Raw genomic sequence first — 239,099 nt, forward strand, 5'->3', positions numbered from 1 at the left:
ATTGAGAAGCAGCTGAGCTTGCGCAGTGCCCTCCCCACTCACTACTAATGGAGTTCCGGAAATAGGCAAGCACGCTCGCTCAGCTCTTTTCTGAACTTCCATAGAAGTAAATGGAGAGCACACCTCACATAAGCGGTGAGCTTTCCTTCACTTTTGGAAGCCCATTTTAGAGATAGGTTTGGGTCGGTGGCATAACGATAGTGATATTCCACCAAAGTGCAAGATGGGCCAACCCCTCTAACTTCAGACTGATTATCGAGATTTAGAGTGAGCACTCACATCCCAATGAATGTGGTTAAAATTTCTGTAGCTCTGTATATCAATGTCTTTGAGGTTCTAGATCAAGGATTCTGCAACTATAGACTTGACCACTGTCAATGTTAATTTCTGACAAGGGCATGATAAGTTAATATGCAAAAAACATTATTTTTTAAAATTGAAACAGAGGTTTTAATTAAATGTTTTAGTGAGTAAGGCTTATTCAGATGGTTGTGATATGACCATATTTTATAATACAGGGTGGGCCATTTATATGGATACACCTTAATAAAATGGGAATGGTTGGTGATATTAACTTCCTGTTTGTGGCACATTAGTATATGTGAGGGGGGAAACTTTTCAAGATGGGTGGTGACCATGGTGGCCATTTTGAAGTCGGCCATTTTGAATCCAACTTTTGTTTTTTCAATAGGAAGAGGGTCATGTGACACATCAAACTTATTGGGAATTTCACAAGAAAAACAATGGTGTATTTGGTTTTAACGTAACTTTATTCTTTCATGAGTTATTTACAAGTTTCTCTTTGTTTACAGCTATTGACAAGTTAATATCACCAACCATTCCCATTTTATTAAGGTGTATCCATATAAATGGCCCACCCTGTATATGTACTGTAGACCCTAAATACACCAGGACTTTGGTAATATTGTAGCAAAAGGTAACGAACATACCTCAGTCCCTGGTGCTGGGTACACCAGGGTAAAAGGTACATGGTAGGTGGACGCCTTTGTTAAAGATTTTGAATTCGCGACCCAGAGCTTTAAATTACATCTTTGGTTCTGCCAGAACATTGCCCTGAAGATGTATGCATCAACTTTGTTTCTGATTTGGTCAAAGTTTAATATCTTACACTATAAGAGAGTTGCACAGGAGTGACAGAATAAATCTGAGCAATGAATCTCATTTTTATGGTTGCGTGAATTAAACGTCTACTTTGAAACCCTAACCTTGAATCCTTACAGGATGCAAGTTGTTCACCATTTCTTATATAATCTCCAGACTATTTGTCTTCAGAATCTGGTCAAAAGTCAATATTTATTTGAGCTTGCTGGGTCTTAAAATAAAGAAAATAAACAGCAAAGCTTTCTTTGCGCTTTAGACAAAATATGCCTGACCAACTATCGATATCAGGGGATCTGTAGAGTTCTTTTTGCACTTTCTGGTCAAATCGCATCAGCATGGTCCTTGTTTTTTACTGAACTTGACCCATAGTGTACATTTCCTGGCACAGACAAATTAGATTGTGAGCCATACTGGGCGCACAAACTAACACAAAGGGTTGCAGTCTGTGATATTGTATTTCTTTATCTATAAACATCTTGAAATGTATGTAGTCCTTAAACATGTTAAACATTTACAGCAAAGAAGACTACCTGTTCATTTCTATGCTCATACTTGTGGTGAGCTCCACAGCCTTGCAGCAAATGGCTCGTAGCTTTGAATCAGACCAAACAACAATTAGCATGGGATTTGGGTGCTCTTCCCATGTTTGCTGAGTACCTATAAATGTTCTAATGTATCTATGGACACTATAAATACTGTACATGTCATGCATCACATCTTAGTCCCTATATGAGCTATAACACTGTGTATACGTTTTGCCTCAATGGTTCCTTTAAATGGCCTCTGTCAGCAGATTTGTACCTATGAAACTGGCAGACCTGTTGCATGTGCACTTGGCAGCTGAACACATCTGTGTTGGTCCCATGTTCATGTGTGCCTAAGAAAAATGATGTTCTAATCTATGGAAATGAGCCCTAAGGAGCAAGGTAGGCGTTACCCTTGCACCTAGTCCCTTCGTTTTCTCTGCAACTGCAGCGCCCGCTCTACTTTGATTGACAGGCCCTGGCATTATGACAATTTTACTGCCTGGTCCTGTCAATCAAAGTGCAGAGGTTGCAGTATTTGCGGAGAGAGCAGAGCCTTTCGGAGTAATGGTAACATTCCCGTTGATGTGGACACAAATGGAACCAACACAGATGCCTTCAGCTGCCAAGTGCACATGCAACAGGTCAACAGGTACCAATCTGCTGATAAAATTTTCTTTAAAAAAGAGTAATGAGTGAATATATGCATTGTATAGAATTTGTAAATTGTCGTAGCATTCATTACGTTTCTGTTAAAGGTGTATAATCGTACTCTGTTTAGGGTTCCCCACTGGGTTTACTGTAGTATGCATAGTATAAGGGAATAAGCCTCCTAGCACATTGTTATCCACTATATGTGCTGCCACATGGTGCCTCTGTAGTGGTAGACAACCTCTATAATACAGCATGCAGTGGAAAATGTCATGTCTGTGTGAATCTGAACGTGTCTTAATGGTGTGTATTATGTCCATAGAAATTATGGATAATAAGAACTTGATTACAAGATAATATAATCCTCTATGTAACTTTTAAATACATAAAGGGAATCAACAAGGTAAAAGAGGAAAGAATATTTAAAAGAAGAAAAACTGCTACAAGAGGACATAGTTTTAACTTAGAGGGGCAAAGGTTTAAAAGTAATATCAGGAAGTATTACTTTACTGAGAGAGTAGTGGATGCGTGGAATAGCCTTCCTGCAGAAGTGGCAGCTGAAAATACAGTGGAGGAGTTTAAGCATGCATGGGATAGGCATAAGGCCATCCTTCATATAAGATAGGGCCAGGGGCTATCCATAGTATTTAGTATATTGGGCAGACTAGATGGGCCAAATGGTTCTTATCTGCCGACACATTCTATGTTTCTATGTTTCTATGTATAAGGTTCACTACACTAGGAAGATCACTTGTGAACAGACATCTGTATCAGTGTCAGCATCCTCACGTCTACCATCCCACACCTGGTTGTCTGTTTTCATAAGTTAGATAGAGGTAATGCGGGTAAATTGTTAAGAAAAATGTAAAGCGTTTAACTTCCCCTTTAATTAGAGATGATGGCATATTTTACCGTATCCTTAGCTTCCTACATAAGGCTACAATATGCTTCTTCCTCAATTTCCAGAGATAGAAAACTGCAGGTCTATCTATTTGCCTCATGTGAGCAGATTTATTGACTTGTTTGAACTAATATTTGTGTAACCTGTGGGAGACCTTGGTGCCGGAGGATATTTTAGATGTGGACTACAAGTCTATTAATTCTAAACATGAGGGAAACATAGGTCTCTAGCCAAAGGCTGTTAACTACTTGACTGCTGGTGCAATGTGATGTAAGACTTCCTGGATGTGAAAAAATTCCTAGGGTAGTAAACCAGATCTCATACACTCTTAGGACTAATCTGACTCTGAAGAGTAACTGAGAGGAGATGAGGATCAAATTAGATTATCTGCATGCGTCAGATTTCTTGTATGTAAAAACTCATATTGGGTGACATAAACATTTGACATAAATAATTTCAAAATTCCTCAGTCAACAAAAATGATCAAACCAAATTGTAGACGCCATGAATGAAGTAAAACCACCTGTGTGTATGAGCCTCACGGCTCATTCACATCTATGTGGTTTCCAGGCCATTCCTATTCATAAACATGAGAAGCTAGCTAAGAACTATGAAATCCAATAGTCATGCAGCAAGTCATCAGAAATCCCCAAAGTTCAGTAGCTCAACTGTAACACACATACATGGTTTCTATCTATCTATCTATCTATCTAAAAAACATTAAGAGTTCACTCTGATTTTTTCTTAAATCAGCATCTTCACATGTATAGCAGCTATTTCATTCCAGTGTTTTTTTGAATTCCATCACAGGCACACTTCATTCTACTTAATGAGGTGCTGATTAGGTGATCACCTAAACCAAATCTTATTTAACGAGCAATAGTAAAAAAAAAAAAAAAAAAAAAAACACTCCTGTGGTCATCACTATTTTCTTGTTATAAAACCAGCTGTATGGCAAAAGCAGTGCTAGTAGTATCCAAAAAGTAAAGTGTAATCAAAAATAACTACAGACCATGTCAATAGAGTTGAAAAGTGAGAAATAAGAAGTTCTAGCTTTACTGGCAGAGGTATACAGTGAGCGTCAGGTTGCTTCCATTCTTAAAATGGAAGCAGTTCATTAAAACCAGGTCAAACTGCAAACATTGGGGACAACATAGCTACAGACTAGCACAGGGCAAAAACGACTCTCTTCTGACCGTAATAACCACTACCTTTTTCAAATCTCATTTAACAACCGTAGGATGACATCAAGTGACCTACAAAAAGAATGGCAAGCAGGAGCTGGGGTGAAATGCACATCAAGAACGGTTTTAAACAGGCTTCTAGAGGTTGGGCTGAAGTTGTGGAAAGCTATAGAAAAAGCCCTTCATCAATAAGAAAGAAAGAATAGCCAGGCTGAAGTTTTCAAAAGACCATAAGGATTGGACTGTAGAGGACTGGTGTAAGGTCATCTTCTCTGATGAATCCAATTTTCAGCTTTGTCCAACACCGGGTTGCATGATGGTTAGACACAAACCTGCAGAGGCCCTACAAGTCACAGTGTCTTGCACCCACTATACAATTTGGTGCAGGATCAGTGATGATGTGGGGGTGTTTCAGTGAGGCTGGAATTGGGCAGATTTGTTTTTGTGAAGGACACATGAATTAATCAAGAGGGACCACCAGATCAAGATCTCCAGACCTGAACCCAACTGAATGTGATCAAGAGGAAGATGGATGGTCACAAGCCATCAAACAAATCTGAGATGGTCAAATTTCTGTGCCACGAGTGGCATAAAGATATCTAATAGCAATGTGATAGATGGGTGGAGAACATGCCAAGACATGTGAAAGCTGTGCTTACAAATCAGGGTAATCCCACGAAATATTGATTTCTGGACTCTACCTAAGCTAAAATATTAGCACTGTGTTGTTTAAAAATGAATATGAACTTGTCTTCTAAGCATAATTTAAAGTCTGATATGACTGTAACAATTTTGTCCAGTATTTTGACCTGTTGTCATTGAAAGAAAAAACATTTTTAAAACTAGAGAAACTACTAGTTTTAAGTTAGTCTCTTTATTTAGGATTTGAGGTATCTTCTCAGTGCTAGTCTGACTTGAACTTTGAACTGTTCCAAGATTGGATGCTAAGGACCTTATTTCTTAATCCCATACAAAGGGTTATAGTGATCAACCAGCGTATATGTACTTCAAATAGCCCAACTGTTCAGAGTAATATCCGTGCCTCATTCAAAATATACTGTGCCATATAACAGGACTGCAGTTATTTTCCTGTTGCCTCTTCTTGCTCCTCCTGTGTCTGTCAATCAAATAATGTCACTTCCTGTCTCAGTGACTATAAAGGTTTCTGCTAACAGAGCTAAGTATTGTGGTCACAGACAATCATTCAAATAGGGGCAGGCTTACTTACATGGCTGTGGGATGAAATGCGTGGAGCTAGGGTTTTTTCCCAGAGAACTAAGCTCTTCTGACACGTCTGCTTTAGTATATATTTTTTCCCCCAACAAATACTAATCTTTGTAGCACCTTTCACCATGTTATAACCCTGCATTGTGCTTTCCCTCTGTTATTCATACCAGAGATGTATGAATGACTTGACAACTGGGTGTTACCACTCAGTGCTGACAGTGTCAGACTGTGTAGAAATACACATTTGACAAGGGGAATGATATAATCCAGTTGTCATTTTCCAGTCATAAATATTTAGGTGGAATAACAGAGGAACATCATAATGTATCATTATTTCATGGAAAATGTAAGTATTTTCTAAAAGGGACTTGTCATGAGATGGGCTCAGCATGCATGTGGAACCTGCATTCCCTGAATTTAATGGAGGCCATTGTGGCACCAAAAGAGGTATAATAAAATGTGGCCTCAGCATGCATGTGGAAACTGCATTCCCTTAATGTAATGGAGGTAGTATTTAGTGTAGGTTCCTGTCCTAGAGACCGCCTTGTCGTTTGCGGACAGGCAAAATAATTTTGTAATTTTGCACAAATTGTATTTGCCCAGAATTTCACATTTCTAACATAGCATTAGAAAATTTTTAACATTGTTTTTGCTTTTATCGTGAGATGTGAGAGGTCCACTTTGAAGCTTGGCTGGCACTTTGCTGAGAGCAGAAATGAGAAAAAACAGTGTTATAACTATGAAGTCATTTGTACAGAGATCGCTTTAAAAAGCATATAATATGAAAGACATGGGGACAAAAACCACAAGTCCCTATACTATACAAAGGGTCTATAACTCATTTGTAACATTAGATGAGTAGCATAAAGACGCAAACAACTCCATGATGCGTACTTAACAAGTTCATGGCTACACAAGGGGCCACTGAAGACTATGGAACCCAATTTTTCAGCATTGTACAGGGTGGGCCATTTATATGGATACACCTTAATAAAATGGGAATGGTTTGTGATATTAACTTCCTGTTTGTGGCACATTAGTATATGTGAGGGGGGAAACTTTTCAAGATGGGTGGTGACCATGGCGGCCATTTTGAAGTCGGCCATTTTGAATCAAACTTTTGTTTTTTCAATAGGAAGAGGGTCATGTGACACATCAAACTTATTGGGAATTTCACAAGAAAAACAATGGTGTGCTTGGTTTTAACATATTCTTTCATGAGTTTTTTACAAGTTTCTGACCACTTATAAAATGTGTTCAATGTGCTGCCCATTGTGTTGGATTGTCAATGCAACCCTCTTCTCCCACTCTTCACACACTGATAGCAACACCGCAGGAGAAATGCTAGCACAGGCTTCCAGTATCCGTAGTTTCAGGTGCTGCACATCTCGTATCTTCACAGCATAGACAATTGCCTTCAGATGACCCCAAAGATAAAAGTCTAAGAATGCTCGGACCTGACACCCATAATGTGGTGGTGCACCATCTTGCTGGAAAAACTAAGGGAACGTGCCAGCTTCAGTGCATAAAGAGGGAAACACATCATCATGTAGCAATTTTGCATATCCAGTGGCCTTGAGGTTTCCATTGATGAAGAATGGCCCCACTATCTTTGTACCCCATATACCACACCATACCATCAATTTTTCTGTTCCAACAGTCTTGGAGGGATCTATCCAATGTGGGTTAGTGTCAGACCAATAGCGGTGGTTTTGTTTGTTAACTTCACCATTCACATAAAAGTTTGCCTCATTACTGAACAAAATCTTCTGCGTAAACTGAGGGTCCTGTTCCAATTTTTGTTTTGCCCATTCTGCAAATTCAGTGCGCCGATCTGGGTCATCCTCGTTGAGATGCTGCAGTAGCTGGAGTTTGTAAGGGTGCCATTTGTGAGTAGCTAATATCCGCCGAAGGGATGTTCGACTAATGCCACTCTCCAGTGACATGCAGCGAGTGCTACGCTGTGGGCTCTTGCTGAATGAAGCAAGGACAGCCACTGATGTTTCTTCATTAGAGACAGATTTCATGCGTCCACATTTTGGCAAATCCAACACTGAACCAGTTTTAGGAAACTTAGCAAGCAGTTTGCTAACTGTAGCATGGGAGATGGGTGGTCTCGTAGGGTGTCTTGCATTGAAATCTGCTGCAATGACCCGGTTACTGCGTTCACCAGACATCAACACAATTTCTATCCGCTCCTCACGTGTTAACCTCGGCGACATGTCAATGGCTGTAAACAAAGAGAAACTTGTAAATAACTCATGAAAGAATAAAGTTACGTTAAAACCAAGCACACCATTGTTTTTCGTGTGAAATTCCCAATAAGTTTGATGTGTCACATGACCCTCTTTCTATTGAAAAAACAAAAGTTGGATTCAAAAATGGCCAACTTCAAAATGGCCGCCATGGTCACCACCCATCTTGAAAAGTTTCCCCCCTCACATATACTAACGTGCCACAAACAGGAAGTTAATATCACCAACCATTCCCATTTTATTAAGGTGTATCCATATAAATGGCCCACCCTGTATATATGTTCACCAGATTTTGGTGGGTTTTGTATAGGTATAGGTATGTCCAGGAATCAGTGACAAAGCTGAAGCTGCGCCGGGGCTGGATCTTTCAACAAGACAACGACCCTAAACACTGCTCAAAATCCACTAAGGCATTTATGCAGAGGAACAAGTACAACGTTCTAGAATGGCCATCTCAGTCCCCAGACCTGAATATAATTGAAAATCTGTGGTGTGACTTAAAGAGAGCTGTCCATGCTCGGAAGCCATCAAACCTGAATGAACTAAAGATGTTTTATAAAGAGGAATGGTCCAAAATACCTTCAACCAGAATCCAGACTCTCATTGGAACCTACAGGAAGCTTTTAGAGGCTGTAATTTCTGCAAAAGGAGGATCAACTAAATATTGATTTAATTTCTTTTTGTGGTGCCCAAATTTATGCACCTGCCTAATTTTGTTTAAACAATTATAGCACACTTTCTGTAAATCCAATAAACTTCATTTCACTTCTCAAATATCACTGTGTGTGTCTCCTATATGATATATTTAACTGACATTTTTTATCGTAACAACCAACGATTTATACAGGAAAATCATGACGATTAACAAGGTTGCCCAAACTTTCGCATCCCACTGTAAATGAACTTTGCACGATATTCTAATTTATCGAGTTTCACCTGTATAAACTGCATCCATCAGTCTTAACAAATCAATGACTTAGAAGTGAAATCATTGTCTACCAACATACAACCTGGACTAACTGTCCTACCTGATGGGACTGTCTCAGAAAGACATCCGCCTAGTCCAAAAGCTTACTCAGTACCCCTGTTTGAGCCTGAACGGAAAGCTGTTATATAGGTGTGGTTTCTGTGATAGCGACCCAACTCATCCACTACTATTCGCCATACACTCTTCATTACTTGTAAAAATTATTGCATGATCTTGCCGCAAATAACTCAGCAATACGTGAAAATAAAGGTAAACCAACCCAAAAAACCTGCATGTTTTTTCCATAGAACACTTCTCAGACTGGGCTCACATCACATTTTTTCCCTACATCTAACGTATACAAATGACATGTACATTAAACGGATGCCTCAGACAGATGTCATAAAGTAGCTTTTCCGTCACCATAGGATTATATGGTAAAAAAAATGATCTGTTAAAGGGCATCTGTCAGCAGATTTGTACCTGTGAAACTGGCTGACCTGTTGCATGTGCACTTGGCAGGTGAAGGCATCTGTGTTGGTCCCATTGCTGAGAAAAATGATGTTTTAATATATGCAAATGAGCCTCTAGGAGCAACGAGGGCGTTGCTATTGCACCCAGAAGCTCTGCTCTCTCTGCAACCGCTGCGCCCTCTGCACTTTGACAGGGCCAGGCAGTGAAAACGTCATCACACCCGGCCCTGTCAAAGTGGAGAGGGGATGGCAGTTGTAGAGAGAGCAGAGCCTCTAGGTGTAACGGCAAACATGGGACAAAAACGTGATGTGAACTGTCCCTTAGTGTTTATGGAGGAGCTGCAGCACCTTATCTCTCTATACCTTGATTTGCATTGGTCTGTCCAGGTAGATCCCAGCTGCTGTACCCACATTATGTCAAAGGGGCTTCTTACATGTTTTTGGTGAAATATCCATATGTAAATTGGTATTACGAAAACAGAAAGATTTCATAACAGGTCGACTTAAAGGAGTTGTCCGGGTTCACCCAGGCAGGCCCTCTGATATGAGCATCGGAGCGTTTCTTGCTTTACAGGGGATGGGGGGGGGGCGCTCCGTACAGTATTAGAATGTATTGGTTCTGATGAGCCGAAGTTATTACTTTGCGAAGTCTAGCGAGACTTTGTGTAAAAACTTTTAAATTAATTTCTACTTTAAAAAACCTTTGTATCGAACTCGGGTTCAGTTCCGCCTAGCTTTATCCATGGAGAGCCCAGTACATCACCGGATCTCAAAAAAACAACAACTTTTCACTGCGTGATTCAGCGCAAGGCAAAGGAAAGCATCGGAGCATGAAATGTCAGTGGAGCTGCCTGGGTGAAGAAGGGGTTATGTCCGGGTTCAGCTCTGAACCCGGACAACACCTTTAAGTCTTGAAATCAATGGGGGTTCAAACTCCCCGACATAATCTATCTTTCATGAAATGTTTGATCAACATAAAGGTCTGTTGTTAGGACACCGCATAAACGGTTTTTAACTTTCTTTTAATTAATATTTCACATTTGTGTGTATTATAAACATATATAATTTAATTTATAATACTCCAACAATTACGTAGCATGATTTTTTTAAGATACTGCATATAAAAGGACATGAAATGGTCATTGTTACATGACTGTTTAGCCACTAGTTTATTTTAGATTTAAAAAAAAAATTAAAAATTAAAAAAAATTCACTCTCCTTTCCCATCACAAAAAAATTCACTGTATGTTTCCAGCAGTATTTGTATTCATGGTTTAGTAGACAACTCTTCATCATTAGCCATACAGAAGGAATCAGTATACGGGGTTTTAGTTGACCTCCCCTATAGAGAACATTCATTATAGTCCAGGAATTTGATATTTGGAAGCCTCTGTTAATCCTTGTTGCTTTGAGGTATTAAAGTGACCTCCAGGGTGTTAGTTTTGAAATTTACCACTATTTAGAGCTTTTGTCATTTTCTATCTTGGAGTGAACACAAAAACAGCAATATTCCTATATGGGAGCATTTGTTCAGTGGGAAGCTAAGATTTTACATCATGTTGTGACACAAGGATCAGTATAACAATGGTTCTCCTAATCCTTCTATCCTGAAACCCTCCTCAAATCAACATCTCAGCGGGAATTCCAACTCCATGCTTAGATCTGAGGTATTACGAACTAAGCACTAGGATACCAGAAATCTAAGAAATGTACTAGTTATGTCTGTAGTTATACACTGACCACAACTTTTTACAGGGATATTGATTGACTGTGAACCTGGAGTCATAGTTTATAGATATAGCTAAGGCAAGCTGAAAAATATGATCATCCAAGGCTATCATGACCATTTATCCATTCTAGGATTCAACATATCTGTGGAGATTTATCAAAACTGGTAGCAACCAATCAGATTGATTCTTTCATTTTCCACAGGAGCTCTGAAACATGAGAGGTGGAATCTGGTTCCTATGGCCAGTTTTCCTTTATACCAGTTTTAATAAATCTCCCCTATTATGTTTCAGATGACTAATATGACCACATTTTATCATGCCAAACCCTGACCTTAATCAGTTTTACTGAACCGAACTTGGTCAAAGGTCTATACTGTTTGTTCCTTAGAACGTGAGGTCCAGTCATAAAATGGATACTGTAACATGGGATGCTAAAATGCAGCCACATTACAGCCATCCGAAACAGGCCTAAGGATGGTCATACACCTAGGAGAGCAGTTGGACAAACAGTTAGGCCTCTTTCACACGGGCGAGTTTGCGTGAATATCGCAGCAAGCTCTATATTGTGCCTTTTTCACGCAACGCAGGCCCCATAGAAGTGAATGGAGCTGCGGATGCGGTGCGATTTTCACGCACGGTTGCTAGGAGACGATCATTATTATTTTCCCTTATAACATGGCTATAAGGGGAAATAATAGCATTCTTAATACAGAATGCTTAGTAAAATAGGGATGGAGGGGTTAAAAAAATAAAATAAATGTAACTCACCTCATCCACTTGTTCGCGCTGCCCGGCTCGTCTTCTGTCTATTTCTTTGATGACCTGGGAGGAAAAGGACCTTTGGTGACGTCACTGCGCTCATCATATGGTCCATGGTGATGGATCATGTGATGGACCATGTAATGAGTGCAGTGACGTCACCAAAGGTCCTTTTCCTCCCAGGTCATCAAAGAAGACAGAAGACGAGCCGGGCAGCGCGAACAAGTGGATGAGGTGAGTTAAATTTTATTATAATTTTTTAACCCCTCCATCCCTATTTTACTAAGCATTCTGTATTAAGAATGCTATTATTTTCCCTTATAACCATGTTATAAGGGAAAATAATAAAATCTACACAACACCTAACCCAAACCCAAACCCAAACTTCTGTGAAGAAGTCCGGGTTCGGGTCTGGGTACCAAACATGCCGATTTTTCTCACGCGCGTGCAAAATGCATTTAAACGCTTTGCACTCGCGTGGAAAAATCACGCATTTTCCCGTGACGCACCCGCATCCTATACGCCCGTGTGAAAGAGGCCTTATTCAGCCACCAGCTATCACACCCGATCCCTTCTTAGGCTACTTTCACACTGGCATTTTGGCTTTACATTTGTGAGATCCGTTCAGGGCTCTAACAAGTGGTCCAAAACGGATCAGTTTGGCACTAATGCTGGAAAAGGATCCGCTCAGAATGCATCAGTTTGCCTCCGTTCCGTCTCCATTCCGCTTTGGAGGCGGACACCAAAACTGCTTGCAGCGTTTTGGTGTCCGTCTCACGAAACTGAGCAAAACGGATCCGTTCTGACACACAATGACACACAATGTAATGACACAATAGAAAACGTTTTCGTCCTCCATTGACTTTCAATGGTGTTCAAGACGGATTGGTTTTGGCTATGTTAAAGATAATACAAACGGATCCGTTCTGAACGTGAGTGTGAAAGTAACCTTAAAGGGATTCTGTCACCAAGTTTTGGGCTATAGAGCTGTGGACATGCACGGCTAGATCGCCGCTAGCATGTCCGCAATATACCGGTCCTATAGGGCTGTGTGCTTTTATTTTGTTTAAAAAATTATTTTAGAGATATGTAAATGAGTCTTTTTAGATGCCCAAGGGGCTGTACGAACCTTCCTGGTGCCCAGCCACACCCCCCTGTGAAGGAGCCCAGCACCGCCTATGTCCTCCGAATCTCCTCCTTTCCACACAGTTAGATTGCCGTAATCTCGCGATGCGCGAGCTCGCGCATGCGCAGTTCCTTCCCTGAGGCTGATGCCAGCGCAGGGAAGGAACACTATACCGGCACTGCGCATGCACGAGCTCGCGCATCGCGAGATTACGGCAATCTAACTGTGTCGAAAGGAGCGTGTGGCTCGGCACCAGGAAGGTTAATACAGCCCCTTGGGCACCTTACAAGACTCATTTACATATCTCTAAAATAATTTTTTAAACAAAATAAAAGCACACAGCCCTATAGAACGGGTATATTGCGGACATGCTAGCGGCGATCTAGCCGTGCATGTGCGCATCTCTATAACCTAAAACGAGGTGACAGAATCCCTTTAAACATGCCTACTTGGTTCAGGCATGGGGAGGAAACCACTGTCAGATTTGTTGATTTGTTGAAGTTGAAATCCAAATTGCTCTGGCGTTTTCCGATGAGAAAAGGTTTGGAGGCCCGCTACATATTAGATGATCAGCCAGTCCCACCAAAATCAGCATCTAATGTGTAGCAGCATCTTAAGTCTGTAATCCATTTTATAAACTGTAATGTTGCGTTCCTTCTCACACATCACTAACCCTCTGACCCCAGCACAGATTTTAAACTAGAGGAAAAAATAAACCTGGGCAATAAAGAGCATAATAAGACCCATACACCGTTAACAATAATGGTTAGGATTTGTTCATTTCCAATAGTTGTCTAGTCTAAATGCACAAAAAGATCAACAATATGTAATTTGCCAGCAGTATCAGTGGTGTGAAACATAAAATACATTTACTGTATGACAGAGCCGTGACTGCAATTCCTGATTAGTTTTTTAACAGATAATGATGAAGCCTGACAGACCCCACTCATGAAACATGGCCATACACCTTCAATAGCCACTTTCAGCGGACAGTTATTTCTTCTGCCCTCCTCCCATGATTGTGCATGTGTTCGAAATAGGAATAGTAGGGTACTGTAAGTTGCTGCCAGTGGCCTCTGGCAACGGTGGATAGGAGTGTGGTGGTTTTTAACCACTGGAGGGCACCTGCCCTCTATGTAGGCCCCTGGAAGCTATTGTTTGCTTACTTACTTGGTATACTTACGCATCTATGTCCATGGAAGATCAAAGACAGCCAATTATTCTATAACTTATTCTGCTGCCTGGGACAATTTTTTGACATTGAGTCCTCAATGATTACCTCGGTAATTCATGATTGTCCTTTTATAACCTCTGCACAAATGTATCATGCTTCTCTCTCCTCATTCTAGGGACAGGTGGGGGTCTCCGCATTCTAATTCTTTGAAATGTCACTATGACATATCAAAGGTTTTGTGAAATCTCAGGGACCCTTTAAAAAATAATCCATTTTTTGAATCAGGTTCATTCTATCATGAATTTGTAATGATGATGAGTCTTTAGCACAAAGGTGCGCTGCACATCGAAGCCGGTATCAGTTATTTTATACTACAGGACTATTTTGTTTGTCAAAATTTGTCTCCCTTAATAGTCACAATCATATACAAAAATGTAAGTAACATAAACAAAGAGCCAAATGATGTTTTCAAGCTAGGTTCTGATTTGTAGTTCTCAAGACCTACACCACAGAATCTGACACCAGTGGAGTGTTGGGAAGTTTCTGAACAAGGTATGGTCCCAGAGATGTGCTGGTTTATGTCCCGCAGGCCAAGTTTTACATATAGAGAACATTAACGGGAACTGTTTAGATTCTCAAATTTCGGACTGCCATGAATAGCGGTGATTGATCTCAATAACGATCCCTCAGTTGTTCATACAGAACTACTGCTGTGGGAAGCAAGACTCCTAATGTTTCTTAAAAAAAAAGGACAGTGATGAGTAAAAAGTTCAGACCATTGCCTGTCTTTCTTCAGATAGTAGAATTTACATTGTCAGTCACACACAATAAGGGCGTCATTTATTAAGACCGATGTTTTATATCACTATAAAGATCTCTGTGCTGTCTATTCAGATATTTGTTTATTGCAATAAGATCTCCCCTAAGCCTTTCAAACTAAATAACCCCAAGTTTGATAACTAGGGATGAGTGAACCCGTGGAAGTTCGGGTTTGCCAGGTTCGGCCGAACTTCAAGTCAAAGTTCGGGTTCAGGACCCGAACTTGACCCTGAACCCAGACCCCATTAAAGTCAATGGGGACCCGAACTGTACTTTATTATTTTCCGTTATAACATGGTTATAACGAAAAATAATAGCATTCTTATGACAGAATGCTAAATAAAATGGCCATTGAGGGGTTAAAAATAATTTAAAAAAACGGTATCAGTATCCTCTTCTTTCTTCAGGACTTGCGATGACATCACCGCGCTCACCATGTGGTGAGCGCGGTGACATCACTGCAGGTCCTTCTATCTTCATTCAGCAGGACCTGCGGAAAGAAGAAAGAAGAGGATACCAGCTGTGCGATCAAGTGGATGATGTTTTTTTAATTATTTTTAACCCCTCAATGGCCATTATATTTAGCATTCTGTCTTAATAACCATGTTATAATGGAAAATAATAAAATCACCCGAACACCGAACTTCAGTAAAAAAAAGTCTCGGTTTGGGTCCGGGTACCCGAACTCTCAAAGTTCGGTACGAACCCGAACTTTGCAGTTCGGGTTCGCTCAACCCTATTGATAACCTGTACTATATGGACAAACGTATTGGGACACATCTCTTAATCATTGAATTCATGTGTTTCATTCAGTCCCATGCCACAGATGTATAAAATCCAGCCCCTAGCTATGCAGTCTGCTTTTACATACATTTCAAAAAGAATTCCAGCTCACTGAATTCCACCATGGTACTGTCATAGGATGCCACCATTGCAACAAGTCAGTTCATGAAATTTCTTCCCTCCTAGATATTCCACGATCAACTGTGAGTGGTATTATTACAAATTGGAAGCAGGCTCGTCTCATTTACCACTTTCTACGCCTGTTTCAGGCATAAAAAAGGTCTAAATGTAAGACAGCTGCCCTGGATCCACCACCAGCTTAGGGGTTTATTAAGAGTGCAGTCTAAAACGCCAGTCTTAATAAATGTGCCCATAGTGCGTAAAACTCACCAATGCTCTGGTGACACAATAACTGCAGAGTTCCAAAACCTCTACTGTAGTGATGGTAGATTCAGATTCGTCCTGTTTTAGACGAATCCGAATCTTTTTTGTGTTTACTTTAAATATGAGTTTGGATATAAGGTATTTCCCCAGCTGTGGGCCAATAAACAAGGCCGCTAGTAACGTGAGATTATGGAAGTCTCGCACATGCACAGTTACTGTAAGTAGCGGCTCATGCCAAACTGTATTAAAGAACAATTCTGAACCCAGATTCATTATGGATTGCATCGCAATCAATGAATCTGGGGGGCATTTGCACTATTAGTTAACCCCTTTAATACATGCTAGAATATAAGAATTTTCATAATTACATTTGCAATATTATACCATTATAAAGGGTCTTTCACAAATAGCTTTTGGCTGACGTTTTTCTGCACTTTTGCATTTTTAGCAGTGTCTCTGTGTCACCTATATTTTTGGGTGTTTTTTTGTGGTAAAAACCGCAAATATGAAATTCAAGACACACAAGTATTTTTTTGCTACTGGTGTTTTTTTGTTAACAAGGTGTTTTTTGTCTTCTTTTCAAAACCACAGCGTACGGTTTCTTTTTGCTTTTTATATCACTTTCACTATAAGAAAAAGCAGCTTACACAGCCATTTAGAAAAAAACAGCACTAAAAAGCCAGAAAAACCACAGCAAAAACACACGTGCCCCAAAACAAAGCATGAGTGTATTTCACTGTTTTTTGAGGAGTAAAAAAGAGAATAGTGCTAAATTTGTGTGTAAGGACCCTAACTTAACATTTTTCCCCTAAATTCAAATTGTCTACAACATATAGTAAGTGCATGATTTTTAGCCCTATCATGGCTCCTCCAAATGTGCTGTTCTAGGATAAACATTTGCATACATTTCGATGCAAAATGTCTTAGTCAATGAAGGACAACATAAACAGAAAAGCCACAACTTGTCACTTGCATTGTGCACATGAAATATGTGTGGTCTTTTACTGTGACCTCACATAACATTACCAGAGGAAATTCACTGAAGAAATATGGGATGTACACATTTTATGATTGGTCAGCTGATCTTAAAATTCTATACAGTAGGGCAGATTTACTAATGGTGTTGCACTTTACACTTAATCTAAGGGTACTTTCACACTAGAGTTATTATTTTCCGGCATTGAATTCGGTCCTAGGGGATCAATACCGGAATAGAACTGATCAGTTTTACCCTAATGCATTCTGAATGGAGAGTAATCCGTTTAGGATGCATTAGGATGTCTTCAGTTCAGTCTTTTTGACTTTTCAGGACGGAGTTTTATCTCTGTCAAAATTCTGGAACACTTGCCGGAATGCCGTATCCGGCATTTTTTCCCATTGACATGCATTAATGCTGGATCCGGCCCCGAGTGTTCTGGCAAAATGGATCCGGCATTGCGGTCTGTGCATTGAGAAAAAATAAATGCCGGATCAGTTTTTCCTGATGACACCAGAGAGAAGGATACGGCATTTCAATGCATTTGTCATACGGATCAGGATCCTGATCCGTCTGACAAATGCCATCAGTTTGCATGCATTTTGACGGATCCGGCAGGCAGTTCCGTCTCCGGAATCCTCTGCCGCAAGTGTGAAAGTACCCTTAGGCAAATTTACTGTTCTGGAACCTAGACCTTTATAAATTTGTAGTATCGTACCTTCTGCTCCAGATTTACGCTACAATTTGCCCTTTTGTCAAAAATTCTGTCTGTGCTCAAAAGTTGGCGTTGTTCCACTCTAAAAATGTGCCAAAACTTTGGTGCATTTGATGTGAAGCCACACCCCTCCCGAAAAGCCACACCTCTTGACAGACAAGACATAAAAAGCTTATAAAAGTGTATAAACAGTTGGTAAGTGTGAGGCAAAGCATACACCCCGTTTTTTTGGTGCAAAATGTAACACAAACTGGAGGATTTTCAAAAGGGAATCTCCCCCAAAATGTTCACTTTTATTGTTATGTTCTGAAAATTGGGACAATATCAAGCTAAAGCTCCACAGTTTTAAGGCCAGGGTGGTTTTGGGGGTTAAAGTTCTCTAATATGCTAGTTTAATGTACCCCTTTTTCATATCAGCACTTTCCTTCCCCTGTTATCAGCCTCACTGCATCCTGGCAGGATGTTTACATGCAGAACTTCCTGTTTTCATCAACTTCCTGTTGAGTTTTCTAACAAAACCCAGCATGTTTTACTCTGTGATGTTTCACATGGTTTGCTCTGCTTAGCTAACATGGAGAGGGGAGGTGTAGGGCTTGGTTGTGATTACTGCAGAGAGAACAGTGTGGTAGGCGAAGCAAGCCCTGTGAAACATTACAGAGCATGCTGGGTCATAACATCCTGCCAGGATTTAACTAATGCTGAGAAAAGAAGAAAATTGCTTAGATGAAAAACTGGCTATACAGTATATAGAGTGTTCGGAGTACTCTGGTAGAATCTCATTATGAAATGGGACAGCCCCTTACAGTATTGGGTTGTTCGGTGGTTGCTTACTCTCTTATAAGCTTACGGTTAGTAAAGGGGTTGTCTGAGATAATTTAAAAGCTTGAAGAAGCCCTCCAATAGCCTAAAATAACAAATGATGTTACATTCATTCATTTGATTGACTGAATCACGCACATAACAAGACATGCATATTAAAATGTATAACACTGTATAATTATTACATTTAAAATGCATCGTAAAGTTTCACACTACCGGCATAGTTCTGACAGGCTGTTCCGGCAATGAGCAAAAGTCTACACACCCCTGTTAAAATGTCAGTTTCTGTGATTTAAAAAAATGAGACAGATAAATAATTTTAGAACTTTTACCGCCTTTAATGTGACCCATAAACTGTACAACTCAATTAAAAAACAAACTGAAATCTTTTGATTTTATTACAGCACTCAGTCTTTTTGGGTATGAGTCTATCAGCATGGCACATTTTGACTTGGCAAGATTTGTCCACTTTTCTTTGCAAAAATACTCCAAATCTGTCAGATTGCGAGGGCATCTCCTGTGCACAGCCCTCTTCAGATTCCCCCACAGATTTTCAATCAGATTCAGGTCTGGGCTCTGGCTGGGCCATTCCAAAACTTTAATCTTCTTCTGGTGAAGCCATTCCTTTGTTGATTTGGATGTTGCTGTAGGCCTCTTGGTAGCCTCCCAGACCAGTTTTCTTATCGTCTTTTCATCAATTTTGGAGGGACGTCCAGTTCTTGGTAATGTGACCATGTTGTGCCATATTTTCTCCACTTGATGATAACTGTCTTCACTGTGTTCCATGGTAGATCTAATGCCTTGGAAATTCTTCTGTACCCTTCTCCTGACTGATACCTTTTAACAATGAGATCCCTCTGATGCTTTGGAAGCTCTCTGTGGACCCTGGCTTTTGATGTGGGATGCGAGTAAGAAAATTTCAGGAAAGACCAACTAGAGCAGCTGAACTTTATTTGGGGTTAATCAGAGGCACTTTAAATGATGGTAGGTGTATGCTGACTCCTATATAACATGATTTTGAATGTGATTGCTTAATTCTCAATACAGCTACATCCTGAGTTATAAGAGGGTGTGCACACTTATGCTACCACATTATTTTCTATTTTATTTTTCTTCCCTCCACCTAAAAGATTTCAGTTTGTTTTTCATTTTTTTACAGCACAGAAACCTGACATTTTAACAGGGGTGTGTAGACTTTTAATATCCACTGTATGTGGATCTGACATTGCTGGATGTTACCGGATTGCCCACTGACCCTATTGACTATGCAGCAGTATTTCTTTGTCTGAATAGTGTCATATTTGGCGGGTAGCGCCAAATCTCCCCTGGACCCCACTACAGTCAAAGGGGCCGACGAGCATTCTAGTAACATCTGGCAATGTCAGAAGCAGATAGCTCTGGCAGGATATTCTATGCTGAAACAGCCTGCAGCAACTATGCCAGCAGTGCGAAACAGGCCTTACATATTACATTCTTATCTGCCTACTTTTATTTCAGGCTGGCATAATAACTGTAACTGAATTTGTTGCATAAAATTCAGGGATTATGTAAAGTAGGGAAGGGACTGGTGGTCATTGGACTCTGCTGATGTCTTACTGACTACTCTTTTTCACACACTCCAGGCGCTGTGCACTTGACAGGAGGAGGAACTTCTGAGCTCCAATGTTATTTTCCCCTTCCCTCCATACCGGCCACCCTCCATGACACTCCCCCTGGTCCCTCATCTATATTTTAATTGGTGGGGCAGTGGCTGACAATCCTAGAGCCCTCCCTAACTCCCCCGTCCTCAGCCATTTCAGTGGTGGCAGTCTCTGTACTGGCTGGCGCAACAATGGGAAGGAACGCCATACCTCCTTCCCACTGTGCGGCCGCAGATGATTCCATAGCCTTCGCATGAGTGTGCTCACGCCCACCTGATCTTATCTACTCCGTGTACTCCAAGGCCTGGCAGCAAACCATCCAGGGTCCGGTACTGGGCTGCTGCCCAGTCAATGGGGATCACTGTTCTAGAGGATACACTTTGCTACATGTAATGGTGTTCAGAAAACAAAGGTTTGAAAACACTATTCTTAAAATATTTCTTGCAAAAAAAACCACACAGGATATATAAAAGAACCCTCACCAGGGCCGAAAGGAAGTTTAGGCTAAGATATAACTTTTAATATAATCATTAAAATATCTGGGAATACCAGCTATCAGAGGATAAACATAGAACAACAACTATAATGCTCGTGTCCCAGGGGGACAAATTCGTACCAGAGGTTCAAATCAAGAACAGATAAGACTATAAACAATTCTAGAAAAAAGGAACAGTCTTACCAATTGTTGCGCTTGGGGACCATCCTGTAACTGTACAGTCCAAGGGATGACTGGCAATTGATGGTGAGTCACTCTGTGCAGGGCAGCTATGGCGAGTATCTATCCCTAGAATGAACCCTGACCAAGAACCAGGGGAGGGAAACTGCAGGAGCCCTGCCTAATTGCACAAAGAATTGCCCCAATCAGGGAGACCCTATCTGGATGTCTAACCCAATTGGGTGCAATATCCCTCAACAATGCCCTATAAACTAGTATTCAGTCACATGGAGACTGTGAAGGCAAAAGTAATCATACTTCCAAAATGATGTTAAGGAGGATGCTGTGTGTAGGTAGTGGTCGGAGACAACTGTCCCTAGACACCCCTGTATAGCGGGAAGGGGGCTAAGTTGACCCTACCTATCTACACAGAGCACTCTCCCTGTAAAGGGCGGAATCCCTGAAAAACCCTACAGGATAGTTCCCGACGTGCCACGTTTCATGAAATAATCATCAGGAGAAACATACCAAGGGTTTGGTGTACAAAGGATAACCAATCCTTGTAATTGATAGACCAAGAGTAAAGTTGGTGGAAATTGAAATCCCCTACTTGCAGATAGCCCTTTTAAAACATATCTGTCTCCTCTGTAAACACTAGTCTGTTTGGGTTGCATTTTACAGAGAAAAAAAAGCTGAGCTGGAGGTTGGAGGATGCAGCATAACTGTGTTAATAGCTCATTACTACAGATACCACACTGCAGTCGATGGGAGCAGTGCTGCAGTGATGAGCTCTGCCCCAACACAGTTGGGTTAGTTCAGATGTTGACTACTCGCAATAGAGCTACACCTGATCATCAGGGGTGCGGGGAGTATATGCCATATGATAATTCATTAGCCCTTCCACTTCTAACTATTCTATCTAAAAGCAATGTCTCCTTTGTCAATTACTTCCATATTTTTATAGCCAAAGATCATGGTTTTCTTAAGGGCATATAAACATGTTAAGTGAATCACTCAAGAATTAAGCCCACTCTAAAAGAAGAAAAGGCTCCGGCTATCCATAACCCAGTGAAGATAGGCCATCAAAAGCTGGCCAACCCTTTTAAGCTTAACATGGAAAGACTTTAAGAAACAGGTTTAGATTTGTCAAGAGATTGAAACATATGCCAAGTAATTTGTTTCTATTGATCCAGAAGGACCCTCAGATAATTTTATAACAGTTTAATCTAAGGCCAACTTCAGAATCCATCCAGACAAGTGAAAAAAAACAGTCTCAGTCTTAAGCATGTGAGGGAGCTCTCGCATTTATAACCCCACGCGATCACTGGAAGGCGTTCAACTTTAAAAAGCATTACAGTAGATTGTACACCACATGGGCCCCTGAGGAAACTGGAGTGAAAATAAAAGCCTACCACACATCTATTAATCACTGCAACAATTTCACGGTAAGAAAATGTACTCGTGGTTTATATTTATCTGGCAGAGTAAGAGTATTGCATACCTGCTGTTCAAGTTATTTACGGGAATTTCTAGCTCTTAATATACAGACATGCAGGTGAGGAAAAAAATTCTGTAAAGTAACAATTCTGTAAAAAAAACAGAAGTATTAATAGTTTATTTTTATCAATTAACAAAATGCAAAGTGAATGAACAAAAGAGAAATCGAAATCAAGTCAATATTTAGTGTGTCCACCCTTTGCCATCAATTTTTCTAGATACACTTGCTCACGGTTTTTGAAGGAACTTGGCAGGGAGGTTGTTCCAAACATCTTGGAGAACTAACCACAGATCTTATGTGGATGTAGGCTTACTCGAATACTTCTTTTTATGTAATCCCAGGCATCACTTCCAGGACTCCTTGTTCTTTATGCTGAAGATGGTTCTCAAAGAAGTAAGCATTTGGAGTCGTTGTCCTGCTGCAGAATAAATTTGGAGCCAATCAGAAACCTTCCTGATGGTCCTAAATGATGGATAGGTATCTTCCTGTATTTCTTAGCACTGAGGGCACCATTAATCTTGACCAAATGTCCAACTCTATTTGCTGAAATGCAACTCCAAACTTGCAAGGAACCCCCACCATGCTTCAATGTTGCTTGCATAAATTCATTATTGAACCACTCTCCAGCCCTTTCGAGAACAAGCTGCCATCTGCTATAGCCAAATATTTCCAATTTTGACTCATCAGTCCAGAGCACCCGCTGCCATTTTGTCAGTTTAATAGGGGTGTGACTCATATAAAGCAGCATATACATATCTATCATGTATGTAAATTAAAGACTCTGACTCATAGACTTCTCTGCCCTCTGTTCTTGTTGCTTAGGTCTCATAAATGAAGTCTGAGGATAATAATACATTTGCACATAGAACTTGGAGTAACAAAAGGTTCACATACAATAATACTGTAAATGCCAGAAATACAGTAAAGACTGGCAAACTCTAGTTTTCACAAGGCTATGAAAGGCCTTTGACTTATAGGGGTTTTCTGGGCCTTTTATATGCATGATGTATCCTCAGGATAAGCCATCAATATCTGATTGGCGAGGTCTAACACCAATCCCCCTTTTTGAGTGCCGGTTCTATCCAAATCTATACCAATCCCCCTTCCCCTGCTGATCAGCAGTTCTGCAATAGCTCTGGCGCCAGAATGGGAGCAGTATTGAAGTAACCAATACTATTCACTACACAATGGGTGGAGCTGCAGATCAGGCACCAACCTGGACAGGAGTATGGGGTGCTGGACCCTCAATGATCGGATATTCAAGGACAATCTTAATCAATATAAAAGGACCAGAAAACCCCTTTACTAATGGTCATCACAAAACCGAGCTTTGATTTTGCAGTGTAAAAGGACATTATTATGGAAACATCACGTGTGAACAATGATTTCAACCTACTAAAGTCCTACATCAGCCAGAACGGAGAGAAGATAGAGACAGGCTCTTCCCCTGGTTCTATTGGCCTGCCACTTATTACATATTGTGAGATCTTACCTTCATAGATCTTGGGCCACCTGTACATTAGATAAATCTTTCTATTAGTAAAAATACTGTTTCCTACACTTTCATGTCCAGAATCTAGTGTCTTTAAGTTTTCTTAAAGAGAAATACACACATCTGTTAAGGCTCTTTATAGTATACGGCTCTATATAGTATGTCAATGAAAACTAGCTTTGATAGACATTTAGGCCACTTTCCGTAGCAGATTTTCTGCAGGCAATTACAGTACAAAACTTGTGTTTGGGGCTTTCAAAATCCAATCCAAACGTAGCTGAAAAATCGAGCACGATAATATGAACATACATTTCGAGACATAGGTAAAATCCATCTTACCATCTACATGTAACGTGTCAGCAATTAGTCTCATACTTTACTGTGTAAAGGATAAACTGTGAAGTGACTACTGCTAGAAATTCCATAACATTTATTTCATTGGTACAGCAGTAGTTCCCCCTACCTACGCGTTTCGAACTATACGTGAGCTCTTGTTCACAGCATAGTACAATATGACACTGCCTTGTAAGAGACATCTGCAAAAGGTGGAGGGAAAGTGCATAAAAAATCCAAAATTGATTACAGGAAAGCTATGCATTTTAATATGTATATAGCAAGTGTTTTATAATTCAGCCTCATAGGGAATCTTGTATTTAAACATTGTATCCAGACGGCCTCTCTATTAAATGGTTTTTTTCATTATTATTATGATTGCCTCCTCTAAAGGGTTGATGCATTTTATTCATTTTAATATGAAGAATTTATAAAATGTTATAAAATTATAAGAAGCTCCAGTTCTCTTTTATTTGGATGTCTTGGCCGTTGGTCTACGGTTTCTGAAGGCTTCATAAGGCAATGGTATAAGGTGGAGCAAAGATGGTAAGCGTCCTCTTCTTTCCTTCATTTTACATCCTCCTATAATTGATCAATTTATTTGTGCCAGCAATTGAAGTTCATGCATAGACTGTCTAAATAATTATAATAAAAAAATTGCTAATTATTGGTAAAACGTCATGCAATCATTTACATACAGTATGATAAATGTAACTTCTGTGGCTACCAACAATATTGGAAAGTTTACTGGCCCATCCGTTCATCTGATTCAAATGTTATTTATTCCCGTTATGCAAAAATAGGTCAATGCCTTCAAGAATTGGAACTGATTTCTTCCAGAAGAATATGGAACGGAAAGGAGAAGAACAAAGCAGACAGTCTGAAATAGAGTAGTCAGCGTGAGCGCTGCGCATTGTGCTGGGCTGATGAGGACCCAAGAGGCTCTCAGTGTAAGCTAATAAGTATTTACAGAATGCCTCTCAGCGTGATAGCTTCTGCTTAGATCACTTGACGATACGATTCTATTAAGACCCTTCTGCAATTAATCCGCTCAAAGTGGTCTCCCAGGCAATGGAGGAGGATTATCTGTTTATCTAACTCTGTCAGTAGAGTGAAGAGAACAAGGTACATAGGGATAGAGTACAGCACAATTATGAGATGGCTGGAGATGTTTGAAGTGGATAATAGGGAGGAAGAGACTTGCCTTTGCAAATCCAAGAGTAAAAAGTTAAGAAAGAACGCAATTTAATAGGATTGCTATAGAGGGTAGACAATTAGGAGATCCGTGGACCAAGAAGAGTGAAGTCCTTCTACTAAAATAAGGAACATGGGAAATAAAATATACATGTGTGTTGGTGAAATGAGAACATTTAATAAGTAGCTACTATTAATAAATATAGCCAAGTTTTATAGCAAACCCTTAGTTTCGGGCCTTGAGGTTTATTTCTATTAAAGGGGTTATCCCATCATAATGATCACTGCTAAATCTGTTAATGATTAGACAGTGATCATTTTTGTAAATATATTTGATTAACAAATTCCCACCGTTTAGGATCAAATTCATCCCCACTTACCTCATTGTGGTCATTCGGTCTCACCTGGTTACGGCCACCGCTCTTCTCCAGGATCCCGATGGCCGCGCTTGCACAGATGACTCCTTCTTTTCTCCCGGCCAGGCAGCTCGCTGTCCTAAACGCGCACACCGCCGCGCATGCGCGATGGTGACTTCTTCTTGGCCAGAATAGTACAGAGCCGCGAACGCGTTCAGTCCAGCGAGCGGCCCAGCCGGGAGAAGACTTCAATCAAGATGAAGCCCGCCCCCAGCCAGAATCCAGGAAGTGATCGGCGCGCTGGCAGCAGGTAAGTATGAAAATGCAAAGTGGGATAACCCCTTTAAGGGCTCATGCACACAAACATATTTTTTGTCTGTGTCCATTCCACAAAAAAAACATGGATGTAACACGGGAAGTCACACGATTTTTTGGGCGGATCCGTGTTTTGTGGATTGCAAAATACATATGGTCGTTTGCATGGGAACCAAGGGAAGATATCTATTTTTTATGCACAATGAGGCATATTTACTAAGCTAAATGTGGCAGTATTCTGTGAGGTTCCAAAAGTTGCACATCACCGGTGAAGCCAGTGATTGGCTGCAGAGAAGTACCGTATGTGACCAGGACTATGCAGCACTTGATGTGTCCACTGCGGGGACCGGAACATGGACACAGTGGAGGCAGAGTGGAGGACGGGAGGAGAGCAGGTTGTGGGCATTCGATAGAAAGTAATTATTACCAGAAAACCCCTTTAATTCTATTATTTCTGTCCTTTAAACCTTACAAAGGTTGTCAGGATGTATGCGGGCAAACTGCATGAAGTCTGCTAAAACTCACCTTCCTGAGTTCCCCTTTGATCCAGTGCCACTCTTCCGTTCGCTCTGCCAGGCTGGTCATGACATTGTTCTGGCTGAAGCTGTGACCTGCCATATAGCACACATGACCACTGCAGCCAATCACTGGCCTCAGCAGTGTACGGCACAAGACAATCTCATGCAGTAAATGTCATTTCACCGCTGCAGCCCAAAAAAATAAGTCAAGGTTGCAGCCCTGTGGGGAGTGGGGAATGGCAGCAATGGATTGGAGGGGGTTGGGAAGATTTTCTTTTTTTTTTACTTTTTTAACAGTGTCCCTGCAATTTGCTCACATTAAAACTGTACTCAGACAACCACTTTAAAAGCCAACCTTAATAATGTGATTCTCGGCACAAAAATTAGATTTTGAAGGCTATGCTCACATTTGCAAATCAAGTTTTTATTATGGTACCGATACCTTTATCGCGGAAAATACTACCATTTTGCCATTGGTTTTAATGAAGAATGTCCTTCCATTTTTGTGCCTACAGTTTCTATGCAAACCATTGTGTCTCCATGGTAACAGACAACAAACAAACCCTTTGTAGTTGTGAGGTGGCCGCGGCAGTATTTGGCTGCATCGCCAACCCGGTTTGGCCTAACCCATATGTATATATGAACCCTTATATGTCAAATTCTTCTAAATTGATACAATTTTAAATGGTATAATATTACATTCAAAATACATATTGTTCAGATTTACACTCCGGATTTCTACTTCCCACCCCCACCTTTTTAAACACGGACATCAGTGTTAAATTATTTTAATGAGTCGTTTATGACATATGTGTTTAATTGATGTTTAGCCTGGCAGATAATCACTCCTCCCCCTCCCAGTTTTTTATGGCTGGTAACTGGGTATAGTCCAGGAAACAATGAATCTCCCTGACTACTGGGAGAATCTCCAGTCTGGCAGCGGACCCAGTGCTGGAAAGAATGGTTATGGGTCAAAGGTTACAAAGATCTCCAAACTATCTGTTCCCTTCACCTTGCTTTTGCGTGTCGGCACTCACCTGCTGTGATGACACAGACGTCTCTCTTTACTGTAATATTTGGACACGCTGAAGCCACATTAATAGATTTTTTTATCAAATTTTCCATCTTACGAGATTAAACAATGATTTTACACACACTTAAGGTGTTCTCCCGCATTTTTAAACAGAATTAAGTGTCCAGCAGAAGAACATAAAAATTTAACACAACAATCAACTGACGTCAGTTCTAGAAAATACTTGCATCCCCCATAAATCCTGAAGGATCTTTCCTAAGAACTCTGTGATGTGCTGTTCCTCTGTTATTCTTCTTGAAAATAAATTGAATACTGAATGTTACCATTCCTCTTCTCAATACACCAGGTCCCTAGAGTCTCTAATTTGTCCAATTAGTGGTAGCAGTGCCAGACTATGTAGGGAAATAATCTATTGACAAGGTGAAGGTAAAGAACATTTGTCCATTTTCAGGCGGAACAGCAGAGGAACAATACAACACATATGGGGTCATTTATCAAACTGGTGTAAAGTACAACTGGCAACCAAGGGTATCCCAGCTTTCACTTTTGACAGGTCCTTTGGAAAATGAAAGATAAAATCGGATTGGTTGCTATGGGCAACTAAGCCAGACCTACTTTACACCCGTAAAGTGATAAATGAACCAATAGTTCTAAGAAACGGTGATCTAGCAACTATTCTGCAGCATCTATATTCTAATGAATTGGTAGCCAGTTTGTAACGAAGGTCCAGGTGGGTGTTACTAGTTGGGGGTGTATCCCTGCATAGTCTGGCGCTGGCAACAGTGATTGGACAGTGTCAATCAGACACCCCACAACACAAAATAGGGCATTTTCTGATGACACCCTCCCTTTAAGAATACAAACTGCATTACTGTATCATTTATGATCTAGAATATGCAGAGGTTATTCCAAGGCATAAGGGACCAACCATCATATATTCCAGGGTTAAAACTAGGGTCCCGATTAGGCTAGTCAAAGTAGTCATATACAACCCAAGAAAGCAACGAGGGAGATTGATCAAAACTACTGCAATGGAAGAGTATGGACTTATGCACACACCAGAGCCCAGTGTGCAAAACCTGTACCTGTATCTTCTGCAGACAAAGTCATACACACTCTGTCGGATTTCATGAGTACAGTAAAATACCCAAAGAAGCAATAATGCTTGGGGAAGGGGCACCTTTGTACAGATGGAGTCCGAGATGAAACGTCAACAATTTGTTTTTTTTATCCCATGTATATTGGCCCTCTTATTTGGACGACTATCCCTTATTCCCATGACATTGGAGACATGCAGAGGTGCACAAACATTATCCCATGTATATTGGCCCTCTTATTTCCATTCTCCGGACGGTGATAGAGTTGAATACTTTGGGGGGGGGTATTTTGTGCAGCACTGTGGCATTTGGTTCTGCTGGGGGGGTATTTTGTGCAGCACTGTGGTATTTGGTTCTGCTGGGGGGGGTATTTTGTGCAGCGCTGTGGTATTTGGTTCTGCTGGGGGGGTATTTTGTGCAGCACTGTGGCATTTGGTTCTGCTGGGGGGGTATTTTGTGCAGTGCTGTGGCATTTGGTTCTGCTGGGGGGGTATTTTGTGCAGCACTGTGGTATTTGGTTCTGCTGGGGAGGTATTTTGTGCAGCACTGTGGTATTTGGTTCTGCTGGGGGGGGGGGGGTATTTTGTGCAGCACTGTGGCATTTGGTTCTGCTGGGGGGGTATTTTGTGCAGCACTGTGGTATTTGGTTCTGCTGGGGTGGTATTTTGTGCAGCACTGTGGTATTTGGTTCTGCTGGGGTGGTATTTTGTGCAGCACTGTGGTATTTGGTTCTGCTGGAGTGGTATTTTGTGCAGCACTGTGGTATTTGGTTCTGCTGGGGTGGTATTTTGTGCAGCACTGTGGTATTTGGTTCTGCTGGGGTGGTATTTTGTGCAGCACTGTGGTATTTGGTTCTGCTGGGGGGGGTATTTTGTGCAGCACTGTGGTATTTGGTTCTGCTGGAGTGGTATTTTGTGCTGCACTGTGGTATTTGGTTCTGCTGGGGTGGTATTTTGTGCTGCACTGTGGTATTTGGTTCTGCTGGGGTGGTATTTTGTGCTGCACTGTGGTATTTGGTTCTGCTGGGGTGGTATTTTGTGCTGCACTGTGGTATTTGGTTCTGCTGGGGTGGTATTTTGTGCTGCACTGTGGTATTTGGTTCTGCTGGGGTGGTATTTTGTGCTGCACTGTGGTATTTGGTTCTGCTGGGGTGGTATTTTGTGCTGCACTGTGGTATTTGGTTCTGCTGGTGTGGTACTTTGTGCTGCACTGTGGTATTTGGTTCTGCACTACAGTATTGTTGGCCCCGCGTGCTTCTGTTGTCCCTGCCTATTTGTTAGCCCCGCCTTCTGTCAATTTGGACTCGCCTACAAGATCGGGGCCACCTTTATTTTATTTTTTCCAGGGCCACTTTAAGTTCCCAGTCCACCTCTGGTTTCTGTGCTTTGCTCACCCAAACAGTACCATTATTGTGCCTATACAGCAACTTCTAGCCATGGAACATGATCGCATCGGACACTTTCATACACAAAAAACCTACGGATTTCTACCGTTGAAATATTCCTGCTGGACATAAATTTTATTCTACACATTTTAGATGATGAAATTAGCAGGAGAACCTTGATCACTCTGACTGAAGCTATCAGTGATGAGTTGGAGGACACTTAAAACAACCAACACAAAGTGAGAAATAACTCATTACCAAGGCATGACCGGTTCACTTTTTTTTATTATCAGCTTTTCGTATATAAATTGATATTTCCCAATCATTCTGGCTCTACTGGATGCCTTCGAGTGACAACTGCAGTACATAAGATGATATACAATAAGATCAATTAAAAGTGCTACAAAAAGTCAAGGTATGGCCCCAGCCTAAAGGGACCAGTCAGCAGATTTCAAATCCTGGAGTCTGGAAGAGAGGGCCGCTGGACATGGCTGAAATACATTTTGACGGTAAGGTCCCAAATGTTGTACGTTGTTGTCTTCTGTTCTTTCGAGATATGCTTACATGCGGGTCAGCTGGTGCCAAAGACTGGATGGCATGATGTTCTCAATCTTTTCCAGCATAAAAGTGAAGGGTGTGAGCAGTGTCACGAAAAACTGAAAGAATAAAAGGAGAATATGAGTACAGTGTCTGTTCCAACACCACAGCAGAGCCGGCTTCATTCCAGCATGCAGACGGAGAAGTGGAGATAGCCGGCAGGGCTATTCCCTCTACATTCAACACATGCGGTAAATTGGAGTCGGGTGTTATCTAATTCCTGCTTCACAGACAGATCTGTCATTTCTCTTCTAAAGGGAATGCAAAGGAAATTCTTCTACACAGGAATCTGTCATGGGAAACATTAACCCTTTAATACTTCACCTTCTCCATAATGTATACCAATTGACTTTTTTTTTTTCCTTTTTCCATGTTTTTACTGGTGTCCTACAGGAAAATTCTCATGGAACAAATTTTTTTTTTTAAGAAATATTTTTTCTCTTGCTAAAAAAAATATACACACCAGTATTAGTGATGGTTCAATTCAATACAACGCAGACAAGTATCAGTAATGATAAGGTATGAAAACGCAACTGAAAGCTGCAGGGGTGCCAGGACTTGGACGCCACGCTGATCTGATATTGATCAATATCAGAAAACCGGACAACCCCTTTAAGAATCCTTTACATAAAACTGTGAAACTTCTTCAGGTTTTGGAGTACTTTATGAAATGAAACCAAATAAAAAAAATAAATGCAAAAAAAATAAAATAAAAAATCCCTGGCGTTGGTTAAGGAGGACTTGTCACCTCTCCTGACATGCCAACTACTTGCATTACCTATGAAATGATGATTCTGGAGCATCTTCTCATATAACTGTATATTGTAGAATTCCTCTATTTAGAAGCACTGATTGGATAGTGTCAGACTGTGCAGGGACACACTCCCAACTGGTAACACCATGCTGGACCTTTTATTGCCGACTGCTTGGAGAGTCATAAGAACAGATGCCCCAGAATAATTTCATGGGGACTTCAAGTAGTTACTAAAGGTGAAAGAACCTCTCCACGTCCATGCAAATTGTGCCTTTTTTTGTTGTTGAAAAGGTATTGCAGTATATATTTAAAAGTAAACTTTCTTAAACAGCTGTCCCACCCACCGCGCCGGACCTGTGGAGGTAAACATACTTACCTGTTCCTCGCTGCTCAGTTACGGCTACTTCAATCCACTGCACGCCAATCCCCGCTTGTAAACATCTGGCAATGTCTGCAGCGATGATGTGTCCCCCGAGGGGCAGGTGACCCACTGAGGCAACCAACATTTTTTAAAGGGCTTTTATCATTGTAGTGAAACTGGCTGACCTGCACCATGTGCTAGAAGTCTTGGTCCCATCCCCATCTATGGCTTTATTGCCGAGAAAACCAAACTTTTAGTATGTGCAAATGAGCCTCTAGGAGTAACAGGGGTGTTGCCGTTACTCCTACAGGCTCCGTTCTCCCTGCACTTTGATTGACAGGGCCAGGCAGTGTAAGTGGCATCACACCTGGCCCTGACTTCTCTTAGTCTCGCGCCTTTGTCGTGTGTTAGTACCTGGCGCAGGGGCAGTTCTCTCCTGTACAGTGCCTGTGCCAGGTGGTGAATGACTCCGAGAGGCTCACAGATGGGGACAGGACCAAGACTGTTAGCTTCTGCTGACCTGCGAACATGTCACAGGTCAGCCTGTTTCACTACAATGATTCTGCTGGAGAACCCCTTTAACCATGACCCATATGCATTCACAATCAGTACAGTTTTGCTTTGTGTGCGCTTTTAATTTTTCTCGTAAAAAAAATAAAATTATCTGGTCAGCAGAACCGATCATCATTTTGTAAGTATCATTCAGAAAATCAGCCATTGATATAACTGCCTATTCTTGGACAGGAATAGGACAGGTTATTTTTTGGACGGACCACGGAACGGAGCAACGCGTGCTGTCCGCATCTTTTGCAGCCCCCATTGAAGTGAATGGGTCCGCATCCAAAGCCGTAAAAACTGCGGCCCGGATGCGGACCGAAACAACGTCGTGTGCATGAGGCCTAACAAACATGAAAATCAGACAGATGACAAATGTCTACTTGTATTGCAGATTTATTTTGAACACCAACCTTACAGGCAAATATTGGTAGATTTTTATTTTATTTTAAGAAAAAGACTACTCGTATACCAAATGAACAGCCAGTGTCTGATTGGTGGCCAGATCATCTGTTGTTAATTGGCCGCTTCTGCAAACCAATTAAGCTGGGTTTCTACGCTCAGGTTTCGAGATGCAGTTTTTGGAGCCAAAACCAGGAACATGTCGTGAAGAGAAGACACGTATAAAAGAGACTGAGCGTTCTCCTCTCTTTGAGCCCACTCCTGGCTTTGGCTTGAATGTGGAAACCCAGCCTTAATGCCAGAAAATCAGCAGAAATGGTTGATGCTGGCTGTTCGCTGATGCTTATAAAATGTGTTTAGCGAACTTAAAACCCAAACCATAGATCTGCTAAAATGAATAGCTGTCATAGGCAACCCTAAGTAGGTCCACATGGGATCCGCTGCCGATTTTACCATGGACCCGCAGCATAATCCTCATGAATTATATTCAGATTTTGCCACAGATGTAATTAGGGATTTCATCCACACCATACAAATTGACGTGCTGCACATCAAATCTGCACCATGGGTCAATTTATAGTGTGGATGGTTTTTCATAGCTTGGATGAGACTAATTGAAACCTCATCTATTTTGAACTATACAATGCTGCAGATCTGCCTCGGAAGCTGCAAATTCACAAAAGCAAATTTAGGCCGCAAGAGGATCCAGCACAAATGGTGGTTGTCGGCCAGAGCAAAAACTGCTGCATGCAACGTCCTTTTGTCCAGCCTAAACCTGGCATTTATGCCGGAAAGGGATCTGGTGGTGATCTGCTGAATCCGGCAATGCCAGATCCGGTGAACTTTGGCAGGATATTCTCCGCCGGAACAGTCTGTTGAAAACGTTCACCGGAGATGTGAACGTGGCCTTAGAGTTTTTGTCACGTGTGAACGAGGTTTTTCCAATGGTCCTTAGGTTCTGACTGTTGGAACCACTAAACATGAGAAGTAAGCATACAGATCCCATAGGCCTGTGATGGCTCCAGCTGTGGTAAAACTACAACTCCCAAGATGCACACTTGCTTGGCTGTTCTCAGAACTCCATAGAAATGAATAGACCATGCTGGGAGTCGTAGTTTCACCACAGCTGGAGTGCCGAAGGTTAGCCGTCACTGCCATAGGCTCTGACTACACTGAATGAGGCTGGTTTGCAGGTATTTGCACAGCACTTATTTGGGCTTGACTAATACACTGCTCAAAAAAATAAAGGGAACACAAAAATAACACATCCTAGATCTGAGTTAATTAAATATTCTTCTGAAATACTTTGTTCTTTACACACAAAATCACACAAAAATAAAAAAATGGAAATCAAATTTTTCAACCCATGGAGGTCTGGATTTGGAGTCACCCTCAAAATTAAAGTGGAAAAACACACTACAGGCTGATCCAACTTTGATGTAATGTCCTTAAAACAAGTCAAAATGAGGCTCAGTAGTGTGTGTGGCCTCCACGTGCCTGTATGACCTCCCTACAACGCCTGTGCATGCTCCTGATGAGGTGGCGGACGGTCTCCTGAGGGATCTCCTCCCAGACCTGGACTAAAGCATCTGCCAACTCCTGGACAGTCTGTGGTGCAAAGTGACGTTGGTGGATAGAGCGAGACATGATGTCCCAGATGTGCTCAATTGGATTCAGGTCTGGGGAACGGGCGGGCCAGTCTATAGCATCAATGCCTTCGTCTTGCAGGAACTGCTGACACACTCCAGCCACATGAGGTCTAGCATTGTCTTGCATTAGGAGGAACCCAGGGCCAACTGCACCAGCATATGGTCTCACAAGGGGTCTGAGGATCTCATCTCGGTACCTAATGGCATTCAGGCTACCTCTGGCGATCACATAGAGGGCTGTGCGGCCCTCCAAAGAAATGCCACCCCACACCATTACTGACCCAATGCCAAACCGGTCATGCTGGAGGATGTTGCAGGCAGCAGACATTCTCCACGGCGTCTCCAGACTCTGTCACGTATGTCACATGTGCTCAGTGTGAACCTGCTTTCATCTGTGAAGAGCACAGGGCGCCAGTGGCGAATTTGCCAATCTTGTGTTCTCTGGCAAATGCCAAACGTCCTGCACGGTGTTGGGCTGTAAGCACAACCCCCACCTGTGGACGTCGGGCCCTCATATCACCCTCATGGAGTCTGTTTCTGACCGTTTGAGCAGACACATGCACATTTGTGGCCTGCTGGAGGTCATTTTGCAGGGCTCTGGCAGTGCTCCTCCTGTTCCTCCTTGCACAAAGGCGGCGGTAGCGATCCTGCTGCTGGGTTGTTGCCCTCCTACGGCCTCCTCCACATCTCCTGATGTACTGGCCTGTCTCCTGGTAGTGCCTCCATGCTCTGGACACTACGCTGACAGACACAAACCTTCTTGCCACAGCTCGCATTGATGTGCCATCCTGGATAAGCTGCACTACCTGAGCCGCTTGTGTGGGTTGTAGACTCTGTCTCATGCTACCACTAGAGTGAAAGCACCGCCAGCATTCAAAAGTGACCAAAACATCAGCCAGGGAGCATAGGAACTGAGAAGTGGTCTGTGGTTACCACTCCAGAACCACTCCTTTATTGGGGGTGTCTTGCTAATTGCCTATAATTTCCACCTGTTGTCTATCCCATTTGCACAACAGCATGTGAAATTGATTGTCACTCAGTGTTGCTTCCTAAGTGGACAGTTTGATTTCACAGAAGTGTGATTGACTTGGAGTTACATTGTGTTGTTTAAGTGTTCCCTTTATTTTTTGGAGCAGTGTACAACTGCTCGTTCGTTCCAAGGGTCAGTGAGCTGAGCCCCGCCAGTCAGTAGGTGATGTCCACTTACTGTGATGAGATAACCCCTTAATAAGCTAAGAATCAATCTGCTTGCAGGAATGGCTGGTGTCCCCGGTTGGCCTTTTAGACGGTTTAGAGTTTTATAGCAGTTTTCTTTAATGTTCACCTCGAGGACAAAACATTCTAAGCCTGAATGTTCTGTCTGTGCAAGTTTAGCCAACTGGCCATGTAAAGACAGGAAGAGGTCCTCTTGTATGTCGTTCATGGAAGCATTACACAGGAATACAATGTTACAGCAGTCTAGTGACCCACAACAGCACTGTAAAGATAGACTACAATGTCATAAAATAACATTTGCAGGGATCAGTAAGAGAGCAGCACCTTTGTACTCATCACCTTTTACGAAGATGTGGCCCATTACGGGATCACTGACATTACAGGCATGTGCTGATGTTTAAACAACAGATTATTGCGATGGAGCCAAGTCTTGGTCCCTTATGATCAGCAAACCGTAACTTTATTTTTTTTTTTTGCTTTACGGCGTGGTTTCCAACATTACAATTTCCCTTCCCATGTGAGGAAATGAAATTGCATGCAAAGTACTTTGGCACCTGCTTCCAGCCTTGTTTTGAACATTGTCTGTGCTGGTTATTCATCTCTCCTGGTTTCCAGTGATGACAGCAACCTTATTAAAGGAATCTGTCTTCACATGCTAAGCCTTAAAGGGGGCACAGAGAATCTACTGTTAGTGCTATGCTCAGGCCCGTCCATGGAGCCTTCATGTTCTATAGTGAGCATCTGATGAGTCCTTTATGCCACTGATCAATTGTGTATATTGAAATCCAGTTTATAGATGCCAAATTATGCCACAACTGCGTAGAGGGCCCATTTTAGTGAAAATCTGTCCCACAGCAAAAATTTTAATTAATGTCCTATATTTTGATGAAAAACTACTGGAGTAGTTTTTACATCAGCCGCATGGACTGCCGAATACGCGCCTAATTTATGACAAGGCGCATACGATGTGATAAATTAGGCGCATTCTTTGGCCGTAAAGGATAAATCAAACACCAGTGTAAAACGCCGGTCTTTGTAAATGACCCCCCTTAGGGCTCATGCACATAACCGTGATCGGCCCAGAAACATGGTCTGTGTGTCTGCCGGATTTCCCTTGCCTACCTCAGCTCCCCTGAACTGTATAGTGTTTTATGATACACAGTCTGTTCATATCTGATTGTGCATCTCTTCTACTGAACTCACAGGTCACTGTAGGAGATCTGGCAGATACATGGGAGATCCGGCAGACACACGGACCAGGTTTCCCGGACCGATCACAGTCGTGTGCATGAGGCTTCCATGTTAGACGCGCAGGAACTGAAGTTGACCTGATGATACTGCACCCGATATGTAAGATAACCAGCTAATAGCAAGAACTGACCAGGAAGTAAAATCATTTCATTCCACTATCAACAGGGACCCTTTAAATATCTGGTCCATTAGGCAAGTGTTTTTATTTTCAAGTAAGTGAATGGTTCTATCTAATCTCTGCATTGCCAAGAGTTTCACGGGAACTCCACAGATATGTAGGCTAAGTGGCCACCCCATACAATAAATGATTGTAGAACCTGAAAATTAAAACGTAGAGTAATAATAGTATTTCTAATCACCTAAATTAGTTATCATTGCTTAAAGGACATCTGTCAGAAGATTCGCACCTATAAAACTAGCTGACCTGTTACATGTGCACTTGGCAGCTGAAGGTATCTGTGTTGGCCCCATGTTCACATGTGTCTGCACTACTGAGAAAAATGAAGTTTTAAAGTATGCAAATGAGCCTCTAAGCGCAATGGGCTTAGCTCTCCATGGAATGGCAATGCCCCCATTGCTCCTAGAGGCTCATTTGCATATTGTAAAACTGAAATACAGGCACAAATGAACATGGGACCAACACAGATGCTCACAGAAGCCCTTTGAAACCCACCTTGCAGGCACAGATACGATTGGCATTATGGCCCCTTATATCTATAACACCGCGCAACAAAAAAAACTTTTCGTCTGCTACTGGGCAAAAACCATTTGTCCTATACTAAATCGAGTGTGCGGATTACAAATCCAAAGTCAGAATTGCTGTAAAAAGTCACAAAATTTGCTATGCATAAGTATGCCAAAATGAATTAAGAACTTGGAAAGCATTGAATAGTTTTGAACAGAACGAGTTTTACTCCAACAATTACCTGATCTACATCAACGTTTGCATAGTAAACAGTGTATGAAAATGTAATGGAATAACAAAATTTCAAAAAGTCTTGTTTTTCAGTATAAAAGTCTTACTTGAGCAAGGCCCAGTACTGTTAAAAGTGCTTCAGGCATCTGCTTTTGTGAACGGTCATATTTTCCCGTTGCAAAAACCAGCAGTAGTCCCCCATCATGTTGGGATTCCAGCGGCCTTGATACCTGTTCTCCATTGTAGAAATATCTTTATGGAACCTCTCTCCATGTTCGTCATTTACGTGTCCCAAATTGGGTGGGAAAAAGTCAAGAAGGGAATGTAAGAAATGCACTTTCAATGACATTCGGCAGCCATGTTGTTCATATGCTGTAAGCATGTTGTCTACTAATTCAGCATAGTTTACAGCTCGTCTGTTCCCAAGGAAGTTCTGCACTACTAGCACAAATGCATCCCAAGCTGCAAGACACACTCGCTTTGTCAGATTCTTGTGCTGATCACAAGTAGTGTATTTGCCACATATGTAGCATAAATTGTCTGGATCGTCAACACATTTGCGTTTCTCCATCTTAAGTTTCAAAACTGATAGCACTATAACAGATCACTTTATCAAAATCTGCCTTATATACTTACTGCTGACATCAGCCTGAGTGCATCCGGACGGGTCTGGACATGTCCATTGGCATATCTCCAATATAATGCAATAATATTATAACTGAATAGGCTTTGCATGTATAACTTAAAATCTAGATGTGTCAGGCAAATTTCGAGTTCATAACTTTGGAATCAGCGTGCTCATTTTAGCATAGATCACATCTTTTTCCTCTGTAATCAGTCGTATATTCATTATCAGTTGTAATCCATTTTCTTTGCCAGTTGATCGGTCAGGTTTCCCATGTTATGCTATTCTAGAAGTCAAAAAGCAAGCAAACCTGACAGAAAATAGCTATTGCACTTGAGAACATGGCCCTAGACAATCCTACAATGTAAGAACTCCATGGAATTCCTCAGGTTCCTGGACGTCAATGATGAACCTAAGGCTACTTTCACATCTCCGGTATGAATTCCGGCAGCTTTTTTCGTCAGAGAACAGCCTGACAGAATTCTCCAGATCCGGTTCTGCTGAATGTGGATGGAATATTCGCCGGCCCCATTAAGTATAATGGGGTCTGGGGGAGACCTGTACACCTTCCAGCAGACAAGCAGCGAACTGGCCATGCTGCGGTTTGTGTCTGGCCGATCCTCCGCTCGTCTGCAGGAGTTTCGGTGTAAAAGTAGCCTAATTCCAGATTATGAGTGGAATTAGGCTTCAGCATGTGATGCCTGGTTGGCATCTGGTGCCATATCTTGTCTAATTTGACTACCCCCTCCTGCTGTTGTAGAGCGTTAGACTGCAGTGTGTGTGGCCAGCTTACTGGCAGTGCCACCACTCTCAATTAGAAAGAATGAAGGTAGACAATGTCATCTCCTGCATTGGTGTCTGCGTATATACAAGGTGTTATACCAACAGCTCACAAGCACAATATCCCACTGTAAGCAATAGCGCTGCATGCCAAGTCATTACACTTGGCGGCTTCTCACTTTCCAAAACTATATTGGAGTGGCAGAGTGAAAGCTTTTTGGAAAGTCAAGTCACTGTGAAGCCTTTCAAAGGATGTGTAACAAAAGAGAACAGACAAGCAGAGGGGAAAAATACATCAGACACTGCTTTTAATAAGAAAATCCTTCACAGTCAGGGTTTTATTGAAAGAAAATCCTGAATTCCCACAGACCAAAGGGATCAGAGAATCAAAAACCTCAGCCACGGCCTGAGCTGAAGCGCTTTTGGCTCTGAAGTTTCTTGCTAGCATCAAAGTGGATAAAGATTCTTAAATCTCCTTCATCTGCAGAGAGGTGAGAACAATGCCTTTATCTTATGGGAAGGCCATAAAACAGAAAGAAAGGATGCAGTCAGGGGAGGTGGAAAGTGTGTTATCTTATTACCATCTGGACACTGGAGGTAAAGGCACATTTAAGGGAAAACACTCTACATTGCCATTTCACGTCTACATCTTTCTCCCCTTCACTTGGCTTCATTATACTGAGCAATACAGTACATACTTACAAATGAGCAAATAACGCTCCACATAATCACCGTGCATCTCCCCTTACTACATAACCATAGGCGTGCACTTATTAGCCAAATCTAGATTTTACAAGAATTAAGCAGAAATACGGACATATTACGACTTTCCTTGCACTTTATAGCCTCATATTTCACCGCACAGTGTGCGTTGTGCCATACATTGCTTTTGTGAACTGGTGCAGTGTATTACGGCTATAGCGGCTAAAAGTCACTAAAAATAACCTTCCTTGGATAAACCAGGTTTTCTTTTCTCTTTTTTTTTTTTACTTATTTGAAGCTGCTGAAGCTCCAACTCACAGTTCAAAGTTCAGATCACCCCTTATGCTTACAATGGGTCTGTGCTATGTGGAGCAGTACTACATGGATAGTTCTGCACCTGCCAAGTCTGGATCAGTCTTCCCCCAATCTGCTGCTCAATTACACTGAAAGGACTCAGGAGCTTCCACTCCGGTCCCCTCTATTATGTGAGCAAGTCCTCTGAAATGTAATTCAGAAGGGGCATGATGAAGATTACCGATCCCGACTCAGCAGGAGCAGTATTCATGTAGTACTCTTTCTAAGGCTACATGCACACGACCGTTGTGTGTTTTGCAGTCCGCAAATTGCAGAACGGCACGGACAGCCATTAATAAACTGCCTATTCTTGTCCGCATAACGGACAAGAATAGGACAGGTTATATTTTTTTGCGGACCACCGAACGGAGCAACGGATGTGGACAGCACACGGAGTGCTGTCCGCATCTTTTGCGGCCCCATTGAAGTGAATGGGTCCGCATCCAAGCCGCAAAAACGGTGGCTCGGATGTGGACAAAAACAACGTTCGTGTGCATGAGGCCTAACTCTGTTCCAGGAAAAATTCCTTAAAGGGAAACTCTGAAAAACCAAATTTCCCATGAAAGGGTTATATATTGATTAAAGATGTCAAATTCACCACCCTGGGGGTCATGCATAGCAGCAGCGTGAAACACTTTCATGCCAGATGAATATGTGTCCCACCCTCCTGTATGATGAGATTACAACCTCCAGCCTCTCTGCTCTCCACAGGGGTGGGCACAGGCTCCTGTTGGCATTAGAGATGATGATTACAGATTCCTGTGCCGGTGGCATAACAGAGAAGATTATTGAAGCCTCCTGGATACTCTACTAATTTCATAGCCTATATATAGGAGAATAATATAGGGTGGTTGTTCTGGCATACGCTAAACCACTCAGACTATTATGCTTAACTACGCAGAGGGAAACAAGAATGCCATTGTCGTAGGGTTCCCTGGAGGGGTAATGTCCCAGATATATAGCACCGACGTAAATGAGATGTGAACAGAACCTAACATTTTTACATGACTGATCAGTATAAAACTATTATGGTGGGTTTACACGGCCCGATATTCGGGCAGATTACGGGGAGGAACATTCCTGCGAACGCTCGTTCCTGACAATCTGCCCGTCTAAAGATGCAGCCGATCACGCGCATTCATCAAACTTTCATGTGTACAGATCATTTCTGGGCAGCAGATTGTGTGGTCTAAACAGAGATCTGCTGCCCAGAAACAGTACAGCTGTATAAGGGTGAGCGATGGCACTAGCGACCGGTGAAGGAGATCGCTGCATGTAAATACTGGGCTTCACCCCTACTGAACGAGCGGCCAGTTGTCGGGAGGGAACGCTTCCTTCCTGATAATCAGCTGCTCCTCGCCCCGTCATTAGTCACATTATTGAAGTCCAATGAAGTGAATGAATTAAGCGACCAACGAGGAACATTGCCCGTCACTTTCCATTAATCAACATTATTAACCCTTATTGTTGCCCAATGGAAGTTGAATTGAAGTACAGAACAAGGATTATTTATATTTAAATATTGTCCCTGATACTCCCCGTGTAAACCTGTCATCATAGTTTTACTGTGATCATTCAGGCTTATGATATCTGGATGTAAAAATGCTAGGCTCTGTTCACATCTGATTTTGTAGTACGTCCGTGGTATACAACATGGAACCCTACCACTTATGCCACTGTATAGGCATACAATGATACAAGATTGGATGGATAGATATAGATATAGATATGAGATAGATAGATAGATAGATAGATAGATGACAGATATGAGATAGATAGATAGATAGATAGATAGATAGATAGATAGATAGATAGAAGACAGATATGAGATAGATAGAAGACAGATATGAGATAGATAGAAAGATAGATAGATAGATAGATAGAAGACAGATAGATAGAAGATAGATATGAGATAGATAGAAGATAGATAGACAGATAGATATAGATAATTGATGTGGGTCAACAGAGTCAAATTAAAAAAATGTATATACTACTGAAAAGAAACCGTAGAAATCACAAGGATAAGGAAGACTAGATTTCCATACCATCAGCAGCAGATTCCTTTCTATTACAATAGAAAAGCCATAATGACCAGTGTGACCTTTGTTCTAACATACAAATATAACTTCTTACTAATACAGCTATAGGTTTTACTATGCCCTCTCCTTGAATGGAGACACAGACGTATCATACGCAGACGTGCCACATTTTCTGGATGTCACCCTAATGCCTTTTAGACGAATCCTAGTAAGGATGCATCTGCTTACGCTTTGATCTGGATCACAGTTTTTTAAATCCCAATATATCCTCTCCTAATGCAATCGCACAGTCAGGCAGGGTGAGATCACAGTCTGACCCTCCTACACCGTAGACTTCTGCTGCTGGCACCACCTGAGGCTGACATGTATTATCTTTTCAGAATTCCCCGGCAAAGTTGTGTGTATAGCACCAAGGTGATTGTGAATGTCAACGCGAGCCCGGAGAAGACTTTGATGGAAGTCGCAGGAAGTGTCTGACTCATGATCAACATGGCTGAAAGGCTAAAGGAGAGTTCACCTTTTCTGGAAAAATATGTATATGACACCATCAGAGCAGCACCGCTATCACTGCAAGAGAGCGCCAAGTGGAATATTAACATTAAACTTACCCATAGTAAAATCAGTATTAATAGTAAAATCTAAATACACTGCAACAAGGAAGGTTCGAGTACCCTAGGGGGACTAAAAAATAAAGTTTATAAAAACAATTACTATTGAGTTGGCCTTCTCCTACCCACTTTTTGGAAAAGCTTCGAGAGTGTCAGAAAAAGTCAGAAATGTTGTTGCAAAACGGCACTTGCAATTGTATCTGCAACTTTTCTATGCCAAAAAACTGCCCTAGAATGTTAGTATATGACCCCCAGTACACTGCATTTGTTCAAGTTCATGACAGATAATGTAAAATATTCATTCTTTGGATAAACAAGAACCAGACCCATTCTATGCTCGGTAGCCGGTTCGCCTACTGCACACTTTTCTGTTATCTTTCAGAGTGTGTGTGTTTGTGTGTGGTCTCACATCTCAGCGCTCCGACACCACTGCATAATCCATCACCTTTCTGCTGCACTGTCAGACGCAGATTTATTTCCTGCCTGGTAACTACCCATATCATCTCCCAGCTTTGAAGGAGTCATTCAGTACGATAGTACAAGCACTAAACAAGAATCATACATGATGGAGGGAATTTTTCTATAAAAATATTGCACGTTTTATGTGAGGAAATTAACATACAAATGCTCTGCTATGGTATGCCACGTAACCATCTTCATCTGTCCATTATATAAAGGGGATGTCCCATCTGGAACATTTATGGCTTGTTGCTCTTTTTCTGTGTCCTCTCTATTCACTGCTATGGGACTTCTGAGGCTTCACACAGCCCCATGGCCCCCCCAGCCCTCCTGGCTGGGACCACACCAAGCCTCACAGGCTTCCCCCTCTCTAGGGTCACTTCCTCTCCCAGACTCATACACTGAGGATTGGTTTATCCCTCATTGATTACAGCCCAGCTGGCCTCACCTGCGATCACCTCAGGTTAAAGAGAATAAGTGTACTGGAAGGATGTGGACTTGCAGGTCCCACTACCAAACCTACCGATCAATCCAAATAAAATCCAGCCCAGAACAACTTTAAACAAAATGATCTCCAGCAAGCTATGCCTTGCTGAAGCAGCACCATTTCTGGATTCCAGTTATCTCACCCAGCTAAACTGAAAACCCAGGTGAGATACACACCCTCACCACACCTTTATCATGCACTTCACCACAGCGCCCATTCCCCCGCAGAAGCCAAAAAATGTGTCTCTTGTGCTTTTATTGAGCCAGTATACCTCTATTTATTTTATTTGGCTGTAAAGAGTGGTGTAGACAACTATACTATTGTATATGGAGGCATCCAGTAAAATTAACACATTTGTTGGGTGATAGAGTTTTTTTTCCTCAAACATGGTTGCCTTTAGTGGCATACATCTTTGGTATGTCGTGAAATTGTTCCAATGTATGCCTCTGACAATTAACCTTTTTCCATATACTGGTAAAATTATTCACTGTGCAAATGTAGTAGGCCCGTGTACTTCTGTGTGGCTCCACCATAAGTCATAAAGTGGTCACTGGTGGGTGCCCAGCCACAGGTAACCCAATGAGCTCCAAAACAAAGATGTGGAGTTTCCATGTTCCCAATGAGGAGGTGGATCTGCACAATCATCATTCTCTGAAATCAATAGGAATTATGTAATCTACTGAAATGGGGAATGGTATGTGGGCGTTCTTGGTAATGATCATCTATCCCTGGTGGCTAAACTTCCACTGATCACCATTTTATGACAGGCATAATCAATATGACCCAAAACTGAACAATTCCTACTATATTGTTATACCCGGGATGCTGGGGGTCGCAAACACAAGCAGGCAGCACCATCAGTGTCCTGTCTCTGTGGTAACTACGCAAGTGCTCTGAGTGCAGGAGCGCCTGTCAATCAGAGGAAACAATGGCACGTCCGGCATAACGTCATATGACTTTGGGCATCCCTTGTAACTTTAGTGCGGCCCATTTAGACAAGCAGCCTGTGAATAAGGTCTTCTGGCTTAGATTACATTTATTCTAGTGATAACTGACTTCTTGCTTGGATTTCTGACTCTGCTTCTGCCTGCTGATTTGGAACCTGACGTGACTTCTTGGTTTTGACCCAGCTCACTGGAGTCTTATTCTTGTGTTCAGCTTTTGGCTGTGATTGTCTCTCCTGGTTTTGACCCATTCTGTTTGTTATGGTTTTGTTCATTGTTTCTGGTGTATTTTTACTTGCGTCTTTCTGTCCTTGCTTTTCTCCCTGCACAGACACCAGCACTTAGTCAAGTAGGGACTGCCATCCAGTTGCAGGCTGTTGCTTAGAATGGATCATGCAACTAGGTAAGAACAGTGGTGCAGGTGTAGTTCAGGGCTTCAAAGTTCCCTACCGTGACATATATGCAATCTTAGGTCACAGTGAAAAACGGCCGTCACATGGCCATTTTTAGAACAAACTGAAGTCAATGGGGCTATTCACATAGCCATTTTTTTTAACGACCAGTAAATAGTGGTGGTCAAAAAATAGAATATCCCATTTTTGGTCATTTTCACAGCCAGACGGACCCAATTGAAATAAATGGGACCATTTTTAGACATTAGATAGAAGTGCACCCGTCTAATGGCAGTTAAAAACGGGTACACTAGTGGAAAATGGCAGTTTAGGGGTTAAAATAAAAAAGAAATCTGAATAAATTACTTACCTCATTCACTTGCATGCGCAAAGGCAGTCCTTTCTTTCTTGATGCTGAAGGACCTGCGCTCAAAGTGTGATGATGTCACCATGCGCTCCCAGCTGGGAGCGCATGGTGACGTCTTCACGCTGGGAGAGCAGGTCCATAGGCAGGTCCTTCAGCATCAGGAGCAAGGTGAGAATTTTTTTATTTTTGTGTGTCTGTGTTGTGTGAATGTAGCCTTGTGCTGCACGGAAGACAGCACACACTGATTCCATGGCAATGTACGCTAAACCACTGACTGAAATCCTTACACAAACTGACTGTCCAAAAACCAGATAGAACATATAGAAAGTGCATCTGAAACTTTTTTTTAAGCAAATAATGATATATATATGTAACACCGATCAATCTAACCCTATGTACCGACACTGCATTTCACAGCAGGGCTTTAGACTGATGTGGTGCTGGGGAATGGTTTCTGTTGCCTTCAGGTCTTTCCATATGGAGGGATAAACTGATCAAAGACTTTTATAAAATGTTTCAGTCCCTTTGACTATGCAGAAAAGCCTCCAGCCACTGCTACACCATACGGCTAGCACAAGTGCACACGGTATAGGTTTACATAGCCAAAAGCAGTGTATCGAATGCGGCCAGTTCATATTCCATGTTATCAAGTGGAAAAAAAATGCAAGCGGTGCAAAGATATTTTCAGAATGTCGTACGGTAAAATGTATGAAAATAGCAGGGAATAGCAGTGCATATTCCCAGTCCGTGCACCCTACGAATGGAAGGCATTACACAAGACAAGACAGACGTCTAATGACGGTATGTACGAGATATGGCGGCAGCGGTGAGGCTGTCCATGCTCCTTTCTCCTTCAGACAGACAAAAGACAGTGTTTATAGAGAAAACTAAATTGATTGTAAGCAGGGTTTGTTTAGGGGGCTTGGAAACTACCAGTTTATCTTGGCAATAGTATATGTAAGGAATTTTGCTCTGTTTGATATATGTTTATATCCCATGCTACCTATTTCTCAAGAATGTTTTCCCATTTAATTCTGATTGTCACGCTCTTAACCTCTTCTTTACTGCTTCACGCCGAGTCACCGTAGAATAAGACGAATATGTGATCCTTCACCAATCCCGGGGCAAGTAGGAGAAACACCTTTGGCAGTTCATTAACCCCATACTACAAGGCGGAATAAAGTTCCTAACAGTGTTGGGTTCCTGAGCCCCGCTTGACGCCCATCTGCAAAACCGTGCAATCCAGTTAACATGGTCCTAGAGGAACTGATGGAGCAGATAGCTAAGCCCATGCTTACAATACAGCCAGCAAGGGACTGCAGAGGAATTAATCACAGCCATGTCCAACTGCATTTTTTCACTTAACGCATAGCAGAAGTTTGGAGAAAGGAGGCCCCACTGCCAGGCCTGCAACTGCTTTGACAAAAATTAGTACACAGATCCAAGAAGAAATATGTTTTGTTAATTTAACCCCTCCAGGTGCAAAGTAATATTTAAAGGCTGCGGCTAATCTTTATTGAGGTGTTCAGTCTTTTCATAGCTCTATTATATATGTATTTCAGTTTGTGAAGTTTGTACGTGGACTTCATAAAAGGCGCCACTTGTTGGCTCCCGTCTGGTATACGTACAGGTCATTGCAGGGGTTGCCAGGTCGTCTGGGAAAATACTCAAGCGAGCGTTCTGCATTGTCACAAGCATCTACACGTTGGCTGCGAGAAGGTGAACGCTGCTTCATTCTCTTATGTCGTGAACATTTCTAACAAAAAAATATGCAATTTATCCTCATGCGTTCAATAGCAGTCGCTCAAACAGTGTGCATTCATATGGGCACTGTTTTTAAAAACGGACGTGTCCTTTTTAGGTATAAGTGAGTAATAGAAAATCTGTTGGGCGGTGGAAAAGTGGGGAGTGTGGTGTCAACAAACCAAAAGTGTAAAATTTTTGCACAAAAAATGTGCACTTTTCTATGACAAAAAAAAAGTGGTGCTGATGCTTGGATTAATCACCCCTTCTGTGTATACAGGCTGAACTAAACAATAATTGCTGAGCACAAGTATAAGTATTTCAGATGAATGTGGCCACATCAGAAATGTAAGGCTAAGGCTACATGCACACGATCGTGGTGTGTTTTGCGGTCCGCAAAACACTGATGGCGTCCGTGCGCGTTCCGCAATTTGCGGAACGGCACAGACAGCCTTTAATATAACTGCCTATTCTTGTCCGCAAAGCACAGACAAGAATAGGACAGGTTATATTTTTTTTTGCGGGGCCACAGAACGGAGCAATGGATGTGGACAGCACACGGAGTGTTAAGTAAATGGGTCCACATCCGAGCCGCCAAAACTGCGGCTCGGATGCGGACCAAAACAACGGCCGTGTGCATGAGGCCTAAAGCACTGTACAGAACCCCATTTGCAATGCTCATCTAGCAGCAGACTGTGGCCTCTTCCTTTGGGACAATCTTTGATATACGTGCTGGGAGCTCAAATGGTAACACAGCCATAGGCACCCACTGAAAGCGGCCAGATCCCATTATAGTCTAGGGGTCCAGCAATGAATGGCAGTACCAGGCAATGCCAGATCTGGTGAACTCCGGCAGAGAATAGGTTACCAGTGATGTGATGGTAGCCTAATAAGGCAATTGTGGCCAATGGGTGACTTATGCTGCTGTATGAATACTCCCAACATAAACCTCTGCAAGATGTCAAGAGAACTACAGATGCACTTGAATTAGGTCAGCAGTGCACACAAAGTACAATGACCAGACTGCAGGGCTACACAATGGGGCAGTCTTGCAGACTAGATCCACCATTAACATGAGAGCCTAGTAGATATTCTAGTATATATTTGTGCAGTCAACAGTTCATTAACAGATGAGCAGCTAAAAAGTGAAAGTGACATACTAATACTGTATTCATGTATGTAGCAGCTGAGCGGCAATCGGTATTAGGGCTCATGCATATGATCATGGACGTGTAGTGATCATGGACGGTTAGTAAAAATGTAATATTTTTATGGTGCTATGCAATAATTATTTCATAGTCTGCATCCGATCCCCATTTTTTGTGAGTTGGATGCAGAACCCATTCACGTCAATGGGGCCGCAAAAGGTGCGAAACAGCACACCGTGTGCTGTCCGCATCTATATGTCCATGCAGTGGCCCCGCCTTGTCCATTTTGTGGACAAGAATAGGACAGTTCTACAGAGGGCAGGACGTACGTTCGGCAAAATGTAGAATGCACACGGCCGGTATCCGTGTTTTGTGGATTCACAATTTGCGGACCGCAAAAACAGTGACAGGTGTGTGCATGTGCCCTTAGAATGTAAGGGCTGTATTAGGCTACTGTCACACTAGCGCTTCTATTTTCCGGTATTGAGATCAGTCATGGGAGAAAAACGCTTCCGTAACTGAACGGAATGCTCCAAAATGCATGTATGTGTATTCAGTAGGGAGAGGGAATAAAGCCATTGCCAGACACTTTTTGGGGCATTTTATAACCCAAGAGAACAAAAAGATTGGGTGAAAATACCGAGTCAGGAGGTCCCCATATACATTTAAGTGTCAGCCAACAATACACTAATATGTATGGGGGCCTTTATTCTAGCCCCATCATCATCAAATCAGCAGAGGTCTGACTTGAACTGACTTTCGATCAGCTGATTTTCAGTAGCTCTGGCACTGGACATGACTGCACTTAAATACACCGTTAATGGAGCTATGTAGTTCTTGTGCCAGAACTACTGTAGAAGAGTTGATCGGCGTGGGTTCTAGTGCCTGGAGAGGCCATCAGTATAAAAATCCTAGAGAACCCCTTTAAGCCCCTTCCAGAGGGGTCTGCCGGCAGCTTACTCTCCTCTCCCGAACAGATGAATGATTCTCTGTGGAGATGAGCGCTTGTTCCCCCACATACAGAGGGGGAAATGTTGATAACAACAATTATTGGGAATGAACAGTTCATTCCAGATAATTGCCTGTTCTGTTAGCCCATGGAAAGGGCCTAAGGTATTGCCACAGGGTTTAGCAATGACACTATACACTGCGTGCAGAATTATTAGGCAAATGAGTATTTTGACCACATCATCCTCTTTATGCATGTTGTCTTACTCCAAGCTGTATAGGCTCGAAAGCCTACTACCAATTAAGCATATTAGGTGATGTGCATCTCTGTAATGAGAAGGGGTGTGGTCTAATGACATCAACACCCTATATTAGGTGTGCATAATTATTAGGCAACTTCCTTTCCTTTGGCAAAATGGGTCAAAAGAAGGACTTGACAGGCTCAGAAAAGTCAAAAATAGTGAGATATCTTGCAGAGGGATGCAGCACTCTTAAAATTGCAAAGCTTCTGAAGCCTGATCATCGAACAATCAAGCGTTTCATTCAAAATAGTCAACAGGGTCGCAAGAAGCGTGTGGAAAAACCAAGGCGCAAAATAACTGCCCATGAACTGAGAAAAATCAAGCGTGCAGCTGCCAAGATGCCACTTGCCACCAGTTTGGCCATATTTCAGAGCTGCAACATCACTGGAGTGCCCAAAAGCACAAGGTGTGCAATACTCAGAGACATGGCCAAGGTAAGAAAGGCTGAAAGACGACCACCACTGAACAAGACACACAAGCTGAAACGTCAAGACTGGGCCAAGAAATATCTGAAGACTGGTTTTTCTAAGGTTTTATGGACTGATGAAATGAGAGTGAGTCTTGATGGGCCAAATGGATGGGCCCGTGGCTGGATTGGTAAAGGGCAGAGAGCTCCAGTCCGACTCAGACGCCAGCAAGGTGGAGGTGGAGTACTGGTTTGGGCTGGTATCATCAAAGATGAGCTTGTGGGGCCTTTTCGGGTTGAGGATGGAGTCAAGCTCAACTCCCAGTCCTACTGCCAGTTTCTGGAAGACACCTTCTTCAAGCAGTGGTACAGGAAGAAGTCTGCATCCTTCAAGAAAAACATGATTTTCATGCAGGACAATGCTCCATCACACGCGTCCAAGTACTCCACAGCGTGGCTGGCAAGAAAGGGTATAAAAGAAGAAAATCTAATGACATGGCCTCCTTGTTCACCTGATCTGAACCCCATTGAGAACCTGTGGTCCATCATCAAATGTGAGATTTACAAGGAGGGAAAACAGTACACCTCTCTGAACAGTGTCTGGGAGGCTGTGGTTGCTGCTGCACGCAATGTTGATGGTGAACAGATCAAAATACTGACAGAATCCATGGATGGCAGGCTTTTGAGTGTCCTTGCAAAGAAAGGTGGCTATATTGGTCACTGATTTGTTTTTGTTTTGTTTTTGAATGTCAGAAATGTATATTTGTGAATGTTGAGATGTTATATTGGTTTCACTGGTAAAAATAAATAATTGAAATGGGTATATATTTGTTTTTTGTTAAGTTGCCTAATAATTATGCACAGTAATAGTCACCTGCACACACAGATATCCCCCTAAAATAGCTAAAACTAAAAACAAACTAAAAACTACTTCCAAAAATATTCAGTTTTGATATTAATGAGTTTTTTGGGTTCATTGAGAACATGGTTGTTGTTCAATAATAAAATTAATCCTCAAAAATACAACTTGCCTAATAATTCTGCACTCCCTGTACATTTCCCATGGGATTTTAGGTACTCTACGGTATATGTCTGGACACCTTTTCCCGACATATACAGACAACTGTACAGCCAAATGTGGTATGAACAGAGCTTCAAACACGTCTTCAAGGACTACTTGTATATGCCAGTTGAGCGATCACTATGACTTCTGAGGTAGGAAGGAAATCTACACATACACTAGGAGAACGTACAAGTCCCAAGCCCCGTTGGGCTTGACACCATGGCTCCTGGGCTACAAGGCAGCAATACTGAGTGCTAAAACACCCTTCAGCACCCAATGTAATATTTTTATGGTGCTATGCAATAATTAGCAGTTGGACATTATTTCACAAAGTAAAGACAAGTTTACATTGCTGTATCAACATGGGTAATGGAAATACTTGAATGCACATAATGAGGTTTCTAAAGACTCAACCGATACATTAATACTTACAGATTTTGCAAAAACTCCCATGAGCTCTGGGAACTGGTGGGTTAGAAGTGCTAGCATTGCAGTAAAAGAACATAGGCCAGCTGTGAAATGGATGAAGAACGGCAGCTCCTTCTTTGGATATACAGACACTTCATGAAAGGCTGTGTAAAGATACAGAAACATTATAAAGCCTCAATGAGAGCGTACAAAGAGAAAATGCCGTATTCGTTAAATCAGTTTTTATTACACATAGGACAGGACATCTGCTTATTTCTGTCTCTCCTTGATTAGGTAAAACCATTTCACAAATTAAAGATATTATGAGATAGGAAATACCTGAATTTCAACAAGAAATTAAAGAGGACCTTTCCCCTCTCCTGATATGTCTGTTTTAATAGCTTCATGCATTCCCCATATAATAACAATTCTGGAACATCTATTCTTATATCTGTATGTCGTGCCATTCCTTTATTATTTCTACTAGAAGTTGTGGATGAATTGCTATTAGTCTTCAGTAAGGGTACAGAGGGGAGGTAACCAGTTGGCGGGGTGCACCTGCACAGACTCACTCTATCCAATCAGTGCTGCCACTGTCAGTCTGTGCAGGTACACACCCCCAACTGGTTACCTCCCCTATGGACCCTTACTGAAGGCTAATAGCAATTCATTCATAACTTCTAGTAGAAATAATAAGGGAATGGCACAACATAAAGATATAAGAATAGATGCTCCAGAATTGTTATTACATGGGGAATGCATGAAGCTATTAAAACAGACATGTCAGGAGCGGTGAAAGGTCCTCTTTAAACATTTACCTCTTGAGGACACACCTAATTTTGCCCTTGGGGATTTCTCAAATTTGCCGCTTCACAATAAGGCAATCATCAAACCCTCCAGCTCAGATTTTCCTGCAAGAATCATTCACTAAAGTGACGGGACCTGCGATAACAACAGCCCGCCCACAGACGCCATCTTTTTTCTCCCAGAATCACTAAGGCTGGGTTCAGACGAACGGTCAGTGATTCAGCCAGTAAACATACACAAATTCTTAAATGAACCACACACGGATTGCGTCCGTGTGTGGTCCGTTTTTTTCCTGCAGATCCATTGACTTGAGCGAATGCGTCTTGTGGGAAAATTGGAGCTACGATTTTCTCTACACGGTAGTCCATGTGGAAAATTGCCATTGTGGACTGACATGTTGGCTGTTCGCCTGAATGATCACATACTTTCTTACATGTTTTCCTTTAGTGCATATACATGAATTTTTTTATTTATAATCAATTTTAGTTTTGGAGAAATACAATAAAAAGCCATAACTATATTTTTGTGCCCTAAATTCTAACTTTATTGTGCATGTTGTTACGAGTATGGGGTACAACACAATGTAGGTCCATATTTAATAAACATTGCTGTGAAAAGTTTTTTTTTTTTTCTGGGACTTTTGTTTGGGGAAATTACAAAGTAGTATTTCAATATACAAGCTTTATTTTTTACCTATAATGTACTGGAATAAATGTTTATGCTAGCACATTAATGTGTACTAAGAGAATCATTAGGACATATGAATAGTACTATTAGGGCATACTAAGGGTGAATAGGCAACTGTTAGGGCACATCGCAGTCCTTAATGGACCTAAGGTTGTCTGCCAATATATCTTATGGGCGCATAACGCATCACTAGGAGATCCCCACCTATTTTTCCTTGTAAAATAAAAATAAAAAAAAGTTATATTACAACCAAAGCAGCATCTAGTTGATACTATTATATACTGTATATTCAGCTTCATAAGACACACTCCCCCCCTCCCAGAAGTGGAGAGAAAATGGCAGTGTGTCTTATAAAGTGAATACTAGTGAACGCTTTCATTATGGAAGAGCTCACTAGTATGCAGGAGGCACAAGGAGTTGTCTGTACAGGTCTTCTTCCAGGCGCTGTGCTGCACTGTCCTGACTGTGTACAGTGACAGTGCAGCCGGGGCCCGGAGAAGACCAGGGAGCGGTGAATTCAGGAGAGCCCGCCAGATCTGCAGAGTGGCGGCAGAGCAGGAGAGGCAAGTTAATTTATTTATTTCTCTCTGATAGGGGTCTGAGGTCAGACATGGGGGTTTGATCTGATATGAAGGTCTGATATGGGGGTCTGATCTGAGGTCTGATAAAAATTGGAGGTCTAAATTGGGATCTGATGAAAAATATTTGTTTCTTATTTCCCTCCTCTAAAATCTAGTTGTAGCATATAAAGCGAAAAATTATATATTTTTATTTATATGATTATAAATTTGGCAAGTGCAATTTATCCTACATGTCGTAGACCTTGACATGGGTATTAACAGTTGTACTGTAAGTGGAAGTGTGATCTGTGTAGGGTAAGAAACAAGCACATTGGATTCACAACACAAAAAGTAAAAAAAAAAGTATGTATATATACAGTACAGACCAAAAGTTTGGACACACCTTCTCATTCAAAGAGTTTTCTTTATTTTCATGACTATGAATGCATCAAAACTATGAATTAACACATGTGGAATTATATACATAACAAACAAGTGTGAAACAACTGAAAATATGTCATATTCTAGGTTCTTCAAAGTAGCCACCTTTTGCTTTGATTACTGCTTTGCACACTCTTGGCATTCTCTTGATGAGCTTCAAGAGGTAGTCCCCTGAAATGGTTTTCACTTCACAGGTGTGCCCTGTCAGGTTTAATAAGTGGGATTTCTTGCCTGATAAATGGGGTTGGGACCATCAGTGGCGTTGAGGAGAAGTCAGGTGGATACACAGCTGATAGTCCTACTGAATACACTGTTAGAATTTGTATTATGGCAAGAAAAAAGCAGCTAAGTAAAGAAAAGACGAGTGGCCATCATTACTTTAAGAAATGAAGGTCAGTCAGTCAGCCAGCCGAAAAATTGGGAAAACTTTGAAAGTAAGGGCTATTTGACCATGAAGGAGAGTGATGGGGTGCTGCGCCAGATGACCTGGCCTCCACAGTCACCGGACCTGAACCCAATCGAGACGGTTTGGGGTGAGCTGGACCGCAGAGTGAAGGCAAAAGGGCCAACAAGTGCTAAGCATCTCTGGGAACTCCTTCAAGACTGTTGGAAGACCATTTCAGGGGACTGCCTCTTGAAGCTCATCAAGAGAATGCCAAGAGTGTGCAAAGCAGTAATCAAAGCAAAAGGTGGCTACTTTGAAGAACCTAGAATATGACATATTTTCAGTTGTTTCACACTTGTTTGTTATGTATATAATTCCACATGTGTTAATTCATAGTTTTGATGCCTTCATAGTCATGAAAATAAAGAAAACTCTTTGAATGAGAAGGTGTGTCCAAACTTTTGGTCTGTACTGTATATATATCACAAGGTATGGCTTTGGTGTTGCACTTACATCAGCCATAACAGTCAAACCACTAACAGATGACATGAATAATATGGATCATCTTTTGACAATGGCACCTGACAAGGTGTGGGATATATCAGACAGCAAGCGAACAATCAGTTCTTAAAGCTCATGTCTTGAAAGCAGGAGAAATGGGCAAGAGAAAGGATCTGAGTGACTTTGACAAGACAGTGATACCTATACAACTAGATTAGGACAACTCTAAAACAGCAGGTCATATGGGGAATTCCCAGTATGCAGTGGTTAGTCCTGGTGGACTGGCGACAGAATGATGGGTGCACAAGGCTCTTGAGGATAGGCCATTACCTAAAAAATCCTAGACAACCACTTTAATGCTCATGGGGAATGGAGACTAGCCTGGATTGATCCAACAGAAGACCTATTGTGTCACAAACTGCCGAAATTAAGTTTCTAACTATGATGGAAAGGTGTCAGAACATACAGTGTATCATGGCTTGTTACACATTTGACTGCATAGTTGCAGACGGGTCATGATGCCGATATGGACTCCTTTCCACCACAGAAAGTGGATACAACGGGTATGTAACATCCCAGAGTATGTCACTAAAATCTCCATATCCCTGCTACAAGAATGTCCAGTGTTAATATATTTCCATCTGATGTAATCTCAATGTGCATTGCCATGTCTATGTCTGTATTTTATATATTTGCTGTAATTTCCATGTACACCAGCAGGTGGCAGCAATATGTAGAGAGAATAAAGCAAGTTAGTATAGCTAGACTGGAATACACCATTCCAGGCTAGATTCCCCCTATCTGAGGAGGAGTGGATTGTTCCCAGATCCTACTTCAGAGGGAGGATAGAAAGTTCTAGGCAGTGTACCAGCCACCCCCTGTTGGGGTAGGCTGTGTGAATAGGAGCTCCCAGAAACAGGGATCCCAACCAAGGATTCAGGCCTAACCTGAGGCCCAAAGCAACCTTCCCAGCCTGAGTTCCTTACCTCAGCTGGATGACAGAGAAAGCAGCAACTTCAGAACTACTAGATCTCCCGGAAGAAACCACCATTCCCTGCGAGCAGTCCTGTAAGTAACAGATTCCAAATACAAGGAGAAGATAAGTACCTCCATAGCTAGTCAGGCCCAAACCAAGCAGAAGATAGACAGAGCAGAAGACAGATACCTGCCAGATTCTTAAAGGTGTATGTACTAGATGCAGAAGATATATATAATTCCTGCCACATATTGCCAATACCTGCTGGGACCCTAGACTATTGCTGTAGCATTGTATGGATCTAGAGCTGCATAAGATACCTCAAGTAAAGACAAGTTGGACCCTATTCTCGGTGTGGAATTCCATCATTCCTCCATTACTCCTATTTACAACACTCAATTTGTTGCATGTAAGCCAGGATACAGGAGTCCGGCCGTACTAAGGTAGGAGACACCGTTGACACAATACAGAGACAATATCCCCCTCTGGCATTCCTAACCTAGTACATGAGCTATACCATCTTAAAGGGCCCTTTTACAGTACCTGCGCAAGCTGCAACTGGCGTCACAAACTTAGTTACACCTAAATCTGACCCAGTGCATAGCAGCCCCAATGACCCAGTGTCCTGCTCATTGCAGGTACATAAGCATCAGAAATGTATCATGGAACAATGAAAGGTGACCTGGTATGATGAATCATGTGGATGACTGAGTTATTGTCCTTTGCTAATCCAGGAAAGAGATGGCACCAGGAGACACAATGGGAAAAAGACAAGCTGGCAGAGGCAGTGTGAGGCTCTGGACAATGTTCTGCTAGAAAACCTTGGATCCTGTTATGAATGTGGATGTTACTTTGAAATGTACCACCTACAGTATCAAACATAGTTAGAGACCAAGTAAGCTTCTTCATGGTAATGGTATTCCTTAATGGCAGTGGCCTCTTTCAGTCAGATGATGTGCCCCGTCACACTGCAAAAATGGTTTGAAGATCAATAAGAAGAGTTTGAAGTGTTCAACGAAAACACTGAGCACTCATTCAGAGGTGTAGGTCTTGTGAATCCATCTTTCAAAAGGTCAGGCATGTTTTCATGGCCCAAGGGGGTCCTACACAATATTAGGCAAGTGGTTTTAATATTATTACGGCTGATTAATGTAGTCTGGTAATGTGCTATCATTGTCCATCTAAAGTTCCCTTTACACAGCCTGATGTTCGGGCAGAAAGAGTTCGTAAAGACGCTCATTAGAGATAATGTGCCTGCGTAAAGGTGCCGCCGATAACCCAATAAGTAATTGTTTGTCGGCAGCAGATTGTGCCGTCTGATAATGCTCTACTGCCAGCAAAAGGAGATTTTTTGTGAAACACACCTGTAAAATCTTTTTCTCGACTTTTCCATTGGGGGACACAGACCATGGATATAGCTTAGAGGTATTAGTAGGAGGGACACTAAGCAAATACAAAAGAGCTCCTCCTCCTCGGGCTATACCCCCCCGACTCCACCAGGAGGAACTCAGGCGTTGCAAAAGCAGTAGGAGAAGGAGCAAGAAAAAATTATGGAAACCATCGGACCAAGCCATAAGGTCCGACCACAAACAGAAACTGAACTGAAGACCCCTCCTGCAACAGGCAGAATGGGTGGGAGCTGTGTACCCCAATGGAAAAGTCGAGAAAAAGATTTTACAGGTGAGTTTCACAAAAAATCTCCTTTTCTCGTACTTTTATCCATTGGGAGACACAGACCATGGGACGTCCTAAAGCAGTCCATGGGGAGGGAAAAAAAAAATCACAGCACCACCAGGAGGAATGTCCAACGGTCAAACAGGAACCATAGCCTGCAAACCCCTGCGGCCAAAGACAGCATCAGCCGAAGCCAGTGAATACGACTGATAGAACTTCTTAAAGGCATGTAAGGATGACCAGATGGCCGCCTTACACAGCTGAGACGCAGAGGTACGATTGCGCCTTTCCCCGGAAGCCCCCCACCGCCCTAGTGGAGTGAGCGGTAATCCGAGCCGGGGGAACCCTACCACGAGCGCGATAAGCCGTGGAAATAACCGAGAGGATCCATCACGCCACAGAGACCTTGGAGGCCGCCAGACCCCTACGAGGACCCTCAGGAATCACCAGGAGAGAATCCGAATGGCGGACGGAAGCGGAAGCCGCGAGATACCCTTCAGAGTCCGTACGACATCCCGGGAAGGTAGAGCGCGTACCATGTGGTTTACCGGGGAAGGGCAAAAGGAGGGCAGAACAAGATCCTCGTTAAGGTGGAAGGGAGAGACCACCTTGGGCAAAAAGAAGGGAACCGGATGGAGCACAACCTCGTCCTGGAGAAAAACCTGAAAAAAGGCTCCTGGCCGGAAGAGCGGTCAGCTCCGACACCTGTTTGATGGAAGTCATGACCACCAGGAAGACCACCTTCCAGGTGAGAAAAGTCAGGGAGACCTCACTCAGAGGCTCGAAGGGGGGCTATCTGCAGAGCGCGCAGGACCAAATTAAGATCCCAAGGAGACAAGGGGGGAATCGAAAGTGCCACCCCCTGAAGAAAGGTCTTCACAGGACCTATAAGAGCAAGGGACTTCTGAAAGAAGACGGCCAGCGCTGAAAAACCTGACCCTTCAGGGAACTCAACGACAGTCCCATCTCAAGCCCGGACTGAAGAAATGACAGCACCATCGGGATGGAAAAACAAAGGGGAGGGAACTCCGAGTTCTCACAAAAAGTCAGGAAGGCCTTCGAGGTACGAAAGTAAATCCTGGAGGAAGCCGGCTTCCTCGCACTGATCATGGTTCTAATCACTGAATCCGAGAACCCCCTCGTCATCAGGATGGCGGGTCCAACAGCCACGCCGTTAAACGAAGAGGCCGTAAATTCCTGTGGAAAAGCGGGCCCTGAGACAGTAGATCCCTTCTGTCGGGAAGAGGCCATGGGGCGTCCGCCACATCCGAGCAACGTCTGAGAACCATGCGCGGCGAGACCACTTTGGGGCGATGAGAGCGGTCGGAATCCCTTCCGCCCCGATCTTGCGTATGTAGTAGAGAAAGCGGAGGGAAGACATAGAGGAGACTGAAGTCCTGCCATGGAGACACCAGCGCGTCCACCCCGTACGCCTTCGGATCCCGGGAGCGAGCCAGGAACACCGGGAGCTTGTTGTTGAGCCTGGACAAGTCCACATCCGAACTGCCCCATCTGTGGCAGATTTCTTCAAAAACATCTGGATTCAGAGACCACTTGCCTGGATCCACCTTGATGCGGCCTAGAAAGTCCGCTGTCCAGTTGTCCACTCCTAGAATGTAAATTGCTGACGACACCGGAATGTGCAACTCCGCCCAGGTCAGAATTCTCGTCACCTCCTGCACCATCATCTGGCTGCGGGTCCCGCCCTGATGGTTAATGTAGACCACAGTCGTGGCACTGTCATATTGGATCCTCATCTGGAGGCCCGCAAGGAGAGGATTCAATGGGAGAGGGAGTGGAAAAATCGCCCTTAGCTCCAGAATGTTGATCGGAAGGCGAGATTCCGCCGCCGATCAAACCCCCTGAACCGTGCGAGACTGGAGAACGCCGCCTCAACCCAGGAGGCTGGCATCGGTGGTGATGATCGTCCAGGAGAATGGGAGAAAAGATCTCCCCGACCTCAGGTTCATCAGGGACAGCCACCAAGGGAGAGCTGCCCGAACAAGCTGAGACAAGCAGATGTTATCGTCCAGACCCCGAGAGGTCTTGTCCCAGAGGAAAAGGATCTCCTGTTGCCCCAGGCGAGTGTGAGAACTGGGCATATGGAATGGCCTCGAAAGAGGCTACCATAAGACCCCGGACCCGCATGCATTCCCGTATGGAGAGGCACGGGGAGCGCAGCGTATGCGACACTGCCCCCTGGATCTGGGAGGACTTGAAGGCTGGCAGGTATACTCTGGCGGCCGAGGTGTCCAAAATCATCCCAAGGAAGGAGAACTTCTGGGAGGGGAAGAGGCAGGAGTTTGGGAAATTTATCAGCCAGACGAACTGTTCCAGAGTCTGAACAGTGATCCGGAAGCTGTCCTCGGTCTGCGGTAGAGAGGGGGCCTTTATCAGGATATCGTCCAGATAGGGCAGCAAAGGAATGCCCCTGGTACGAAGAAGCGCCATGAGCGGCCCAGGACCTTGGAAGGACCCGAGGGGTGGTCGCTAACCCGAAGGAAGGGCGAAAAGCTGATAGTGTCGACCCCCAATGGCGAAGCGCAGGAATCGTTGGTGGGATTCCACGATCGGGACATGCAGACAGGCTTAGGAGCAGCAGGGCGGGCTGACTGGGCCCTCTAGCGCCAGGAAGGCTGGTTTGAAGGAGGGCCCTTTTTGCGGACGACCTGAGACCCCAGGCGGAGGAAGCAGGCGACGGTCCACCAGACGAGAAAAGGCATGCAGAGGTGAACTCATCCAGCTGAACCCCATAAGGTCTGGAAACCCCAAAGGGGAGATTAGAGAGGGAACGCTTGGTGGAGGCGTCGGCAACCCACACCTTTAAGCAGACCTCTCTGCGCTGAATGACAGAGATGGCTAACATGCGGGCAAAGAGGGAAACAATGTCCCAGAAGCTTCGCAAAGAAGCTTAGAAGCCTGAGACATCTGGAAAACCAAATCCAGTGTGTCAGTAGACGCATCTTGTTCCGCCAGTTCTTGGTGGTGGCGCTGTAACCACACCGAGAGAGCACTGGCCACCCCTGTTAGGTCAAAGGTAGGTCGCAGGGACGTGCCTGCCAGTGAAAAAAGGACCTGGAAAGAGAGTCCATGCGCCTGTCTACAGCGACCTGCAAAGAGGAACTGTCTAAGACAGGGAGGGCCATATAACTCACTACTCCGGCCACCGGGGGATCCACCTTAGGGGGAGGAGACACCTCTCCTCGCCGTCAGCAGGGAAAGGATAAAGTGCATTCATGCGCTTGGAGGTCGAGAACCTTATTAGGACGGCCCCAGGCCCAGGATATGACCGCGGAAAATCCCTCATGGACCGGGAACGCGGTAGTCTCCGACTCCCTGGATGGAAAAAGGGGGCAACTCCTGACCCGTGGAAGGAGGAGAATCCCCTTGGAGAATAAAGGTGTCTCGGACAGTCGCCACTAAGTCAGCCACCATGGTGGAGAGCTTAGGCGAGGGGTCCCGCTCCATGACCTGGTCAGAGCCGGACAATTCCCCTTCAGACTTGCGCTCCCTGAGGGGAAGGGGAGAGTCGTCCGAACGCGCCTCTAGCCGAGGGAGGTGGGGGGAGACAGAGTCATCCGAGGAGGGATGCTGCCGCTCACGCTCCCTGTTAGTAGTCGGGCGTCTTCTGTGGAAAAAACCACCGGTGGTTGGCGTCACAGGATTTGAAAATGCCCTATAATCCAAAAAGGACATGGCTCGTCCGAGCTGGATAATTCCCCTTCAGACCTGCTCTCCCTAGGGAGGGGGGAGAGTCGTCCGAAATCGCCACAGGCGAGGGGGGGGGGGAGACGGAGTCATTCGAGGAGGGATGCTGCCGCTTACGCTGCCTCTTCGTAGTCAGGTGTCCACTGTGGGAACCACTGAGAGGAGATGGAGTGGTTGGCGCCACAGGATTGGCGACTAAGACCAAATCAGAGGCCGCGCTGGACATGGCCGATGCCCAAGCGGGGACCGCAGGCTCCCACAGAGAGGGGAGGGCTGTGGAACCCCAAATGGGTACCGCTGTCTCCGCAGAGAGGCAGGATTGCGTCATGCAGAGGGAGGACTGGGCTGAGCAAAAGAAGGAGGAGATCCTGTCCAGGGGCAGGGCACAAGAGACAGGCGACAGAAAAATAGGCTGAATGGCACACCTGACAGGAGGCCGGTGGGGTCTGAGAAATGGTCATGGCAGACTAAGGGGGAATCCCAGAGATCACCCTCCTTTTTTATTTATTTATTTTATTTTTTAAACTTTATCCCTACACCTGCTGTAGCCTTAGCAGCAAGGTCTGTCAAAGTCCACTGAATCTGCCACAGGCAGGAGTGGATTAGGCATAATGGCTGACAAATGAGGATTGAAAAATCTTCTACAGTTGTCTGAAATGACTCACCACTCAGGCAACAGAAGAGAGGACCTCAGCGGAGAGGAGCAGGGGAAGTCACGCGAGAGTTCGGGCTGCCCGGCCGCACACAGCGAGCAGGAAGCGCCAGAGCGGCACAGAGGCTCCGCCCCCGGCTGCGTCATAATGGCGCGAAAAGAGCGCGCGCGCTATATGAAAAAATGAACTTGCCGCTCCCTGGGGAGTGAGAAGGAGAGTGCTATCGGCGGCTGCAGCGGTGAGTCTACCGCCGAACTCTGCGGTGCGTCCCCTGCCCTGAACCGACTGGAGGAAAAGAAAAGGAGCGATGCCGGCAGTGCCGCGCATAACATGCCAGAGCCGAGCCTGTCATAAAGGCAGGCAACATGTGCCCCTAATAAAGAGCCCCAACCTGCCCCCAGCAGGACTCCTATCTCTGCTTCACCCAGGCAGCCTCAGGAGTAATGAGAATGGAGAGAGGGAGGAAGGAGTGAGGGGGGGGGGGGGGGGGGGGGGGTGGCAGGGATGCAGGCAATACTTATCTGCTCCTGCAGATCTTCTCCCTCGACTCCAGGACCAGCAGGGATGCACCTCTTCAGACTTCTGCAGTGCTCTGGTGGAGGGTGGCAGCAGGTGACCCAGTGGCTGGTGAGATACCGGAGCTGCAGGTCGAGCCCGGATCCACTTGTCTTCTTTGGGGGGCAATGGAGGAAGCGGAGACAGCCAGGCAGCGTCCCAAAGACGGCGGCGGGCACTCCACGGGGGACCAGGAAGGCGCCATGCCGACCTGTGTCCCCATCTAGAAAGAAAATAACAAACCGGAGTAGACATAGTAATCGTGTCAACCTCCTTCACCGGACACTAAGCAAAGACTGAGTTCCTCCTGGTGGAGTCGGGGGGTATAGCCCGAGGAGGAGCAGCTCTTTTGTATTTGCATAGTGTCCCTCCTACTAATACCTCTAAGCTATACCCATGGTCTGTGTCCCCCAATGGATAAAAGTACGAGAAATAATGATTCTGTATGGGGACGAGCAAGCGATTGATGGGGAAAAATGCTTCCTTCCCGACAACCGCTTGCTACGTCGAGCCATATAAAGGGGTCTTAAGAATTGGCTTTCATCCTGGTTGTGTGAATGAGCTTGTTTAAAGTGGTTTTCCGACAGTTTTTTACTGATGACCTAACCTTTGAATAGCTAATCAGTAGAGATGAGCGAAGCGACTTCGGATGCTACATCCAAAGTCGCTTCACAAAAAAAAATCGTTATAATACTGTACGCAGATTCGCTCATCTCTACTAATCAGTATCTGATTGGTGGGGTCTGACACCCGGTACCCCCGCCGATCAGCTTTGAGTGTAGTGGCCTTCTCCAGCTTTTCCTAGGCCCAGTGATGACACTTTCTTCTGTCACATGGCCTAGGAGCAGTTCAGCCCCATTGAAGTGAATTGGGGCTGAGCTATGATACCAAGCAGAGCCTTTATACAATGTACCGAGCTGTGCTTGGTGAGGACAGGTCATCAGTAAAACAAAACACTTGGAAAGCCCCATATAAAAAGGATTCATTTCCAGGTTTTACTGCTCCAAGTGTTGAAGGGTATGAGTAAGACTGTTGACATGTTGGTTAGATATAAACATTTTAGCACACTTGTCAAGAAATTAACTATATCTATAATGTTTCAACAAGAAACTGTCTTTAAAAAAAAAAAAAAAAAATTTCCTTGGCATGTATACTTTGTAAAAAATAAATAAAAATGACTTGGCAAGTAAAATACTAATTGTTTCACCAGCTAAGCGACAATTTAGGCTATTTTTGTAACAAAGCAGCTAATGTTCACACCACTTAGTAATGAATTAAACAATTGAAGGCCATTATAAGCTGTCATACTGTTTGAAAATGAGAGGAGAGATAGCTGGACAGTTGTGGTGAGAAACAGCCCAGAACCTCATCTTGCCTTTACAAGTCTGGACGTATTTCCCAGCAATGAAAAACTCCCACATCAAAACCAAATGCGTTTTCCATCAATCACTATGCAACTGTGTCAAGTATGAAATCAGGCAACATGTCTAAGATATCAGAGCTTGGCAGCCTCTTACGTGTTTAGATTGGATTCGGCCATTTCTTATAAGTAACGAGAAAGGATTACGCTCATAGTAATTAAAACGACAAAAAACAAAACAAAAAACAAAACATACATATCGAGGTCGAGTTCTCCCTAGCATCAAAATAGCATTCAAAACTTTGACTCCAGAGAATAAAATAAAGCCTCTTTTACCGTGTACATTACGGACCACAATATGGAACTGTATTACACACCATATTGAAGTGAAGTGTCTTTCTTTCTGTATATTGAAATCCTTCTTTAGTAGCACTGAAACAGCAGGTGAGGAATATGATAGGATATAAAGCATCCAATTGAGAACGATGCAGTAAAAAGAAAAAAAAAAGGAAAAAAAAAACTATATAGGCCTCCGTATAAAAATACTCCAATATACATGTTTCCAAAACCTATGAAGAGCTGTATTTAACATCCATAATCAAGTGAAGGAAGCCTGATACATAAAATGCAACACTTGACCTGTCACCCCCCCCCCCCCAACACAGGCTTATGTAGAAAATTGCCAATGTTACTTTATGCTAAGTCGAAAATGAATCCACCCCTGTACTGCTAGACGTCTAAATACAGAGGAACCAGATCATCTTTAATGCAGTACATAACCACAAATTAAATCCATTTGGATATAATGGCACTCAACGTTGTTCCATGCAGTCTCAGCCTGGACTTTGAAACTCTTTCCAGATGAATATGTCGCTATATACAGCATTAATAGGATCTAGAGTAACAAATATTCTACATTATGGGAGGATAAATCTACTTGAAAAAGTAACGGAATGCCATATAATGCTACTTTGAATTTGATTTGAAATTATGATATATATACATTTAACTTCTTCTTCTATCAGGGTATTTGAGACCACCCTCTATGAGCCAAAAGGGGACAATATATCCATTACACCAGGGGCCATGAGGGGATGTTCACACAGCAAAATCGGTGGCAGAAAATTCAGTAGCAGATTTCTAGCTTAAAACAGGTCGGTTTTAGTAGCAAATTTGTAATTTGGTGGCCGTTTAAGAAGAGTTTTTCAAGAGTACTAGAAGAGTATTTGGATAAATTGTCTGCGTTTCCTCACTAACTTCTATGAAATCCACAATCAAATCTGCTTCCAAAAAGTAACATGCCACTTCAAATCAGCTAATAAAAAAACCTCTACCATTTTACACTGTTCTCAAAAGGTGACATTTTAAACATTAAAGTAAATGGGAAAACTGTTGGCGAGTTTTGCCTGTTTTCTGCTGCTAAATCAGTGGCAGATTTTAGCCATGTGACCATACCTGGACTCCTTTAATTCAGAACCTAGTATTATGACCTGGACTCATTCTTTCTTAATATGGGAGAGGGCTTTGACTCCTCGGCTCAAACGGGTGTTAGCGAATGGCTGTTTACCTTCATTTGATACAAGCTCAGAGACAGAAGTGAACTTTTCCAAGTTTGCCCATTCTTCTATACTAGATTCTCAGTTGCCTCTTGTCCCTCATCCCTATCAGACTTTAAAAACGTGTTTTTTTCCCGTCTAGGCTGGCAAAATCCATATCAGCTGCTTTTGCGTCTAGTGATGGTAGACATCAGGGGCGTAGCTACCATGGAAGCAGGGGAAATGGCTGCTACAGGGCCCAGAAGGAGAACAAATAAATTTGTGGGCCCAGAGAGTGGCGAGTATAGTGCTCCTACATTGTTATTACTCACCACTCCTCTCCGGGCGCCTGTACTGCACTAAGTTCTGGCAGCACACAGCTTCAGGACGGGACGTAGTGTGCGTAGGTGGGCACTATGACCGGACGCTGTGTAACGCCAGGTCACATTGTAGTGCATTCCTAGATACAGTGCATGAAGAGCAGAGAAGAGCGTTTTTTTGGGGGTACGGGGATTGGGGGCGGGGGTCCCCCCATCCCAAAATTTTATGTGGGGCCCATTCAGTTCTAGTTACGCCACTGGTAGAGATCCCTTTCTCAGGAAATGGGAGAAGAAACTTGATGTTACCGCTCAGCCGAATGATGGGTTGAAAGTGTCCCTCTTTTCATGGCATTTCATTGGCACAGGAGAAGAAAATCAAGATACTCTCTCAATAGTATAATTGCTTGACTGATGTTCATGGTATGTACTCTAGCATTTTTGAGATATGCTGGAGATACGGAAAGGGAAGGATACCCCTGATCCAAGTATGGTAGACATGCCAATGTTTTAGGCTGTTCTAGGAGCAGATCCTTAACATATTCCCCATATTCAGGGAAGCAGAGTCAGAATGCCCCACAGATCACCTTGCTTTCTCTTATCTGAGGCTCCTTAGCTCAAATAAAGAAAAGCATTCTGAGGCACCGCATAGGAGCAACTTGGATGGTGAGTCTGAGGCACTGGAGGTTCTGAGGTGGCACCCTCTCTCTGTGAAAGGGCTGTAAAGTTAGCTAACATAATGGAATAGAGGAGCTAACTGGAGAGGCACATGATCATTTCCCTGCTTTCCTCGCCATCAGATCTCCTTGGAAACATTTATGGATTCTCCTGAATTTTCCATGTAATTTTCTCTATTCCACTCCTACTTTTGAGATCTTATTACTGGATCTTGTTCCCTGTTCTTTAGGAGTTTCGTTCCAGTAGACAAAATTTCCTGGTTACCTGTCCTTTCTCCTATGTACATGCATATATTTATGGTGTCAATTAAAGAGGATCTCCTCCTAAATGTATTTTTTTTTTTTTTTTAAATAACGCAACCTGAAAAGAATAATGATGTTGCTCAATTGCTGCCAAGATATTTTTTCCCTAACGATGTTTGCAAGTCTGATACAATACACATCAATGGTCAGGCAGCACATACTTAGCGACCAGTGCATCTCAGGTTAATGAGGACTTCAGTCCAGAACAGAACTGAGGCTTGAGAGAAGGGTCAAAGAGGCAGAACTTTTTCCATGTCTCTCTTAAGGCAGAAGTAATCATATGATGTAAGATTTAATTTAGTTGGAGAATATCCTGCTCACGAACATAATAATGAGGTCCATTCTTGTGCTACAGAGTTGATATGAGCTTTCACAACTGAAGTTAAGCTTTACAATTCTTCTTGATCTTTTTCAAACATTGTCCATGTAGTTCAAAGGTCTCGTGGAGTTGGCAAACAATCCCACACATTACATCTCATATGTCTACAATTAGTCTTTAGCTAATCCACACAGCAGTATTATTTTTTTAAATTTAATTAATCTTATTTGCAGTATTTCCTACAATTACTAACCCCGATGTCCTTCATTTAATTCCTGTGATTTACTATAACTGTCCTAGATAACATTATAGTGTTTTTTATTTTTTTATTTTCTTTTGTCACGCGTGCCATTCCACAATTTTAATGCTGATGGTCTATTCTCACGATAGACCATTATCTGATCAATCTGACACATCCCGAGTATTCCTAGAACTAAATAGTTCCACCTACTGTGTAGTAGACAAGCTAGTTACTGCAGTATTGCTGCCACTGATGTGATTGGGAGCAACTGCTCGCCAGGGGTGTAGGGTGTCAGACGTGCAACGATCAGAAATTTGTGGACTTTCCTGAGGACAGGCCTTCAATATTAAAAACCTGAAATACTCTTTTAAAGGGGTTTTGCTGTTTTTGAGGTTTCCCAAAGTGACACATCATTGCTGGGTCACGTGCCACTTGGGGAAACGCAACCGCTGAGGCCAGCCATTGACTGGTGTGCCGCGCGTGACCCTGTCCGTGTGGAAGTTGACAGATGGGGACTGAAGGTCCAGTAAATAGAGCCCGGGAGACTAAATCTGGACTGAGTTGCTAAAATGTGAAAGATCTTTACAGTGTAAACTTGATGTCTTGAAGGACATGTTGGGGTTATATGAAAGATTATCCAAAGACATATTGTGTTTTTACAAGGAAAATATCCAGGTACCCAAGAATTTAATATGAGACACCATTAATAAAACTAGCATTTCTTATACGATCTTAGTGGGTGACCTAATATAACAGTTTCGCTGTTCTTATTTGCTGCACAAACTGAACATTTACAGGTGTCATAAGGTCTGGGAATTTTAGTAAGCCTCATTTTGTATCTGGTGCCAAATATATAAAACAGGTGTGTGAAACGTGTACACATATATTCGGTTCAGGCAGGAATAACATAAGAACAGTTATAAACTTAAAAACTATTGTCATGAGGGCTTACGGATGGGTATGGGACAATAAATAGATTTTCTATAGGCATACTATTAACTACCTGTATTACACAGGAGACAGCAGAATTCTCTTTCTATATTACTATTTGAGATTTCCTTCATTGTCACTATATATGTAAGGCACAAGTATACATTATTAGCATACCTATCAATGAAGGCATTTAATGTCATGAAAAAATGATTTAAGGGAAACTTGGGAAAATATTGTATGTGAGGAACAGTTAAAGATGTTTTCAGTAAAAATTAAAAGGGTTATTCCATAATTAATGTATAAATGAAACACACACAAGGAACACAACCACAATCGGTGGTCACACTACAATGCAGAAGTTGTTCACAAATTAAAACTTTCTCAAATAGGGAGAATAATTCATTGGATAAAACTAAACCTTTAAATCAATACCAGTAAAAATGATAGCTTAGTTAAATACTTCAATGAAGCACAAAGGTGGATCGTCCCCAACACCACGTGAGGTACTGATATCCTCATATAGCCAAAACATAGGACCAAATCTGAAAGAGAGATAGCCACCGCACATACATAACAAAAGAGCGGTCTTACCGCACCATGTTGATCAGACAGAAAAAGGAAACGGACAATACTTAGGAGTGGGTCAAGGCAGGGTTGGGTAACTTTCCCTACTTGGCCTGGACCGTGCACCGTGACAACATATCAAGCATGCTGAATCCCAATATGCTTGATTCTTCTCTCCCCCATACACATAAGATCGGCACCAGATTTGGTTGACATTCATCTAATGTGTACCTGCACTTTAAAAGATTACAGGAGAATGTGAGAATGCAAATGCTACTAAACAAAATGTCTTTATGTTAACAAAACATAAAACATGAATGAACCAGTGCAAATGAGCTCTAAAACTTCCTTAAAGGAAACCTGTCATCACTTTCTAAGCCTATTGATCCACTCAATTTTCTAAAAAATACATTAATAATGATATTAAAATCAATTCTGAACGAACTATCAGTTCAGAGAAAAACCTAAAATAAATGTTCCCGCCACATATGTAAATTAACCTTAGATGAGTCCTGGGCTCCTTCACAGTGGGCATGGCTGGGCTCAGAGTCAGAGAACGCTGGACTCATCTCTCAAGCATGGAGGAGACAGGACTCATCTAAGGTTCATTTACATATCTATAAAATAGTTTTTTTTTACACAATAAAAGCACACAGAGCTATGGGGACTGGATATTGTGGATGTGCTAGTGGCGATCTAGCAGCCCATGTCCTCAGCTCTATACCCAAAATCCAGGTGACAGGTTCCCTTTAAAGGGGTATTTCCATCTGGGACACTGATGGCCTATCGCTAGGATATGTCATATATGCGTGGGTCCACCTCTGTGACCTGATCCTATCTCCAGAACATGCCTCCCCCCCATAGTAAAGGGAGAACAGCCACACAGTGTGTCCACTCTCCGTTAATTGCTATAGGAGTTCCGAAAACGGGCAAGCATTTGCTCCGCTATTTTCAGCAGTCCCATAGCGGCAAACGGAGAGGTGGCCATACTTCTGTGTCTTGCTCTCCATTCACCACTGTGGTAGTTCTGAAAACAGTTGAGCACGCTCGCTCGGATATTTTCTGATGTCCTATAGCAGTGAATGGACAGCAAACCGCGCATGCATGGTGTGCTATCCTACACTTTGGGGATCCAATCTGGAAATAGGAGCAGGTCCTAGCGGTGGGTGCCCTATCTGACATTGATGGCATGTCCTAGCGATAGGCCATCAGTGTCCCAAATGGGAATACCCATTTAAGAGATAATGAGTGGAATGTATAAATGTGTTTAGTGTAGACCAAAAAACGAAAGAGCTGTGCATAACCACTAATCTTCAGTAACTCCAGCTTTCCAGAACAGGGTGAAAAAGGAACGAAGCAGTAGGCCGGTGACTATGGGCATCTGCTCCTCTTTTTATCTTTATTGCTTTTGATACATGAGGAATCAACCAGAACTGCAGTTGTGTTCAACATTTGCTAGCTATAAATGGCAAGCACACATGTATTTGAGCCTGTAAAGTAAATTCTAAGTAGAAAAATAAACTGGACATATTTCACGCTAGTAATGTTTTCCTTTTTACGGCGCTGTATCATAAATGTAATGGCTATAAAGTCCTAAGAGATACCGCAGGAGAAAACTATCCACTTAACCGTTTACCTCCCCCTGTTAGCAAGGGAATGTGTATCTAGAAAGCACACAGAGGAAGTCAAGCAGAAAAACAGAACCACAGAAAATATACAAGAATTTACTCCTGAAAATAAATGACAAAAGTGGCTGCAGGAGGCCTGGTTTTCATTTGTCCTCAGAGCAAAGCGTGAAAACATTTATTTATAAAGAAAAAAACTTCATTCTCTGCTTTGGTCAATTGTGTGTTTAAAATAAATCTGACTGCGAACATGTTTTAATGCAAACAAGTTGAAAATGTTTGGTTACTGAAGACAGATGTGCCCCGTGAGAACACTTGTACAACTCAGCGCGGTAATGGGCAGGAGAGCTGCGGGGTTCACAACCAATTGTCCAATTACATGCTTACATGGAGAAATTGCCATTGAAACTGATTATTACACAGTTTTAAGTAAAAACTTATTTTTACTTCTTAATTGTTTTTTTCTACTGAGTGGTAGCAACAATGGTAATTCTATTCTTCCCAGTGCTCCCAACAACGAGCTAAGCTTTGGGGTCCTCAACTTTTTACTAATCTGTGGTGTGACAGTTATACACACATATACCAACTCTTTTGGTTTCTGTTCAATAAGTTTTTATTGAGTTTTAAAAAAACAAAACAGTACAAAGAAATAGTACAGGAGCATACATGTGGAAGCACATACAGAGCAGCTGATCTCAGGCCAATGTTACGAGCCTGGGAGTGTGGGACATGACAAAGCCACGCAACTGCCGAGACATCCAACCCAAAGGACCTAGAGTAGGCCCTCAGAGAAAAGTGGTATCGGGGAAAACCCTCACACCACTAGATCTAGAAGAGGAGCAGATTAGGAACTGGAGATCCATGGTAACCACTGGTTGTGCAACTTAATCCTGGATTGCAGGGAAGGAGAGTTAATCAGTTTGTGTTGCAGATGTTAATCAATTCATTGAGTTACCTCCGTTTATTGTGGAGTGACAACTTGTTTCCGGTGGCAAGCTATGACTTTCCTTGTGGCAGTAAGGATATGGGCGAATACCCATCTAACTCGCCGAGGGATGTCAGATAGCCCTATAAATAAAACTGCTAACTCTGGGGCGAGTTCCAAAGGTAAGTCAGATATTTCTCTAACAAGATTAAGCACATCCTGCTAGAGAGGCTACCACCACATATGAGCAGGTGTTCCCTTTTGTCCACATCCACGCCAACAAGATGTCGGGTAGGAGGGGATCACGTGATAGTCTGACCAGTGTCAAATATCATTGAATTGGATTTTCCTATTTTGTTCGGTGTGATTTTTGCATCAGGAAGATTTAACTGCCCAATACATAGCTGAGTGCCATTCAGACATGGAGAAGGTCTTTTCTAACTCCACCTCCCATCTGAGCATGAAAGGAAGCTTAGTTGAAGCAAAGGATATGGATAGGAAGGAATAGAGGATGGATAATCCCTTTTTAGGTCCAGATACCCTATTAAAAAGATTAGCAATTTCCATGGATGGGGTCACTATTCCACTGCTTACTAGAGAAGAAAGAAAATGCCTGATTTACAGGTACTGATAGAAGCAGGAATTAGGGAGGGAGAATTGAGTGTGTAAAGTTTCAAGTGGGCCATGGTAAAGTTTGCCTAAAGTGTCTATCCCATTCGATACCCTAGGAGAGGGATTGAGAGGGGGGATATGGAATACTAGTACTACTAAGGGAAATAAAGACTTGTCCAATTTGAGAAGTTTAGAAATGTATATCAATCGCTTCCAACATTCCACTGCAGTGCACGTGGTATCTATGGGCTTTGGGTAAGTGAATGATTTCAGCTCTTGGCCAGCTAGAAAACTTCTAAGGGAAGAACTCTTAAAGGGTTTTTCTCATCTCAAACAATGGGGGATATGCCCCCATTGTCTTATAGGTGCTGGAACCCGCACCTATATCGAGAACGGATCCCCGAAAGTGAAGGAGAGTGCACTGCGTATGCTCGGCCGCCCTCCATTCATTTCTATGGGGCCGCCGAAAATAGCCGAGAGCTGGCTCGGCTATTGCCGTCTGCCCCATAGAAATGAATGGGAGCATGGGCCGCGCATGTGCGGCATGCTCCCATTCACTTTTATGGGAGAGGTGGGGATTAGCGCTTGGTGGTGGACGGACTCCGGGAAATCTGGGGTCCTCCAGCCACAGCCCTCCCCGCTCCATTCTCGATATAGGTGCGCGTCCAAGCGGTGGGACCCGCACCTATCAGACAATGGGGGCATATCCTAGCGATATGCCCTCATTGTCTAAGATGGGAATACCCCTTTAATGAGAGAACTTTCTATTTGCAGCCACCTTTGAGGGCCTGAGTAAGTCGACCATTCCTTAACCTGGTTCGTTAGATTGGCCCAATAATAGGACTTCAGGTCTGGTACCCCTAGGCCGCCCCTAGTCATGAGCAGGTATAGAGCTGACCTGCAAACCCTAGATCTAACTAGGCCCCAAATGAATCTGAGCATATCAGATTGTAGTTGTCTGATGTGAAGGGGGATTTTAGCGGTATGCAGCGAAATCTATAGAGGATTTTGGGTAGGATCATCATCTTTGATATATTGATCCTTGCAATCCATGACAAGTGTTGTGTGGTCCATGTCTCATGGTCCCTCCTTAACTCTGAGAGTGAGGCCTGGCAGTTCACTTTTACTATGGATTTAATAGAAGGAGTTAACAGGATACCTAAATATACCACAGAATCAGTAACCCACTGAAAACGGAAGGAATCTGGTATGCGGCCTCTGGTCTCCTCAGATATAAACAAAGGCAAAAGTTGTAATTTGGTGGTGTTCAACTTATAATACGAAACCCTAGAGAATTGCTGTAAGACTTCCCATACAGGAGGCAGAGACCGTTCCAGGTCGGTTAGAGACAGAATAATGTCATACGCATAAAGTTTGATGACATGGGACCCCGAGCCCACTTGGATGCCTCTAATATTTGGATTGGAACGTGTGGCCTCGGCCAGGGGTTCCATGAGGAGCGCAAAAACCAATGGGGATTGGGGACACCCCTGTCTCATGTCATTGGAGATGTGGAAAGATTTAGAGAGGAAATCAGAGGCCAGCAGCCCAGCATAGGGAAAGGAATACATTCCCATAATTCCCTTACCAATAGGACCCTCTCCAGGTAGCCACAATTTACTCGATGAAAAGCTTTCTCTGCGTCTGAAGATAAGAAGAGTGTGGGGGTCTAGGAGACCTCCACTATTTGTAAAAGATTCAGTATGCGACGAGTACCATCTCTGCATTGCCTACCTGCCACCTGCTGGAAGTCCTATTACAGTTTAATGATACGTTAACTGGGATTTTTTAATCCCCTCTTATTATGACGAACCATGTGACACAGACTGCAATTTCCTAAAGAAACGTCTGAGAAACGAAATATGGCGAACACTGGGGGCGTACATTGTCACTAAAGTGAACTGAACCTTATTGAGCAAACAAACAATAATAATAAAGTGCACTTTAGGATCAGCAATAACAGAGGGCACGTAAATGCAACAGTGCACTTGATAGTAGGACACCCGCTTTTTATTTGAGGTGGGCGGGTGAGTGAAAATAATGGGCAAAAGCCCGGTGGGTACATCTATGAATGCTCTTAGACAACAAATGCGGCCATTATTATGTTACATAGAGAATTTAGTGCATCCAACCAGAATTGTCTCAGTATATACAGTCAGGTCCATAAATATTGTGACATCAACACAATTCTAACATTTTTGGCTCTATACACCACCACAATGGATTTGAAATGAAACGAACAAGATGTGCTTTAACTGTAGACTGTCAGGTTTAATTTGAGGGTATTTACATCCGAATCAGGTGAATTACAACAGTTTGCATATGTGCCTCCCACTTGTTAAGGGACCAAAAGTAATGGGACAGAATAATAATCCTAAATCCAACTTTCACTTTTTAATACTTGGTTGCAAATCCTTTGCAGTCAATTACAGCCTGAAGTCTGGAACGCATAGACATCACCAGACGCTGGGTTTCATCCCTGGTGATGCTTTGCCAGGCCTCTACTGCAAATGTCTTCAGTTCCTGCTTGTTCTTGGGGCATTTTCCCTTCAGTTTTGTCTTCAGCAAGCGAAATTCATGCTCAATCGGATTCAGGTCAGGTGATTGACTTGGCCATTGCATAACATTCCACTTCTTTCCCTTAAAAAACTCTTTGGTTGCTTTTGCAGTATGCTTTGGGTCATTGTTCATCTGCACTGTGAAGCCAACTTGGCAGCCATACATGCCCACGCCATGACACTACCATCACCATGCTTCACTGATGAGATGGTATTCTTAGGATCATGAGCAGTTCCTTTCCTTCTCCATACTCTTCTCTTCCCATCACTCTGGTACAAGTTGATCTTGGTCTCATCTGTCCATAGGATGTTGTTCCAGAAGTGTGAAGGCTTTTTTAGATGAGGTTTGGCAAACTCTAATCTGGCCGTCCTGTTTTTGAGGCTCACCAATGGTTTACATCTTGTGGTGAACCCTCTGTATTCACTCTGTTGAAGTCTTCTCTTGATTGTTGACTTTGACACACATACACCTACCTCCTGGAGAGAGTGTTCTTGATCTGGCCAACTGTTGTGAAGGGTGTTTTCTTCACCAGAGAAAGAATTCTTCGGTCATCCACAACAGTTGTTTTCCGCAGTCTTCTGGGTCTTTTGGTGTTGCTGAGCTCACCGATGCGTTCCTTCTTTTTAAGAATGTTCCAAACAGTTGTTTTGGCCACGCCTAATGTTTTTGCTATCTCTCTGATGGGTTTGTTTTGTTTTTTTCAGCCTAATGATGGCTTGCTTCACTGATAGTGACAGCTCTTTGGATCTCATCTTGAGAGTTGACAGCAACAGATTCCAAATGCAAATAGCACACTTGAAATGAACTCTGGACCTTTTATCTGCTTATAGTAATTGGGATAATGAGGGATTAACACACACCTGGCCATGGAACAGCTGAGAAGCCAATTGTCCCATTACTTTTGGTCCCTTAACAAGTGGGAGGCACATATGCAAACTGTTGTAATTCCTACACCTTATGGTTAATTCATATATGGTAGGCAAATAGTAAAAGCAATATTAGGCAAATATAAAATCAAGATATAAAATCAAATCAAAATTTTAGTGACTCACTTCACCCAGGAGGGTAATGTGGGATAAAGCTCAAGACACCCACATTACACCTCCTGCGCCTGGATCGCCAGTAGAGTCTCAGAGACGAACAATGATCACTCAGGAGTTCTTGTTCGTTCTTTTGTTGGGTGGGGGAGTGAGCAGCTCGACGCGTTTCGGGGCCTCTTAGTGGGTCCCCTTAATCAGGAGCATATACAATCATAATACAATACAATGGAGTTTAAATAGTAAATAAAACAAAGAAAAGACCGCCAAAAACGGCTTAAAATTCCGTCACTTCCGGTATCTGAATGCGTTCCAAGGTGGAAAGCACCGGAAGTGACGTCCTATTTGCCTCTAGATTATCAGTTTCACTAACGGTAGATAAACATAAAAGTACAAGAACATGGTAAGTTCTGAATACCTACAGGGCCGGTGGGGGGTTTGATAACACGTCCTCACTGCTCCCGGGTGTTTCTGAAGGATCGTGTCCCGCTCTCTGGTGCGCTCACGGTGGAACGCATCCCGGACTTCCGGTGCGTTCCACCGTGGAGCGCACCCGAACCGGAAGTGCGTCTCAAGCCGGGAGTATCTATTTTAATAGCCGAAAGATGCAAAGAAGCAAAGAAAAAAAAAAGGGGGGGGGGGGGGGTACCTTGATGATAGGCTTACACGAAGCCTAGGAATGCGGATTTTATGAAAAAATACTAATTTTATACCAGAGTATCTTTAAACAGGAGGGGTAAAAGAGGAGTCACATGACTGGCTCCCTAGTCACATGATCGGGGGATACATTTCTATAGTTTAGAGCTATTAGCAGAATCAGATATGTGTTTATGTACATTATTCTAGTCATCTTAAAATCTAATGGAGTGGCTAGTCATAGTGTGACTGGTAAAAACGGGGGAATGTTGTAAATAGTTAATAAAAGAGAATAATATTGACAATACTGGTAATCAATTGGCAATATTGATCATAGTAATATATAATACATATTGATAATAATTAGTAAATGAGAAAATAATAATAATTAATAAATAATAATATTAATAATCAGTTAATAGCATCAACAATAATGGAAAATGTAGTAGAAAGTTAAGTAAAAATATAAATAATAAATATATAGATAATAAAAATTTTAAAAAAATGATATATAAAAAAATATACATCAGAGAAAGAAGTGGTAGGGCACACCAATATCAGGTGCCACACGGATAAAGGGTAATGTAGTATATTATTTTATTATATTATTAGTGATATACTATTAGCAACCATTCATAAAAATATCAGAAAAATATCATAAAAAATTCCATAAAATTTCATATAAAATACATAAAAAGCTAGTACATATAAGAATTATATTAAATACAATAATACATATAACAACAGTAATGTATAACTCCTATACTTTGTGCTGATAATTCAATTATATGTAAGCCAAAGTGAATTTGAAGAGGTGATTGATATCCTTCTAAGTGGGTTAATAACCCTTTCAATGCTGCTATATAAGAGAAAAGTTCATCTGTTTAGATAGAGTCTTTTAAATAGTCACAGATTTGCAACTGTTGCGACTCAACAGTCGCGGTCTGTATTGAAATGTTACACTGTTGCTGGGTTTAGTAACAAAGTGCCGAAGCTGTTTGTACTCACAATTTCTGATGTAGTGATGTCGGCTATTACTGCGTCACAGGTGGCGTCCCACGTGTGATAGGCAGTGATTACACAAATACCAGCGTGTACAGATGATGCGGCTTTCAGGATCTTCGGTGTGTTGCCGTGCTGTATTGGAGAGAATCACTTATTCAGCAGAGGTAGACGATGTCACAAGGCTGGCTCTCCAAACAGGCAAATGTCCGGCTTATCAGTGGCACTGATGAAGGAGTCGTAGCCAACTCCGAAACGCGTTTGGTAACTGTCCCATGGAATAGAGTACAGCACCGGAGGATTTAAAGAGTTTAAAGGAAAAGAATGAGAAGTAAAGGATCGGTGATTTTTCTTTGTGAATAAGCGGAGATAAGCCGGACATTTGCCTGTTTGGAGAGCCAGCCTTGTGACATCGTCTACCTCTGCTGAATAAGTGATTCTCTCCAATACAGCACGGCAACACACCGAAGATCCTGAAAGCCGCATCATCTGTACACGCTGGTATTTGTGTAATCACTGCCTATCACACGTGGGACGCCACCTGTGACGCAGTAATAGCCGACATCACTACATCAGAAATTGTGAGTACAAACAGCTTCGGCACTTTGTTACTAAACCCAGCAACAGTGTAACATTTCAATACAGACCGCGACTGTTGAGTCGCAACAGTTGCAAATCTGTGACTATTTAAAAGACTCTATCTAAACAGATGAACTTTTCTCTTATATAGCAGCATTGAAAGGGTTATTAACCCACTTAGAAGGATATCAATCACCTCTTCAAATTCACTTTGGCTTACATATAATTGAATTATCAGCACAAAGTATAGGAGTTATACATTACTGTTGTTATATGTATTATTGTATTTAATATAATTCTTATATGTACTAGCTTTTTATGTATTTTATATGAAATTTTATGGAATTTTTTATGATATTTTTCTGATATTTTTATGAATGGTTGCTAATAGTATATCACTAATAATATAATAAAATAATATACTACATTACCCTTTATCCGTGTGGCACCTGATATTGGTGTGCCCTACCACTTCTTTCTCTGATTTACCTTATTTGGAGGATTGGGTGAATCCTCTTGATAGGAGCACCCTGTTCCATTCTTGAATATACAGGTGAGCCCTCTCTACCTATTCACTCTTGATAAAAAAATATACACTGCTCAAAAAAATAAATGGAACACAAAAATAACACATCCTAGATCTGAATTAATTAAATATTCTTCTGAAATACTTTGTTCTTTACATAGTTGAATGTGCTGACAACAAAATCACACAAAAATTAAAAAATGGAAATGAAATTTTTCAACCCATGGAGGTCTGGATTTGGAGTCACACTCAAAATTAAAGTGGAAAAACACACTACAGGCTGATACAACTTTGATGTAATGTCCTTAAAACAAGTCAAAAGTGTGTGTTGCCTCCATGTGCCTGTATGACCTCCCTACAACGCCTGTGCATGCTCCTGATGAAGTGGCGGACGGTCTCCTGAGGGATCTCCTCCCAGACCTGGACTAAAGCATCTGCCAACTCCTGGACAATCTGTGGTGCAACGTGACGTTGGTGGATAGAGCGAGACATGATGTCCCAGATGTGCTCAATTGGATTCAGGTCTGGGGAACGGGCGGGCCAGTCCATAGCATCAATGCCTTCGTCTTGCAGGAACTGCTGACACACTCCAGCCACATGAGGTCTAGCATTGTCTTGCATTAGGAGGAACCCAGGGCCAACCACACCAGCATATGGTCTCACAAGGGGTCTGAGGATCTCATCTCGGTACCTAATGGCAGTCAGGCTACCTCTGGCGAGCACATGGAGGGCTGTGCGGCCCTCCAAAGAAATACCACCCCACACCATTACTGACCCAATGCCAAACCGGTCATGCTGGAGGATGTTGCAGGCAGCAGAACGTTCTCCACGGCGTCTCCAGACTCTGTCACGTCTGTCACATGTGCTCAGTGTGAACCTGCTTTCCTCTGTGAAGAGCACAGGGCGCCAGTGGCGAATTTGCCAATCTTGGTGTTCTCTGGCAAATGCCAAACGTCCTGCACGGTGTTGGGCTGTAAGCACAACCCCCACCTGTGGACGTCGGGCCCTCATATCACCCTCATGGAGTCGGTTTCTGACCGTTTGAGCAGATACATGCACATTTGTGGCCTGCTGGAGGTCATTTTGCAGGGCTCTGGCAGTGCTCCTCCTGTTCTCCTTGCACAAAGGCGGAGGTAGCGGTCCTGCTTCTGGGTTGTTGCCCTCCTACGGCCTCCTCCACGTCTCCTGATGTACTGGCCTGTCTCCTGGTAGCGCCTCCATGCTCTGGACACTACGCTGACAGACACAGCAAACCTTCTTGCCACAGCTCGCATTGATGTGCCATCCTGGATAAGCTGCACTACCTGAGCCACTTGTGTGCGTTGTAGACTCCGTCTCATGCTACCACTAGAGTGAAAGCACCGCCAGCATTCAAAAGTGACCAAAACATCAGCCAGGAAGCATAGGAACTGAGAATTGGTCTGTGGTTACCACCTGCAGAACTCCTTTATTGGGGGTGTCTTGCTAATTGCCTATAATTTCCACCTGTTGTCTATCCCATTTGCACAACAGCATGTGAAATTGATTGTCACTTAGTGTTGCTTCCGAAGTGGACAGTTTGATTTCACAGAAGTGTGATTGACTTGTAGTTACATTGTGTTGTTTAAGTGTTCCCTTTATTTTTTTGAGCAGTGTATATAGTGGTAAAATTGTCCCAAGGAGGGCAGATACAAGATATGGCAACGGTACTTCTTTAGTAATTGGAATATTCGAAACTTTCATTCAAGCCGAAAGGGGATAGAGTATTTAGTGTGAATATCCAGTACATCTCCTTCCGGCATAACTGTTGATATGATAAGGTGATGGTTTCTAAAGGAGTAACTGTAAGACCGGTTATGGAACCCTCATGTCGTTCAGAGAAATGGCGTGATACGCTGTGTGTCGGGACTTTACATTTGATATTAGACCTGTGTTCGCACATTCTTTCCCTAAGGGTTTGGGTAGTCCTACCGACATATTTTAAACCGCAGGGGCATCTAAGGAGATATATGACGTTTCTTGTCTCGCAGTTTAGGTCTTGTTTTATTGTCCAAGGGCCCGAGGGACCTCCTGTTTCAATGGCCCTAGTGTCATGTGTGATCATCGCACAGCATTTGCATTTTTTGATGCCACATTTAAAACACCCTTTTCTTATTAGCTGTGGGAAGATGGTTTTCGTGGGGACTTGGAGTTTGGGACAGGACGGGGCGATGATGTTCTTGATGGTTTGTGCCCTTCTAAATGTTATGGACGGTAATGGGGGTAGTTCATTTTTGAGGATGGGGTCTTTTAGCAGGATGTTCCAGTGCTTCATAACTATCTTTCTAATATTCTGGTGGTCTCTATTGTACCTGGTAATGAGATTGTATTGGTATCCTTTTGGGTCGATAGTTTTTGGGGGTGGTGGTTTGAATGCTTCTCTTTGATCTATTTTTAGAACCCTCTGAGTGGATGCTTTAATTAGACTTTTCGGGTAGCCCTTTTCCAAGAAGCGATCTTTCAGAATTCCAAGTTGTGTTTTGAGGGTCTTTTCATTGGAGCAGTTTCTCCGGATTCTTTTCATTTGCCCATACGGTATGTTTCTCTTCCATGTCGTGTAGTGGCAGCTGGAGTATTCTAGATAGCTGTTGGAGTCCACTTTTTTAAAATGGGTACTAGTGGTGATCTTGTTGGTAATGGTTTCGATATGTAAATCTAAAAACGTTGATTTGGAGTCAAATTCATGTGTAAATTGAAGACCCCAGTCATTCTGATTTAGCATTGACATGAAAGATGTAAGTTCTTCAATGCTACCACCCCAGATGAAGATAATGTTGTCAATATATCGACAGTAAAGGTGTATATCCTTATGGTATTGGAGACCTAAAGACTCTTCAAAAAGGCCTACGAACAGATTAGCATACGAGGGTGCGAATTTTGTACCCATAGCGGTACCCCTTGTTTAGATGTAAAAAGTATCATTAAAGGTGAAGAAATTATGTTCTAGGATAAATTGTATTGAATTTAAAATGAAATCTTTCTGAGGAGGGGGGGGGGGCGGCATGTCATGGTCCAGCTCGAGGAAATGTTTAGTTGCGTGTAATCCTAAGTCATGCCGGATGTTACTGTAGAGGGATGCCACGTCAAGCGTGACCCAAATATAATGATCCTTCCAAACTATATTATTGAGGGTGTTTATGAGGTCTGCGGAATCTCTTAGATAGGAGGGGAGTTTTTGTGCATATTTTTGTAAGAAAGAGTCGACATACGCTGAAAGGTTAGATGTAAGGGAGTTTATGCCAGAAATGGGTCATCTACAAGGACTTTATAATAGGTTTGGTCAGACAAAATTCTTTTTGATTCCTGTATGTAATAGTTGAGGTCCATGATTAAGACCCCCCCTACCCTTATCAGCGTTTTTTATTACGATATCCTTGTTTTTCTTAAGTTCTGTCAATAGTCTTTTTTCTCTGGCATTGAGATTGTTTGGAATAATGGAGGTTCGGGGTTCTTTTGGGGTTTTTAGGTCATTTAAAACTATATTGAGAAAGCTCTCTAGATGAGGGCCTCTACTGTGTAATGGATAGAAGGAAGATTTATTCTTTAGGCCTGATGGGATGAAGGTGTTTGTTGGATCTTCGTTTTGGGCAGATGGTGACGAGTCTTCTATAATGGGGGGGGGGGCTGGATAAATGCATTGCTGTTATTGATGACAACTACTGGTGATGGGTTTTCTTTTTCTCCTTAAATAATCCCTTTGATGGCAAAGTGTCTTTTAAGTGTTAGTTTTCGGATCCACTGATTAATGTCGACGAATAATTTGAAGGGGTCAGAGTTGTTTGTGGGACAAAAGGATAGTCCTTTACTGAGCACACTAAGTTCATCTGGTTTGAATTCGTATTTTGATAAGTTAAATATTCCTCTGGTTTCTTTTATTGTATCGGTCTGTGGGTTGTTGGGGGAGTCTTTTGGTGTGGTGGGAGCCGAGGTGTTTGGTCTGTTGTCGTGCTTATAAGTGTAGTAAGCGGTTTGAGTTTTCTCTTTTTTGGGGTGTTTGGTTCTTCCCCCTCTGCATCCCCTGAGTAGTTTTTTACTCTTTTGCAGGATAGCGGAATGGGACTGAAAAAATGAGTTATCTTGAGGTTTTGGGGATTGGGAGTGGGCGTGAAGGCTAAAGGGCCTGTTGGAGTGAAGAAGGGACTCAGGACTTGTAGGCTGGAGATTATCTGTCTGGCGGGAGGGTTGTGATTGTGGTCGTTCAATGAAGGTGAAATTCTCCCTAAAAAAGGACTTTCGGAGAGATTGGAAGGTAGGGCTAATAAAAATTTCGGATTGAGTGGTGGAAACTGAATGTGTTGAAATGTCGTTTATGGAGAGTTTGGATCCCGTAGGGATGGAAGATGTATGGGATTTGTTCGGGGAGGTGGGGGATTGTGTTGAACTGGGACTAGAGCATATTGATAAGGTTTGGTTCTTTGGTGAGGTGGGGCTCTTGTTTTGCAGGACAATGGAAGGGGAGAAAGAGGAGCTACTATCCGCTGTAGGGACAGATGGGTTTCCTCCCTTTCTGTAAGGGCCATCGGATTTTGGCCGGCAGGAGGTGTCATATGTCCGTGCGGGACCCCAGTTGACTTTTGGGGGGATTGTTGTTTTGCTGCAGTTTAAGCACATCTTGTTCGTTTCATTTCAAATCCATTGTGGTGGTGTATAGAGCCAAAAATGTTAGAATTGTGTCGATGTCCCAATATATATGGACCTGACTATATTATATATATATATATATATATATATATACACATACACACACACATATATATAAGATTTTCTTACTATTCTGAATGCCAACAAATATAGTCTTTTGTTATATTCTGTGCTTTTTTACTTCTACTTAACCTCCTCAGGACCGCCGTACGCAGGATTGCGTCTTTGCGGCGGTCCTGTTGTTCTGGGTGGACGCGCCGGTGCGTCCTCTCGCGAGACGCGAGATTTCGTGCATTGCCGGCCCGCGCATGCGCATCGCGGGCCGGCAAAAGTTAAAGAAGTATTTCGTCACCAGCCTGCCAGCCACGATCATTGGCTGGCAGGCTGGCGATTTTCAAAAAATCAAATCAGAAGCCAGATAACAGATCATATTAGTAAATATGATCTGTTATATGGCTTCTCTGCTCCTCTGCTGGTCCTTTTCGTCGGTTGGATCCAGCAGAGGAGCAGACTTCACTGTGAGTACCCACCAACACTACACCTTAGCCCCTGATCACCTTCCATCACCCCCATCATCCTAATTAACCCCTTGATCGCCCACTGTCAATCACTTAGTGAAAGACAAAAAGTGATCAGTGTAAACTGTCACTTTTTTTTTTCACTAGTATTGGCTGTTAGGTTTTAGGGATAGTTTAGGCCCCTTGGTTAGGTAGTTAGCGTCAGTTAGCGCCCAGCCCACCGCACCGCAGTCACTTTTATTCGCTGTTTAGCGTATCGCTAATCAGCATTTGTACTTTTATAGTATCTGTAAGTGATCAAAACTGATCACGGTCAGATCTATAATAGTATTAGTGTCACCTTAGCTCGCCCTCCACTCAAAACGCAGTGTTTGCCCGATCAGGCCTGATCGGTCGCCCACACGTGCGTTCACCCACGCCCGCCCCACCGCAGTGACAAAAAAAAAATTGTTTTTTGATCACTGCACATTCACTTTACACGCACTGCGGCGATAAAAAAATCTGTTTTGATATTTTTTATCAACCGCAGCGGCCTCCGGTACTTCGCTAGCCTCCCCTTTGTAAGACAGGCTTGCTTTTTTTCTTGGGTAGTCTCAGGGAATACCCCTAAATTTAGTAGTCCAAAATGTCAAACAGGGGGTATTCTTCTGAAGAGGCCTACAGGATTCTGACCCAGTCGGATGAGGAGTGGGAACCCTCATCTGACGAATCTAGCGGGTCAGAATATGAACCTGTGGAAAGCAGTGGCTCTCTGACCCAAAGTTCGGACGAGGAGGTGGAGGTCCCTGGCAGCACCAGGCGTACCCGGCCCCGTGTCGCTAGACCACAGGTTATGCAGGATCCGCTTCAAGAGCAGCAGAGTGGGGCTGTCGCTGCCGGATCACATGGTGAGGCATACACCAGCAGCGCAGCCCTTCCTGGACCTAGTACCAGCACTGCCGTACAACATGGTGATGTGGCGAGCACCAGAAGGGCAGTTGAAGCTGGTACGGTGGCACGTGCACTAGTTACCCCGTCGCAGCCACCGCGCAGACAGGCCCGTAGAGCCCCTAGAATCCCTGAGGTGCTGGCAAACCCTGATTGGCAGTCACCAACTTCAGCCGCACCTGTAGTTCCCCCTTTCACCGCCCAGTCTGGAGTTCGGGTTGAGACGGCTCAAATCGGTTCGGCCCTGGGATTTTTTGAGCTGTTCTTGACTGCGGAGCTCTTGGACTTAGTCGTGGCAGAGACAAACCGGTATGCCACACAATTTATATCCGCCAACCCGGGAAGCTCTTATGCCCAGTCTTTCCAGTGGAAACCAGTCCAAGTTTCCGAACTTAAAATTTTTCTGGGCCTTCTCCTCAACATGGGTCTAACTAAAAAGCATGAATTGCGGTCATATTGGTCCACGAACCCGATTCATCACATGCCCATGTTCTCTGCTGCTATGTCCAGGACACGATTTGAGACCATCCTGCGTTTCCTGCACTTTAGCGACAACACCACCTCCCGTCCCAGAGGCCACCCAGCTTTTGACCGGCTCCACAAAATTCGGCCCCTCATAGACCATTTCAACCAGAAATTTGCAGATTTGTATACCCCGAGCAAAACATCTGCGTAGACGAGTCCCTAATATATTTTACCGGGCGCCTTGGCTTCAAACAATACATCCCAAGCAAGCGTGCCCGGTATGGGGTCAAATTGTATAAGCTCTGTGAAAGGGCCACAGGCTATACCCACAAATTTGGGATCTATGAGGGAAAAGATCAGACCCTGGAGCCGGTCGGTTGCCCTGACTACCTGGGGAGCAGTGGGAAGACAGTCTGGGACTTGGTGTCACCCTTATTCGGCAAGGGGTACCATCTTTATGTGGACAATTTTTACACAAGTGTGGCCCTCTTTAGGCATTTGTTTCTAGAACGGATTTGCGCCTGTGGCACCGCGCGAACTAGTCGCGTGGGCTTCCCCCAACGGCTTGTAACCACCCGTCTTGCAAGGGGGGAGAGGGCTGCCTTGTGTAACGAAGAACTGCTCGCGGTGAAATGGAGAGACAAGCGTGACGTTTACATGCTCTCCTCCATTCACGCAGACACGACAATCCAAATTGAAAGGGCAACCCATGTCATTGAAAAGCCCCTCTCAGTCCACGACTATAATGCGCTCATGGGAGGGGTGGACTTCAATGACCAGATGTTGGCTCCCTATTTAGTTTCCCGCAGAACCAGACGCTGGTATAAGAAGGTGTCTGTATATTTAATTCAATTGGCTGCCTATAATAGTTTTGTTCTCTACAGTAAGGCTGGGAGAACAGGATCCTTCCTCAAATTCCAGGAAGAGATCATCGAGAACCTCATTTATCCGGGAGGTTCCGTGGCCCCATCCACCAGTGTAGTTAGCCGTCTACACGAGCGACATTTCCCCAGTGTCGTTGCTGGTACCTCAACCCAACCGCCACCCCGAAAAAAATGTCGTGTCTGTAGCAGGAGTGGAATAAGGCGTGACACCCGCTATTTCTGTCCTGACTGTCCGGACCACCCTGCCCTATGCTATGGTGAGTGTTTCCGGAAGTACCACACACAGGTACACCTAGCATAGGGATCAAATCTCACCAGGACAGGCACACAGGGCTATTAGGGCCCTTTCTCTCACAGCTGCTGCAAACCTCTCCTTTCACCTGGGATAAAGTGCATAACGTACTTCGCCACATCTTTGGGCGATTTGCGCTTTGCACATTGTCCCATGGGGAAGGAGAAGTTTGTTCTATAAAAGTAAAAAAAACTAAACAAAAAAAAAATTACCGGTAAGTAAAAAAGTTAAAAAAAAGTTAATATGTTCTGTTCTAAAGTTAATAAAGTTATTGCTTTGCGGCCTGGTTTTTTCTTTTTTGTTTTGTTTTTTTTACCTTCCAGGTGGACCAACCGATCGACCAGCTGCAGCACTGATGTGCATTCGGACAGAAGCATTGCGCTGCTGTCAGATTACACGCAAGTCGGTGTATGCGGCGCTGCAAGACGAGATTTCTCCTCTGCAGTAAAAGATATGTTTGCCGAGGCATATGAGCTGAGGAGGTGGCGGTGTTCATATACTTTGGCAAACACTTTGTATATATATAAAAAAAAAAATCCCGGCAATGATTTATTCATCCACATCGATTGATGTGAATGGAGAAATCTGGTTTGCCAGGGCATACGAGCTGAAGTGGGTATGGATGTTGGGCGGAGCTCCTATGTCCTGGCAGACGCCTTTCCCCTCCTTTTTCTTTTTTTGGCAGAGATTTTTTCATCCACATTGATCGATGCGAATGAAGAAATCTGTGCCGTTCATTTTTTTCTTTCAGCCCAGAGGCTGAACGGAAAAAAAAAATCTCATTACCCGTATGCTCAATATAAGGAGAATAGCAGAAACTCCTAATGCTGGGCATACATGTAATGATTGCGGAGACCCTCAAATGCCAGGGCAGTACAAACACCCCACAAATAACACCATTTTGGAAAGAAGACACCCCAAGGTATTCGCTGAGGGGCATATTGAGTCCATGAAAGATTGAAATTTTTGTCCCAAGTTAGCGGAAAGGGAGACTTTGTGAGAACAAAATCAAAAAAATCTATTTCCGCTAACTTGTGCCAAAATTTTTTTTTTCAATGAACTCGCAATGCCCCTCATTGAATACCTTGGGGTGTCTTCTTTCCAAAATGGGGTCACATGTGGGGTATTTATACTGCCCTGGCATTTTAGGGGCCCCAAAGCGTGAGAAGAAGTCTGGTATCCAAATGTATAAAAATGCCCTCCTAAAAGGAATTTGGGCCCCTTTGCCCACCTAGGCTGCAAAAAAGTGTCACACATCTGGTATCTCTGTATTCAAGAGAAGTTGAGGAATGTGTTTTGGGGTGTCTTTTTACATATACCCATGCTGGGTGAGATAAATATCTTGGTCAAATGCCAACTTTGTATAAAAAAATGGGAAAAGTTGTCTTTTGCCAAGATATTTCTCTCACCCAGCATGGGTATATGTAAAATGACACCACAAAACACATTCCCCACCTTCTCCTGAGTACGGAGATACCAGATGTGTGACACTTTTTTGCAGCCTAGGTGGGCAAAGGGGCCCACATTCCAAAGAGCACCTTTCGGATTTCACAGGTCATTTACCTACTTACCACACATTAGGGCCCCTGGAAAATGCCAGGGCAGTATAACTACCCCACAAGTGACCCCATTTTGGAAAGAAGAGACCCCAAGGTATTCGCTGATGGGCATAGTGAGTTCATGGAAGTTTTTATTTTTTGTCACAAGTTAGTGGAATATGAGACTTTGTATGAAAAAAATAAATAAATAAAAAAATCATCATTTTCCACTAACTTGTGACAAAAAATAAAAAATTCTAGGAACTCGCCATGCCCCTCACGGAATACCTTGGGGTGTCTTCTTTCCAAAATGGGGTCACTTGTGGGGTAGTTATACTGCCCTGGCATTCTAGGGGCCCAAATGTGTGGTAAGGAGTTTGAAATCAAATTCTGTAAAAAATGACCTGTGAAATCCGAAAGGTGCTCTTTGGAATATGGGCCCCTTTGCCCACCTAGGCTGCAAAAAAGTGTCACACATCTGGTATCTCCGTACTCAGGAGAAGGTGGGGAATGTGTTTTGGGGTGTCATTTTATATATACCCCTGCTGGGTGAGAGAAATATCTTGGCAAAAGACAACTTTTCCCATTTTTTTATACAAAGTTGGCATTTGACCAAGATATTTATCTCACCCAGCATGGGTATATGTAAAAAGACACCCCAAAACACATTCCTCAACTTCTCCTGAGTACGGGGATACCAGATGTGTGACACTTTTTTGCAGCCTAGGTGGGCAAAGGGGCCCATATTCCAAAGAGCACCTTTCGGATTTCACATGTCATTTTTTACTGAATTTGATTTCAAACTCCTTACCACACATTTGGGCCCCTAGAATGCCAGGGCAGTATAACTACCCCACAAGTGACCCCATTTTGGAAAGAAGAGACCCCAAGGTATTCGCTGATGGGCATAATGAGTTCATGGAAGGTTTTATTTTTTGTCACAAGTTAGTGGAATATGAGACTTTGTATGAAAAAAAAAAAAAATCATCATTTTCCACTAACTTGTGACAAAAAATAAAAAATTCTAGGAACTCGCCATGCCCCTCACGAAATACCTTGGGGTGTCTTCTTTCCAAAATGGGGTCACTTGTGGGGTAGTTATACTGCCCTGGCATTCTAGGGGCCCAAATGTGTGGTAAGGAGTTTGAAATCAAATTCTGTAAAAAATGACCTGTGAAATCCAAAAGGTGCTCTTTGGAATATGGGCCCCTTTGCCCACCTAGGCTGCAAAAAAGTGTCACACATCTGGTATCCCCGTACTCAGGAGAAGGTGGGGAATGTGTTTTGGGGTGTCTTTTTACATATACCCATGCTGGGTGAGATAAATATCTTGGTCAAATGACAACTTTGTATAAAAAAATGGGAAAAGTTGTCTTTTGCCAAGATATTTCTCTCACCCAGCATGGGTATATATAAAATGACACCCCAAAACACATTCCCCACCTTCTCCTGAGTACGGAGATACCAGATGTGTGACACTTTTTTGCAGCCTAGGTGGGCAAAGGGGCCCATATTCCAAAGAGCATCTTTCGGATTTCACAGGTCATTTTTTACAGAATTTGATTTCAAACTCCTTACCACACATTTGGGCCCCTAGAATGCCAGGGCAGTATAACTACCCCACAAGTGACCCCATTTTGGAAAGAAGAGACCCCAAGGTATTCGCTGATGGGCATAGTGAGTTCATAGAACTTTTTATTTTTTGTCACAAGTTAGTGGAATATGAGACTTTGTAAGAAAAGAAAAAAAAAAGAAAAAATCATCATTTTCCGCTAACTTGTGACAAAAAATAAAAAGTTCTATGAACTCACTATGCCCATCAGCGAATACCTTAGGGTGTGTACTTTCCGAAATGGGGTCATTTGTGGGGTGTTTGTACTGTCTGGCCATTGTAGAACCTCAGGAAACATGACAGGTGCTCAGAAAGTCAGAGCTGCTTCAAAAAGCGGAAATTCACATTTTTGTACCATAGTTTGTAAACGCTATAACTTTTACCCAAACCATTTTTTTTTTACTCAAACATTTTTTTTTTATCAAAGACATGTAGAACAATAAATTTAGAGCAAAATTTATATATGGATCTCGTTTTTTCTGAAAAATTTGACAACTGAAAGTGAAAAATGTCATTTTTTTGCAAAAAAATCGTTAAATTTCGATTAATAACAAAAAAAGTAAAAATGTCAGCAGCAATGAAATACCACCAAATGAAAGCTCTATTAGTGAGAAGAAAAGGAGGTAAAATTCATTTGGGTGGTAAGTTGCATGACCGAGCAATAAACGGTGAAAGTAGTGTAGGTCAGAAGTGTAAAAAGTGGCCTGGTCTTTCAGGGTGTTTAAGCACTGGGGGCTGAGGTGGTTAAAGGGGTTATCCCAGGACTAACGTAAAAAATTTAAATCATATAGTACATGACAACCTCTTTCTAACAAAGGTAGAACCAGTCCTGTACCTCACATGGATCCAGAGATCTCCCCATTCATTGCTCTGCTAGATTTATATCAAGCTGATATAGTGACAGCCCAAGGGGAGTGTCTTTTCTGCTGCAGCTAAGGGGGCGTGTCTCAGCTCTCCCTATCACAGCTCAGGAGGCAGTTGAAGGATGAAACTGAGCATGTGCGGCCATCTCAGTGAGCCGGTCAAAGAAATAAAAAAAAAACAAAAAAAAAAACAGCAGGTGGCGCTATACAGATACCTTCTATTGAATAACTGTGGGGCTATGCTAAATTGCATGCAATTACCAGGTGCTGGTTTGACAATTGTAGAATATTTTTAGTGGGACAATCCCCTTTAAAGGGGTTCTCTGGAAATAATGATTTTTTTTTTTTTTGCAAGTGTCCCCAGCATGCCCCTGTAAATATAAGATTCATACTTACTTGCTATCCACCACTCCAATTCTCCTTGCTGCCTCCCGCATCTACATGTTCCTGTCCCTGTACTGTTTTTATATCCGCCGCAACAGGAGGATGGTCACTAGATCCACTGCAGCTAATGACAGGTTTCAGCAGTGACTTGTTGCTTGTGGCCACGTCACCGCTGAAGCCAGTGGAAAATGTGACCATGCCCATGCTGCGGCGGATGTAAGAACTTTAAACCAATAATATCACAACCTGAACAGGGGCTATACAGAAGATACAGGAAAGGCCTGCCCAGCCAATCACTGGCTAAGATGGGACACACCCGCAGAAGGAAACTGGCTGGGCAGGCACCTCCTGTGTGTCCAAACAGTAGCCGGCGAGGGCAATTATCAGAATGGGTAAAGCACAGGGAACTTGGTGAGGAGTGTACCACCAAAAACCCAGTGCAAGTATTGTTATAGGTCTATCTTGCTGTTCTTGCCACCAGTAGTGGGTTTAGGAAAAGTGCTCAAAAACAACCACTGACTAAGGCTCTGTTCACACTAGTGTTCTATTTATAACGGAAGGCATGCTGCTGTGATGGATCCATTTTCCAACAAATCCAAGCAGACAATGACAAAACTCAAAAGACCGGTCTCGATTCCAGCAAAAATACTGGAGAGGCAGATGGAATCACTTACGTAGGCTGTCAAGACTGGCCATATTCATCAGATGATCCTGGCAATTTCAGGTAGGCTAGTTTCACACATGTGACACAGCAACCAAAGTTCTCTGGATCCAGCATAGCAAGATAATGGGGGCCAGTGGGCACGAGGCACTAACTATAATTGAAAACATCAAAAGATCCAAGCTCTTCTTGTCAAATACTGGGAATCAGGCAGTCAAAAATTCCTGCATGTAACAGTTTTTGCCTGGCCGAAACCCAGTATTTATGTTAGGGAGCGACTGGATCCCTGCTGGTTGCCATTATACTCAATGGGGCCAAGTGGGCAAGCAGCACTATTTGCCTATGCCGGCTGTTCTCTGCTGGAACAGCCTGCCAGATTGCAGTGCCGCATGTGACAAAGTAGCCTAAGTGGACGACCATCGACCAACTCTCCCCTGTTGGCTGATTTCGGGGGACATAAGGATTGAGCTGTTGGGTTTTTGACCTCAGGGAAATAATCGACCACCAGAGGTGTCTGGCAGTGGCTTACCGCCCCCAAGTAACCCACTGAAAACGAACGCATGCTTGGCCAGGCTGAGAGTCCCTGTGAATTGGAGGATAGCAGTAGGCCAAACCATATCTTATGTGTATGGGCTTCCTAACAGGTCTATTACACTTATGTACTACAGGGCCTATTACACTGACTGATTTTCCCACCAATTATTGCTCATTCCTGATGATTAGCATGTAGTAACTGAATAAAATATAAGATTCACTGTAATGTATCTACAACATACTGGCAATCATTTGATATGATCCACTTTGCTTCTTACCTGGTAACAGCTCTCTGTCTGCATTTTCTGTACACCCGGGATAAGGATAAAAAAGATGACCTTTTTCTAAGGGGTATGGCAGAATCCTAAATGCTGATGTAAAAGAAATACATTGTTTATAGGGATTCTTAAAAAAGTAGCTAATCTAGACATCAGCATTTATACGAAAGAAATCATTTTTATCTAGATATGATGAAAATCAAAGACTGCATAATCATAAAAGGCGAGACAAACAGTATTTCCGGTGAATTTCCAGCGATTATAGAAGAGGAGTACGCACAATAATCCTTCCCTCAATACACTGTGGAAATAGCAGCAGGGGTGCCCTCCCTACAATCACATTATAGTCTACAGTGCTACAGAACATGATGGGGGTGATCTATCAAGACTGGAGCAACCATACGCCAGTGCTGATCTCTTACACATCCCAGCACATGGGCGACAATGAATCTCTCGCTGCGGCTTGTGATCCCGGAAAGTGCCAGGAGCATATAATTGGACCGGACGCACAGCCTAGCAATGAAAAAGTTGTTACTTCTAATCATGGGACGGGAACATGAAATTAAAAAAAATCAGACAACTCCTATTCTGTTGCTGAGCTCTGTAAGGCAGATGCTGCATTAGGGCCCCTACACATAAATAAGCTCTGGCACCAGAAACCTCTTGCAGTTTTATATAGTTTATATTTTAATAGTTTGGGCATTTTGGGATGCGGTGGTGCCTATGATCTTTTTTGTTTGTTTATTTTTAATGTAAGAAAAAGGGGGGGTTAAATTTATGTATTTTTGTGAAATTTTAAAAGCTTTTTTTTTTTACTTTGTATTATACTTTTTTAGGTCCCCATAGGGAACTTGAACATGCAGGCGTCTGTCTGAATGCTGCCAACATTGACTGCAATGAATTTCCATTGCAGTCTATGGGAGATTCACTAGGTTCCTATGGAGGCCTGTGACCTTGAAAGGTCAGGAGGGAGTAGATAAGCTGTGACATCACCTATTGTGAATAGGGGATTCTGTGTTATCTATGTAGGTGACATCTGTCATTGTAAATCTGCCTGTGATGATAATTAGATGGCTACTGAAAAGCACAACAGGAAGTCTTGCCATATTTTAGGCCTAGTGGTCATTGTAAAAACTGCATTTTTTTTTTTTCTTATACAGTGACGTTGAACTTTTTTTTTTTTTTTTTTAAAGTACCTTACTTTAAACAGGTCATCTTCTTATGACACATTCTCTTTAAGGCTAGGTCTACACAACGACATTTGTCGCACCAATGTTGCGCGACAATTTTTATAATGATAGTCTATGGTGTCGCAATGCGACATGCTGTGACTGCGAAAGTCGCAAAAAATCCATCCGAGATGGATTTTTTCTGCGACTGTCGCGTCGCAGTATGTCGCATTGGGACACCATAGACCATCGTTATAAAAATTGTCGCGTGACATCGGTGCGACAAATGTTGCAGTGTAGTTGTGCCCTGTTGCGCGACACATGTCGTCGTGTAGACCTAGCCTAAGACTGGAGCATGAATACGGCTGATGAGATTGAAAGAACCTCATGGTCATTATACGGTCTCTAGGAATGAAAAGCAAGGCCTGGTGGCGGACTGAGCAGCATACAGACAGGTTGTGTGCATGCACTCTATTTTCCTGTTCTCAGTCCTGCCTATCTAGTCTCCAGCAGTAAAGCGCACTTTCATTTCCATAACACATGTAAAGAAGAGATGTACAATGCTGATATGTTTTAGCCAATAAAGCGTTCTAGAAATTTTTTTCTATATCTATACAGAAACATACTATCTATATTTTTTTTCCCCCTTGCATTTTGGGAGCTTTTTAAAACGACACCACTTTCTGATGAGATCTTTAAACTAACAGCATAACTTAAATGTCATGGCATCTGCATTGTGTTATGACAAAACTATGAAAATCATATTTTCCTGTGCAAACAAAAGATAAAAGGTTACATGCATGTCTCATTCTGAAAACACATCTTCATTACAAAGATCCCAGTGGGGATGATATAGATAAGATGCTCGCTTTGATGTCCTGTGAATGGTGCATTGAGATAACTAAATTAGTAGTCCCACTTCAAACAATAACACAAGTGCTAGGGGCTCCCTTTGAAATGAATACAGGCAGCAGAGCATTCCAATGGTGCTGACAATTTAATTAATATGGGCAGGTTACATACCTACAGTACGCAGTGCGGCAACATGGCGAACAATACAGAAGGAAGACATACTTACTGCCTTCCCATGTGCAGTGGAGTAAATTCAGTGCTCCTTCTGCCCGTTTCCAGTGCTGAAGGTGGAAAAAGGCATATGCCACGGCTTCGCTGTCTCCGCGCTTCAGTATATGCTCTGGTGGCATAATCAAGCTTTTCATCTCTAACAGGTACTGGAATAATAAAGCACAAGAATAAAACACATCTAAAGCTAGGCTATTCTAACATGATCGCTGAGTGCTGAACTCAAGAACTGATGCTATATGTATCTCACCCAGCTTTCCCAAGATCCTGCATGTCTACTACTCTTTAATATGGCTCTATTCATTAAATATCCAGAATTCCCTTTAATATCTCATTTAGGGCTCATTCAGACGACCGTATGAATGGGTCCGCAATGGGTACGGACTCATTCATTTCTATAGGGGCCGCAAAACAAGCGGGCTGCATCTGTAGCAAAAAAGATAGAGCATGTCCTATTCTTGTCCCCAATTGCGGACAAGAATCGGAATTTTCTATCATGTGCCATGTGCGGTCCGCAAAATGTGGAACGCACACAGGCCGGTATCTGTGTTTTGCGGATCTGCAATTTGCGGACTGTAAAACACTTACATAAATGTTCCCTGTAAAAGGCAACTGCTTAGTTCTGGACTTGTTTCCTTACAGTGGGGGAAATAATTATTTGACCCCTCACTGATTTTGTAAGTTTGTCCAATGACAAAGAAATGAAAAGTCTCAGAACAGTATCATTTCAATGGTAGGTTTATTGTAACAGTGGCAGATAGCACATCAAAAGGAAAATCGAAAAAATAACTTTAAATAAAAGATAGCAACTGATTTGCATTTCATTGAGTGAAATAAGTATTTGAACCCTCTAACAAAAAAAGACTTAATACTTGGTGGAAAAACCCTTGTTTGCAAGCACAGAGGTCAAACGTTTCTTGTAATTGATGACCAAGTTTGCGCACATTTTAGGAGGAATGTTGGTCCACTCCTCTTTGCAGATCATCTCTAAATCCCTAAGGTTTCGAGGCTGTCTCTGTGCAACTCTGAGCTTGAGCTCCCTCCATAGGTTTTCGATTGGATTAAGGTCCGGAGACTGACTAGGCCACTCCATGACCTTAATGTGCTTCTTCTTGAGCCACTCCTTTGTTGCCTTTGCTGTATGTTTTGGGTCATTGTCGTGCTGGAACACCCATCCACGACCCATTTTCAGTTTCCTGGCAGAGGGAAGGAGGTTGTCGCTCAGGATTTCACGATACATGGCTCCGTCCATTTTCCCGTTTATGCGAATAAGTTGTCCTGTGCCCTTAGCAGAAAAACACCCCCAAAGCAAAATGTTTCCACCCCCATGCTTGACGGTGGGGACGGTGTTTTGGGGGTCATAGGCAGCATTTTTCTTCCTCCAAACACAGCGAGTTGAGTTAATGCCAAAGAGCTCTATTTTGGTCTCATCAGACCACAGCACCTTCTCCCAGTCACTCTCTGAATCATTCAGGTGTTCATTGGCAAACTTCAGACGGGCCTGCACATGTGCCTTCCTGAGCAGGGGGACCTTGCGAGCCCTGCAGGATTTTAATCCATTGCGGTGTAATGTGTTTCCAATGGTTTTCTTGGTGACTGTGGTCCCTGCTAATTTGAGGTCATTAACTAACTCCTCCCGTGTAGTTCTAGGATGCTTTTTCACCTTTCTCAGAACCATTGACACCCCACGAGGTGAGATCTTGCGTGGAGCCCCAGAGCGAGGTCGATTGATGGTCATTTTGTGCTCCTTCCATTTTCGAACAATCGCACCAACAGTTGTCACCTTCTCTCCCAGCTTCTTGCTAATGGTTTTGTAGCCCATTCCAGCCTTGTGCAGGTCTACAATTTTGTCTCTGACATCCTTGGACAGCTCTTTGGTCTTTCCCATGTTGGAGAGTTTGGAGTCTGCTTGATTGATTGATTCTGTGGACAGGTGTCTTTTATACAGGTGACTAGTTAAGACAGGTGTCCTTAATGAGGGTGACTAATTGAGTAGAAGTGTCTAACCACTCTGTGGGAGCCAGAACTCTTAATGGTTGGTAGGGGTTCAAATACTTATTTCACTCAATGAAATGCAAATCAGTTGCTATCTTTTATTTAAAGTTTTTTTTTCGATTTTCCTTTTGATGTGCTATCTGCCACTGTTACAATAAACCTACCATTGAAATGATACTGTTCTGAGACTTTTCATTTCTTTGTCATTGGACAAACTTACAAAATCAGTGAGGGGTCAAATAATTATTTCCCCCACTGTATGTTGTCCCTAGCAACCAATCAGATTTCACCTTACATTTTTCAGAGTGCCTTTGGAAAATGAAAGGTGGAATCTGATTGGTTGCTATAAGCTACTTTGCATCAGTTTTGATAAATCTCCTCCATAGTTCAAAATGAGAACAATGGAAAGTATTAACAGTTACCCAACCTTTTAAGCAGATTTATCTGTTAAATATTGTCCATGACAAAATATTTCTTTAAAAATAAGCAGCGATAACTCCACACTGTACATTAATCAGACAGATTGTGTACTGTATTCAAGTTTCCCCTATTTCATTAGTGTCACTTCTATGTGCGAGCGCAAAGCCTTGTAATAATTAGTTACAATCAATATAACTTTTCTTTGATCATTTTTTTGCCACCGATTTGCCCAAACTGCTCCAGACAGTTACGTGACTCCATTTCTACGCCGTTGGTCTTGAGATGATTTACTAATCTGAAGAAGTGACTTAACTTTCTCTTTTCTTTAAGTAACATTGATGAGGTTGGGTTCTGGTCAAGCAAAGCGTGTTTGCTGCATGAGTGACTCTCACCTTGCCCGAGGCAATCGTGCTGGAGGGTGATATGCTGGTTAATCCTCTGTAATCCTCTTTGTCTAACACACCACTAAAGGTCTGCAAGGATCTTGTGTGGGAAACCGTACCATGTACCCAGGGACATTTCACCTCATGGGTTTAGCATGGCCTTTTGTTAGGCCTTTCGCAATAGCTATATCTAGTCACCCAAGAGCAGATTCTACTTTCACAACTAGGTTGTCCTATGGAAAATATTCCACAGTTTTCAAACCAGCACCTGGATCTGAATTATTTTGTAATTGCATGTACCGTATTTTTCCCCCTATAAGACGCACTGGCCCATAAGACGCATCTAGGTTTTAGAGGGGGGCAATTTTTTCATTACACCTCAGGTCAGACCACCAATCAGACCCCCAGCTGACAGCCACAATAAGACCCCCAATGTTAATTAGACCTCAATAAGACCTCAGCTCAGACACCAATGTTAATGACCCCCAATTAGACCTCAGATAAGAGCCCCATGCCTCTCATCAGCCCCCAGTAGCCTCATATCAGCCCCCAGCAGCCTCATATCAGCCCCCAGCAGCCTCATATCAGCCCCCAGTAGCCTCATATCAGCCCCCAGCAGCCTCATATCAGCCCCCAGCAGCCTCATATAAGCCCCAATCAGCCTCATATGGGTTAAAATAAAAATAAAAAAACACTTACCTATCCTGCTCCGGACGCCGCCGCTCCTCTCCTCCAGCGCGCTCTGTCTTCCGGCTGTGCTGTGAAGGCTGCACACAGCATGAGATCACAGAGCGCAGTCACGCTGTGTGCAGCCTTCACAGCCGACAGCCGAGGATCAGGAAGCGGTGAGTACAAAGCCTTCACCGCTTCCCGGTCCTCCGGTACTAATGAGCGCTTCCATAATGGAAGTGCTCATTAGTATTCGCCCCATAAAACGCAGGGGGGAAAAAATGCGTCTTATGGGGCAAAAATTACGGTAATTAAAAATTTAGCATAGCCATTGAGTTATTCAGTAAAATGATGTGTATAGCACCACCTGCTGTTTGTTTTTTTCTTTATTTTTTTGTCCTGCTCACTGAAATGGCCACACATGCTCAGTTTCATCCTTCCACTGCCTCCTGAGCCATAGATGTCTGGCAGCAGTTTATTTGCGTCTCCACACTGAATTAGACTTGCACTCTTAGCCAAGCCAGTTACAGATGTAGAAGAGCTAAAATTGAATCTGATAACAAGTCACACTGTTATCTTGTGGTAAAAGCCACTGAAATCCATTAAAAAAAGTCAACATTTTCTGGCCATTGTCTACTTAATGCATTAACCATCAAGTTTAGCTCGGCTACATCTGTATTTCACGTGCATGGCCAGTTTTTTGAGATCACATCACCAATGAAAACCATAGCATCCAAGAGTGATCCTCTGGCTGCCTGCAATGTTCCTCTGTTATGGGTAATGCAGGTATGGCAAATCGTGTCCATAGTGTTGACCATAAATAGATAGATATTTGCAGGTGGATTGGTGAATGCTACTTGGACAAAGAGCTTATCCAAAAACTCTGATTTATAATTGAGAAAATAATGATAGTTAGAGAGTCACAAAGAGTGACTATGATTCATTCTGCTGCCGTATGTATGAGGTGTCCTATCAAACTCAAGTATAGGTCATCAACATCAAAGCGGTGGTGGTACAACTCCCGGCATTCTTCCGATCAGCTGCTTAAAGAGGTCACGGCATTCTAGTGAGTGCTGCAGCTTCTTACTAGTCCAGTGACATCATGTTCATCGGTCACAAGGCCTATAGACAGCTTAGTTCGATTCAAGTGAATGAACCTGAGCTGCAATACAAAGCACAACCACTATACAATGTACAGCGTTTTGCTTGGTAAGCTCTGAGAAGGTCCCAGCAAACAGCTTATCAGCAGGAGTGCCGAGAGTTGGGCCCCCACCGATCAGATATTGATGACCTATACTGAAGACAAAATATCAGACAATCGGACAACCCCTTTAATAAAGAAGCAATTAAATCACACTTGGTATACTGTAAGCAAAATAGAGTACTATAATATTTTCTTCACATTCAGCTAGGAAACTAACAGGTATGATTATATAGTCCACTGACATATGGGCTGACAAACTCTACAGTCATAAAATAAAGGTTGGGAGATGGAGAATGAATGCACAAAGTTCAAAAGTTCAGCTTGCATGTTCTGAGTTACTGTTAGAACCTATATTTCATGACCTAAATTACTGTGCACTTTCCTAGCATGGGAGAACTGCAGATGCCTCATGAAATTATCATCGTATTCTTGGATTTGCAGCAGCTGGTGACATCATCCAATTAAATCCAGAGGACATTTGAGGGACAGAGATGCCACCAAGGTTGAGAATGCTTCACTTGTTAGACAGTCAATGGTAATGGTACGGTAGTGGCAAGCAGTGCCAAAAAAGAAAAGGAATAAAACGATTACTTCACCCATATGATCGTAATTACACACAGGAAAAGCAAAATCTGGCTTTTCCTCGCTGCACGTTGTACAATTTGTAGTCTTTCTGCAACTTAATGTAAAACATGTAGATTTTATGCAGTAAAAAGCACAAAATTATACAGTTGTGGCCAAAAGTTGAGACTGACACAAATTTTGGTCTTTACAATGTTTGCTGCTTCAGTGTTTTTATATCTTTGTCAGATGTTTCTATGGTATACTGAAGTACAATTATAAGTACTTCCTAAGTTTTTTAACTCTTAAAGGATAACTGTTATTTTTTTTTTTTTTGCTAGTTTTTTAGTGCTAGGCACGTATACCTGAGTTAGTCTGTCAATGATTGCCAAAAGATCTGTAATTACCTTATAATAACAGCTTTCATTAAGGTCTCCTGTCCCTTTCCACTGCTCCCTTAAAAGACCGTTGCTAGGGCTCATCTGTCTCCGGCTAGGAAGACAGAGGGGCGGTCCTTCACACTGCATGCCTGCATTAGGCTTCAGAGTGAGGAGGCGTGTCTCTCAGTAATCCAATCTGATTGGCTGGCAGGAAGCTGCTGGCTACAGCAAGTTTGTATGTGAGGAAATGCAGTTTTGGCCTCAGAGAACTGGCAGAGGAGCCATCTTGAGAAGATCCTCATAATGTAGGATTTAAAACAGCCATAACTAAGGGCAAAACTCAAGGAAAACAGTGGTAAGTGAAGAAACTAAAGATTGCTTTATGCATAATGCTGCTGCAGCAGTAACATATGTTAAAAAATATTTTTTTAATGAAAATATGACAGTTATCCTTTAATGACAATCAAATACAGTTTATGCAAAGACTCAATACTTACAGTGTTGCCCCGTCTTTTTCAAGATTTCTGGCATGCTGGATATCAGCGTCTCTGCCAAACCCTGACGTATGGCAACCTATTATTTTTGAGAATTGACCACAGGTTCTCAATGGGATTGAAATCAGGGGTGTTGCCTGGCCATGGACCCAAAATTTCAATGTTTTGTTCACTGAGCCATTTAATTATCACTTTTGCCTTGTGACATGGTGCTCCATAATGCCAGAAAAAGAATTGTTCATCGCCAAATTGCTCCTGGACTTTTGGGAGAAGTTGCTCTGGGGGATGTTTTGATACCATTCTTTATTAATGGCAAAATTGTGAGTGAAATAAAAAAATAAAATAAAAAGTTGAGAAGCGTTGTTAATTGGATGTATGATCCACATTTTTCTCGTTTTGTTGGTAAAATTGTGAGTGAGCCCACTCTCTTGGAAGAGAAGCAACCCCACATATGAATGGTCTCAGGATACTCTACTGCTGATATGATAGAGGATTCATGGTAGCGCTTATCTTCTTCTTCAATCATCTTTCCAGATGTCCCAAACAGTCGCTTCATCAGAGAAAATAACTTTACTCCAGTCCTCTGCAATCCTCTTCTTCACAGCAACTAAACTGTCCCCTTGAAGTTCTTAATGATCTGATAAATGTTTGATTAAGGTACAATCTTAAAAGCAGCAATGTCCTTTCCTGTGAGGCCTTTTTGATGCACAGCAATGGTGACTGCACTTGTTTCCTTGGAGGTAACCATGGTTAACAGAACAAGTGTCACAGACGTAAGATCGGCAAGGCTGGCAACACGTGGTTTGATCAGACATGTTTTCTGTTTGGATCAAATGACGTCTGTGTTGTTTCTGGTGCTTGCCACACCTTCTTTCCCCAGGTGTGACTATTATGGTCATTTAACCTTCTCTATTTATTGTTGTTTCTCCCACTATGCTATGCGGTTTATAGCTTCTGTTTGAGTTGTGGATAGCTGGTGTGTGGATCTCGGCTGAGTTCCTGGTGCTGCCATAGCCACTTGAAGATAAGTGTTTTCTTTCCCTTTTGTATTTTGTTTTGTGTGTTGCATTTCCCTGTCATTTGTATTAGGCCTGAGGGAGACTCCTGTTCGTCCTTCCTTTTGGAGGAACAGGTTGTCTCAGTTCTGACCTTAGTACCAGTGTCCTTTAGGGTGAGTTAGGACACTAGGTATTCCTGTGTATGAACTCACCTAACTCTAGGGTCTGTTCATACTGGTAGTTAGTCAAGACTTTGATTAAGGTTTTAATAGGAGGTGTCCATCTCCTTTCCCTAGTTTCCAGGCCTTATTCCCTCACCACTTTCCCTCCTATGTTCGGTGTGGTGTTTCCCTCCCACACCCGAATGTGACAAGACAATTATTTCAACCCCCCCTTTTAAGGCAACCAGTCTGCTCTTCTAATTCAATCAGCATGACAGAGATATCAGCTCCCTTGTCCTCGTTAACACTTTCTCCTGGGCTAACGAGAAGATTACTGAAATGATGTTAGCAGTTCATTTTGTCGCATGGCAGAAATGCAGAGGAAATTGGGCTTTTCTGATTAATTTAAAGGGAACCTGTGAGCGGCAAAACCCATTCCAAACCGCCAGCAGTACCTTCAAGTAGCCGGCAGTAGTGTGAATAGGAGCTGCTGTCATAAAGTGGCCTTCTGTTCTGGCTCATACAGTAGGGTGCCTAGTAGGGGACCTCCTGTGACATCAATATGAGCTGGAAGGCAACATGGACAAGGTTAGTCTTCATGAAGCTGCAAGTAGCTGTTTTAAGTTTATTAGCTTTCATCAGTGCAAGCTATGGAAACCATGGCTCTGGGGTATACTACCTTCTAGGTCAGTGATGGCTAACCTCCGGAACTCCAGCTGTGGTGAAACTACGACTTCCAGCATGCTCCATTCGTTTCTATGGAGTTCTGAGAGCAGCCAAGCAAGTGTACATCTTGGGAGTCGTAGTTTTACTACAACTGGAGAACTGGAGGTTAGCCATCACAGACCTAGGTACTTGTATTTCTTCTTATAGTACCTTAAAGGGAACCTGACATCCAGATATTCAGTATTTAACAATCAAGGGGCAGGAGACAGGAAGAGGGCATGGTAAACTCGACTTGAAGGATGCAAGAGCTAGACTTTTTGACTTCAAGGTGCTCATTAGCATGCAGAGTGTGAAATTAAGGTAGGGCTACACGGCATCGGGTGTCTCAGCCAGGATCGTAGGGGCATCGAAGTGATTCCTTAGAAATTAATGGGGTTTCAGTGAGTGTTGCAGATGTGCAGTGACTACAACCCCTGAATTGTAAACGACCCCTGAAAAAAATCTTCTTTACTGGACCAGCATCGCCATTTAGCCCTAACCGAAATGTTGAATATCTGGATGTCAGTCACAGCGAAGGGGCAGGGAAGGGGGCGCAGTTACCTTGACTTGAAGCAAGGAGGCCGCTGCCCTCTTGACTTCAAGCCTGACTGGAAAATAGCGCTGACGGAGGATAAAAGATCGTTTTTCATACTTTTGCCTCATCAGAATGCAGTAAGAAAATCATCATTCGAAACTCACTGCCGGCTACTTGAAGGTACTGCTGGCGGTTTGGGATGGTTTTGCCGCTGACAGGTTCCCTTTAATTGCAATTAATTGCAAGTCATCTGATCACTATTCATAACAATATAGAGTTAATGCAATTCGAACCATAAAAACTGAGGCACAAACTTTGTGAAAACCAAAATTTGTGTAATTCTTAAAACTTTTGGCCATGACCTGTGTATATACAATATATATATTTTTTATGTGAAAGTTTAAAAAACTTTTGTGTAGCAGTTCCAGTAAATCTTCTGGATTTATATCATTATAGAAGATGGAGAAATAAATATAAAGTTGCAAGAACCCTGTAAGGTTAAAGGGAACCTGACATCCAGATATTCAACATTTCGGTTAGGGCTACATGGCGATGCTGGTCCAGTAAAGAAGATTTTTTCAGGGGTCGTTTACAATTCAGGGGTTGTAGTCACTGCACATCTGCAACACTCACTGAAACCCCATTAATTTCTAAGGAATCACTTTGATGCCCCTACGATCCTGGCTGAGACACCCGATGCCGTGTAGCCCTACCTTAATTTCACACTCTGCATGCTAATGAGCACCTTGAAGTCAAAGAGTCTGGCTCTTGCATCCTTCAAGTCAAGTTTACCATGCCCTCTTCCTGTCTCCTTCCCCTTGATTGTTAAATACTGAATATCTGGATGTCAGGTTCCCTTTAAGGTACTATAAGAATAAATACAAGTACCTAGGACTGTGATGGCTAACCTCCAGCACTCCAGTTGTGGTAAAACTACGACTCCCAAGATGCACACTTGCTTGGCTGCTCTCAGAACTCCATAGAAACGAATGGAGCATGCTGGAAGTCGTAGTTTCACCACAGCTGGAGTTCCGGAGGTTAGCCATCACTGACCGAGAAGGTAGGTAGTATACCCCAGAGCCATGGTTTCCATAGCTTGCACTGATGAAAGCTAATAAACTTAAAACAGCTACTTGCAGCTTCATGAAGACTAACCTTGTCCATGTTGCCTTCCAGCTCATATTGATGTCACAGGAGGTCCCCTACTAGGCACCCTACTGTATGAGCCAGAACAGAAGGCCACTTTATGACAGCAGCTCCTATTCACACTACTTTCTAGGGGTGCAGGAAGCAAGGCTCCTAATAAGCTGATTGCCGCTGAGCCTGCATTTTGAAGGGGGTTGTCTACCCCTTTACAATAAATTACTCTGTACTTATAAGGCTAAATATGTGCTACACATTTGCAGTTCTGGATGAGAAATTAGCCACCAAGGACAAAAAGGAAAACCTAGATATCAGTCACAAAGCGTATGAAGAAGTGATTTTGGTCTGCTTCTTTCATGTGAACATCGCTCATATTCAGAACTGTCAGGAACACTCCAGAACTCAAATTTCAGAAGGGTGTACAAAATGTGGTAATTAAACAGAATATTTCTTAACATATAAAAGATTAGCCACTTTTATCTTTCTCTGAATGCCAATGCAATGAGCAAAGAGAAGACAAAGTGTCTGCTACAAAATTGCCTCTCTTGATCATTCATGCAAGTGAGTAACAATTTTGTCCAGCAATTATCTATCTGACTGAATTTTTTTTTAAGTTTATTAAAATTGACAGGGAGAAAGAAGTGAAAATCATCATTCACATTATACTGAATGATGGAGAAAAATAACAAAAGTTATAATTGAATCTTCAAATTCTTGTTCTCCATTGGTAATGACAACATACATGTTTTCTTTATTCAGAAGAGGGATCCCTGGGAATTAGTTATTGATGACCTATCATCATGTTTTTGTCTGACCTCCGATATCGCTGCCAATGATCTGTTTGAAGAGGCCACAACACTCTGACAAGAACTACAGTCTCTTTATAGTATACCAAACACAACCCTATACATTGGATAACGGCCATGCTTGGTACAGCAGCCCAATGCCATTCACTTGAATGAATGGATGTGATGTCACAGGCATAGGAAGAGGCTGACTTGAGCATTGCGGCCTCTACAAACAGCTACTTGGAGGGATTCCTTCTAGCCCTGGACACCGCATGCCTTCCCGCCTGTTCCCTGTAGCACCTCGTGAAGGGCCAGCATGCATCCCTTCCTGAGATTTAAGGGCTTTACACGTGACCTGTGCGACCAATCCCAGCTATCCTGTACCTATATAAGTGGTCCAGCCCTCTTCCCAGGTGCCTGAGCGTCAAAAGTCTCTGTGTTCTGCAAAGGTTGCTGTTGTTTGTGCCTGTGTTCCTGCATTCCTGACCCATGCTTGGATTCTAGACTTCGGTTCCTGTTTGATCCTTATCTGTCCTTTCTCGTCTCTTCTGTTGCTAACCCGGATTGCCTGACCAGCACCTGAGCTGTCTGCCCTGACCCATTGCTTGTTCAACTTCGTCTCTGCCTCATCGTTCAGTCTTGCAATGTTGCTCCAGGTTACAACGCGGCCTGTTGACTATGACTGTACCTCTGGTACCTTGCTCTGGCACCCCCTGGACCAGCTGCTTCATGTGCAAATCCACCTCAAAAGGTAGTGACATGGTGTTCCCCTCGGAAAAGCCTATTTCTACCATCAGGGGTACTGTTAAGAAAGAAAGGTTCACTTAGAAGTGCTTAGAAGAGGATGGGCACGTGGCACAGTGGGTTCACACCTGCTGGTTGGTAATACCGTCCATGTTTCATCTGTGAAGATGTCCGTGAAGAATATGCGTTTGGTACATATTTTTTTTTGCTCTCTGTGTGTAATCCGTATTTCATGGACACTGCTCAGCTGCAAATTAAATTTCCAGAGCATGACCTAACAATGGTCTGTGTAACACTGACACAACACTGATGTCATCTGTGTTGTGTCAGTAGTTTTTCATGGACTCATAGACTTCGATGGGCGTGTTTGGTCCGCATCATGGACCAAAGTAGAGCATCTCTCTGCAACTTTAACACTGACCCAGCTTTGGGTGGAAATCAGAGTCGAAATTAAACAGCTCTGTCCATTCTGTAGTGGACGGAGCTGGTTACTGCGGCGCTGATACAATTCACTTCAATGGGAGCAGCAGTATAGTAACCAGCTCCCTAGCTACTGCATAACAGCTAATCGACAAAGGTGCGGGTGTTGGACCCCCACGATCAGCCTGAGGATAGGCCATCACTTGAAAAATCCTAGACAACCCCTTTTCGGGTTATATTATGTCTGACATTCTGGTTGCTAAGGATATGCTGCCACTGTAATTTCAGGCAACAACCAGTCTGTCTCAGTCAGAACTCTCATTTAAACTGACTGGTGTGATACATTCATTCTATATGTTGTCAAGGCTCATTCAGTCTTGACAACCCCAATTCCAGAGGTAGTCATGGAGACTAATGTCACCTTCACTTCAACGACCCCATTGGCGATGCCACCTACCAGTGTCTCAGTGGAACAGAGGAGAGGTGAGTGTTTTCTTAATTGCACTTATATTTTATATTCCCCATGTGGGGCCAAGAAAGCCATTTAGCTTTGTGATTGCGCCACAATTCTCAAAATAGAAAGCAACGTCTCAATTTCTAAAAGCACCCCGGCGTTTTTCGGCATTAACTCTATATATGCCATGGCCGCAAGTCTATTGAGACGCAGAAGCAGTGTAACAAATTGCTCTGGTCCCCGTGTCTTTGTCCAGATTTATTCCAAAAATATACATTTCCTAACAAGTCTGGGCAGCGATAAATGTTTGGGCCAGGGAGACAGACGTGAAACCCTTTGTCATTGAGCTCCTGAAATGTGAGACGTTATTTTTAGCAGGCATGTAAGGGGCAGCACTGTTTGATGTACTCGATGAGGGAAATACAATGTGTGTGCTGGAGATCATGCTGGTGTTCTTGACTACGGAACTAGATTCCGCTGCCTGAAGTACCCATATTCCACATGCCAAGCAAAAGATGAATGAAGACACCCATAGTGTAATGGAGGGCTATATCATATGGGTGGTAGATCGGCCCAGGTGCTATGCAGAGACTTGGTGCTTGCACTGCTAACTCCTCCACATTGCAGGCAGTTAACAGGATGGGGGAACGTCACGCATCAATATGCTCTGGAAGCTCTGCTGATACTAATGTGCAGCATGTCAGTCACATCCCCTATGTGACATACCCTATATAGGTGTTTGTTTCTTGAGGGAAAGAAAGCCAACAAACGGGCAGGTAGCCTTACCAAAAAAGTGGTTTTATTTTTTTTTTACTTCCTAAGTTGCGTCATTTCAATGACCTAATGTAGATCTTCTACAAGAATTGTTCCCTTTACAAGCTGAAGGGCACCGATCATGTGCAAACAGAAAGGAGAGAGGGGCCGATGTGATGGTTGTGGATGACGGCACCCGTGCTCTCTATTCCAAATTACAGAAGCTAAAAAAAAAACACATAAAACTCGTTTTTTAGGATTTTCATTCACAATATTAGAACGGATGCATTTTTGGCCACAGATGCATATTACAGAAGATGTAAAGCCATGTGCACATAGTATGTATATTGGCACAGAGTCCCTACAGGTTAATTTTATGGATTATACCTTCTTAATACAAAGAAAGATGCAGAATCCATGGGTCAGAGCTAAAAAAATAAAAATAAAATCTGTGTACATATGGATTAAAAACACAGAGGTACAGTATTGCACACAGAACCATGATGCAGTCTTGTGCATGTAGTCGTAGTGCGCGCGCCGCTGTATATGACTGTAACCTTGTATTTTACAGTAAATCAAAGAATGTCAATTGTAAAATGGTGTCCTTAGGCTGCTTTCACATCTGCGCGTTTCGATTTCTGTTCTGCTTCATTATAGGAGCAGAAGAACGAAAATAACGCAAGTGCCAGATTCAGCACTTAACTGAAGCGAACTGAGCCTACGGACCTCATTGACTATAATGGGATCTGTTGGGTTTCTGTTTAGGAGAAGGATTTCGTAGTGGAGAAAAAAGTCCTAACGGAGCAGAAGAACGGAAATGTAAAAAGCGCAGATGTGAAAGCAACCTTAGGCCTCATGTAATATGGTTACATTTTTTATAGCCATAAATCCTGACCCAACCTGACTGTATAGCATCATAGGGATTTATGATCTTGTTTAGGCTACTTTCACACTAGCGTTTGGGGCTCCGCTTGTGAGCTCCGTTTGAAGGGGCTCACAAGCGGCCCCGAACGCATCCGTCCAGCCCTAATGCATTCTGAGTGGACGCGGATCCGCTCAGAATGCATCAGTCTGGCGGCGTTCAGCCTCCGCTCCGCTCAGCAGGCGGACACCTGAAAGCTGCTTGCAGCGTTCGGGTGTCCGCCTGGCCGTGCGGAGGCGAGCGGATCCATCCAGACTTATAATGGAAGTCAATGGGGACGGATCCGCTTGAAGATGACACCATATGGCTCAATCTTCAAACGGATCCGTCCCCCATTGACTTTCAATGTAAAGTCTGAACGGATCCGCTCAGACAACTTTCACACTTAGAAATTTTTCTAAGTTATAATGCAGACGGATCCGTTCTGAACGGATGCAAACGTCTGCATTATAGGAGCGGATCCGTCTGATGAAACATCAGACGGACCCGATCCGAACGCTAGTGTGAAAGTAGCCTAATCTTGCTTTAAGGCTGAGATGCAAAATGAGGCCTTAAAGGGGTTGTCTCATCATGGACAATGGAGGCATATCGCTAGGATATGCCCCCATTGTCTTAAAGGTGCGGGTCCTACCGCTGGGACCCGCATCTATATCGAGAACGGAGCCCCGCATTCATTTTCTATGGGGCCGGCGAAAATAGCCAAGTGCTGGCTCGGCTATTTCCGTCGGCCCCATAGAAATGAATGGGAGCGGGGGCCGCGCATGCGCAGTACTCTCCCATTAACTTCTATAGGGAGCCGGCTTGGTGGTGGCCGGACCGGAGTCCTCCAGCCACCTATATAGAGGCTCCGTTCTCTATATAGGTGCAGGTCCCAGCGATATGCCCCCATTGTCTATGATGAGAAAACCCCTTTAAAAGGGATTTTTAAGATTCTGAGGATTCTGTGAAAACGTCCTTAATTGTAGTTAGAAAAGCAGTAAAATTTCCAGAGCTCTCACCACTGGCTTACTCCCATAGAGTATCTAAAATATCCAGTAAACAAAACCTACAGCGCACCAGTCCTACCTCCTCTTGTTGCCCCTCTTCATCCTCTGCTCCCACCGAAATCTGGTTTTCAACTGTTTCTCTGTATTGCATAACCTAACCCTGCCAGGGCCTCTTCTTTCTTTCTCTTCCTCTTTCAGTTAGGAAAAGGTCTAATACATTTCAATCTCCTCTGAGCATAACAGTCGTACAGGGAGTCCTATTTACTAATCCTATCGAAGGTTTACAGAGACAATCTAAAGATGTGTGGCTGATGCTAGATGATAAATCTGGTGCAAGTTACTGTAGTCTAGAACTGCGTGGCAAACTTGTTGGATGAGGCAAAAAAAGTATCTAAAACAATAAGTGGTACAAAGCATGCCGGACATGATTTTTGCACATTTTGATTAGTAAATCTTCTCGCTGCCTTTTTGGCGTATATGAACCTTGGGGTCTTGGACGCCATTAGCTTTGCCCCCCGCCCCAACTGTTAGCAGCCTGCGTACTTCTGCTCCCCACACCTAGAAGGATCATGTACTGTTTTCAGATGTTCTCTCCAATTTTCAGTGGTAAGCTTTAAAGAGCATCTGTCAGAAGATTTGTAAATGAGCCTCTCGGTGCAATCGGGGTGTTGTTGTTACATCTAGAGCCACTGCGCTCTCTGCCGCAACCTTTGCACTTTGATTGACAGGGCCAGGCAGGGAAAACTTCATCATAGAGTCAGTATAAAACTGAGTCTGCTTGAATAGAACCTACCATTAGCCATCTGGCTCCAGGAGAAGTATATGGTGGGTTCAGCATGCATGTTGGTACTTGCATCCCTGGATCCGATGAAAGCTGTAATGGCACCGGACGGGGTTACAAGCAAAGTGTACTTGGCTTGCATGCTGACCTGCATTCCCTGGATTTTATGTGGCTGTCATGGCCCATGAACAGGTAGGAACAAGAGTTAGGGACCACTCATGAGACGACCTTGACGCGGTGAGTGGCTTACTATGCTTTGGCCAAAATATAAACCAATGTCTCATCCAGCATGGAGGGCAGAGTGCTGGATGTAGTGTGCGATCACATTTGCATTTTCCGTTTGTATATGTATTTCGCCATAGTGATCTGCACCTACAGGCAGGTTGTGCTGACCCAACCCCTTATTTTTTTCTTTGTAGTATATATTGGAGGCGTGGCGATCTCCTTGGAGTCATTGCACACCTGACCAGTTAATCTGTCCTTGAGGCTGGTTTTAAAGTCAGTATAAAACTGAGTCTGCTTGAATAGAACCTACCATTAGCCATCTGGCTCCAGGAGAAGTATATGGTGGGTTCAGCATGCATGTTGGTACTTGCATCCCTGGATCCGATGAAAGCTGTAATGGCACCGGACGGGGTTACAAGCAAAGTGTACTTGGCTTGCATGCTGACCTGCATTCCCTGGATTTTATGTGGCTGTCATGGCCCATGAACAGGTAGGAACAAGAGTTAGGGACCACTCATGAGACGACCTTGACGCGGTGAGTGGCTTACTATGCTTTGGCCAAAATATAAACCAATGTCTCATCCAGCATGGAGGGCAGAGTGCTGGATGTAGTGTGCGATCACATTTGCATTTTCCGTTTGTATATGTATTTCGCCATAGTGATCTGCACCTACAGGCAGGTTGTGCTGACCCAACCCCTTAAAACTTCATCATACCTGACCCTGTCAATCAAAATGCAGAGGGAGTGGCAGTTGCTGAGAGAGCCTGTCGGTGTAATGGCATTGCCCCCATTGCTCCTTGAGGCTCATTTGCATATATTAAAACATCATTTTTCTCAGCAATGCAGACACCTATGAACACACGTAACAGGTCAGCCAGTTTCACAGGTACAAATCTGCTGACAGATGCCCTTTATGTTTTTAATAAAAATGTATTGGAAGGTAAAGCAAAGTATATTTACACACAGTATACAAAATACAATGAAAATTCACATACTGAATGTACATCAGGGAATGGTACAAATGATTGTGTGCAAACCTCTCAACATGCCTCCTAGATTGTAAGCTCCGCATACCTTTTAAAGGGTAAGCTCTTCGAGCAGGACTCACATTGGTCTTGTTAAAAGTGTTCATTAGTTGCTACTTTGTAATGTGCTACTTTATTTGTACGTGTACCCTCTGAAAAGCATAGTGTTAAATATAGTGATGCTGTTACCTACCTTAGGGACATGAGGGTTAAATTCTACAGCTCGATGAATGGCCTCCACGGCATTCATTTCTGCTGTGCTCAGTCCTCTTCTAGAGGCTGTTTCAGGTGAGAATCTACAACAGTAAGAAGTCGAACGTCAATTCCTACGCAGAAACCATAAGTGGTTAAATACAAAATGACAGGAAGTCAGGAAGTGTGTCTCAGACTACCTGCAGACAGTAGTCGCACATCACAGCTCTGCCCTGATCTTAGCAAAATAAACAGCATCAAACCATCCTCTGTAAGTACTGACTTACTGTAGTTTATGCCCTATAAGATGCCCTCCCACCCGAAAGTGTGTGTGTGTGTAAGGGGGGGGGGGTGTCAGTGCATCTTATGGAGCAAATACTAATGAGCACTTCCATTATGGTACCACTCATTAGTAGAGGAGGACTGGGAAGCAGTGAATGCAGCACTCCCCGGGCTCTGCACTCACTTCCTGGTCTTCTTCTGTCGGCTCCGCGTTGTGCTGAGTGAGGACGTCAGTGCTCCGTGACCTCACGCTGTGCGGAATTGGGTCACTGCACTGCGCAGCAGGGAGAGGCAGAAGAGCTCTGGATCCCCAAAGCGGTGGCAGCATCCAAAACGGGAGAGGTAAATTGATTTTTTATTTTTTTTTGTCTGATCTGAGGTCTGAATGGAGTTCTTAACATTGGGGGTCTGATCTGAGTGTCTGAATAAGGGTCTTATCAACATGCTGGTCTGATCTGAGGTCTGAATGGGGGGGGGGGTCTTAACATTGGGGGTCTGATCTCAGTGTTTGAATAGTGTCTTATTAACATGGGGATCTGATCTGAGGTCTAAATAGGGGTCCTAACGTTGGGGGTCTGATCTAAGTGTCTGAATTGGGGTCTGATCTGAGGTGTGACTGGGGGTCTTATTAACATGGGGGTCTGATCAACATTGGGAGTCCGATATGAGGTCTAATTGGGGTCTTATTGATATTCAGGGTCTGATCTGAGGTCTGATTAACATTGTGAGTCTGATTGGGGCTCTGGTCTAAGGTCTGATGAAAAAAATGTTTTTTCTTATTTTCCTCCTCTAAAACCTAGGTGCATCTTATGGGCAGGTGCGTCTTATAGGGTGAAAAATAAGGTACCTATTGTATAATTTGTGCTTCTGACTGGAGATCTGCATTAATTAGTTCTAATTATTGCCATTACACCTTTTAACGATTTTAAAAGAGATATGTATGTCTTTTTTGGCACTTTTACTCACAAGATTTGCTTTTAAGAATTATTGGGCTTTTAGTATGTGAAAAAGAGTAAAGAATTAAATCTCAATTTTTCGGTTGCATTTCCCTTTACCTATTTTTGTTAATTAAAAAAGAAAATAGAGTAATTTTTCCCATGGTTTAGTATTTTCTTAAGATTCCCATTTGGAAATGTATGGTATATCATGAATAGACAGCAAGCCAAGCATTATCGGCTTTATCCATTCACTGCTATGGGACTTTCAAAAATACTCGCACATGCGCACTCGGCTATATTCCCATAGCTGTGAATGGAGAGGACGCCGAGTATGCACGGTGTACTTTTGATTCACAGTGGAGCCTGTTCGTGAGATGGATATGCCACATAACTGACCTGAATGGATCCAAACAAGTTTCATTGACTATAATAAAATCCTTTTGGGTAGTTGACTTTTTAGCTGAGAAAAAAGTCCTTCATGCAGGACTTTTCTCTCCACTGTTTTTGGCGGAATCTCTGAAGAAGGCACCAAACGGAGCGTCTGATGCAGATGAAAAACCTTTACTGAAGCAGCTAGTGCATGAGTTTAACCCAGTTTATGACTTTACAAGTAAGATTAGCTTATCATTTTACATGTAAGATCAATTTATCATTTACATGTGCAAATATTTACAGTACAGATGCAGGCACTAAATATAATCTCAGTTCAAAGCAAAAGGAGTCAGAAATGAGCACTCTTCACATATTCTCACTGTACTGGCATGTCATTTCCACCCACAATCTGAAACTGTGACTACCTTCATATAGTCCAGTGCATATGTATAAATCTGGAATACATTTACCTTTGTCCATCTTTAGGGGTATCCCTCATCCAGTAGACAGCGTCAGGGAAGATCTCGGCCGATCATCAGGATGGAGGGTCCTGTGTCCCCTACTTGAATGCAGCAACAATCAATCATTTGTGCTTCCACTCCATTTAAACAGGGGACATGGGACCCCTGTTCTTGGTAGGTGTCCCGGCTGTTGGACCCCCACTAATCTAACAGCTATTCCCTATCCAGCAGAGAGCGGATAACTTGTTATTACTGGAATGCGACTTGAATCCCTCCTAATGCCATGCCGGTCATTGTGGCAGCCATATTGGCTTTCTAACCAGAACGAACAGTGATATAGTATGTATAGGTTTCTATGCATGTTAAAATGAAAAATATACAATATTCCAGTTCCAGCAGGGAAATAAAAGTAAATTTCCATTCTACAAACCTGTCAGACACAGCTCTGGCTTTTAGTAATGCTGCCGTGTAACATATTGTAGCAGACTTTGGAAGACTAATATCTGCAATAATACAGAGAAAAGAAATGAGAACAAGAAATACGTACTTCTGTAGAGATAAAACAATGTATTTGAGATTATTGACGTTTATGTTTTTTCCTCCAGGACATGTCCTAAATCGATAACCACAGCTGCCAGATGAAGGCTATGGCGCCTTAGCTTCTCCAGTACCAAAGTCTAACCCCAAGTACTCCTATTAAGACATAGTACAATGCGTACAGACCATATGTAGAATCAACTCTAGTATAGATCAGAACCTCCAAGTTCATGAAGACCAGGCTATGTTGTTTCATTCTCATATAAAGTGTGGTGTTTCCATAAATCTCCCACTTCAGAGCTGCCAGGAAGATATGGGGATCCATAAAAAGCTGCATGAAGGCGAGGTTTATACGCCTGTCTGATATGTGGTCACGGTTTACAGGACTGCATGTAGAAACAGAACGACTGTGATCATTTCATGTCCACAGACTCTTCTTTGGCCTACACAACCTACTTTCCAGGGAGAGAAGGAGGCCTGGGATTTCAGGTCAGCTTTCATGTATTCTTGTCTGGAATATATGGTGACTGCTTAGGCCGCCTATTACTAAATATAACTGCACACATTTGCTTTGATATGGGGATTGCTTCTAATTCCCTAATGTTCTCCTCAGCGGTGAAACCTTTCCCTCACCCCCCCTTCCAACCTCTGACTTCTCCTTCAACTCAACTAATCCTGAGCACTGCCTGCTTGCCCCTCGCCATGTGTTATGTTCATAGCAGAGACACAATCTTTATTTCCATGCCTGATCTGACATACAGACAATGAACAAGCAGGGAGCTATTGTTCACCTTTGTGCTTTCTGTTCAGTGCATCCCCGACTGTGTAAAAATGGACAAACAGGTGAAAACGGAGTGAGACAGCATAAAGCACATTGCTGACCTCCGCTTTCATCCAGTTGGTCCCTCTACCATTACTCGCTACACACCTTTTCCAGTGTAATGTATAGTAAGATGCTGCGGACTTCATGATACAATACAGTAAATTGCTCTAATATCGAAAAATATCAGATTGGTGGGTGGGGCACCCCCAGAAGATCAGATGTTTGTAGGAACCATGGTGAACCAGACCCAAACCTCGGCATAGGTCCATAGACTGCATCCCTGGTTACTTCAGTAAAAAGGAGAGAGCTGCAGTAACCAAGGGCACTTTGGCTGTTGCAAAAGTTGCTCAGAGAGGGTCCCAAAAACCCCTTTAACTGGGAACTGCTCCATTGAATGTGAGGTGCGCTTGGCAGGCAGTATGTTAGAAAGCAGGAGGAGCTGAGCTCATTGATATCTAGTTTAGTTCCAGCGTAACTTGTCCTTTATTCACTTAAATCTCTGCTCATTCTGCGCTTAGGAGTCCAGCGGGTGGTCCTACTCAGTGACTGACCGTTATCTCTCTATGCACTCTAAGGCCTCGTGCACAACGCCATGCCGTTTTTTGCGGTCCGCAAACCGCGGATCCGCAAAAAACGGTGTCCGCCCGTATTGCCTTCCGCAATTTGCGGAACGGAACGGGCGCCGGCAATATAAATGCCTATTCTTGTCTGCAAAGCGCGGACAAGAATAGGACATGTTATATTTTTTTAACGGGGGGGCGGAACGGAGCCACGGATGCGGACAGCACACGGAGTGCTGTCCGCATCTTTTGCGGCCCCATTAAAGTGAATGGGTCCGCATCCGAGCCGCCAAAACGGCGGCTCGGATGCGGACCCAAACAACGGTCGTGTGCATGAGGCCTAATACAGAGGTCGCTGTCAGTCTCTGGGTGGGAACAGTGGTTATACACTGATCTCGCACTACCTTCATAAAGACATCATTAACACCATCATTATTTTCAGAATGCAAAGAAATGAATGAAATCAAGACTTCTACAGGGAGTGCAGAATTATTAGGCAAGTTGTATTTTTGAGGATTAATTTTATTATTGAGCAACAACCATGTTATTAATGAACCCAAAAAACTCATTAATATCAAAGCTGAATATTTTTGGAAGTAGTTTTTAGTTTGTTTTTAGTTTTAGCTATTTTAGGGGGATATCTGTGTGTGCAGGTGACTATTACTGTGCATAATTATTAGGCAACTTAACAAAAAACAAATATATACCCATTTCAATTATTTATTTTTACCAGTGAAACCAATATAACATCTCAACATTCACAAATATACATTTCTGACATTCAAAAACAAAACAAAAACAAATCAGTGACCAATATAGCCACCTTTCTTTGCAAGGACACTCAAAAGCCTGCCATCCATGGATTCTGTCAGTGTTTTGATCTGTTCACCATCAACATTGCGTGCAGCAGCAACCACAGCCTCCCAGACACTGTTCAGAGAGGTGTACTGTTTTCCCTCCTTGTAAATCTCACATTTGATGATGGACCACAGGTTCTCAATGGGGTTCAGATCAGGTGAACAAGGAGGCCATGTCATTAGATTTTCTTCTTTTATACCCTTTCTTGCCAGCCACGCTGTGGAGTACTTGGACGCGTGTGATGGAGCATTGTCCTGCATGAAAATCATGTTTTTCTTGAAGGATGCAGACTTCTTCCTGTACCACTGCTTGAAGAAGGTGTCTTCCAGAAACTGGCAGTAGGACTGGGAGTTGAGCTTGACTCCATCCTCAACCTGAAAAGGCCCCACAAGCTCATCTTTGATGATACCAGCCCAAACCAGTACTCCACCTCCACCTTGCTGGCGTCTGAGTCGGACTGGAGCTCTCTGCCCTTTACCAATCCAGCCACGGGCCCATCCATCTGGCACATCAAGACTCACTCTCATTTCATCAGTCCATAAAACCTTAGAAAAATCAGTCTTGAGATATTTCTTGGCCCAGTCTTGACGTTTCAGCTTGTGTGTCTTGTTCAGTGGTGGTCGTCTTTCAGCCTTTCTTACCTTGGTCATGTCTCTGAGTATTGCACACCTTGTGCTTTTGGGCACTCCAGTGATGTTGCAGCTCTGAAATATGGCCAAACTGGTGGCAAGTGGCATCTTGGCAGCTGCACGCTTGACTTTTCTCAGTTCATGGGCAGTTATTTTGCGCCTTGGTTTTTCCACACGCTTCTTGCGACCCTGTTGACTATTTTGAATGAAACGCTTGATTGTTCGATGATCACGCTTCAGAAGCTTTGCAATTTTAAGAGTGCTGCATCCCTCTGCAAGATATCTCACTATTTTTGACTTTTCTGAGCCTGTCAAGTCCTTCTTTTGACCCATTTTGCCAAAGGAAAGGAAGTTGCCTAATAATTATGCACACCTAATATAGGGAGTTGATGTCATTAGACCACACCCCTTCTCATTACAGAGATGCACATCACCTAATATGCTTAATTGGTAGTAGGCTTTCGAGCCTATACAGCTTGGAGTAAGACAACATGCATAAAGAGGATGATGTGGTCAAAATACTCATTTGCCTAATAATTCTGCACGCAGTGTAGATGGTAAGACTTTGTTATACTACAGGTTACCGAGAAACTTCACAAATATAAAGCAATGTGATGGTTCGGAGCAATGGTGTAAAATAATGCTTCATTGCCGATGGCTGTCATCCATAGTGACACTCATTGCACCAGTGACACCCTCAGGCTGTATGAAGGTACTACACGATACGTAATATCTTCTTCCACAAAACCTAGTTCTCCGAAGTGGTAGACACAGGATTTCAACAGCCCTATGATCCCTGATTCAAGTCTAGCTGCTAAATATACATAGAAATAATGAACGGATTTAGTTACTCTAAAAATATGAGAAAAATTGAACAAATCAGAGAATAAAGAGATCAGTCTGACAACTGACACCATGAATATCTATCTGCCTTAAAGGAGAAAAATGATGATTACACTTACCGGTAATCGGATTTTCCAGACCCCACGACAGCACCATAGAGAGAGGGATCCACCCCCAGGGACAGGAAACCTACAGAAATAAAAGGGTGGAGCCTCTCTACCCATTCAGTGGATTACAGAGCAAGAGAGGGACTCCTACACCATTAGTCATTCTGAATCGAACCAGCATATAAACCACATAATCAATACAGATTTTATTTTATTTTTTCTACTCCAAGTGAAATACAGAAACCATCACCAAGGGAGGGAATTAGGAAAAGTGCTGTCGTGGGGTCTGGAAAATCCGATTACCGGTAAGTGTAATCATCATTTTTCCCCTCCCCCACGACAGCACCATAGAGAGAATTACAGAGGAAAAGAACCCTTCCTAGGGAGGGACCACCGCTTGTAAAACCTTTCTACCGAAAGAAAGATCAGAGGAAGAGTGCAGATCCAAACAGTAGTAACGGAAAAAGGTAGAAGGTGAAGACCACGTGGCCGCCTTACAAATTTGCTCAATAGAAGCCCCCGACCTTTCCGCCCAAGAAGTGGAAACAGAGCGAGTAGAGTGAGCCCTCACCGAGACTGGAGGAGACAGGATTGTATAATGCCCAGTCTAAGCCACCTAGACAGGGTGCTCTTGGTAGCCTTCTTCCCTTTATTCGACCCTGAAAAGAGAATGAATAAAGCAGAAGACTTTCTCCATTCTTCCGTAGCTCTTAGATACTGTAATAAGCATCTCCGTACATCTAAGGTATGAAATGCCACCTCCCCAGGATTTTTAGGATGGTCACAAAAGGAAGGAAGAATTCTCTCTTGGGACCTATGGAATTTAGATGACACTATGGGTAAAAAGGCCGGGTCAGGTAGAATTATAACTCTATCATCCAGAATCCTAGTGAAGGGGGGATTAATGGAAATGGCCTGCAACTCGCTTATTCTTCTAGCAGTGGTGAGGGCTACCAATAAAACTAGCTTGAAAGTAAGAAGTTTTATGCTTGAAGAATCAATGGGTTCAAAGGGTGCTCTGGTTAAGGAATTTAGCACAAGATTAAGATCCCACGGGGGAACCCTGGGGGATAAGACTGGAGTCATTCCAACGACAGCTTTAAAGAATCTAATGATCCATGGATTCGAAGCAAAGTTTTGCTGGAATAGTACTGACAGGGCAGAGACATGTACTTTAAGAGTACTCTTTGCAAGACCTAAAGAAAGACCTTTCTGTAAAAATTCCAGTACCTGAGAAATAGGGACAGACAAGGGTAAAGGTTTTGGGTTGAGATTACTAAATTATATAAATTTCTTCCAGGTTCTAGCGTAGATAGAAATAGTTACCGGTTTTCTGCTTTTAAGTAAGGTCGCAATGAGCTCCTGAGAGAAACCCTTCTTAATTAATAAGTTCCGCTCAAATTCCAAAAGATGGAGACCACTGACTGCTGGATGAAAAACCGGACCCTGGGACAGCAGATTCGGGAGGTCTGGTAGAATCCAGGGGTCTGATATCGACATGGTCCGGAGCAGAGTAAACCATGCCCTCTTGGGCCAGAAGGGGGCAATGAGGATAACCCTTGTCTTGTCCTTCCTGATCTTTTTCAAGACTGCTGGGATCAATTGGAAGGGGGGAAAGGCATAGGCTAGTGGGAAGTTCCACTTCAGGAGAAGGGCATCCACCCCATAGGGGGATTCCCTCGGATTTAGTGAACAAAAAAGTTCCACTTTTCTGTTCTGGCTCGAACTGAAAAGATCTATAACGGGCATGCCCCAAGACTCTGTGATCATGGAAAATATTGAAGTGTTCAGGGACCAGTCTCCTTGTTTCAAGGGATACCTGCTGAGAAAGTCCTCCTGAACATTCTCCTTCCCCTTTATGTGGAGAGCTGATACGTGGCTGACCTGTTTCTCTAATGTCCCCAGTAATCTCCTTGCTTCCCACCCTAGGGCTATCAACCTTGTTCCCCCTTGGTGGTTCACATATGCCACGGTTGCCCGATTGTCTGACAGAATTCTCACGTGTCCTGTGCCTAGTAGGGACTGAGAAGCTTTCACAGCCAGTCTTACTGCCACTAATTCTTTCCGATTGGAAGAGAACAATCTTTGACTTGGGGACCATTGACCCTGAACATTGTACTCTCGAATATGGGCTCCCCACCCCCAAGGGCTTGCATCCGTGGTCAGGACAATAGGATCTGGATAGGACCATGGGACTCCCCGAACTAGCTTGCCCCTGTCCAGCCACCATGATAGACTCTTCCATGTGGTGTTCGAAATTTTTATTCTGACATCCAATGTCCCCCTGTGCTTTTTGAATGCTGTTAGTATCTCTGACTGTAACTGACGGGAATGAAGCTGAGCCCACTCCACCGCCGGGATGCAGGAAACTAGAGACCCCAGGACCGACATTGCGTTTCGAAGAGTCAGAGAGGTGGAAGAAAGGGATTTGATTTGATTCCAGATTTTTTAAAAAATATCTTCTGGGAGATATACTCTCTGAGTCTCTGAATTCAAAACTAGGCCTAGGAACCTCAGTTTTTTTTACCGGCTTTAATCTGGATTTTTTGTAGTTTATTATCCACCCCAGTTCTTGAAAGGTCTGTACAACAAACTGAACGCTCTTCTCGCAACTCAATCGGGAATTCGCTATGATCAAAAAATCATCCAGATATGGCACTATCAAAACGTTTTTATGAACGATTCTTATGAAAGAAACCATCTCTGCCACCACCTTTGTGAATATCCTTGGGGCCATTGACAGGCCAAAGGGCAATGCCTGGAAATGATATTGCTGAATCTGACCCTCCATTGGAATCGCCACTCTTAAGTATTTTAGAAATTTCTGGTGCATGGGAATATGAAAATAGGCGTTTTTTAAATCTATTACGGTCATGAAAAATTGAGGAAAAAGAAGCTGGATCGTATTCCTCATTGTTTTCATTTTGAACTTTTTGAAAAACAGAAATTTGTTCAAATCCCTTAGATTGACGATAGTCCTGTGTGTACCATCTGGTTTTGGAACTAGAAAAAGATGGGCGAAATAGCCTTCGGATTGCTCTTCTGGAGGAACAGGAATCAAGACATCTTTCTTGATAAGGTCTAAAACTTCCTTTATTATGGGAAAACAGCCTTTTACACAAATGCTTTTTGTAGTAATGAATCTTTGCGGAGGCAAGGAAAGGAATTCTGGTTTCAGACCTGACCGAATAATCTCCAAGACCCAAGGCCCTGCAATCCTTTCCCAGGCTGTCTGGAAGAATTTTAGCCTTCCTCCCACTTCTAACCTGGCGTCATTGTTGTGGTTGTTTTTTATTTGCAGAGGAAGAGTTTCCAAATAGGAATCCTTTCCCCCCAAAATTCCTGGATCTGAATCCAAGATCTTTATCTCTTCCTCTTCTTATACTTGCATTATTCCTATAGGGACGAAAGGACTGTCTATTCTTGGAACCAAATACCGCTGTAGGATTAGGGACCGGAAACCTTCTCTTCCTATCGGCTGCCTTCTCTAAAAGGTCATCCTGCTCTGGACCAAACAAAAATTCTCCCTGGCAGGGGATGTTACATAACCTCTGTTTGGAGGCTATATCCCCCCCACTCCAACTTTTTAGCCAAAGAGCCCTCCGTGCGGAATTGGTAAGGGATGCCGACTGCGCACTAAGCCTAATACAATCGACTGACGCGTCTGTCAAGAAGTCAGCCGCTTTTTGAAGAGTTGGTAAGGAGGATAAAATTTGTTCCCTAGGGGATCTTTCTTTCAGTTGCTCTTCCAGTTGCTGCAACCAAAGGGCCAATGTTCTAGCCATAACAGTAGCAGCTATGGCAGGGCAAAAGGATAAAGTAGAGGCCTCCCAGGCTCCCCTAAGGAAAGATTCAGCCTTTTTGTCTAGGGGTTCTTTAAGCATACCGGTATCCTCAAAGGGAAGGGAGGATTTCTTAGACACTTTTGAGATGGCAACGTCAATTTTAGGGGCTTTCCCCCAAGAGGAGGAATTTACTTCCTCAAACGGATACTTGCGCTTAAATGCCCTAGAGGCAAATACTTTCCTGCCTGGTTTTCTCTATTCCCTCTGAATTAAAGACATGATACTACCATGTACAGGAAAACAACGACCTTTCCTTTCCTGTAACCCCTCAAACAAAGAGTCTGCTACTGTTTTATCCTCTTTGACATCCTCAATGTTCATGGTAGATCCTATGACCTTTAGTAACTTGTCCGTGTCTTCCGGAGGAAAAAGGGTATTTGTCATGGTTTCATCTTCAGATGAAGAACCAGAAGAGGACGACTCCCGTGGTGAGTCACTGTCGTCGGACGAGTAGTCCTGGGATAGGATAAATTTTTAACTCCTATGCTTCACAGATGTTTTCGCCCTCTTGCCTGACTTTAAGGAATTTTTAACTTCCGTTTTAATGAGAGATCTTATGTTTTCTAGCAATGAGGGTGATTAGTCAGAAATGGTCTTGTCGATGCAAGTTTGGCATAATTTTTTCCCGTAAGAAGATGATAGCGGTGTTCTACACAGCACACATTCTTTGTTTTTTCTTTTTGCCAGCATCTTCTTCGGTTTAGGCTGGAAAAAAGAGAACACAAAGTGCACATTTTAAGATGGGGCATTTTAACAGAGCCACTTACACCAAGGAAGATTGGTCAACTACCAGGATTCACCATTTCACCCTCAGCAGATTCTTGTCTTCTTTCTTCCTCCATTGTCAAAAAGGTAGGTAGGGAGTCTATTCACTTTAGGAAAAAAGGAATAATTAATCCTTTGGCCCACACCATGAAAAACATAAGTACTGTTTCCAAAGAACGAATTTCCCCATACATGCAGTCAAGCACAGACCGTCCTGTAATAGTTTAGGGACTGGTCTGGCTTGTACCTCTTTAAAAAAGAACAAGCAGCATCTACTACCGGAAGCAGGTCAAGACGCGCTCTGCTCCTGCGACCAGTCCTGGACGACAGTCATCACGTGGGCGTCATGTGTTCCACCGCCTCCCAACGCTCCATGTGATTAGCCGGAAGCGCGTCATCACGCGCGTCGCCTACCGGAAGTGACCGCCCGTCGACGTCACGTGTCCGGAAGCCTCTGCACCGGCCTTCCCTTTGAAAATCTGTGTGGCAGAGCCCTTCCTCAAGGATGACCACCTTTACCGCCACTCCCGTTGGCGCTTTCCCCGGGGCAGAGCTCTCCATGAGAGGGAGGTAACCCGCGTGCCTGCCGCAAGATACGGAGGGTACCTGGAGCACCTCTATATCCTAGGGTCCTGTATGCCTGCCCAGCGGCGCGATGGACCCCGGCAGCAACAGTCAGCCCTCTAGGGACCCCCTAGGAATAAAAAAGACCGACGGTAAGATCTAAAAAGGAAAAACTGTAGGTCTCCCACTCCAGGGACAGGAAACTACTGAATGGGTAGAAAGGCTCCACCCTTTTATTTCTGTAGGTTTCCTGTCCCTGGGGGTGGATCCCTCTCTCTATGGTGCTGTCGTGGGGGAGGGGGAAAAAAATTGTTTTAGGCTGGGGGAGATCTGTCCTAATACTAGAGCAATACAAAAAATAAAAACACACGTTTTCCATTTGTTTTTTGGGTGAAACTTTGCAGGTCTCTCACAGTTAAAATGTTCTGGGAAGAGATTACAGACTGAGTGCCACATACAAGACAGCGGGTTCTGTAATACTGCAATACCGTCATCTTAAAGGAACTGTAAAAAGCCCCCAAACCAATAAAATTAAATAGCTGGAAAATAAACTGCCGTGTGTGTGAAATTCCCTTGCAGTAGTACATCAGAATATATGTAGTTGGAGGGTAAGGCGCACGTGGCACATACGCTGCACATTTATGTATAAAAAAATCAGCATCGGTTACAGCAGCAGAAAAGTGAATGAAAATCTACATATAAATTGACATGAGATTTTAAATCTGCAGCAGGTCAATTAACGCTTGCAGATTTTAACCTTTAGAATGCGAGCCGTGAACCTTGCAGTAAGGGAATCTGAACTATTTGGTGCAGATTGTCCACTGTGAAAAACCCACAGTGGACCTGCTACATGTGGCCTGACCCAACCAGGACTGACCTGAAGTCAGGGCATCATAGGGATCTAGAGTGCTGCGAGTTCGGGTCAGTTAAACCCGTGGTCGGACCATGATACGCACCAGTAATACAGATGTATCATATGTCCAGGATACATTTGTGTAAATAGCCCCTTAGGCAGCTAAACAGTTAAAGTGGTTCTCCGACTCGTTTTAAATGATGACCTATCCTCTGTATAGGTCATCAGAATCTCATTGGTGGGGGCCCGACACCAAAGACCTATGCCAATCAGATGTTGGAGAAGGTACAGGCGCTCCAGTGAGTGCTGCAGCTTACCAAGCACAGCGCCGTACATAGTAGAACGGCTGTGCTTGGTATCGCAGCTCAGCCCCATGTCCTTCTCGCTGCTTACCCTAGGCCGTGTTCATCGTTCATGTGGCCTAGGCTACTTTCACACTGGCGTTTCTGGGTCCGCTTGTGAGATCTGTGTCAGGGCTCTCACAAGCGGCCCAAAACGGATCAGTTCAGCCCCAATGCATTCTGAATGGATAATAATACATTCACAATGCATCAATTTGGCTGCGTTTGGTCTCCGTTGCGTTTTTGAGGCGGTCACTAAACCGCAGCTTGCAGCGTTTTGGTGTCCGCCTGACGATGCGGAGCCAAACGGATCCGTCCTGACTTACAATGTAAGTCAATGGGGACGGATCCGTTTTTCAATGACACAATATGGTGCAATTGAAAACGGATCAGTCCCCCATTGACTTTCAATGTAAGTCAAGAAGGATCCGTTTTGATTTAGACCTTTTTTTTATTAAATAATGCAAATGGATCCGTTATGAACGAATATAGGCGTTTGCATTATCGGTGCGGATCAGTCTGTGCAGATACAAGACGGATCCGCACCTAACGCAGGTGTGAAAGTAGCCGTAGGGTAAGCTGCGAGAAGGATATGGTGCTCATAGGAGCGCGCCTGTGCCTTCTCAAACAGGTGATCGCAGGGGTCACGGGAGTCGAACCACCACTGATCACATACTGATGACCTACCAGAGGACAGGTACTCAGTTAAAAAGAGTCAGAAAACCCCTTTAAGCCAACAGCCGCTGAAAATTCGAGCTCCAAAAACTTGCCATAGACACAAGATAAATGCCACCTGAAACATGCGATTCCGAATGGCTTTCCAGTCGTCTGCCATTATTTGGTTACCTTCTGTCCTCTAGTGGACAGACTGCTGAGAATGAAAAATGTAAATCTTCCTGTTGGATTTCAGAAGCATGTGCAATTAGCATGTTATGAGCAGCGCTATGGTCCAAGGTACTGCTGGACACTGGACAACTGCTTTCCATCTCATGTCTGAGGACAATGACAAGAGCATAGGTGAGCGGCTCGTGAAGCGCTCTCCTAGGTCTTTGGACAAATGATGTTTGCTATTTTAAGTCTGCTTTTGTATATTTGGTTACCCTGGAATGTATGGGCTTTGTGCCTCCTAGGCAGTGTTTAGCTTACCGTCGTATTTAGCAAGCACTGCCTGAACATCTGCATACGCCTGCAATTCCAGCAAAGCCTCCAGCAGGTTTTCATGGATATTTACCATGCTGAGCAGAGGAAACTCTTTCATTAGCTGCAAGTAAATACATCAATTAGTTCAAACAAATATATCATTACTTCCCCATTCTTGTGCAATTATTCGGCTTCTCTGGTGCGACTGGAAGCTAATGAGGGGACGCTGCCGTCTGATTAGTAATTGCTTAGCCCCAGTACATTTATTTTATGCTTTGCTTATTATTAATGGCTGCTTTTGAGCTGTCATTTTTCAGTGTGACAAACAATCAGGCCTGTAATACGTTACACACAGACAGTTACAATATAGCCTAGCAGGGGCAGATGGGGGACTTCTCGAAATAAGCTTAGTTATTGGAGGCTCTGTAATCTTTTTCCACAGCCCAAACAGCCAGCTAGAATTTCTATAATCACTTTAATTGTAGTTTGGTGTTTGGAAAAAGACATGGTGCGTATGACTGTATGCATTTAGTCACAACCGTTAAGCTGAATCGACCTTCAAAACTTCTTAACTGTTACGTTACCCCCAGGATACAGTTAGGGTCCATTCACACATCCACAATTCCGTTCCGCATTTTGCGGAATGGAATTGCGGACCCATTCATTTCTCACTTCTCACTTCTGGGTCCGCAATTCCGATCCCGAAAAAAATAGAACATGTCTATTCTTGTCCGCAATAGCGGACAAGAATAGGCATATTCTATTAGTGCCGGCAATTTGCGGTCCGCAAATTGAAGAACGCACATTGCCGGTTTCCGTGTTTTGCGGATGTGTGAATGGACCCTAACCAACATGTCTTCCTGGTGCTGGGAAGTTCTCATAGCGTATTACCCTCCTGAGGTAGGATGTGTTACCTGCAATAATACACCATAAGTGTACAGCATACATCTCAGTACGTCCATACTCACCTGCAGCCCCGAGTTCTGATTCAGCAAATCCTCTGCTTGCTGTAATGTGTTGCACTACTGACCACAACCTGCCATGTAAGGCCTCTTTCACGCGGTCAGTATTTTGTAAGCCAAAAACAGGAGCGAGTCCAAAACAAAGATAAAATGTAATGGGAAAATTTCTCTCACATTTGTGTCTTGAACCCGCTCCTGCTTTTGGCTTACAACTACTGATCAAATACTGACCAAATGCTGACTGTGTGAAAGAGGCCTAACCTGGCTTTGCTAACTTTATTCTATGGCTTGTCACAACTACAGGGATACCAAATATGTATAGATTTTGGTGTATTTCCAGTGATTGTATTCTTTATTTTATTCTTAGAATTTTAAAGGGCATCTGTCAGCAGATTCGTACTCGGCAGCTGAAGACATCTGTGTTGGTCCCATGTCCATAGGTGCCCGCATTGCTGAGAAAAAGTATGCTTTAATTTATGCAAATGAGCTTCTAGAAGCAATGGGGGCGTTGCCGTTACACCTAGAGGCTCAGCTCTCTCTGCAACTGCTGTGCCCTCTGCACTTTGAAGGCCAGGCAGTGAAAACGTCATAACACCTGGCCCTGTGTCTCCGTCTTTTCTGTGGTCAATAACAGGAGTCATCTCAGAGGTGATAGTGTTGGCATGGCTTCTGTGCCTTCACTATTGCTGGGTATTTGCAGAGCTGGTCTACAGGCCACCTCTGATTGCAGAAAACTACTGGTGCCAGAGACGACATAAAAGATCAATGTGCAATTTGTGTTAGAAAAGCATGACTTGCCCTCTGAATGACTTCTTTCTAGTTAATATAAGAATACAATAAATAATAATATAATAAAATAATATTCCTGCGTATTAACACTTTGCATGGTACTTCCTTGGAAGAACAATTCTACAGATATTGTTGTTTTCACAGCAGTTTACCATGAAAGGGCCAGTGAGACAGATACGTTATACTTACATCTCTCATTATTTTTACAGCTTCTCGAATCCGTCCTAATTTCCTTGCACACATGGCCAGTCTTCTCTTTGTGTAAACCAACACGTTCATATCCCTTTCTGTGAAAAGAAACATATTTGTAGAAATTTCTAGCTTCCAGTGAAAGTATACGGGCATCTGATACGCAACCCAATATTTTATGGGATGTTCTACCTATGGGAACTGTTAAAGAAGCAGTCCAGACCTAATGATACACTGTGCTATGCCTAGTGTGGGGTTGCTTGACTCTCGTTAGTCGGGGGGTTTTCAGTGCTAATGTAATGCTTCACCACCTCGTACACTGTACCAGATTTAGTACTGAGCATCCGTTTTGCATGGACGGTTTCTTTATAGGGTCTCCTTATTGCGATCATCTGCATCCACTGCTTGGAGCATACTAGTAATGGTCTTCAGGGTATGAGCTTCCACTGCTAATGGGAAGGATCAATCAGGCAAGCTCACAAGCAGTTTGCATACAGTAATGCTGCATTTACATGCAGCGATCAAGCACACAATTATCCGGAAGGAACTGTTCCTTCCCAATAACTGCTTGCTCATTAGTGGAGGTCAAGAGCTGCATTCACACAGAGCGATCCCCTCCACAGTGTGAGAACAAGCTATGGCTACTGTTATTGCTCATCCTCATACAGATGCATTGTTTCTGGGCAGTTTAGACAGTTCGATCTGCCGCCCAGAAACGAAGATGTCCACATGAACAATCGTTTCACCCACTGAACGGGCATTTCGCTCAATCATTGGGTAATCTGCAGCACCTTTAGACAATCTGCTCGACAATTAGCCCGTGTAAACCCGCCATAAGTCCAACACTTACTCAATCATCAACCTCAGCTTTCCAAATCCTGACTGTATGCCAATTCATTCATTGTAACTTTTAATGCAAGTATCACTACTACATAGAAACAGCTTGTAAAGGTGTGTACTCACTGTACTGTGCTTCATGCTGGGCGCCCAGGTGCTGTGTTTGCTGAGACTTCTTGTATGCTGATTCAGCAGCTTTCAGCGCCTGTTGGAACAACTTCTCGGCATCGGAAATTGTTGTGGCTTCTTCTTCAGCCAACAAAATGTATGCTGTGGCACAACTGTATGAGGAATAAACATCTGTGAGGGCCTATATGCACTATATGGAGAAAAGTATTAAGACACCTAAAGGAGCTTTTCTGACATCTCATTGTAAATCCATAGGAATTAATAAGGAGTTGTTCTCCTGTTTGCAGGCAAAACAGCTTCCACTCTTCTGGGAAGGCTTTCTACAAGATTTTGGAGTGCGCTTGTGGGAATTTTTGCCCATTCATCCAGAAGAGCATTTATGAGGTCAGAAAATGATACTGGATGAGAGGGCCTGGTTCACATTCTCCCTTCTAGTAGTTGTTAAAAAAAAAAAAAGCACCTCATTCTGCCAACTATCCAGCGCAGGTTCTCCGGAGGTCCACCACAGGTCATGGTTCAGAACCTTCCAGTAATGATGTGCTGTGTCTCTGTGATGCCAGAATATAGAGCCTGTGACTGCTGAGGCCAAAAATTGGCTTCAGCAGTCATGCAGCGATGGGGCAAGCCATGGCGGGCAGCAAGTAAACAAGTGTCTGTGAAGGTTCTCATTTATCCAGGTCATGATATATCTGTAAAGAATAAATCAAGGCAACTGGACGTACTGTAGATTTCTTGAAAACGTTTAGCTCGTTCTTCCAATGAGCTTTCTCAATTCTGAGTGACTGTACAAGAATTCTCTTGGAATAAATATGCAACTGAATCAACATCTGGTAATTATACCGAGCATGGGGTCAGAGGTCATTATACCCAGCATGGGGTCAAAGGTGTTGATTCCATTATCCTAACTGGAGTCAGTAGGTGATAATGACCTCCCAGAAAAAGGTGTCAAGACAGCATTGTATGTGGCAGACAATAGATGTCTAACCCCCTGCCTCTATTCAAGCTTGGCTTCTCCATTTTTACGTAGATGGCCTCATTCACACCTCGTTTGTACCGGTCGGCCTCCTTATCCAAAACACGTACTTGACTGTCTTCAAAGGTGTGACCTGTTTCTTTTAGATGTAAGTACATGGCTGAATCTTTACCAGAGGTTTTGGCTCTTTTATGCTGAGCCATACGGTGATGTAGTTGTTGTTTTGTTTCACCGATATACAGTTATGAGCATTTCTCATTGCACTGAACTGCGGACACAATGTTGTCCATCTTGTTTTTAGTCGTTGGGTCTTTTCGGTGAACCTGTTGTTGCCTCAGTGTGTTGCTGGGTTTAAAGCAGACAGTTATGTGATGTTTATTAAAAATCCTATTGAGTTTCTCAGACACCCCAGCTACATATTGGATAACCATATTCTTGCGTCTGTCATGCTTCTCGCCCTTACTGGTAGTGCTCTTTCTTCTCCTTCCTTCTGTTTTGACAAAGGCCCAATCTGGATACCCACAAGTTTTAAGTGCCCCTCTGAGGTGTTTGAATTCCTTGGCCTCTGTGCTGGTGGGGATTTTCTCTGCCCGGTGGTGTAGAGTCTGGATGACTCCCAGTTTGTGGTCTAGAGGATGGTGGGAATCAAATAGCAGGTTGATTCAGTTACATATTTATTCCCAGAGAATTCTTGTACAGTCACTCAGAATTGAGAAAGCTCGTTGGAAGAATGAGTGAAACGTTTTCAAGAAATCTACAGTAAGTCCAGTTGCCTTGATTTATTCATTTCAGATATAGCAAGTAAACAAGGAATGGACCAGCTATTTTATAATGTACTCCCCAAAAAAGTGACCAACCCTTTAAAGTAAATGTTATGGAGATTGGCTGTCATGTATACGAGACAGTCCAGCAGGGTGAATGTATTACAATTTGGTTAACTTTCCCATTCTAGGCATATTATAGGTTTTTAAGCTTTTTCAAGATGGTTTCACATACAGCATTTTTTTTTTAAAGCCACTTCAGTTTTTGATGCAACTTTTTGGGACAAAGCCAGATGTGGATCCAGCAGAAGAAGTCCTGCCTTTACAATTCCCATTCCACTTCTGGTTTAGGCTCAAAAACAACTCAAAAACACTCTAGTCTAACTACATACCACCTAGTAGATGGCTTACTTTATGCAAGAATTTGGGCGAATAAGATCCACAGGAGGTTACCAGTACACCATTATGTCTATTGCTAGGGTCAACCAACATATAACAGACTTCATTATCTGGTGCATTGAAGGGCAGAGTATGGCTATACCTCATAACAAATTGGTCTCCCTGTACTGGCGTGAGATGCCCCTATCTCACGCCAGTACAGGGAGACCAAGACTAGAGTATGGATATGCCAGTCTTGATAAATGTCCCTCATTAGGTCTACTTTAGGTTTATTACTTACTCATTAGCTACGTCTAGAGCTTGGTATGCAGCTTTTACTCTGGACTGAGGGATTCTTTCACGCCATGCTTTCTGCATAACTATTAAGTAAAAAAAAACAAAAAAATGTTCATTTACAAGCTGAATATACTAAAAACCCTAGACATTAGATAACTGTATGAGCAGAGGTCCCATGCAGACCCCTTAAGACGTGACATGACTGCAACAGCTAACTATGACATGGGGTTGTGTGCATAACGCTTGGAGGATCCACGGCACTCACCGATCCATCAAAGTGGAGTTTATTTCAATCCCTTAATACAGAGCTAAAGAATAGCTTAAGCGAGACAATCCGGTACAGCCCATGGCCGTTTCGATTGCGTAGACTCTGTTTCAAGGCATTGTAAAAGTGCTGACGTACGCAAAACGGCCATGGGCTGTACCTGATTGTCTCGCTTAAGCTATTCTTTAGCGCTGTATTAAGGGATTGAAATAAACTCAACTTTTATGGATTGGCAAGTGCCGTGGATCTATCTTTTTTTTCTTCAACCTCCGCCACTCCAGCTGTTCTGAAACTATAACTTCCAGAATCCGCCTTTCAATTATATGGGAGTTAGGCTACCTTCACACTCGCGTTTGGTGCGGATCCGTCATGGATCTGCACAGACGGATCCGTTCAGATAATACAACCGCATGCATCCATTCAGAACGGATACGTTTGTATTATCTGTAACATAGCCAAGAAGGAATCCGTCTTGAACACCATTGAAAGACAATAGAGGACGGATCCGTTTTCTATTGTGCCATATTGTGTCATAGAAAACAGATCCTTCCCCATTGACTTACATTGTGTGTCAGGACGGATCCGTTTGCCTCTGCATCGTCAGGCGGACACCAAAATGTTGCAAGCAGTGTTTTGGTGTCCGCCTCAAAAGCGGAATGGAAACGGAACGGAGGCAAACTGATGTATTCTGAGCGGATCCTTTTCCATTCAGAATGCATTAGGGAAACATTGATCCGTTTTGGACCGCTTGTGAGAACAGCCAAGTATGTATGTATGCATGCATGCTGGGAGTTGTTGTTTGACAGCAGCTGGAGTGCCTGTTTCAAGATGTTCTATGTACTATTGCTTGCCACTGGGCACCGCTGAATTTCAAGCCTAACACAGCTCTGCTGTTCTGGCTGAGATGTAGTAGTGCCTACTGCGTCTTATATAACGCTTAGAGGACCAGTGATGGGTGGGGGTTGGGGGGGGTGGTATCTTTAATATTATATATAGAATATATTGTTTGGCAGGGGTGCACAGAGTGTCAGATCCCCACTGATGTGAAGGGCTAAAGTTAGGTCATACATTTTAAAGAAACAAATAAACCCTTTAAGTTTTACACAGTAAAGCGGTTTTCCAAAATCAGCCATTCGGAAAAACCCCTTTAACCCATAGAGGACCGGGCGATTTTCCCTTTTTGTTTTTTCATTCCCTGCCTTCCCGGAGCCATAACTTTTTTGATTTTTCCATTAACACAGCCGTCTGAGGACTTGTTTTTTGCGGGAAAAGTTGTACATTCTAATGGCGCACTCACCTCGCCGATCCCCTGCCGCTTCTGTTCTGATGCTTAACAGGTACCCTGCCTGTCTCCACTTCCCTGTTGGTATGGAAATGTGACTGCTCAGTCTATCACTGGCTTTGGTGGGTCACCTCTGTGGTCACTGATTGGAGGATTTTCTGTGTCGAGAGGCACCAGGTAGAGACTGGCGAGGGACATGTTAAGCATCAGGAGCGGTCAGGGATTGGCGAGAAGAGTATTACTTTTTATGCTTTTAAGCCAATCTGACATTTTAAAAAGATTTGCCGGCTACACAACCCCTTTAAGGATTGTGCGGCTCATATCTCAGTTTTCCTACAGAGGCCATTAGTCTTGGTTTCACATGGGACACTATTCAGGTTTTGGTGCAACAAAAGGACATTACTCCGACAGTCACCCACTGAAAGCGGACGTTTCCTGGACATGACAAATCAATTCACACGAGCCTCAGATTTACCAGTGCCCAGGTAAAAGGATTAATCTTCCCAGTGATTTATTGGGCAAATAATGGAAATAAATTTGTGCAAGTGGCAGATATGACATTTTCTCATGGATAGAAGTGTAACATTGAAATACCCATCATCTATTTCCATGTCATCTTTGGAGAGCAAGACGTTAACAGGAATTGTGTGAATGGCTGCTGGATATTTACAGCCATTCTGTGTCACACACAATGATGAATGAAATAACTTAGAAAATTCCTTTAGCTGAGAAACATGGCGGCATGTGAAACACCAAATTCGAATCATTTCTAAATTCGCGTATTGTATTGGTGTCGCATATATGCTATAAAAGAAAACTGCTGTCAAACCAGTCTTCCCCTTATAGTGGTTAACACGGGACGAGAAGCGGGCGATTATTGGGAAGGAAGAGTTCCCTCCCGACAGTCGGCAGCTCATTCAGTGGGGGTGAAGAGCCGCTTTTGTATGCAGCGATCACCGCCACAGTATGAGGAAGAGCAAGTGCGATGGCTCGTCCTCATACAACTGCACGGTTTCTGCGCAGCAGAGTGCTTAGGCGTTACGATCTGCTGCCCAGAAACGATAATTTACTTGCCTTCAGGAACAACAATTACACCCGATGAACAAGCGTTTCGCTCGTTCATCGGGTGATCGGCTGCACCTTTAGACTGGCAGGAAAGTTCCTCCTCGATAATCTGTCCGACTATCGGGCCATGTAAACCTGCCGTTAACCAGTTTGTTAAAGAGATTATCTGGCCAATTAAATATCTTTTAAAAAGGCTCCGCATGATGAAAAAAATAAATGAAGTGATACTCACCTTGCTGTAAGATTCCAGGAAAAATGCTGGACAGAATAGTGCTGCACGCTTGGTCTTTCTTTTGTAACGCTGCCATATAAACTTTATGTGTGATTTCAGCCCTAGGCACTCCTGCCCATTTATGACGCTGTGAGGGAAGTGGCTAAAAACAAACCGGTGATAACAGTAGTTCATGGATTTTGTTACTTCAATGTGACCATTTCCAATGTTTTTCTGTGCAGAAAATGGCAGCGAATAAACAGGACAAGGTCACTGCACATAAATATTTCAGAGGGTCCGCAACTCGATAAGTAGGCTATATTTACATGTGCCTGCGTCTTATAGTGCGCAGTCAGGGTGCTCCAGCAGTGCCAGACCTACCTGACTGCTTCCCTAATGCTCTGGCAGAGCGCTCATACAGCACTTTGCTGGATCAGTGATATTGCTGTGCGTCGGCACACTTCTCTCTCTCCAGGCCCCACACCAATCTGTGTGATCAGTGCAGGCAGAAGGGGACGCTGTAAGATCATTTAGTTCATGGACAGGATTGTGAGAACCACCTCCCTCCCCATGTTGAAGGTCCCAGGCTGCAGGGAAATACATGAAAGCTATGACTCAGGCCTGTTTCACACATGCGTTCTGGCTTTCCAGTTTCTATGGGGCCGCCAAAAATAGCCGAGCGCCGTCAGCCCGATATAAATGAATGGGAGCGGGGGCCGCGCATGCACGGTGCGCTCCCATTCACTTGTATGAGAGCATTGAGGCACAGCGCTTGGTGGTGGCCGGACCCCGGGAAACCTGGGGTCCTCCAGCCACAACTCTCCCCGCTCCGTAGGGACATTGACCACTCCCCTAAATTAAACCACCAGTGACGTTTTAATTAGTAGTTATTTTCCAATTTCCTGTTGTCTAAACCTAGGGGCGTCTTATAGTCCCAAAATGCGGTAATTAGGATATGATGACACTGCAAAATATGAAGCAGAAAAATCTGTAGCTGAAAACACCACCAAATACACTTCAGATACGCCTCCTACTCATCAATGCATTTTATCCCCTTCCCTTTGACTTCTTATCCCCTTGAAAGAAGTAACATGCCACATCTGAGAAACGTCTGCATAAAAATCCATGGCCATGTTCACTAGAAAAAGGAATGTATTTCCCATTTAAATCGATGAAAAGCTGGTTGGTTGTGTATTTGCGAACGCAGCCAAACTCATCATTTATAGAACAGATGGTGCCCAAGTAAAGAACATACATTCAATGGAACTATAGTGAACAGAGTCCCTTTATTAGCTCAATTATGTGTTTACACCTCAAAGCATGTACTTGAGAAAGACTTGCTTCGGGGTGGAGATACAGTGCTATTTTCAGGATGTATTCTGTATATTCCTGACAGAACAGCTGACAGCAAGAGTAAGGAATTTAAAGGGGCTATCCCATCTTGGCCTTGCATGGCCAGGATGAGGATAACCACAGTAATAATAATATTTATATAGCGCCACCATATTCCGCAGCGCTTTACAAATTCACAGGGTTCATGTACAAAACAAAAAGTAATTGGCTAATATACAATTGAAACACTAGGAGTCAGGGCCCTGCTCATAAAAGCTTACAATCTATGAGTAAGGGGCCATTGCTCCGCTATTTCTGTAACTTCTGTAGCAGTAAAACCCCTACCAGCATCTGACGGACGTAAGGAGTCACTGTCACAAGTAAAAAACGTCTGGTGGTCCTGTGCAGACAGATTCATGTCATAATATGTGAGTGGCTCCTTGCCGGTCACCCAGGTATACCTGTGATACATAAGAAAGAGGAGCGGAGATTACAGGGCAGCCATCACAGTGAAAACATATCAAGACTACACTGCTAATAGCTACTCATCCAAATAGTATCCTTCTGTTATGGCCTCATGCACACGACCGTTATTTTCGTCCGCATCAGAGTCGCAGTTTTGGCGGCTCGGATGCGGACCCATTCACTTAAAGGGGTCCGCAAAAGATGGGGACAGCACTCCGTGTGCTGCCTGCATCTGTTGCTCCGTTCCGTGGTCCGCAAAAAAATAAAAAATAACCTGTCCTATTCTTGTCCGTTTTGCGGACAAGAATAGGCAGTTATATCAATGGCTGTCCGTGCCGTTCCGCAAATTGCGGAACGCACGTGGACGCCATCCGTGTTTGCAATTTGCGGACCGCAAAACACACAACTGTCGTGTGCATGAGGCCCATTTCTCTCTCTCGCTCTGATGGGTGTCAAGAACATTAGGGGTTCCCTAAAATTAAGATCATTAAAGGGGCATCCCATTATTTGGATGAATATATTGAAAGAAGTCTGCAGGGTCATTCCCCTCCGAGTAAAGCCTCATTCACACGTCAGTGATTTCCATCAGTGATTGTGAACCAAAACCAGGATTGGAGCCTCCACAGACATGAGGTATAAGGGAAAGATCTGCACCTGTTCTGTGTTCAGAGCCGCACCTGGTTTTGGCTCAAAATCCCTGATGGAAATCACTGACCGAACACTGACGTGTGAATGAGGCATTACAGTAATACTACATCTCAGACATGTAGAAATAGCTTTTTTTTTGTCACACTTGCCCCCTATGCGTTCCTCCTCAGTGCAGCAAAAGTGGGCTTGGCTTCAACATTGGCCCATGTGGGTAACGGGCTACAGATCCCATCTTGCATTGCTGACATCTATTCCAGGCTGGTCTCCTCTTCTGTATCACCTTGGCAATTGAAAAGCAGGATTCCACCATTTTGTTCCCCGTTAACTCCTCCTATAACAACATCTAGTGCTGAAACTGAGCATGCTCGACCAGCACGCCTAGGTAGCAAGCTACTAAGAGAGGTCTACTATGCTATTCTATACAGTAAAAAACATTCAGATGTATCTGTTGGGTGGAACAAGCCCTGCAGAAATCTTGTAAAAGCTACGCACAATTGGGGCTGAAGGTTCCAGTAAAGGCCTCAGTCACAGATTCCGCTAGAAAAGCCAGATAAGAGAGAGCAGCATGCTAACGGACACCAGGATTATAGTCAATGGGGTCCGTCGTCTGAGACTGATCAGTGGTGATGTGGACAATCCCTTACCTCGTTTTGGCTTTGAGGGATTAAGAACACTGTAAATTGCTCTGAATAAATCTTTTAAGGCGCTCGTCCTCCATCTCTGCTTTTTAGCACAAAGTGTTGTCATCAATGTGTGCAAAAGTTGTGTTCTAGCCATTTCTCAGTGGAGAGATTTATCATGTTTCAGCGCGGACCTGCGAGTGACATCCAGACAGCTAGTGCTGGAACACATTAGCAGCTAAGAGCACAGATTAGCGCACACTTGTCAGCAGGAACATCCCCAGCCAGCAGCAGGCCGTACTTCTGCAAACCAGCAAGAACCCACCGAAAAGCAGAAACAAGGTAAAGGTGCTTTCACGCATAGCCATTTGCATTTTTATGGTGTTTTCTTGATGTTTTTTCAGGCGATTTGATATCATCTCCTCTGTAGGGGAAACGGGCCATGTAGAAATACCACTAGTGGGCGAATACACTGGCCCAGATTTACTAATCCTAGAGATGGTATAAGCTTAGACGGGCTGCCTGGATCTGTGTCAGACTGATCACAGTGACCCATGACTGTGGTGTCGTGATAGAGAATGAAAGAAAAGTGTCTACCAACCATCGGCTTACTTTGAGACAGTGTTTTATGCTACAATTGCGCCAACATTTTAGTGTAAAATGGTGCATTTTGTGTCCGCCCAGTTTCACATGAAGCCCCACCCTTTTTTGAGCATGTTGGATCTGCGCCATTTGGCACATATGTACCACTTTTTAGACGCCCATTAGAAAATTAAAAAATGCACTCCTCCTGGCATTTTTACAGCCCAAAAAATCAACACTAATGTAAATTCATATGTGCAAGAACCCCAAGATGGAGTCACACATGCAGTTTTTGATGTACCGTTTTAGCCAAGCACAGGATCCAAAAAGGAAAAGTATAAAAGGGAAGGAGGATATTTCTCCATTAAAAACTGCAGGTCTGATTCCTGTCTCAAGTTTTGTGTCCTTTTTACGGCTTTTTTTTTTGCTCAAAAATCAAGCAGCCATATGTTACAGTTACAAAAATACTATCAAAACTAACCCTAAGTATGTCTTTGTTGCCCCAGACTTCAGATTAGTGGTTAAAGAAAAGAAAGTGGAATTCTCATTGGTTGCTAAGACAGTCTTAGGCTACTTTCACACCAGCGTTTTTGCTGGATCCGGCAGGGTTCAGTAAAAACGCTTCCGTTACAGATAATACAACCATCTGCATCCGTTATGAACGGATCTGGTTGTATTATCTTTAACATTGCCAAGACGGATTTAACTCCATTGAGTGTCAATTTGGGGACTGATCCGTTTTCTATTGTGGCAGAGAAAACGGATCCGTCCCCATTGACTTGCATTGGGGGTCATGACTGTCTTGATTAGTTTCCCAGGACGGAAAGCAAACTACAATATGTTGCGGTTTGCTCTACGGTATGAGAACGCAACTAAACGGAACAGAATGCATTTTGGAGCATTCTGTTCTGTTCAGTTCAGTTTTGCCCCCATTGACAATGAATGGGGACAAAACTGAAGCGTTTTTTTCCGGTATTGAGCCCCTAGGACGGAACTCAATACCAGAAAACTTAAACGCTAGTGTGAAAGTACCCTTACTATAAGACAGCCTTGATAAATGAGGTTCACAGTGTTTTGGCATTTTTTTAGTTTGTGGTGTACTTTTCTTTTAAATGCAGCATGCTCTGGCTATGGTTTCTATTCTTGCACTTTTCGCACAGGCTTATCTATAGAACTTTAAAAATGCAGGTGCAAACTGCTACAGAGTTTAAAGTGGTCGTCCACCATTTATTAGGCGATGGCCTCCCCTTGGACAGGCCATCACTAATTCATGGGTGAGTGCTCCGCACCCCCCACCCCTGCCGATCAGCTGCTCTGCAGTAGCTTTGGAAGCAGACGGCAACGTCGGACTGAGCTCATCAGTGGGAGCATCCCCGCAGCGATGAGCTCCGTCCATTAGAAAGTAGATGGTGCTGTCTGCTTCTAGTGCCAGAGAGCGGGGTGTAGGACCCCCAGAGATCAGCTAGTGATGGCCATCGCTTCATAAAAGGTGGACAATCCATTAAACAAAAAACACCATGCATACAAAAAATTAATGTGGAGGAGCCCAAACTGTGGTTTATTCTAAGACTTGGTGGCCAGCACCAGCTGCCACGTTCTGTCCTCCTATTCCAGCTGATTCAGGATGGCAATACAGGTGAATTCAGGAGTCAGAAGGGCTTGACGCTCCCAGCTTTAATTAAATCTGGGAGCGTCAGATAATTACTTACCTGGCTGGAAGCCATGAGGGGGACTCAAGCGGTCCCCTGGGCATCCACCCACAGGGAAGTTTCCCTGTAGGGTCTATGGGTAGTCCATCCGATTGCCATGAAGCTAGACCAGGTTATCAACCATACTGCCTTGCTTTTCTCTTTTCTATCTTTACACCATATAACTCTATAATCATGAATAGGGATGAGCGAATTTCATATTTTGAAGTTCGTGTGCGGGTTCGTGTTGTGGTATGTACTGAATTGCGTTATGGATTCCGTTACCACGGACCATAACGCAATTCTATGACTGAATGCATAACGGAACGCTTTCCGTTATAACACATCTGTCTGGTTTACATTATGCTGGAGTCCTCTGCAGGCCATAGACTTCTATTATAAGGCATTCCGTTATGCATTCCGTCATGGAATTGCGTTCTGGTCCGTGGTAACGGAATCCATAATGCAATTCAGTACATACCACAACACGAACCCGCACAGGAATTTCAAAATATGAAATTCGCTCCTCCCTAATCATGAACAATCAGACCACATTTTACTAATAATCATTGCAGAAACCCAGGTAATTCCAAAGGGTTCACTTCCTTTTTCGTACACGCAAAAATAATAATTTTCCTAATTATTATTTTCACAAGCTTCGAAACACACTGTCGGGCAGAGAGAATGTTACAGGTCAGTTGCAGCCCTCCGATTCACATTCATAAATAATACAAAAATATGATAAAATACATCCTAACAAGCCCTTGAGGTAACTGGTCGCATCTACTTTGTGCTTAGCCATAGTCTGACATCCTTACTGAGTCATATAAATTGTACCCAGTTAATTACACGGCTAGCCTTGAAGCACACTGGAATCCTGTGGTCAGATCAAGCACCACTTGGAATACCCAGACTTACAACTGGTACTCATTTTCAGCAGCGTTGAGTGAATTTACATGAAATGCGCTTTAGCGGTTAAAGAAGGCGCTCTCTCAGAGTTAATCAAGCAGCCAGTGTAAAAAAAACTGACTTCAGACAAACCATCGAGTGATGCAGAATGGAAAGTAGAAGTCACCTAACTTGACCCATTATTGAAAACATCTCTATAGATGCTACAATTCATATATACATCCACATCCTTCTGCATATACAGATTTATACCGGCCCAACAGATGGCAAAAGACATCTTTTGTGGTCTCTATCTAACCATCTATCTAATGTGAGCCTATGGACAGACATGTATTTAGTGAGTATGTCAGTTGCATTTCTGGCATATGCGCTAAACATACATCACAAATGTGATAGGAGCAAAGGATTATAGCAAAAGCCATTAACCCCTTCCCGCAATATCACGTACATGTACGTGGGGGAATGTGATGCCTTACCGCCTTCCCACGTGCATGTACGTGATGTGATCGGGAGGGTGCAGGATCTGCACCCGCCCAATCTGCAGCACGGGCCCGGCTGTTACTGATAGCCGGGCCCCTGCTGCATCCACCAGGCATCACTGTATGCGGTGATGCCGGCGGATTAACTCTTTCACATGCCGCGGTCAGTGCTGACCGCGGCACATGCAGGGTTTACAGAAGAAGGGAGCTCCCTCTTATTCCATCGGCCCCCCCGTGCTGCGCTGACAGGGGGCCGATGGTTGCCATGGCAGCACGGATGCCTTCCACAGGCATCGGAGCCTACCAGCTATGGATGCCCAGGAGATCCAGCCTGAGGGCTGGGTCTCCTAGGAAACGGTCAGCGTCTTACTGTGTAAGACACTGACAGTTCAATTCAGTACAATACAGAATGTATTGTACTGAATGGAAACAGGGATCAAACCCTGAAAAGGTGAAGTCCCACAGTGGGACAAATATAAAAAAATAAAAAAAGAGTTGTTTTTTTTATAATAAAAAAAATTAAAATTTCAAGTAAAAAAAAAAAAAAAAGCATCCTTTTCCCAAAATAAAGTTAAATTGTAAAAAATAGGGAAAATAAGAAAAGTAGACATGTTAGGAATCGCCGCGTCCGTATCGACCGGCTCTATAAAAATATCACTTCAAAAAAATAAAATAAAAACGGTGCTAAAAAAAAACATTTTTTGTCACCTTACATCACAAAAAGTGCAACACTAAGCGATCAAAAAGGCGTATGCCCCCCAAAAATAGTACAAACTAACCGTCACCTCATCCCGCAAAAAATGAGCCCCTACCTAAGACAATCGCCCAAAAATAAAAAAAAATATGGCTCTCAGAATATGGAGACACTAAAACATGATTTTTTTGTTTCAAAAATGCTTTTATTGTGTTAAATGTAAAAAAAAAAAAAAAAATCGAAAATTAGACATATTAGGTATCGCCGCGTCCGTAACAACCTTCTCTATAAAAATACCACATGACCTAACCCCTCAGGTGAACACTGTAAAAAAAAGATTAAAATAAAAACAGTGTCAAAAAAGCAATTTTTTGTCGCCTTACATCCCAAAAAGTGTAATAGCAAACGATCAAAAAGTCATATGTACCCCAAAATAGTGCCAAACGGTCATCTCATCCCGCAAAAATGATACCCTACCTTAGACAATCGCCCAAAAAATAAAAATAAACTATGGCTCTCAGACTATGGAGACACTAAAACATAATTTTATTTTTGTTTTGTTTCAAAAATGCTGTTATTATTGTTATTATGTGTGAAACTTATAAAAATAAAAAAAAGGATACATATTAGGTATCGCCACGTCCGTAAGAACCTGCTGTATAAAAATATCACATGACCTAACCTCTCAGATGAACACCATTAAAAAAAAAGCCATTTTACATCACAAAAAGTGTAATAGCAAAGCGATCAAAAAGTCATATGCACCCTAAAATAGTAGCAATCAAACCGTCATCACATACCAAAAAAATGAGCCCCTACATAAGACAGTCGCCCAAAGAATACAAAAATGGGAGTGGAAAGAAACAGTGCTGCCCTTACCTGGCATGGATGCCTGCCGGTACCCAGATTCCCTTGCGATCCTGCCCAAGCACCCTAAGGACCTTGCGCTGTACATGTACGGCGCTTTTCCTTAAGTCATGTACGGCGCGGGTCCTTAAGGGGTTAAAGGGCTCTCGAGATTGTACACTGCATTGAGTGAACTCCAGAGATTGGACAGGGATGGTAACAAAAGGACTATAAGTGACAGAACGTGCTACTCGGGGTCTGCTCTCAGATAGAGGACCATAAAGCTGCCAGCTGTCGCACCTTTTCTTTTTGGAGCTAAAGTAGTAGTGAGGGTCATTGAGGCCCCCTAGGCCAGTGAGTAGAACATGGGCTTTGTTTCAGACTGAAAATCTGCATTTTGAGGGGTCATTTTGTGTATTCAAACGGCACCCACTAATTTATCTTTAGGAAGGCATCTGACCTTGCATCACCCCTTACCAAGGGACATTCAGAGGTGACAGACAACTAGACTTTTTTTTGCTATAATTTTTTCTCTGCAGCCCTGACCTTCACTGTGTATTTTAGGTTTTTCAGTTTCTGTCTCCTGTACAACGCATAAGGCAACTCACAGCTGTGGTGTGAGCACGTTTTCCATCACTAGACACAACTGAACTATAAGCCAATGCTGCATACATCATGGCCAGTTACTAGGGCAAAAAAAAGCCGAAATGTAACATCAGAACAGACACATTCACGCATCACATTTCACTTCTTTATTTGGGAGGGCAAACATGAGGAATGTAAATCCAGCAGAGCATACCCAGACAAGTCAATAAACCCTGGAAATGTAGATGTCAGCAGGAACATCACTAATACGTATGGTTTCCTGGCTGCTGGGATCTCTCTACTCTTCACATGCTGAACAAATGATTCATTTCGCTCTTTACCAGAGTTAGGCCTCTTTCACACGAGCGTATCGAAATCCGTCCGTATTCCACATGGATATATCATCCGCATTGCTTCAGTAATTCATCCGGATCTACATGCGTATTCCTTCCTTCCTGCAATTTGGATGCAATCCCATAGACCAGGGGTGGCCAACCCGCGGCTCCTCGCACCTTCATTTGCGGCTCACAGAGGAGCGCGCTCTTCTCTACATATGCGGCTCTCAGGGGAGCGCGCTCTTCTCTACATATGCGGCTCGCAGGGGAGCGGGCCAGCTACTCCTGTACTAGGGATGTCGCTCGCAGGTATCGAAATATCAGCAGCACAGGGGAGAAGGAAGCAGTCCCCCCCTCCCCCCTGTGCTGCTGCCGCTGCCACCAATGAGACCACAGAGGGGAAGAGGAGGGGAGGGGCTGTGGCCACTACCACCAATAAAGTTAACTCACTCATTTATTCAAATACAGGAGGCGGGTGCTGGCGGAAGAATCATATAGCCCGCACCAGACCTCTATGAGAGGTAGCTGAGATCCGTGGCAGTTAACCCCTTAGGTGCCGCACCTGAGGGGTTAACTGCCGGGGATCGCAGCGCCGTCATAGAGGCCAGGTGTCGGCTATGTGATTTTGCCGGCACCCACCTCCTGTATCTGTATTAAAGGTTAATTGTCATTGGTGGCGCAGTGCACCCCCTCTCTCCTCCCTTAATAAGTGGAGGCCTGCGCTCTGACCTAACGCTGTGCACGGCAGGTCACTGTGGAGAGGGCGCCACAGTCCTCAGAGCAGCGGCAGCAGAGGTAGGATAAGCCTCCTACACAGTTTTTTTTTTAATTAAAGTACTGATCATAAAATACATACTATATACCGATTGCAAATACGTTCGTGTGAGGCCTAAAGCTGAAAACAACACGACACCAACAGATAGAGCAGATATGGCCGTGTTAGCCACCGCAGCCAATGCTGGAACTGGAAAAATAAAATATAGAAAATATAGAAGTTGATTTCTTGCTATGGCCAACAGGTCCAATTGTTGACTTGTGGCCCATTATGTATCACAACTCGGATGATTACCTGTTGTACTCGGCGCCTCTGAAAAGGTTAAGGGGATTCCTCCACACTTTGCACTCTGGAAAGACAAACCACAGATTAAAATGTAAGAAAGAACATAAATATAATATCTATAATAAATCTATATGACGTGCTACATAAAAATGCTTTCATTTCAACAGTTCATCTAAGTGGCACCTGAAAAGAGAAAATAGGAATTAGATTTACCGGTAATTCGGTTTCCAGAGATTCCCTCATGACAGCACAACATGGAGGGTGTTCCCCTTTGACCTTCTTGGGACAGGAAGCAGAGAGGTTACAAGGTCCCACTTCCACCCACCAGTGTTTTTCCAGATTACTACACCAGGATGGATGCAACCGATTTATTAAAATTTTCTGAAAATCTTACATACCCTATTTATATAGTAGTTCGTAAGGGAGGGAATGTACGTGTGCTGCCATGAGGGAATCTCTGGAAACCGAATTACCGGTAAGTCTAATTCCCATTTTCCAGTTTATCCCTCATGACAGCACAACATGGAGACGTACCAAATTATAATTTAGGGTGGGGACCAAGTCTAAGGATGACATATCTCAGATATTTATCAATAGATAAAATTATCATTCAATAGAATCAGGAATAACCCCAAGACAGAAAAGTTTTATTTTTATTTTTTCCAGAAAACAAATTTTGATGACAGAACTTGTGAACCCAGTCGTAATTCTGAATTGTCACTTATCTGCATCCCTGATCAACAAATCTACCTCTGTTTATAGACTTAAATGCTTAGAGGAAGAATAAATTGTCTTATTAGACATCGGCCATAAAAAGGATGTCCTCTACCACTAAGCCTAGTCTATATGGTAAGTACATTGTGTAAAAGCGACTCGCTCTAAAGCCAGATAAAATATTGTAACGTCATATATAACCACTGCACCGAGTAAAATTTTGCTGTAGACCCCCATTCCCAAGAACTTAATTGTTTTAACTAACTTCGGTATGTCGACAACACTGCCACACGGCAGGCTTGGACATCAACGATGAGGTAACAGAAACTGTACAATTTATTTCCTACCGTTCCAGAACAAGCCTGAATCCCCGTACCAGGAGGCGTTGGTATGAACTCAAGGACAAGAAAGGAGAAGCCTCCCGACAAAACCACGCCAACCAAGAACCCACCTGCCCGCATAGCTTCAAGGTCAGAGGCAGTCTTAAGGGTTCCACAAGCTCTTTACCTGGCCATAGCCAGGAGACACAGGGACTGAGGAGTGGCAAAAGGTTGCAGGACCTGTGAAGCGTACATAGCCGCAGCTTATAAGTGTGAGCACGGCTGTAAGTGTGAATGTGGACAGAGGAATTGCCGTTTTGTAGCTCCCTGGGTTGGCCTGCAGTGAGGGGAGTCACCTACCCGGAGGCGACAGAGGTGCCCTTGAGGTTATGGGTATTAGGTGCAATAAAGGCAGGGTCCGTAATGTTCTTGAGCACCCTTAGGTTAGATAGAATAAAACAGAGAAAGTTTAGTTGGGCATAAGTTGTTCCTTAGGGTACTTTCACACTTGCGTTAAACCTTTCCGGTATTGAGTTCCGTCCTAGGGGCTCAATACCGGAAAAGAACTGATCAGTTTTATCCTAATGCATTCTGAATAGAGAGAAATCCGTTCAGTATGCATCAGGATGTCTTCAGTTCAGTCACTGTACGGTTTTTGGACTGAGAAAATACAGCAGACCTTTAAAAATGTGAAAAAGATAAATACCGGATCAGTTTTTCCGAATGACAACTGGAGAGAAGGATCCGGTATTGCAATGCATTTGTGAGACAGATCCGCATCCAGATCAGTCTACAAATGGTATCAGTTTGCGACGGAACTGCCTGTCGGAATCCAGCAACGCAAGTGTGAAAGTACCCTTAAATCTTCAGGCTCCCTCATACTATCTCCAGGTGTAGAGCATACTATACCCTATATCTCACAAGGCCGCTACATACAGTATATGTCTTGTACTCCTTGAATTAAATACCATTTCTATTAATATTGTCCACATTGTGCAAGGAGGAATGTGGCTCCCAATACAGCTTTGCTCTAAACTGTAGATCGTGAATAGGCACTGTAAGTTACTCCACTCACCTTAGGACCCCTATAGCTTTAACTTAACTCCTGCCTCCTACCTAGTTACTTTTATGTGTTACGGCACCAGTAGGAGGCAAGGGTCGGCCGGCCACTGCACAGAGGCAACAGGAGAGGCATAACCCCCCTGACCCAGCCTCAGATCTTCCTAATCTTTCTTCAAGCTTCATCCCTGAGCAGGGACCCTCTCTGCTCCCTATCCCTGTAGGCACAGGAAGAACACTGGTGGGTGGAGGTGGGAAGGACCTTTTAACCTCTCTGCTTCCTGTCCCAAGAAGGTAAAAGGGGAACATCCTCCATTTTGTGCTGTCATGAGGGATGAACTGGAAAAGACGACTACCTGGCTGGTAGAAAATACAGTAAACTATGGCTACTTGTGTATAAAGAAGACAAAAGAGCCAGTGACGATGATGGTGCTGTCAAGCAGAGAAATTAGCAACCTTACAAGGGTTGCCCGGGATTAAAAAAAAATAATAATAAAAAATGAGCTACATGCAGGATAAGATAATAAGTAACGATTACTCAGCTCAAGCACTAATGCTCTGGTGGTCCCCACCAGTCTATCAGGTCATCAATATCTGATTGGTGGTTTCTGACTCCTGTCAATCAGCTGCTTGAAGGGCCACGGCGCTTGGACAAGAGAAGCCTCTTCATTATATAGTAGCTGTGCTTGGTATGGCAGCTCATTTACATTCATTTGAACGGGCCTGAGCTGCACAAAGGCCATATGACCGATAAAAGTGACATCACTGGGATAGGTAGAGTCCTTAGCGACATGGCCCCATCCAACAGCTGATCAGCAAGGGGACTGGAAGTTGGACCCCCCCTCCAAACAACAGCAGGGGAAGCCGTAAGGGGGTTCAGCCGTGAGTGGAGGTTCACCTTCCAGAAGGACAATGACCCTAAACATATGGCCAGAGCTACAATGGAATGGTTTAGAATATCAGTTATGGCTAACCTCCGGCACTGCAGCTGTGGTGAAACTATGATTCCCAGCATGCTCCATTCATTTCTATGGAGTTCTGAGAACAGCGAAGCAAGTGTGCATCTTGGGAGTCGTAGTTTTACCACAGCTGGAAGGCTGGAGGTTAGCAATCACAGGTTTAGATCAAAGCATATTTATGTGTTAGAATGACTAGGTCATAGATCAGACCTAAATCCCACTGATAATCTGTGGCAAGACTTGAAATGTGCCCTCCATCCAATCTGACTGCGCTTCAGCTATTTTGCAAAGAAGAATGGACAAAAATGTCAAAGCTGGTAGAGACAGTACCCCAAAATACTTGAAGCTGTAATTGCAAAAGGTGGTCCTACAAAGTATTGACTCAGGGGGGCTGAACTTTCCAGATTTTTTTTTATAAAAAAATTTGAAAACCATGTACCAATTTCTTTTCACTTCACACATACATGCTACTTTGTGTTGGTCTATCACATAAAATACATTTAAGTTTGAGGGTGTAATGTGAAAAAGTTAAAAGGGTATTAATACTTTTTCAAGGCACTGTATTCATTAACTATCCTGAGGCTAGGTGATCGGTACTTAAATGGGTTGTGCAGCAATTTATATTGAGGACCTTTCCTCAGGATAGGTCATCAATATCTGATCGCCGAGGGGTACAACACCCGGCACCCATGCTGACCAGCTGTTTGAAGAGGAGGCGGTGCTCCATGCGAGCGCTGCTTCCGCTTCATTACACTGCACATCATCTCCTTTGGAGAGGCGGCATAGTTCAGTCATTACACTGCACATCATCTCCTTTGGAGAGGCGGCATAGTTCAGTCATTACACTGCACATCATCTCTTTTGGAGAGGCGGCGTAGTTCAGTCATTACACTGCACATCATCTCTTTTGGAGAGGCGGCGTAGTTCAGTCATTACACTGCACATCATCTCCTTTGGAGAGGCGGCGTAGTTCAGTCATTACACTGCACATCATCTCCTTTGGAGAGGCGGCGTAGTTCAGTCATTACACTGCACATCATCTCCTTTGGAGAGGCGGCGTAGTTCAGTCATTACACTGCACATCATCTCCTTTGGAGAGGCGGCGTAGTTCAGTCATTACACTGCACATCATCTCCTTTGGAGAGGCGGCGTAGTTCAGTCATTACACTGCACATCATCTCCTTTGGAGAGGCGGCGTAGTTCAGTCATTACACTGCACATCATCTCCTTTGGAGAGGCGGCGTAGTTCAGTCATTACACTGCACATCATCTCCTTTGGAGAGGCGGCGTAGTTCAGTCATTACACTGCACATCATCTCCTTTGGAGAGGCGGCGTAGTTCAGTCATTACACTGCACATCATCTCCTTTGGAGAGGCGGCGTAGTTCAGTCATTACACTGCACATCATCTCCTTTGGAGAGGCGGCGTAGTTCAGTCATTACACTGCACATCATCTCCTTTGGAGAGGCGGCGTAGTTCAGTCATTACACTGCACATCATCTCCTTTGGAGAGGCGGCGTAGTTCAGTCATTACACTGCACATCATCTCCTTTGGAGAGGCGGCGTAGTTCAGTCATGACACTGCACATCATCTCCTTTGGAGAAGCGGCGTAGTTCAGTCATTACACTGCACATCATCTCCTTTGGAGAGGCGGCGTAGTTCAGTCATTACACTGCACATCATCTCCTTTGGAGAGGTGGCGTAGTTCAGTCATTACACTGCACATCATCTCCTTTGGAGAGGCGGCGTAGTTCAGTCATTACACTGCACATCATCTCCTTTGGAGAGGCGGCGTAGTTCAGTCATTACACTGCACATCATCTCCTTTGGAGAGGCGGCGTAGTTCAGTCATTACACTGCACATCATCTCCTTTGGAGAGGCGGCGTAGTTCAGTCATTACACTGCACTTCTGAGACAATATGCAGTGTAATGAACAGGAAGTGGTGCTCATAAGGAGCATTACCTCCTCTTCAAACAGCTGATCAGAGGATAGGTCATCAATATAAATCGCTGCACAACCCCTTTAAGTCCAAGAAAACACCTTTAAACGCGGACATTCATATTGTAGATACAAGAATTTAAATTGTTATAGCTACAATATGACAATGGAAAATCTTCTAGAAGCAGGGATATAACTTCCAATAGCCTGAAATATTTTCTCCACATGTATGTGAGGACATCAGAGGAATCTCTGAACTAAGAATTACTTAGATATTTACAAAGTATATTGGAAAACATTATCTAGATATGTTATGCCATGTAACTTCTTCAACGTGTTGGCCGAGTGTTTAATATTGATGGTCTTTCCTCAGGATAGGTCATCAGTATCTGATCAGTGGGGTCTCGACTCCCGATCCGGTGAGCGCTGCAGCCTCTTCCTGGGCCAGAGACGTCATGTTCATTGGTTGTGGCCTAGGTGCAGCTTAGTCACATTCAACTGAATAGTCCCGAGCTGCTATCCCATGGACAGTGCTGTGCCTGGTGGGCTGCGAGGAGGCCACAGCGCTCATCGGAAGGTCACAGCCTCTTCTGACCAGCAGGTGTCAGGAGTCGGACCCTGACTGATCAGTATCAAACACTCAGACAAGACTTTTAAGCTAAAGTTATGAGTTAGCACTCTAACATGTCTAGGAGGCTTGAAGAGCAAGAGACCTAATGTTTGCTAGCTAAGCACCACTGTGAGTCATTACACTTCATTCTAAACCCGTGAGCCCAGATGGAAACGATACTGTAGAACTTCTGCTTTTTAAGGTCAGCAAATCTACGCTTTCTATTTTGTGATGTGGGTGACACCATGGCTAATTGTTCCATCCATCTGTAGGATATGGATAGTATGCGTTAGGAAATGCACGTGCTAGCTTCTGCCATCACTAGTCACCTGACAGAGTTTGCCTGCTAGTCTCATTGTCTCCAGAGGTCGGGAAGAAACCCTCTGCGGAGGCTCCAGCATCAATCCCGCCCATCAGAGGACGCAAGTGGTTTACAGACACTTGCTCGATGAAAGATGTGCCGTATTTCCGGAAGTAGCACCATTCAAAAATCTAAAACACAAAATACACACATAAGGCGTTAGCGGACATGCTGCTGGTTTACCTCAGCCATGGCTGCTTTCTTCCAGAAACAGTGCCACACCTGTCCATGGGTTGTGTCTGACCAGCAGTACCACACGAAGCCTGTGGACAGGAGTGGCGCTGTTTATGGAGGAATGCAGCCATGATTTTCTAGTCCTGGACAACCCACTTTAAACTGTAAAACTAACTAGATACATAAAGCTTTCATTTTTGGCTGGAGATATATACATGAATACACATATGTAAAAAAAATAATAATAATCCACAATCTGACTCCAATAAATGTGCGTAGGGTTTTTGCAACTCCATTCACAAGCTCCACAGGAAGAAAATCTGCAATGCTAATTGTACTTGCAGATTCTGCACAGAAAATCGCCAAGCAAATTAATCCAATTGAATGGGGCTCATCCCTGTGCAGATCTGCAACTGCGGCAGAAATCCAAGTATCAGCCTTAGGGCTGTTTCACATGAGCGAATCCATTGCGGGAATCACGCTCCGTGTGTGAGTCTGATCCTCCGCTCTGGACTTGCAGGAGCGCACGGCAGTATCATGATTTATAATGCTATGTGTCTCTGCTTGACCTTATTTCTACAGAATCATACTGACAGCTTTATGTCACTATGAATCTGTGGAAAAAAGGCCATGCAGAGACACATAGCATTATAAATCATGATACTGCCGTGCGCTCCTGCAATCCAGAGCGGAGGATCAGACTCACACACGGAGCGTGATTCCCGCAATGGACTCGCTCGTGTGAAACAGCCCTTAGGGTACTTTCATACTTGCGTTTATCTTTTCAGGGATAGAGTTCCGTCACAGGGGCTCAATACCGGAAAAGAACTGATCAGTTTTATCCCCATGCATTCTGAATGGAGAGCAATCCGTTCTGGATGCATCAGGATGTCTTCAGTTCAGTCTTTTTGACTGATCAGGATGGAGATAATACCGCAGCATGCTACGGTTTTATCTCCGGCCAATAAAACTGAACACTTGCCTGAATGCCGGATCCGGCATTTTTTTCCATAGGAATGTATTAGTGCGGATCCGGCATTAAAAATAACGCAATGCCGGATCCGTCTTTTTGGTCTGCGCATGCGTAGACCGGTAAAAATGGATGACATACGGAGAGACGGATCCATTCTTGCAATGCATTTGTAAGACGGATCATACCTGGATCCGTCTACAAATGCTTTCCGTTTGCATGCAGATTGCCGGGGTCGACAGGCAGTTTCGGCGACAGAACTGCTTGCCGGATCACTCTGCCGCAAGTGTAAAAGTAGCCTTAGATTTCTGCTGCAGATTTTCCTGTAAATACATGGCGCATTTGCCATAAGTAAGGCCTCATGCACACAACCGTTTTTGTGGTCCACATCCGAGCCGCAAGTTTTGCGGCTCGGGTGCGGACCCATTCACTTCAATGGGGCCGCAAAAGATGCGGACAGCACTCTGTCCGCAAAAAAAATATAGCATGTCCTATTCTTGTCCGTTTTGCGGACAAGAATAAGCATTTCTACAATGGGCCGCCCGTTCCGCAAATTGCGGAAGGCACATGGGCGACTTCCGTCTTTTGCGGATCCGCGGTTTGCGGACCGCAAAAAACGGCACGGTCGTGTGCATGTAGCCTAAATCTGTGATGTGTGAACATGCCCTGGGGGTACATATTTTAGATCCTAGCAAACTACCATGAAAATGCAATGTGAGAATATACCCAAAAAAGATCTGAACAGTGCAACAGCTTTCCTGCAATTGCTGACCTTTCCCCCAGAGCAGTGATGTTCTCAAGAACTCATTTATCCTTGGTTTCTTTCTGGTAATAATAACTTGCTCCTTGATTAAACCTTCATTCATCTATCCACTTAACAAGCACTTCATTCTTGGTCGCAGACCCTTCATCTAATTATCAAACATGAGAGAACGGCAAATTTCTTGCTCCACTAGTACGGAACCAATATTTCCAGCAGAAAACACCCTTATAGAGTGAAATAAGCTTCTGTTCTCCAAGAGGAGCGCACTAATATGGTAATTGCAGTAATTTATCTGAATTACTAAAAATAAATACCTGTGTGAGTATGCTCAAATATTGCTTCTCATATAGTCCTACTAGAACTGCTTAATTTTCATTTTATCTGAGTCTTCCCAATAAGTTTGGGCACCCCTGTCAGGATCGGGGACTTAGATTCAGGAGAGGAGCCTGCAGGGTTACACTGCACCCCGTCATCTGAAACTAAGAAATCTTAGCTGCCACGTCATATCAGGCTGACAAGACACCTTTGTCTTAAATAACACCTTAGGGCACTTTCACACTAGCGGTTTTCTTTTCCGGCATAGAGTTCCGACCTAGGGGCTCTGAATGGAGAGTAATGTCTTCAGTTCAGTCTTTTTGACTTATCAGGACAAATATAATATCGCAGCATGCTACGGTTTTATCTCCGGCCAAAAAAACGGAACACTTGCCTGAATGCCCGATCCGGCATTTTCTTCCCATAGGAATGTATTAATTACGGATCCGGACGGGTCAGTTTTTCCGGATGACACCGGAAAGACGGATCCAGCATTTCAATGCATTTTTCAGATTGATCAAGATCCTGATCAGTCTTACAAATGCCATCAGTTGGCATACGTTTTGCCGGATCCGGCAGGCAGTTCCGGCGACGGAACTGCTTGCCGGATCACTCTGCCGCAAGTGTGAAAGTAGCCTAAGTACACTCTACAACTGCTAGCATTGACAGGGTTAATAAATCAATCTAGGTAACGCTTCTTCTAAGGTCATGGAATCGTTAGAACACAAGAAGGCTCTTATTAAAGTGAAGTTTTAATATAAAAAAAAAAAATGTGCGTACAATGGGGTTATCAGAGAAAATATAACATAAAATATACAGATGTATATATACAGTGCAGAATAACAGTTTGGAAAATAAAAGGGATAAAAAAAGAATCTAATATGTTAGCTTACCGTTTGTGAGATGCGTTCAGGGCTCTCACAAGCGGTCCAAAACGGATCAGTTTGCATTCTGAAGGGATAAGGATCCGTTCAGAATGCATCAGTTTGCCTCCGTTCCGTCTCCATTCTGCTTTGGAGGCGGACACCAAAACGCTGCTTGCATCCCCCCCCCCAAGTCTGCCTCAAACGCTTTGAATGGAAATATCTTTTTGGGTATTCACCCTAGCAATTTCATATTCCCTCCATCCACATCCGGATGTCCCGCACACGTGCGTACCAAACATGGCAGAGGCATCGGCAGGATGGATCGAGTTATCTAACTGCTCCCTGTTACTGAGCTGGGATCTATTTGATTTGGATACCATGGAGGCATATACAAGTGGTCCCTCAAGTTACAATATTAATTGGTTACAATATAAACCATTGTAAGTTGAGTAATTGGTTCCAAAGCCCCTAAATGTCATCCAAGATAAGAGAAAATGAAGATGTAGGAAAAATAAGCAGATAACTAAGACAGATTAAACATGTCTTTACATATAACAGTCTGGAATAGCTGCTAACTAGCAACTAACTTAAGATGGGTCAGAAAAGACCATTGTATGTAGAAAATATTGCATCCTGAGGGATCACTGTACATGGTCTGAGTTCTCAGGAGGAAGCGCGTGGCTCAAATATGGATTTGTCCACGTATTTCTTTGATGCATATTGCAAGATAGGGGTTTCATGTGTGACCTCGGGGGAAAGGACACTAGCCTTTTCCTGAACCCTCTAAGGGCTCTGGTCTGTATAACGCTGGTACAGGACATCTTCACATTTTATGATGGGTCCCTGTTTTTTTGGTGACATTCCATCTTACTGGTTTTTATTGCTACAATTTCCTGACCTGTCTCTGGACAGGACACGGAAGAGGTGATGACCCCCTACAGGAATGTAAAGGGAGGGGGTTGACTACTCCCAACAATAATTTTAATATCTGGATCCCTCCATCACCAAAACCCCTGGTCAAAATAACTGTTAGTCTACTTTCACACTCGCGTTTTGGGTTTCCGTTTGTGAGATCCATCATGGGCTCTCACAAGCGATCCAAAACGGATCAGTTTTGCCCTAATGCATTATGAAAGGAAAAGGATCCGCTCAGAATGCATCAGTTTATTCTCCATTCCGCTTTGGAGACGGACACCAAAACGCTGCTTGCTGATGAAACTGAGCCAAACGGATCTGTCCTGACACACATTGTAAGTTAATAGGGACGGATCCATTTTCACTGACACAAATCTGGCACAATAGAAAATGGATCCGTCCTCCATCGACTTTCAATGGTGTTTAAGACGGATCCATCTTGGTTATGTTAAAGATAAATAGTTACAAGAAACGGTGCACTACTGTGGTGGATGCAAACAGTAACATCTGAATAAACCCTCACACTGATGCTAAAAATGAGACTTGAGCCAGTATATCCTTATATTAAGGACACACCTGAGCCCGCGCACCACACCAAGGTTTCTCAAGTGGCACGGGACCTAAACCCTAAACCTACCTGTACCGTATGGGTAGTACCAGGAGCCAGTGGGCAAATTACAGCAGTGTGAGGTACGACTCACAGCAAACGGATAATACAAACGGATCCGTTCTGGACGGATGCAGACGGTTGTATTATCTGAACGGATCCGTCCATGACGGATCCGCACAAAACGCGAGTGTGAAAGTATCCTTACTGTGAACAGTTAAGCAAGTTGAAGATAAAATGATCTCCAAAAGGCATAAAGTTGAAGATGAAATACACTTAACATTTTAAGCAATATGAGTGTATTATTTTGGCTTTTTACAATTTTTGAGTGAAAAAAGGAAAAGGAGTACCTTGCAAAAGTATGGAAACCCAAGGAGATTTGAGTGCTCAGATAACTTTAACTGAGGTCTCAGACCTCAAATAGCCTGTTAAGGTTAAGGCTCATTCACAGTCATAATTAGGAAAGGCCAGGTAATGCTAATTTTAAAGCTTTAAAAATACCTAGACTCCTCTAACCTTGTCCCAAAAACAGAGGCCATGGGTTCTTCTAAGCTGCTGCCTAACACTGAAAATGGTTGAGGCCCACAAAGCAAGAAAAGACTATAAGATAGCAAAGCGTTTTCAGGTTCTTATTTAATTACAGTTCGAAATGTAATTAACAAATGGCAGTTAACAGGAACAATGGAGTACAAGAGGTGGTCTTGAAGACAAAAATAAATAAAAATTCAGAGACAACTGCTTGTTGGATTGCAAGAAAGGCCAATCAGAACCCCGGCTTGACTGCAAAAGACCTTCAGGAAGATATAGCACACTCTAGAATTGTGGTACATTGTTCTACTGTTCAGTGACACCTGCTGAAATATGGCCTTCATGGAAGAGTCATCAGAAGAAAACCTCTCCTGCATCCTCACCACAAAATTTTGTGTCAGAAGTTTACATAAGAACATCTAGACAAGCCTGATGCATTTTGAAAACAAGTCCTGCGGTCTGATGAGGTTAAAAAAAGAACTCTTTGGCCACAATGAGCAAAGGTATGTTTGGTGAAAAAAAGGGCACAGAATTATATGAAAAGAACACCTCTCCAACCACTAACCCTTTCACTACCAGCACAGTACATGTACGGTGCTGGAGCGATGTGCAAACATGGCACCCGCTTGCTCGTGCCTTTCTGAGGAGGCGGATAGTGTTCATGCTGCAATTCTTATTTTGCCAGGATAAGAAATTAGCAAAATTCAATCCAAACCCCATTTAAAAATCCCTGATGGTATGTAATGAAAAATTAAAAAAACATAACTTATAGGCTCATATATGAGCTTCAAAATGATCACAAAAAAATATATAAAAAATAAAAAAATAAATAGAAAAGTTTAAATCACGCCCCTTTCCGTATGATAAAAAAATAAATACCTAAAATGCCCATACTAAAAAAATTCCAATATGGCAAATGGCGTAATGGAAAAAAGGGTAAAAATGGCCGATTTGTCATTTTTTTATTGCTTCTCTTACAACAAAAAAAGGAATAAAATGTGATCAAAAAGTCATGGATTGTCCCGCAAAAAATGAGCCCCTAAACAGTTCAGTAGACATAAGTATAAAAAAAAGTTGTGGGTCAGAATATGGTGATGTAAAAAACAAAGTTTGAATTTATTTTTATACTATTTAGACATAAAGAAACCTATACATATGGGGCATTGTTGTAATTGTACTGACCCAGAGAATGAAGGGCATGAGGCAGTTTTGCCGCAAAGTAAACGCAGTGGGAACAAGACCCATAAAACGGTGGAGGAATTGCTTTTTTTTCCAATTCCACCCCATTTAGAATTTTTGTTTACTGCTTCCCACTACATTTTATGCCATAATTAATGGTGGCATTAGAAAGTACAGCTTGTCCCGCAAAAAATAAGCCCTCATACAGCTATGTGAACGGAAACATAAAAAAGTTATGGCTCAAGGAATATAGGGAAGAAAAATGAAAACGCAAAAACGAAAAAACCTCCGGTAGTGAAAGGATTATGCATAGGGGTTGTTCAAACATGCTTTGGGGTTGTGTCGCAGCCAATAGCACAGGGAACATTTCATGGGTACAGGGAAGAATGGATTCAATGAAATTCTAGCAAATTCTGAAACCAAACATAACACAAACTGTAAAAAACTACAAATGGATAATGATTCTAAACACACCTCACAATCCAATAGACTACATCAAAAGGTGAAAGCTGAAGGTTTTACCATGGCCCTCACAGTACCCTGATCATCACAGAAAATCTGCGGACAGACCTCAAAAGAGCAGTGCATGCAAGACAGCCCAGGGATCTCACAGAACTGGAATGGATGCAAATCCCTCAAACAAGAAATGCAAGACTTGGCTGCTACAAAAAGCGTTTACAAGCTGTGATACTTGCCAAAGGGCTGCTACTAGGTACTAACCATGCAGGGTTCCAAGTTTTGCTTCAGGCCCTTTTCCTTTTTAGTTATTTGAAAAATGTAAAAGATGAGAATAAAAATTTGTTTTTGCTTAAAATACAAAAGGGAACGTGTCATCTAACTTTATGCCTTTTGGAGATCATTTCATCTTCAACTTGTAACAGTAATTTTGACCAGGGGTGCCCAAACTTTTGCATACCACTGTATATATAAAAACTAAAGAAATTTAGGAGATAAAAACATTTCCAGAGGAATTTCGGGGTTTCCAGGTAGGTTTTTGATACCAGAATATTAAGGTCTTTGCATGGAATGCCTGATGGACAAGGTACAGCAGTGTACACACAGAATGGCTACGTCCTTGTAGTATGGAGCAGTAGGCACCCTTGTGTTTTCGAGGCATTGTATTCTCCCATAGAAGAACACGCTGTAATACAGATGAACAATGCTGCAGATTTGTGGGGCCGATTTATCACTGGCTTTACACCACTTTTAAACGTTGCAAATGATAGTGAATGCCATATCTATGCTATAATTGGCCACTTGGTACCAGCCAAAGCTCAAAAGGTTAACAGTGTGTAACAACAGCTTTTGTAAATCTGCCCCCTGTATGCCTATGTAAGTAAGAGGTGCTATGTGGGAATATAACTGGCACTGGCACAGTAGACCACTCAACTCTTCCCGTAAGGGCTCATGCACACAACCGTATGTATTTTGTGGTCCGCAAAAAATACGGATAACATCCGTGTGCATTCCGTATTTTGCGGAACGGAACAGCTGGCCCCTAATAGAACAGTCCTATCCTTGTCTGTAATGCGGACAATAATAGGACATGTCTTTTTTTTTTGCGAAACGGAAATACGGAAACTTCCTTTTTTTTTTTTTTAAGTAAATGGTTCCGCATACAGTCCACAAAATCAAACAAACGTAATGGACACGGAAAGAAAATACGTTCGTGTGCATGAGCCCTAAGGCTAATTTCACACTAGCGAGTTTTTTTCCGCCTTCCTGTGATGCATATAGCGAACAAATAGCATCCGGACTGAATCCTGACCCATTCATTTCAATGGGACTGTGTACATGAGCATCGTTTTTCTCGCATCATCTTTGCATTCCGGAAAAATCGCAGCATGTTCTACATTGTGCGTTTTTCACGCATATAAGAGAACGGAGCTTGCATGAAAAATGGAAGGCATCCGGTTGCAATGCGTTCTTCACTGATGGTTGCTAGGTGATGTAGATTGTAATTCTTCCGTTTTTCTTCACGCGAGTGAAAAACGTATCAAAAACTGATGCATCTTACGGAAGACAATGAAACACTGAATGCAATCGCAGACAAAACTGATTCGATTCGTTTTTCCCTGAACAGATCCTGATACAATCCATATCGTTCGTGTGAAAGAGATCTTAGGCCTGCAGAACATGACAGAAGAGAACCACGGATCAGATCCATTTAGTAAGGCTCATAGTTATGACAGAAAAGCAAAAACCCAGACTCATCAGTGGTTTCTGCACAATGTTCAGAGCCAATTAATAAAGGATGCTTAAGAGATCATTAAAAAAGGTCTCTGCTGGTGACCAAAATTGCTCTTCAGCTTCATCCTGCTGGCTACTAGATTTGTATTCTTCATGTTTCAGTCCACCACTGGTTCAGTTAAAGGTACAAGTCTACAGAACCGTGTAGTCTCCAGCAGTACAATAAAAAGTGCAGCTTAGGAACTTGTTTATGGTTATGTGGCGCCATCTTGAGGGCTTCTACAGTATAACTAAAACTATAGGTAAAGGAAAAAAAATTAACAGAGACCTGACCGGACAATACTTTCAGCATTATTAATTCTATACTACTACATGTTCTGTTGCAGGATCTTGTCTGAATTAAATTTACCATTTTGTTTTTCCAATCTGAGATTTTATTTAAAAACTTAAACCGTGCTAATGACTTACTAGGTTAAACCACGAGATCTGGACATAAAACACTCTCGGTAGGTGTGTCCCATATCTCACCTCTTTGCAGGTACTATTGTGCCAGTCTACAGAAGAGCTGTGCACCTCACGGACTTCTGTGAAGACGGAGGAGCCTAACTCTCCAGAAAACAGCAATGCCCTCCACTGATGATGTCATCTGTAAGCTACACCCTCAAGGAAGTTTTCAATCTCTTCATTTTTTTATCCCCACGTTGAAGAGATACAGGTTGCAGACCAGTGATGCAGATGATGTGACTTATACCTACCAATATTAACCCAGATATGAGTGATGAGGTTCCGGTAAGAGCAACATAGAATTTTGGGGTCAACGTGTTGATGAAACCAGTCACTGAAAGAGAAGAAGAATCACAAGTCATTCTATATGAAATCATAGTCGACAGAATATCACATCCACAGACTATCACTCTCTTAAAAGATTGTGGGGTCATTATTTAAAAAGGCATTAAAAAGTCATCACTGCCTGGCCCTGTCAAACAAAGTGCAGAGGGATCGGCAGTTGCAGAGAGAGCTGAGTCTCTAGATGTAACGGCAACACCCCCGTTGCTCCTAGAGGCTCATTTGCATATATTGAAACATCATTTTTCTCAGAAATGTGAACATGGGACCAACATATATGCTATTATATTGGTGGCGGTCCTACCGCTAGGACCCTCACAATCACAAGCTGTACTCAGCTATCTCCGGAACTCCCCAAAAAATAAACAGAGCTGCAGTGCGCCTTTCTGACCAGCTGCTCCATCCATTTCACTAGGGCTCCATGGGCTAGTGGACCCCCATTATCGTGATAGGTAGGACCCCCACCGATCTAACAGTTATCCCCTATCCTGTAGATGGGGGATACCCCATACACACATGCTATTTTTTCAGGAGTTTAATACTGAAGACTTCCTCTCAAGGTAGGTCATCAATATCTGATGTGGTGTGGTCTGACCGCTGATCAGCTGCCTGATGAGCCCTGCAGCTTCAAACTAGGCTAGTGACATCACTCGTCGCGCACTGCGTTTGGAACAACGAAGCCCCAGACACTAAAAACACTGCAAACCAAAACACTATGGGGGATATTTATCAAAACTGGTGTAAAGGTAAACTAGCTTAATTGCCCATAGCAACCAATCAGATTCCACCTGTCATTTTTCAGAGCTCCTTTGGAAAATGAAAGGTGAAATCTGATTGGTTGCCATTTTGCACCAGTTTTGATAACTCTCCATTATGCATGTAACTGGTCAAGATTTCACTGTAGACTTCAAAGTAACATCTGGATGCAGTGTTTTTGACCTAAACAAAATACTATGGAAAGTGCAAAATGAAAATACGATGAAAAATAAGCAAAATTATGTGTGTGATTTTTGGTGCAAAATCCTGATGCAGGCAGTAACATGAGCGCAAACACTCTCTGCAGCGCTCACAGCACTGCGCATGACACTGTGCCATGGAAAGTGCTCACCTCAGGCTGTTTATAACCTCTATTTTTGTAAATTTCACACTTAAAGGGGTGTTCTGGTTGTGACCACTTATCCTGTATCCACAGGATAGGCGATATCTATTAGAGCGATGAGGGTCCTGCCACTGATCACTGCCATAACCCTCTGGGCCCCTCAAAATGAATGGGGCAGCAGGTGGAGTATGCACATCTGTTCGGCAGTCCTGGAGACAGATGAGTACAGCGCTGTTACTTCCAGAACTCCCATAGAGACGAATGGAGCAGCAGTGCACATGCCCAACCTACTGCTGTTCATTTTGGGGTCCCAGAGGGGCAAGAGGTCTTTGTTCTCATGATCGGCGGACCCCCACAGATCTAATACTTATCAGTGTCTTGTAGATAGGGAAAAACCTGTCACAAACAGAATACCCCTTTATAGTATCTGAACTTCAAGTAAGATCCATGTGAAGAAGTATTCCCTTTCCCCAATTTATTAACGGGTTAACAGCGTCAACAACAACGATACAAAGTGAGCGCCATACTGTTCCACAGAGAGATGCACCCCTAGGAGGAGCATCTGTCACCATGCACTGTGTGACGAACACGAGGGGGAAGGCACGTGGCTGTCATGAAGGCACTGCGTACTACAATGTGGCTGGACTGGTAAGGGTACATTCACATGTGTTGGTTTTGATCAGGTTTTATAGTCACAATCAGGAGTCCATCATTAAAGAAGAGAAAGTATTAAGAACGTGTACACTGCTTCTCATATTTTCCACTCCTGCTTTTGGTTTCAAAAACTGCATCAAAAAATCCTGAACAAAACCTGTGCATGTGACTATACCATTAGACTGCGGTCGGGTACTGCATGGCTGTACAGGCGAAGTGGGTCAAAAAAAGGGCGCTTTCACACAAACGTGTGACGGCCATGTCGGTTCTGCGGACAGCAAACTACAAATCCACAAAGCACAGGCTCCGGCCATGTGCACCCCGCATCACAATCTGCTTCCGAGTCAGTGACTCTGTGCCGCAAAAGATAGCACATGTCCTTTCTTTGGCCGCATGCTGTGTATCGTGGACCCATTGAAGTCAATGTATCCACACTGCGATGTGGGGTGAACATGTCTGGTGCCCATGTTTTGCAGATCCGCAGTCTGCGGTCCACAAACGGGCACAGTTGTCACACTTTCGTTTGAATGCTCCCTTAGTCTAATGAGGACAGTAGTGTTTGGTCTGTATTGTTAATGGCCGCGCCTCACCATGAATACCGCACAGCCATTAACAATGCAGAACAACTAAACAGTTGTCACAGGTTAAGGGGAAGGGAAAACACCAAATACACACCACAACGAATAGACAACAATCTAGGCCTCAAAAGCTAAGGAAGAGGGATGGTGACCTCCTAGTAATCCCTAGGCCTTTCCCTAACTCCTGCCAGTATGAGCAGATCCTGATGGTGGAAATACTCATACACTGGATACCAAAAGCCCTGCTAAAACTGACGAGACCTAGGATAGGTGTCAGGGGATGAGACAGCTGGTTCCTTACAGAATGAAGGAACCTGCGTCTCCCTGAGGCCTAGAAACAACACACACCAGATAATAAGAAACAGCGAAGGCACTAAGTACTTAGCTTGGAGATGTATGGAGAAGCAGGAGATCCAAGACAAACCAGCACTAGCAACTCCAAGCAGAAACTATCAACCGCATGGTCAGCAGTATGAGGTGGATCTTAATAGAGCCTCATCACTGATAACGAGCGGCACCTGAGGAGAGGTGAGATCCTGCCCAACAACAACAACATAGATAGAGGAAAACAGAGAGACCTGTCAGATAGCCTCACATGCAGCAAGTCTATCCGATCTCACCTCTCACAGGAGGGACCGTGACAGTACGGGTGGCCTCCTGACACCCAGGACCGACTATCAGGATGCGCCCTGAAAAAGGCCCTCACGTCAGTCGCAGGAACCCACATTCTTTCCTCTGGACTGTAACCCTTCCAGTGCACGAGGTACTGAAGAGATCCACGAAGAATACGTCAGTTCACTATCCTGGCAATCTGAAACTCAAGATTACCATCCACCATGACAGGAGCTGGTGGCAGGGAGGACAGTTCAGCAGGTTCAACATATATTTTCAGCAATTACTTGTGAAACACATTATGAATCTTCAAAGCCTGCGGAAGCTCAAGACGAAAAGCAACCGGATTAATAATGGCAGAGATCTTGTATGGCCCAAGAGGGTACCTTCAACAATGTTTCTTATGGACAGCCACACAGAATCACCCACTCTCAGGTCTGGACCACTCACACGTCTCTTGTCAGCCATGCGTTTATACTTTTTGCTCATTTTATTTAAATTGTTTTGAATCTTCCGCCAAATAGATGACAAAGAAGAGGAGAATCTTTCCTCTTCAGGTATACTAGACATCTCAGTACCAGAAAATGTGCCAAACTGTGGATGGAACCCATATGCACCAAAAAAGGACGACTTATCAGTGGACTCCTGTCTACGGTTATTTATGGTAAACTCGGCCAACGACAAAAATGAAGACCATTCCTCCTGATTCTCAGAGACAAAACATCTCAAATAAGTCTCCAGATTCTGGTTAGTGCGCTCAGTCTGCCCGTTCGACTGAGGATGAAAGGCCGAAGAGAAGGACAATTGGACCCCCAGATGAATACAAAACGCCTTCCAGAATCTGGAAACAAATTGAGTCCCTCTATCAGACACCACATCAGAGGGAATGAAGGGCAGTTTCACCAGAATCACAGTTTTCCCAGAAGAATTAGGCAAATCTGTGATAAAGTCCATGGACAAACGAGTCCAGGGTCAGGACGGGATAGACAAGGGAAGTAGAGATCCTGAAGGCAGAGTATGAGCCACCTTAGCACGCGCACAAGTCTCAAAAGCTGCCACATAGCCCTCAACACATTTACGCAACCCTGGCCACCAGAAACTTCGAGAAAGAAAAACCCAGGGTGTCCCGTAAGAACAGTATCGTGATGCTCCTTAAACACCTTGTGTTGTAGTTCCAAAGGGACAAACAACCTCCCTGGAGGACAGGAATCGGGTGTCTCTCCCTGGGCCTCCAACACCTCTGCCTCAAGTTCAGGATATATCGGAGCAGGATCCTCCGAATCACCCCACCCCCCCCCACCCCCGGGAAAGCTACGCGACAAGGCATCCGCCTTGACGTTTTTAATCCCAGGACGATAAGTGACAATGAAATTAAATCTAGTAAAAAACAACGAAGATCTGGCCTGCCTTGGGTTCAGTCGTTTAGCCGACAGCTGGTAGGCCAGATTTTTGTGATCAGTAATTACCGTAACGAGATGAATCGCTCCTTCTAACCAATGACGCCACTCTTCAAAAGCTAATTTAATGAGAGTAGGTACCCCAGGAATTGCACTTCAGGGACCGCAAATACACACTTCTCCATTTTGGCATACAATTTATTCTCTCCTAGGATCTGTAAGACCTGTCTCACGTGATCCTTATGCGTCTCCATATCAGGGGAATAAATAAAAAAAATCATCCAGATAAACCACCACAAACCTGCCCACCAGATGATGAATTATGTCATTGATGAAGTGTTGAAAAACCACAGGAGCATTGGACAAACCAAAAGGCATGACCAGATTCTCAAAATGACCCTCAGGCGTATTAAAGGCCGTTTTCCATTTGTCCCCTTCCTTGACTCTTATCAGATTATATGCCCCCTTCAAATCCAATTTAGAGAACACCTTGGCGCCGACAATCTGATTTAATAAATCTGGGATCAAAGGAAGGGGATAGGTGTGCCGGCATACATACATAATTCCTCTGGGTAGCCATTTTGTATGCTTCTGGCCTATGTAAAAGAACAGTGAACTCTCATCTTCCTGAAGCCTGGGTCAAGTATGATATAGATGGACACTTTTATTACCACTACTCTGTGAGGCCGGCTATAAAAGGTCATAAAGGCTATACCAGGCCCAGCTCATCCTGTCCTATAAGATAAAGATCAGCTCGCTGTCAAGCCTGGCTGGAGCGTGACGTCATTAATTTCCAGGTCTGGTTTGAGGAGAGCTAATAGCCCTTAATTAGCTCTGGGCATAAGACCAGTCCACTTTCATATTTCAGTTATTATCAACTTATGCCCTTTCTGACACCAGATCCAGGCTCTACAGAGTATTGTGGTTAATTGGGTATCAAATATGACCAGAGGATGTGATTCTGTAGCTCACCTATGGGTGGTAGAAGAACTACAGGTCCCAGCATTACCGTGTGTGGTCTCATTCTGTATGTAAATAAATAAGGATCGCAAATATGTATTCTGTATAAAAATATGCCGATGTATCAGGGAGATACAGGCTTAAGTATAATCCTCATTGTAGGAACTGAACTTTGATGGGGTAATAAAACCCTTGAAGGCCAATCCCTAGGCTTCACAGTCACTCTGCTGCCATTGGCTGACAGGAGTAAGTCTCCTGCCCATGGGAGAGTTCATAAAGATCTGTGCACAAGGACAGAGGAGAGAGACCCATGGAACATCACCAGGCACTTAATTGGACATTGATGGCATATCCCTGTATCAGAAGAACTTTGAGGGTCTCCCCTGATACATACTGAACTGGGTTTGCAAGGATTCAAAAAGGACATATGAGCGACCATCTGAAAGCCTCCAGAGAAACTAAGTATTCTTTCATCTTTTTCCCTTTCATTTGAACTGTCGTGATTATTTATATTGTTATTATTATTCTGTAGATTTATAGTCATTTTCATTAGATTTGTATGCACTGCTTTTTACCTCTTATTAAAGATTATAAAATCTAAGTGGCCAAGTCTTCCATATTCTAAGCTGCTGAACAACGTACCTTGCCTTTGAAGAGACGTTACCAGGTAGTTAGTTAAATTGCATTTAGGAATTGTAGCTGGGGGTGATTGACTGCGGTTGGTCAGTAAGTGATATCCGGTTCATCCACTGATCTGTGTGATAGTGAATGACCCGGATAGTCGGCTCGTGGACCGGGAACCCACGTGGTGGCAGTTACCGAAGTGTAGTGGGGGGGTGTTAGCCGAATGGTAATACCCCGGTCACGTGAGGTCTCTGTGTGTGCGCAGACTCCGTCACAGACCACTACGTCAGAGCTGTGGGATCCGGAGCGATCGGATCCATAGTTCGTGACATTAGGGATCACGGATAGTGATGCAATTAAGCTCATAGTAGTCCAAACATGGCCTAAGAGTTCCATCCTTTTTTTTAACAAAGAAGATCCTTGCCGCCATTGGTGATTTGGATGGTCTAATATGACCTTTAGCCAAACTTTCATTAATATACTCTCGCATGGCTACTCTTTCGGGTTCAGAAAGATTATACAACCTAGACTTTGGCAATCTAGCTCCGGGAATAAGGTTGACGGGGCAATCATACTCTCGATAAGGTGGCAACTCCTGGTCTCCACCCTTAGAGAATACATCAGAAAAATCAGAAAGGAAAGGAGCTAACATTTTAGTAGTTACAACAGAAAGCGACGTGCTAAGACAGTTGTCAAGGCAGAAATCACTCCAATCCAGAATCTGTCTCGCTTGCAAATCGATAGTAGGATTATGTTTGGTTAACCATGGTAAACTTAGCACCAGAGGAGCAGGCAAACTCTCCAGCACAAAACATAAAATGGATTCAATATAAGAGTATCCCACCTTTAGGGTCCATTCACACGTCGCAATTCTGTTCCGCATTTTGCGGAATGGAATTGCGGACCCAGTAATTTCTATGGGGCCGATGTGCTGCCCGGATCCGGAAATGCGGACCCGCACTTCCGGGTCCGCAATTCCGATCCCGAAAAAAATAGAACATGTCCTATTTTTGTCCGCAATAGGCATTTTCTATTAAGTGCCGGCGATGTGCGGTCTGCAAAATGCGGAATGCACATTGCCGGTGTCCGTGTTTTGCGGATCCGCAAAACACACACGGATGTGTGAATGGACTCTTAGGCGAATGTCCTGCACCATTTGTCTGGTGCAGGCGAATGTCCTGCACCAGACACTTTTAAGAGAGAGGCGCAGAATCAATCGCAAACACAGAAATATTTTTGTCTAATGCGCTTGTTGTCAAACCATGCATATGGACAAACTGGCCATCCACTAAGTTAACCCCTGCCCCACTGTCAATAAATACTTCTATTTCCACAGTTTTGGAATCTAGCGCCACCTTGGCAGGCAGAAGAAATCAGGTACTACCGATAAAAGACAAAAGTACATTCTCAACTTCCCCAGCCACACTACCAAGAGTGAGAAGAGGACTAGCCACATTAGGACTTTTTTTTCCCTTTTCATCTTGATGTTTAACATAAGGACATGCGTTAACAAAATGTCCTACTTGACCACAGAAAAAGCAAAGTCTTTTCTTAACCCTAAAGTTTTTATTGTTGTAGTTGTAGTTACCTGACCTAACTGCATTGGCTCATCACCAGACACGAGCTCGAGTGTCTCTTTACCCAGAGTGTCAGAAGAGACCGCTTCCCTGTATGATAATAAGTGCCGAGCGAGAGGAACTTTAGACCTCTCCCTCAGGCGTCTACCAATACGCACCGCCAGAGACATGGCCACCTCCAATGACTCTGGATTTGCGTACAATGCCAAGGCGTCCTTCGGGTTCTCAGACAGTCCTTGACAAAATTGACGACGAAGAGCTGGGTCATTCCACTACGTATCAGTTGCCCACCTCCTAAATTTAGAGCAATAGGACTCAGCTAAACGTTCTCCCTGCCGCAAGCAACACAACTTAGATTCGGCCAGGGAAACCCGATCTGGGTCATTGTAGATAAGTCCCAGAGCTCTGAAAAATTCATCTACCGACTGAAGGGATTGTGAACCAGTCGGCAAAAGAGAAAGACAAAGACTGAGCGTCACCTTTCAGCAACGAAATAATAATCCCCACTCTCTGACTCTCGTCCCCAGAAGGGCTAGGATGCAGTCTGAAATATAATTTGCACGATTCCCTGAACCGAACAAAGTTGTCACTTTCCCCGGAAAACTTATCCAGGAGAGCAATCTTCGGTTCAGGGCAGGCCTGGTCTCTGAAACTGTGCAACGGCCGTGTGGAGGTCATCCATCTCCAAAGACAGCCCCTACATACGATCGACCAGTGCAGAAACAGTATCCATAGCTGCACTGATAAAACAAAGGATAACGGTTAGGCGGTTGATAATGTCACCAGGTAAAGGGGAAGGGAAAACACCAAATACACACCACAACGAATAGACAACAATCTAGGCCCCAAAAGCTAAGGAAGAGGGATGGTGACCTCCTAGTAATCCCTAGGCCTTTCCCTAACTCCTGCCAGTATGAGCAGATCCTGATGGTGGAAATACTCATACACCGGATACCTAAAGCCCTGCTAAAACTGACGAGCCCTAGGATAGGTAGCAGGGGATGAGACAGCTGGTTCCTTACAGAATGAAGGAACCTGCGTCTCCCTGAGGCCTATAATAAGATAATAAGAAACAGCGAAGGCAACAAGTACTTAGCTTAGAGATGTATAGAGAAGCAGGAGATCCAAGACAAACCAGCACTAGCAACTCCAAGCAGAAACTATCAACCACATGGTCAGCAGTGTGAGGTGGATCTAAATAGAGCCTCATCACTGATAACGAGCGGCACCTGAGGAGAGGCGAGATCCTGCCAAACATACATAGAAGAAAACAGAGAGACCTGTCAGATAGCCTCACATGCAGCAAGTCTATCCGATCTTCTCACCTCTCTCACAGGAGGGACCGTGACAACAGTGTGTCTTCATTCGTTTAATGAGGCAGCGCTGAAGATAGTGGAGCAGCGGCTTAAAGGCGCAACCACGCCAAGAAGGGACATGTACTTTCTCGCAGCGCGATCTTCAGCGTTGCCTCCCACTGGAATGAATGTGAGGCTGAAAGTAAAGGACACAATTCCGGCACAGTATCTGCACCTAAATTCCACCGGAAGAAAAAGCGCTGTGTGAACAGCCCCTAACTTTTCCACTGCACCGTAACATCTTGGTAAATGCCGATCCAACATGGAAGATGGCTCCCTACCCATAAACCCCCAGCTGGGTGCCAGTACCTTTGATACTACTGGTGAATTGTTACTTGTAGTATGCGTCATTGTTGTTTTGCACTTGATTTTATTGCTTGAAAAATTATTCACGTGAAGCTGAAGCTAAATGGTGTTTCGATGAAGGCACAATACTGGAACTGCTGGCGTCTTGTAGAGGGGTATGAGCCAACACTTTCACTTTATTTCATGTTCCCTTGTCTGTTAGTGACTGTGGTGCTGCTCTATTTTCTCCAGATTCTGCAGCCAGTCAGTGGCAAAGGACGTTCTGCAGCCCAACTATCAAAAGACACGCTTCTGGCATTCGTTCACCCCATTGAGTGCTATGGAGGCATCTAATGTATACATTCGGCGCATTTCCCTGCGCATGTATGGACCAAATACATAGAAAAAGAACACTATGGATCGAAAAGGTGTAACTACAAACAAAAGGCCAGCAGGTGGCGTACTGAGCCGTGTGCAGTTATGAAACCAAAGGACTCCCTTATTCAGCTCATTCACAGGCGCCTGCTACATTTCATATCAGCATCTGTAAGATAGGGCCACAATCCGACCGGTGTCCCAAGACTGCTCATTATTAGGATATTAGTCGTTAAAAGGGTGTACAGAAAGAAATATGTGCAATGACGGTAAATTGCTCCCCATGACGTATCTGATGTGCACCGCTGTAAGTGGATGATTTCACAATCACTGGCCCTCCACAAGAATGTGCAGAGGTTCCCCACTGCAGCCAATCAGATTGCAGCTTTCCTTCTCCCAGGGCTGGTTTAAAAGTAAAACACGTTATGTGATTGGTTGTTAGGAAGAGCACAGAAGCTTTTTGCCCTCATGTACACAGCCATATTACAGGTCCACTTTGTACACATATAGAAGCACATGGGGCCTTTATGTTACTACCGCATGCCTCTGATTTCCTACAGTATAGTCACCAGCACAGCGGTATAAGGAGTCCCTGCGGCCACATAGTAAGGAACCATACAACACTTCATGGCCATTATTTCCACTGCAGGTAGCAGTTCCATCTACTACACCATGGATGGAGCTGTGTAGTCCTGGCGCTGGAGCTATAAGGTAACAGTTGATCGGGGGTGTTGGTGTCAGACCCCAACAGATCTGATATTGCTGGCCTATCCTAAAGCTAAGCCATCAACATCACAATCATGGCCAAGCCCTTTACAGGCTGCAGGCTCTTCCGTCCAGGTCTCAACTGGATGTCCATGTGCTTCTTTTCCTGCTCAGCTGCATTTATTACAGGAGAGGGCGGCATCAGCAAGTGAGGGACTGGTAAGTAATAAAGGAGTTGTCCGGGTTCAGAGATGAACCCGGACATACCTCCATTTTCACCCAGGCAGCCCCCCTGACTTGAGCATCGGAGCAGTTCATGCTCCGATGCTTTCCTTTGCCCTGCGCTAAATCGCGCAGGGCAAAGGCATTTTCTGGAGATACGGTGACAAACCGGGCTCTCCATGGGGCTGCCAGGAAGCCCAGTGACATCACCGGCACTGATGGGCGGGATTTAGCGCTGCCCTAGCCAGTAAAACGGCTAGCGCAGCGCTAAAGCACGCCAATCAGAGTCGGTGATGTCAGTGAACCCAGTGCCTGGCGGAAGCCTCCGCCCGTAAACAAAAGAGCAAGGGAGCGCATTGGAGCATGAGTCAGGGGGCTGCCTGGATGAAAATGGAGGTATGTCTGGGTTCAGCTCTGAACCCGGACAACCCCTTTAACCAAACAATCTTCCTTCCACTGGGCATTAGAAAGGACTGTTTTTATAAATATCCTGGAGAACCCCTTTAAACATCTCCAGTTTGAAAAGTTGTCTTTGGACCCCACTGACTTAATGATGGGGGTGTGCTGGGTTTTGTCACAGATTCTGTCAGCTTTGTAAAAAGCACCACATGCTGCACTGTTCTTTCCCTTTGGAAACCACCAAATCAGCAATCCAGACTTCCCACTCCTGTATGTCTCCCCATCCTTTGTAAACGGCTGATGCATAATTACACTCATTGATAGAAAAAAATAACGCACCAAGGAGTTGCTGGAATCAACTGAAACTTTCCATGTGTGAAGGCACAGCTCCACTGGTATCTTCACCGCAACACTGCGGCACTCCCACAGTGAAGATAAGAGCAGCGCTGCGCAGGCCGATGCCTTACTATACACTGTGACGAGCAGGCACGGAGCGGGAAGACTAGGTCACCAGCAGAAACTGAATTTGTCCCTAAAGATAATATGGTTCCAGTCCGTAGCAGTCCAGGTGTCTCGTTCATGATGACACCACTGCAAGCTAACAAATTTCCTTCTGCCAAGTGCCTGGAAATGGCACAGCCAGAGACAGGAGTGTGTAATGAAGGTGCCACCTCTGTCTGGATGGTGGAGCATGAAACTGTGGGAACCGCTCGTGCTTGTCTGCAGATCAAACGATCTTCTCTAGTGGTGGTCTGTCTGACTGTTCAGAGTCTGTACGCTGTGTGTGCGCCATCACATAACCACTGCTCCCAACATCTCCTAACAACTAGGTTAGAACAGCCTAGATGGTGGGCAATGCTTCGAAAACGACCATCCTGCTTCTCTCAGTGATGCACCACCTCTCAAATTCTGTCAACTGGGCAAAATGTGTTTGAGTGTGCTGTAGAGGCATGTCTAACAATCTTTCACCAAGAGGTAAAGTACCCCAAAGTAGCCTCTGAGAGCCTTTTTTATAGGGCAATGGGGGGAGCATTTTTACATGTTCTCTTGTGCCAAGACCCAGTGTATAATCAGACCATACAACATTGGTAAGATATAATATTCTTATTTTGTAGGCCGAGTTGGAGCTGGAACATTTCTACCAAGAACCCATTCTAAGTCAATGGGAGCCGCTGTGCCATGGAAGCGGCCATGTGTCATGGCTTCTTTTAGAGGCATGTGTGAACATTTCTGCTCAGTAACTGATTCTGGAAGAAGGCAAAGGACAGCAGGAAAAGGGACCAGGACTTCTGGCAGTTGTCATGTCCCCCCCTTTCAGCCAGCATTATTAGGAGCTGTCCTACTGGGGCACATAATGGATGCCTATAAGGGCAGAGGTGGCCTGGCATGTGCTGCTACTCTCCAGTGACATGGCAGACATGACCAGACAGTGGAATCCTGACATTTTCTGGAGTTTACCTGTAGGGGCTGTATGTGTGAACGCACACATCTGCAAGAATTGTCCCCAAGTCCTAGTACTAACTCCGGGTTATGTCCGAGTGAGCGCATGCGTGAAAACAGCAGTAAATGTTCCAGAAAATCACAGTGGCCATGCCTAAACTTCCCACCCCTTCCCAGGCACCTGGAATATATCCTCTAGTGAGAACACACCCAACATGGAACATCGATGGGTGATAGCTACGTGTGTGAACGGCCAACTCTGGGAAATCTCCGGACCTGATAATCTGGAAATATTCTGGAGTTTAGGTGTGAAAACAGCATGAGGCCTCATGCACACAGTCGTTGCCCGGCTGTGGCCGTATTGCGGCATGGAAACAGCGGGTCTGCAATACATGGCACAAGCCGTGTGCTCCTCGCATCACGGATGTGGACCCATTCACTCTGTAGTGTTTCTGTCCGTGCCTCCGCACTGCAAAAACATAGAACACATTCTATTTTTTTGCGGTGCAGACGGCTCGGGACCTATTCAAGTTGAATGGCTCTCGATCCGTCCCGTCCGCCGCACAGACATTGCCGTGCATTGGGGACCGCAAATTGCGTGTTTCCCCAGTGCCGCAAATTGCGGCCCCCAATGCACGGAACGGATGTACAACGGCCGTGTACATGAGGCCTAAGTGAGGTGTCATAACGACTACTCAGAGGAGCTGCATCTGCCAGCGCTGGGGTTGGCAGACACTGTGCCATCCTGTCACTTCAAGCACAAGCACTTTGGATTTTGTTATGGGACAGTTGTGAAAATTTGTACAATGGAAAAGTGAAGCAGTTGCTCCTTATTGCTGGTACCTAATAAGACGCTAGGAGTAACCTCTCCAATATTATTGATTGATAAGTGCCCCCAAATATTGTTTCCATGTCTGTGTGTGGGTAACCTGTCAGCAGCAACACTGGGAAAACATGGTGGGTAACCTGTCAAAAGCAACACTGGGAAAACACGGTGGGTAACCTGTCAGCAGCAGCACTGAGGGAACATGGTGGGTAACCTGTCAGCGGCAGCACTGGGGGAACATGGTGGGTAAGCTGTCAGCGGCAGCACTGGGGGAACACGGTGGGTAACCTGTCAGCGGCAGCACTGGGGGAACACGGTGGGTAACCTGTCAGCGGCAGCACTGGGGGAACACGGTGGGTAACCTGTCAGCGGCAGCACTGGGGGAACACGGTGGGTAACCTGTCAGCGGCAGCACTGGGGGAACACGGTGGGTAACCTGTCAGCGGCAGCACTGGGGGAACACGGTGGGTAACCGGTCAGCAGCAGCACTGGGGGAACATGGTGGGTAACCTGTCAGCGGCAGCACTGAGAGAACATGTGGGTAACCTGTCAGCGGCAGCACTGGGGGAACATGGTGGGTAACCTGTCAGCGGCAGCACTGGGGGAACACGGTGGGTAACCTGTCAGCGGCAGCACTGGGGGAACACGGTGGGTAACCTGTCAGCGGCAGCACTGGGGGAACACGGTGGGTAACCTGTCAGCGGCAGCACTGGGGGAACACGGTGGGTAACCTGTCAGCGGCAGCACTGGGGGAACACGGTGGGTAACCTGTCAGCGGCAGCACTGGGGGAACACGGTGGGTAACCTGTCAGCGGCAGCACTGGGGGAACACGGTGGGTAACCTGTCAGCGGCAGCACTGGGGGAACACGGTGGGTAACCTGTCAGCGGCAGCACTGGGGGAACACGGTGGGTAACCTGTCAGCGGCAGCACTGGGGGAACACGGTGGGTAACCTGTCAGCGGCAGCACTGGGGGAACACGGTGGGTAACCTGTCAGCGGCAGCACTGAGGGAACATGGTGGGTAACCTGTCAGCAGCAGCACTGGGGGAACACGGTGGGTAACCTGTCAGCGGCAGCACTGGGGGAACATGGTGGGTAACCTGTCAGCAGCAGCACTGGGGGAACATGGTGGGTAACCGGTCAGCAGCAGCACTGGGGGAACATGGTGGGTAACCTGTCAGCGGCAGCACTGGGGGAACACGGTGGGTAACCTGTCAGCGGCAGCACTGGGGGAACACGGTGGGTAACCTGTCAGCGGCAGCACTGGGGGAACATGTGGGTAACCTGTCAGCAGCAGCACTAGAGAAACATGGTGGGTAACCTGTCAGCGGCAGCACTGGGGGAACACGGTGGGTAACCTGTCAGCGGCAGCACTAAGGGAACATGGTGGGTAACCGGTCAGCAGCAGCACTGGGGGAACATGGTGGGTAACCCGTCAGCGGCAGCACTGGAGGAACACGGTGGGTAACCTGTCAGCGGCAGCACTGGGGGAACATGGTGGGTAACCTGTCAGCGGCAGCACTGGGGGAACATGGTGGGTAACCTGTCAGCGGCAGCACTGGGGGAACACGGTGGGTAACCTGTCAGCGGCAGCACTGGGGGAACACGGTGGGTAACCTGTCAGCGGCAGCACTGGGGGAACACGGTGGGTAACCTGTCAGCGGCAGCACTGGGGGAACACGGTGGGTAACCTGTCAGCGGCAGCACTGGGGGAACACGGTGGGTAACCTGTCAGCGGCAGCACTGGGGGAACATGGTGGGTAACCTGTCAGCAGCAGCACTGGGGGAACATGGTGGGTAACCTGTCAGCGGCAGCACTGGGGGAACACGGTGGGTAACCTGTCAGCGGCAGCACTGGGGGAACACGGTGGGTAAACTGTCAGCGGCAGCACTGGGGGAACACGGTGGGTAACCTGTCAGCGGCAGCACTGGGGGAACATGGTGGGTAACCTGTCAGCGGCAGCACTGGGGGAACATGGTGGGTAACCTGTCAGCGGCAGCACTGGGGGAACATGGTGGGTAACCTGTCAGCGGCAGCACTGGGGGAACATGTGGGTAACCTGTCAGCAGCAGCACTAGAGAAACATGGTGGGTAACCTGTCAGCGGCAGCACTGGGGGAACACGGTGGGTAACCTGTCAGCGGCAGCACTAAGGGAACATGGTGGGTAACCGGTCAGCAGCAGCACTGGGGGAACATGGTGGGTAACCTGTCAGCGGCAGCACTGAGAGAACATGTGGGTAACCTGTCAGCGGCAGCACTGAGAGAACATGTGGGTAACCTGTCAGCGGCAGCACTGGGGGAACATGGTGGGTAACCTGTCAGCGGCAGCACTGGGGGAACATGGTGGGTAACCTGTCAGCGGCAGCACTGGGGGAACATGGTGGGTAACCTGTCAGCGGCAGCACTGGGGGAACATGGTGGGTAACCGGTCAGCAGCAGCACTGGGGGAACATGGTGGGTAACCTGTCAGCAGCAGCTCTCCTATACTAGAACATCCAGTAAAGAGCAGGGCATGCTGGGCTCTGTGGTGCCACCAGGGCTTCCCTGTCTTCTTCACTGCACACCTAGAGGCCCGTTGCTAGGCAACACACCGCCCAGCAGCTGTAAGCGGAGAACTCACCGGTCACTACAGCCTCGTAGAGGCGGAGCGCCGCTCTGAAGTGATAGAGAAGGAGCAGCCCCGTCACAAAGAGCAGCAGCCACACGTACGCGCGATAGCGGCACAGCCAGACCTTCACCCGAGTCCTGAGGGGAGGCCTAGAGGCGCCGGCGCTCACTGCCTCCGCCATGTTTGTTGTTTCCTAGCGCTGGACTCTATGGCAGGGGAATGGGCGGGGCTCGGCTTGTGATTGGTCGAGCACGGGGGTGACCGGGAGGTGGCAGCAGCGTTCCTATGTGAACGGGTGGAATTCCGTCACCGTGTCCCGGGAGTTCTCTGGCTGACAAGAGCCATGAGTGAAGCGTTCACTACATGCCGCTTCAGTGGCTGTCCCGGTGTGACGCTGACTGGACGCGGGAGCCAATAACTAGTCTGTGACTCCACTAATATGGCGTCCGCTCCGGATCCCCACTTCCGCTTTGGACCGGTAGTTCCCCCTCCCTTCCCGCGGTGCTTTGCGCTCTCCTCTCAGTGGGGCTGGGCCAGTTGCAGCCAAGATGGCAGACTACGAGGATCGGGTGTCTGATGAGGAGAAGGTAGATAGCCCGTGGGGCGGCAGCGGTGGCCCGGCTCTGGGAGGTGGAGGTCCGGCCTCGTTGCTGGCCTTCCCTCCGCTGTTGTGCACGTCAGTGGCTGCTCCCCGTGTGTGCGGCCTGGGCCCGGTTAGCGGCTGCCTGTAGTCGGGGGTCCGGGCTGACAGCGCCGTGTTTACATCCGCGGCTTTGTACATAGCCTGCCCTCGGTGCGCGTTAACCCTGCCGGCTCTGGGGACCTATTGATAAGCAGCATCTATGCTATATTGTATTATTTGTGGCGCCGGTGTCATGTCTACTATGTTCCACAAACTTTGTGCCCCGCTGTCGTGATGCCCCTTTTAGCCTGTGCCCACCCGGGGTCCTTGTATTGACCGCCTGTAGAGGATCTGTCGCCTCTCGTGTGACTCTGTGTTGTGTCATTCCTCTATTATTCCTGCAAGAAGTTCTGAATGAATTACCAGCAGTCTGCAATGGAGTTCCAAATAGATGACAGGGACACACCCACAGCTAGTAACACCCATCTGGACCTTCATTGCAGACTGCAAGTAATGCATTCCTGCCTTCTAGCAGAAATAATACAGGAATGGCATGTCCTAAGAAGAGCTCCTCCAGAATTGTTCTTACATGGGGAATGCAAGTAGTCACTAAGCCGACATATCCGAGAGGTGACAGCGAGCTGAGAGCCGTCGGTACAGCAGCCACGGAAATGCACACCTCACCGGGATAACGTGTCTGCTTTATTACTCGTCCAGACACAACACCACGTCTTTCCATGGGCTGCACCCAAATGAATGGGACTGGACTGCAGTACCCCACACTACCCATGGGCAGAGGTGGCGCTGTTTCTGGAAAATAAACAAAGCAGATGATCCTTTTGTCTTCTCCTGCCTCTTGATGGAGTCCTTTTTTGTTAACTGGTCACTACCTCTCCTTCACATTGTGGGAGGCCACGTTTGCTTCTTCCAGGGGGCGATAGATTACCTTCAGCCGCACATCACTGAGGCTGAACATGGTATCTCCTATCCAGATTCCAGGGCCGTACACTTTCCTGCTGTGACATGAGCAGGACAGAACCTGATGGCAGAGATCGTTTGGTTTTCTGGTCATTGTCACATGAGTGACCCCGATGTGCTACGTGCGCTGCTTTTACTTGTACGTTATTAATGGCTGGGTGTAGGCGCCCGCAGGCCCCAGCATGCTTGTCACTCTCTTATTACAGGGCACGGCTATAGGGTGACCAGTCCCTGCTTATTTCTGCGTCCCTCAGTGTCTTCTAATAATAGAGCAGGAAACCGAAGCCAAGGAGAAGAACCCGCTTCCTTCGTATCAGCGCAGGATAAGGAATGCTTTCCTGGCCTTATAACTTGTCATATACACCTGCCACAGCGCAGCCGCCCATTGGGAATGTAGGATCAGGTTGTGCCTATTTAGCCTCTCGCGGCTTCCTGGTATCGCTCGGGCATGTCCACACCTCTCAGGTAGAAATCCATTGTGGATCAGGAAACTGTATCGGATTCCGCAGAAAGAAGTGACGTACAGAGGGGTTACGATGTGGATTTCTGCCACGGATTTGCTGCTTTTCGCGCCTCGGATCCGCCCATGGATTAGCTACGCCGCCATGGCTTCCACATGGTTTTCGCAGTGACATGGCGCTCCCCCGCCCCGTGTCGCAGATTCTCCTTGAAATCAGTGGGACAGTAATGACACGAGGCAGTCGGCATCACCTGTAAAAAAACAATTAAAAATAAATCCCAGAAAGCCACCGACATCTGAACGGCCGCCATTAATATTCCATTTTCCGGTAGTGTGGTGAATGCGTCCTACAGAAAAATCGGGAGCTTGACTGCAGTTTTTAAATTAAGGGGGTTGCCTGTGGGGAGGAAACCCGTGTTGCAAAGTGTTATTCCAACAAGTAAAGGGGGTTGTCCCGTTCCAGGAGGAAAGGAACTACAACACCTGCGATCAAGAAGTGATCACTTACCTGACCGTGATTGGCTGCAGCCGGCATGTCGTGTCGGACAACATCTTTAAATCCAAGTCACCTGAGGCCACTTTCAGTTCAGTCTTGCAGAATAGTGTTCTCCAAACCTTTTTTGCACCGAGGACCAGTTTCATGCAGGACCATTTTCCCATGGGGGGGATACACTGCTGGTCATTGCTTGTCATACTGAAGAAAACCCAATCTTTGTTCTCATTCAGTCGTAGTGTTTTGCGGTCCGCAAATTGCGCATTGGTAAAACACCAGCCGGCCCGTGTGTGTTCCACAGTCTGCGGACTACACATGGCCGCCACAATGATAAAAATGCCTATTCTTGCCCACAATTGCGGACAAAAATAGAACATGATCTATCTTTTTTCGCGGGGCCACGGAACAGAACTCCGGATGCGGACAACACAGGGTGTGCTGTCTGCTTCATTTGTGACCCCATTGAAATGAATGGCTCCGCACCCGTTCTGCACTCGTCTGAATGAGCCCTTACTCTGTAACCGCTTCTATGGGTACATGGCGGCAGATCCCAGGACCAGGTATTTTCCTGCATGTGCCCCTGCTCCTGCCTAAATCCTTGTTCCCCTGCTGACACCCCTCTGTTACACTATATCTGTCCTATTGTACCGGTCTTTATACATATGTACGAGACAACCAAAATATAGCAAGTGCCAGGAGTGTGATCTATCACAAGATGGTGACTGGTACACCGTACAGCTACCCTGCTCACAACCGGTGGTAACGGTAACCTGGTAAACTCTGGTGTCTGATGCTTTAGTGATCAGAGAGCGGAGCGAGCTTCTACATGTCATACATTCCTTACGTTCAAAGGAGAAACCTTCTGCCCGGCTTTTTGGTTCCTGTTCACAATTCATGTTCTCCATGGTGCAGATATTGGGGCAGATTTACTATGGTAATTGCCCCCGAATCCTGGTGCGGATTGTATCTGTTTTTTAGACACTTTTTGTGCCTCACTAGAAACCACCATTGAAAACTGTCCAGAAGAGGGGGGGCATGGCTAAGTATTACAGTCTAAAAGACGGAGTACACCTAGTATGAAAGAGGATAGGGGATAGCGGAGTGACTGCGGGGGTCCCATGTGATAGAGCGGCAGGCTCCATTTGAGACTGCTGGAGACGGCACACAGCTATTTCTGGTTGTCCCATCGAGAATGAATAGAACTCCATCAGGACTGGAACATGGGACTCCCATTCTTGGGAACAGTTAGGGTCAGACCCCAACTAATTAGTTATCTCCTGTGGATAGTGGATAACGTTCATACGTGGCACAGCCCCTTTAATCTGCCCCATTTCATCTTGCAGAGACCTTTTTGCCTCAAGCAGAATGGAGAATTGCTGTGGCAGACTCGGGTCATTTACGGGCCTCTGCCAGGCAGCAGAACAAAAGGATTGGATGTTAAAATTCGACACAAATCATCTGCTTGGGGATAGTCGGGAACGCTAAAGTCGCAATTTGCAACAACAAAAAAACCCCATCAAAGGCAGTCGCAAATTGCACAATTTACTATGCTCACAAAAAGCTGACAGTGGACGTGGTTTACAGAGAGGGGGTGTGACCTGTTTTTGACAGATTAATTAAAGGAATTGTGTGGTTTTCCGATACTGATGGGCTAACATTAGGATTAGGTAAATGTCGGATCATCAGGGGTTCGACCCCGGCGCCCCCACCGATCAACTGCTTGAAAGGGCTCCAGCGCTTGTGCAAGTGCTGCTTCCTCTTCAGTGTCTACCTGCAGTGTAATCACAACTGCCCCTTCTTATTTCAGTGAACGGCACCACCTCTGCAATGGGGGTCTTTTACAAAAACCCGCTTTTTATGCTGGTCTTTGTTTTCCCCTGCATTGCCAGAGGATTCGCCTAACTTAAGAAGAGGTATGCGCCTCATTATAAATGAGCGCACCTCCAGTAGTCTGTGGGCCTGGAGTAAAAACTACCGCATCCTCTGACTGGGGTCCGTTTTATGCCTGTTTCCAGGCGCTAATTATTGTAAATGTGCTGCAGCAGAATTTCCGGTTCCCGCTACTTCCAAGTGGTGAGGATGAAGTGAAAACGCCCGTGCGCCAAAATAGTGTCACACAAACGTTTGATAAAAAGGGGTCTTGCTACTAAAAATGTTTGTAAGTCCTCATGCACACGGCCGTTGCTCTGGCCGCAAAAAGCGGGTCCGCGATATGCGGCCACCGGCCGTGTGCTCCCCGCATCACAGATGCGGACCCATTCACTTGAATAAGTGCTTCCGTGGTGTTTCTGTCCATGTTCTATTTTTTGTGGTGCGGACAGATCACGGACCCATTCAAGTTGAATGGGTCTCTATCTGTCCTGGCCGCCGCATGGACGTTGCCCGTGCATTGGGGACCGCAAATTGCGGTCCCCAATGCACTGAACAGCCGCACAATGGCTGTGTGCATGAGGCCTAAAAGTCTACATGCACAGCAGTGTTATGGCATTTTTTGGGGTTTGTGATGTCCGTCCCCCCTTATATTGCAGCATCCTGTAGGTATGCCGTTTTTTTCGGCTTTTCAAAAAAAAAAAAAAAGCCTCCAAAACTGGCTCTAATGCGGATACGTCATAGCTCCTGTATTATGGAGGCAGATCCAGCCTGACGCCCCATGTAGAACTGCAGATAGGCCAGGACTTCCTGCTGTAATGTATCAAGGGGGAGATTTATTAAAACTAGTGGAAAGGAAAACTGGCCTAGTTCCCCTTAGCAACCAATCAGATTCTGCCTTTCATTTTCCAAAGAAGCTCTGAAACATGAAATGTGGAATCTGATTGGCTTAGTTCCCCATAGCAACCAGTTTTCCCTTACATCAGATTTGATAAAACTCCCCCAGTGTTGGGGCTTGTTAGGCCTCTCACACGAGCGATACGGATTGTGTCAGGATCGGTTCTGGAGAAAACTGATGGTTTTGCACGCAAATTGTCATTTTTGTCTGTAATTGCATTTATTGTTTTCCATGCGGGGGCAATCAGTATTTGAAGTGTTTTTCATGTGCATGAAAAAAACCTGAAGAATACAAATCTACATCTCCTAGCGCCCATCAGTGAAGAACGCGTTGCATCTGGGTGCCTTCCGTTATTCACACAAGCCCCATTCACTCCTATGGAGCCAGAGCGGCACGGAAAACGCACAATATAGAACGTGCTGCGATATATGTATATTTTTTTGATGTGTGAAAAACGCTCATGTACACAGACCCATTAAAGTGAGCAGGTCAGGATTCAGTCCGTATGCTGTGTGCTCTCTACACATCTGGACGGAAACCTTACTTGTGTGAAAGAGGCCTTAAAGTGTCCGCACACCGCTCCTCTTCACCGCCCCTTCAGTGACCTGCCACAGATGTGAAGAAACATCATTTGATAGACAGAACAGCGCCGTCTACCACACTAGATATGGACGTGGATGGAAAAGAGGTCAAACGGAGTGTCCTCTGAGGAAAGCTGAGCGGAGGTCTCTGTGTAGATCCGCCTCAGTCAGCAGGGTTATTACATAGCATTATCCCACGGGAAGTCATCCAGGACTATAGACAGTACTATCAGGATAATTATTCTAGGACAGGGGTCCTCAAACTTTTTAAACCGGGGGCCACTTCACTCTCTCTGACCATTGGAGGGCCGGACTATATTTTTTAAAGGGGTATTCCCATCTTGGACAATAGGGGAATATCGTTAGGTGCAGGTCCCACTGCTGGGACCCGCACCTATATAGAGAACGGAGCCCCGAAAGTGAATGGGAGTGTACTGCGCATGCACTGCCCATGCTCCCATTCATTTCTATGAGGCTGGCGGAAATAGCCAAGCCAGCGCTCGGCTATTTTCGGCAGCCCCATAGAAATGAATGGCGGGCGGCTGCTTATGCGCAGTGCGCCCTCCTTCACTTTCGGGGCTCTGTTCTCTATATCAGTGCGGGTCCCAGCGGTGGGACCTGCACCTATAGGACAATGGGGGCAGTGTGGACAGTTACCTCTTGCAGGCTTTTCTATGCAGACCAGCTCAGTCCCTGATGGGGTTCTGTTATATCTCCCTATATAACGGGCCAAATTGATACGTTCTAAATCCGAACACTGAAAAGGAAACGCTTATCAAATCTTAGTTTTCTATCAAGGAGACCCCTTTAATCAGTAATCTATTTTACACTTCAGTTGACGTTCTGGTTTGGAATGGCTATATAAGCAGGAAGATCCTTTCCATGGGACAACCATGACACTAAAATAGGATCTTCCTGCTTATATAGCCATTCCAAACCAGAACCCCCACTTACAGGCCTCTGCCCCCCCACGTGGACACTTACCTCTTGCAGTCTTTTCTATGAAGACAAGATCAGTCCCTGACGGGGTTCTCCCTATATAACGGGCCTAAAAGGAAATGCGTATATAAGTAGGATGCTATTTTATTATCATGGTTGCCCCATGGAAAGAAAACTGGCAGTTGGCTGGATTGGCATGCTCTCAATTGTTTCCCAAAGAGACTTGGATAATGAAATATCAGGGTGCCAGTCTGCATTTCAATAGGTCAGATTCTGGCCTATTGAAATGCAGACTGGCACCCTGATATTTCATTATCCAAGTGTCACTCTGACTGACCTGTTGACAGGCAGACTGGCATTTTGTTATCCAAGTCTCTTTGAGTATGAAATGAGAGCATGCCAACCCAGCTAACTACCCGTTTTTTGTTTTTTTTCCACTGTCACAGTGGCCACCATTTTCATGTCCCCCACAGACAAGTGGCCGCCATTTTCATGTCCCCCGCATCGGCCCCCCCCCCCCCCCCCCCCCCCCATTGTAAAAAATGCCCACCACACACTGTCTCCCCATTGTTAATATTAAAATGTTAAGTGCCACACTGACGCACCCACAGTTGTCCAGGCTGTCCCTGAGCCTGAGGCTTCTTCTCTCTGCTCCGGGCGGTGATATGAGAAGCAGACAGCGGGCGGGCGATGGGAAGCTGTAACATGGCCACCGCCAGTCACCCCTCCGTGAGAAGGAAAAGATTGGGCATGTTGAAAGCCAACAGCCCGATCCTTCTATCACCCATCTGTTGGCCGGAGGCTCCCATTGTACATCTAAGGCCTCATGCACACAACCATTGCCTGTTTTGCGGTCCGCAGAATACGACAGATACCGGTCGTGTGCATTCCGCATTTTGTGGAACGGAACGTCCTGCCCTCTATAGAACTGGTGGACAAGATTAGGACATGGTGTTTTTTTTGTGTGGGGCCTAGGGTTGCTTCGGATATCGAATTTTCGATACCCAATCAATACTTTTGTCTGGTATCAACCTCGATACCAGGATTTGCCTTTTTTCGATACTAGGCTTCGCTATTGCGCAGTCTAGTATCAGAACAATGAGCGCGCTCTGTCTTCTCCTCAGCACCACAGGGGAGAAGGAAGCACTGTTTTCTTCATGGCATTTTTCCCCTATAGAGACAGTTGTAAAAAAAAAAACACCATATTTTACATAGCTCTTCAGCTGACATCTGGACCTTTTTACCCCAAAAAATGCCGCTAAAAACGCAAAGGTGCAGAAAACCACAAGCAAAAACCTATGTGGGATATTTAACAAAACTGCCGTGAGATGCACAATACAGAGGCTAATGCCTCTTAATAAATTAGGTGCGTCTCTGCCCTGTTGTGCACCAGAGATGAAAAGCAGCAAATGGGCACACACGCACTACATTTTTTCTAGAAAAGTAAAAATACTCCTCTGCCCATTTTTGAGGAGTATTTTTTAGCCGAGGAGGAGTACCAAAATTGTAGTTATTTATTTATATATATATATATATATATATATATATATATATATATATATATATATATATAAATAATACTTAGGCCTATATAACATTAAGGGGTTGCTATTCATGCAGGGAAACCATTACCAGTCTCCTCTATAATGTCTTCCATGCAGAATTAGCTGATTTTGACCATTTTAAATGTATCTCTCAGAAGACTGAATCCCTATCATTCTTTAAACACCAAATCTGTCACGTAGGGATCGGAGCGGTAGACTGTGCAAAACTCAATGCAATAAGAATTGAACAGGGACGTCTGGTGGTTGTGGCAGGGAGCGGTGGTGGTCTGGTGGTTGTGGCAGGGAGCGGTGGTGGTCTGGTGGTTGTGGCAGGGAGCGGTGGTGGTCTGGTGGTTGTGGCAGGGAGCGGTGGTGGTCTGGTGGTTGTGGCAGGGAGCGGTGGTGGTCTGGTGGTTGTGGCAGGGAGCGGTGGTGGTCTGGTGGTTGTGGCAGGGAGCGGTGGTGGTCTGGTGGTTGTGGCAGGGAGCGGTGGTGGTCTGGTGGTTGTGGCAGGGAGCGGTGGTGGTCTGGTGGTTGTGGCAGGGAGCGGTGGTGGTCTGGTGGTTGTGGCAGGGAGCGGTGGTGGTCTGGTGGTTGTGGCAGGGAGCGGTGGTGGTCTGGTGGTTGTGGCAGGGAGCGGTGGTGGTCTGGTGGTTGTGGCAGGGAGCGGTCTGGTGGTTGTGGCAGGGAGCGGTCTGGTGGTTGTGGCAGGGAGCGGTCTGGTGGTTGTGGCAGGGAGCGGTCTGGTGGTTGCGGCAGGGAGCGGTCTGGTGGTTGCGGCAGGGAGCGGTCTGGTGGTTGCGGCAGGGAGCGGTCTGGTGGCACTGGGTGGGGTCTGGGACGAATGTACAGGAGGCAGTTATAGGACAGTCTTATACACAGTATATCGGACTGTAGCCAGTATAATGTACCCTATAGTCTTCTCTGTGATCTCTGGAAAGTGTGCTCCATACGGGAAAATGGGCCTCTGGTCCAGGGTACTTACATAGAGAAACTAATAGCCAAGAGGCTAAAGAAAACCCTGCTTCTTATGTTACATCAGAACTTTCATTTGATTCCTCTTTATATCTAAACACCAAAAGAAAAAATAGAATTTTAAAAACCTGCTGTTTTTCTAGATGACCTTATTTTGATAGTGGTGTTAATGGAGTCTCAAGGGTCTATAAAAGCAGATACCCTATGTTTATAAACTTTTGAGACTCTATTAACACTACTATCAACATAACACTACTATTTTAAAAACCTGCTGTTTCTCTAGATGACCTTATGTTGATAGTAGTGTTAATAGAGTCCCAAAGGTTTATAAACATAGGGTATCTGCTTTTATAGACCCTTGAGACTCTATTAACACCACTATCAAAATAAGGTCATCTAGAGAAACAGCAGGTTTTTAAAATTCAATTTTTTCTTTTGGTGTTTAGATATAAGAGGAATCAAATGAAAGTTCTGATGTAACATAAGAAGCAGGGTTTTCTTTAGCCTCTTGGCTATTAGTTTTCCCTTGATAAACCTCCACATGGCGCTCCCTGCAGGGCACTTCTGGTGTGACATCACAAGCCTGACACTTCTCTCATTGTCCTTGCTCCGCAGAGGCTCCATTCCCGCCATGCTTTCCCTTCATCAGCAGCCGGCAATGGCGCGGAATGGCTGCTGCTGTGTGTTTAGCGCGCGGGAAAAGGTGGGTGTGAGAGGATCGGCCAATGGCACGGCAGCCTGTGGATACTGACAAATCAGCAGCCTCCTCTGTAATAACAAATCTCTGTACTGTGCCGAGCTTTGTGATTGGATGTCTGGGCTGCCTGTGCCGTTCACAGTGCTCAGTGAGCTCATGAGTGGCGGTGAAATCATCGTGCGTATTCATACGCATCAGACGTTTTTTAGGGAGTAAAACTGCCTGTAAAGGCATCTGACGCTTGTACAGGCGTTATTGCAACCTCTGGGGGAGACACCTCTCCAGTCACTGCTGTGGGCTTGGCTATGCTCAGAAGTCCCTCACTGGTGAATGGAGGGTGGCCACGCTTGAGGGGGCTTGTTCTGGAGATGGGTGTGAGTCCCACCTTTAGGACTTGCACCTATCTGACATTGATGGTATTTCCTCGCGATATGCCATCAGTGTCGAAGATGGGATTATCCCTTTAAGGCCCATTTACAGGGACCACTGGTTATGGCAGTTAGCGGGGAAGAAGTGATTCTAGGAATGCCTATGCTCTGTCCTGTGTAAAATTGCAGCCAATCATCCGACGAATGAGCAAAAGCTCGTTCATCGGGTGGAAGCATTGCTGATGCAGTCAACTAAGTCATTGTTCAGACAGCAAGATCTGCTCCCCAGAAACAATGAATGTGTATGGCATGAGCCTTTGCTTGCCCCATGCAGTGCTGGTGATTGCTACATGTAAATGCAGCTTTCACCTCCTGTTATGAGCACGCAACTATCGGCAACAGAAGGTTCGTCCCTGCTGATTGCCTGCTGTGTCTGCCCTTTAGTTTAGGTCATCAGTCACAGCTCCGTACACTATGTAGTGGGCAGTGTCTGGTTACTGCAGCCATGCTCCCTTGTAAGTGATCTGATTTAGATGAACTATCCTAAGGATAGATTAATAGGCAAGTCCCAGTATACCACTTTAACCCCTTCGTGACCACCCATACACATCTGTATGGCAGTCTCTAAGCGCTGTACGGGTTTCATATGAGGGTGGAGGCTCAGCTCTCACATTACAGCCGGCCTCCTGCTTTAACGGCTCAGATCGGCAGAAGCGCAGATCCAGGCGGTTTAACCCCAGCGATGCAGTCAATAGTGACTGCGGCAGCTAAGTAGTGGACTCCTTCTGTCTCCCATCAGCAGATAACATCATAGGATGCCAAAGTCTTTGCACGGCAGTCTGAAGCCTACGGAAGGCCCCAGCCCTGCCTTCAGTGTATCCTGTTGTGATGCTGCCTGTTGGTGAATGTCAATATAAGGGCTCATTCAGACGGCCATATAAATGAGTCCGCATCCGAACGGGTGCGGACCCATTAATTTCAATGGGGCCACAAAAGATGCGGACAGCACACAGTGTACTGGCCGCATCTGTGTCTCCGTTCCGCGGAAAAGAGAGAGATTGTCCTATTCTGTTGCGGACAGGAATAGGCATTTTGTATTAGTGTTGCGGCCATGTGCAGTCCACAAATTGTGCAGCACACACAGCCGGTTTCCGTGTTTTGCGTTTGAATGGACCCTAACACTGACAGTTTACACTGCCAAAAAAAAGGCCACCACCTGGATTTAAATAAGCAAATGGGTAAGAGCCTCCTGGTTGGTCAGGTCTAGGTTCAGAAACGTTATGTGCCCAAAGAATGAGGTCAACTGACTACCTGAACATACTGAATGACCAGGTTATTCCATCAAAGGATTTTGTCTTCCCTGATGGCACGGGCATATGCGAAGATGACAATGCCAGGATTCATCAGGCTCAAATTGTGAAAGCTATTAACCTACAAAAAGGCAGCTCTGTCAATTTAGACAGCTATAGTAACCACTTGTGCCACATCCAAAGTAAACTAAAAACCAAACAAGTGGAATATTGTATCAAAAAATATCATTTATTGTAAAATATAAAAGATATGGAGAACAACAGGATGTTATACAGTACACGGAGAAGCACAAGGCCAGTTGCATCAAGAACACCACCATGGAACTGCGCAATATAAGGCACAGATGGGTACGACCAAAAGATGAAGCTAAAGCTCTGGGATAACCAGATAGGTATCGCATATAATGGTCTCCCCAATTCGGGTATAGTACACAGGGTACCACAGACCAAATATGGTAAGCCCAAAGCCGTAGCTGACATACACGGAATAGTATAGGTACCACAATCGGAATCAAAATACTAACGTGCGCCTAAGTACAGAGGACCCAATGTGGATTCATACAGGGGTGCCCTGTACGCAGTGTGGAACCGTGCTAATGACGGGACGTACCTGAAGACATGGTGGTGAGATGAATGACAGGCCCTGAGCGCGAGACCTCGACGCGCGTTTCACCTCACACCTCAAATTGTGAAAGAGTGGTTCAGGGAGCTTGAGACATTTTCACACATGGATTGGCCACCACAGAGTCCAGACGTTAACCCCATTGAGAATCTTTGGGATGTGCTGGAGAAGGTATTGTGCAGTGGTCCAAATCTCCCAATACAAGGAAGTCTTGGGAGAAAAATGAATGCAACGCTGGACAGAAATAAATGTTGTGACCTTGCAGAAGCTTGTGGAACCGATGCCACAGCGAATGCGTGCCGTAATCCAAGCTAAATATTACAGTGTGTGACTTTGGCCAGGCAGTGTAGAATTGTCTTGTACTGCATAAGCAGTACAGGAAATTATAGAAGCGATCAAAAGATCACCTATTTAAGTCCCCTTGTGGGACTGTTACATGGGTAAAAAAAAGTTTTATTAATAAAATTGCAAAAATAAAATCCGCTCCACAAAGAAGCAAATCCATAAAGATCCTTGGTGTTTGGTGCCTGTGTATTCACTTTGATGGCACGCTCCATATTTTCACTACAATTTGCAACTATTTACACTTCTTGCCTCTTTTTGAAAGTGGGCGGGGCTTGGCTGGGGGGGCGGGGCCCGACTCGCTGTAATATAGTCAAGAAACTGGCATTAATCCTAGTTGGAAATGTACTCTTGTGGGCTTCTCACTAAGACTCCTCTCTCCCCATTGAAAGACGTGTAGGCTTAGCCAAACACGCCTGCGCTCGATGCTGCTGTAGATCTCATTTTCTGGCGCACGGACCTCCCAAGCATGCACCAGAATTGTTATAGGACCTGTGCCCGTTTTGGTAAATATTCCTTCCCCACTTTGTTCGCTCCGTTTGTCTGGAGGCGATCACTGATTGTGAGCTCGCCATCCCACAGTTTACATTCTTTGTGTCAAGAATGTGAAATTTAGATATTTTTTTTTTTCCTTCTTTTCTTCTTCATTTCATCCCCCTACCAAACCGGTCAGACAGTTTTACCTAAGATAAGGAGAAGCAATGTGTGGTTTCCCATTGTACCCTTTTTTCCTAGTCGGGCTAGGCTGTGCTCACATCTCTTTCGGTGGATACGGTAAACTTATCCATAAGCAGCCGTTCTCCTGATGATGTCTATGGTCAGTATAGAATAGTGTAGTACACTGTACAATTCCTTACAAAGGTGGTCATGTGAGCAGAGCCTTAAAGGGGTTGTCCAAGATACTGTAATTAAAAACCTTAGACAAGCCATGCAATAAAAAAAATCATCTTCTACTCCCCCTTTCTCCAGTGCTGGTCTAGTCCTCCAACCACCACTTGTTGACATGCCGGTATACAGTCTGACGCTGAAGACAGTGATTGGCTGCAGCAGCGACGTTCCGTACACTTGCATCTCCCCGCAGTAGTTTGTAAACAAGCAGCTCCACCATACACATCCAGTTCAGCCGAGCATGCGTGTGTTTTAGATGGGGAGACAGGAGACTTCTCTGGCAGGGGCTTACCTCCAGGTGTAACAAACGGATTGGACATTGATGGAATGATGGAATCTGATTGGTTGCTACTAAGCCAGTTTTCCTTTACACCACTTTTGATAAATCTCCCCCCTTGTATTCGGGATGCCTTTTGTACAGTGCCATATTAGGCCCACCAAAGGTTTCCATGAGGCCTCCACTGTACCTTCACATGACAAACAAAATTGTGGCAAGTTCCATAGGATAACTATGTATGGAGTTGCATACAGAGGGTGTACTGATTTTATTTCATTTTTTTTTTTGTGACCGATTCCCCATTTATTTGATTAGGGTGCAAGCTTGAGGTTACGCATGTTTTTATTTATTTTTTTCTTCCTAAATCAGAACCATTAGGGCAGGGATCAGCAACCTCCGGCACTCCAGCTGTGGTGAAACTACGACTCCCATCGTGCACACTTGCTTGGCTGTTCTTGGAACTCCCATAGAATTGAATGGAGCATGCTGGGAGTTGTAGTTTAACAGCTGGAGTGCCCGGGGTTGCTGACCCCTACACTAGGGAATAGAGGCAAACACTGCGAAGCCACAGCAGCCTGCCACAAAAAGTATAATGGCAGGACATGAAAATGAGATGTTCCGAATGATAGGACTAGGACCCCACCGATCTAATAGTTATCTCCTATCTTGTTGATAGACCAGGCATCAGCAACCCCAGCAGTCCTGCTCTTCTGAAACTACAACTCCCAGAATCCTCATTTCATGTCTGTGGGAGTTAGAACAACAGCAGAGTAAGTGTGCATGCTGGGAGTTGTAGTTTCACAGCAGCTGGAGTGTTGAAGGTGGCTGATATCTGGCACAGGATAACCTCTAACAACCTGTAAACCCTGTTAATGCAATTAAGGCCTCCATACAGTGATCCACGTACGGGTCTATTCTCCCCTAGATGCAACACTTCTCAGAGAAAAGCTGTATACACAGGCATCTAATGGAGCATGCTGTAATATTGTACTGTTGAATTTATGCATAATGCAATGGAAGAAAGTCCTCTGAACCTGATTTCATACAGTACAATAAAGTTCCCATGCACTTTTATGCAGGACTTTTGTATGAAGCTGTAATAACAGCCTAAAGCTGGCCAACAGTTCTCTCCCGATCCTCCATACCTAAGCATGCTCAGCCGACAGCTCTCTTCCGATCTGCCATACATAGGTATGCTCACTCAACAGCTCTCTCTCCCGGTCCTCCATACAAAGGTATGCTCACGCAACAGCTCTCTCCCAATCCTCCACGCATAGGTATGCTCACGCAACAGCTCTCTCTCCCGATCCTCCATACATAGAGCTGTCGGCTGAGCATACCTATGTATGGAGGATCAGGAGAGAGAGCTGTTGCGTGAGCATACCTATGCGTGGAGGATCGGGAAAGAGAGCTGTCGGCTGAGCATGCTTAGGTATGGAGGATCGGGAGAGAGCTATCGGCTGAGCATGCTTAGGTATGGAGGATCGGGAGAGAGCTATCGGCTGAGCATGCTTAGGTATGGAGGATCGGGAGAGAGCTATCGGCTGAGCATGCTTAGGTATGGAGGATCGGGAGAGAGCTATCGGCTGAGCATGCTTAGGTATGGAGGATCTGGAGATAGAGCTGTCGGCTGAGCATACCTATCTCCCGATCCTCCATACCTAAGCATGCTCAGCCGATAACTCTTTCCTGATCCTCCATACCTTAGCATGCTCAGCCGACTGCTCTCTCTCTCTCCCGATCCTCCATACCTAGCCATGCTCAGCCGACGGCTCTCTCTCTCTCCCGATCCTCCATACCTAGCCATGCTCAGCCGACGGCTCTCTCTCTCTCCCGATCCTCCATACCTAGCCATGCTCAGCCGACGGCTCTCTCTCTCTCCCGATCCTCCATACCTAGCCATGCTCAGCCGACGGCTCTCTCTCTCTCCCGATCCTCCATACCTAGCCATGCTCAGCCGACGGCTCTCTCTCTCTCCCGATCCTCCATACCTAGCCATGCTCAGCCGACGGCTCTCTCTCTCTCCCGATCCTCCATACCTAGCCATGCTCAGCCGACGGCTCTCTCTCTCTCCCGATCCTCCATACCTAGCCATGCTCAGCCGACGGCTCTCTCTCTCTCCCGATCCTCCATACCTAGCCATGCTCAGCCGACGGCTCTCTCTCTCTCCCGATCCTCCATACCTAGCCATGCTCAGCCGACGGCTCTCTCTCTCTCCCGATCCTCCATACCTAGCCATGCTCAGCCGACGGCTCTCTCTCTCTCTCTCTCTCTCCCGATCCTCCATACCTAGCCATGCTCAGCCGACGGCGCTCTCTCTCTCGCTCTCTCCCGATCCTCCATACCTAGCCATGCTCAGCCGACGGCGCTCTCTCTCTCTCTCTCCCGATCCTCCATACATAGGCATACTCAGCTGAGCATACTTACATGTAGTGAATAGTGGGAAAATGTTGGCGTTGTATAAGTACAATATGAAATAAATGTGGCAGCAGGCATGGTGAATCTGATGAGCGCCTGTCACGCGTGTTATTACTGTGGAGTGCACAGGGCACAACACTCTGTGGGGCACATTGTCTGACTCCTCGTCCATCAGCCTCCTGGCATTATTGCAGGGTGTGGTTTCCTTTTACTGCTCCCTTTCGTCTCATGTCGCTGTGTGTTTTGCAAACATTCAGTAATATAGCGTATGAGACACACTTCCCTATCTGTAAGCCGGTGAGGGTGGTAGTTCCTCATTATCTTCTACCTGGTTAGAACGCTTTATAGGAAAGGCCATATGAAATGGGGACCGGTCTGTGTGTCATTCCTATGACAGATAAGAAAAGAAAAGTTTTTTGTCTTTGCAGGTTCTGACAGCTTTTTCTTACTGCAACTGACGAGGAGTGGCTGTGACACCTTGTAAATTGATCATTCATTTAAAGGGGTTATCCTTGAAAAGATAATGATGACCTCTCCTGAGGAAAGGTCATCATTATCACATCAACAGGGGTGCATAGACTCTGCTGTGGCCGCCCAGGAGCTTGCCAAGCACAGCGCCATACATTGTAATAGCACCGATGTACAGTGATGTAACTAGACTAGGGAGAGGCCGTGGTGATCATGGAGTGCCGGGCCTCTTCTAAGAGCTGATTGGAGGGGATCCCGGGTGTTAGACACCCGCAGATATGATATTGAGGATAGGTCATCAATATCTTTTTTTCCGGATAACCCCGGAATCACAGACATGTTAGGCCTGTTTCACACTTGCAGAAAGATCTCCGCCAGACCCAATTATAGTCAATGGGGCCAATTGGGCTTTCCGGTAACGTCCGGAACCAGCCCGTGTCAAACAGTTTTCATCAGTCAGACATGTCCTTTGAAACCCAATATCCTTTCCATTCATGATATGCCTGCACTATAGGCCGTGAGAAGTTAATGGGTTAGAGAGGTTAAAGAGGTTTACCTTTGGTGAACTACCCAATACACAGTATTGAGGAATTGCTGGCAGTTATGAGTAACATAGTAACATAGTAACATAGTACATAAGGCCGAAAAAAGACATTTGTCCATCCAGTTCGGCCTGTCATCCTACAAGTTGATCCAGAGTGATAGTGATCAACTAACACCGCTATCAGTTGGACCTTTGTAGTAGTTTGTTTTAGGAGAAATGCAGGAAATCTTGTTTGAGTTGTCAGTGTTAAAATATCATTAAACATCATGGGTTTTGAGGGGGGGGGTTGATAACATTTCTTATCTCTCATTACAGAAGAATACCTCATTCTATAACTACTAGCCCCCCCTCTCCATCTCCCCCTGTCTCCTGCAATGATCACTCCCTCTGAATACACTAATAAAATGTGTAACCAGGTTTTTGGCTTCACTGAGAGATCAGGTTACAGCTGCTGCCCATTTAAGTGTATAGATAAGGGGAGAGGGAGGGAACAGAGAGAGAGAGATGTTGCTGTAGCTTCTAGTAAGTGTTTTGCTGTGAATCCAGCACTGGGGTAAGACAGTAGCACTGCTCTATATAGTCCTCCATGCTTCTGTATAGATGAGAGGTAGGAAAGCAGGGTATTCTCTTCTCTGTGTGTGTGCAGTGTATGGGAGACATCATAGCAGCTGGTCTCCACCCATTCTGAAGCTGTGTTGGAGCCTGCAGAGTGGAGAACTGCCGATAAATGGCACGTTCTAGTCATATAATGGCCAGAAATCATTTACGGTAATTCCTCAGTACTGAAAAGTCACCTGAAACTACCGGTATGTTTAAAAGGTTCTGCCTGTTTTAGTTCGTTTTTGTATTCCCCGTGGAATAATAGAAATTAATGAATAAATTGACAACTGGGTGTTACCATTCCATAAAGGGGCATTTCCCCCTACCGTCAATATGATCATCCATTTATAGCAGGATTACAGCGGAACGGTGCATGTTCCAGAATTGTGATATTATGAGGAATACACAGGTCCTCTTTAAAGGGGTTGTCAATTCACAGTGATTGCTGCCACATTTTACAACTGCTAGGGGTCAATCACTGTAAGGGGGCGCTCACGTGGTGGAATTTGCTGTCTGAATTTTGGCAAAGACTCTGTGCCAAAATTTCAGCAGTGGGTGCGTGGTGTCTGCCTCTCATTGTTTTCAACGGCAGGCAGCGCTACAGCAGCGGTTGAAAGCCGTGACCGTGCCATGAAAGGACACGTCCCTTCTTGGCGCTGTGTGTGGACAGCTGCCACTTGATGCCACAGCAGGTGTCTGCGTGCGGTTTAGTTCCATTTGATGGCACGAAGCCGTGAGCATCTGACGTGTGAACAGGCTCTAAAAGGGATGATCAGGAAGCAGCAATTGCCTCTTCAGCTCTTTTTGGCCCCCATGCATGTTGGATCCACTCTGCCTTTTTCCATTTTTTGTTGGTACCTGCATCCCTTGTAATGGAGGCCATTTTGGCACAAAAAAATGGAAAAAGGCAGAGTGGATCCAACATGCATGTGGGTCCAACACTCCCTGAATTTTATTATGGCGCATAACAGGTAGTATTTAGTGTTAGGACCCGTCTAACAGAGATCGCCTTGACGTTCGGCAGACGGGCTTAGATGGTTTTGTACAAAATGCATTGTCCAAGCATCTCACTTTATAAATAAGCGTAGTATTATTAGCACCATCATTTTTGTAAGCATTGTTGTGCTTTGTCTGATTTGCAGAGTGCTGCCGCATTGTCTCTTTTTTTCCTCTGTAAGGAGACTGCCATCACTCCTATCATCCCCTGTCCCATGAAAGCACTTTACTATGTGTTCATACACTACTGAGATCAGGGGGAGATGCGCGGTCTATTTCAGCTTCAGAAATAAATGTGTGTTAGATTAAAGAGAGACACGTGACAGTTTAAGGTAGAGAAGGGGTTAACCCTGAAGGACAGGCCGCGCAAAGGAAGCTGGTTCAGACAAGTTCATGAAAATTGCCTGAAATGGTAAAAAAAGCTGAAGCAGGAAGTCCCAGCGATGTGAGAGTAGTGCTGACCTCTCCCTGCACATCTGCTGCGCTGTGGCCCTAATATAACATGTCTCCACAAAGCGATTGCGCAGTGTCAGGCAATCTGCAGGCGCCCACATCAGCGTTATGAGGCGTTTTCAGGATTCTCAGAGGCCGCTCGCAGTGGATAAGCGTCCCCATCTTGGCAATCACATTAATGTCCATGAATCAGTGCGTGCATGTTAAAGCCAGCTTATCAGATTGTAACCCTGAGTGCAGTTACAGTACGTCTCACGAGGAGCACGCTGAGCTGTCACTGTCACTCACGCCGTCCTGGCTGGAATAGTCTGCGACCGTTTCTGCAGAGAGAGAGGGAACTTGATGCTGTCCCTCACTCCGCCAGCTACGGGCCGTCACATGTTTAAAGTGCCCAGCACCAGGGATGATTTTTCAAGTTTAAATGTAGACCGTGTTTATTTCCATGCCCAAAATGGGGTTATCCCATGATTAACCGTTTCATAACTGGGGCCAAAAAAGGCCTGAATGTCCAGGCAACTTTTTGTGATTCTGTGCACATGGTGGTTTAGTGACCCTAGCTTTTTTATTTGTTTGACTACCAAAATATATATTTTTTTTTTTTTTCACGTGACCCCCTGGATCTATAGAGAAAGCAGCCCGGCCGCTTCTTGCTCTCACTCCCTGCGCTCATGTACTGATCTCTGAAGGCAGAAGCTGTAATAAACTGCTCTTGTCTTCTCCTCAGGGTCCCCGCTGTGTCACGCAGCCGGGATCCGACCTGCTCCTGCTAGATTGCAGGAGAAGGAGCTTTAATCCCAGCACTGATCTGCGCTGGGATTAAATCGCTGCCTGAACGTATAGATATATGTGCTATCTTCACTGGGTATGTGCAGATAAGAACTGTATAACCAGTGGGCAGTCGGGAAGGGGTAATCTAAAAGAAAAATGTAAATCGGACAAAATATAGTACATGATGATCTCTAACAAAGCTGCAACCAGCCCTGTACCTTACATGGATTCAGAGATCTCCAAATTCGGAGATTTAGTTCAAGATGGCATCTTTGTAAAAGTGGTGGTGGGGGGGGCTTTCTTAAAGGGCTTCTGTCAGCCCACTAAACCGTTTTTTTTTTTTTGTTTACTAATAATCCCTACACTGCGATCTCTGCATACATAAGTTAAATAATCATTTTGGTCCTGTAGAATTTGATAAAAAGCTATTTTTAAAATATGCAAATTACCTTGCTACCAGCAAGTAGGGCGGCTACTTGCTGGTAGCAGCCACATCCTCCGATCCTAATGACGCCCCCTCCGCATTGTGATTTGACAGGGCCAGGGAGCGGAATCGTTCTCTGCTGGCCCTGCCTGTTAGCATTCAAAATCTGGCGCCTGCGCCGCGGCCGTACCTATCTTCAATCTGCGCAGGCACACTGAGAGGCGGCCACTCACTCGGCCGCTCGCTCCTCAATACGCCTGCGCCGGGTGTAGATGTGACGTCATCGGCGCAGGCGCATTGAGGATGGAGCGGCCGAGTGAGTGGCCGCCTCTCAGTGCGCCTGCGCAGATTGAAGATAGGTACGGCCGCGGCGCAGGCGCCAGATTTTGAATGCTAACAGGCAGGGCCAGCATAGAACGATTCCGTTCCCTGGCCCTGTCAATCACAATGTGGAGGGGGCGTCATTAGGATCGGAGGATGCGGCTGCTACCAGCAAGTAGCCGCCCTACTTGCTGGTAGCAAGGTAATTTGCATATTTTAAAAATAGCTTTTTATCAAATTCTACAGGACCAAAATGATTATTTAACTTATGTATGCAGAGATCGCAGTGTAGGGATTATTAGTAAACAAAACAAAAAAACGGTTTAGTGGGCTGACAGAAGCCCTTTAAGGGTCATGTTTCTGCTTTTCTTTCTCGCTCTCTCGCTACAGCTTCTAACAGTAGATATGGCTGGTGGCAATTGAAGGATGTGGAACGGAGCATGTACGTCCACCTCAGCAAGGTGGACAGAGAAATAAAAGGAACAAAGAGCAGGTGGTGCTATTCAGATAGATTTTATTGAATAACTCTGTGGCTGTGCATACAATTGCAAAAGTATTCAGATCCAGGTGATGGTTTGAAAAACCAAAACAAAGAATGTGTTTTTCATGGAACAACTCCTTTAAGCTGCATTGACAGTTGGAACAATTGGTTATAAATTCCAGTGAAGTTTCAGTCTTCAAGATTTATATGTATATGTGACCCCATTCTCCAGTGCAAATTCAATAGAGGGCTGAAACGTTTACTCGAATTAATCAATTAACATTTTTTGCATTGATGATTCGTTTGTGCCATGTGAACATGGAGTGTGAGTGAAGAGCTTGCTATTACTCACGCTCCGTGGTGGCACTGTCAGGGTGGGCAACTGATAACATGGGGAAGCTGGTGGCACTGGGGGGAACTGATGGCACTGTTGGAGGAACTGATGGCACTGTTGGAGGGGGAACTGATGGCACTGGGGGAGGAACTGATGGCAGGGGAGCTGATGAGTTTTTATAGAAAAAGTTCTTTTAATTAGCTTTTCCTTAGAAGGCTACTTTCACACTGGCGTTCGGTGCGGATCCGTCTTGTATCTGCACAGACGGATCCGCACTGATAATGCAAACACTTGTATCCGTTCAGAACTGATCCGTTTGCATTATTCATTAAAAAAAAAGTCTAAGTCAAAACGGATCCGTCCTGACTTACATTAAAAGTCAATGGGGGACAGATCCGTTTTCAATTGCACCATATTGTGTCAGTGAAAACGGATCCGTTTCCATTGACTTACATTGTAAGTCAGGACGGATCTGTTTGGCTCCGCATCATCAGGCGGACTCCAAAACGCTGCAAGCTGCGTTTTAGTGTCCGCCTCAAAAGCGCAACGGAGACCAAACACAGCCAAATTGATGCATTCTGAACGGATCCTTATCCATTCAGAATGCAGGGGGCTGAACTGATCCGTTTTGGGACGCTTGTTAGAGCCCTGAAACGGGTCTCACAAGCGGACCCAGAAACTGCAGTGAGAAAGTAGCCTTAGAGTACTCGATTAATCGGTAGGATACTTGATTACTAAAATAATCGAGCCCTAGTCAAGACATTTATCATTCCCCTGTGCCTCTTTTGTGTATGGAAAAGTTGCAAATCAAGAGGATTTGCATCTTTTCTAGTCTACAAAAGTGGGCTTTGCAAGGGCAGGACCATCGCCCGAGCTGTGCACATAGAGCCGGAGGAGGAAGGTAATTTATGACAAGACCCGACATGCCTCCTCCGGCAGCATACACCGGCCATGACAAATCAGGACCTTATGGTATATTCACTCAGGCCAGAATGATCCAGCAGAGAGCTGCACCGTTACTTCTCCAGACCAAATTTAAAATCATGCCCACTGTGGTGGTTTTCTAAAATAAAATATGGCTGACAAAGTATGGATTTATTATGATCACACGCTTTAAACAGCAGCTCAAGTTTTTGGCCTCAGCACCATAAAACGTGCTCTACACCCTGCAGATCCATGGTGGCCTTTTATGCAGACTCCTCAAGATGGTTCAGCTTGTATAGAAACTGTATTCGCTATGTCTGGAAGTGATGTCAGGGTGCTACTCTGAGGTCATTGTGGACCACTTCATTCCCCCATGTCAGCCATGCGGCCCACAAGTGCAGAACTTATAGAGTCTTGGCACCGGATCTACGTTAGCAGATTATGTAATAGCCGTGATGAAATGGAAGGAGCTATATTCATGGTATCTGCGTAGCTCTGGAGCACTCCTCCTCACTCCCACCATATGGTTTTTTAGAAGCCCCCGCTGTTTGAGCCACACTGTTATGGCACATGCTTACACGAGCATATTGTGCTAAGAAAAGCTTGTGCTATGGACTGAAACCATGTAGGGCAGGAGGGAATGTAGAGGAGAAGACGACTTGGGTTTCCTTGAATGCAGAAGTGTCTTCAGTAAGATTGCCCACAGACTTGGCGCAGAGGTTACTCTGTTCCTTGGCAGAAAATAGGATCTGCACAGCAGATGAGACGGTACAGTCCGAATTATGGGAGATATAAGGGTTTTGCTGTATCTGTCTGTATGGAAATTTCCAAAATCCCCACACACTAAACGCCCTTTTAGGGTACTTTCACACTTGCGTTGTTTGATTTCGGCAGGCAGTTCCGTTGCCTGAACTGCCTGCCTAATCAGGCAAACTGTATGCAAACGCATGTCATTTTTTCTGACTGATCAGGCATTTTTGACTGATCAGGATCCTGATCAGTCATAAAAATGCATTGCAATACCAGATCCGTTTTTCCGGTGTCATCAGGCAAAACGGATCCGGTATTTTTTTTTCTTCTCATTCTTAAAGGTCTGGTATTTTGAATGCCGGATCCGGCACTAATACATTCCTATGGAAAAAAAATGCCGGATCCGGCATTCAGGCAAGTCTTCAGTTTTTTTCGCCGGAGATAAAACCGTAGCATGCTACGGTTTTCTCTTTTTGCCTGATCAGTCCAAATGACTACACTGAAGACATCCTGATGCATCCTGAACGGATTGCTCTCCATTCAGAATGCATGAGGATAAAACTGATCAGTTCTTTTCCGGTATAGAGCCCCTGTGACAGAACTCTATGCCGGAAAAGAAAAAAGCTAATGTGAAAGTAGCCAGTCCACATGTCAAATTAGGAGTACATTGAGATTCATCACAATATGTATCTTGTGCTGAGCCTGAGTTACAGCCGGTATCCTAGTCTAAAGCTGCATTCACGATTCAGCAGGCTTCACAGCAAAAATCACCCAAAATGTCTTGCAATGCAGTGCTGGACTTGTGCTGTAATCTGATAAAAGAAAATGATCGGACACAGTTTAAAGAGAACCTATCCCCACGAAGTGCGATGTCATCTGCAGGTGGCATGTTATAGAGCAGGAGGAGCTGAGCAGATTGATATATGATTTTATGTGGGGAAAGATTCTGTAAACCTTGTAATTTATATCTCTGCTCTTTCACAGCTCAGTTGTACACAGGGGCGTCTTACTGACAGCCAGAACTGTTTAAATTTAGTTATAGGTGTCAAAACATGACTCCGAGGCCCAGAACGATCAGAGATTTAAAGGGGTTGTCCGGGTTCAGCCCCCCTGACATGCGCATCGGAGCAGTTCATGCTCCGATGCTCTCTTTTGCCCTGTGCTAAATCTCGCAGGGCAAAGGCATTTTCTGGAGATACGGTGACGTACCAGGCTCTCCATGGGGCTGCCAGGAACCCCGGTGACGTCACTGGCACTGATGGGCGGGCTTTAGCGCTGCCCTAGCCAGTAAAACGGCTAGGGCACTGCTAAAGCACGCCCATCATTGCCGGTGACTTCACCGAACACACTGCCGGGCAGACGTTTCCGCCCGGCAGTGCGTTATTGAAAACAAAAGAGCCCTTGCCCTGCACGATTTTTAGTGCAGGGCAAAGGAGTGCATCGGAGCATAAGATGCTCCGATGCTAGCCTCAGGGGGGCTGCCTGGGTGAAAATAAGGGTGTGTCCGCTTTAAAGGAACAAATGACAAGTTATACAGTTTTGTGAAAAAGGCTCAGTATATTAACCTGCTCAGCTCCTCCGGCTCTGACATGCTGCCTGCAGATCGCACGGTATTTCATGGTGACAGTTACCCTTATGTACAGATGTTGACTGTTTCCAGTGAATGGAATGTTGGACTGTAGTACAGGGTGTAACACAGGAACCATGCAGAGCAGGGCTCATGTACACTGCCATAAATGTTTTGCGGTCTGCAAATCGCATATCTGCAGAACTCCGATACCAGCCGAGTTTATGCTGCCATTTTTTTTTTTCTACTGCAGAAATGTCATGTCCTTGTCCGCAAAATGGGCAAGAATAGGACTTTTTTTTTTTTTTTTTTTTTGTTTGCAGCGCCGCGAAACTGACTTTTGTTAGGGCTTTAGACCTGCTTCTCGCTCCTCAAGAGATTTTATTCACTGGAAATCTGACAATCTAGGAAAACGGTTGATATGAATAGCTGTTTGTTAGGCTACTTTCACACTAGTGGCAGCCTTCTCCGCCAGGCTGTTCCGGCGGTTGAACAGCCCGCCTGATCCCTGCTGCTGCTAGTGCACGCGTGCCGCCGGAAGTCCGGGGCGGGCCGGAGGTACGGCGGTAGCACGGCAAACATGCAGAGAGGCGGCCGGAATAAAACTGACTTTTTTTTTTTTTAGGGTCACTAGGTTTTAAAAAAAATAATAAAATCCTGCAGTTTTCACACTGGTCACTAGGCCTAAAATATCAAAGTAGTTGTCTGCTTTTTTTTTTTTTATATTGTTGACCTATCCTTCGGACAACACCTTTAGGACTTTGTCTTTTGAGAGCAGCCACCGTGGTCCATAAACACAATGGTCAGGAGGCATGCTCTGTGACCTGTACAGAGGTCAGGAGAGATCTGATTAGTGATATCGTCTATTATGAATGGTGGATCCTGTCTTATCTATACAGAGGTGTTGGAGTAGGTTCACATTTGCGTTAAAGGAATAACAGCCTGCTGGATTTCCATATCATCACCATGACCGCATCATAAGGAGATTGACCCCTGACCTCTGTAGGGGCAGGAACAGAGAAGAGGTTAAATAGCCCCCTCCCACCACCATTCCCCAGTGTTTCCTGTCCCTACCGAGGCAGGGGAAGAGAAGAGTCTCCCTGCACGACAGGGAGATGAAGTGGACATTTGTTTTGTTTTTTTCTTAGGAGACCTGTAGGAACGGTCTCCTATTTAGCTTAAGCTCATTTCATTTCTTTGAGCTCCCCAGTCCGCCGTCGGCCACTTGCTAATGCTGGGGAAATCGTGAGGGGTCGCTCTGGTACATCCGAAGCCTGCTCCCGGGCTGCTGGCTCCTCCTCTCCCCCTGTGGGTTGAGCTGGTAGCGCAGCCGGCGTGCAGGCATGCTGAAGACACATGATGTCTCTTCTGAGTCGCGGTGGTCATGTGGTACGACCCAAAAGTCCACAGGAGCGGGAGGCAGCTGCAGCAGGATAAAAGAACAGCGGGGAGCAAAGGACAAACGCTGATCTGCGGTCTGAGTGAGTAGAGTGATACTTCCATTGTCTTAATATGTCGGGCCATTAGCTGCAAAGTCCTAGGGAGCTTGATGCCCCAGCGCTGCCTCCTGTTATTCGTGAGGAGCAACCATCACTTATGGACGGTATCAAAACCATGATTCAGGAAGAAATACGGTCCACCATGTTGACTATGACAGAGACGACCGAGGGACCTCAATTAGGGTAGTGTCCTCCTCGGATTCCGAATGCATGGGAGATGACACGTCTTCTTCCAGGCAATGGGCTGATAACGAACCCCTATCTGAGGGAGAGGTGTCAGAGGGGAAAAAGGAAGTTCTACTTTTCATCTGATGAAATGAATGACCTCTTAAAGGTTCGTGCTACCATGGGGGTTGAGGAAGTAATTTAAGAACAGTCTGCTGTTCGATCCTTCCGAATCCAAATTATTTGACAATGATCCGAAAATTGATGTTCAAGTAGTTAAAGTAAACAAAAAGACCTCTTTGCCATTTGAAGATGCATATCAACTCAGAGACCCGATGGAACGAAAAGCAGATAGCCTTTTGCGGAAATCATGGGAGGCATCTATGTTCAGTCTTAAAGCAAATATAGCTGCCACGTCAGTAGCTAGATCCATGTATCTGTGGTTGAACGAGCTAGAAAATCACATTTGAAATTAAACTCCACGGGAGGAAATACTAGCTTCTATTCCTCTATTAAAATCTGCAACAGTTTTTTTGGCAGACGCATCCGCAGAATCAGATTTTCTGCCAGAGATGCGAGCTTATCAAATGCAGCCCGCAGAACTCTTTGGATAAAATCCTGGTCGGGAGATAAGACTTCTAAAATAAAGCTTTGCTCTATCCCCTTCTCAGGAGAATATATTTTTGGGCCATTTCTTGATAAGATTCTGGAGAAAGCGGCTGAAAAAAAGGGGTTTCCTGAAAATAGGCCATAGAAAAGGAAATTTCCTTTTCGCCCCTATTCTAGTCAGGACAAGTCCTACAGGGCCAAGGGAAAATTGGGCTGCTGGAGCTACCCAAAGGGGGGTAGAGGAAGGGGTTTCCTCCTTAATAGGAGGGGAGACTGCAGAATTTTCTAGTTCCCTGGGAAAATATAACATCAAACCCTTGGGCCCTAGAAATAATATCAGGATGCAAAATAGTTTTCTACTGTCCCCCAAAAAAAGTTCCTGATCACCAACTTCCAGAAGAGCACAGGAACGACATCTTACATGAGGGTCCAATTCTGCATCCACATCCAGAGATACTCAAGCTCACAACTTGGATCCTGAGATCTCCGTATTAAAACGCCAGGGACTTTCAGACAGTGTTAAAAGTGACTTCCGCAATATTCACTGCTCAAAAAAATAAAGGGAACACAAAAATAACACATCCTAGATCTGAATTAATTAAATATTCTTCTGAAATACTTTGTTCTTTACATAGTTGAATGTGCTGACAACAAAATCACACAAAAATTAAAAAATGGAAATCAAATTATTCAACCCATGGAGGTCTGGATTTGGAGTTACCCTCAAAATTAAAGTGGAAAAACACACTACAGGCTTATCCAACTTTGATGTAATGTCCTTAAAACAAGTCAAAATGAGGCTCAGTAGTGTGTGTCGCCTCCACGTGCCTGTATGACCTCCCTACAACACCTGTGCATGCTTCTGATGAGGTGGCGGACGGTCTCTTGAGGGATCTCTTCCCAGACCTGGACTAAAGCATCTGCCAACTCCTGGACAGTCTGTGGTGCAACGTGATGTTGGTGGATAGAGCGAGACATGATGTCCCAGATGTGCTCAATTGGATTCAGGTCTGGGGAACGGGCGGGCCAGTCCATAGCATCAATGCCTTCGTCTTGCAGGAACTGCTGACACACTCCAGCCACATGAGGTCTAGCATTGTCTTGCATTAGGAGGAACCCAGGGCCAACTGCACCAGCATATGGTCTCACAAGGGGTCTGAGGATCTCATCTCGGTTCCTAAAGGCAGTCAGGCTACCTCTGGCGAGCACATGGAGGGCTGTGCGGCCCTCCAAAGAAATGCCACCCCACACCATTACTGACCCAATGCCAAACCGGTCATGCTGGAGGATGTTGCAGGCAGCAGAACGTTCTCCACGGCGTCTCAAGACTGTCACGTCTGTCACGTGCTCAGTGTGAACCTGCTTTCATCTGTGAAGAGCACAGGGCGCCAGTGGCGAATTTGCCAATATTGGTGTTCTCTGGAAAATGGCAAACGTCCTGCACGGTGTTGGGCTGTAAGCACAACCCCCACCTGTGGACGTCGGGCCCTCATATCACCCTCATGGAGTCTGTTTCTGACCTTTTAAGCAGACACATGCACATTTGTGGCCTGCTGGAGGTCATTTTGCAGGGCTCTGGCAGTGCTCCTCCTGTTCCTCCTTGCACAAAGGCGGATGTAGCGGTCCTGCTGCTGGGTTGTTGCCCTCCTACGGCCTCCTCCACGTCTCCTGATGTACTGGCCTGTCTCCTGGTAGCGCCTCCATGCTCTGGACACTACACTGACAGACACAGCAAACCTTCTTGCCACAGCTCGCATTGATGTGCCATCCTGGATAAGCTGCACTACCTGAGCCACTTGTGTGGGTTGTAGACTTTGTTTCATGCTACCACTAGAGTGAAAGCACCGCCAGCATTCAAAAGTGACCAAAACATCAGCCAGGAAGCATAGGAACTGAGAAGTGATCTGTGGTCACCACCTGCAGAACCACTCCTTTATTGGGGGTGTCTTGCTAATTGCCTATAATTTCCACCTGTTGTCTATCCCATTTGCACAACAGCATGTGAAATTGATTGTCACTCAGTGTCGCTTCCTAAGTGGACAGTTTGATTTCACAGAAGTGTGATTGACTTGGAGTTACATTGTGTTGTTTAAGTGTTCCCTTTATTTTTTTGAGCAGTGTATTTGAAGATATGGAAAAAAAAAAATCCTGGTCGGGGGAGACAAACCGAAATTTTTGAAAACCTAGTAAAACCCAGAAAATTTTTGATTTCCGGCAAAAAGGTCTGGAATTGGATCTTTCACCTGAAAGGTTTGCGCTCTAAGTACCCTCTTCAATACTAATTTAGCAAGCCATAGGTGGATTAAACGATTTATCAGGGCAGCTTCCAGATTAAGACCTTCCTTAAAATCTCGCACCCCTACCTGGGACTTTAACATGGTCCCTAATGGACTTGTGCGGAGCCCCTTTGAACCCTTAGAAGATTGTTCTCTTCAGCTACTATCTTTCAAGACAGCTTTCCTAATTGCAATTAATTCAGCCAGGAGGTTAGGTGAGATCCAAGCTTTCTCTATCAGAGAACCCTACCTTAGAATTTCTGATGATGTGATTGTTCTAAGGCTGGACCCGGGGTTCCTCCCCAAGGTTGTTTCTGACTTTCACAGAAGTCAGGAGATCATTCTACCCTCATTTTGTAACCAACCTAGAAATCAGAAAGAAAGGGATTTCCATACCCTAGATGTCCGACGCATTGTACTAAAATATTCGGAGGTCACCAAAGAGTTCAGGAAAACCAATAACCTCCTTGTCCAGTTCGCAGGGAAAAATAGGGGCATGAAGGTTTCTAAATCCTCCATTGCTAGATGGATTAAGGATACCATTTCCTTTTGTTACAAGCTTCAGGGTTTAGATCCTCCTGAAAACCTCAGAGCTCACTCCAACAGGGCTGTGTCATCTTCCTTTGCCAAGAAAGCTGGTGCTTCATTGGATGAGATATGCAGGGCTGCGTTTTTTTATTTTTTTGGTTTTTTTTGTCTCCTTAAAATCCTTATGCTGCGATTTCTCAATATATAGGGCTATTCCTCAGTTTGGTTCAGTAGTTATATAAAAAAACCTGACTTATAATATGCAAATTACCTCTCTAGCAGCAGGTAGGGTGGATACCTGCTGCTACCGTAGCAGCCGCATCCTCCATTCATAATGACGCCCCCTCCTCATGTTGATTGACAGGGCCAGCGAATGCGCTCTTCCTCTGACTGGCCCTGTCTGCGTTTTTAAATCTCGCGCCGGTCTTCAGTTGGCGCAGGCGCACTGAGTGGAGGACGCTCGCTCGGCCGCTCCATCCTCAGTGTGCCTGGTGTACATGTGATGTCATCGGCGCAGGCGCACTGAGGATGGAGCGGCCGAGCGAGCGTCCTCCACTCAGTGCGCCTGCGCCAACTGAAGACCGGCGCAAGATTTAAAACGCAGACAGGGCCAGTCAGAGGAAGAGCGCATTCGCTGGCCCTGTCAATCAACATGAGGAGGGGGCGTCATTATGAATGGAGGATGCGGCTGCTAGCAGCAGGTATCCACCCTACCTGCTGCTAGAGAGGTAATTTGCATATTATAAAAGTCAGTTTTTTTATATAACTACTGAACCAAACTGAGGAATAGCCCTATATATTGAGAAATCGCAGCATAAGGATTTTAAGGAAACAAAAAAAAATGAGTTTAGTGGAGTGACAGAAGCCCTTTAAACATTATAGACTAGATTTATCTAGGCCTTCGGACCTGTCTTATGGACGCAAAGTCCTTCAGGCGGTAGCGCCCCCCCCCCCCCCCCCCCAAGTTGTGTAATTTTTTTTAGTTCTCCTTGTGATGCCGTCATGGTGATTATATGGAAATTCGGAATTAATCTTACCGGTAATTCTGTTTCCATGAAATCACCATGACTGCACATGATTCCCTCCCCTTAGGTTAAATTTTACTTAATGTTTGGTATGAAGTAATACCCTATATTTGCATTAGTCTTTATTTATAGGCTTTCTAGTAATTTTGAAACACTGGGGAATGGTGGTAGGAGGGGGCTATTTAACCTCATCTCTGTTCCTGCCCATACATAGGTCAGGGGTCAATCTCCTTGTGATGCCGTCATGGTGATTTCATGGAAACAGAATTACCGGTAAGACTAATTCCGAATTTCACCGGATTCGTACTAGCCTAGCCCATGACTATAATGGGATCCAGACACGTTCCGGCATAAGTGCCGTTTTTCAGCTGGACAAAAACCCTTTATATGAAATAACCTTGAGTTCCGTTTTTTTTTTTTTTTTTTTTTTTTTTTTTTTTTACATGATATGATTAGGTAATTCTGTTTCATAAGTTACTTCACCAAGGAGAATGCTTTCTTGTAAGTAAATAGCAGAACCTAAAATAAATGCACAAAGCCTTTATAAATAGCACACAAATAACCGGGCGTCCGTGTGGGCGAGTTACTTAGCAACCCCGATAGGAACGTTGTCATTGGTATTCCTTCTCACTGTGCACAGCTATAAGGGACCGAGCAAGTCGGTATCTGCACGCTGGTTCTGGCAAATGTCAGACGAGCGCTCGCTTGTGTGTCTGCATATCTGTATGATCGCCATGTACGCTCACCAAAGCCCCCACGGAGATCAACCTGATCACCAGGGGGTCACCTACTGATGCTCTGTGACGGGGGGTGGATGAATCTTCTGACAATATGAGGTCCAGCGCCATGTAGTCTTACCGGCAGGCAGGAAAAGGTGCAGTGGAGACAACTGTCTCTCCTGCAGTCGTATGGCGTTCAGAAACCATGGATCAGGCATGGGGGTTGCTATATTTGGGGCGGAAGGCTTTTTTGCTAATGGAAAGGAATCATATTTTGGATAATGACTTGGACGATTGCCTTACGAGACAATCTGCTTAGGTAATTGGACTCGGAGCCGCATGTCTACAGACAGTTGTCGTTGCACCTATTAAATATTTTATAATGTTGTGCTTGGCCTCATTTCACGTGTTGTAGCTTCTGATTTTACTTGTTGGGTGTTTCCGCAGGTGCGTATTGCTGCAAAATTCATCACTCACGCACCCCCGGGGGAATTCAACGAGGTCTTCAACGGTAAGTGGGAGTGCACATGGGTCATGCTCGGGTTGGCAGTAAATATAATTTCTCTGTTTGAAGGGTGATATTTAATTCATGATTCAACGTCCTGAAGCCTGACATGACCTGCCAAGGCAGCGACTTCTATAGCGAGCAGAAGTGTCCAGTAGTGCGCCAGTTCTATACCGTCCTTAGTCCAGTCTATTGTTTGATGCGCTACAATCATAGTACCTGTATTGGACCGCGTTCACATCATGTTTGTCTTGTGTGCTGGAAAATGCTTCCGGCGTATATGCCTAAGGCATCCATAGGGCTCCATTCACCCAGCAGAAGAGTAGTCCTCTGGCATACTGGGGCTGTGATACCTTAGTATGAAATCACTCTTCTATACAAAGGAGGGGACCATGCTATTGTGTCCTAAATAAAAATGTACACCAGGGATGGCCAACCTGCGGCTCTCCAGCCGTTGTAAAACTACAACTTCCCACCATGCCCTGCTGTAGGCTGATAGCTGTAGGCAGTCTTTGCATGCTGGGAGTTGTAGTTTTGCAACAGCTGGAGAGCCGATGTACACAGTGAATGGATCCGCTGAGGGATACGTTTGTATACCATTTTCGTGTATTCAAAGGTAACGCTCCCCCATGAAAAGCTCAGCCGGGAACTAAAACATGATGTGAGGGGCCCCTAAGTTTAAAGGGATTGTGTCATCAGAAAAATGACCTATTGTTTAAATCACGTTTTTATTCTAAACACCATTTTTTTTATTTTATTTTTTCGAATCTTTTTTTCTTTTTCTTTTTTTTTTCTTTCCTTATGTCACTATACTTTATAAAAAAAAATAAAAATTGTATATAATCATGCAGTTTTCATACTGGCCACTAGGTCTAAAATATGTTAAAGGGAGTCTGTCACCACGTATATCAGCATTAGGCCCCATTTTTGGTCCACATCCGATCTACCTTTTTTGCGGATAGGATGCGGACCCATTCATTTCAATTCACTGTGTGATGTTCGCATCCGTAAGTCCGTTTCGTAGCCCTGTACAAAATATATAGAGCATGTCCTATTCCTGTCTATTTTGCGGATAAGGATAGGCATTGTTAGAACGGATGCACAGAAAAACAGATGCAACACGGATGACATTTGTATTTTTTTTTGTGGACTGCAAAATAGATATGGTCGTGTGAATACACCCCATATCCAACTGACATGGTAGACCCGCGCTTGTCAGCTGAATGAGATGATGTTAGTCCCATCTCTGTAGGTGGCCGCAATGTTGAGGAAATGGCTGTTTTATGATTATGTACATTAGCCCCTTGATTCAACAAGGGCGATGCCATTGCACCCAGAGGCTCCGTTCCTGGCCTAGCCCTGTAGTCTCTCTGGAGCGCTTTCAGCGCACGTGCTGTACGGGGATTGAGCGCCCGGTGTTCTATGGCCCAGCAGCGGACCATAGACACAATGGTCTGGGGCCCACCCCACTGACTTCTATGGGAGAGTTTCCTAGGCATGCTCTGTGATCTGTGCAGAGGTCAGGGGGAAGAAGATAAGATGTGAAATCACATATTGTGTTATCTATATAGAGGTGTTACTTGTGATTGTAACACAGGCAGACTGTGTGATAATGGCTGCAGAACAGGAAATCATGACCTGTTATTAGGCCTAGTGACCAGTGTGAACAGAATTCTATACACTTCTTTTTTTTTTTTATTTGGATAGCGACATGGAAAAAGAAAAACTCCCCAAAAAAATGTTTAACATAAAAACGTGATTTTAACAATAGGTAATTTTCTGACGACACATTCCCTTTAGGGTTACAACCCCTTGGTGCTGCTGGCCATGTGCAGCCAAGCAACATCCACCTCGAAAAGTGGCTTCACAGTTTTGAGGGGAGTCGAACCCTAATACAAGGGGTCTGATTGCTGCATCCCTAATCTGGGCAAGTGTTCAATATGCCCTGGAAAGACGTTCCGTCACAGAGACTGCTTTACATTGGATTACAAGCACGACAGCACCTAATAAGACGAGCTCCGTGGATGCCACCATGTGATGCTTCTCGCTGATTGGTACCCTTAGCAGATGCCCTCATTTCTAGAGACCTGTTTCTATGACAGATAGCAGGGATATTGTATTGCTGTAGCTATCGTGTGCGGCCCATCTATTCTGCTGATCAATAGCAGACCCGTCGTCCTTAGAATTAAAGGCATATGTTCATTTTATTGATAATCTGGGAATATAAGGAAACTAAGAAGTGACATAAATGTATGTATATGGGCTCTTCCACATATAATGGAACTGCTGCGGACTTTCCTTCTGGATCTGTGGACAGAAAATCCAGCAGATGATGGTACCAGATAAATGAGTGAGATGTGTACAAATCTCTACCATAGGCTGCGTATTGTTTCAGTGCGAAAAATGATGTGATCTATGGATTTTTACATCTGTGGCATGTTCATTTCCAACGGATAAATATACGACTGGCACTCACTATGCAGGTCACATCAACAGCAAGATTTAAACAGCAAGAATTCAATGCTAATTACACTAAAAAATGTACTTCACATTATTAAAACATCACAATTTCCGGAATGGTCTTCTATAATATAATCACATATAAAATGTGCAATCCATATATATTTTTTAGGGGGTATTTTATATGTGATTATATTATAGAAGACCATTCCGGAAATTGATGTTTTAATAATGTGAAGTACATTTTTTAGTGTAATTAGCATTGAATTCTTGCTGTTTAAATCTTGCTGTTTGATTTTACTGAGATTAAATGCTGTTGATGTGACCTGCATAGTGAGTGCCAGTCGTATATTTATCCATTTTTTACCCACATTCTGACTGATTGGGTGATCAGTTTCAGACTAGAGCACCTTTGCCATACAGAGAAAGGGTGGTGAGCTATCCACGTTAATTTATTTCCAACACTGAATTTTTGTGGATTTTCCCCACTGAATTTGGATTTGTGGCTGCAGATTTCCCTGTGGATACTTGCATAATGGCAGCGTAAATTGTCTACACCTGCCCTAATAGTGTAGTGACGTGCCATCGTGTAGGAATGTGTGTCAGTGTATGGCGGTGTAATGTAACAGTGTATATGTGGGGGTGTAATGTAACAGTGTATATGGGGGTGTAATGTAACAGTGTGTATATGGGGGTGTAATGTAACAGTGTGTATATGGGGGTGTAATGTAACAGTGTATATATGGGGGTGTAATGTAACAGTGTATATATGGGGGTGTAATGTAACAGTGTATATGTGGGGGTGTAATGTAACAGTGTATATGGGGGTGTAATGTAACAGTGTGTATATGGGGGTGTAATGTAACAGTGTGTATATGGGGGTGTAATGTAACAGTGTGTATATGGGGGTGTAATGTAACAGTGTGTATATGGGGGTGTAATGTAACGGTGTATATATGGGGGTGTAATGTAACGGTGTATATGTGGGGGTGTAATGTAACAGTGTATATGGGGGTGTAATGTAACAGTGTGTATATGGGGGTGTAATGTAACAGTGTGTATATGGGGGTGTAATGTAACGGTGTGTATATGGGGGTGTAATGTAACGGTGTATATATGGGGGTGTAATGTAACGGTGTATATATGGGGGTGTAATGTAACGGTGTATATATGGGGGGGGTAATGTAACAGTGCATATATGGGGGGGTAATGTAACAGTGTGTATGGGGGTGTAATGTAACAGTGTATATGGGGATGTAATGTAACTGTATATATGGGGTGTAATGTAACAGTGTGTATATGGGGTGTAATGTAACAGTGTATATATGGGGGTGTAATGTAACAGTGTATATATGGGGGGTAATGTAACAGTGTATATATGGGGGTGTAATGTAACAGTGTATATATGGGGGTGTAATGTAACAGTGTATATATGGGGGGTAATGTAACAGTGTATATATGGGGGTGTAATGTAACAGTGTATATATGGGGGTGTAATGTAACAGTGTATATATGGGGGTGTAATGTAACAGTGTATATATGGGGGTGTAATGTAACAGTGTATATATGGGGGGTAATGTAACAGTGTATATATGGGGGTGTAATGTAACAGTGTATATATGGGGGTGTAATGTAACAGTGTATATATGGGGGGGTAATGTAACAGTGTATATATGGGGGGGTAATGTAACGGTGTATATATGGGGGGGTAATGTAACAGTGTATATATGGGGGGGTAATGTAACAGTGTGTATATGGGGGTGTAATGTAACGGTGTATATATGGGGGGGTAATGTAACAGTGCATATATGGGGGTGTAATGTAACGGTGTATATATGGGGGGGGTAATGTAACAGTGCATATATGGGGGTGTAATGTAACAGTGTATATGGGGATGTAATGTAACTGTATATATGGGGTGTAATGTAACAGTGTGTATATGGGGTGTAATGTAACAGTGTATATATGGGGGTGTAATGTAACAGTGTATATATGGGGGGTAATGTAACAGTGTATATATGGGGGTGTAATGTAACAGTGTATATGGGGATGTAATGTAACTGTATATATGGGGTGTAATGTAACAGTGTGTATATGGGGTGTAATGTAACAGTGTATATATGGGGGTGTAATGTAACAGTGTATATATGGGGGTGTAATGTAACAGTGTATATATGGGGGGTAATGTAACAGTGTATATATGGGGGTGTAATGTAACAGTGTATATATGGGGGTGTAATGTAACAGTGTATATATGGGGGGGTAATGTAACAGTGTATATATGGGGGGGTAATGTAACGGTGTATATATGGGGGGGTAATGTAACAGTGTATATATGGGGGGGTAATGTAACAGTGTATGTGGGCCCAGTGTAAAGGAACAGCTTATACATGTTTTTTGTCTTCTTCATTTAGATGTCCGGTTACTCCTCAACAATGACAATCTGCTCAGGGAGGGCGCCGCGCAGTAAGTCTCCTTAACTAATGTTTGTAACGTTACTGTCCACAGTGAACCTGTTTTCAGAGTTGTTTTCGTTGCAGGTGAAACCACCATCCAACCGTCTGCTAGTTGTGACTACACTCTTCTTCTGTGCCCGCAGACGGGCATATCAACACATCAGTGATTCACGTCTATGTTCTCTATAGACAGTACACAGATCCATAACATTTTTGTGTATTCAGACGTTCGCTGTTCTTCCACAGATCGTCGGTCTGGAGGAAAAACGCGGGCGTAATTTTTGTCCCTTTTGCGGACAGAAGGCATCCATTCTATTCAGTGTATCTGTGACCACCACGGGACAAGACATGGATGCCATCCGTGTGGTCTTTTTTTCATTGATTCGTTGCATAGAAAATTGATGCAGATCCTGAATTCTGACCTTTGTGGTTGCGAAATGATACAAGTGGACATGAAAGTTTGAATTAGACTTCAGTGGGGGGGGGTGTTTAACGTTGTATAGCAAGTCCATTACAGGGTATGTCCACAGGATAGGTTAAATAAGCATGGGGTAGAATGGGTTAAAATGAGCAAACAATCATTACAAACCTCACAAGTCCCCCGCCACTGCAGCTCTGATGCTGCTTTTCTCGCTTTTCACTTCCTGGTCCCAGGCTTGACACACAGGAAATTGCTTGGACTGTCTGCTCAGCCAATCGGTGGCTGAGCTTGGGCACCACTCCAGTCATTGGCTGAGTTGGCAGTCCAAGCCATTTCCTGTGCGTCAAGCCCCGGCCAGGAAGTGAAGAGCAGTGGCGGAGGATTGGTAATGTAATGATTGTTTGCTATTTTTAACCTATCCAGCCTCATTTCATTTAAAAAAGTGGTCCCTGGAATATCCCTTTAACACATTAATTGCATACTCCCTTTTAGGAATGATTGGACAGTGTACATGTATATAGGTACGCAGCCACACTCGCATTTTGCAATCTGTTGTAAATATGTGCACCCTATTGGGGGAGATTTAAGAAACTCTGTTTGTTGCCCATAGCAACCAATCACAGGAACAGCTTTAATTTCTAATAGTGCGCTTGAAAGATGCATTGTGATTGGTCACTATGGGGAAAAGACAATTTTAGAAATCTGCTTCATTGTCTTGGTTGGAATTTTCTTCAATCTCATTGTCAGTTGATCAGTTCCTTGGTCCTCCTGTAGTACACACATTGCAAACACATGACTTGAAGCCTCCTCCTCTGTTCCATAACGAGGTTGTCCAGAGTTTTGATATTGATGGCTTATCCTCAGGAGAGGCCATTGGTACCAGATCAGCTGTCATCTTTCATCTCTGGCACCTGAACCACCCATTGTGTAGTGGACGGAACTGGTAACTGCAACACTGCTCCAGTTGAAGTGAATGGGAGCAACGCTGCAGTTACCAGCTCTGTCCACTGCACAATGGATGGCGCTGGAAGCTCTGGTGGCGGAATAGTATGATGCCACCTGGTGGTCAAAATTTATAGCATTGTGCACATAGATTTATTGAGCTGTGTGCCTGCTGGTCAGGCGTGCTCAATCACTCTCTCCCCAACCTGGTCTCTGCATAGTGATCCTCAAACTGTAGAGCAGGAAATACAGTAGAAATGGCTTTCTGCGGGGAAGAGAGACATTTTATTAGTGCCTCTGCAGTGAACAAAGGGAAGAAAGTGATTGAGCATGTGTGACCAGCAGTACTTAGCTCATTAGATGGACGTGCACATTGCTATATACGCTTTGACCACTAGATGGCGCTATTTTGTGTAAGCAATTGTCATGACTCTTCAATGGATCTTTTATTTAACAGAAGGTAAATGGATAATCTTCATTTTTTATAATGAATTTGACATGTATTGGTGGGACAGCCCTCCTTTTTACAATGTTATTAGCCTCCATGCAGTTTGACTCCCCAAGAACCTAGACAACCCCTTTAACAATCACTTTATAGAATAAAATACGAACACTCCTCTAAAAGCTTCATCATTTACAGCATTATACCTAAAAGTCAAATCTGAAACTTACATATGTTATCACTTCTCTTTGGTCCACAGTGCATTTGCCCAGTACAACATGGATCAGTTTACCCCTGTAAGGATTGATGGTTACGATGACCTGGTAAGAAGATTATAACTTTCTTTTAGCTTAGAATGAAAGCCTCCGGACAGAGTTACTAATAAAAGTGCAGCAGAATGTATTATAGGTGTCTGGGCTGTATTACCGTGGCCGAGAGTCGCCTAGATCATTGCTAACCAGCGTTCGTGGGAAAGTTCGTTAGCGATGATCTACCTGTGTAAAGTTTCCACCAATAACCCGAGTGAAACACTTGCCGGCAGCAGATTGCGGTGTCTAATCACCCTCTGGTGCCAGCAAATAATGATTCTGTATGGGGACGAGCAATGGCATTAGCGATCACTCCTCCCCATACTGTGGAGGAGATCAATGTATCTAATAGTAACGCTCTCCTTTGCTGACGAGCAGACGATTGCAGGGAAGGAGCGCTTCCATCCCGACAATCGGCAGCTTCATCTGCCAGTGTAATACAGACCCACTGGCTTTGCTTAGCTTAAGAGTCGCCACTGTGTACCAAAGTTTAGGCGCTCAGTAAGCTAGACAATAGAAGGGGTAAGGTTAGGCTAAAATGTCTAGCCATGCACCAAATATATCCTCCAGCATGAGACACTGTGATACATTTGGTACATCTTTAAACTGCTTACACAGTCTAATTGTTATACAGGTTATTATATCTGCCCCATTGTTTTTTATTGAATGGGTCAGTTATGTGGTGTTTGTAAAGTAGGTGGAGGATTCATCCCAACACTGACTATAGTCATCAGATATTTCCTCTATTCTTGTCATGTACACTAGGGTTGATTTCATGTTCTGCTCAAAATCTTAGGCTACATTCACACGAGCATATTTTTTGTTTTCGTGTCCTCTTCGTTTTTTTTTGCGGATAGGGTGAGGACCCATTCATTTCAATGGGTCAGCAAAAATGCACACCGAGTGCTGTCCGCATTCATACGTCTGTTCTGTAGCCCTGCAAAAAAAGATAGAGCATGTCCTATTCTTGTCCGTTTTGCGGACAAGGATAGTCAGTTACAAAAAAAACGGACCACAAAATACGTACGGTCGTGTAAATGAAGCCTTAGGGTCCAGTCCTGCGACCACCAACAATGTGTGTGTCATTTATGTTTGCAGTCATCATTGGATGCTTCCATTCTACAGTACTATTGTTTGCCATCTGCCATGGTTAAGGATATGTTTGCATCCTGGTATTTCCATGCTGATTTCAGTTCATGTTCCACACCAAAATCTGTGTCCCATTGTTTTAAATGAGAATCATATGGCAGATTTTGTCTATGGGGGGTGGAAATTTAGCATTTTGCAGTAGTGCATTACTTCTTAAAGGAGTTATCCCGGCCCAGCCTTTATAGCGGAGATGGAAAGCCCCTGCCTGGGGAAGTGGAGCTATGGAAATGGACGAGCAACCGATTCTCCAATGTTTCGGTGTTGTCCATAGCAGTGAATGGGGACTTTGCAAACAGAGCAGCACAGTAAGCGAAGTTGTCTCTGTAATTCTGACCACCCCAGGCCAGCGCTTACTATTGGTTATTCCCTTCTCAGCCCCCTTACGGCTCCTACCCGTTCTAGTAGAAAATATTCCAGTATGACAGTCCATGGATATTGCGGTCCACACTCGGTAAAGATCTTTTCAGCATCTGCACAGTGTAGAACATGGACTCAGCTGTGTTGGAAGCAGTCTGCAGTATGAACTCTTCATTCATTTACTAATGGATAACCCATAAGTCTCAAAAACGGAGGGTCTATCCGTCAACATCGGATTGGTAGCCGTCAGACTCTCTGCCCCCCTGCCAATCAGCTGTTTGTAAACCATGAACCTGAGTGCCGTGGCCCTTTCAAACAGCAGATCGACGATGGTGCCACAGGTTGGACCCCCCCTTCCTCCCACCAATCTACTATTGATGGCATATCCTAAACATGATCAGGTTTTTAAAACCTGGATAACCCCCTTTTTAGTGTGTAAAAATAAAAAATAAATTAAATAATAAAATTATATACCGTACATACATACAAAACAGCAGCACACTCAAATAATGAAAAAAAAGTAGAAGTTTTCTCACCCTTGTTTACTTTTATTAAGGTCCTAATTACAGAACACGGAGACCTGGGCAATGGTCGGTTCTTGGATCCTCGGAACAGGATTTCCTTTAAATTTGACCACCTAAAAAAAGATGCAAGTGATCCTCATCCTGATGAAACAGACACGGCTTTAAAGTCCTGGAGAGATGCCTGCGACAATGCTTTAAAAGCATATGTAAAGGACCACTATCCCAGCGGCGTCTGTACTGTTAAGTATCAGTTTTGGCTTTTTGCTCAGGATTTCCTAAATGTAATGTATCTTATACTACTCAAACGCCATCCACTGACTGGTCTCCTTTCCCCAGGTGTATGCAAAGACTATAGATGGACAGCAGACAATAATAGCCTGCATTGAGAGCCACCAGTTCCAGCCCAAAAACTTTTGGTATGTTGGTATTTTGAGAGCTGTCGATTGCATCCCCTAAAAGAGTACATGTGGATGCAGTGTAATCTGCAGACCGGAGAAGCTGAGCAGATTGATATACAGGAGCGTAGCTGCTGCACTGTTTGCATAGCTTCCATTCACTACAATGGGAGTTGCGGAAACAGCGGAGCACCAGCCCACTCCACTCTTTCCGTAAGCCCGGCCACCTGGGGCCAAGGTTTAGTACTATCTCGCTGTGCAAAATTCACAACCCCTTTAGTTCTGAAACAACAGGGATTTAAATGCATAAACTACAAGTTTTGCTGAATCTTTTCCTATAAAACTATATATGTCTGCTTAGCTCCTCTGGCGCTATAACCTGCTGCCTATAACTTTACATTGTGTTTCGTGGTGACCGCTCCTCTTTAATGCTGTCAGACACAAAGAGGAAGGGATTGCTTAGATGCAAAGCAAGGTCATATGATACATTTCTGGTCATCAGAAACCCTCTGCACCAAGTCTGCTTCTGAACACAACTGGGCAGTGACTTGCACCATACTGTATGTCTCATGCTTAAACGGGTTCTCCCACAACTAACTCAGCATAGCCGCTGAGTTATTCAATAAACCGTATTTGTATAGCGCCACCTGCTGTTTGTTTTCTTATTTCTATGACCTGCTCGCTCAGATGGCTGCACATGCTCAGTTTCATCCTTCAGCTGCCTCCTGAGCTGTGATGGGGAGAGCTGAGACACGCCCCCTTAACTGTTTCAGAAAAGACACTCCCCTGAGCTGATAGGGAGAGCTGAGACACGCCCCCTTAGCTTCAGCAGAAAAGACCCTCCCCTTGAGCTGCCAGCTGGATATCAATTTAGTAGAGCAATGAATGTGGAAATCTCTGGATCCATTTGAGGTACAGGACTGGTACTAGCTTTTGTTAGAAAGAGATGGTCATCTATATGATGTCTCATTTTCATTTTTTACATGAATCATGGGATAACCCCTTTAAGGCTACTTTCACACTAGCGTTTTTGCTGGATCCGTTCTGATAATACAACCATCTGCATCCGTTATGAACGGATCCAGTTGTATTATCTTTAACATAGGAAGAAAAAAGATAAGTTTTGTCCAGCTTGTATTTGTGGCAATCCAAAGGCTTTTATTCGATAATCAGTAAAATCCAGGTACAGAAAGCAGAGTCAACATAGCTATGATGGATCCATATCTTTAACATAGCTATGATGGATCCATCATGAACTCCATTGAAAGTCAATGGGGGACGGATCCATTTTCTATTGTGTCAGAGTTAAACGGATCCGTCCCCATTGACTTGCATTGTGGGTCATGACGGATCATTCTTGTTCCGCATCCCATGACAGAAATAAAACCGCAGTTTGCTGTGGTTTCCTCTCTGGTATGGGAACGCAACCAAACGTAACGCAATGCATTTTGGAGCTTTCTGTTCAGTTACGCTTTGTCCCCATTGACAATGAATAGGGACAAAACAGAAGCGTTTTTTTTTTTTTCTGGTATGGAGATCCTATGACAGATCTCAATACCGGAAAATAGAAACGCTAGTGTGAAAGTAGCCTAACATGTAATCCTGAAAATTTAAATAAGGCCTCGTTCACATGAACATATCCATTTTGCAAACCACAGATCCACTCATAGCGGCTGAATGGGTGAAGAAGGGATTATGTCCGGGTTCAGCTCTGAACACGGACAACCCCTGTAATGGCTTTTAAAAGACTTTAGTTTACTTTAGGCCTCATGCACACGACCGGTTTTTTTTTGCGGTCTGCAAAAACGGGGTCCGTGATCCGTGTCCGTTTTTTCTTCCGTGATTTTTGGAGGATCCACGGACATGAAGGAAAAAGTCGTTTTGGTGTCCGCCTGGCCGTGCGGAGCCAAACGGATCCGTCCTGACTTACAATGCAAGTCAATGGGGACGGATCCGTTTGACGTTGACACAATATGGTGCAATTGCAAACGGATCCGTCCCCCATTGACTTTCAATGTAAAGTCAGGAGTCCCTATTAATATACCACCGGATCGGAGTTTTCTCCAATCCGATGGTATATTTTAACTTGAAGCGTCCCCATCACCATGGGAACGCCTCTGTTAGAATATACCATCGGATTTGAGTTAGATCGTCAAAACTCAGATCAGACAGTATATTCTAACACAGAGGCGTTCCCATAGTGATGCGGACGCTTCAAGTTAGAATATACTAAGAACTGTGTACATGACTGCCCCCTGCTGCCTGGCAGCACCCGATCTCTTACAGGGGGCTGTGATCCGCACAATTAACCCCTCAGGTGCCGCACCTGAGGGGTTAATTGTGCGTATCATAGCCCCCTGTAAGAGATCAGGTGCTGCCGCTGGGGCTCCGATCGGTTACCATGGCAGCCAAGACGCTACTTAGCAATAGAAGCATTATATTACTTACAGTGGCGGAAATAATTATTTGACCCCTCACTGATTTTGTAAGTTTGTCCAATGACAAAGAAATGAAAAGTCTCAGAACAGTATCATTTCAATGGTAGGTTTATTGTAACAGTGGCAGATAGCACATCAAAAGGAAAATCGAAAAAATAACTTTAAATAAAAGATAGCAACTGATTTGCATTTCATTGAGTGAAATAAGTATTTGAACCCCTACCAACCATTAAGAGTTCTGGCTCCCACAGAGTGGTTAGACACTTCTACTCAATTAGTCACCCTCATTAAGGACACCTGTCTTAACTAGTCACCTGTATAAAAGACACCTGTCCACAGAATCAATCAATCAAGCAGACTCCAAACTCTCCAACATGGGAAAGACCAAAGAGCTGTCCAAGGATGTCAGAGACAAAATTGTAGACCTGCACAAGGCTGGAATGGGCTACAAAACCATTAGCAAGAAGCTGGGAGAGAAGGTGACAACTGTTGGTGCGATTGTTCGAAAATGGAAGGAGCACAAAATGACCATCAATCGACCTCGCTCTGGGGCTCCACGCAAGATCTCACCTCGTGGGGTGTCAATGGTTCTGAGAAAGGTGAAAAAGCATCCTAGAACTACACGGGAGGAGTTAGTTAATGACCTCAAATTAGCAGGGACCACAGTCACCAAGAAAACCATTGGAAACACATTACACCGCAATGGATTAAAATCCTGCAGGGCTCGCAAGGTCCCCCTGCTCAGGAAGGCACATGTGCAGGCCCGTCTGAAGTTTGCCAATGAACACCTGAATGATTCAGAGAGTGACTGGGAGAAGGTGCTGTGGTCTGATGAGACCAAAATAGAGCTCTTTGGCATTAACTCAACTCGCTGTGTTTGGAGGAAGAAAAATGCTGCCTATGACCCCCAAAACACCGTCCCCACCGTCAAGCATGGGGGTGGAAACATTTTGCTTTGGGGGTGTTTTTCTGCTAAGGGCACAGGACAACTTATTCGCATAAACGGGAAAATGGACGGAGCCATGTATCGTGAAATCCTGAGCGACAACCTCCTTCCCTCTGCCAGGAAACTGAAAATGGGTCGTGGATGGGTGTTCCAGCACGACAATGACCCAAAACATACAGCAAAGGCAACAAAGGAGTGGCTCAAGAAGAAGCACATTAAGGTCATGGAGTGGCCTAGTCAGTCTCCGGACCTTAATCCAATCGAAAACCTATGGAGGGAGCTCAAGCTCAGAGTTGCACAGAGACAGCCTCGAAACCTTAGGGATTTAGAGATGATCTGCAAAGAGGAGTGGACCAACATTCCTCCTAAAATGTGCGCAAACTTGGTCATCAATTACAAGAAACGTTTGACCTCTGTGCTTGCAAACAAGGGTTTTTCCACCAAGTATTAAGTCTTTTTTTGTTAGAGGGTTCAAATACTTATTTCACTCAATGAAATGCAAATCAGTTGCTATCTTTTATTTAAAGTTATTTTTTCGATTTTCCTTTTGATGTGCTATCTGCCACTGTTACAATAAACCTACCATTGAAATGATACTGTTCTGAGACTTTTCATTTCTTTGTCATTGGACAAACTTACAAAATCAGTGAGGGGTCAAATAATTATTTCCGCCACTGTACCTGCGATGTCTGTGACCGGCCGGGCGCTCCTCCTACTGGTAGGTGACAGGTCTGTGTGGCGCATTGCTTATAGCACAGACCTGTCATTTACCAGTAGGAGGAGCGCCCGGCCGGTCACAGACATCGCAGGTAAGTATAATGCTTCTATTGCTAAGTAACCATGGCAGCCAGGACTGCAGTAGCATCTTGGCTGCCATGGTAACCGATCGGAGCCCCAGCGATTAAACTGGGACTCCGATCGGAACTCTCCGCTGCCACCAATGATGGTGGGGGGGGGGTTGATTTTAATTAGGGGGGAGAGGGGAGGCCGCACTGGCCACCAATGATGGGGGGGTGATTTTAATTAGGGGGCGTAGAGGGGAGGCCGCACTGGCCACCAATGATGGGGGGGGGGGGTGATTTTAATTAGGTGCGGGGAAAGAGGGGAGGCCGCACTGGCCTCCAATGATGGGGGGGGGGGGTGATTTTAATTAGGGGGGGGAGAGGGTAGGCCGCACTGGCCACCAATGAATATAATACTGGGGAGGGAGGGAGGGGGGCCGCACTGGCCACCAATGAATTTAATACAGGGGAGGGAGGGGGGCCGCACTGGCCACCAATGAGTTAAATACAGGGGAGGGGGGTCTGCCCCCTCCTGCCTTACAGGGGGCTATGATACGCACAATTAACCCCTCAGGTGCGGCACCTGAGGGGTTAATTGTGCGGATCACAGCCCCCTGTAAGAGATCGGGTGCTGCCAGGCAGCAGGGGGCAGTCATGTACACAGTTCTTAGTATATTCTAACTTGAAGAGTCCCCATCACTATGGGAACGCCTCTGTGTTAGAATATACTGTCGGATCACAAAGTGAAAACTCAGCTCTGAAAAAGCTTTTATGCAGACGGATTTGCGGATCCGTCTGTGTGAAAGTAGCCTACGGCCACGGATCGCGGATGTGGATGTCAATCTTGTGTGCACCCGTGTTTTTTCACGGACCCATTGACTTGAATGGGTCAGTGAACCGTTGTCCGTCAAAAAACGGATGAACAGCGGTGACAACGGTGCATTTTCCGAGTTTTCAACGGACCCATTGAAAGTCAATGGGTCCGCAGAAAATCATGGAAAACGGAACAACGGACACGGATGCACACAACGGTCGTGTGCATTGGGCCTTAGTCTGACTGTCTGGAGGACTGTATCCTATAGCCTTTAGCCCTGTAGTTGTCTGGCTAGTGGTGTTTCTTCTTCATGGCTGCATGCTGGAGCCGTCGACCCATCCTAATTAAATCTTTTCTACCCTTAGGAATGGCCGTTGGAGGTCTGAGTGGAAATTCCCCATTTCACAGTCTACTGCTCAACTGGTTGGAGTGCTTAAGATTCAGGTAAATATTAAAGGGGTTGGCTACTTTCTGGCTACTCTTGACCAATGCGTTTGTGAGATGATTTTATGGCACTTACTAACATAGTCTTGGTTAAAATTCGCCATCATTTTCTAGATTTCATAAGGTATGACCCCTTGTTTACAAAGTCTTCTGTGCTGTCCACACAGAGGTCTTGTCCACAAGATGGCTGCTGATAGTCATGTGACCAGGCAGATCATCTCTATTCATATACACCACACCTGCCACCTCTACCTGTTCTGTTGGGAGTTTAGTGCAGGCGCAGTGTGTTTTGAATGGAGACGACCTCACATGGAGGTGATTTGCCTGGTCACATGACCCTCCATCAGCGGCCATCTTATGGACAGGACCTCTGTGTGGACAGCACAAAGGACTTTGTAAACAAGGGACTGCCATAGAAAATGGTGCAGAATCTCAACAAAGACTATATTAGTAAATGCCATCTAATCATGCTACAAACACATTGCTCAACAGTAGCCAGAACGTGGCCAACCCCTTTAAAGAAAATCAAAATGATTACTGATATGCGGGCTATAAGGAAGTAGCTTGAGTTTTTACATGTATAAATAAGTGCCCTGACTGCTCCGCTCCTGTCAGTCAGGCTGATTACGGTATGTAAACTGGTGTCTCACCTCATGTCCCATGACCACATCAGCTAATGGCTCCTGTGCTGTATGTGTGCACCACCACAGCCATTGGAAGTTATGGCCACCAAACATGTGGACAAGACTGGAAAGTTACAAGGAGCTAGAAAAGCTACAGAGCTTACCATAAGGTTTGGAGAAGGTCAGAGGTCACAGTAGAAATCTGTTCACTTTACACATGTGTAGGCCCTGCTGCTGCCTGCCAAAAACAGCGCCTCTACAGGATGTGTGTGGTATTGCTGCTGGTATTTAACCAATGTGTTAAATATAATTATTACTATGAGTCCTCAACAAATTTAGAGCATAGGATTAATCTAGCGTCTTTTTTTTTTTTTTTTTTTGACAGGTTCACTACTATGAAGATGGTAATGTTCAGCTGGTTAGCCATAAAGATGTGCAGGAATCCATAACGGTCTCTGTAAGTATGCAGCATCTGAACCACTTAAACTGTTAGGCCCCTTTCACACGGGCGAGATTTCCGCGCGGGTGCGATGCGTGAGGTGAACAGATTGCACCCGCACTGAATCCGGACCCATTCATTTCACTTGTGCATTGCGTAAAAATCGCAGCATGCTCCTCTTTGTGCGTTTTCCATGCAACGCAGGCCCCATAGAAGTGAATCGCAAGCAAGTGCGGATGCGGTGCGATTTTCACGCACGGTTGCTAGGAGACCATCGGGATTGGGACCCGATCATTATTATTTTCCCTTATAACATGGTTAGAAGGGAAATTAATAGCATTCTTAATACAGAATGCAAAGTACAATAGCGCTGGAGGGGTTAAAATAAATAAATAAATAATTTAACTCCCCTTAATCCACTTGTTTGCGCAGCCCGGCTTCTCTTCTGTCTTGGAGCGGATTTTGAGGCAGAAACACTCCAAAATCAGCACCAAAAAACTCAGTGTGAACTCAGTGTGGCCCGGAAAATATACGTAGAAAAAATCTGAGGTGTATTTGCCACGGAATCCATGGCAAATTCCGATTATGACCCTCAGATCTCTGCAGCGGGGTCGCAGATTGAATGCCAGGGATCCGATAGCGGTCTAGCCCCATTCAGTGTGCCTTAAACAGAATTTGGACAGCTGTTCATGTCTGTTATCGACACAGATTTAGAATTCGCGAAGTTGAACATGAGCGCAGTTTCATGTTGAAGAGCCATGGGAATATACATTTTTTTTAGTTTCCGCAGCTGAAGTAAACGTGGGAAATCTGCCGTGTGAATATGCCCTTATTATACATGTATATGTTATACTCTTCTCTTGGCTGGGTAAAGATAAATATATACGCCACCTATAAAGATACCAAAAACTCATCTTTATTATTTTATATTAAAAGCCACATATGTGTATAAAATACATGAGTTCACACCGAAGATGAAGGCAAGTAGGACACCTGGTGGGCAAAACCAGCTACTACCATACATTGCCTAGGCCATGACACATACTGTAGATATAGGGCACAGGAGGAAAGATACAGTAATACCAAATATGTGTATAGTAAAAAGCATAGCGTAAGGTGCCTCTGGAGAGGTGGGGACCTGGTTTGTGTATAGCATTGACCTTTACTATTCTTACATGTGGTGGGGTACATTTCATTTTGGGATATTTTTCGTCCATTGGTCTGTAGATTGCTGACTGTTCTCTTTTGTGCATTGCCTAGGCAATGTATGGTAGTAGCTGTTTTTGCCCACCAGGTGTCCTACTTGTCGTCTTCATCCTCTGTGTGGACCCCTATCTATTTTCATTGTTTTGGGGTACATATAACATAAACTTTTACTAACGCTATGTGAGGGCTAATAAAAAAAAGAAAGGAAAAAACTAAGACTTAATTCCTGTCCATGTCATATACTGTGTTTATTCTTCGTTTTTTGAAATGACCATGTATGTTGACGGGTCAACTTGTTTGTTGAATGTATTTGAGCTAGCAATTAAAATATTTAAAGGGCTTCTGTCACCCCACTAAACAGATTTTTTATTTTTTTTGGTGTACTTATAATACCTATCATGCGATATTGCTATACCTTATGTTGTTAATAATTTTCGTTCAGCAGATTTTGCAAAAAAAGTACTTTTATGATATGCTAATTACCTTTCTACCAGCAAGTAGGGTGTCTACTTGCTGGTAGCAGCCGCAGAAAACCGCCCCCTCCTTCTGTTGATTGACAGGGCCAGCCGCGATCTCCTCCTCCGGCCAGCCCTGTCAGCATTTCAAAAATCGCGCGCCTGCGCCGAATCAACATCAAACCCATACATTTAAGTGGGACCGCAAAAGATGCAAACGGCACACCATGTGATGTCCCGCATCTACATGTCCTTTCCGCAGCCCCGTTAAAAAATAAAATAATACATTTCCTATTCTTGTCCATTTTGCAGACAAGGATAAGACATTTCTACAGAAGTTAAAAAAAATAAATGGTGGCATGCACTTGGCCAGGATCTGTCTTTTGTGGGTCTACGATTGGCGGACTGCAAAACACAGCCGTTTGCATGAGCCCTAATGGTGCAACAGCATGTATGCTCAACCTGCCCCTCCATTCATACAGAAGTATGGGACCCCCATTCTTGTGATTGGTGGGAGGTCTCAGCAGTAGGACCCTTAACAAAGAGATGGTTACTGTTGATGTTTTGCCACAACCTATATAGAGTGGTTGTCCAGTTTCAGGATGAAATAGATCATTACTTATGTGGCAGATCCCATGCCACTGCTCCAGTTCTCACAGCCCTGCCCTGTTGATTCAGCTGCAGAACTGAAGTCACATCGAAAACATGTGACTGCAGTAACCAATCACTGGCCTCATGCAGTGGTGTCGGATCTGCTAGGTAAGTAATGGTGGGTTTTTTTTCCTTTTTTTTTCCGGCCATGCCTCAAGTGTTGCCCAGTCATGAGTGAATCAGTTTGCCTTGTGCTGTTCCTAATTTTGTTTTTCTACATAAAAAATGTAAAAAGTTAGAGCTCACCTAACTGTTCAATAAACTTTGCATGATTCAATAGCACAGTGTGTAAATGAGGAATAACACTATTTCTGGCCATTAGATTATTTTTTTTTAGCAGTTTTCCAGTGCATTGTGAATGTCTAGTTTGCAGTTCTCCCAGAGATGGTGGGTGGGAACTAGACGCCATCCACTGCACACAGAAAGTAGAGGGGAATCTTCTTATTAACCTTCTCTTACTTACTCAGAAGCAGGCTGATGATCATGGAGGACATTACAGAGAAGTACTGACCTGTATGGTTGTGGATAAAGCACTTAGGAAGTTTATATCTCAGCCCATGTAGCTGCGGTAGTTTGCTTGTCTTTGTGTGCGTTTCATTCAATTCCTGCATACTCCTCCCCCTCACCTCTCCATGGACTTGCACTGACATGTGTAATATGATCCTCCCAATTATTTTTTTATCAAGTCCTCACAGCATGCCCCCTGAAACCGAAAATTCATACTTACTTGTTCCATGCCAATCCAGTGCTCTGCGCTGTCCCTACTGTCTCCTTCTAGTCCGCACACTGTTTACACCTGGCTGGCCATGGGCATGGTCATATGCACCCCTCCAGCCAATGATTGGCTTCAGCGGTAACGTGCTGCTTGTAGCCACATCACTGCTGAAGCCAGTCATTGCCTGGAGCGGTGCATGTGACCATGCCGATGGACAGCCAGATGTAAATGGCATGCTGTGAGCACTTGATAAAAAATTATTATTACCAGAAAACTCCTTAAGGCGTTTTTCAAAGTGCAAAGCATTAGCGAGTGGTGGGGGAGAGGTAAACCGCTGATAACTGACAACTAGACATTTCTGAGTGATAAGACATGTTACAAAGTTCCTTGTGGTCACTTGTACTATTGATTCATAAAACGTTGTGTGAAAAGTTTGTGAACATTTTAAAGAAAACTCATGTTTTGTTCCACTTTAGAAAGATTTAAAGATGGCTATAGGTGGGACCATTTACCCTTGAATTTGTCAATTTTTACTGTATTTTACCCTGTTGGCATGCTGCAGCGAGAGTAAGGCTTGTTTCACAGATCTGACAGGCTGTTCCAGGCGGGAGCAGCCTGTCGGGTTTGTGAATACTGGGTGCCACTGTGTGGAGCTGAAGCTCTGTCCGGCCCCATTCACTATAATAGGGACCGGCGGAGATCAGATGGATGAAGACTGCTGTGCGCAGCGGAATTTATCTGGCTTCCCCTCTGCATATTTGCCACCAGTCCCCATTATAGTGAATGGGGCCGGACGGAACCTGGTAGCGCCCAGTAATCCCGGATCCTGGCCGGAACAGTCTGCCGAATCCTTGTTAACGCAAATGTGAAACAAGCCTTATTATTTTTTATTCCCAGTGTTGTGGATATGAATTGTCCATTGCTGCTCATGTATTTTCTTGTCTGATGACCAAAGTGTTCAGTAACTACCAATAAAACCTGTATCGGTGATATAGACCATTATCACTATTAGTATGTGTATGCCTGCGCGCTGTAGCCCAGTATCTATTATGTGGTATACAGTTTAATCTTGTATATTTCCCATGAAGTAACGTCACTACACTTATATAGTTTGTTTTACATTCTGTTGATATTTTACAGTGTATTTCACCACTGATGTTCTTTTTTCTGTCTCATTTTAGGGGGAGGTGCAGACTGCCAAGGAGTTTGTAAAGATTATAGAGCAAGCAGAAAATGATTACCAGGTAAACTGAATGTGGTGAACAGAAATCTAGAATATTATGGCTTCTTTATAATGAGAGAAAATTGCTTACTGGTTCTCTTCTGGCGGCTAGTGACACCATGTAAATGGGGTGAAGGAATATATGGAGTGAATCAAGTCAGTAACAGTCAGATCTTAAGGATAACTCCCCTAAGGGCTCATGCACATGAAGTCGTGCGGCCCATTGCCGTGTTGACGACCGCAAATTGCTGTCCGCAATGCACAGGCATCAGCCCTGTGCCTGCTGTTTGTGGATGCAGTCCCATTCACTTGAATGGGTCAACGATCCGCAAGATTCAGTCCACTGCATAGTGTTTCCATGGGCTTTCGCTCCATATCTTGCGGATTGCGAACCCATTCAAGCGAATAGGTCTGCATCCGTGATACGGAGCGCACATGGCCAGTGCCCATATATTACGACCCCGCTGTTTGCGGGCCGCAATATAGGCACGGGCCGCACACATTATAGTGTGCAGGGCCCCTTAATATGAATTCCCATATAAAAAAAAAATTTGTCCATTAGGCTACATTCACACAACTGTATAAACGAGTCCGCATCCGTTCCGCAATTTTGCAGGAAGGGTCCAGACCCATTAGTTTCAATGGGGGCCGCAAAAGATGCGGACAGCACACTGTGTGCTGTCCGCATCCGTAGTTCTGTTCCATGGCCCTGTAAAAAAGATCAGTGTCAATAGAATGTTTTTTTTTTTTTTTTTTTTTATGTTTGTTTGTTTTTTATATTATTATTATTGCGAATTAGAAGAGCCTGTCAGGAAACATGTGTTTCACTGGACTCAATAGATGCCCATTGTTTTCTTCAGAAAACTGTGATCTTCCCTCTAAATAGGACATATGTAAGAAAAAAAATTCTTGAAAGTTACCCATCATCACTCCTGTCTGTTGTAGTAAATACGTGTTACTCCCCATAATCTAATAATTCTGGATCATCCTTTCTTGAGAATCTGCATTGTGCGTTCCTCTGCCCCATACCAGTTGGGGTGTGTCCCTACAAACACTGACATAGTCCTTTAAAGTAGGGATCGACCGATTATCGGTTTGGCCGATATTATCGGCCGATATTGAGGATTTAGAACGTTATCGGTATCGGCATCTATTTTGCCGATATACCGATAACATATTGGGAACACAGAACGCGCTGCTCTCAGCGCGTTCTGTGTTCCCTTCGCAGCACAGGGGAGAAGGAAGCAGTGTCTCCTCCCCCTGTGCTGCTGCTGCCGCCAATAGCAGGAGAGGAGAAAAGAGGAGGGGAGGGGCTGTGGCTGCTGCGCCACCATTGAAGATAAGCCTTTCATTCATTCATATACAGGAGGCGGGAGCTGGCTGCAGAATCACATAGCCGGCTCCCGACCTCTATGAGCGATAGCTGCGATCCGCGGTAGTTAACTCCTCAGGTGCCGCGGATCGCAGGTACCGCTCAGAGGTCGGGAGCCGGCTATGTGATTCTGCAGCCAGCTCCCGCCTCCTGTATATGAATGATTGAGAGACTTATCTTCATTGGTGGCGCAGTGCGCCCCCCCCCCCCCCCCCCAAGCCCCCCAGTATTAATCATTGGTGGCGCAGTGCGCCCCCACCCCAATCCCGGCCAATAGTAAAAACATTGGTGGCGCAGTGCGCCCCCCCCCCCCCCACCCCACCCAGTATTACTCATTGGTGGCAGTGGCCACAGGATCCCCTCTCCCCTGCTCCTCCGATCGGAGCCCCAGCTGTGTAAGCCTGGGGCTCCGATCGGTTACCATGGCAGCCAGGACACTATTGAAGCCCTGGCTGCTATGTTCAGCTCCATGCTGCTGTGTGCACAAAGCACAGAGCAGCAGGGACAGTGTGAGATCCTATTCACCCTGATAGAGATCTATCAGGGGGAATAGGACAAGGGTTCTAGTCCCTAAGGGGGCTAAAAGTTAGTAAAAAAAACAAAAAACACAAAAATATTAAGTATAAATGAAAAAGACATAAAAAAAAAATACACATTAACAATAAACAAAAAAATACACATTAACAATAAACATATTAATTTTCAGCAGATTTGTGTAGGAATTTTTTTTTTTTCTCAAAAATGAAAATTCCCAGAATATCGGTATAAATTATCGGCTATCGGCCTGAAAGTTCACAAATTATCGGTATCGGCCCTAAAAAATCAATATCGGTCGATCCCTACTTTAAAGGGAACCTGTCACTGGGATTTTGTGTATACACCCTGTACAGAATTATTAGGCAAATGAGTATTTTGACCACATCATCCTCTTTATGCATGTTGTCTTACTCCAAGCTGTATAGGCTCGAAAGCCTACTGCCAATTAAGCATATTAGGTGATGTGCATCTCTGTAATGAGAAGGGGTGTGGTATAATGACATCAACACCCTATATTAGGTGTGCATAATTATTAGGCAACTTCCTTTCCTTTGGCAAAATGGGTCAAAAGAAGGACTTGACAGGCTCAGAAAAGTCAAAAATAGTGAGATATCTTGCAGAGGGATGCAGCACTCTTAAAATTGCAAAGCTTCTGAAGCGTGATCATCGAACAATCAAGCGTTTCATTCAAAATAGTCAACAGGGTCGCAAGAAGCGTGTGGAAAAACCAAGGTGCAAAATAACTGCCCATGAACTGAGAAAAGTCAAGCGTGCAGCTGCCAAGATGCCACTTGCCACCAGTTTCGCCATATTTCAGAGCTGCAACATCACTGGAGTGCCATGGGTAAGCACAAGGTGTGCAATACTCAGAGACATGGCCAAGGTAAGAAAGGCTGAAAGACGACCACCACTGAACAAGACACACAAGCTGAAACGTCAAGACTGGGCCAAGAAATATCTCAAGACTGATTTTTCTAAGGTTTTATGGACTGATGAAATGAGAGTCTTGATGGGCCAGATGGATGGGCCCGTGGCTGGATTGGTAAAGGGCAGAGAGCTCCAGTCCGACTCAGACGCCAGCAAGGTGGAGGTGGAGTACTGGTTTGGGCTGGTATCATCAAAGATGAGCTTGTGGGGCCTTTTCGGGTTGAGGATGGAGTCAAGCTCAACTCCCAGTCCTACTGCCAGTTTCTGGAAGACACCTTCTTCAAGCAGTGGTACAGGAAGAAGTCTGCATCCTTCAGGAAAAACATGATTTTCATGCAGGACAATGCTCCATCACATGCGTCCAAGTACTCCACAGCGTAGCTGGCAAGAAAGGGTATAAAAGAAGAAAATCTAATGACATGGCCTCCTTGTTCACCTGATCTGAACCCCATTGAGAACCTGTGGTCCATCATCAAATGTGAGATTTACAAGGAGGGAAAACAGTACACCTCTCTGAACAGTGTCTGGGAGGCTGTGGTTGCTGCTGCACGCAATGTTGATGGTGAACAGATCAAAACACTGACAGAATCCATGGATGGCAGGCTTTTGAGTGTCCTTGCAAAGAAAGGTGGCTATATTGGTCACTGATTTGTTTTTGTTTTGTTTTTGAATGTCAGAAATGTATATTTGTGAATGTTGAGATGTTATATTGGTTTCACTGGTAAAAATAAATAATTGAAATGGGTATATATTTGTTTTTTTTTAAGTTGCCTAATAATTATGCACAGTAATAGTCACCTGCACACACAGATATCCCCCTAAAATAGCTACAACTAAAAACTACTTCCAAAAATATTCAGCTTTGATATTAATGAGTTTTTTGGGTTCATTGAGAACAAGGTTGTTCAATAATAAAATTAATCCTCAAAAATACAACTTGCCTAATAATTCTGCACTCCCTGTAGAGCTGAGGACATGGGTTGCTAGATGGCCGCTAGCACATCCGCAATACCCAGTCCCCATAGCTCTCTGTGCTTTTATTGTGTAAAAAAAACTATTTGATACATATGCAAATTAACATAAGAGTCATATCTTACTTGTGTGACCAGAGAAGAGTCATATTTTCAAGCTCTGACTCATCTCAGGTTAATTTGCATATGTATCAAATCGTTTTTTTTACACAATAAAAGCACACAGAGCTATGGGGACTGGGTATTGGGGATGTGCTAGCGGCCATCTAGCATCCCATGTCCTCAGCTCTCTACCCAAAATCCCGGTGACAGGTTCCCTTTAACAAAAGGTAACGCCCCATTTTCAATTACTCATACATTTCCAGGAAGAATAGCAGAGGAACGACACAATGTGAAGATATGAGAATAGGTGCTCTAGTTTTAGTTCATATGGACTACAGGTATTCAGTAAAACAGACCCAGGGCTGTGGAGTCGGTAGATAAATGCTTCGACTCCTCAGTTTTTGGTACTTCCAACTCCGACTCCTCTGTATTTAATATGCGGATGTATTTTATACATTCCTTGAAGGAAAGAGACAACATACGGCTGTTCCACCAAGTTCTTCTGAGCTCTTATAGCAGAGAGAGGTAGTTGGGCAGAAGCTGCTGCCTTCTCCTTTGTGTGCTGATCTTCTGCTGAAGATAGGGCAGTGGGAGGATCCAGGAAGGGGCAGGGGAAGGGGCATTTATTGTAAAACATGATTTCCCTAGTAGAATCCCATAGTCATGTTTAAAGTTTAAGCTAACAATCTGAGTTTACAAGTTTTTATAACCTTAGCTGAATGACAGCAGTTTTTCAAATGGTTTACAGCTTCAGTCTTGAACTATTGACTATCCATTCCCTTCACTTCTACAAGTGTCTCTAGTCCTGCAAAAAACATTTACTTAATCAGTTATCAGTGAGAGGCTAGGTTAACCATGGGCGTTGCAGCAACGTTCCCTGTAACAGCGGAACACAACACAATGGAAAGTCTAGGTATTGCCTCTCCTTAACTGTGCGTTGCGTGCCATATAGTGAGGCATATGAAAGGCACGCTTCTTCATGGTCACTTAACGTGTTCGTTTTGCAAGAACGTGACGCACTGCATGCATTGGCCTTTATTCTTACAGTAGAGAAGTAATTAATTATAACTTTTTGTGAATTGGGACATTCAAACTTGCATTTTTTTTATTTATTTTTATTCCAATTAAAATTTAGTAGGAGTCGGAGTTGGTTCATTTTTGCCGACTGTAGGTACCCAAAATTGCCTCCGACTCCAACTCCACAGCCCTGAACAGACCTGTCAGGAGAGTGGACAGGTCCTCGTTAATGGAGGCAACATACATTTCTTCAGCCCCCCCGCCTGAGCTGATGCTGATGAATTGTGTGCATCTGACACAAGGCAGACATCATTTGTTACGCTAGGTTTTATTTCCTCCCTGGTAACCACGTGGCTCCTCTTCTCTCCCACAGACTGCCATCAGTGAGAACTACCAGACCATGTCAGACACCACTTTCAAAGCCTTACGTCGGCAGCTGCCCGTCACCCGCACCAAGATCGACTGGAACAAGATCCTCAGTTACAAGATTGGCAAAGAAATGCAGAACGCCTGATCATTTCAAAGAGCTCCAGCAATGTCTAGTGTGCAAAGCAAAGTCGGAAGTGTTTGGTCTTACACGTATGCTGTGTAACCCCTTACGTGCCAGAACGGCCAGCAGACTATTCTGTTATGGATGTCCTCTGGCACCGATGGGGTTAAAAGGAAAAAAGAAAAAAAAAAGGGGGTTTATATAATGTGATATTTTGCTAGGGCCTACAAAGTTATTGTATTTTCTAACCTAGAAGCGCTGCAGAACAATCGGCTTTGTTTTATATTCTTCTCCAAGGAGCCTGTATATCTGATCACTGTGTATGTTGCTTCAGTTATTTTTTCAATTGACTTCTTGATGTTAGAAAACGTACCAGCTTTGAACGCTCTTTTAAGCTCTGTTGATAGAGCGAGGGATAAAACAAGGAATGTTTTCTGCTAAGTCAATGGCACTTGTAATGGTAATCTAGTTGTAGTCACTTCACCTGTTACATCCAGCCCTAAGTAGTGTTACTAGTTCCCCTCATCATCCATCTCAGCACTTCTCCACTGCTAGAATACTAGACAATGCCCCACGAGCCGGATTATTCTCCCCCTGACTTTCTTCCTCCTTGCATTGATCTGTGCTTCTGCAGCGACCTGAACGTTTGATGACGGATTCCTTCCAAGATATGTGGATTAGCTTCAGTAATTGTCTCACAAGACGGGGCTGTTGGGTGTGACGGCTGCTTTTTTACAGCTTGGGCATTTAGGAATAGCTGAATTTGACTCCTTTCACACCTAGCTTTAGTCCGATCCTATATTTTTAAACCTATGAAAACCTCCAGGTCACCAGCACATAGAAGACATACATTTATTTGGCCTGCATTCACGGCTTTTGGCATTTTTACTTCTCTATGAAAAGGCGTCTTACAGCAGCAGTTGCTTTTTTGGGTTTCATATAAGAAACTCTGGTGGCCAGGTAGGTTGTCATTTGGTTGTTTGGCTCAGATTGCAATATTCAGGTTGTTCAGGTCTGCTATCTCTGCTCTTTTATCTTCCGTCTCTCATCTCTTACGGTCTAAATGAAAACTTGAAACTAGTCAGATAAAAAGGAATGGCACTTTCTTTGACACCCCCCCCCCCCCCTTCCCCATCCTCCTTTTTTTGTGACGAGCATCCACATTGTGTTAAAACGAGCAATTTTTTTTATACTTTTTCAAACGGTTCGGAGAGGATAAAGCTTAGAAACAAAACGGGATGCAAACGTCTTCATCCTCTAGCGCTTTAATGGATTTGTGGCACGTTGAGATTGTACCACAGTTATATGGACGTTTGATTAAAACGTGTATAAATCATAAATAAAGATTTGCACCAAAGTGAAATATGCCGGCATACAATGTGGTCTGTCTACACGTCATTGAAAAAACATAAGGGGAGATTTATCAAACTGGTGTAAAGTAGAACTGGCTTGGTTGCCATGGCAACGAAGTTCTACTTTACACCAGTTTGATAAATGACCCCAATAGTATTCAAAGAGCATCTTCTGCAGACACATCAACCTCTTCCCCGGGCATAATCTTATTAGAAGTTCTCCTAAGGGCTCAGTCTGGGAAACACACCCCGTATATCAACCACATCTACCAGACCGATGGCGCCTCCCTGACCAGAACTGACTGCATTATAGTTCCTAACGGATTGCAGCACTATTGTATTATGCTCATATGATCCATGTGAGCGCAGTACAATACACTGGCAAATGGATAAATCACTATGATGCAGTCAGCTGAGGTCAAGAGAGCCGCCGTCGATCTGGAAGATGCAGCCGCCACATCGGCCATATTTCCCGGACCCAGCACGGTTGTGTGATTCAGCCCTTAGACTTTCATGCACATGACTGTCCATATTTCGGTCCACAAAAAAAAAAAAAAAAACGGATCCGCAAAATACATACATTCTGCATTTTTCTCACTCTCATCAGTAGAAATGACTATTCTTGTCCACAGTATGAACTAGAATAGAACACGTTCTATGATTTGTGGAATGGCCACATGGATCTGTAAAAATAAAGGATGTGTGCATGGCTCCGCGCAGATAAAACACAGATAAAAAATATGCTCGTGTGCATGGGGCCTTATATAGATGATTGTGAGAAGGATGATGTAGAGCCACAGGTTTGAGGCACAGGAGAAGCTGCAGACTGTGCCTTGCGCAGCAGCATGCATGTTACAGGCAGTAGGCAAACCAGGCCATTGATTACTGGATGTCAATAGCTTCACATCATTTAGGATCCAGCCTGTCGGGGATTCAGTGACAATTGCTAAATTGCAGTTGTCATCCAGTGGTGTGGACTGTTGATATTACGAGCCTGGCGCACTCTTCAGAAAACTTTGAGATGTCAGCCATGATGATTACATTTTTTTTATTGCAATTTTTTTACATTTCACATGTAAAAAAGAAAAAGGTGACTTCACAGTAATGCATGCAATGAGTTTGTAATATACATTATTGCAGTCTCCCTATAATACAAGACGCCAGTGGGGCTGTGGGCAAACAAATGCTTGGCCGCCGTTTATGTAAATGAGAACAATACAGCAGAAAAATGGAAATCTAATTACACGGAATGAAGACGCTTCATGGATTCCAGGTATTTTATTTACCCGCGCCAGAACGACATTTCTGCACAGACTGAAAAACCCTGTGACATACTTGGGCTCTGGATCAAAGTCGGGCTCGCAGGCACCCGTTAACTATTTAATTACCAAGGTGCTGCTTCATTCTCCGTACATGTTTATTCTTGAGAAGGACACCATAGGAAATCCAGTTCCTTGCAGCTACCTCTGTCGGCAGAGATTGCATCTGCACTGTGTATTATCAGACCACTCCTGCTCATAAAAGGAGGAACCTGCTGTGTATACAATTACAACAGCTTCAGTGTGAAAGCTTTAAAGGGATATTCCGGGCTCCTGATATTAATAACCTATTCTCAGGATAGGTCATCAATATCCGATTGGAGAGGGCCCAGCACCCTCTTGATCAGCTGTTTCGTGCAGCCTCTGGTGCTGAAACTAGCACTTTGAATGGAGCAGGAAGCACAGGTCCATTCACGGTACAGCAGCCGTGCCCGGGTACGTATCTCCGCACCCGTTCGCTCCTTTGCGAGTGGCCACTACTCTTTGAACGGAGCTGTGCTTCCTGCAGAGTACTAGTTCCAGCACCGGAGGTTGCAAGGAACAGCCGATCAGTGGGGATGTCGGGTGTCAGGGCCCCCACTGATTAGATATTGATGATCTATCCCTGAGCATAGGTCACCAATATCAGGATCCTGGAAAGTCCCTTTAAGGCATGTTTGGATGGACATTATATTAAGCGCTTTCGAATATATAGAAGTATACAGCACCACATACCTACTCCAGTGAGTTATCATCTGATTATACACGTTCTCCTACCTCATTTGCTCCATTTGGACCAGACCACGATGATGACTTTTCTCAGGCATGTCTTGTTTCTGTAAAGTTTTCCAAACATCTTAGGTTCTTCACTTTTCCATCATTCTTCCCTTGCCCCCAAATGCTATACTGTAGAAATAAGTGCCATACAGATAATCTCCCATAGTAATAGCAAATCCAAAAGCCCCACTAATAATTAATTCTCTCCCAGAGTGCCCTCATTATTAAAGGGGTCTCATCATGGACAATGGGGGCATATCACTAGGATATGCCCCCATTGTCTTATATTTGCGGGTCGCACCTATATTGAGAATAGAGCTCGCAAGGTGGTGGCTGGAGGACTCCGGTCCGGCCACCAACAAGCCGGCTCCCTATAGAAGTGAATGGGAGCATACCGCGCATGCGCGGCCCCAGTTCCCATTCATTTCTAAGGGGCCGACAGAAATAGCCGAGTTTCACCGGCCCCATAGAAAATGAATGGAAGGGGGCTGCGCATGTGCAGTGCGCCCTCCATCTGTTGCAGGGCTCCGTTCTCGATATAGGTGCGGGTCCCACATATAAGACAATGGGGGCATATCCTAGCGATATGCTCCATTATGAGACAACCCCTTTAAAGGGTTTCTACCACCAGAAATACTGTTATGTAGCTGACTGACATTAGCGATGCGCTAATGTCAGCACTACATAACAGCATGCTTTTTACCTTTCTCCCTGCAGCCGTTCTGATAAAAAAAAAAAAAACTTTTATAATATGCTAATGAGCAACGAGGTGCTATGTGGGAGTAAAATCAGCACCTAAAGGCTCCGTCCACTCACCCTTTATCCCGCCCAGGTCCCCTGTTCTGCCTGCCCCGCTCCTCTTGATTGATGGACGGTTTGCAGAATCGCTGATGAAATCCCGTGCCTGCGCCGTTCACTTCTGTATTTGGCGCAGTGAGTGAGGGCAGCTCTCCTGATGCCGGCTTCCTCACTGCGCCTGCGCCGACTACGTCACCGTGAGGAAGCTGGCATCAGGAGAGCTGCCCTCACTCACTGCGCCGAATACAGAAGTGAATGGCGCAGGGGTGGGGTTTCGTCAGCGATTCTGCAAACCGTGACATCAATCAAGAGGAGCGGGGCGGGCAGAACAGGGTACCTGGGCGGGATAAAGGTTGAGTGGACAGAGCCTCTAGGTGCTGATTTTACGCCCATGTAACACCTAGAGGCTCATTAGCATATAATAAAAGTGCTTTTTTTTTTATCAGAACGGTTGCAGGGAGAAAGGTAAAAAGCATACTGTTATGTAGTGCTGACATTAGCGCATCGCTAATGTCAGTCAGCTACATAAAGGGTTTCTACCACCAGAAATACTGTTAAGTGCCTCCTACCGTTATGGCTGGACGCATCTGAGAGCAGCTCCGGCTCCCATCCTGAATCCTGAGCCATCCTGACTGTCATACTTGCTGTGCTTTAGCCTGAGAGGTGTCCCTGGGTCCCTTAGAGTGACGGAGCGGAACCATGAGTCCCAGCAAAGCTCAAATGGCGGTGGAGCGCCTTAAGGAATATGCCAGGCAGGAATCCCAACATGGCGCTGCAGCCTCCTCGCTGACACGTGCAGCCAACATTAGAGGCCAAGCGGCACAACAACCACATCCTGACGCTGAGCCTGAGCCAGAGTGCACTCTACAAGCCTCACATCAACAATTAATGGCGGCAATTACGGGGTGTCAAGCCTCCCTTACAGGGAATATAGAAGGTCAGGGTAGACCTAGGACTCCTACGCCATGTTGTACAACAGTTACGTGAGAGAATCAAACTCACCGAAACACATGTGTCGGACCTGGAGGATCTGACTGGCCCCCTGCCGGCAAGACTCGCTGCAGTGGAGGCGTCAGTGGACTTGTGGCGACAAAAATGTGGCGATCTGGAAAACCGCGCAACAATGTGCGCATCATCGGCATGCCAGAGCGGGCGGAGGGCTCAGATCCAGCGGCCTTCTTGGAGGGGTGGTTCAAGTCGGTGTTTCCTAACGCGGCCTTCTCATCCGCATATACAGTGCAAAGGGCACACCGCGTACCTGCCAGACCACTTCCTCCCAGGGCCCCTCCAAAGCCTCTCTTAGCCCGCATGTTAAACTGGCGTGACAGAGATCTCATTTTGGCGCAAGCCAGGATCACACAAACCATCACTCTTGGGTCGGCGAACGTCTCCCTGTACCCAGATTTTTCAGTTGAATTACAGAAAAGGCGTGCTACCTTTGTTTCAATCAAACGACGGTTTAGAGAGCTCAATCTCAAATATTCGATGGCATATCCAGCACGCCTGCGGGTCGTGGACGGCGACAAGTCTATTTTCTTCTCCAACCCTACAGAAGCAGAGGACTGGCTATCCAAGATGCCTCGCAGATCTTCTCCCAAGTAATCCCTCCTGGGAATGTGTTCTCTGTTGATATGATGAGTGGGAGGTGAAAAGTATCCTGCAAGGACTATGCTGGGACAGTTGACCCTCTCTGTTCTTGGTTCGTGGTTCGGTAACGTATGGCACCTGATATGGGTGTGGGCTCGCGGACACTGAGGCTACTTTCCTTGCCGCTTAACACTGAACGTGCCTGCAAGTGACACTATTATTGTGGGGAGCCAGCTACTTTACCTGCACTGGAATTCCACCTTCCTACACTGTGCACATGGCCACTTCTTATTTTTTTTTTTATGCTTATATTTCTCTAGTTCACCCAAAGTTTGGGGTGTTGAGATTCATTTTCATGTTATATGTTGCAGCTGGAGTATATTGTAATCATGCACTGCGCGTTCAATCTATCATATACCTCACATGCCATTGTGAACCCCAGTGGCTAGATGTCCATTCTCATCACATTGCCTGGATTCCACTATGGCAGATCTTAGAGTAATGTCATGGAATGTGAGGAGTTTGGGAGGGCCCAGGAAGCAAATGGCAGTATTTACACATGTCCGTGGTTATGCTCCGCATATTCTAGGGTTGCAGGAAACTCATCTCACCGTGGAAATGGGAGGGAGAGTCAAAAAACCATGGGCACAGTGGGTGGAGAGTGCTTATGGTAATTCATACTCTAAAGGGGTTTCCCTATTGATACACCGGACAGTCCGTTGGGAACCGCATCACACGAGTATTGACCCAGAGGGGAAATATGTTTTTGTATATGCCCATATTAATGGAATACCATATGTAATACTTAATATGTACAACCCTCCTCCGGCTAATCTCTCGCTGCTTCAGACAGCGGCGGGGTTTGCCGCACAATTCCCATCAGCTAGGATTCTTGGCATGGGAGATTTTAACCTGCCGCTGGATGAATCAAGGGACATGTTTCGTAACCCATCCCATAGCTCTACCCGCCGGTCACCTATTACTGCTCTGGCGCGACTGCTATCTGAGTTGGGATGGCTTCACATTTGGAG

General features: G+C 44.3%; 2 protein-coding genes across 3 annotated transcripts; one reads left to right on the forward strand and one right to left on the reverse strand.

Moving 5' to 3' along the window:
• Positions 1-30,371: 30,371 nt before the first annotated feature.
• On the reverse strand, positions 30,372-174,619 carry ST7L (suppression of tumorigenicity 7 like). 2 transcript variants are annotated; one of them, XM_040423877.1, is made up of 15 exons: positions 174,427-174,619; positions 158,605-158,687; positions 149,311-149,473; positions 143,388-143,442; positions 134,813-134,928; positions 130,317-130,395; positions 127,901-128,055; positions 126,938-127,035; positions 125,004-125,118; positions 113,563-113,635; positions 111,081-111,183; positions 94,139-94,289; positions 91,892-91,984; positions 51,604-51,743; positions 30,372-30,760 (listed from the first exon to the last, which is right to left on the reverse strand). In XM_040423877.1, the coding sequence occupies exons 1-15, from the start codon at positions 174,593-174,595 to the stop codon at positions 30,665-30,667; spliced, it is 1,689 nt and encodes a 562-aa protein (XP_040279811.1). In that variant the 5' UTR covers positions 174,596-174,619; the 3' UTR covers positions 30,372-30,664. The 2 variants fall into 2 exon arrangements, with proteins under 2 accessions (XP_040279811.1, XP_040279812.1); XM_040423878.1 differs by lacking the exons at positions 30,372-30,760; positions 51,604-51,743; positions 91,892-91,984; positions 94,139-94,289 and adding an exon at positions 106,521-107,171.
• A 221-nt stretch (positions 174,620-174,840) lies between these two features.
• CAPZA1 (capping actin protein of muscle Z-line subunit alpha 1) lies at positions 174,841-233,619 on the forward strand. Its single transcript, XM_040423880.1, has 10 exons — positions 174,841-175,001; positions 206,594-206,657; positions 211,526-211,577; positions 213,632-213,695; positions 215,743-215,949; positions 216,047-216,126; positions 221,451-221,529; positions 222,538-222,609; positions 226,800-226,862; positions 232,140-233,619. Exons 1-10 carry the CDS (start codon positions 174,963-174,965, stop codon positions 232,278-232,280), a joined length of 861 nt encoding a protein of 286 aa, XP_040279814.1. The 5' UTR covers positions 174,841-174,962; the 3' UTR covers positions 232,281-233,619.
• The last annotated feature ends 5,480 nt before the right edge of the window (positions 233,620-239,099 follow it).

The sequence above is a fragment of the Bufo bufo genome, chromosome 3, assembly GCF_905171765.1.
Source record: "Bufo bufo chromosome 3, aBufBuf1.1, whole genome shotgun sequence".
NCBI lineage: Eukaryota > Metazoa > Chordata > Amphibia > Anura > Bufonidae > Bufo > Bufo bufo.

Bases quoted from the DNA above. Each gene is read 5' to 3' on its own strand.
- ST7L (XM_040423877.1), bottom strand. From the start codon at position 174,595: ATGGCGGAGGCAGTGAGCGCCGGCGCCTCTAGGCCTCCCCTCAGGACT. The intron at 134,929-143,387 runs GTAATCATCCGA...TATGTATCACAG, and splicing joins AGAGGCGCCGAGTACAACAG to GTATACCTGGGTGACCGGCA. The intron at 113,636-125,003 runs GTAAGCTAAACA...GTATTATTGCAG, and splicing joins AGTGCTTGCTAAATACGACG to ATATTAGTCTTCCAAAGTCT.
- CAPZA1 (XM_040423880.1), top strand. From the start codon at position 174,963: ATGGCAGACTACGAGGATCGGGTGTCTGATGAGGAGAAG. The intron at 175,002-206,593 runs GTAGATAGCCCG...GTGTTTCCGCAG, and splicing joins GGGTGTCTGATGAGGAGAAG to GTGCGTATTGCTGCAAAATT. The intron at 215,950-216,046 runs GTTAAGTATCAG...TCCTTTCCCCAG, and splicing joins ATCCCAGCGGCGTCTGTACT to GTGTATGCAAAGACTATAGA.